This window comes from Mastacembelus armatus, chromosome 13 (assembly GCF_900324485.2).
Source record: "Mastacembelus armatus chromosome 13, fMasArm1.2, whole genome shotgun sequence".
NCBI classification, from domain to species: domain Eukaryota; kingdom Metazoa; phylum Chordata; class Actinopteri; order Synbranchiformes; family Mastacembelidae; genus Mastacembelus; species Mastacembelus armatus.
The window spans coordinates 13,884,271-14,107,815 of NC_046645.1; the positions used below are offsets into that span (position 1 = coordinate 13,884,271).

Below are 223,545 nucleotides of genomic sequence, written 5' to 3' on the forward strand. Positions count from 1 at the left end.
TTTAGAATTTAATTTAAAATTCAATCACTATTAAATTTGAATTCAGTGTTGCACTGCACTCACTAAGTGAATGATTACGCACGTGAACAAAATTGTTGGTACCTTTGCACTAAAGTAAGAAAAACCCCCAATGATCACTGAAATAACTTAAAACTGACAAAAGTAATAATAAATAAACACTGACTGAAAATCAGACATTGCTTTTGAATTGTGGTTGAACAGGAGCATTTAAAAAAACAAACAAATGAAACTGGCCTGGACAAAAATAATGGTACCCCTAGAAATGTCTAAATTGTCCTGTAGTTGTGGGAGCTGGGTAGCCATGATTTTGCCGTGTTGTAGTCACTATGTCATCATTAACAGGGACCTCTGTACCGCATAGTAACATAGCCCGTAAGGATACCTTCTATGGTGTCCTCTAGAATGAGGTGGGATGGTCCTGGAGAAGTACATTAGGCGCTTTTAAAACGTGCTTGATAGAAAAGTCTTCATGGGGAGAGAAAATGGAGAGAGAGAGAGGAAAACTAAACAGGAAAGACGATACAAACAAGGCTCCCCCTTGTTTGTATCTGAGACAGGGAAGCAGGGATATGAGGTGGCATCCGATGGACTCGGCAAACACGAAGCAGTGTAAGGGAAAATGACAAGTGACAGATACAAATCAGTGCTGCTGCAGCACATGGTGTCTGTGGCAGCCGTACCAACAGCCTGATTGATTCAGCCAACATAAAGCCTACAGGGCTTTGGATTGTCACACTAAGGAGAGCTCATGGCCTCTCAAACTGAAATTGAAAGCCTTTAAGAAACGGGCAGAATGAACAGAAATGCAATGCTTTGCTCTGGTCACACACTGTTTCATCTTTCAAAGCTTATTTGATTCAAAACAAGCTATTTCTCTACTGGCCCCTGGAAAAATACGGACAGTTATTATGTACAGTAGTATGAGAAGAAATAGCGAGCTCCCCCTCATCCATTCAGTGAGCACATTATTGCACACAATATTTCTATGTATTATGCAGCCTCATTTTAGAGTTTATTTGTTTTCTTCCACACAATCTGCTTCCTCTCCAGGGTGTCAGCGAGGGGGGAGCCTATCCTCATCTAATCCACCAAAACAAATCTCCCAAACACATTTTCCAAGTTCAGTGCTGAAATCATCATTTTTAAGATATTGCTTTTCTGGAAAGCCTGACCAAAAATCTTTAAATGAACCAAAATCAGTTTGTAATTTTATGTCTATACAAATTAATTATGCGGAAGTATGACACACTTGGGGCCCCAAGCACTGACTGGTTGACCTTTACTGCTGTCTAATAAGACACTGTGATATGACATGTTGATATTTAATATTCCCAAACACTTTTAAGAGCACACATGGAGACTGGCTCGGCTGATTACACCCTTTTCAAAATAAAATCTGTACAGCTATTAAAGTGCAAAAGCTGGTTATAAATAATCATAACTTTATACCTTCTGTCTGTTCACATAACACACCTGACAGCAGCAGCAGAACAAGGACAGGCTGTGGTCATTTAGTATGAAGTTTCACAAATTTGCTACTTTGTGTGTGTTTGTGTGTGTGTGTGTATTTTACTACTGTATATGCTCCTTCCAGAAGCTTCTCCTTAAATCTCAGGCAAATGTGAAAAGTCCTAAAGTCCTAATCTCACCACTGACCCCCCCATCACTGTTGGTGCTCTCCACAATGATTATTTTTACCTAAACACTGAATAATGTAAAAAAAAATCCTCTAGTTATTTACAACATATTCTTAGCCTTGTTTCAATATTTGGAAATTATTCTTATGTCTTCTATTGTAAGTTACATGGTCATAGGTTATCCACAAAGAGCTGGACTACATCAGACTCACTCTGTGGTTTGACTACTCCTTCTTAGATCTCACCCAACACATAATGTGTTTGGCAAGTAACATTAGAGCAAACATTGGTTTTTGTTTGTTTACAGTGCACCTTTAAAGAAGTAAGGGTGGGTTTGTCTGACCAACAATGCAGCCTTTTTTTATGTATAATTTTGTGGTTTGGATTTTCTGTGAAACATCAGTGTCAAAAAATGACCAGGTTTCTATTCTTGGATCCAGGCATTTCAACAAGTCAGGTGATGTATGTGCAGCCCCATTGTTATCAAACAGTCTTTATTTCGAGACTCAAGGTCCATCAAAAGAAGAAGAAAAAAGAAAAAAACAAATACGCACAAAAATTGCCTGCACACTGAAAAAGTCTACAGAAGAAAAAAACAGAGTACACTTATTTTATAGGCTAAAAGTGAACACAGTGTGAATAACAGTGAGGATTACAGTCAATTGAAAGAACCGCAAGGTCTCTGCGTGAACTCATCAACCACCTAAGTGTGATCAGACAACCTACAGCAAGAGCACAACATTCACACAGACAAAGTATTTTCCCTGATACAGTGAACATTTTCCCCCTGGCCTTTTCATCATGAGGCATGAGAAACTCCAGCTGTACAGTTTTTTCAGTTCAAAATAAAAGATGCTCAACTAGATTCCAAACTTACAAGCTAATCTCCCAAGTTTGTGCGCTGATCTCATGGGCACTGAGCTATACTATCTCATTTTAATCCTGTTTCTTCCTAAAAAAAATATGTAGACAGCTGCATACCCGTGGTTTACATATGGATCAGCCAGATCTTTCCTTGATAATTTATTCTGTGATGATACTTACTTGAATGACTTATACCTCCGAGGTGTTGCACAGATACTGTTTATTCATTTGTATCCCCTCTAATTATTCGCTGTCATTTTGCCTTTCACAACACTGCAAGTTAGACAGATTGTGTGTTAATGAGCAACTTGATTAACACTGGCAAAATATATAAAACTGTCTGTGTTCACCATAAGAGACTACAGTTGAAATACAGATTAGAGCAGAGAAAATTAAATCAACCCACAGGTATCAAAGAGAGAAGAAAAAACTAATGATGCCTCTTCTTCACCTTGTTACATACAGTAACGGCCCATATACAAAGAGCAAAAAATGCTCCAAGCCATCTTTTCCCACAGCAGGCTGGCCATTAAGTTCAGTTAAATATTTATATCTTTGGTTAATGATGGCGGTGAAAGATGTGCACTCTGCTATGAAGGGACAGAGCCTGTCATATCTGATGCCACTGTGAGCAGTGATATGTGGCACTGGCATCTGACCCTGTCTTCCTGGCGGCATTTAAGATAATTGCTTTTTCAGATGCAATGCACAGATTGGTTTTCTCCTCTGAAAGTATTCAAAGGCAGCGGGTTTCTAAATTCTTTGTAATTTCTTGTGAGCCAAATCCAAATTCTTGTTGGTTGTATAACATTTTTTGTTGATGCATCAAGCAACCAAAACTCGATCTGAAGCTGTTTCCTCCACAATAGTCTTGAGATCTACTCATAATCTTGCTGCCAAGCATCTTTTTAATCATTTCCCAGACTTTCCCCAAACAGCTAAATCATTTATTCCAGTGATACTATGGCTGCAGACGACTAAGGTCAAATGATAAACTGCATAAACTCTCCTAAATAATTTTAAAGAAATGCTAAACTGCAGAAACAGTTTAAAGCTATTTTAAAGTACATGATCATGTACAGAATATTAAATGAGACACGTTTCAAAATATTTAAATGTAATATTAAATTAGGCCTGTGTTTCCATGACAACTTGCCAGAATTACAAAGGTTGATCTGTTTCTCCTTGCTAACCTCAGGAATGAGCTTTGGTTAAGAACGTGTGCAGATTATTTACGCTATATTAGTCTATTTCTGCAGCGTAGAAACTAGGCCATTTGGCTCTGAAAAATATCTTTCTCTACATCTCGTTCTCTCTGTCTGTGGGCTGCTCTGGACTGTTGATTTGTTTTAATGCATTCGTCACTGTTGCGTTGGCATCCAGAAATCACCTCTCAGATCACAAGACAAATAAAACACCAGTCTGCTGATTTGGAATAAACAATAAGACTGATTCAGTGGCACTCCTACCAAACAAAGCTGGAGGTCATGATAACTGACTTGTTTTGTATTGCAAAGTATAAACTTCATGAATTCAAGCAGATAAGGATGAATCCTTTTATGTTTTGCATTGTGTTGTACTGTGTGAACAATATGATGATGATTGTACATTGGTATATTAAAAATGCTCAGTGTAAACAGGGCAATACAGTATGTCTTGAGAAAAATGTGATCACTTCAAAGTGATCCTTATAATATTCTCAAGTAACGCAGTATAGCTGCAGCAGGCTGGACTGTGCATGACTGCACAGCACTGCGCCAGACTGAGGAAGCCTGACATTTGCTCACTGTAAGTGCAAACAAAAGTATAATTTGATTCACAAGTCAAACCTACCCATCTCTAACAAGACTCAGACACTGTGACCCAAAAAAGCCTCAAACATCCAAATACGTTTTAAAAGAAAGTATAACAATTAGAGATGCACCAATTCAACCCCTGGGATTAGCATTAGTACCAACACTGACTATATTAATTGATTCGTTGACAGAAATTTAGTTCCAGCTCATGAATTATGAAAGAATCTGCTCTAATCACTAGAAGTAAACAGTTTTAAAATCCTGATAAAGGCCCTGTACCCTAAATGCGTTGGATGAATACAGTGCATGTGCTTTAAAAAAGCAGGTAGTAATTTCGACATTTTGGTTCTCTTGTTTCTTGAGCACCTGTTTGCTTAGTGAAGCAGTGACAATCCACTCTTAGTAAAGCGTCTCGAAGGAAAATTACCTTGACTCAAGATATTGATCTGTTAAAGTGACATGGGAAAAAACAAATAATTAGAGGAGAAAATACAATAGGTGTATTTTTAACACATGAGCATAACAACAGAGAATAGGGACGTAGACTGTGAGCCACAAACAGTTGCAGTTTTAATCACTGTTTTCACTGATGAAATGTGAAGCTTGCAGCAGAAAAACAACAAAACAAAAAACAGTTCTTCCTTGCACACGGGAACTATTTCTTGCTTGTTCTCCCAGACCACATGTCACTAATGATGTTTAAATATGGCTTGAAAAAAAAAATCACATCTCCAGCTTATTGTACTAAATGTCTGGGGTGAGATAAAACTGTTTATACAGATCAAACATAGAGGTCATTGTGTTTTTTGTGTTACCTTCACTGTGATTAAGGCATTTCATCACTTTTATAAACTACCTGTTCTTTTCAGTATCTGTTAACTGTTAATTATAGACAATTTAAACAACTACAGGCCCAGCAGGTGAATACTCACTATGCTTCTGTCACACTGTATCTTAAGACAATGAGCTACTTCAAAAAGCAGCAGCACACATTTGATCAAACAGCTGCAGTGTTGCTGTCCATGTGTAGTGAGCAGTTACTAGGTGGACTTATTATTAGGCCCATATAATAAATAATAAATAAAGCAGATGACAAAGTAATACCACCCCAAGGTTCATTTAGTAGCTGTTTTGTGGTTTTCCATCATACAAAGATCTACATCAGCAGATTGGAGTGTGCTCAGTTATCACAGAGCTGTTGCAGTTTACATTTCCATCTTCCCATACAGTACAGTTCATTACATGTTGTACAGAAATTCATAGTCTCCAGATGTTGAATCCTACTGACATCCTACAGCATTTGACAAGTGTTTCTTAATAAAAATCACATTAGCATGTGATTGTGTCATTCACAGCCACCACCTGTACTTATTATGTGGCCTAATTAGCAAATGTTAGCAGTCTAACATGTTAAATTAAAATAGCACAAACAGAACTATGTGAAGTAGTGACAATACACATTTTCCATCTCTGAGAGCTTCCATCTCTGGAGATGAGGAGATGTGCAGAGTAAGACACTCCTGGAGCAAAACTAAATATGTCAATATGTACGTGAAATACTTTTATTTATGCAATAATGAAAGACAGATGAAGTCACAATAACATGTTTATTATCATCACAAGAGATCTGTACAAAATAAACCATTTCGCAGCAGTGCAACCAGGTGTTTTTCTTCATTGGTTAAAAGGCCAGTGTCAAATGCTCAAAGGACCAAAAGGCCACAAGAATAAAAATCACCAGTATTCAAAGGAAGCTGTCACACCATGATAGTTGACTTACCAAAGTTTACTTTATTTCATAAGAACTGTTAATAAATGGCAAATTAGTTCAGTCAATAGTTAAGTCATGATATCATGAATACTAATAATTTGACCAGATAAATTAAAACTTAGTGAAAAAGGTTATATTTTACATTTAAATTCTTTCTCTTTAATATTTAAGAATAAAATGAAACTAGAATTTATTTATCAGTTTCCCACTTTGCAGTCTTTATCAGCAATAACCTGCCTCACTTACAGTTACAGAGTATTTTTACTGTTGAAAATTGTTTAGCATAAATTAAAACACTGATTTGGATTTCACTCAACATGTGGATGCTGAGCTCATGTCCATAAATAATTATTCATCACTTATAGTATTTACTGTACAAATCTCTTCTACTCTATCAGTTAAGAGTACCACAAACATGACAATTGCTAGCTGATACGTGACAATATGGAATAATCAACATGCACAGAATAATCACTGTTTAACCATTAGATCATTATTTGCCATTTACTAACATTGTTAGCAGTACCAAAATGCTGCTCAGCTTAATCATTCCACTCCTCCAGTGTTTTGATATCACAGCATAATATCATGATGTGTTATACAGATATGATGGAATCACCTTGTGTAATACGTCTGCTGTACATTTATGAGAATCAGTATTCTGCTTCAGTATCATTCTAAATGCAAAAAGAAATCGCGTTAAGTATTTCAGTATTGTTTCTACAACATTACACAATTACCAAGTAATGCTAATTGGTCCACTGCAATTACAGAGGATGCACTACAGGAATTTATTCATACTCAGTAGTCATCAAACAGCTGATTACTGCATCACCTACACAGGAGGAGAGAGGGAAAAAAAAAAAGGCAAATTATCTCCCTACTGGCATGCACATTACACTCCACTCTGCAGGTGTTCTGTTAAACCGTGACACCCTAAGAACTTATAAGCCACCTTTTCTTTCACAGTGGGTATAAAAACCTTCACCAAATAATCCTGCGACACACTGTTCCAATCCAAATGTATAAAAATACACACTCAGCTCTGAAAAGGAGTAAGCAGTCACTACTGCTGGCCACCCTTTGCCCCGATTCCTCTGCAGACGGCTTTGTTTGTCATCGCTGCCTTTAACGTTCACAGTAAGTTCAACTCTATAACAAATACCTAGACACTCACACACACACTCGCACACATACACAGATACACACACACACACACACACACGCATATATATAATATATATATATATATAGTACTAATTACATGTCCAAAAAATATCCACTACATAAAATGCACTTTGTCATGAAATAACATCACAACTCAATATTTTGGTCAAAGAAAACAAATTTGGTTCTCTACACAACATCACATACAGTTTGAGGCAAAAATCACCTAATCAACAAGTCAAACTAAAAACGTTCAAAAGCATACATTGAAAATATTTCTATTTACAATATTTCCTCATAGAAAAATATGTCTGACTTGCACGGATTTTTAAACATAACCACGATTAGACTCAACTTCGAGTACACACGACAGCTTTAGATTTCATCACAAATCTAGTGGTTCCAGTGCAGCTGTAATAAATGGATGCAAGGGCACCCTGGTGGTTTCAACTGGCATGGAGTCTATTTTATAATGTCCTGTAACTTACCAAGCAACTAAACTAACATTACCTATGATGCTAATTACACGGCCACTGTAATTATATGAATAATCGCTTTTTACAACTGTCTTTCACTCTGTAAACATTTTTAGTCAAATAAATATTTTTCCACAATTTATTGGTGTTTAATCCTCTATTAGCTTACAGGCAGCAACAATGTGAAATAAAATAAATACACAACTCTGTTTCTGAAGCGAGTATTGCAGCTAAATTGAGAACTGCTGCGGTGTACTTTGATAGTGCAAATGTGACCTCAGGGTCGCGCCGTGCACGTCACAACGTCTGAGTGGTCAGGCTGAGGCCGTTGTCAAAAGGCATGTTCTGCCTGACTGGCTCAGGGGAAAGAAAGAGCAGGAGTAGTAAGCCAGCCACAATGCGAGGGAGCCATCGAACAGTAGGAGAGAAATGAAGGCAGACAAGAGGCTGGCGGGGGTCGGCTCACTCTGTGATCTGGTCTCTAAGTCAACTTAAAGCTTGTGTACAGGCTGAGCCTAAATGTCACAGTGCTCTGTGTCCAGAGGTCCACAAAAGGATTATGTGTTTGGAGTATATACATTAGTGAAGGAGTCAGTCAACGTGACAACCTTTCAGCACAGCAATCTGAATGGGACCAGACTCTGGCATGGTGTCCAGTAATCTGCCGCTCAGGCTTAAGTCTCAGCAGTGTTCAAAGTCACCCCACAATCTCCTTTTTTTTTTTTTTTTTTTTTAATCCTCTAATACATGTGTGTATATATTTATGGTACATTCTTCAGACTTTACAAAGAAACACATTTTGAGCTTGACAGAGACAACTGCAAAAATCATTGCCACTCCTGCCATGTGCTTAAAATTTCAGGCACAAAGACTAAGTAACATTATCCACAGAACAGGCGATGAAAAAGGAGTGAACAGGTGGGAAAGTGTTGAGGGCCAAGCAAGAGGTAATGTTTGAGGTGTGAGGAATACCAGCAGTGTGTCCAGTGTACATGTACAGTAAGCAGGGGTGATACTGTCAAATGAGAGAGGAAAATTAGTCAAGTCTCTCACATTCAGGGAAAAGAACACATTGCTCAGTGTTTATGTGTTTTGTATCACATAGATTTGTACACTGATACAGATCCAGACAATATATTCAAATCTAGAAAATGTAGATTTCAAGCATGGGAGAACATCAGGGCTATAGCTCACCAGCTGGTCCATAGTTACAATCATGGGAAAATTTTAATTCAGTCCTCCCAGGGAGCTGCTGCTAATAATAGCACATCTTAGTCAGGTTGCCATAGGAAGATTGTCAGTGTCCAGTGAAATCACTTAGTGTTTCTTACTTTTCTTCATATGTTATTACTTCCTGGTCTTTTTTATTCTTCTGTGCTACTTGACTTAAGTTTATTCTAAAAATAATAATGTCCTTGTGTTCAGCTACACCACAGAACATAATTTAATCAAGGCGGACTTTTATTGACTTTGCCAGAACTCAACATTAGGGAACAAAATCAATTTGTGTTTGCGTCACTGCTTTATGGAGCCTTGAGCTCTTAAAGGCTTAATAGACAATGCAGTGAAGTACAAGGTGAAAGGCTCAATTATACAACAAGGATTTATTAGTGTTATGTTAATGTTTGCTGCTTGTAATGCAACTGTCACTGTTCTTTTTAAGTAAGGAACAATTAAATGAAACTTTACAGGATGTGTTTTCTGACTATCTCCACTATGTTGAAGCTCTTAACAAATGTCTGATCATAGGTTGTTGGAAAAAGCCTGTGCACAGGAGGTAAGAATGTAGGAGGTCATGGAGTAGGGTTGGGGGGCTGCCTTATGGAGACATCAGCATGTTGCACCGAACAGGTAGTTTGTAGTTGTTAAGACATACTAGAAATTTCTGCTGCTCTTCTCTTATGTGGGAAGTACATCACTTATCTGAAATGAGATATAAGTTTTTATACCCTGGAATTCTACGTTAAATCTCCCATATATTTGCAATGACATCTCACCTTGGCCCTGGACACTAAGACTCATTTATTCTCCTCTTCTGTTCTCCTGCAATCCTTCCATTTCTTTCTTGATGTCAGGGAGTTGTGTCTCCACGATGTATGGAGGCCCGTCCCCACGCACCTTGTCCTCCTCCTCCACCTCCACCTCCACCCACTCCTCCCCCGTGGTCCTTATCTGACTCCGGCTGGCTCTGGGCTCGCTCAGGCTTGGGGTTTGGCGTGCAAGGTGGGTCGGGTTGTTGGACTGACATGGTCCTGCGCAGGTGGGTGCGCTTACACAGAAAGTCAGGCTTCGCTGAGAGACCAAATGAACCTTTTCTTAGGACCATGCGGACCGAGGGGGATTTCTTGGATCTGGCTCTGTGACCAAACTGAAGGGTGGAGAGATGCGCTGCATAGCCCTCACTCAGAAACTACATGCACCACAGAGAGACAGGGTTAGAAAATCAGAGTGGTAAGAAGATTAAAATAAATGAGGAAAACCAAAGCCTTTCAAATGAAATAGGCTTGCACATGCAGCATGAAACACTACTAAAGAAAGACATAAAAAACACAGGTATAAAGTGAACTACCTGGCACTGATTTTGGTACTTCTTCGAAGGTCTACCAACAATATAAATCTGTGAGGGGCTGAGGCCGAGCATGTTGTACACAGAGATGTCCTTCATGGACCCATAAGCAGAATTGATCTTAATGTGACACTGGTGAAGAGAGGAAACAATCAATTGGAGCTGTCTGTGTGTGTGTGTGTGTGTGTGTGTGTGTGTGTGTGTATGTGTGTGTGCGTGTGTGTGTGTGCGTGTGTGGCATTTCAATGCAGCACAACCCAAGGCTACTAGACTGTGAACTGCCAAAGAATGAAGTGGAGGACAAAAATAGAAATATCACTGTAGGGCACATAACAAAATATTTCCACATGCTTTGTAAGAAGGATTAACTACACAGATTATATCAGAATGATGGTCTGTCTCAGAGGTGTACCTCCTGAATGAGGTTCCTGAGGAAGATGGTCTTTTGCCGCAGGGGATCATGAACCAGGCCCTCAGAAAAGAAGATCATCCCATGAGGAAAATTGTGCTGCGACAGCCACGACACCACACGCTGTTTCTGCATATCAGGGCGGCCTGTGATGTAGATGATCAGATACCCCAGGTCCTGCCAATGCCTGCATACAAATGCATGACATCAAACATACTTCAAAGGTATTCATTTTCATCACTAGTGGCATTGCCATGGAGAGGACTTATTTAAACCATAAAAAACATTTGGTGAACACACAGCATACACACTTAAATCAGAGTTTTTATATCCTTCTGATCCTTTGAGTTAAATTCTTGGGATAAATCATTCATTTAAACACACACATGCATGCACAAACCCACCCACACATATTCAGAGGCTGTTATAGGACCAGTTACCTGACAACATCGACAGCTCCGGGGCGGACTTTAGGGTCACTGCCCATGATTGACACACTGGCAGCAAAAGAGCCATCAATGCTGAAAACCACACACTCCATGCCCCATGGCAAGACAGTCAGGTAGGCCTCTGCACTTGTTTGATCCCCCCTTGGTACAGAAAAAGGGACAGAGGAGAAAATACTGTTCCTACACATTGTTTTTAGTTCCTTCAGCATTCTATTTTATATTGCATTTTGTAGCTAAAAGCTCATACATGCTGATACAGAGATATATAACTGAATTAAATAATTCACTCCTTTCTTTTGCAGTGTCTCTTTTGATGAAGCAACATTCTGTAAAGAGCACGCTACGTGGGCGCTTACTTGACCACCATTTTAACCGGATACACCCCCAGGCCGAGCTTCTTGCTCTTTGGTATGGTATATGTGACTCTGCCGCTGCTGTTGGTTACTTCTGTGTCAAAGTACACCCAGCGGCCAGACTGAGGTTGTGTCATCAGCAGTATGTCCACCTGAGAGTGCAGAGTGGGTCAATGGGCAGAGATTAATGACCGTTTTCTGTTTACACATGCATATCAATAGTAATGAATTAAGTTTTTCACCTTTTCTCCAGTCAAAGTGACCATGTCCAAGGGCCCGTACATGAAGCGTCCGACCAGAGTCTGGGGTCCATCCTCAGTGGCAATGACATCATTCACCCTGTGGTTGGCTGTGACGTTCTGCAGTTCATGAGAAGAAAGACTATTACATGTGTGATTCAGAATACTAACATTATATTTTTATTCCTTTATTGCAACTATAATACGTTTTAGTTTGTTTCTGTGGCTCGTGATGCTCTGGGATGATGATCCCAATGTTACAACGAAACATTCCATGCCTAAAGGTAATTCTTCACACTGGTACAGTCAGTTGTGTGAGCTCAGTAAAGCCCCAGTAGAGCCTGAGATACACAGTGTTTGATAAAAAAATGACTACATATTTAATGTTATTTTGATAAATATTTCTCCCTCAGTTGTACAAAGCTTTTTAGCATCTTTTCAGGCTCTGTCAGCTTACTGTTTCGGTTCAATGTTTTTGTTTACTCTCACCAGTCTCATCAGCATAATTTCCAGTCACAGCTGGCAGCTATAGGCGGCGAAAACTCTGTACAGTGACCATATGCTGCCTGCCCAGATGTTGCTTGTCCTGACTATAAGCCTTTCAGACATACACCACTACAGAAGGGAAATGGCTGATTTTCTCTGCTTTTGATGTGTTGCATTTTCAGATTTCAATGTCCATTCAAATGCTTCTGAGGTATGACCTTACAGAAAAGACCTGTTACATTTTCTTGTCTGGTTCTTTCCTCCTCTTTCATTCAGTGAATACCTCCAAGTGAGCCAGCGGAGAAACACTAATCCCTAAATCTCTTCTTGCAGTGATGGTTGCATTTTAATAGCATATTATGAGCACTCTAATGTATAATTCTCTCTGCTGTGGACCACCATCACAGAAATTTTAATTTTCCAAAGGATTTCTTTGCCATGTCGATAACCTCTACTTTATCCTGGAGAATTCTGCTCAGCATACAGTCATTATTTTTAGCACTCTATTGTCCACCACTAGCTTGTGCAGGATTGCTAGTGTGCTTTTTAAAATAACATATGTGAATCGCAGTGTAGAATGAGTAAACATATGGCAATAAATGCCATTTGGTAATTTCACCTTTGTTTATGTTGATTTCGTTAGGAGCAAGATGCTGCAATGACATTTTGTTCACTTAAAAAGCTGTTTACTGACGCCACTCACTGAAAGATAATGGCGCACCTGCACATAACAAATATTGCTAAGTGCTGATGTGATCAACCAAGTTGTGGTTGTATTTTACTGTTTCACCACACCTGCTAATGATAATTGATTTATCGGATGTGACATCTAACAGGGAAGTTGAATATTTCCAGCTGTTATCCTGCATTAGCTTTGTCAACAGGTAATTGTTTGTCAGCATGAGGTCTCGCTTACTGATCTACGAGTGAGCAAACATACATGAGCACACCTGTGCACATGCACATACATATGTGGGTAAATTATCACAGCCTGCGAGTTACTTGAGGAAGCTTGACATTGTTTTGCATCTATATTTTCTATGAGACTGTTAATTAAGATCATTCTGTGCGGCCATATGTGACAAGAGGAGAGCAACATGTGCCTCAGTAACATCATCCACAAAGACAAGTGTGGAAGAGATGAGCTGAACATGCAGACCACTGTCAGAGAAAGAACAGCACGTACAAGAAGCAAGAGGCACAGTAGTGGTCCCTCTCCAGCTGTGAAAAAGACCTCTTCCTAAGTTGGGGAAGATCAGACATAGATGCCAGACTTCTCTGAATAGCATCACTTTGCAGCATATGGCTGTGCTTAGATTGAATCAGCACAGAGCCGCTCTAAATTGCCACACACTGCATCACATTCACTTCTCGGAGATGCTTCTCTTACACCAAAAACACATCACTCAGCCAAGGTGAGGCATGAGCAAGATGTCACTGAAAAAAGGCTTCACAGAAATACAGATGTGTTTCCATGGTACTCTGGTTGCACAGTTTTATTTATAGCCTCATGAAAAGCAGGCAGAGACTAAAGTCTTGTCTTTAGAAAATGGCAGATAAAGCTTTTGGTGGTTAGCAGCATGACCTTGACTGTTCTACTCTGCATGGCTCAGAAGTCTCAAGTAATTCTGCCTCCCTGCTCCAGTGCTTCAAGTTGAAAGTGTGGGAGTATTTTAAGAAATTCAGGCCACACACCATTCACACAGACCACACTGCTAAAACACTACAATCTAAGTAGTAAATGCTTACTTTAGTTTTACCTGGATTGCAAGACCATCATAGCAGAAAAACAATTTCTCCTGTGTGTGTGTGTGTGTGTGTTTGTGTTTGTGGGTACATTTCTGAGAGTTGAAAGCTTAGAGAGGAAATTCCAGGTTGTATAATATTTTGTGTCTAAGCCATAGTGTTTGCTAAAATATTCATGAATTTTTAAGCTTTCACAAATTTACCGATTGAGTATAAAATCTCATTTCTGCAAGCGATGTTAACAGCAGACCAAACTGGGGAAAGAAGCATATGCATTTATACAAAATTAACTAGTGAATAATTTATTACCCTTAGCTTGACATGTGTTCTCCTCCTGAGCCATTTTTCTCGTGGGCTGGAGGGAGAGAAAGGTGCAGAGTCCAAATTGTCTGCTTCCTGGGCCTTCACGCAGTCACATCGCATGAGCTGCCAATAAACACATATGTTCTTGAGTCTGACCTGAGCACTTTCTGCGCACTGACACAGAACAGACAGTAATAATGTGGATGGTTTACCATCTGAAGCCTTGAAATTAACTCTATGGTTATGTTTACAGATCATAAATCACAATTCTAATGGAAAGCTTTTGTGACAAGAGCAACAGTGACACAGATTAACACCTAAGGGGTGATTTGCAGTACTTGAAGAAAATTACTGCTTGCTACTTGAATGAGGCCATGCATATCATTCCTGATTCATTCACCAAATGGCTTGGACCTCGAGATACTCCTTGTTTCTAACCAGTCAAAGACATTCTCTTATATCTTACTGTAGCTGGATTTAAACTACTTTCAACTGAGCTCTAAAATTCCCCTGACAATCCCTTAATATGATGGGGCTGAAAACCACTGAACCAAGATATTCAGGTTTATTAGTTTCCTGATGCCATTAACTGTTCTCATTTCCTATGTGCAATCCTTATTCTGCTCGTGTTTTCTCACGAAGACACGTAGCAACAGATTTAAACTAATCTGAAAACATATTTTAAATCCTAAGCAACCATTAAAACAGCAGCACATATGACATTTCTTCTGCCTTTGCAGATTACAGTCATGCATTTTCATATTCATTCATAATCAGGCCCACGCACAGAATCCTGGTCAGATTTCTGCACATTGCAATTACACAGTCAAACATGTTTGATAAAATGACACCCACAAGTATGAGGCACAACTGAGGTGTGAAATGAACAAAGAGCAAAGAGTGCATCAAACAAGCTACACAATCTTGACTTTCACTCTATTGGGGAATAACGTCATATAATAACCACGGTTAAAATGTTTGGGTAAATGTCTGTATACCTTGTTTATTTTCTTTTGTAAGTGTTTCTATCTACAGTTAAGTGTTAATGGCTTGTTGCCAGACATAATGTATTCAGGGTGTTACATGTGCAGTAGAAGGTCCAGCTAAGCAGCATCTTGTGAAGCAAAAAGACATTATTAAATGGAAACTAACTGTTTCACAAGTAACAGCATTTGATTCACAAACATTACATAAGAGAAGAAGGTGACACACTTAGGTTGCAGCATCTAAAAATGGTATATATTAAAGACACATTCAACTTTCTGGGGAACTGACCCAAAGGTCAATTGCTATATATTTATGTGACAGATGGAGTAATAGAGGTGGACTTTCCAGCACAGTCCTTTAATGGTTCAGGTCTACAAATAGGTATTTTTTTAGATAGGCACAAGATATTTTTATATTATTATAATGTCACTTTTCTGTTAGTGGATTGCTCCATGTCTTTGTGCATGAAAAATGCTATAAAAATGCACCTTGCATTGATTTGTTTACTGCATGTTCTGTATGTGGCTGCTGGTTTATATAAAAGTTTCCCAGCAGGACTGCTGATTCTGACAACAATGTTGCTAGAAATACAAAGGTATAAAAGTGTTGTTTTGTTGCCTTAATTTAAAAGCAACAAACCAAGACTGCAGAGTTTCCAACTGAATACCTCTGTCCAATATCTCCACTTTTGAGCTCCTACAGCTTTCTTTTATATTATGCAGCAATAAAGCAACATTTTAGCATCTATCTCACAAAGACAGAAAATGAATCATGCAGTGACATGAAAAGTTATCTGCCACCCTTGTTCGGTTGGTTATAAGGACATGTCATAGATGTAAACAAACCCAGAGACTGTGAACATGGAGCAGACCACAACTGTAACATCAGTGAAAACATGGTGCATATGAAAAAAAGAAAATCCTGTCATTTAGCTTCATTTATTATCAGGGTAATCTACACTGAGAACCTCTGGAGAACCTCTCCATGTTTGATTTGAAAAGTTTAGTCTTGTTACACACAAGCTAACAGTTTCAGAAGCTGAAACTGTACAAGGCAACAAAAGCTTTGTGTTATGGAACTTCATAGAAATTTAGCTGTTTGGATCCACTTTTACTAATCAGTCACACGTAAACAAATCTGAAGCTCAAAAATGCCTTCAAAATGTAAAGAGAAGACTCCCCCCGCTCTGTGAGACCTTCTGGAGATAAACAGTAAGGCTGTCAGTGAGGTCGTCCTACCTGTCGGAGAACAAAAGCTGCTACGTCAGTGGATTCCCAGTAGGAGGCATGGAAAAGGTGTGGCAGAGCCACTGTTGGGAAGGCGGTCAGCACATCAGGGCAGTACAGAGCATAATCTAGCCTCTTGGACCCCCACCATGTACTGGAAACTGAAACCACACACACACACACACATACACACACACACACACACACACGCACGCACGCACACGCGCGCGCGCGCGCGCACACACACACACACACACACACACACACACACACACAGATATAGGGACTAATGAGGAGAGAATTAGAAAGTACCTCTACTAAAGTCTACTTCAGGTTAGCTCAGTGCTATTTATAATTTCTAAAACTTCATGCTTCTACACCACATTTTATATAATGCCAATATTTATTGGACAGTTATAGTCAAAGCATAAGGTATGATGTCTCATCATGAAGCTGTTTTAAAGTATGTGGCAGATTAGATTGGAGTTATTTACTTGAGGTTGCCAATAAAAGTATAAAAGAAAAAACATCTTTCTGGAGCATTGATTCTCCATAAATTAACACACTGAAAGAAATAATTATGTACTGTATTATGTGGACTTTGCTTGTAAAGGAATATCTACAGTGTTATATTGCTATTTTTTAAAGTCTAGGTCTGAATTCTTTCTCCACAAGGAAAATCTGAGGTCAGAGCTGTGAAACTGGGACAAGACTGTCTTTCCGTTATTCTCTCTTCCACTCACTGTTAGCGATGGTGTTGCCCAGCTGGCCCATGGAACAAATCGACGTTTCACTTTCCAGACTGGTCACACTGGCTCTACGGCCTCCTTCATCTCCTTCTACTCCTACTCCCTCAGTCTTTGTCTCAGAGGACTGTTGTGAAGCAGGACATCCATGAGTTTGCTCAACTTCCAAAAACACATTTGGATGGCCTTGGATACTTTCCGCTAGGGAGGCAAGAGGAGAAGAAAAGAGACACAAAACAATAATAGACTGACCTCAGTCTTTAAATATTTTTTTCTTTTGGCTGCTCCTGTTAGGTGTTGCACATTGGATCAATTGATCTGCACGATAGATTTGGCACAAGTTTTATGCCAGATGCCCTTCTTGACCCAACCCTCTCGTTTACTTGGGCTTGGGACCGACTGGCGTGCGCAACCTCAGTGGCTGTGTCTAGCAGCTTTCCTATTTGTGCAATAATAACCCTGCATTATAAAAAAATAAGACCAAGTTTTACCAGACATCATGCAACTACTTGTTATTCTCTATGACGCTGAGCCTAGAAGAAATGTGTTTGATCAATAATTTAAGGCAAGTGTCTTCCAGTCCAGTTCAATAACACATTTATATTAAACCCTACTATATATCCTAGGGACAAAAGAAGACTCCTGTGCAATGTAATATAACTTCTACCTCATTGTATTGCCAAACATAGCTGAAGCTGAACAACGTATAAGGCATGTTTTTTTCCTTGAGAACACTCTACCACTCTTTTCCTCCTCTACCTGTATTATAAGGCTCTCAGTTATCCCTGGAGAGTACTTGTTATCCTGTTACCTAGGCCTTGTGTGTTAGTTCTATTATAATGTGGGATATGGCTTGTCTCGTTTCTGCCGCACTACACAGCAGAGTGCAATAGAAGAAAACTTGACCTTAGACATGATCTGTTAACCCATATGTATATATTTATAGATATATATTTCACCAAACAACTGAATGGGATTTAATATATATATGTACTTTTATGTATGTGACACACAAGCCAAGAATAAATGCACAGATGAATCCCCACTTCTGCATCGTGTCATTTATGTGCTCCCTTTGCTTTATATATGTACAGTATCAATCCAGTGGGCTGTCTTTGATGTGATGGAGTGGATACACAGTAGGGTAAGGTATAAACAGGGAGCAGAGCAGGGAGCAGTGTGGCTGGGAAGAGATGGGATAAAAATGAGTGCAAGTCTGCTTCCCTGCAAATATTAGCCAGAACATATCATGCCTGGGTTGGTCTTTTATGAGAGAGAACCCTGCTGCACCTCAGGAAAGAACAGTTACTATCTGTAACTGGGGATCAGTTTGTGTGCACATGTATCTAATTTATCATCCACAGTAGTAAGCTTTCTTTTTATGAAGCAGTCGGTTATTAACCCCTTCTCTGTGGATTGCCAGAATGATTATAAGTAAGCCGACAGATGCAGCCACATGTCGGTTGTTGTGTCTGTGAAGGACGGGCGTCAGCAGAATACAAATTAACAGCTGCTGTGTCAGACATAAGGGGGAAATCTGGCTGGGTTAATAAATCACCACAGTCAAGGAACAATCCACATTTGGACAATCCTATATTAGGATGAAGAAGATGACACATATTGCAGTCATTTCATTAAAGTCAGGTTGGATGGCTTTCCACCTAATGCTTCCAAGGGGTAGAAAACATTTTGTTGACTTAAAAATGCAAAATAGCTGGTTTAAGGTATAGATTGGTTTAATTAAATTAAATAAAAAATCAGACTTTTGTTTTCATTAGGTTGTATTCATTTATGTATTATTTAACCAGAAAACAACAAGGAATAACACACATTTTTACTTAAACATGTAGTTTTAATAGATTGTCAATTAATAATCAATTATAATGCAAAATATTTTCCAGTTTTCCAGTTTCAAGTATTTGATATTTTATGTCATTGCAAAGTGAGGTTTTGTTTGGATTGTTGATCAGTAGGGTGGTAGGTGGTTGGCAGTCATACAGCAGTGAACATAAACCATAACCATAATCATAACCATAAACTATATAAAAATTTACAGACCAAACAGTTAAAGAATCAGCTGAAACCTGCCATAAAATCTCAAAAGTCATGAGGAGCTGCAAATTAGTGATAACTCTCTGCAGGTTCATCACTTCTTCCTTTTATGCTGCCACGCTGTTTAATGCATTGTTACTGTTCCTGTTATTTCTGAGCCTTTACTGATAAAACTGTACAGTTAAAATAGAAACATTTGTCTACAGGGATTTTTTTAACCCAATTTTTGTTATGTAACTTACTTGGAAACCACGAACCTGTTGCTAATCAGGTGTGGTTATTAACCCTAAAAATCCCCTGTTTGACCTATGTTGACAACTAGATGTGACACACACACACACACGCACGCACACGCACGCACATGCACACACACACACACACACACACACACACGCGCACACACACACACACACACACACACACACACAAACTCAATCTGTTATCATTAATGAGCCCTGTCACACACCTCTCATAGGAGCCTTATTTTCCTTCAGTCTCTGGAACATTAGCACAGCTCTGCCTTTCTTTCACTGCACAATAGGTCGAGAGAGGCAGAGAAGAAGTGAGAGATTATTCTGACACAGATAGATAGAGAGAGATAGATGAAATAGCCACCGACAGACACAAGTTTTGACAGAAACACACGCACACATAAAATTTCAAATGCTGTGTGCTGGTGAAGAAGCAGAGAGGAACATCAAAAAACTGCAAGGGAAAGATTGGGCTGCATGGTGACGAAGGCAGACACAAACAGGGAAAAAATGGTGAGTACAGGCTTCAGGCATAAGTGTTTTTAAATGAGAAGTAAGAAAAGGTGCAAGTTACCAAACCCATTAAAATGACCAGTACAGACCCCAAAATATTATGTTTTATGCACAAACCAGCTGATGACAGTCTTAACAGGAAGGACAAGCAGAAAATTCCTGAGGTGAAGGAAGATAATTGCAGTGTGGCCTTGAAACGTCTTTGTAACAAGAAGAGACAAAAAGGGACATTTTACTCAGCTTCCTCCCCTCCTGACCTTGCCAGGATCTCAGCCTCCACACACACTAGCAAAAAATTTAATGATTAGCAGAAAACATACCACCATTTTTACATTAAAGCACTATTAGACATGTGATCAATACTGATAAGAATTGTTATAATTCTATGTGCATTTACTGTCTTAGATGATCATATTTCCCATTCAACCATAGCTGGAAATCAATAGGAAGAGGGCTTTTTCTCTCTATATTAGCAGCATTCATCATAATAAAGGCTCCACTGTTGGCGTGTGTTGATGTCAAAGTCATACCCATAGGAGCCTGATTTGATTGGCCCTCCATGCCTTCATAACAACTAATTACCATATTACAGAGCAGAAAATGGGTAATGTGTGCCCCCGTGTCTTCGGTGTGTGCAAGTGTGTACATCTGCCCAAGCACATGTGCACCTGTTTATTGTTTTTAATTTAGCATATAATTTGACAGCACCCAAGCCCAGTCAGTGGAACAGGAATGCAGACCAATAATTAAAACTGCAACTGTATAGCTGCAAGCCCACACTGTGTATACACTGTGTGTACACTGTGTGTACACTCCATGTCCGACATCGGCACTACCGGCTCTAGGAGGCGTCGAGCGTTCTTTCTGCTTTGTGACTGGCTCAACGTGATTAAATTAGTAAATCACAGCCTGGGCATCCAGTTTACAAAGATAAAAACAGTGTGTTATTTCCTGTTATGTTTCAGACATTTGTGTGGTACACAGGTCCTGAAATACAATTACTTGCTTTGTAATTCCCTATTTGAACAGCAAACAAAAATAAAAGCCGCAGGCCGAGTTAGTTGTTAGCAAACCCTTTGTCTACCTGTAGCCACAAAATGAATGTCTGGTTGGCGTTCAGAAAATACATTACATAGGTTTTTTGGTGTTATGTAATGGGTTAATTCAAAGATCCCAACAGCAGCAATGAAAAAGCCACAGTGCTCATGAGGTATTTGGCAACCAGGGCAAATGAAGAAGTGGAAGAACTGTTGATGTTATCGAGGTAAACAGTGCATCAGTAAATATCATTTACATTTTCAGTCTTGCATCTTTGTGAATCCAATCATGAAAAATACAAACAAATCTCTGACTGTTTTTTACAGTGTTTTGTTAGCCTGGTGTGACTGTCCTTGAGTTTTGTTTGGTCCAATTATTCTGCAGTTTTTGTGCAAATCTTTGGTTTTAGGGATTGAAAAAAGTTATTAATATTATTATTAGTTTAATTTTTATTTAAACGTCCCACCATATTTACATGACAATGTACTTGTCTGAATGGAGCTTAAGTTTGTTATTTTACGCATTCTATAGGATTAAAAGACGCATATTTTTTATTTAACTAAATGTCTTTTCCCTCATCTGGGCTTTTCTTCAAATAACTGGCAAGCAAATGTGTCATTTGAATAGCTGCTTCCATTCTTATCTTACTAAAGAATATACCATATACCAATAGTTCCTGGTAAACAAGATAACCAAGTAAAATGGAAATTTTCTACATCAGTGAGATGGCATGTTTAATATATCTGCTTTGACTTACACGTCCTTGTAGCTCAAGCGAACAGGCCTTGTCCTACTTTCTCTCAGTGAGGTAGGAGGACAGAGAGGCGGTGGAACCAGCAGATGCGTCATAACTGCTCTTTAGAGTGAGGCTTTATGTCCCAAAAGTGGGATAAAACATGCTTCAAATAAATCAGTGGTTCATTAAGATCTCTGTGTCTACAACCAGCCCTCCAGTGGGATTACAACAGTACTGTTCCATATCTTGCAGACTGATATCTGGTACTGTGCTGTGCCTGATCCTCAGAGAGCTGTGGCAGGCAGAAGGCATAGCACCACAAGAAGATGAAGTATAATTACTTCAAACTTCAGGCTTTGGGGGCAGGATTTAGGTCTGCTTCTGCAGGGTAAGCTCACATAGATGTGTTTAATGCTCTGTGTGTATCCTGTGTCCATGCCTGTGTACGTGCGCCCCTAGTGAAAATTCACATGCTATAATTCCTCAAAGGTTTCACTTTAGCTTTGAAATGTAAAAATCTGAAAGGTTATTAATATGGCAAGACAGTTATTCCAGAAAATAGATTATTCAATGAAACATGAAGGAGGAGCTGCTCCCCCTGTACACTGGTAAAATTGAATTCCAGGGTCAAATAGCCTGTCATACCTATGAGCGCTGAACGTCCATCTCCTAGAGGGTAGCGCTGATAGCGTGGCACAGCAAAGGGTGGAAACTTGTGGAAGAGAGGCTGCAGCAGGGGCTCTAGTCTGGAGGCTGAAGGGTCGGATGGGTAGAACAGGTTGAAAATCTGAGAGCAGGCTGGGTGGAGCTGATTCACTGAGGGCGAGTAAGCACAATGGACAATGGTCTTTAGGAAAAGATTTTAGTATGAAGTGTATGTGGGTCAGCAGTATTCATAAAGATACATGAATCTAAGTGAAATTATCTCTCAGTTTACTATTTTTTATTATTCTGAGGAACTCTACTACACAATCACTATTTTATCTTCATTTTCTCCCTCAGCTCTACAAGTGGAAAGATACTCTGAGCTGTGCTCTCCATCAGAACACCTTTGCTGTAGCAAATTGCATAGAAGAGATCAGTAGGAACAAATACTTGTCTGTTTGTCCTTGGAGGAGGAAACAACAGCCTCTAGATGTGGGATGGTAAAATGAAGGTGCAGATCAGTTTAAGCTGATGTGATCCATTTCAAAATAATTGAGCATTTTCACAGAAATTCAGTTCAATGCTTTTCAAAAGCAGAAATACAATGAAGCACTGAAAAAAAGTGGAGACAAAAAAATGCAGCTTTTTCTGTGTGTGTGTGTGTGTGTGTGCAAGGGCAAGTGTATAGTGCATAGTTTAGATGTGTGTGTATGAAGAAACGCATTCTCTGATATGTTTAGCATGAGTCCTATTCGTACCCTGGACAGCAGGCAGCACAGTGCGTCTCATGGCCAGCACAAGGCCAAGTGGACAGCCCAGCAGGAAGCAGTCTGACACCTCAAAGTCGAATCGTCCAGGGTTCAACACCAGACTGGCGCTACTGCCACCACGCACCTCGACGCTTTCTTTCATCAGACTGGGGAATAGACATGGACACAAAATATAAAATCTTATGTATCAGCTAATATATAATATTGACCTTGATCTCTCTCACCACTAAATTGACTTTACCATGTTAGGATTTTGTGAAAACAGTTTTTTTAGCAATAATGCAGCAGGACTTCAAGTGGATACTTGTTTTTAAAGGCCATTTTATATTGTCACTTTTAAAAAAGCATAGATTATCTGAGCAGTCACATGTTGATGGCATAGCTGTACATCCTCTGATGATCTAATAAATGGAAAAAGCTGGACAGCCTGAAATGTCCCAAAACTGAACAAGAGCAAGATGGAATTGCTAGTTACAGACCCAAGTTTTAGCATCAAACATTCACATTTGGATTCAGTGTCTCTTAACTATGGAAAACAGATAAACAACTTGGATATTAACTGTTCGAACACAGAATACAGTCTGTTACACATGTCAGAATATATACAGGACAGCTTTCTCTCACTTAAAGAGTCATATCGTAAAAAAACATGGAGCATGAATGCATCTGTAGTAGCAGCCAGGGTCCTTACACAAACAGAAAAATACAAACATATTATGGTATATACTAGTTCTGAAACCTCCTCATTGGCTACCAATACAACACAGAATTAACTGTTAAAATTCTGCTGCTGGTCTACTAATCACTATAATGGTTTGGCTATCCAGTATATCACTGACTGGTTCACTGACTACAGTCAAACCAAATGCCTGAGGTCTCCTGGTAATTGTCTTCTAACTGCACCCAGAATAAAATCCTGTTCCTTTAGTTTCAGAGCTTTTATTTTTGGTCCTGCTTTTTAGAACAAATTATCAGATGATCTGTCACTACTGTTTCTACATTTAAAAGAAAATGTGAAACCTTATAATGGTTCTATTTCTTATTGTTCAGGCTTTATTTTAGGATATTTTTATCATGTTAATTGATTTTATGACAAAGTTAGGCAAATGACTATTGTAGAGTACATAAAAATTCCCATACAAATAAAATGCTGTGTTTACCACAAAGAGTAAAATAAAAGCCGGTCAATGTAACATCAGATACATAGCATAAAAAAAATTATCATTTTGGATTGCAATTATTCTTTATAACCCTGTTGAATGTTTTAGGACTGTTATTCCAGCATGTTTACTCTACCTTGATGACAAAGTGTAGTACAGCCTATGGGGGCTACAGGATCTAATGGAACAGAAGGCTTTTAGTTTTATTTAAATATTAAAGGGGAATTTATGTCAGCAATATGGTTTCTGAAATTGGGAAGGCAAATGTATTGGTCTTGACTCTGGTCTTATGAGTCAGTACTGCTTTTACTTTGTTCTAATTCATTCATAGGTGCTGTTTTAATATTCTGAGGTCATTCTCGGCACCGGCCCTTTATGAGTCATAGTGAGCAGCTCTTCAGTCAGCCCTCACAGGCTGCATCATGCTTACGACTGTTTGAACAGCTGAGCCTGTCTCAGCCATGGCCCTCTGCTGCTGGCTGACAAGAGAACTTGTTTCCCCATTAGGTCCTGCATGGGGAGAAAGGATTTGCAAACAGTTCCCAGCTATACTTAAAAGCCAAATCAATCGTGCTTTGATTGCCTTTTGTGTCTGTTTGCTTTCTGTCTTCTCTCATGTCCATTGCTTTATTTCTTAAAATCCACGCTATGAAGAAGTGCATTTTCATTTACTGGCACATAAAACTACATAATTACAGTCTACCACAAAACTGTTGCTGGTTTGTTGTCTGGATTATCTAAATTTCTCATTATGCAGCTAGCACTTTTAATGTAACTGCACATTTTTAACAATAAGGGTGAGGGACAAGTGAGGCATTAACAATAGCCAGCAACCACTGGTGCAGGTTATATCTGTAGAAGGTCTAACAATAGCTCTGACACTATATTTATGTTATCAAAAAGGAAGATCTAAATGCTGTTCATTATTTCAACCTAATTACATCAAATTAGACTTATGGAAGTTGGTTTTATAATCATCTTTAAATAATATAGATCCTGAGCAAAGACAGCACAAAGTAACATAAAAGAAATGGTAAACAGCCCCATCATTTTGAGCACTGAATACACTCTCCTGGGTAAAAGCAGTGAGATGCCCAACATATCAGAGCAATTCCTACGCAGGGCCAACACATGTGCATGTGGAAACATCTGAAATGGAGTAAACCAGAGGTAGATAGGACACTGTGATATTAGTGGCGTTAATAAACCCTTCTGCTGACTAGGAACATCCACTGGGACATGCGCAGTGTAAGAGAACATCTACGAGCAGTTGTTACCAGCCACACAGAGTGGCTCAGGCTTAATCAGGAGTGAAAGAAGAAGTGAGGGAGGTGCATCGCCATGGACACAACGTGGCATAACTGTGAATGGATGGGATCTTATTGTCAGGGACTGTTGCTCTGATCGTGTGAGTCTGGTGAAGCATATGATCTGAAATGGGAACACTGGTTGCTTAAAGTGACTCAACATGGCAGCCATATCCCCTCAGCCACCCAACACCAGCTAAATTCTGCTGCAGTGCATGGTCTCCCACACAAACTGGCTGGCACAGGCACAAACAGACTATTTATAGTCCAGCAGAGCCAGGTAGGCAGGCAGGGCAGTCAAGCTGCAAATATTGATAAAAAGCAGGAGCGAGACACGGTGACACATTCCAGGAAAACCTGGATGAGGGCTGCTGTGCAACATCCGAGTTATGATATGAAAACCTGACACATTCATCAGTGGCTAAAGAATGCTGTTTGACAAAAATAGAGTTTCTAATATTAGGATGTTCCTGTGACATATAATAAATAATACATAATTGTTTATATAATTTATATAATTTGTGCATTTTTATAACCCTCCCTTGTGGTACATGAACCATTGTTGTGCTTAAAATGTTTGATTGAGATTACAGGCCTTTTCCATTGTGAGTGGCTGTGTATGTGTGTATGAACATGAACATGTGCGTACTGCAAATTGAAGTCACGCAAGGTGAATTCATCCTGAAAAACAGCTCATACATTTTGCTGTTGAGCAATTTTTGAAAGCCTTTTTGTTTTCAGTTGTTTGACAGAGGTCTAAACTAAGTCTAAGATTACTAAGACTGGATAAACACCAAAAATATAGTGAAGTATAAGTAAGTCATATTAATATGATTAGTGTACCTCTTTCTATTGTATCTACAGGGTGACTGGCAGGTAAAATACAGGATTAGTTTCTGTTCTTTCTATAGTTACAACAAAAAACAATGAGGATACAAAAATGTGATATTCTCAAATTTTTTTCAAGTGGCAAATTTGCTAGTTTGAAATGTTAAAGATTATTTTAAGGTCAGGACTTGGACTTGGTCAGGACTTCCTATCACAGAATATACAGTGCTGTGAAAAAGTACTTGCCCCCTTCCTGATTTATTTATTTATTTATTTTGCATATGTGTCAAACTTAAATGATTCAGATCAACAAACAAATTTTAATATTACACAAAGATAACCAGAGTAAATTCAAACTGCTGTTTTTAAATGATGATTTCATTTATACTGTATACTGTATAACCAAGTCAGAATGTGTATGTAAACATGTTAATGTGTGCTGCTCCACCTGGGAAAAAAGCTGTGCTGTCCAGTAGATGAGGTATCTCCATCGTATGAGTCGCTCTGTTTACGGCTGAGCGGTGGCCCGCTCTGGCTATGCCCCTCGCTGGGGGCGGAGATGTCGATGTTGCTCTTGCTCAACCTCTTGCTGGAACTCAGACCTGTGCTGGACTCCCCCAGCAGGCCTGAGTTATCCTGAGAGGGAAAAGGAGAATGTGCAACTTAATCTAAAGCCTCATACAGTCATAGCAGAAGCTGCACCAGGAAATTACACATAATCAGATGGGTTTACCCAGGTGACCAGCTAAGTGTAGTAGGGAAAAAACCTCTTATTCGTGAGTAAATCTATGAGATACAAGCAGATTTGAATGGCATGAGCTGATGAACAAGAAAGAGAGGGACTAACAGGCAGAAAGTGGTGATCATACAACACTTTGCAGAGGGAATGTATGAGATTCTCCATTGATGAGTACAGATGACAGGGAGTCATGCCAGGGACATTACCACCTGTGCACATGTGCTTGTAGTAATTAACTTCACTGATGAAGACAAGGTATAACACAGGCATGTAATCTTGATCATTTGTAATGATTTCTTAGTCATATGTTCGCGCTAGGGCAGCATGGTGGCTGAGTGGTTAGCACTGTTGCCTCACAGCAAGAAGGTCGTGGGTTCGCATCCCGGCCTTTCTGTGTGGAGTTTGCATGTTCTCCCTGTGCTTGCGTGGGTTTACTCCGGGTACTCCGGTTTCCTCCCACAGTCCAAAAAACATGCATGTTAGGTTGATTGGTGACTCTAAAATTGCCCGTAGGAGTGAGTGTGAGTGTGTGAGGTTGTCTGTCTTTGTGTGTCTATATGTGGCCCTGCGACAGACTGGTGACCTGTCCAGGGTGTACCCCTGCCTTCCACCCGAGAGAGAGCTGGGATAGGCTCCAGCAGATCCCCGTGACCCTGAACCAGGAAAAGCGGGTATAGAAGATGGATGGATGGATGGATGGATGTTCGCGCTAAAATGTTCTTTCACCGGTTGTTGTTGGACCCCCAACCCATCTATAGGCTTGTGTAGCATCATCATGTAATCACTGTGACACTGAGCTCCTACCTTCAGGCTCTCAGTGCTGTTGTTCCTGCTGCTGTTGCTGGGGCTGGCAGGCCTCTGGTGGTTGCTGAAACACAAAGCGTCGAAGCACAGCACACCTCCCACACAATCGCCCATCAGGCATACCTGTTTGAAAAATATAGACTTTAGATGCTCTTCACATAGTGTTTTCAGTCAGTGAAAGCTTGAACGGGAGATCAACAGGAGAGATGGATGAATGGAATACAAAAAAAAAAAACAAAAAAACAAGAAAATACATATTTAAGTGGTGTCCAATTCCATACTATATATGAAAAGGCTACACTATGTAGTTTACCTTATGTCATACGCACAGTTGGCAGTTTATTAAGACAAGATAACATAAGATAAACATTATTAATCCCCAAAAGGAAATTTAGTTTTATAGTCATTGTCATCTGCCGTTGGCTAAGGTGTTGTAGGGGCTGATGGCAGTGGGGATGAAGGATCTCCTGCATCCTTCTGCTTTAAGCTGCACCCCCTGCATTACAGAGAGAATAGAATAACAACATAATAATAATAAAACATCACACAATGCTTCAAACATATAAAAACGAAGGTAACTATCATGGTCTTTTTAGCAAACAAGTGTGTCATTTGAAAACACTAGATTCTCAAAACTTCTTTCCAATTAATCTGTTGTATGGAATTGGGACACAGCTCTTCTTTTTGCAATCCACTTGTCTGCTATTACCAGTAAAATTAAAAAAAAAAATACTGCAATGAAAGAGTCCACAGCTCACTACAATAAATGTAATTACGGACAAATTAATCTGTCGGGGAAAAAAAAGTGAGGAAAGGATGAGGTTTTCTCATTTTCATCACTTTCAGACACTACTGTAAGAGGGGGAGGACTTATGAAAATAAACACAAATATCAACATATCCATCCATCAAGCCATTGTCCAATGAATGACCACTTGAGACTGTACTGACCAGTGAATAATGTGCCATCAAAGCCTGAGAGCATGTTCATTTCAAAGAAGCAGCTGAGCTATACCAGTTAACAGAAAAAAATACATAAATAGTAGAAAAACAATTATTTATTGGACATTGCCATTACACTTGTTGACCTGACTTTTAAATAACATTTAGAGTAATTAATGTGATTTAAGCTTGGCGAAGAAACAGTGTTTTAGAGCCCCAGCAATAATACTGTCAAACTGAACCTAATTAAGAGCCATCTTCTTACAGATCACTCCCACATTACATATTACACCTTATTACCACAAACCCAGTTATTGCTATATACAAAAGGGTGAAATATGGTTCACTCAAACAGATCTGGAGGCATCTGAGGGCAGGGTTTCTAAAGATTATACAACCCATTCAACACTATTCTTTACTTCCTTTCACAACCCCTGACTTACAATCAATTGTCTATAGCCCATTACTCAATGACAAGAGACTAGAGTCCTCCTCCCCTCTTCTCTCTTCTCCTCTCCAAACAGAAGAAGACATGACAGACCTGACCCGTGAATCCCTGGCCATCCTCCGACTGAAGGAAGCTGTGGTACACTTGGTTGGCTCGGGCAATCACGGTTGCTACGGCGTCCTGGTAGCGTGGTGAGACGATAGCCAGAAGGGGTAAAGCGGCGAGTGGCAGGTGGTCTACACTGCTAGACACACAGCTCTCATCATAGCTGTATGGGTTCAGACTGGGAGAGAGAGTTTCATGGTAGGTAGGGAGTAAGGAAACAAGGAAATAAAGAAGAATGGATGGATGGATGAAGGAAGGGGAATGTTTGAAGAAACAGAACAGATTACTGTATATTACCACTTTCTGTATTAGAAAGGCCCTTTGTGTTTTAAACTTAGTATAATGCCAGCCATCAGTTTCTAATTCATACTAAATGTCAAAATAAATGAAGGTTAGAGGGAATTCTTGATGTTCGTTTTTGTGGTGCACTTCACCTTGACTTTCCTACATCTAATGACGTCTTATCCAATCAGTCCATGATGCACTCTATCTGATTTGACACTAGGCATTTCCACAATGGTGCCGAGCGTGTTTGTGTGTGTACACAGATAAGGACAAGAAAGACTTTATCTCAATTAAAAAATACAAGAAAATCTGCGATTTGAGTAAGAGTGCTAGCCGTGTCTTTACTGCTGTGTAAACATGAATAGATAGATGTGCGTGTGTGTGTGTGTGTGTGTGTGTGTGTGCGTGCGTGTCAGAACAACAGTGCACCCACAGATCAAGCGAGACACTGGCAAGATCTGACAGTGTGGGGAAAGAATAAAAGATGGCATTGCCCTGTGCTCTCTCCTTGAGAACCAATGGAAACCCTGTCCCCATATATCAAATGCTGTGATCACAGGAAAGAGCAGAGATACCGACCAAAGCTGAATATGTCAGCAACCACGGACACCGCACTACACAGACGAGCAAAACATCTCTGTGAGTATAAGGGCCAACAGTTTTCACACAGTATTGACACAAAAATTAAGATGACGCAACATTTTGTGAAGTACACGGTTACTCTCCCACATACTGCTTAGATCGCACGATCAATACTAATTTGATCCCTGTTCAATCAATTTAGTACAGAAAGACATTGGTGACCATGTTTAGCTTTGCCTTCCAACAACTTCTCTAAGAACTATTAAAGAATAAAGCTGGTGTTTCAGTATTTCTCTTACAGTCCAACAAATGCCATGAAAAGAACAAACCCAACAATAATATTTTCCAATTTACATAAACTGCAGCACTTAATCCCTTTGTCTATATGCTCCTTGTGTTTGCCACATACTGCTTTCCAGCCTTAACAACATGTGCCCCCCTCTGTCACTAAACCCTGAGTGTATATAACTCCCTGGTATGACCACAATCAAATTTTGTGTTAAGTGTGCTAGCCAACAAAATACAGTATGGAAATAAAATTGGAGATGCTTGAAGGTCTGTGTTTCATCACCTGACAGACCAGGTCTTTTCACTTGCTATTAGTATATTTGGCTTATACTGCAAACTCATGCAGTGTCCCCTACCTTTCAAATTGTTTTGCATGCATAATGGAATGACCAGACTATGTTTCGTTACATATTGTATGAATTTACACTGTAATAACAATTAAATCTAAACACATTCTGTGCCATTCTCTCTACTGAACATGCAGATAGTGAATTAATATCAATCTTCTAATCTAATTGAATCTAAATAAGCAAATTAGTGTACTTTCTAAAACGTGGGAGATGTTCTTGTTGTTCTTATAATTGGACTGCCATGATTTATTTGCAAGACCAGTAACATCAAGCAGGCCTCCCGAGCCTCTGGGGCTTTCTGAACTTGTTTAATTAGAGCCAAACTTTGTCCATCCATCCATTCATTATCTATACCTGCTTATTCCTATTTTAGAGCCTATCCCAGCTCTCCTCGGGTGGAAGGCACACCCTGGACACACATAGAGGAAAAACCACACACACTCACACTCACTCCTATGGGTAATTCAGAGTCACCAAACAACCTGAGATACCAGGCAACATGTTTTTGGACTGAGGGAGGAAACCGGAGTACCCAGAAAAAAACCCAGGCAAGCACAGGTAGGACTCCACACAAAAAAGGTCCCTGCTAGGTTTCAAGCCAGGAACCTTCTTGCTATGAGGCAACATTGCTAACCACTAATTCACCGCGCTGCCCCACCAAACACTGCCTTGCCCAGAAAAGAAAAACTGGAGTCTATGTGCCACCTATGCAAGAAAATATTTCCCCCTGTCTGTGAACAAACTTAATGTTCTCTGACTGAGTGTGAATGATCCATTATATATTAGTCATATTAAGAGACTGCAAAGCTTGTAAAGTTCTCATTATATTCCTAATTTCAGGAGCAAAGCACTTCTAATTAGCCAAATAATACTTTGAAAATTTAAGAACTTCACTTTCATCACTTCTTTCTAATTGCAGCTATAATTCTGCATTGTCAAACGTTTACGACCATCTTTAGCAGTTACACAATATACTCTACTGCAGGCTTAGGAAAGAGAAGAGACATTAGATGTGACTGCAGCGCTCAGCAGTCAGCTATGGTGACAGCTATGGTGGATGAACCCACAATCCTCCTCACACCAGAACAAACATTGACAGGTCTGCGTTGGAGTACTTTTTTTTTTTTTTTTTTTTTTTACATCAGCCACTCATGTAAACAAATTGAAAAATATTAATATGTATCATCTACAAAATGATTGGTCAAACTTTAAATAGGCTTAGGTTTTCTTGAACCACAGAACCCCAGAAAAAAAAGAACAGAACACAGCTCTGTTTTGTACTATTGACATGCTCCAAGCAGTATCACCAGTGACACAGAAGTGGCTCTGTGTCCTTGATTGCTGCTGACACGTCCCATACTGTGCCAGCTGTGCAAAGCAGAGCTCACAGCAAGCGATCAAAATATCCAACAGAGCCAGCTGAGGAAAATAAGTACTTTTATGTACTGTTCAATGCACAAAACAAAACACTGTACTTTCAGCCTTTAAGAAATGTCATCCAGTGATTTACTAGAAAAACTTCACTCATCAAAATATCTAGTAGAGTAGAGCGCTAGAACAGAGCCTAAGTAGAGAACTACCTGTATGAGAGATGACGTAGTGAAAATCAACTGTGCGTAATCAGGTGTACAGCCAGAGAAGTCCACAAGTCACTTTAATGATGCAGCCTTCACTTACAAGAAGAATTATATTACTAGTATGAGATACATTTTTGTACATGTTGTCTGCCATCCTTTAAGACCTTAATTACATTGGTGCATGCTATATTTAATTACATAACAATTATAATGATTATAATATAGAATATGATGAGCATGTGGAAGTGGGAGAATAAAGAAACACAGCTTGTAGAAAGCAATTACTATAACACATTTCCCAACTTAATGAAAAGTCACAAAGTCATTGAAGGAAGGTAAAGAAGGTCTACTTTTCCACAGCAATGTTGCTGCAGTGTCAACTCTGCAGTACATGAATGTCAATGTCAGCTTTTTCTGACACATCCCTCTCTTTCAGCTGCCGCCATGCAGATGTATAAAAGAAAAAAGAAAAAAAAGAAAGCTTTATAATATATTCTGTATCACTGGAACAGTACTGCACAGTTATTTGCATAACAACAGTCACTCTTTCCACAGAAGCTGTTTGTGTGAAATATTCAGCTCAGGTAACTCAAGGACAGAGCTGGCACCGTATTGCACCAGGTCGCCTCATAATTTAAACAGCAGTGAGTTGTTCATCAGGTGTATTAAGTTTTTAGATCTGAATTCATATATTCTAGCATCCCACAATAGCACTGAGGGTTTGGGCCCAGCTTTGTAGTTGCCAACCTTGATCTTATAACAGCCTTGTTAACAACTGCTGCTTACACACACCTTGAAAAACACAACACTTGCTCACTGAAATCTCAGTTAATATTCCAAACACAATTCTACCTCTGAACAGCGTTTACAAGTCACAGGACAGGAACAGAGGTTTAACACCTGCTGCACTGCTCAACAAATGTCAGGTGAGACACTCATTATTTGCACTGCATAATTACTTTATTATGTAAGTCCTTGTTGGTGTTATTACCACAAAGCAGCCACCGTTTTGCATCAAAAAGAATGCAGATAAATAACTTGGGTGTGTGAACATTTGTGTGTGAATCGAACTGTTCTCTAGTTTGGTTAGTCAGGCGCGTTTGAAACTAGAAAGTTTTCTCCAGCTGCAGATTATCCTCTGTTCTGAATCAATGATCCTAATTCATTTAAGGTTGATCATTAAGATCTCTGTCTCTACGAACACATGCTTTGGAAACGCTGCTTCACCAAACTGTCCACATCACATCTGCATTTCAAATGGCTATAATTAATCTTCACAATCCTAACTATAATTAATCTTCACAATCCTAACTGTAGTTTCCTCGAAAATGCTGGGCATCAATTAAGTCGTGGTTGTGAGATCAGGCATATAATTATGATATATGGAAAATAAAACTGGAAACAAGTATTTATTGACAGAAAGAGATGGTGTTCTAAAGTCTGGCCTTTATGCTGTACTATGGCTGCAGGTTTAGATTCTTAATTAAAAGTGCACCCTCATCTAAAATGTCACCCTACGGGCTACAGGAATGACAAACTTCCATCAGCCAGCACAGAAATAGCTGATTCTGACTCCTTAAAAGAAGCAAATCAACAGAGCTCTGATTGGCAGAGAAGCATGCCTCATGTCGCAGTGACGAGTCTGCCCCTTTATTACAAGATGTGAGTCATTCACTCATGAGTGGCGACATTCACGCCATTCACATCTCTCTGCACTATGCAGCCAAATTAACAGAGACTATGCTGAGGTCATGTTGCAGTATCATTAAAGCGCAAGTCTGAAGATTTACTTGCATATCAGAAAAAGTCTCATTTGCTGCTTTGTTATGGGCATCAGTTGGCTTCAGTTTAGCTGCAAGGTTACCTCTGAACCAAGACAGCTTTGATAACCATGCTAATTTTTTTCTAGAAACACAGTCAGCGGCACCTAATACTAGGGTAATTGGGATACCATTTTTACTAAGAGATGTACCATAGTCTTCCACAAAGGTTTGTGGTAATGTGGCCAAATGAGCTGATTAAACCTCGAATGAGTCTGATCTCACGCAGCATAGCCTTGAGATAGACTCTGGTCCACCACCCTGTTGCCTCTGGCCAAATAATGTCAAACTTAAAATTCTGAAGTCGGTCAGATTCATGCTTAATTGCTCTCCTGTTTCTCAATGGCTGGCTTAGCACTGCACAACGTTTCCACAATTAACATAAACAGCAAAGGCCCACTGCAGAGGCTTCTTAATTAGGGAGAGGGCCCAGAAATAGTAGTGCCATGTCCCCAGCTGTCAGCAGCCAGAATAAAGAGACATTAAGCACTGAACTGAGGTCACACACTGCCCATGCAGCCAAATGGCTTTCCCCCTTTCTCTGCCTTCCATGACAAAAAGATGCACCCTTTACAATCACAGTCTACTGAATCCATTTTTATTTTTCTATCCTGCTGCTCAAATGAGTTTTTAGTAGATGAAATGTTCCTTTCTCTTGAAACTGACAAATGCAGTGTGTTGGCTGGGAGCCTCTTTGCTGTTGCTGTTAATTGGAGGTGCTATGGTGCAACAATACACATCCACAGCGCTTTACCAACAGTTTTTGTGTGGGATGTATTTGTGAGTGTGTTTATAGTTCTTGTACTGTATGTGCTTGTTATGTTGACACCCATATTCTAGCCAGCATTACCAGGTACATTCATTAGCAGACAGAGCTAATAATGAGCACTCAGAGCCCTTCAGAGCACAGCAGGCCATCCACACCTATGGCATTAAGGGCAACATAAGCTGAAAAACAAGCTCATTTTCTGTAGGGATAGCATACACTGCACAAGGAATTATCTGAGTCCAAAGTGGTTTATGTGAAAGTTTGTCTTTAAGGTGCTAAGTGGTTTTGCCACCTCTACACAGTGTTGCGATTTTCACCCAAGCTGTTACCCACAATGAGAGTAAATTACCCACACAGCAGCAATTTCCTCCCATGTGGTTGTGTATTCCTCTGATGTTTATGTTGGCATGCAGATAAATGAGGCTCCGTACACCCACAAGTCCAACACAGTCATTAGAGCAAACACTGTTAACTGACAAAAGTGTAGTTGAATAAGTAAGTGCTGTGTTTGTTGCTGCGTGGGTGTGTATGAATTCCTACTGACTGCACATATTGTGAGAGTATGTTGAGAACCTAGAGCCATCTGGGCACAAGTAGGCTTTGTCTAATTTTCACTGGAGAGTTAAAACACAAACTCATTTCTGATTGTTGTCAGGAGACTTTCAATATGCTGTTAATCAGCCAAATTTAAGTCAGATTTTGGTTCTGCATATTAGATCTCACATAACATAGAAATAAGGACTAGCCAAATATACTGCCAATTATTAGTTTGTTGTAGGTACTGTATATATATATAATGCAGATGTCAGACAATAGTAACAAAAAAATTGCAGTACAGAAATATCAAACTAGTCATCAGAGAGCACTGACAAATCGCTTTCAAATATACAATAATCCCCTTAGAATGTAATTTTGATCATTCTTGTTTTTTAATTACTAATTTTTTAAAACTCTCACATATCAATATCAGTATGAAGCATTCTGTATTCACTGAGCTATAATAATAGTCTTGTAGAATCTGGTCAGCAACATTACTGGGAGAAAAAAGTCACAAATACAAACAAACAACAAATACCTAACCAGTGGAGGCAATAACAAAACCCTAGCACAGTCATCACAGGTTAACTCCCCAGAAAAGCAGCAACTTTCTCTTATTTGCACATCCTGACTAGTGCAGCTTTTACATTTCTTCCGTATGTACGATACCTCCAGTGTTTCATGGGAATTGAGTGACTCATTCAAATAACATAACATGACCTGGCTGATGTGTTCTGCGCTATTTTTTCACTAATGTATCTCATCCTCTGCTTTCAACTCAATTTATATACCTAGTGTGGAGTTTATTATGGCTGTAGCCTATTTATTTTCAAACATAAACTTTAACTTCCCTCTACATGTGTATTACTGAGCATAGGTTGTCACATTCATGACTCATGTTTCACTGTCTTGTCAGTTTGCCGACTGAATTGGCTGCTGACGAACATAGAAAGGGTAGGAAATATTGGGCTGGTATTATTACTCCACAAGTATATTTGGAAGGAAAAAAAATCCAAATCATGCTTAAACTTTATTTTAAAAAACAAATAAAATGTACTCTAATATGAAAGGGTCTCTTTTCAAGTAAAATTTCCTGCATACCTGAATGTGCTGCAAATTGTGTGCTTGTGCTTGTGCTTGTGCTTGTGCTTGTGCGTGTGCTCATTGCCTACAAGACTGGCCAATCAAAACATTAAGTAACAATTCAGCTCTACTCAATTACCATGGAAAGTTCATGTTTATTTTTATATTTTATCTTTGGATGTGGTGAAAGCCAAGCAGAGATCAAGCAGCTACTGTACAGCCTGCAAACCTCTTTGCATTCTCCCTCTTTCCAGTCACTGCCACGCTCCTGCAAATGTCAGTCACAAAACCAGTCAGAAGCCCTGACTTGATTGCCAAAGACATTCTCTCAGCTATGGTGATTAGTGACAATTCAGACAGAAACATCCTCAGCATATAATTGCAGAGCAGCACAAACTAAGCACTGCTGTCAAAAGATAAAACTGGTGAAGACTGGCACATGTAACACTAAATGTGAAATGAACTCATTAGTTACACTTCAGTAGATGTGCTTTTACTGCCTCTATCTCAAGCCAGGGACTCTATAGAGACCAGCAGTGACTTTTAAAGGAGATAAAGCTGTGCAATTCACCAGACTGACCATCTACTGACTGCTGTTCATCACCGAGCTACTACCAAGACATCTACAATTAACCTCCTTTCCAAAACTGATAGCGCAAATGAAACCTGAATACAAAGTAACTGCAGCTAATTAAACAAACAGATCCTTGCATGATCACTGCAGAGTCCAGTGGTTACTGTATGAGGTCACTGAGGAGTTAATTTTGACCACAGAGGAGCTGCCTCCAGGACATAAGTGTACAATTGCCAATTAAAAGCAACAGCATTTAAAAAGGTTACGAGTTAAATATTCCACATGGCCACATGCTTGTAGGGCCTGAGAAATGTCATGAGCATACTAATTAACATTGCATCTGTTTAGAGGTCTTTGCTCAGTGTATTTTCTCATTATTTTCTCTTAACCTTCAACACCTTAGCCAACTGGGTATTTTTTTTCTAATTCCTCCATGCATGCATTCACACTGGGCAGATGCTTCAAATGCCTCCCATTCATTACTCCTTAATAGTAATTAGGGTGTCTGTCAAAACAGTGAGGATATCCATTGGATTAAATAATCACCCACATTAATATTAACTGTAACAAAAAAATAAAACCATACAAAAAAGTTAAGGGAAGCATAGTGACACCTAAATTCCAGACTCGCTGAAAATATGACCAAAATCAAGTACAGCTAACAATTCACAATCTGATGGTACAAAACACATGTTTTCAGATCAGTTCTTTTTTTTTTCTTTTCATCTTTATTTGAGAGTCAGGTGTGAAGAGGCAGACAGGCAACATTGAGGCAACTACCACAGCCAACATTTTGACTTTTAGGTTTAGGCAAAAGTTACATTTTAAAAAGTAATGTGTAGGAAAAGTTGTTTGTGGAGAAATACTAAAAAATACAGTGTTTCACAGGTACTCAAACACCTCTGTCCTGTGGGAAAGTTCACTTTCTTCTTACCCACCCATCCACCCTCAACCTCCTCCTAATGTGTACTTTCTCCCTTTCATATACTATACTATGTCACCATAAAAGCACAACCCGGGTTGTTGCAGTGGTTGTCAGCTATAGATGCGAGTGTGTTAACACACTTCTCTACTGAAAAATCTGTGTATTTTATACAGACACCAAAGGTACTGTAAAGGCACTTGGCAGCACATCACTGGTTGATGCCCTGGGAATGAGAACAGGTTGGCTAAATAGTGTGATAGGTCAACTGGTTTTCACATGCTGGTTCAGCTGTCTGTGTGAGTAACACATCAGTGTCATGATCAGAAGGTGCAAAGTTTGATCCAACCAGATGCAGTATCAGAGGCAACAGGTGCCAGCACTGACCTGCCGTTTTTTTCAGGTCCTGTTTTCTCTGTTTACTAATGAAATAAAGATAATACTCAGAACGTCTCAGATTCCTGATCTATTCACTATCAAATTAATACATTTATGTTACAGGACATCCTTCAATCCCACATAACACTGTAAGATTTTAGATAATGCTACACTAATGCTGTTTATTAATGTAAACGTGTCCTAATATTCCTGGGTGCCCAGATCATTTACTCCGCACCTCCAAACTTTTATTAAAGAATAATTTTCAGAGACAGTGAAAAGAAAAACTAAAAGTTTTTCACATAATAATGCAAACTATCTTCTGCTTGACATTATACATGCTTAATGAATGTCTTTTGAGATGCTGGAAATGAGCAAAATATAAAAGAGGCCAATGAAATTGTGTGGTACCAACAGAACTCACTTGGACACTAAAGAGAAGGCTTCAGCGCACACAGCAGGGCATGGCACCAGTTTGATCATCACATGTTCTGCAGCAGCCTGGAAATGCGCCCGCGTCACCTTCTCCAGCACTGAGGCCAGAGTGGCCACATCGCCAGCCTTTGTGCCAGGATCTCCACCTGCTGTGTCCAAGATGTTTCCCCCGTGCACCACGAGCAGCAGCACATGGGTCTTACATTTCCTCTGAAAAAGTGTTAAGATTTTTTTTTTTTTTTTTTTAAACAAGAGACTCAAAGGGAGTGAAAGAATATGGGTAACATTTTATGAAGGCAGTGGGGTGTCACTGCAAAACAAATAACCAATCACTTCTACTTGGCTCTTGGCTGCTAGTGAATATACTGAGAGCATATTAATCCTACCTCTATGTCCTCCAGTCCTTCAATGCTGCTCTGAGGGGCACAGCGTGGACCGCCCAGCCGGTAGAGACCGTCTGTATTTTGTGAGTAAAGGGTAGATGCAGAAGGTGGCAGGAAGGCAGGAAAAAACAAAAAAGGAAGGGAAAAGAAAGGGTCACTGCAGGAGTCACTTCACACAGATACACCAATAACACAAATGTAAAATGGATATTGATTGATGAACATGGTCAATATTACTAATGCCTTTTCATCTCTCTTCATTGCTGCTACAAACTAGGTGATGTAGTTGCCTCCAGGATCAAATGGCACAACCATAAGATTCACAAGTCAATACTGGCAGTAAACAGGAGCAGAGTAGTTGTTTCTTAGGATGCTGCATCTATTACCTTCACATATAACTAGATTTAGGCTTCACTGATGCAAATAAACAGCTGACTTATTTTCAAGAAACAAAAGGTGAAGGAATGGGGGAAATTTTATATCCAAACTGTAATGACCAAAAGCATCTCTCTCTCCCTCTCCCTCTCCCTCTCTCCCTCTCCCGGTCACATCATGGGAACCTGGCCAAACTCATTACCCTCTCTGGAAGCCTCTGATGCTGTGTCATCTTATTCCTGAGCTCTCTCCTGTCTCTCTTTCTATTTTCTCTCTCTCAGCTCAAGGCAGCTCACTCTGTGCTTTGCTCGCTCGCTCGTTGTTTATTTGGCTTCCTCATCTGGGACCGACTGCCATGGTCGGCTCTCACAGCCTCACGCACTGTCAGCTCCCTTCTACTCCATTCCCAGCCCACAGACTGCTTCCGACTGCCTGCTTGTCTAGAACAGCTCAGCACACACTGGGGACCCAGCACACTGCACTATTTTGGTCACACAGTAACAGGAAATCAATGGAGGGAGATTTTCTGAAATGGGGAGGCAGAGCAGAAAAGTTCCTCTAAAAACCTTGTAAAGTCTTTTTGTCTGCAAAATCTGCTGGAAAAGGAAAACTCTTCCTTGTTTGATAAGTAAGTGGTTGTAGCGGTTATGCTTTCTCAAGGAAGCTAGTGACATGGCTCAAGGTCAAGACAAAGAAATCAAAGACTAAATGTTAGGATTGTTGCCATCAAGGTATATTTTTAATTAAGTGCAATAAATATCTGACATATAAATCAGTACAGTAGATATGACAAACCCTTCTACACTCTCCATCTCCCACTTCCTTCCATACAGCTAATACAAAAAGCTCTGCATTGCATGAGAGTATGAGCTGCCAAACTGCAGCAAACAGCTGCAATGAGCCCATTGTAGGAAAGACAGTGGAAATAGCAGAGCTTCACTCACCTCATCATTTGTGAGAGCAGCACATGCTGGGATGCTCCTGATTTCAACAATAAGTGAGACATTTGTCTGATATGGGAGCAAACTGACAAAATCATCTTTTTTTTTGGTACAGCTCAGTCATATAAACCCGCTTCCCGAGGAGAGGCCAAATTTGTTTCACTCCTGCAGCAGATTTGAGCTGCTGTAGGGGGATTGTAACAATCCGGCTGATTTTCTGTTTTCATTTCTTGGGTTTTCCTCTCACTGGGCCTGCCAGTCAATATGTACTTTATAAAGCTTAGGGGTCTTTAGCAGTTTCACTCCTTGTGCTAGCGGCTCTCTTACAACAAATGACCTAAACTAGTAAGCACCTAGTGAAAACTTGACAGTGCCATAGTTCAGCAGCAGCATGGTCATTTCCAGTGACACACACACCCAGTAGGTAGACAGTGCCTCAGCACATCTGTTCATTATAGTGACTGAGACTGAGATATTTATCTACAAGAGAAAGAAGTTGAAAATTGACCCCATAAAAAGGGTTGTGAAGATGAAAGGGCTATACAGAGAAGTCTACTGCAGCTGAAAGAGAATGGATGAAATATTGATCTATTGATCCATGTTTGGATCTCTCCTGTGTGTCGTTCTCTCAATGTAAGTACAGCAAAATAAAATTCAGAATTTCACATTTTGTCAGGGGTTTTTTTTTTTGTTTTGTTTTGTTTTCTGCTTATCTCTCCCTTAATCTTCTTCTTCTCAGGTCTTGGGTACATCTATCACCATAACACATTTATCACCTTCGATTGAGCAGATAGGAGAAAGGCAAGAGCAAGGGGATGAAAGTGAGAGGGAAATGACTGCATTCATCACGATGAAGACTGGTTTCCAGACTAAAGATTTATATCTTCCCAGGGAGCATGAAAATCACAAAATGCCCTCAGCGCTTCCTGCCTGTTGGTGTGTGAATCAGCTCATTAGAGACCTACAGTGAATTATCTGTGTGCTTTGGAAGACGTGCACAGAAAACAGCAGCTCCTGAGTGTTTAGTTTAATTCAACAGACATGTTACATGCATTCACAACTGAACTGGCCTGTTAACAATAAGCAGCTCTAGCTATGAGGTGGAGAATAATAACCTACAGTTTGTTTTTTAGAGCTTTTTCACTAAAGACAAATGCTGCTGGTTGGTAAGTAAATTTGGATATCATTTTGTTGGGACATTTGTCTTTATTATACAAAGATGTTCAAATTAAGCTGGGGGCTTTGTTATTACATGCCTTTTAGCAAGCAAGCAAAATGTACTTATAGTGCATTTAAAAACCCAACAGAGGTTGACCAAAGTGCTTAAGGAACCAGACAATCTTCTGATTTTTTGTGTTTTATACTGGTTTGGCAGACGTCTGCTGAAGTTAGCATATATCTTAATGCTATGTACCTATACTTACTTAAAGCTAACTTCATACTAGCCCAATTCTGAGAGCCAGCAGGCTCAATTTATGGCACCAGCACCAAGCAGTGGCACCTGGCATAACACCTCTGCAGGTACTGTGGTATTTTGGCACTAAATAGTGGCCCCTTGAGTGGCACCTCTGGGTGCCATGGTATTTGTCTTAGAAAGTGCCACTGTCTGGTGTCAAAATAGGAGGCATCTGGTGTGGCAGCCAGAGGTGCCACATGGGGGCACCCCAAGCTGCGGAAGTGTTGGTGTTGGTGTTCTCTTATAAATAAAGTCAAAAACACCAAGCCGCATTTCGTTATATAACTTTAATGTAGCTATGTGTACGTACACACTTCCCTATTGCAGTTAAGATGACGTTCTCTCGCGCAGAAGACAGTGTTCAAGTCTGTCCTGTTTCCTATGGCAGGTTGTATGTTTGAGTGATGCCCTAACTCGTTTCAGTGAGATGTTTATATACTATAAATGTATAGATGAGTTTGTTTATTTTAATTTTTTATTGTGTGTGTGTGAACATTCTCAAAACTAATTTAGGTCATCTTTAATACTCATGGTTGAGTGTTCATTATAGCTACAGTATCTTCCCATGAAGCATGTTATTTTTTTATTGAACTCTCGTATCACAGGACTTTGAGATCGCAGAGATATGTTATGGGCTATATATCCTACATATTGGAAGTTTGAAGAAGTAGTGGGCTTACGAACAGTTGGATAGCCTCTTTCATTGGGTTAATTTTTTCTGGGGGAATTTTTTTCAGCACAAATGCTTCAATGAAAATGTTTAATTTTTTAGATTTGATGTTGTTCATTATCTGTACCCGCTTATTCCTAATTAGAGTCACGGGGATCTACTGGAGCCTATCCCAACTCTCTTTGGGTGAAAGGCAGGGGTACACCCTGGACAGGTCACCAGTCCATCACAGGGCCACATAGAGACAAACAACCTCACACACTCACACTCACTCCTATGGGCAATTTAGAGTCACCAATCAACCTGACATACATGTTTTTGGACTGTGGGAGGAAACCGGCGTACCCGGAGTAAACCCAGACCATCTGCGGCAGGACTCCTGGTTTCTTCTTGCCTCTGAAAATACTTCTTTATGAACTCTAGTGGGTTTTTCGTTGGCTGCACAATGAATCTGGGATCAATCAAACGAATCAAATGAATCTAAAACATCTGAAGTGCCTAAAACTACTGCACAGTATTGTATTATGGACTCCTGAAAATCATTTACAATTTGAACAGTTTGTAATACATGAACATTTTGCAGATGGAGTTCTATTTCAAATGTCATTAGAATATAAATGTGAATACACTGGTAACTGGTTATGGTAAGTCTCAGGATGAATACTATTACTAGTGTGACACAGTTATGGGTAATGTGAATATACAAGGTGAAGTTTAGAGAATCCATAGTTTTTAGAAATTCAGTAGCTCTAGTATCAACCTGAGAGTCTACACATTCAAATTAAAATGTTGTCATATTCTAACACAATTAAAGTGCGAAATTAGAATTCACTTAGGAAAATAGCATTATATATGTGTGTGCAGTAAACAATAACATATACAGAGGAATCTGGTCCACTTGAACCAGACCTTGAAAAAAAAAAGCATTTTTTTTTTGAGTGGTCGATCAGGTCTGGTGTTTATGACTGGGTTTGATATTCAGATATTTTGGTGTGTTGCATGTAAGACCATGTTAAACCAAAAGATGAAGAACTTGTGTCACAGACTCAACAGCGTGAGACTGCTGTCTCCAGTCTGGCTGAACAGCCTCCTCTGACCCCGGGCCCAGTACAGTCATGCCAACACACTCAGCCATCTGTTCTCTGCTGCTGGCATCCTACTGCGAAAAGACCCTAGGATATGCCACCCAGCTGCACTGCATGACAAACCTGCTGACCAAAAACGTACACATTAACATTTAGACACAGAGTCAATCTGTCCTTAACAATACCAACTTCTCCCTGTCTATATGTCACGGCTCCCAAACACTCCAAAACACACAAGACACACACTATCTTGCAGGTGGAAGTGAGGTAGCAGTGGCTTCACCATTGGCATCTGTCAGATCTGAGCCCATAAAAAGAGCTGATAAGTATGTCACACATTTGTCTCAGTCAGCTTTAGTTCGCAAAAACGTTACAATCTTTTGTCTTATGAGGAAAACTCAACAAAACAGGGATACAGAGAAGGGGTCATTCTGCCACATGGGACAGATATTCCAAAGAAGTCTTGTCATGTGTACTCCAACTGTACAGATGTACACAAGTAGTAGTAGTAGATTATCATATGACAGACTGAAATGCCACACATAACATATACTGCTAATTATGAAGAAAATGTATATAATAGGGCAGCATAGTGGCTGAGTGCTAAGCACTGTTGCCTCACAGCAAGAAGGTTGTGGGTTCGCAACCAGGCCTGTCTGTGTACTCTGGGTACTCCAGTTTCCTCACACAGTTTCCTCCTCTTTCCACCCAAAGAGAGCTGGGATAGGCTCCAGCTGATCCCCGTGACCCTGGTTAAGGAATAAGCGGGTATAGAAGATGGATGGATGGATGTATATAATTAGTGTATTAAGCTGAAGAGTTTACTTGGTATTGTGCAGCACATGCTCGATCAACATTTCTAAAGGTTTGACTAAAGTATTGACATCAGCAGAAGCTGAGTGGCAGCACACATTGCACAAGTTTGTTTCTGTTTGTTTCGTACTGCCATTCTACCTCCTCCCTCCCCCTTTTTCTTCCCTCCCCTCTCCACCCCACCCGTTTGGAGCTCCAGGTGGTGACAGTGTTGTTTGGGTGTGATTATCTGTTCTCAGCATGTGATCACACAGCATTTCTTACTTCATACTCTGTCATAAAGATGTGCACATACGCACACAACCTCACACATTACAGATTACACGCACATGTTAATACACATCCACAGAGACAATATTCGCAGACGAATACAAATAGATACAGATATATGGACACAGGGGAGAAAGAGCTTCTATCAACAGAGGCACAATTAGAGCCAAAAGGCTGTAAAATCAGAGATGCGGTAGAACGTTAGTGCTGACGTAGAAAGCCGAGTTCAGGTCAGTCATTTGTTATCATTATCTCACCTCTTTGTCTTTTTTGTTTGTTTGCCGAGGAGGTGGCAGGCAGAATACAGTCTCAGACATTGAATTTATGTGTTCTGTTTCTCTCTGTGTGTGTTTCTGAAGAGAGCTATGGGGTTACATGGGGAAAAGAGAACAGTGATGCTTCACAGAAAATGGCAAATCATTCTCCCATTCAATATATTTCTCCCTCTGGGTCACTTCATGTAGAATTACATTATCATATATCATGTTTCCGTGGAACAAATGGCCTGTGTTGGGTGGTTGGCAGCGATTATCTTTTTGTCATCACCACCAAACTGTTTGCTTCCACAGTAGCCATTTTAACGGATGTTACCCACTTTGGCAGCACACATCAAGAAAGTCAGAATCGGTAGTTTTTGATCATCATTTTTTGAAAATGATCAATCGCTGTATAGCTTCGGTCGGTGAATGAAGGGGAAAAAAATGGTGATAAAAAGATCAGACCATAAAGATACTGAAAAGAATGTTTGCATAGTGAACAGATGGTAAGCCTGAAATACAGTAAAGCAGAGGATGAGCTCGCAGGCTGTCACTGAACAGTAAAGAAGAAGAATACAGTGGAATATAATGGGATACTGAGCTGTAGTCATTCCCCTCCATCATTGAGGGTTCCATCTCTGTAAGTCACCTCTATTGAGAGGGAAAATGTTTGCCGTCACCTCTGGCTTGTGGAGTAATGAAGAAAGGAAGACAGCAGGGAAATAAAAGAACATGATGAGGTGATGCAATGGGAAGGGAGTGAAGGAGCAGAGAGGCCAGGTGGAAATGGATGGCAAGAGAAGCTGAGGAGAACAAAAGAAGGAATGACAATAATTGAGAGAGAGGGGTTTAAAAAAAACCCCAGAAATGCTTTTGATGGCTTGACTAATAGATGGAGATCAAAGGGTAGTGGATGTCACAGCTCAACTGCCACATAGGCTCTGACTGACTAAGAGTAATCCAGCTGCAGCTTTAACATTTCCTCACGATCCCAATCACATTTGTGACCTGTACAACACCACAACTTGATCTTGAGCCCTGTTATCACCTATTGTTAGTCACCTGAGATTAAATCATAATCAAGTGATTAAACAAACGGTTAGCTGTAGCTGCTTAGTGAGTCATTTTCAAGTTTTTGAATATAATTAGAATACACAGTATATCTGCAGCAGAAACTAAGCAGTTAGTTTATATACATATTAGAGTTTGCAGTGGCTATATTCAATAAAGGATCACACAGAGCTACTTGTATATGAAAGGGGTTTTCATACAGACAAACAAGAAATTGTTTTTAATAAATGTATTGCTTATGCAACTCTAGCCCACACCATTTTTTTAAGTTTACTGTTACTGAGCTGCTGAGTTACTGATTAGCATCATTTACGCCCCAGCAGGCAGCATATATCTAAAAACCTGATCTTTCCCTCAGGCGGTTGGTGGAGACCAAAACAGAGTTAATGTGACTCCAAATTAATGCTAATGCTGTTCTGTATCTGCATAAACTGTTTGCTAACAAGTTCACCACATGTATGCAAACCTATGTATAATAAAAATAGATATGTTTGTTAGATTTATTTATCATTGGAGTCTCTGGTGTGGTTATCCAACCACAGTAACTGGATTACATATCGCCCAGAGATTTAAGAGCGCAGTATTTTTCAGATCCAACATTAACATTTCAGCATGTGTCTTCCATCAGTATAGAAATTATCCTCAGTATAGAAGTTATCCTTTCATTTGTCATCCGTTTGTATGTCTTATTCCCATAGTATAGAGGAATACAATTAATCAGGGTTTGACTTCACAGACAGTAGTTTGTGGGATTTTAGCCTCTGGTCTTTTAATAATAGGAAATATTACTAAACTTGTGCTGTAAGATATAAACAGGTGAGCTCAGCAATTTTTTTCATACCATTAACATTACTGCAGAGCACTAAAATAGCTCTACTTAATACTTGTACTACTGCTACAGCAAAGCACTTCTCAGGTCATAACTGGCTGAGTGACTGATCGGTTGACGGGGTTTGTGTGTGTGTGGTATAAAATATTCACGGTGCACCCACTTCTTTAGTCATCACCACGTGACTTGGTACAGCATCCCTGCAGGAGAGGCTCCTTTCATCTCTGCCTGACCAGACTACACTTCCACTGAACCACAGTGATTAAAAGCATCCAAACTTCAGAGCTGACCTTTACAATGAGTCGGTCAACTTATCAGTGAATGAAAACCAAAAACAAGTGCCGTGCCATGAGCACAGCGGAGCGATAAAGTGCAGCTGGTAATGAAACGATGTAATTATCAGTGATTTTGTCTGATATTGTAAAATTGGCTCTGACTGTTTATTGCTGACATTCCATTTAAAACTGCACTGTCTTTTGACCCCGTTTTTTTGCATCAGTTGTGAAGCAGGTCTTGTTTAATTGCTGATTAAAAAGGAAAATCAAATATAGAAACCTTGCTCTTTATAAATTGATCTGTTTTTACATATACTGCATACTGATAAGTAAAAGCACTAGTTATCTTTTGCACATAAAACCATAATGGAGAGCAGGAATAGCCCTGGCTATTTTGTCCCAGACAGCCCACCATAATCAGTCAGGTACCACCCAAGTTGAGTAATAAATGCTGTGAGCAACTGGACCAATGCAAGTGGACCAGTGTGCTCACTTGATCCTGACTACAGAAAATGAACCAATGGGTTTAATGAAAAACATTATCAGCCCCTAGAGTGCATGGGCCAACCAGGAAAATGACCTTTGTGCTAGATTACCAGTACACCACCGATAATGACAAAAAAAAAATTTTTTGACAATTATATTTGACAACTGGCAATTCTGTCTTACATGGATCTCCTCACTATGGAAGTTAGGGCTAGACTGTACTATTAAAAACTACTGAATAAAGCCCAGCAGTGATTTAGGATCACTGAAGGCACAAACTGAAATGTTACTGTTGGATCTGAAAAACACTGCGCTGTTAAATCTCTGGGCGATATGATGTAATTCAGTTACTGTGGTTGGATAAGACTCTGATAAATAAATCTAATTAAATCACTTTCTCACAGGAATAATCCATTAGTAGAATTGCTTGAGCTAAAGTCTGATGACTAATATGGAAACCTGCGGAAATATGACATCCCTCCTACCCGTCTTGTTTGTTTCACAAATATTTCTATTGCTCTGTACAGGCACAGCATGAGTCTACTTAATTGTTTCAAATTATTCTAAATACAGCACATACATAAAGCAAATGCAGGCATTTTTTTTAATACACTGGATTATGTGAGGAGTTTCTTCTCAAAGAAAGGATACAGAAAAGTCTTTGAACCTGAGGCTGAGGCAAAAATAAAGAACAGCAGTTGTCATGATAATCCACAGGACTTTGAAGTGAGAGCCCTGAGGAAGGGTAGACGTACAACTAAACAGGAAAAGGGAAGGGGTAATCTCTAAATTCCATTGAGGATGGAGGAAAATGTTCCCTTATTTATTATTTCATTAACGTCTTTAACAGAGGACAAAAAGATTGGCCAGAAAAAGGGAAATGAGCATCCATGTGTGTCTCTGCTTTACACGCATTTCTAGTCTTGTCAGGTTTGGTCTGAAATTTGGTGGCTTTTAACCAGAAGTGAAAATGATTTGAACCTCTTCGCTTGCAAAGAGAGGACTGTATTTTAACTGATGCTTTAGATGTGCATAAATAAAGTGAGGCACAGAAAGAGCAAAGGATGAACACAGACATGCATGTTTCAAGCTCAGTGCGCTTTCTTGGGCATCGCAGAGCACTGATCTTTAAACACATATATGCATGTTAAATCTCAGCAACCCTTGTGTTTATCTTCTGCTCACTACATGTTTCCACCTCTTCATGTTCATCCAAGGTGTCAATGAACTGATTTTGATATGGAAGCCTCTGCAGGTCTTAACTAGACTTGCTACTGTAGCTTGTATCTTCTCATTGCTATTCTGTAGTAACAATCCCACACCAGTTCAACCCTGTGGATTTCCTATAACATAGATGTCCCACTTAAACAAACGAGGCTGCACGTGCAGCACTGGAGTAGACGATAACTGTATGAGCTGTCTGACCTTAAAACTGGCATTTATTACTACAGTTTCAGTGTTGAATCCAATATTCTGATGAGGTCTCTGGAGCTAACAGCTGATTCTCACTCACACGTCTGTTTCTTGGGATCATTCGTGCTTTGTGATTTTTTTTTAGGCACAACAACTTTTCACTTCGATCTCCTCATATGCTCGCATTCATTTGAAGGTTGTTTTATACCTTGTGTCTACGCAGGCATCTTGCGTGCGCAGGCATTGCACTTAGAAACCTCTTGATTATCCCACAAGAACAACATGAATGTAAGGTGTTTTTTTTTTTTCTGTCCCCTAATTGTCACAAATGACTGAATGCAGCTCTAAATAGAAGTTACAGTACAGTCCATTTACAGTCTCACTACCATTATCATCATTCAGTGAAAAACTCGCACACTGCCGACAGCTTGAACCTTCATTACGGATGTGTGAGCAACCAAATGCACACCCCATTGTGCTAATGTGTCTGCGTGTGATACATTTGTGTGTGTGTGTGTGTGTGTGTGTGTGTGTGTGTGTGTCTGGAGTGTACCATGCGACTGGTCCTCAATGTGTCCAAGAGTTTCGATCTGCTCCACCAGGTCATTTGAGTTCCACTGACTCATGCCAAGCAGGATGGCACTCTTCCCCTCCATAACATCTGCTAGGACACACATACACACACACAGAGGGGTAAAACAGTGCAGCAAATACAAAATCCAATTCATCTCTCCTGATATCAGTAATGTAGTAGCTTTTCTTCAAGCACAATCACATCACAGCTCCCTCTCCCAAATGTTGGTGTCATGGCACTGTCAGGGTGGACAATTTCCACCACAAAGCCTGACAAACATGGTTCTGACTTGTGCCAGTTGGGGTGTGGTTTCCACTCCATTTAGACTTGGCTCACCAAAAAGTGCATGCTGCTTATGCCAACCTGAACAGACAGCTTGATATACAGGAAGTGAAACAACCAAGTCTGGTAAACATGTATCTTTCACAGGTCTTGGTCTTGGCTGGATACAAATAGAACAGCAAGATTCCTTTAACAACACTTAAGAGCTGTTCAAAGACAAAATGCAAATTTGGCCTGAATGTTGTTTACACAGACTAAATCCACTCTTAAGTTATTAGCATACCATGTTTTCTAGGCTAGCCTAACAGATATATCTGTTTTTCTGTCCTCTTTGAGAAGCACTGATACACACCCCGCCACACTAGTGGCTGCTGTTTGATTATTACCTGATAAAGATTCACTGTCATACATGCTGCATCGTGTGCTGCCTGTGTTCCTTTTACAGGATCCCTGTGGAGTTTTCTTGTAAACAAACACAGTTATGTTAGAAGCCAGCCTGTGTAGCCTTGAGACCTACTGTACCAAAGGTCATTCGAAAATTCGATTATTTTTAATATGATGAAACAAGCAGTGTTTATGACCATGTTTATCGCATCACTTCTTCCCGGCCTTTGGGTGGCTCATTGTTTTATGATTTATTTATTTATTTGACACCCACCAGGATCAGCAGACAAGTGTGAAACCATTAGCAATGTGTGTCCCCTGCAGTATTTAAGAGCAGAGCTGGAGATAAAAACAAAACAAGGACTTGCTCACATAACATTGCTTGAAGAAAAACTATGGTTTAGCATAACAGCAGTTTCATTTAAAAAAACTTATTTGAAGGAGAAAAGCAGATGTGAATGGTAAGACTTTTGCCAAAACAGCCCATTATAGTTTATAACCCAACTAGACTTGATCCAAAATTGACCCAACATACCAATGGTTATTTCTTTAATTACCAACATTTTGATTACACTGACTTTTATTTTTACTTTTATTTCCAAATAAAGTGGGAGCTAATCAGTTTCTTTCTAACCTCTATGACTGCCTGTTACTTGCACCAATATTCAATATCTCGGCAATTGCTATCGTTTGTGCAATGCCACAAAAAATAGAAAAAAGTTGTAATAACCCATAGTTTTCACCTTTTTTGATGCAACTACACCAAGTGGAGTCCAGACATTCTTATTATTATATTGAGTTTGGTGATCTCATGTAATTCCCAGCAGAACTCCGCCTAAATTAAGTCTGGAAAAAGACAAAAGCATTTGTGTGGGTGATGCAGCATAGAGCCCCACACTGTCACGGTACAGTAAATGATGAGCTCTGCTGAGTTAGACATTTTCCGGAGTCAACTAAAAAGACAAATCAGGTGTGCTGTGTGACTCAGCGTGACCAAAACTGTTGTCTACTAGTCACAGACTGTCATCCAAGACAGCCTGAGACAGGATGAGTCATGCAGGAAGAAACCCCTCTACCTGACAGACAGCAGCTCTGAAAGACTCTGTCACAGTCTACACAGTCTGTCCATCTGGATCACACAGTGGCCATTCTGCTGGTCACAGTTTGTGTTTCGCTATCTTCTCTGATTCCACCCCCTCCTTTGGTGCCCTGTGTTCCCTGCGGTCAGACAGTTCTGAGCTGAATTTAATGATTCAGTGACATAACACACACACACTTGCAGATTCAAACATACACAGACAAGTGCAAAGAAAATGGAGAGGAGCGAGAAAGAGACACAGAGAAAGGTGCATATTGGATCTGAACAAAGCGTTGCTGCATGTAAAAAAGCCCGGGTTTAGACAGGAGGAGAATGCAAGATAGGGCTTTATACCAAACCCTGAAATTCAGTCCTGTGGGGAAGCACAGACATTAACAACCAAAACAGGAACTCCACTGAAAAGCAAAATGTGTCCCCAAGAATTAGGTGCCGAACAAATAAAATGCCCAAATAATCAAGATGATAAATCCAACATCTTGCTTTTTGAATATATAAGAGAACAGCAAAATCCAATCTGAACAATAGGAGAAGAGAGAATTAGAAGTGAGGGAAGTGAGCCCCAAGGGAGAAAAGAAACACCCATCAACCTGTCAGCTCACAGTGAGTAAGCATCAGAGTGGCAGGGAGAGAGGAATAGACGGTTGTAACTGTTAAACAATAAGATGAGGTAAGGTTCTAACTGTGGTCCAGATCCGATCTCAAAGATCAGTATTTCAAAGATCAAATATCAGCGTCAGGGCTGATCAAAGTATTTTTTCACATGATCAGTATGGGCTTCATTAAGCACAAACCTAAGCCCGATCCTTTGTTTTAAATCAGCTGTCATACTGGTACGTAAACACAGAGGACAATTTGCAGCACAATGCGGCTAAAATGTCTGCAGTGTGGAAATGATTTAAATTAGACAACAAAAACTGTCCAGCAGCCATCTGTGATGCCTGCAATATTTGATTATTTAGTTTAAAAGCATTGCTGCAGTTTTGCAGGGCTGTAAACTCTTAGTCTTATTTTCTTAAATGTTACCCTACACTGTATAAACACTAAAATATAATACTGTCACAGTAATTACAGGAGTACTGTATGTTCATATGTACAAAACATTCATTTTTCTTTCTTTTAGGAGCCATGTTTGATAGAACTACTGTAGGGAACTCATTATAAACTACAGTGGCTTCTCTTCTCTTTATCATTTTCCTCTATCTCTGTCCTAGAGCTTAGTCCTATGGGAAAGTCAGCAACACATTCATCTGAAATCTATCCTATATCCAACTGTATTTGTGTGCTTCTGCAAGCCACTTTACATAAGAAAATTTTAGAGCTCAACTTATGTGCCCTTATATTCTGGGTTTGTGTGTGTGTAATTCTGTGCAGCAGATTACACGAAAGAGATGTTGTGCAACAAATATAACAATGTGTCAGCTGATTTCACTGATCAACAAACCTTCAGCCAGAGAGAGAGAGAGAGTAGTAATCAGTGCAATCACCACCTGCAGGGACTGGCTTGGAAAAATATATATATATATATCCAATATATATATATATATATATATATATCTGCGCTACAGTGTTACATGGTGATTTTCATACTAACCAAACACAAAAATTGGTAAATTATCAAATAGTTTATGCTTGTTATGTTGCATGAATTGATTTAGCCTGGGAAGACCTACATGTTGGACTTTGCCACCAGCTGGATGAAAGCATTATAAATTTTACTGGTTAAAAAAACATTTGTCCAAGAAAGACCAGATCTGGCTTTGTGCCAAAGTTTTATCACCTATTCTTAGGTCCAAGGGTTACCGGTCCACACATTACATCTACATCCACTAAGAACTTGCAAACGAGGAAAAAAAAAGAGAGAGAATCCTTTCAGCTCCATAAGAACAACATCTGAAATGTAGATTCATCTTTAGTTTACCCTTGCTCTGACCCATATATGTTATACTGATATAAGACTAAAAAGGATTGAGGTGATTGAGTGGATTATTTTACAGGCACTGAAGAACGCACTTTCTTTCTTTCACCAACAGCTCTCACAAATGAGATGTGTGAGTGTTAAGAGAAAAGAAAAGGTTATCGTGCTCAGAAATATTGAAGTGTTTGTGGGCGCAGAAGAATGATGGTAATATTCACCACAAATTCATTTCTGCTGCAGCCACATCACTTCTGACTTAGTTTCTTTTGTGCTGGACATATGAGCTGTAATCAGTCACAACAGTACAATATGCTGTGCACACTAAAAGTGGATGAGCAAGTAAACTAATACCCTAATGAGCAAATAGTCTTTCCCTGTGTACTTTTTTTGGTTAAAATCCTCAGCATACATTGAGCCCTGGACTTTGATGACTTTGATCCCTCTTATGTGTTCTTTCAATATGAAGCTAGAGCCAGGAGGGAGGAGTACTGTATCATAGCATAAAAACTGGCACCAAGGAAAAATCACTCAAATGGACATCAGCACGTTGTCTTTTTCTAATTAAATGGCATTATAGATTTGCAAATACCTGTGCATAAGAGACTTCCACATTCACACTATTTTGCATACAGAGTGAAATGCAGCCACATAATAGGATACCAGCCTTATAGATGTCCTCCTTGAATACAAACATAGTTTACCTCCAGCAGTAATTTATTATGGTATTACACTGTTTGTGCAACCAACACCATGAATTTCCTATCAGCCTCAATCTGTCAGTTCCCCTTATTATTAAAATGTATGTCATCAAATAACAAATCTGGATTAACACACAGCAAATATGTCAACAGCTCAAAGCAATAAACAATGTGACAATCGAGCTTGCAATCGCTGGAGCAGCTTGAAGGCACATTCAGTCGTAATAAAAAATGAGACTTTTCACCCTGAGCACAAACACATGTATAGTTTTATATGCTTAAGAGGTAAAGTGGTGTTGTGTGATGCTGTGGGTGCTCTACGGTGATGGTGGCATACATACTGGAATTATTCAAAAGAAAAAGAGGAAGTACAATGGTGCATAAACAGGCCTTGCTGCTGCTGTTCACCAGCGGCACAAGCAATTATGTAAGACCTGAAGCACTCAATATTCATTACAAATGTAAAAAATATACCATATGTTTATGGGATGATCCTGCAGAGTGCATAGGAAATAAATTGTTTTTCTCATTTTAACACTTCAAATCAATTTATCACCTGCATGCATTGAATTACAAGAGCCACACTAATCATCATGCTTTTCTTTATCGCACTGAAAAAGAGGATTGTTGGAACAACTTAATTATAACAACTGGTAACAAGCAAATTAATTAGTTTCTTTCAAAACCGAGTTAACACGTTAAATCAACGTAACTAATTTGTTAAGTTTGAGATATTTCACTACCTCAGCTGCTATTCAGACACCCTTTTTCCCAGTGTAAATGTTCAAACACATAACACAAAGCTCCGGAAATCCAAAATCTGTTTTCACATCTGACAAATAACAAAAGCCATTCTGCTATTGTCCACCCAAAACAAAGCAGATTCTTCATCTTGTTAAACACATTTAAGGTCTTCAATTCCACTGAGCACTGAAAACAGATGAGGATGAGATGGAGCTAATGGCTATAAATATGTAATGTTTATGCATGCACAAATTATTCACTAAAAAGGGTGTTTTTGTGGAGTAATAAAATCTAAGAAAATAAATGCATGACACCCTTCACAGTGGTTAACAGCCTTTATTCTACTGGTTTCTTCAAAGTAAAATGTATTATGATTGTCTGTTTCTGTGTTTCTGTGAATGTAATGCTTGAAATTTTAACCTTTTCTTTAAGAGCACTTTGAATTTTGCATTTCTTCTTTTAATGTGAGCTTGAAATGTCGTCTTATCTCCTTTCTTTCATTTGAACAGTCGCATTTGAGAGCTTCTGAGTCTGGATTGTAGATAAACCTGAGCTTTACCTGCCACTGGTGGAAAATGAACCTTTTATACTCGAGAGTCGAGGTGACTCTGGAGGTGAATGGGTCATGAAGCCACTCAATATCTTCGCTTCAATCTTTCTGCGTGCCTGCATGTCAGCGTGAAACACTCTACTGTGTTTGTCGTCACTGCAGGCCAGCTCAAGAGGGCTATGATGTGACAAACTGATCCTTTGTGCGTTTTTGTGTGTACGTGTGTATGTGTGTGTACATGTGTGAGGCTTGGCTAGGGGCAGTTCTGTGAATGTCAGAGGAACTGATCAACAGAAATGACAGCATCAAATCATCTAGTCAGCAGCTGTGTCGCCTCCACACAATGTCACACAAACACTGACTAACACACAACACCACAACTGAATTAAATGTCTGTTTTAGATAGATAGAGAGAGAGAGAGAGAGAGAGAGAGAGAGAGAGAGAGAGAGAGAGAGAGAGAGACAGACCGACAGACAGATAGATTTCCTTTCACTCTCTAGCTAAGTTTTTTACCGAGGCTGTTTGACCTAGCCTTGCTCTAGTCATGGCTTATTATGAATCACTTTTCATTCTTGCCACACCAAGGATAATACCTCTCAACCTTGGTAGTTTTCTGGCTTTTAGGGCCATTTCAGTTTAGTTCAGCTTTTGTCCACCACTGCTTGAAGGCTTCTGTGTATTTTTCTTCGAAACTCTGTGAAAGTCTGTAACAAATCCTCTTACTCAAAAAAACTCATCAGATTGTTCGCACCTGTTGCTATGATCATCCAGTTTTAGGCAGTAAAGTAGTTGAACAAATTAACATATTATAATTTTAAAGATGTGATATTTGATTTTTAGGTGCAAAAATCTAAAAGACCTTAATTCCCTGATCCACAGGCATGAGTAGACACTTGGTATCTTTCTAATGAGGCTCTGCAAGAACTGTCCTACACCCATTTTTGCTGGTCTTTTTCACTAGTTTCTAATGTTATCACCCCATTAAACTAGTGTCAACAGTTATCAGGCCATAATTATGCTTTTGTATGGGCAAAGGTGGTAGGCCAGAATGTGCACATCATCAGTGCGATATAATTAGAGGTACTTTAGTGGCTATAGTAACGAAAACAGGAACCAAAGTCATAGTTTGTGACATTATATAAAGAGAAACAACATGTGAGGTGGTCAAAGTGGGAGGGATGACAAAATACACAATGGAAGAGCAGACAAAACCATATAGACATATAAGCGAATGAAAAATAAAAATGTGACTGGGCAGGAAGTTGGACTTTCCAGATCAGGCCTCTAAAGGTGTATTTCAAGTACAGCACATTAGTAAAGAGACAGAGATCTAAATGAGTAGAAATAAATAGACATTGGTTACAGGCCAGACTAAACAGAATGAAATCACAATAAAAACCCACTAATCATTCAGCTGGAATATGCAATCATAACCACTGAACACACAGTCACCTGAACTGTTTCCAGCCAGATGTCACTGTTACTGTACAGCCATGCTTGCAGTGATCTAATGTTTGCCTTGTCTGCCTCTGAGCAAACTCTGTGATGGTGGGCATGTAAGCCTCATCAGTAAAATCGCACTGTTTCTCTGTGTTGTTCAAGGTGTGTGAAGCAATGGAAAACCAAAGATTCTGCCACTTCTGAGGAAAAACAGGCAAAGCCAGTTGCCCTTTTTGTTCCTTCTGAAAGTGGAGGGGCTAGCAGTAAAAAATTGAACCAGTTAAAACAGCTGATTCACCAGTGAACACAATTGGGTTCTCTTTTCAATTTTTCTGAGCCAAGCAGAAGGTGGCACAGAGCCCTGTTACCTCACATCTATATTCCAGATATAAACACCCTCAAGGATGAAAGTCATCTCTTAAACCTCCCTGTTGCATCACTGTTATAATAGCTGGATTACAGAAGAAAAATGGCAAAAAAAATCCAATATACAATGTGTGGCCTGCACGTACCATCTTGTGAACACAAAGCTTTATTCTTCAACAGTGTAGCCTTTGATCAGATTGCAGCAGATGTACACTGTCATGACAAGCATGTGTATGTTGATATTCCTAAATATTTAATGTGTGATGTGTTTTTATGAGTTTCCTTACAAAATAAACTATGCATAGACAGTGCATTAATAAAAATATAGTTAAAAAAAGGTATAAAAGACACAAACACACACCAAACCTGAAGTGGATAATATTAACAACAGTCGAGGGTCATCTTTTTAACAGAAAAATGAGCAGATTCCTGGCAGTTTTCATACATTTTCATTATTTTTCTAGGCCCGTTGGGTTTCACAGTGGAGATGACGATATTCATCATAAGAAATAAATAAAACTCCTCCAAGCTTATTGTGATGGTTTGAGTGGCAGGCCTATAATATCACTCTTCAATCTAATTCTTCCCCAGTCTTTCCTGAGCTTAAATTACCTTTGGCTAAAGAAAACATACATCCATGGTGTGTCTAGTAGAAATAAAAACCGCCAGACCAGTTACATGCAGCTAAGACTGAGAGTCACAGTGTTGCAGTGATGAAGTATCTGTAGTGGGCCATAACTTCAACAACCTTTTATGGTCTGGTTCTAGCTTTCCTTTTAAGAGAGACATCCTTCATACTGAGCATATGTTTATGTTTGGAATAACTTGCTCTGTTGCCTTTTCTGCAGGACGCAGCTCTACTCTCCCCTTGAGCTCAGAAAATAAAGTAAAACATAACAGCTGCAAGGCCAAAAAAGAGCTTTTAAGCACATCATCTTTTTTCTTAGGTTTTTTTTTTTGTTACAAAATTAAAATTGCTTTGTTATAGTTCATCTTTTAATGTCACTCCTTGAGAAGCCTCTTTGTTCACTGAAACAGCCATGCTTTCATGCAACTTGAAAGGATAAATCAAGGTTTTTCCTGACCTAAAACCTCAAAGCCAATGGCCTGCTGCAAAGTGCTTCCAATATAGTGCATCAGTGAGAGATGGTAAAATGAGATGTGTTATTTTTGGTCTCTGAAGAATAAGCCGGCAAATAATAAGCCAATTAGAGATGGGGGAACAAGCTGAATGGAAGAAACAATGGGAACAAAGGCTAAGTGGTACCTTTACCACGAACATCTGGACTTTGTTGAGACAAAGGCAGACATCATTCACACCTCCATGACAGACAGATCTTTAAACATACCAAACCACATATTCGTGTCCAAATGTAACAAAATGTGACTACAGCAGCATCTGTAAAACGGAGATGCACAAGTAACACATCATACAAAAAGGTGCAAAGTACAAAAGTGCAAAAACATGTTTTTACAGTTTTTACAGCCCAGGTGACATGCTGAAGTCTCAGCTTGTTGCTTGTCAAAATTCTGTAAAATCGAAATGTGTTACTTTACTTTACTTTTTTACATTTTGAATAAATTACCATGATGCACACATACATGCACTTTTTTGCTATTTGACGCACAACGCATTAGTGTGCAGGTTCTGCATGCTATTTCATTGAAAGAGATAGAGGACAATGATGCGTACTTGTGTTCACACTCAGAAAAGATATTTCACAAGTGAGTGTTTAATCTCATGCTGCAGGTAGCATGAGGGCGACAAAGTACATCTGTTCACAACACATGCACACGTTATCTTATTCCCCAGTGATTCCTTGATGATAGGCACCGAGAGTATGCAAGGGAATAGAGTGAAGGGAAATCAAAATTAAGGGAGGCAAGTGAATAAGTTATTGAGGTAGGAAGGGCAAAAAGAAAATGTGATTTAAAAAAAAAAGCTAGACTGAAGGACAGAGGAGAATAAAAAATATAAATCGCATTTCCATCTAAAAAAAAAATGTCATTATACTATAGCACCTAAAATTTCTCTGAAGGACAAACGTCATCAGAATGTTATATTATAAGATTTAATGTTGGATGCCAGAAAATCTCAATCTCACACCCTTGGCTATTGGCTAACTTAATGTGACATAAGAACATTTTAATAATAACACAAAATTGATCAGGAGCAGCACTTGGAGTGGATAATTGATAGGCTAAGTACTCCACTTATTCACTGATGAACTCCCTCTGGGACTGTGAAAAGGTTAGTAATCAAAATGTTCTTAAGTGGGTCTATTTCTGGTCACTCTAAAATCTTGACTAAATCTACCGTAACCCAATCTTCAGCAGTGAAGAGGACAGTGAAATTGGTTTAAAACAACTGAAAATGCTGAAAGCTAACACATGAGCCATTGCATTGAGCCTGATTTGTTCTGCAATCAGACTTCTGAAGCGAGATTTCCCCCAGTTACGTCATGACATCAACAATAAGCGATGCGTTTTAAACAATACCACTCCAGAAAATGCCAGAAAATTCCTCTGCATCGTTTGATTCTTTTATTAAACTTGTCCTACATTTGTCCAGCTTTAAAAAATAAAACAAGCCCTTCTTCACCACACGAACTTAAAAACCCGTAACCTTGCAATTTCATAACCTGAACTTATAAGGTTCCCTGGTTCTTACAGTTTTTTTTCTTAAAGCCTAAAACAATTAGGTGCTTAATTAATTTTCTTACTTTTATATCCCCAAAATATCTGCCCTCCAACTATAATGACTGGTGTGTGTGCATAGTTTATCACTAAGAAGCTCTATTCCTATTCACTGAGATTCAAATACGCAGAGGGCAAACAAAATTTGTGATGCCACAAATCTGAAAAGCAGTTATGGTTCACCTTGTAAATGTCTGCAGACTTTAGAAGAGCAGTGCTAAACCTGAAGCCTCTGGTCTCTGAGCAGGAGAGGGAGCAGACGTTTTATCTGCTGATAGCAAATATATGTTTCTGCCAGCAGTTTCTGAATGTAAACCAGACCTTGCAGCTTCTTTCTATGATTTATTTATTTATTATTTAACATTATTTTGGATGAGGCATGTACCACAGTAGCCTAACTGAATGCTACCTATAAGCCTAATGCTAATAACACCGTCTCTAAGTAATCTGTTACTGGATTACATTTTTCAGCTGAAAAAATAAAGAGGGATGTCCATATTATCAAACTCTAACATTATAGAACTGCTATGGCTATGTAATGCACTAGTCACTAGTCAACAGCTAATGTTATACAACGACACTTACCAGTCGCCAGCGACAGAGTCATCATCAGACTGTAGGTGTGAGTGAGGCTTAAACATGAATTACAGAATATTCTCTCCTGCCATCATAATCTGGTACACAGTGACTTCAGCAGTCTACCTGAGGGAAGCAGCAGTGTTGTGCAGCCTGAGCTCACTGACACATCAAAGAATATTCATGAATCTTGAAAATCACAAGGCAGTACAAAGAACAGACATGTTTTCAGGCCCTTTTCTGAAGTTAGTAAACTTTTCCGTAGAAAGACTCGGTTGGATAATATATTTGTCATAGCAGAGTATTTATATATGGCTTAAACCAGGGGGCTCTTTAAAAAACTAATGGGATATTTGTCACTGTTTACTGCCATGTATTTTATAGACCCAATGATTAATCAAAATAGCAAACAGCAGATTAATCATTAATGTAATCATTCTTAGCTCCGGGGGGGATTAATTACATCCTTTTTGGTGCTCTTTAGTTGGCAAATGAATGCAGCAGTCGTTGGACAGAAAAGAAATGATGTAGTGCCAAAACTGCTGATACATGAGATATACAGTACACTCATATGCCAAAGGAAAACCCTCAATCCCTGCAGCCAGCAAAAGGTCCTCCTGTTTTTATTTCTCACTGCCTCCTTCTGGCCTGCTTGCCCCAAACACCTATTAGGACCCGGACATGTCAGTTTTTATCAGCAAGTGTTCTCTATTGGTGTAATTTTTCACTTATTGAAGCCAAGGCATCCAACAGACAGTAGGGTGCAGTCCACAGTTGGTTGTTGTAGTCTTCTTGACCAGTCAGAATCTGCACCACTTCTAGTGCTACCTTGCATTCCCTCAGTTGTTGCCTATAAGGACTATACAGTAAAAGACACAAGTGCGCACATAAAATGGAGAAATAAAATGTAATACGAACCTCTGGCATCAAAAAACTCCTCATCAGAGCTGTCAACTGATTCTTGTGCAATATTCTGCAGACACCAATGTGGGGTGCTGTGCTTTCGAGATGAACCTGTGGATCAGACAGACAGAAAACTCACTTTTAGACCCTAAAAATGACAGACAGGGTCATGCCATTAATCACAAAGACTGCCAGATCAAGCATATTCCTACTGCTTTTTTTCCTTGTTGGTTAATAGCTTTAAAAAATTCAGAGTGAAAAGCAATGAATGAACTCCCCAAGTGGGGATAGATGACCTTTCGAGTGTCACAGCAGGAGACAAAGACCCAAATGAATTTTCCTAGTGCAAAACCAGGAGGCCGCATAGTGTTTTTTATGGGCTTTTGATACAAGAGGAGGGATGAAAAGGGATTTAAAGACCTTTCCATTTGTTTAATACTTTTATTCTCAAGTGCCCAGGTATAAAACCAATGCAAACAACAGAGGAAGTGAATTCTTAAAAGTCATTAAGTCAGAATATGGTTTCAGAATAGTTGGGTGAAACTGACAAAATACAAAGATTTTAATACGATTGGTACTGGTCAAACCAATAAACTACATTAAAAGACCCTTGTTTTTTAGATCTGTCTGGGTTCAGGTGATATTCATTCATTGTTATTTAATGTGTTTCCTGGATGTTTTCTTCGTCTTTGGGACGGTTCCTCCTTCTCCCAGCATTGCTGCACTAAGATGGTGCAGATGTAATGAAGCACACGTTCCCCTATTGACCCAGTGGCACGATTGAATTCCACTACATTAACCTGCTTGCAAATGGATATAAGAGACCAAATGCTCACACATTCTCTTGCACAGTATACAACTGTATGAATAGTATACAAAGTCTAATTGCTTATTTCATTGTGGGCATATAACATTTACTCTGTGCTGGAGGATACTAAGTAGAGAGACACTGTACTGTTTACACAGTACTGTGCAACTCCAACAAAACTATTCAGTATCTCTTGCCCACAATGCATTTCTAAATGGTCTGGTTTAAATGCCTGTCCCTGGAGGCCATACATGAAATATATGTGTTCTTGTCTATTCCAAAGGATGTGAAGGTGTAAAGTACTGGAAACACACACTGCTGTAGCACATCAGCTGGTTAACTAATAACAATTTATTATTACGTATGTATATTTCTTACACAGCTACGTTCGGTTGCTTTAGTTTGTTCCAAGGCATAGGAAAAATCCTGTAAAACACCAATGTATGATATCAAATTGCTGTCAGGAAACTATGAAGAATCTGAAAAGCGGTGTAGCACTCTCCCACTTTATCTGGGACAGCTCCATTGTTCATACTGTCAAAATACTTCACTTTCACCTCAAAAATCCTTACAGCAGCTTTCTCAACACTTTCATCCACAGATACACACATTACTTTCACCATGCTGATGTGAGCTTCCAGAGACACTGAAACTGTCTCGCCATTATATTCTGTAATCACATTATGCCAACAGTTGAAGATTACATAACATGTTTGTTGGCTACCCTGTAAGGAGACCAGTTAGACCAGTACCTTAGGCTATACTAATTACTAAATGTGTATTAATGACTCAGTAGCATCGTGCTGACAAAATTCTGGACATAAATAATCTACAGGTTCGCCAAGTCAGTGATAAGCTGAAGCTCTCTGTTCAACCTTTGGCTTAGTGGTAACTATACCACTCAGCAAATAGTTCTTCAGGGAGCTTCAGGATCCCTGAACCTCTACATAGGGGTTTTAACCCTGCCGTTCTGGCTTATTCTGAAGGATGAGTGAAGAGGCTCAGTTAAAGATTACTTCAGTATTTGTGTGAGCATTTTTGTGCACCGACACCCAGAACAGCAGCGGCACCGCCAGCCAAAGCAGAATTTGTGTCAACTAAAAATGAGTGAGAGCTCAACATGCGCACATTAGACAATATGGCCAAATTACTCTCTCCTCACAGAGAAATAAGCAATCACCACACGGGACATAAGATTAAGTGCTATTTTTACAAAACACTCTTTGAAAATGTAAATATGTCATAACAAGATGAATGCCCTGTAAATATATCTGAAATCTTAAAAAAACCAAACCTTTCACCAGTAAAATACAAGAGGTAAGAAGCGTGACATGTATAGATAGGTAGCCTACCTGCATCTGCATGTTTCTCATTCACATTTCAAGGCGTGTGTCAGGCTGACGTCCCGGCAGCGGCACAGAGATTAACATACACACAGTATGAAATGCACAATGAGATGGAGGAGTATCTCTAGTCCCTTTCTCTACCACCCTATAGTATCTGTTACTACGCCAGCTAACATTAGTCTACACGCAGCATCCATGGCTGCTCTGGTGAGCACATAATACATAATGGATGCGGGAATCGTAAGTGTGGCTTTTCTACCAACCTTTCTTAGTGTGCCGGAACAAGTTAACATTTTGAAATTACATTCGGGCAGACAAACACAAAGTGCTTACAGAAACGCAAACTAGTAGGCCTGTGTGGTTGCAAATTTCTGCCTAGTGTTCAGCATCTCATCCCGCTTTCTACTTGACTGGCTGAGCACTTCAGAGAGCCATCCTGAGGAGGAATATGGGTGATCAAATGTATGCCTGTGTGTCACAGCGTTGAGAGCTCCTGTGGATGCAAAATACGCACACCATATGAGAAGAGAAGCTGGTGGGGTGCACAGCATGAGTCAAAGAAAAGAAATATTTTAAAGGAAAAAAAAAAAAAAAACACTTTTTATCCAGCCATCCTTGGTCAGTTGCTGCAGCAAACAGTTGCCAAAAAGCTCTCTCCATCATGAGAGTGCACCAGTACTGTTTAATGGATCTACCACTGGCACAGGTACCAATGTACTGTATGTTCTGTGCATCTTACAGGAATAAGCTTCCTCCTGGAGCTGTTCACTCAGTCTTACAGAATATACACAGCTGTTACAGAATGACTTATAAAATTTAGGAAATCTAACCAGTTGCTTGTGTGGCTGAAGCCTCACACCAGTACACCTATCACCAAGTGATGGCTTCCCCACTGGGTAATGGAAGTGATTGCTGAAACTCCCTGCAGGGCATTTACAGTACACTATACCCCCAGAGATACATAGTAAATGCTTGAAAGAAATACAGATTATGATCACAGACGCAGCAGGACTGAAAATCTAAGCCGACCATCCTGCTTTGGAGCCAGGAAGCGCCTTGCTGACATTATGTTGGCAGGTCATTGTTTTATTAGAGAACTTTCTTTCTATTCACATCTCAAGCCAATTACTGCAACTTGGCATGTTGATTGAGCTCGTTGAAGACTACAGGAAGGAAAATGCTCCTTGTTTGGAGATATATCAAACTTAATTAGAACAAGGCTTATTATTGTTTCACTACAGAGTCTATTGGAAATCAGTATTACTGTAATTTGGATTCTGGTCCCAAGTGGTGCGAATTAGGTGAGAATGGATTTAGCTATGTACAAGGTGTTTAATATTTAACAACATCACTTAGCTGGACCAGAGAAGTGAATTGTTTTGGTTTAATATCACACACGTACACCAATGCAGTATATCTACTATACGATGAAATCTCATGTTAATCAATCTATCTACAGGGGTGAAGGTCAGACCTGTAGGAGACCTCAGCTCCTAAAGTGACTGTGACATACACCACAAAATACTTTTTAGAATATCCTATTTGTATTCAAGTATTCAACCCTTTCCACTTTGCCTACCTTCCATTTAATTAGGTTCTCAATGTTTGTACTGACAGCTACACACATCACAAACCTACTAGTAAAAAGTGACATATCATCTGATAAACAAAGCAAACAAACTGAGTGTTTGTAATGAAAAAAATATAAGGGGAGGGTGGGGAGGATCCACGTTTGCTAACAGTTTGTTAATACACTGCTTAATTATGGGAAATCATTGTGGATTCCACTGAATGTGGATGAAACAGAAGCTGCTTTGGCAGGATCACTATGTGGTCTTTGACTACCGGTCCACTTTCTCACCCGGTTTTTGAGCTCTCTCTCTGCCAACCACATCCTGCTGTCTCTCTTTCTCTCCATGTTGGTCCTCCTCTCCCTCTCATTGTGCTGTCAAAATGACCTGAACATGGCTTTTTAAAAAATCATATCTCCATCTATGGAAAAAGACATTTCCAGTGTGTGAAGGTTTTTCCCAGTGCTTCAATCCACTGTCCATAAATGCACTCTAAACATAATACAAAGCCAATAAATAAATAAAAAACATTATTCATTATTCATAAACTATTATAATGCAGTTGCTTCCATGCACAAATTTAAAGCATGCAAAAACAAAAGAGTGTGTTTTGAAGTTAAATGCACAACTTATGGAAACTACCAAGGAGAGAGGGAGAGACAGGGAGAGGAACTGAGTTCAGTTCAAAGAAAATCTGCGTGTATGTATCTGAAAAGCTTTACATTAGAGCAAGACAACACAAGGTTGGCCATGCTTCATCTCATCCTTTCATCTCTTTCTTTTCATTATCCACTTCTGCTCAGCGGCATGTAGTTGTTTGAACCGAGGGCTGACAGCACCCATTATTGCAGCAGCTCCTTTGCAATCACAGTCTATTCTCCCTTATGTCTGTCGCTCACATCCAGGTATCATTCTCAAGCTTTGCTCCACATACAAGGCTTAGGTGCTACACATGCACGAGGAAGCAGGACTGAGATTTTACTACTGAGTTAAAATCTTTTAAATCTTTTAATGTAAAGCTGGGATGGATGGCTCAGCAGAGCAAAGTCTTTTTTTTTTTTTTTGTTTGCCATATACTGCAGTTGTCTACATGTTCCAGACCAGCCACAGACTTCTGCATTTTGCCTGAAATAAAAGTTCAATTAGAAATGTGTGCGAGTGATGCAGTAACAACGCAGGCACTGAGGCAGAGGATCTCTAGGTTAAAGCTGTGGGGTTTTAGTCATCTGGGGATATGGGGATGTATAACTGTGTAACTATGAAAATTAATGTACTTGCTAATCATGCTATCAAGTGTCAACAGCCCAGAGGAACGAGGTCAGTGGTCTGTTTATGGCTGTTTTGCTGCCTCTGACTGCACAGTGTAAGTGTGTAGTCAAAGATCCTAAAATAAAGACGATTAAAACTTGGAAGCAGCAAAACTATGCTTGGTATATTTAAATTAGTCAAAAAACAAACAATATAAAGGATCATATACAAAAACTTCACATGTAACAAGGTAATAAAGAAACTTCCTTAATGCAGTATTATGCTCTGAGTAGCATAAAACTAGACGGTTCCACACTAGAGCAGAATTACCGAAGCCTGTAACAAAAGGAAATCTATTCTACTGCGTCTTCACCTTCACATTGACTCTGCGCCAACAGAGACTGTCTGATTTCTCTCTAAATGTGTTCGTCTGGCAGTGCAAATAACCTTTACCTGCTTTGGGTTTGTTATAGCAGACAAATAGATGGATGGCATCACATGCTGAACACTTGTTGTAGAATCCAATTTTTACTTTAAAGAAGACCAAAAATAGTTCAAACTCAGAAATGCAGTGTATTTTGGTTGAAAGTAAAATCAGTGTTCTAGTATATAGTTTATTTTCAAGTTGATATAAGTAAAAGGGGATTTGTAGTGTTCAAGATTGCTCTGAAAAGCTAAATATAGAGGATAGGTAAAGAGACAAAAGATAAAAGCAAAAACATTCAACTGGACCTGTGACAATAAAGATGCAGTGTGTTTGGTTTTGTATAGCTCAATAAAATCCAGTTACTTTTTTTTCCCATGAAACTGTTAACAAGTGAGTGAAGAACATCTTTCATACTACAGTAACTCATATGTTATATGATATTCACAGTGAGAGAAAATCTCTAGATATATAAGAGTTAAGGACGATTGAATACTGCCCTACAGGGCTGTAATATAAGGAGAACACTTTCTGTTGGAGGGCAGCTGTTAAAGACACTGTGAAATTATGAATTCAGAATTGTAACTCTGGAGAAAAATAGCACGAGCACAGCTCCTGAAACATTTATAACTGAACTCATCTTTCTATTTTCCCTATCATACATATATGCCTAACCAGTCTGCCAAAACATTATGCTATGCTCACATCTAACCTTGGACTGCCTCCAGTGATAGAAAATTAGTTGGAAACCTTTCAACCTTGCCTTTTGGTTAAGTTATTGTAGTATCGTCCAAATTGTCAAATCTTGCAAAATCCAAGAGTAAATACAATGTAAAACACAATAAATAGAAAGAAAATATTGAAAGAAATAAAATAAAGTATGTGTCTGTTCAGTGTGTGTTAATCCACATTTCATTAACTTAACTTGTGAAGTTTCCAGATGGAATGGCGGTTCATTTATACCAGGTCTGATTATCTGTGGGTTAATTATGCAGCTGCTTTTAATTGCACTTGAATTCATCATGCAGGTGGTTTCACAGAAGGCCACCATTTCCACCAATCTCATAGGATGCATGCATAAGGATGTTAGTCACGTTTTTACTTGTAACTCAAAGTGACATGAATAGAGTGAAATATGTCATAATTCCTGAAACTACATCATCTGCACCAACTGGGTGAGATATCAAAGTCAAGTACTGCTTTAAAAAAAAAAAAATCGTTAATGGAGAAGAGGGTTACAAAAGGACTGGTTGGTTTTATTCATTGCATCAACTTAAACAGCTGCTTGGAACTGAGGCATCTTCTCTCCAAATGTTCATGCTCTCCACAGTTTCGCATTTTAATTAAATAGGTTTGCATTCACACCTGTAAGTGATCTACTGTCGCCTTTTGGTTTTTCTGTTATCGAGCTCGCTCTGACTTCTTACAAATAAAGCGAGACTTGTGAAAAAGAAGTCACAAGTACTTATCCTGCATCATTAGACACAGACCCACGTGAAAAAAACAAAACACAGTTCTTATGCTGTTGACTGAGAGGGAGCAATGCTGCACTTTACTCTGCTTAAAGGCTTTATTTATTATTTCTAATGACTATAAAGTGCTTATACAACGATGATACAAAGATGCTGAATGTAATGCTAAATGATGTAGGGAATAGTTGCCATGATTACAAGTCAGTTCTGTTGAACTTGGAGTAGTGTGCTTTTGAGTTTTATGAGCATGACGTGGTTATAAACAAAGATGTCCACCGAATGAAATTACAGTGTGTTTCCATCAACTGCTGTTAAATGAATATGAGGAGATGAGCACATCAACATTGTGGTGCTAATTTTCCTCCATTAAACCACAGTAGAAAAAGGTGCACCAAGCTGGCATAATTTTAAAAAGTGCCAAATTATGGAAAACCTGAAAACCAAGCAGACCACATGAAGGAAATATGGAGTTTACTGCATTTTTGCTACATGTGTTAATACAAGGAAAGTTGTAGTCTGATTGGATGTTTTCATCTTCTGCTATTTTATTCCTGTTCAGCAGAAGCTTGAATGAGATTTAGGTCACATGCTTCATGGGCATCATGATTTATTTACTAAATACGTTACCATTAAACTTTGTTGCAGTTGTTCTTACCATTAAACTTTTCTAATGCAGCCAATTATTTTCTTGCAATATTTGTACTTTGTACCTTGCAGGTGTTTCAACTGGTTTTCATGGGCAAATTGAAAATACATATAAAAATTGATCAATAGCAATTGACTAACACTTGGAAAATGAATATATTTTGCAACAGCCAAAACAGCCACCCACCTCTGCCATGGGATAAATACTGCATACATGTAATATGTATTTATGCAAGATGAATGTGATGCAGCTTCACTGTGAGTGCTCTGGGTTTTGAGAATACTAAGTGAGACCTGAGTGTTGGTAACAGCCCACAGAAGGAATTCCTCTTCATCAGAGACCTAATCTGCTTTTCATCACTAGCTACCATCCTGAAGGATTTTTTTCTCACCAGAGATTTATCTCTCATTGCCCTCACTCCTCTCCAACCCAGATGGTCTGTAAGCTATACGAGTGCCAATCTCCTTATTTTGTAATTAGCAGGATTAAATAACCCAGGAACTAATAGTACCCAAAATAGCTACCAGTACATATGTGATGGCAATTGCTGCCATCACACAAAGAGGAAGATGCAAATAACTAAGTGAATCCTGAACAGGCCACATAATTAGTGTGATATCTTTAACATCAAGAGGAACTGTAATGGTTTTTTTTCTATACATAGAGAAAAGCGAGAAGATGAGAGGTGCCTCTGCCTCTCTTCTCAACATGCTGCATGCCGTGGTAAAAATTAAAACTGCACAGAGCTGACTAGACATAATAGTGTACAGAAATCCACAAAGGGAAGCACAGACTATGATTTTGCATCTGCTGAGGCTGTTTCCTGCCTCAGTGAACATCCATGGTTTATAAAAGATTAACAATAAATAAAAGTCTGCCTGGCCCTCTGTGAGCTGGAAATTGCTATTAATAGCCTGCCCTGTAATTTAATTAAACATCATTTAAGCACACAGCTAAAAATCAATCTACAGCCAATGGGATACACAGAGGGGATTGATGTCCCCTCAAAAATGCTCCATCGGTCACATTTTCATCTTCTGGATACTGTTTATCTGCACCGCAGCTTTGCATGTCAGCGCTCGCATCTGTTAAAAGACTGCTATGCTACAACTAGGTGATAATGATCATTACTAAGCCTGGGTGAGGAGAACAAAAGATTAGCAGATCCGTGTATATACATGGGCGTCCTAAATTATCATTTTCTTACACGATGATTCAGGTATTTAATTGTGTGGTCGGGGCATTGGAGACACAAAGCAGCTACAAAGCTCGCACCGATGTTTTTCCACTGGATTAACCTCTTTCCATCCTCCCACGATCACCTGTGAGCAAAGTGGTCCCTCCACTGCACAACAATACCAGGCTTCAATAATATATCTGACAAAAATCAAACAACCCACACTACTCAGTGGAACTGAATTTCTACAGTATGTCAAGCATGTTTCAAATTAGATGTTCATAGGTATCATATATCATATTAATATGAATAAAACTCAATGGCCAGCTGGAAAAACACACTAAGGTCAGTATGGGTTGTGTTTAAACGTACTGTTGGATAAATTTCCCTCTTTTGTATTAATTCTTAACTCAACAATAAATCAATTACAAAGAAAATGTAGTCAGAAGTCTCCTTTAATGATTATGAGTACTCGGGTTCAATCCACACACGGACTGAGAAAAGAAGAAAGAACAAAACCTCTACTTGCAGTTAGTCTTTATATGTGAGAAACTTCATGGGAGTGACTACAGATAAACTGTGTTTTGCATATTCAACCTTGAAGACAGAAATATACAGTGACAAATATACAGTTTGAACAGTCTCTGGGAAAAACCATCATTAAAATTATTCTTCATCCATCCATCCATCCATCCATCCCCACTATTTAGGGTCACGGGGATCTGCTGGAGCCTATCCCAGCTCTCCTTGTGAAAGGCAGGGGTACACTCTGAACGGGTCACCAGTCCATCACAGTCCTAAAGCTAAATGTCATCATTTTTCCATCACCTACAAGAACAGCATCTGTAATAAGATTATATTAAACAGCATTACCATTGATTTAGAGTTATATCCACCTGGCAAATGTAAGTCTATTGGCACGCTGCTTTAAGCTCCGTTTTGGTCTCTACCAAGTCCTGAGAAAAATATCCAGCTCTTTAGCTGCTACATGTTCAACTCTATTCACCACCTCATCACTTCTCTTGTGTTTTTAGCTGTGCAGGTAGTATCCAGTGGACCAAAAATAATCTTACCAGAGAGAGCTACTGAACCAAAGCTGTAAAGCAGTGTGCAGTTAACAATGGAAATAGCCCAAAAAGATATTAAGCTGATTTGAATATTTGCATTTTAGTCCAGTATAGACAGCTACAGTAAGTAACCTTCAGAAAGTCTACAGGTTTCTTCATAGCCAGACAGCTGAAGCGATTCTCAGAGACACCGGTTTGACATCCAGCCTTTTGGCTATGACTAAGTAGACAACAACAAGTAGATCGGTGCTCTGCTCCAGGTGAGTTGGTCCCCTGCCACCACCTTGTCTCTGACCCTCAAATAGCAGCGGGCCAGCTGTTGTGTGCATTGTGAATAGCTGCTCCCTGACACAGCACCAGTGTGCCTCCCCATGACAAACAGCTATTAAATTTAAATTAACACTGTTTTGTATGATCAAATAATATAACAAAGGTCATGGGCTGAATGCATTAGCACACGCCTCTGTAGAATTCAGAGAACATTGTGTTGGTGCTTGTTGAGCAGACTGTCTGGGGACCATTTGCCAGTGCACTACACACAACAAGCTGCTGCAGTATAACACAGTATACAGTATGAAGTATTTATCATGTCTTAAAGTAAGTGATAAAAACTGGGTTTGGGGAATCACTGCCAGAGTCAAAATACATCCTTTTTGCAGAGAATGTGCCAGCAGTCTGTCCACTTTTATAAAACAACATGACAGAAGTGTATTTAATACAAAAATTCAGGGAAATAGTTAGCTTTAACTTTATTTACCTTTACAGAGAGAGGGAATGAATAAGAGAGAAAGAGGGAGAGACTGTTCATCAGTAACCATCAGCTCTATTTTTAGCTTGATGCTGAATCTCAGCAAAACAGCAGGTAGGCCACCCATTTATTTTATTTGGACAGCAAATGAAAAAAACAATCCAGACTGAGCCAAGGAATACAAAATGCTCAGACCTCACACTGGGTGTTGGAACGGTCCATGGAGTTTTAGAAAGGACAAACAGTAGGAATCAGTTAGGTGGTGGGTGATGATGAAAATCGCTAGGATCACCAGAAAAGCCAAAGCTCTTAACCCATAAGAGCCCAGGTTTCAAAAACCCTTTAGATGTAGTGGAAAGTTCCCTATACAACTTTATCCTTGACCTTCCCCATGAAGTCCCTATGTGACATCCACTAAACATCCTGGTGCAGTCATGTCACAGTATGTGAATTTGTGCACCCAAAACATAATTTTTAAAATCACAGTGTTCGTTACGCCTGTGTTGCATGGCCTCACTGACTGGTTATTCAACAAAAAAACCCACCATGCTGGTTCATTACCACACATATGAACTTCATTATTTTGCTGTATATATTATAACAGTTGTTCACAATCCTGGTCCTCAAGGACCCCTGCCCTGCTTGTTTTCCATCTATCCCTGCCATACCCACATCTGATTACCTGGATCAGGTGTTTTCAGCCAATCAGAAGTGAGAAGTGCAGGGATAGTGGAAAAACAAGCAGGCCAGGGGTCTTTGAGGACCAGGATTGAGAACCACTGTATTAGAATACTGACAGAATAGTGACTGAATAATGGAGGTTCAGCGGGCTCACTCTGGGATTATGAATCTCAAAATTTCATGACAATCTAAGCAACAGTTGTTAAGATATTTGGTAAACCAAGTGAATGACAGTCCCACACTGCCATTCTCAGAGCCATGGCTAAAAATATGGCTAGAACTCCATTAATATTCTTTTTAGTTTGAATCTCATCTGATTTATTTTGAGAACTGAAGCTTTACTCAGCACAGCACTCTTAATTCCTAAATCCTTCTTATTCTGCTCAAATTATCTTCCAATATTTAGATGATTAAAACTAGAGTGCTCTTGTGTTTTGATAGACAGTCAGGGAATCTGGGCATGAGGCCATGTTTCTGCAGTAGCTGGAAAAGGCACAGTGGACTGTAAAGCTTACACAGCCCATAAACATTGGCTGTTACACTGTAATGATAAAATATACAGCACACATACATTCGCCCAGTCTTTCATTTCACAGTCCATATCACAGATAATAATGCAGATTTTACTCTTAAGTGTGTCGAGAGAGAAAGTTTAAATTAGAATGGAGCGTGGAATCCCCTGCAGCCCTCTTAGAAGTGAAAATGACAAAGATAAAATCTGCGTAGGAAAGTTATGAAATGAAAAAGTCGATCCTGACCGTGCTGGTGGAGCTTTGAAGAACGATGGCTGTGTAAGAACTGCTCTTCTTACGCTGTGAACTGAAGTTAAATGATATTTAATGAAAACAGATACAGCAAACGCTTGAGATATGACAGTAACCTCACACATCCTGCGTGGTGCCATCAATCTGCCACGGGTCTGCTGGAGCATCGCTGGGTTCACATGATTTTTATGGAGCGCGGCTGAAATAATGTAAGGCCTCACCGCATAGTTTCCATTAGTGAGTGAATATAACAGTGAGGTTCAATACAATATTATGAAGATTAAATGAAGAACTGGTTTTCCATGAACTTCGGGAAACTAATTTGTCCTAGGAGCTTTTCTACTGAAAATACGACAGCTTGGTTGATTTCTCAACAAACTCTTGAGTGGCTTTAGAGGCTACACCTGATTTTTTTTTTTTCCCAATATAAAGCAGCTCTGATTCACACAAATGTGTCGACATCTCGGTCTCATTTACCAAAGAAATGCAAACATGCATAAAAATCCTTTATCAACTCTGACTCAGATATCTGTGCTTCAGTTTCAGAATGAAAAGCATCAGCATGTTTGTAGTTACTGCCTTTCATATTTAGATCACGAACATGGCCTTTTACTAGCCCTTTTACTGGCTTTGTCTCATGCTTAATCTGCTATGCAGCCAGGCTTTCTTCAAATCCTCATAACTCTATTTCCAAGGCTAGGGATATTGTTCGTGTTTCCTAAATGAGTACTTCACCAGTTTACCATTACACTCCCTGAACATGGATAAAATCAAACTGATCCAAATCATAGAGAGTGTATTTCTTTATTCCACATATTCTTTTTGTCAAAGCACTGTGCCTACTTTACCCACAATGCAAATGAACCGTTAACAGCTCAATCAGAGTATGGCTTTTTTCAAATGAGCACTAGCGCATACCTGAAAACAGACAAGGGAGTGTACAATCAGTGAATGTCCCCTTTAAGAATATACAATATATACTCACAACTCACAGCATTTCTACTTGGTTTTACTGGTGCAGCCATGAAAACATTGTCTTTGTCTGCTCTGAAATAATTCCCCGTATGGTGAAGTATGGGAACAAGCATATACAGTAGAGAAAATCCATTCCATTGAATTTTAAAATGCTTATGACCAGTATTTTTACAATAACAGTGTATCCAGCAACAATCTCAAATCAAAATAACAGTTGGTCTCATTGTTTAGTTGTCCGGTCAATGATTTGGTTCACTCTCACTGCTCTTAAATGGATGTTTTCAGTCATAGCAGGTGGCTGTTCTCTGTGACAAAGCTCCAAAAACACACAGTGCACTACCTCCCCAGCACCAAATGGCAGACAGCTGCAGTTAGAGAGGAGCTGGTGAACATAGTGGCACTTTTAGCAGCTAAAGAGTTGAATAAAACATTGCAAAGTGAATAGTCAATTTATACTCCGCAGCAGACCAGGTGTATGACGTTTAGTGAATGGTGATGATGCCCTGTAACTGTATTTCGAGTTCCTTGCAGGTTTAATGGGAAAATTCCAGAGTTTAAGAGGTTAATGCAACTCCTGATCTCAGCCTGGCCCTTTGTTTGAATCAACATGTTGTCGAGCGGAAAACATTTGACTCATATTACTTTACAAGACTTTTCACTTTGTATGTATCTGCACCCTCTTATCTAGCAAAGATGTTGCTTTAAACCTGCACCAGTAATACTTTAAAGCCCAAACCATGCAGAATAAACTCTCCTCTCTATTGTGACATGTTTTGCAGCTACTGAGAGTAATTATGGGCCTGATGTTTTATTGATCCCTGCAGGGAAAATTCTCCTTCCACTCTCTCCCCATGCAAAAGGTCAGAGGCACAAAGGCCATAAACAGAAAAGCAACCCCTGAAGCTTTACTGATTCTGGGGTTTGCTCAAAGGATCTTCAGCAGGGGAGATGCAGGATAAATGAAGTTAAAATAAACCTAGGACTTCCAGCCAAAATGTCTCACACCGGCACCCTTGACCTTCTGTGCTCATTGAGGTCCAACATTGAAAACACTCAAATGTCTTAATGTACGTGTAAACTCTGAAAAAGGTAATGAGCAATCTTAGAAAATAAAATCAGCATGGAGCACTGCAGACACAAGAACTGACAAAGCATAATGCAAACAGGTGGCATGTTTGAGCAGCAAAAGAATCTGTTGATTGAGCAACAATAAACTCTTTATGCTACAGAAATGTCAGGGCTCCTCTGGCAGAGCACATATCAAATTTAACAATCAAATGAGCTGCATGAAAAACTGCCTGCTATTATTAGAAACGCGTCCAACTCTTGTGCATTATTCTCTGTCACTTCTGCTGGATTAACTTGGCTTATTTATTTGATTTGCTGTCCAACGGAATAATGCTGTTGTCCCGTGTCTACAGATTCTGTGACGTGATGGGGGAATTTAGACAGTTTGGTCACATCCTGAATTTTAAGAGCAGTTGCCAAAAATAGTATGGCCCCCATATTTAGACAGGATCACATAACGGTAGCCAAACCGGCGACCACACGCCTGCGGGTCTGCGTATTAGTCACCTGTCAATATTTGGTCAATCAGTCTGTTTTGTTTTTTTTGTTTTGTTTTTTTTTTTTTTTTTGTACTTGACCCCACAGCGTCACCACAGAATGTGACGGGTCACAGATTACGCTGTAACAACTGCACGGGCAGAGACAGACAGGCCGCCTGACAGGCTGATCAACAGACGGAAGAACACGCACAGGTCTGTTCTGACCGTCGCGCATTCCTCCAGATTACCTCCATCCATGCGGCACGCCGTGCGCGCAGACAATCCAGCAGCAGCACGAGACCTGTTAGCAGGAGACCTTGCGCGAGGTGTGCGTCCACCTTACCTTTTCCTCTCGCCTCCTTTGACATGGTGTGTCCCCCCCGGCGTGTCCCTGTCTCTGCGGTCACTCGGGTGTAAGCCGTCACGGTATTCTGCGTTTTGTCGGATAGTTCGTGAGCCAGCGGCGCCTCTTCTCCGTCCCTATCCTGCCTGCTGCGCCTTGACGCCTGCCAGACTGAAGCAGGGTGAAGATACGGCTACCGTGTCGGTCTCCTCTCACTGTGGAGAGGACACACACACACGCACGCACGCACACGCGCGCGCGCACAAAACGAGAACACCAAAAAAAAAAAGAGGGGAATCTGCAGCTGTGCTCTCATTCACCTGTGTCAAGTCCCCCAGAGCCTCGATCCGCCCCTGCAGCGTAAGCGCTATCCTGCTCTACTTTGTCTATTTGTTGCGGGCTTTCTGGCACATCATGCCCACCCAGGGCTCGTCCCTCTCTCCTCTCTGCCGCCAACATCAGCCGGAGTTCCTCCAAACCAGCCGCGGTCTGCAGCTCGACTGCCTCCAGCGGTGTGCGCACGTCCGCGGCTGCGGCTGCTGAAGGGCGTCCGTCCTCTTCCCCAAAAGCCGTTTTCTGACTTTACTAGAAGTACTCCTAATTGGGGAGGATATGGGGTATCAGCTTCTCCAGTGGCTTCACCCATCAAACACACCTAAGGTGAATTTACCAGCCCGTGAATTGTCACTGGCACGACTGTTTAACCAGTTCTGTTGGATGATAGACAGCAAAATCAAGTCTTTAGAGAAATATTGCAGGGATCACACTAAATGCACGAAAAGTCTGTCTTGTGTATTTTCGTGTGTGTTATGAATTGATGAATTACAATTTAAAGTCACAGATGTAGCCTCTGCTGCATATGTGGCCATCCCGTTTCCGTTTGAATTAAAAGGATGCTGAGAAGATAAGGATAACAGTCATTCATATGAATAAATATATTGCAGGAAACACTGTGCATATTAAACCAAAGCAGGTCTGAGTCATTGTGAGTGCCTTACTGTTGTATATTTCCACTCTGCGGGGTGTGGTTGCTGCACATTTACTCAGTAAAAGAGGATGTGGAGAATTTGACATGAAGACGAAGAGCGAAAAGTCACTAAACCTGGTTCACGTTTCTCAATTCATCTTAATAAGACTCAACACAGTCTGAAATATTACACTGAATATTCACCAAAGTAGGTAAAAGTCATTGTAAGGGTCACATAAGAAATCTGTGTGTATTCAAAAAAGGATATAGACAAGGTGAGGTTAGAAGATGAGGAGTAGATGGACACTAAATCCCACAACACCATTAGTCTGTAGTGAAATATCACAGGAAATAAAAAGAACAATATATTTAAAGCAGAAGTCACTGTAATGTCACACAAGTATCCTTTGTTTAATCTTTTTCCCCCACACAGTGTGTCTATCACATATCTACTATATGAAATAGAACACAGAGAAGATGAGGCACAGAGATGAAGAGCAGGACAATAAATCAGCGCAACCTAAAGGTGAAGAGGTGAAAGCTGCCACCGATGTCATCCATCCATCACTGAAGCAGCAGGTGTCACCTTGCTCATGCAGGGGCAGTCACCCAAGCAGAGAAGTAAATCTTTGGGGCTTTGACTAGAACTTTCTCAAAACCCTCGAGGGTTTTTTGTTTTTCTCACCTCTTATGCTTTGTAGGGATAAAAGAAAAAAAAAAAACAGGATATGAATCATATTCCCTCTGCACTAAATCTGTTAAATATAGTAGTGAGATCTGGTCTAATCTGACAGATGCTTTACCTTTGCCTTTAATTCACTCTTAAGCTTATCTTGACCTGCACTATACTACAATACTGGACCTGCATTGCTTAAAAAAAAAGACAAAACAGGCACACACTAGACTCTTTAGCGCGTGAAGGGGCCGTACGTAACACCTGCTGTATTTGTCCCTCTCCTCCCATAAGGAGGGTCTGGTGGCAGCGTCATTCAGCAGCCTCACCCACACAAATGAATATTGATAGAGGAAAACGCCTGCGGCCAAACATTCACTGACGAATCTCAGAGCAGGACTCGTTACATTGCTGAACTTTACTAGGAATACACACAACCAATTTGTATTTATCATGACAGCCAGTGACGATACACTTCCGGACCAGCTGAGATCCCACTAAGAAAAACTAATAGTCAAAAGTCTTAAGGCCAGGAAGTCAGTAAGACGGATAGGAGTGATTACACCAAACGGCTGCAGTGAGTCGATCCAAGTGGGAAAAAAAGCCTAATTGAATTAAGTTTCTTTAATAAGAAGGATTCTCTTCACGTCACTGAGGACATAACTCCAAAGCTACTGCACTTACTGGTGACACTGATGTTACATATGACACACCAACATCCACTAACTAGTAAGAAATATTTTTTACTGAGAATGAGATCAAGAGTATTTTTGATGATTTACAGTGTAAAAATCCAAGCAGCTCAAATTCACTGTAACCTCAGAGTCTGACAAAACAAAGTACAGGCGCATGCGTACTCAGTCGTGTGTGAAGATGTTTATGGTGATGGATAAGCACTGTGGGGATTGTGGAAAATGAAGGCACTGCCTGTTTGAGCAATTCAAGACTTTCTGGGGGCCATTAAAGAGTCAGAAAATACAACACCTGGCATTCAGCAAACTGAATTCAGTACCTGAGGTGCAGGATTGTTGTTTCTTGTCAGATAAAGTGATTCAGTGACCTTGTGGATGGGAAAACATAATTTACAACAACCATAGCACTGAACACAAAGCTCTGTGATTTCTGTGCTTTAGAAACATGCAGATTTAAAACTAAATATTCCTCAACATTTATGTCACAAGATGAGATGATAGACTGGCACTTCTTTATATTCAGGTATTGTTGAGTGATAACTGCTCAGCTCGGTCATATTCCTAATTCTTCTGGTTAAAAACACTATAAATCCTGTTGCCATGGGCCTTTTTGTCTATCCATTATCTATACTGCATATTCCCTTTAAGGAGCCAATCCCAACTGACAGTGGATGAGAGGTGGGGTGCACCTCTCACCAGTCTATCACAAGCTGACACTTAGAGACAAACTCACACTCACATTCACAATGACAGGCAATTTAGAGTCACCAGTTACCCCAAACTGCATGTCTTTGGACTGTGGGAAGAAGCTGGAGCACCTGGAGAAAACCCACACAAGCACAGGGATGACAACCCTGGGTGGAATAGGTTGTAACCCAGAACATTTTTGCTTTAAAACAACAGTTATAATCACTGCTCCACCATGCCACCCCCATTAAATTGTTTTTAATGTAGGTAACTATGATAATGAAAAGAATGAGCTATTGGTAAAATGCTGATTATGCAGAAAGTCACAGTGAATACAACAAAGTGTCTTTGCTCAGGCCATGAGCTCAAATTTACTCTGATCTCTAAATATCCTTATCCTGCACTTATGCCATATGAATGTTTATCTTTTTTTTACATAAGTTTTTTTTCTTAAAATCATTGTTATTACTTAAGTATTATTTAATATTTAAATTCAGGACTATTACTTAATAATGTCTTACTTTTTACAGAATTTTAAATTTTACCTATTTTTTTAGCATGCTAGTGTCTCTGGCCACCCTTTGATCAAATATGACATCAAAGATAGTTTTTTCCAAAATCTCCTTTGGTTGAATTTCTATTAGATATGATGATCAAGAAGCACACAGCTTTGATCAATAAGCATTAAATAAATAATTGGGGCTGTGCTCAGGAGACAGTAGCTGGCTGGAGCTTATGGATTCTCTGCTCATTGTAATAACTGTTGAACAGCAGAAAGTTGAAAAAGTTGATTAGTGATATACAGTGGGTACAGAAAGTATTCAGACCCCTTTAAATTTTTCACTCTTTGTGTCATTGCAGCCATTTGCCAAAATCAAAAAAGTTCATTTTATTTCTCATTAATGTACACTCAGCACCCCATCTTGACAGAAAAAAATGGAAATGTATAAATTTTTTGCAAATTTATTAAAAAAGAAAAACTGAAATATCACATGGTCATAAGTATTCAGACCCTTTGCAGTGACGCATATTTAACTCACATGCTGTCCATTTCTTCTGATCCTCCTTGAGATGGTTCTGCTCCTTCATTGGAGTCCAGCTGTGTTTAATTAAACTGATTGGACTTGATTAGGAAAGGCACACACCTGTCTATATAAGACCTTACAGCTCACAGTGCATGTCAGAGCAAATGAGAATCATGAGGTTGAAGGAACTGCCCAAGGAGCTCAGAGACAGAATTGTGGCAAGGCACAGATCTGGCCAAGGTTACAAAGGAATTTCTGCAGCACTCAAGGTTCCTAAGACCACAGTGGCCTCCATAATCCTCAAATGGAAAAAGTTTGGGACGACCAGAACTCTTCCTAGACCTGGCCATCCAGCCAAACTGAGCAATCGTGGGAGAATAGCCTTGGTGAGAGAGGTAAAGAAGAACCCAAAGATCACTGTGGCTGAGCTCCAGAAGTGCAGTAGGGAGATGGGAGAAAGTTCCACAAAGTCAACTATCACTGCAGCCCTCCACCAGTCGGGGCTTTATGGCAGAGTGGCCCGACGGAAGCCTCTCCTCAGTGCAAGACACATGAAAACCCACATAGAGTTTGCCAAAAGACACATGAAGGACTCCCAGACTATGAGAAATAAGATTCTCTGGTCTGATGAGACCAAGATTGAACTTTTTGGCGTTAATTCTAAGTGGTATGTGTGGAGAAAACCAGCCACTGGTCATCACCTGCCCAATACAATCCCTACAGTGAAACATGGTGGTGGGAGCATCATGTTGTGGGGGTGTTTTTCAGCTGCAGGGACACGACAACTGGTTGCAATTGAAGGAAAGATTAATGTGGCCAAGTACAGAGATATCCTGGAAGAAAACCTCTTCCAGAGTGCTCAGGACCTCAGACTGGACCGAAGGTTCATCTTTCAACAGGACAATGACCCTAAGCACACAGCTAAAATAACAAAGGAGTGGCTTCGAAACAACTCTGTGACAGTTCTTGACTGGCCCAGCCAGAGCCCTGACCTAGACCCAATTGAGCATCTCTGGAGAGACCTGAAAATGGCTGTCCACCAACGTTCACCATCCAACCTGACAGAACTGGAGAGGATCTGCAAGGAAGAATGGCAGAGGATCCCCAAATCCAGGTGTGAAAAACTTGTTGCATCATTCCCAAGAAGACTCATGGCTGTACTAGCTCAAAAGGGTGCTTCTACTCAATACTGAGCACAGGGTCTGAATACTTATGACCATGTGATATTTCAGTTTTTCTTTTTTAATAAATTTGCAAAAATTTCTACATTTCTGTTTTTTTCTGTCAAGATGGGGTGCTGAGTGTACATTAATGAGAAATAAAATGAACTTTTTTGATTTTGGCAAATGGCTGCAATGACACAAAGAGTGAAAAATTTAAAGGGGTCTGAATACTTTCCATACCCACTGTACAAGGCAGGAAGTGGATCTATTCTGTACATTGCTGAATTTATGACTGTAATAAAAAAAAATTTTTTTCTACACTGCTCTGTTGTATCTACTGTAAATCGTACTCACATTTTGAAGACTGAAGTTGATACTTACTTCATACTGTAACTACAGTAGCAGCTGCCAACAAATCTTCTTCTTTCAGCTGCTGCCTTTAGGGGTCGCCACAGCGGATCATCCGTCTCCATCTCTCTCTGTTCTTTGTATCTTCCTGTCACACCGATCTCGCGCGTGTCCTCCATCACCACATCCATGAACCTCCTCTATGGCCTTACTCTTCTCCTCTTGGCTGGTAGCTCCTTCTCAGCATTTTTCTCCCAATGTACTCCGCATCCCTTCTCAGCACATGCCGAAACAATCTACGTCTCGCCTCTCTCACTTTGTCTCCAAACTGTCCTACCCGCACTGTCCCTATAACCTGTTCATTCCTAATCCTGTCCATCCTCATCACTCCCAATGAAAATCTGAGCATCTTCAACTGTGCCACCTTCAGCTCTGCCTCCTGTCTTTTTGTCAGCGCCACTGTCCGCAGTTTATACAACATAGTCTGTCTTGTAAACCTTCCCTTTCACTCTTGCAGATACCTTTCTGTTACAGATCACTCCAGACACTCTTCTCCACTCTGCCTGTACTCTCTACTTCACTTCTTTATCACACTCCCCATTACTCTGAACAGTTGACCCTAAGTATCTAAACTCATCCAGGTTTGACACCTCTACACCTTGCAACTTCATCATTCCACCACATTCTCTCTCAGCTGCCAACAAATGATGCCTCAAAAAAACATGAAAAATGAACTAAAATGATTAATAAGCCCTAAGATTTCATGTCCATCTGATGCAAGTGCTGAGCATCAGGCTTAGACAACAACCCAAATGCCACAAAACAGCAATAAGGCAAAGTAGCTCTTCAATACATCAGTACAGCATATTGCAGTCGTCTGTGTCCTAACCAAAAGCCCATAATGAGCCACTGCTGACTGGTGGCAAGGTTGAACCCCTCTGACTATTAGAAATTCCAATTATGTGCAGGACAGTGCTGATTCTGGTCTATTTGCGGCAACATTTGTTTGTGAATGTTCATGTTAAAAATCAATATAGGAACAGAGAGCCGGATATAGGAACAGTCTGAGTGGTGCCTGCTGAGGTGGTAGAAATCAAAATATGTTCTCCTTCTGCTTTTAAATGTCACTTTGCCATATGAAACTTCTGAATCATAACAAAGAAAAATAAAAGAGAAATTAACTATTGAAAATAAACAGAACCCTTCACCAATGTCAGAACAACCTCGCTTTTTTCTGTTAGTGTAAAAACAGCAACACCGCCCTGGCTTTGAGCATACAGATTTCTACTTGTCCTGCATCAGAAAGAAGAAATTTGCACCGTGCACAAGCCTGTGAAAGCCTGCACGTACTCAGACACCCACGCAGAACACAGCCTGGGAGAAAACAGGGGCAGCTGATCCAGTGTGACCTAATGCATTCAGTCATTGTGTGTCCTCCGTCAAAAGCTGGCTTCCACAGGCCAACACAACATCTGGATGTGTCCCCTTGCTCTTGTTTGCATGGTTTTCATGCTGCTCTCAAGGGACCCTGATATTTTCTTTGGTCCATCAAATCCGTCCTGTTCACTTTCACTTTCATTCACTTTTCATCCAGAAAGGACAATTTTTTACCATGTTTTTTTTTTTTTTTTTTTTGGAGGAAAAACACTGAAAAGATAATTATGAAGTGGTGCTAAACCAATTTAAAACTGTAAAACAAAAGGCAAGACTTAATATCCACACACATTACTGTCTCTTCCCCAAGATGCTATCTCCTCACAGTGAACATAACCTAATAGGATAACACATTAACCAGTGAGTGGAAACCAAGCTCTTTGCTGTGGTCATCATGTTGACCACAGTTTATCCTGTGGTGGAAATAATATGTAATTAACTTTTTTCCATACTCCAATGCAAAAAGTTTGAGTAATCCTGAGGGAGATTTAAAGTAAATTCACAGGGAGGGTGTTAATCTTCTAATCCCCTGTAAGGCCATGATGGTCTCTCCAAGTTTATGATGTTGTCAGATCAAAGTAGTGAGATACAAACACTTCTCCAGATCTTTGTGTATTCACAAAAATAATTACAAACCCCGAAGAGTTTAATTCCAAATTTAAATATCCACTCATGAAATTTACAAATACAAAATTAATGAAGAATCATGGTCCTTAGTCAATAAAAAAAAACAAACAAACAAACAAAAACATCAACTTGGTCTGATTCCACTAAATTCACAAAAATAAAGAAATACAGTCGTCTGCTAGAAACTAGTACATCCATGTTGCTGTAAATGCTACTGGATGACTAAAGGTACAGATGAAGCAGGAGGTGACTGGACCGGCTGAAGAAACTCTGAGGTGAAGACAGCTTCAGCATACTCCTCCACAACATCCTGAAACTCTGCTGCCACGTCAGCCACAGCCTCAGACAGTAACTCGTCAGCCAGGCTAAGCAAAAAATACACAGAGCAAAGACATTAGAAAGAAAAAAGGGTGGAAATTTAAAAGCTAATGAAACACATAAGAATAGAAAGTCTAACATCTAACAAAAACTTTTATGAATGAATTCATGTGACAACTATTAAATAATATCTGACATAAATGGTAAGACTAGAAAACCTTTGGAGAATATTTTCTTGCTAAAAGATCTAAGACTAAACCCTGTTGGAACAGCTTAATTGAAAGGGCAAGGGAACAATAAATGAAAAAAGACAGTGCCATTCATGCCTTACCAAGATTTCAAAGAAAATGTAAATTGGCAAAAACACGCAAATGTGGATTTTTTAGAACCAGTGTGCTTTCTGAATTCACAAGCTAAATTTAGTGTTTTGATCATTATCTGGGTCAACACGCACGCACGCACGCACGCGCAGGCAGGGACTCAGAGGATAAGTGGTGAGCCCCAAAAACATAAAATCATTAGGTTGTCTGTGCAGCACTACAGAGTAATAGCGTGATGTCGAACTACTAGTGCCTTTACAAGATAGCTTTGCTCTCAACACCTGATTCAGAGTGAAACCACTGTGGACTGGGAACAGCTATTACGTAAAAGTAATATTCTAAAAGTCAACCTAGCTTTATGATTTTTTATATTCTTTAGATTTCATGCTCCAAATATAATAAATTCCTACCAAGAAAATGAAGTTAGCTCTCATTTAATATGTACCATATACTGTAATTGTACAGAATAATTTTTGTGTGAAGTATTATGATCATCCAACTTCTGAATTTTTATCCTAGTGTTTCTTTATATTTGCTTGTGCACAGAGCTGTCAATATAAAAAAAATAAATTTAAGAAATTCAAACTTAAAAATACTTGGTGCTTAAAACAGCACCAAGTATGTTTTCTGTGTTCTTCACTGTTTTGCAATCAATCCGTTAGCAGACAGATTGATTGAGATCCTCCAGGTGGTAAGCTTCCACAGCAACACCGCGCTGCTCATTATCAACTCATCACACAGACAGGTTTCTGCACTGTGTCTGAATAGCAGGGGGTGTGCAAGGCTGTATGTATGTGTTCTCTCTCCAAAGACACTGAGATAATTGGACGCCTTCTCTTCGTACTATACCATTCCCTCCTTCTGCCAAAATCAGACAAGTGCAGATACATCTCTTGAAAACTTTGGTTCATATATGTGAGACTGATAATGAGCCAGTGACGCATACAGTCCGAACCTGTGGGTGGGTCTGGGCAGCGGTTCTTCAGCTCAGAAGGATGCGAGGAGAAAAAAAGCCTTCAATATCTGTTTATATTTGATATACCAAGCACATGGATTGATGTGTTCAGAGAGATGAGAGGAGGTCTTCCGCATTGCACCAGCTTAAAAATTCTGTTAAGTATGCAAATTTGTGAGCACTGAACGGTGAACATCAGAGACAGGCTATGCAAACCATAAACTCTGCGTGTTCCTCCTCTCAGAGTGGGTACATTGTGTCTATCAAACGCATCCAGGGAAATCACAAGGATAAATCTGTTTCAGGGTGTCTGTTTACAGAACTCTATCCTGCTAAACTGTAGGAGAATAATATTTACCACCGTCAAAGACAAGGATTACTGAATTTTGTGTTAGCACTGTGTAACTAGGGATTCTGTCACCTGGGGGGAATTAAGATATTAGGAAACCTTGACTTGTTGTCTTTTCTGTTAGTGTGGTACCTGTCAGCGATGGCCCAGGGGTTGAAGCTGCCTACGGCCTCGTGAGCCACGACCCGCAAGTAGGCGTCATAGTTTTCCCGGTATCGCCGGATGTTTCTCAGCATGCTGCCTGGCACAGAGATAATAGTCCCTCTGCTTGTCTCGGCAGGCCCCGGGAACACGGTGCTGTTTCTGGGCTGCTGCTCCTCTTGGGATCCCTCTTCTGTCAGGCTGTTCTCAGAGAGGATACTGTGTCTGAGGAAAGAGAAGAGGATGCTCATATAGAGACACTACAGCTTTTCATTGCCTTGACCGCTCACACTGCATGAACTGGGTAAGAGGCTTCTCAGGGCTGCAGCTGTGGATGAAGAGGCAAGCTCATTTATTGACGAGGGAGTCAGAACGGAGTGCATCGCTGTTATTGACCAGGGACACTTGCTGTGCCCAATATGAGGCTGAGGGTGATGAATTTAGGAGAGGTGTCAGTGCACAGGCCGGCTCTCTCTCCTACCCCTTGCTCAAAGTGAACAGGGGCTCAGCTGGGTCATGGTCTGCCTTTATAATTCTCTCAGCTTGGCTCTTGCGTCTGAGGTCTAAGTGCTATATTTAGCATTGCAGCAGTTCTGTTTTGACTGCAGGGGCTACAAACTGTAAGGTGGCCATAAATATCAAATTGCCAGCACAGCCAGCTCTGCTTCCAGTCTAAAATGAATCAATTTATTGTCTGATGGGCATCTGAAGGCCAATGTGGCAAAACCAACAACACAGCACTCTGCAAATCTGCTGCATATTTACAAAGTCAGAATACAACCCATGCTTTTTGTAGCGTATTCAAACATGAAGAGGACCAGTCTGCCTTTTCTGTCAACGAGCACCATTCAGACATCTTAGCACAAAAAGGTCAAGGGAAAGATAAATCTTGTAGACTGTGACAAGGTGATGTGAAAGATTAAAATATACTAGTAACAGAAATGTTACAGTGTGATAGTGGCATCTTGCCACTCTGTTCTGCCCTATAAAGAAAGGGCTACAAGACAAGGAACAACTGCATTAGACATCGACACTGAATAATTCAGTAAATCTGTGTGTTTCTGTGTGGGCGGTGATTGACAGGGGAGCACAAATTAGATGGTTGAATCACTGAAAAACATCCTCTAACCATCACATTCACCCACCAACGACTTGGCCTGCACAAGACACGCAAAACCAAAACAGATGAGCAACATTGGCTATTAGCAAGATCTCCCCAAGGGAGAGGTGAGCCAGTCTTTTGAAAATCTCCAGCCATGTATCGCCCAGGTAACAGAGGACCTGGCAGAGGATGATGCCATATGCGATAAATCAAAAGGGACACAGACAGCACTAAAGTAGAGTTGGATGAAGCCAAATGAGGCTCAGAGATCATAGGGAGTGACTCATAGACACCCAAGTGAGTTCAGGAGAAAAGTTGGAAACATCAGTGTCATATGCAGCTTTATTGCTTATCTTTATTGTTTTTCTTTGATATTCCCAAACTATTAAAAAAAAAAAAAAAAAGTCTTGCATTTAGATCGATCAGGTGGAATTGCAGTCATTGTGAATCTAAGATCATGACTGGATGCAAAGGTTGAAAGCCCAGCAGTCATCATTTACTGTGCAACACAGCTTCTGGCTTGTTTGATATTACTTGGCCAAACAATGAGGCGGGAGGGTCGGAGAGTTGGTAAAACAAGAAAAAACATACATGAAAGCTTTAGAGGATTGCTGAGTGGGCCTTTCATCTCTTTATTGATTTGTTTGACCTGCTGATGGAGCTACAGCAGCTTGTGGCGTGTTGGGAGGGGGGTCAGTCAGGGTCTGTGTCTGGGCTCCTCACCATGGATACATAAATATTATCTGCTGCTCTGCTGATGCGTTCAGAGATGAAATCTCTTACTCCATTGTCTCAGTGGTCTTTTGAGTAAAGAATAACACATGCTGTTTTGGAAAGAGCTTTCAAGACAACAGTGACAGTTTGATGTTTGGTGCTAAATGAAGTGTAAAAAAATTGGCTTATGGAAAGAAATGTGGGTCCTCTGATATTTTAAGTCACCATAATTAGCCTCAGCAGAGACTAAAAGAATAGCCTGAGCACCACTAAACAAACAGACATCTGTTCAAATTTGAACTTATTTATATAGTGTTTTATAAATAAGTGTCTCAACACAACAACACATGAGAGCTGTGTATTGTGCTGTTGCTTTTTCCAAATCAGAGCAATTCCTTTGGAAAATTGCATTCTCCAATCATGCCTCTATAATATCAAACAACAAACAAAAATTCATGAAAGTCATAACGAGTAGTCTGCCAATGTCTCTTCTATTCACCAAACACCCCAAAGAAGCTTCTGGAAGCTAGTGTCACTTCTATGGTGTGTTTAAAAGTGTGTGTGGCACAAGCTTGCATGTATGACTCTTTTTTTTCCTGCTGATGACAGTCTGATGTGTGTCTGGGCTGGAGTAATGTGGGTTAGAAACAACGAGTCTGGGCTGAAACAACACACATAATGAGCTTTTTGCACATTTTTCTGTTCCAGACCCCCAAATCCTTACAATTATGTTCCGCCGAACACTAGAAGCGTGGATTAAAAAATGACCAACACAATCCCACACCCAAGACAAAAACAAACTACATTTTTAGGCTGCTTTCCTCCATACAAACTAATGCCAGTGTTCTTATAATCAGTGGCTTTATAAGCAACATCAAAGCAGCATTTTATCAGTGTCATCCATAATACTGTGTTTTGTCTCTCTGATAAAGCTCAGTATGCTGGGCTCTACTGGCTCCTGCAAAAAGAGTGTGCATTATCTGAACTACTGACTGGCTAGAAAATGGGACTGAATTTGTTTTAAATACCTGCTGAGACCACGGGTTGTTATCAAAATAACATTTTTCATTATCTGGAGAATGACGTTTTTAATGAGGTCATTATGTTTACTGGTTCCTCTCCGCCATCAAAGTGAGGCGTATTCATTAAATCTACATTGCTGTCTTGCAATTGTAAGAGGTTAACAGTTAGTCTTAGCAGTCCACTAATGCAGCTCAGGCTGCAGATGTCAAATGTCAATTCACAACTATCTGAAGGACAACAATGATATGTTCAAAGACTACACAGTATGACATGTCCTACATGAAGGGACGTTACATTAACAAATAAAGGCTCAGGTCAGCTGGAACTGTTTTCCGTGCATTACAGGTGTTTTTGTTTTGTTAATGTCAATGGAAGAGGCTGTAGGATTTTGTAATCAAAGCTTTTCTTCACTTAACTTCCTCTTGCTGTAAAATGAGTCACCTGGGACAACACAGGTAGTCAACTGCTGCAGTTTAGGTTAGTTTACAAAGCATCTTCTTGTCCCCAAAAAGACAGATCTTTAAAACAATGTGTCTAATAAATGCAATTTCTCTTTCTATCTCAAACCAATTGACACACTGCTTACGTCTTCATTATTTCTTTGTGGACTAAGCACAACAGCCCTTATAACAAGGACCTCACTGCACTGCATAACAAAGAAACAATCAACAAAATATGACTGCAACTTAGCTATTAAATCTGGCTATGAATTTCTTAATTGAATGTGAAAATGAAGTTTTCTTTTTCCTGACTAAGGTACTTAACTCTCCAAGCGGCCGGCAAGTAACAACTGAATGGCAGGTGTTCCTTCAATGGAAAGACTTTTTTCAGTTGGAACACATATAATTGCTGCGTGACAAAAAGACTTTCAGCCAGAAAATCTAAAGAAAGCACGCATCACTTACAATTCAAAGTTGTGCTCTCGTGTAGAGAGGGGCAGTTTCACAGCCCCCACCACCTCATCTAATGGTTTCATTACTGTGCTTGAAATGTTGAGGAGCATCTATTGGAAAAGAGATTTTCTGATGCCTCAGAGTGTGAGTCAGCAGACAACATAGCTTACCGATCTCCAGCATACTGATGTGTCTGTGGCCATCAATGATTAGTAAGGGAATTTGTTAGTCAGTGTACCAACAGAACCCAGTAGTCTAACATGACATAAACCAATAGATGCGTTTGAATTCCAGATACATTGAAAGCGATGCAGGCAGGTCTGTCCCTAAGCTATACAGAATCAGGGAATTTTAGACCAAGGGAGCTAACAGTTCTCAAATAACTTTGCCCATATTAATGTGCTGCAAGGCTGAACAAATCAGTAATGGAAAAACCTAAAACCTCTTCAAAAAGACTAGAATCTAAATAGTTTACCTCCATGCACCTATGTTATGATTGCCATAAAAGTAGAGGTAGTACTTTCGAGGTATTAATAAGACAGTTGAAGATGAGTCAAAGCCACAGTGGATCTCAGGGCAAAGTTTCCATTGAGGGCACTCCATGTCTGACTGACCTCGATTTGCTAATAGTCACTGCTTGAATTTAGAAGCAGCATCCTGCTGCCTTGCCTGTGTCAACAACTTCTGGTCCTTCCACTCTCTTTTCTCATTCTTCTAAGTTCCTCATTAATCTAAGTAGTAGAGCAGTTGCAGCCAAAGCCCTGGGCAGTGGACTCTCTTTCTGTACAGTCTGCTCCCAGAGTCAGGAATAGACTTTGCCCTGGGTATAATAGCCGCCAAGTGAGTTTGGTAAGCTGAGTAACGCCTCCCAGTGGGAGAGCTATTATAGGGCAGTGGTGCATCATGTGTAAAAGAACATTAACTATGCATCATTGGAAAAACATTAACCACTTTACTTTTCATCGGGTCTGGAGGACTAATTAGTCTAATTGTGAATGACTTCCTGTGGATGATGCTACTGTTGCTCACAGCACAACCATAGGAAATCTTTAACTGCAACTCGATATATTTATTTTTTGTCATAAAAAGGGTCATAAGAGTTTCCAAGTCACCAAAACCCATCATTTCCTTATGGCAGATCATAATTTCAGGCAATCATTAGTGTTGTACAGAGGCATAATGACTGATCAGGGAGCTGAGACTGAGACCAGGAAGGAAATCCACAAACCTTTACAATGCACTTCAGTTAACATAAAGATGTCCCTAGTGACTCTTTAAAAGGAATAAAACAGCAAGGAAGAGAGCCATCAGCAAAAGATTGGAAATACAAATGATCAGTGTGTGTAAAAAACAGAGTAGCCCACCCAGTCTCCACCGGTTTTTTTAGCACAATATCAGCTGCAGAGGTCTGCTTCATTGCTGGTCTTGTGAGTCGAATTGGCTGAGGAGAGGCTGGCCTGGAGCCCAAAGCACCGCACAGGGGTCCTGGGAAGAACAAAGAGGAAAGTGTCCAGGGGAGGGGAAGGGGTGGTGGTGGTGGTGGAAGACAGACAGATAGATGAAAAAAATGAGGAGAACAAGTGAACAAGTATTCACCTCCTGTTGTCAGTTGTAGCACTGTCTCCACCTACAGGAGACATCAGGGAAATCATTTTGTCAGATTGCAGTAAGAGATGATAAGACAGGAGTGATCTGGTTTAAACAGAGGCAGTTGAATTAGTTTTGCACCTGCCGTTCCTGGTTGGTCCCAGAAAAGAGGGTCTGAATAGGTGATGGAAGCAAACCGTCTCCTCACTTCTTCCTGATCTCTCTGCTCAGGTACACACACACACACACACACACACATTATCCACCTGTCATTAATGAGCCACATCAAACACACTGAACATCATAATTGTGCCTAGATGCTACACCAATGAACTACCACAGACTACAGCTGTCATAACAGCTCATTATAAATACCAAACCGCTTGCTATTGACCTTTCAGGTTAGACAGTGACCTTTTCCTGGAGGGCCTTTCTGTAGGCCAGCTCTCACCTGTATCTCTTCCATACGAAGCAGCATACTCTCCAAGGTGGGGGCCTGCAGCCTACGTTGGGCCAGGCCCTCCAACTGTCTGTCCGTCTCAGCTGCCCACGCCACCCGTGCAGTGTCCTCTAACAGATCTTCCAGTAAGGCCTCACTCAGCTGCTCAGCACTGTCGGCAGTCTGCAGAGGCACACAACAAACAGAACAAAAGTAAGCATACTACCAAGGTTAACTGTATGATTGCCAGCTGTTCTCTCTTCTCTAAATTAGTGCCAACAGCTCACCCTCTCTGCAGCCTGCTCAGAAAGCTGATTCTTAACTGAGGAGCTGATCCTGTTCCTGGAATCACCAATTTCCTGAGGTACCACATACAGACAAAAACAAAGTCAATGGTGCGAACATCAATTACTCCTGCTTAGTCCATTAAAAAAAAACGAATTACACAAATTTGAAGGTAAGTCCGTGTTTGGATTATGGGTTGGTATAAAAAAAGGAAATTCTACCTGCGCTTCATCCAGAAGCGGCTGAATCCGCTGTCTGGCCTTCTGCTCAGCTCTCTCAGCCCACTGAGTTGGCGAGACAACTTCAGACCTGCAAACCAAAACACCCCCACACCACAAGCTGTGACAGAAGATATTCTTTGGAGAATAGCTCTAACTTCAAAAGACCAAACAATAATTATTAAAACATACTATGACATTTATAAAATGGGTCATTCTTGATCATGAGGCTTGTAAAGCATCTTCTTATCAGCAGATGGCTCTTGTGTGCTTTGTATATTGTCGCTTTGTGTGGCTCTTGATCTGCTTTCCTTGAATAGGTCTGCTAGCTCCTGGGTCCTATCAGCTTTTGTTGGTATCATAAGCCATTAACATATTTTTTCCAACCTACACAGTGAATGTTTGAATGATGTGTTCGGTATGGAAAAGAACACAATGAATTTTTTGTTATTAAAATAGGAAGTGCTAGCTCAATACTGTAACTTAGATGAAGACTGGACCATATTATGGGACATATTTATACATAAATGCAGGTACTACCAAAGGTGTTACTTTTTCAAGGTATTTTTCACTGGATTTATCCTGGTTTGTTTCACTAGAGGACAGAATAAACTAATTCGCAAACCTACTTACAGCTACGCCCGCTGACATTGGTTCAGGGCAGAAAAACTCCAAAAGATTAGTTTGCCAATTGTGACATGAGCATTTTAGACTTAGAATACAATCTGATGATGATGAAGGGTGTGCAGTGCTTATAGCCTGCTAAAAAGGAATAGGTTTTGTTAAATACTTGTTACTCAACCAGTGGAGAGATTACTCTCTAATGTACCATATGGTTCACTGGATTACATAATTCATTAAAAACTATTATATACCAAATGTGAAAATTTAAAGGGCTACAAACATTACAAAAATAGTATACAGCTTTTTCCTTTCCTCCTATACAGGTGCAGGTTCTCCCTCGTGCTTTCTTTTGCTTTCTTTAAGTAACTCACTTTAATTGTTTGTCAACATTGTTTACATGGTAATTTGCATTACGTTCATGGAATAACTGCAGAAAAGCTATATATGCAACATTTTATCTTGTTCTGAAAAGAAATGTCCAGAAGGAACTTTAATAGCATTAAAGGTGGTGCCTGAAACCAAATGTGTCCCATTATGCTTGAATTTCCAGAGGTCTGGAATATGTAAAACTAAATGGATGTAGTCATTGCAAATGTATTTTATTAATTCCACCTGTGCTTTCTCTGGTGTGACATGTCAAAGTGAAAAATGTCCTTAGCTGAGTAAGAAACTATCAGACATACTGACTTTGTGTGTGAAGAGAGAAGCTTAGCAGTTGATGGTAATTAAACCTTTATGAAACAAATGATGACTGAAGCCTATTCTTTGCCCACACTGTTTTTTTTTTTTTGCTGGCCCTGCACAGTAAAAATGTCCAATGACTAATTAGGTAATGTGAAGTCACCTATAGGAACGTATGTTCTTTTCTGGTGCTGAAAGGATGTAGCAACAATCACATCCTACATTATTATCTGTTTTATTGTTTTTAGGCGATTACAGCCATGTTGGACACAACTGTTCATTACACGGTGAGACCTGCTGCATTGAGCTGTGTAGCAGATTACTGTGTATTACTGCCTTGGCCTGGCAACAAGATTTATGTGTGTTTTTTAAAAATCGCATTACTGGTGGGAAATATTTCTTCTTCTTAAATAACCTAACAGTAAATGATTAAAAGAGGACAAAGTGTAGGTATATATTATTCTAGTTATTGTTATACAGTATATATTTATAGAGATTAATAGGGGCCTCTGAAGAAATTTTTCAATCTAGAACTATCATGTCCCTGTCAAACTTAGTCTGTCTCATTAAGCAGGAACTACGGGGATGATTTTATTTCAGCCAACTGATGTAATCATGACCATATTTTTACTGTATCTAGGTACTTATTGTCAAAGGCTGCAATGTGGTTACAAATAGAAATATACTGACCACCTGTTAAAGCATTATGACCTTCACCTTCCAACATGTCAATCCATTAAGCCTGCAAAAACTGTAATTTTATTATTATATTACTACTATACCTCAGTCTCTGAATGCGTTCAGCTTCTTTTTTACTCAGCTGATTGAGCTCTCTCAGTCTCTGCATCATCATCTTATCCAACCAGGCTTCCCTGTGCCAAGCCAATAATCATCAAACGAAGCAAAATGTAAGTTCAATTAGGTTTTTCACAGAAATAACCTCGTCTCTAAAATCAGCCTGCTTGCCACTGATGAATTGGAAAGCACAACTGTAGTAATTAGGATTTGATTAAACAGAGACATATGCAGACACTCTATCAATGAGGTGCTTGTGAGCAGTGAAAACGGGTTGGCTATATATCCCTCAAAGAGAAATGGCCTCAATCTAGCAGGTACCTAGATTAATTTATTAGAAAGAATTAACTTTGAATTACAATCAGAGTATTGCCTGTGGGTCTCAGCAAGTGGGGTCTGACACAAAGGTTAGAAATAAATCACTGAATACAAGGTAGCACTCATTAACATTAATTTTTCCTAGATTTCAACCATTTGGCTTTTATTCGAGGTAGGATAATCTCATGTGTGAAGAAAAATTAACATATAATCCAACAATGACTAATCTGAAAAGTGATAATATTTCATTCTGAAATATATGATAAGTAGAAATTAAAATCATTTGGAGGTGAGCTTCACCTTAATGCTTCATTCTGAGCTTGCCTCTTCTTTTCCGAGCTCAAGGCCAGCTCTGGCCCCACTGCACTGGCCACCTGCTGCTGAGGGCTCAGTGAGGGCTTCACTAGAGAAAAGAGACAACGAGGCTCTGGTCTCCCTCTCTGAGGTGATCTGATAAGATTCATATTGGAGGAATGATACACTTAAAAAATGCTTACACACATATATTATTAAGGCAAGTCAGAAAACATGGGGGGGGGTATCTTATGATTCTTTCATAATATATATTTCATTAACATTTTCGGGATAGCTGTTTACCAAGGCTTATGATTATAAGAGGGTGTAAGCTATTGGTCCTGCAGTTAAAACTCCTATTTTCTAATGAAGCCTGCTTACATCCAGATTCTGCCTGTAGACAGGATTTTCCTGGCACTGGCTTTTTGCTCTATTTTTACGATTTATTGCGACAGGTGTGCATTATTCACTATGCATTAAGAATCAGACAGATTGATTCATACTGGATGCAAACTGTTACCTTGAGCTTAAAAGTTTCAGACATTACAGCAGCATAAGCTTCGTTATGTAAAGACATTAATTATCTAGTGTGAGTTAAGAGTAACAGAGTAAAAGCAATGCAGAACAATGATAGGTTATGACTTAAAAAATTTTATGTGTCATCTGCTGTACAGAGAGATAAAATGCTCACCGCTGTGGAGGAGGAGAGTGTGGAGATGTGGGCATCCAGGGCACAGAGTGCTCTTTTTGAGGGAGCTGGTTCACTCTGAGCCGGGAGGACACTGTAGGCTGCTGGAAGCCTGCATCTTGCATCTGATTATGATTTAAAAATAAAATCAAAAAATATGAGATTAGATTTATCATCACTGACACATTTGCCATTTGACCTAATATTTTAATGGAACTAATAGAATACAAAAAAAGACATTTTAGCCTAAGATAAATAAATAGATAGAGATATATAAATAGATATCAAGCCAACACCTTAGCATCACCCTTTCTCCCCTCAGAATGCACGCCTTTGCTGCAGGTAGATCGTCCCTGCAGCTCTCTCAGCTCCCTCTGCCGGGTGGTGCTCTCCTTACCGGCCCTCTGCACCTGTCTTCTGTTCATGAGGTGTTGAGAAGCAGTTTGGGGCTTATGTGGAGCTATTCTTTTACCTGCATACACAAATAAAAAAAATTAAACATTGACTTGTTTGGACTGGTTGAATCCTACTTACATAGAAGACAAGGAATAGCTGAGGTAACAACAATCTATATTCTTCTTCATCTCTTAATAAAAAGAAGCAAATACATAAAAAACCTGGAGGGCTGAGGCTTCTACCAACACACCAACACAACACCAACAATTAAGACAATTAGCAAACGCACTTGACAACCAGTTGAATCCCTACTGTTAGATAAGTGGCACAGGCACCTAAGTAATGCAACAAGGACATTTGTTTTCATGGAGCTCTAGACTGCAGATAAAGCTCATCGTTCAGTAGGTGTTCGTGTCATCTCTTCCACAGGATGCCTCTCAGCCCAATAGAAGCCAGCAGGAGTCATGAGCATAAGCAGCGGGTGACCAAAGGCCAGAGTACTGTGCTTCACTTTCTATGGTTTTGTCACTTCTTTGTGGCTGCTTATGAATTTTCAGCCTGTGTGCAGCCATTTAGGCACAGTGGGAAGCCCAAACACAACCACACAAAAGCCCTTAGGTGAACTCCAGATACACAAGAGACCAAACAGATTGCCCATCAAAAGGCATACATAAACATTCGGTTCTTGTGGTTAGAAACCGTATGCTGTATACGCAATTAGAAACAGAGTGGAAGGAGCTGAAACTGCTTTTAAACATGCTTTCCAATCCAGACCGAAGAAACACTCACCACGGACACCTCTTCTTGGATTTGAGGATTTGTGAGGTCCTCGAACAGTCGAAATGCTGGGACCCTTTGGTGCACTCATAGGTGACATGCTGCGATGAGGAGACTTCCTGTGTGGAGAACATGCTTGGGCCTGCATCTGTTTGACCCTCTCATGTTTACTGAGAGCAGAATCCAAAGTCTAAGAGAGTGACAAGACATTATAATCTTGTACTTTTGCTTAAAAAATGCAAAAACACTTCTATAAAAGATTTAGATAAATGACAAAAAAGTCACTTAATCAAATGCAACACTTTAAAAAAGTGAGTTTTAGTTCTTTAGTTCACAGTACTATGCAAACTGACCAACATAAAGACAGTCATTCATAACAAAAATAGTCCTTTATGTAAGCCCCCAATAATCAAAAAAGTTAACTTAAGACTTTTATTAAGTAATCTTATTTTAGAAAACTGGTCAGTGACAGTCTATTTAGACAGTCTATTTGTATCTTTAAGATTAGTGTCGTCCCATATTATCTCAAAGATGGGGAACTTTGTATAAAAAAAAAAAAAAGAGTTGTCATACATACAATAACCGTTACATTTCAAATCTAGTGTGCTGGAGCAGAGCCAAAACACAATCAATCAAAACACTGACATCCAAATACTGCCCGACTGTCAATTCTGCTCCTCACCTCTAGTTTCTGCAGGATGTTGAGGGCTGTCTCAGGCACAGCAGAACCCTGGTTCGCCTCAACCTTAGCTGAGCACAATGAGAGCTGGCGGATCAGTTGAGCCAGCTCTTTATAATAAGGGGGCAGCTTGCTATGGGACAGATCTGAAACCTGGTGGATAACAACCTGCAATGCCCTGAGTGCACCACGGTGGGCAGCTGCAAGCCTGTTTACTGCCATGGACTGAGAGAACAACAGATGTGTACCATTAAATACCACAGATAAAATCATTATTAGAGCAACAGTTTTGCTTAGAAGTAGAACTGGAAAACTTAAAACTTCTTTAAGAATAAAGAATTTGTATTTACTATGTTAATTCCTGTCACAAAAACAAATGAAACTGAGGTATTGGACCAATATATATATATATACCTTTGGATACCTGACCTCCATGCAGAACATTTATTTTATCATCTTCAATTCTTATCAAATATCAACACAAAAAAATGGTCTCAGATCTACGTAACAGTAAATGTGTGGGTGAAGATATACCTTTTTAGTGTCCCATATGTTCTGACTTTGTAGTTTCTCTATATCTTCTTGTATTTCTTTTACCTACATAATAAAAAATTAGTACAACAGTGTTTATAGACAGAGTAAATTAAAAAGGTATAGGAATTTAAATACCTGTTGCTGAAGAACATAAATGCTACGTGCTGTCCGGGCCGCCTGCTTCTGTCTCCGGATCTCCAACTTATTTTGCTCTTCAGGCTCCAGTAGCTCCTCTATTTTCTCCCCTGTTTGTTTATTCACATTATTATTCATCAGTATGTACGCAATGTAGAACCAAATTAATAGTGTGCTAATTGCGGTGGGTGCCAAACCAAGGGGAAGTTTTTGTAGGTTACCTCTGTTGGCTAGTTCTTCTACTTTCTGAATATACACTTCAAGTTCATTTTGCAGCTTGCAGATCTCTTGGCTTAACGGCGCCTGCAGACGTCCTTGCAGTTGCCTTGGACCAGGGTCTCTGGTCGGGGGTGAATGGCCAGTCCGAGGCATAAGAGAAGTGGGATGCTTCAGAGGTCGATATACCGGTAGTTTGGCTCCAGGTCTGGCCACTTCCTCTTTTGGACTAGATGCTTTTAACTTTGCCTTGCCTGGAGTGGCTGCTAGCTCCTACAGAAAGAGAAAAATACTTCAAATAGTCATTGACTAAAGGAAGAGGTCAAAACTATGTACCATGAATTCACATCAGTTACCTGAAGCAGTTCTGCATCACTTGTTTCAAGAAAAGAGTTGTCTTGGGAAGGTTTGACAGGGGATTTTCTCAGTGAGTCAAGGCGCCTTTGTCTCAGATCTCGCTTGGCCAGCTTAATGGCAGCTCGAAGCCTGTCTTCAGAAAGAGTGGTGAAGCTGAAGGAACTCCTGGTGCTGTCCACATTTTCAAGGTCTTCTGACAGTGGCAGCAGCCTCTCGATTACAATGGGGGCCGGCGGCCCAATATGGGTGGCACGGTTGTTGGTATTTGCAGGGATGGCTTCATTGAACAACAGCTATGGTGTGGAAGATACCAATGTCTTATCCGGTCTTGCATATGATATAACATTAAGTGACCATTGTGATGCTCAATCATGTCTTACTTTCTCAAAATAAACAGTAAAGTGCAAATGTTTAGCTAGATTATTATTCAAAGGTAGGCAGCTAATCTCTCGCATGGCTAATCGAAACCATGGCAAAGTTACCCCAAACGTGCACGCAGAATCATGCACTTCAGCCAGGTAGCATGAGTTATCTGGAATAAAAATCTAACACTAACAGAAAATGAAAAGGTAACGTTGCTGTTGTTTACCTTGTTTTGTTTTCCGCTATATTCGCTGTGGTTTTGAACGTTTCTGGTTGAACCCAGAACAAACCAGTCCCTCTCTTTGAGGTGTTGCTCTCCTAGGGAAACCGAGGGGCAACTCTGCATGAACTGTGCAGCCATTACACCGAAAACAAGCGCTTTGTGTATGCACACCGGTAACTAATGCTAATGACAGTTAGCGTTAGCATTAGCAAGCTAACTACACTTATGAATTTACGTTTGCTGATATCAAGTCAACAGTCAAATCAATTATCCAATCACTCGGCTTTTCTCCTCACTACCTTTTTGTTTATAGACAGATTGTAAAATAACTATGCATAGTGTCACTAGGCGGTTAATTGAAATACAGGACAGCCATAAGGTTTTAAATCTTAAGCTTGTCAACATTTTTGAAACGCCGCCATGACAACAACAGAACGCCGCTCAACGGAAGTAGGCTTTATGTTGCGTTCGGGAAAACCTCGTTCGTTCAATACATAATTTCACGTGGGAAAACCGTCAGCCTGCCAGTTATAATCCTAAATCTGAGATATCGAGAATTTCTGCGATAGACAAATTTAACACAAGAGAAGAAAATTTAGGCTATTTGACATGTCTACCATCACTAGGACACTAGCTAGCTTAGCGCTAGCACAGAATGCGTTAAAATTCCAAAGTCCGAATATGGGGCGTTTTCTCCAGTTTTTCCGATTCTGCCAATAGTCCTGAATGCACCAAGTACGGATCGTTAAATTGGTCAATCGACACGGCAACGCATTTTTTAATAATCTCAAACTCCATCTAGAAATAAACCTACTTTAAACATTGCTGGCTGGCTTACAGCTTGTAGCATCTATGTCAATTGAGAACCATGTAGCTAAACTTATCTCTAAATGAGCTGGCATTTGTATTTTCCAGCTCATTAAAGAATTCGATATAGTTTATATAACTCTAATATATAAATGTATATAAAAATATACTCTGCCCATAACGAGACATTTGAAACTTTGGTTTAATTAAATTTCTAAGTCACCAGATTTTTGGAGATACTATTCAATCGACAGAAAAGGTGTGAAAAATAGTATTCTGAAAGTAGAACAAAAATATTAGCTGTTGGACAAATGTGCTGCAGCAGTGTAAGGATTCATGTTTTCCTCTGTAATGTAAAGTCGGATAGGAAGTGGGCAAAAATATAGGTTACAACATATTCAAGTTGAGTAGGTACAAGTACCTTCATTTGTACTTACAGAGTGCCTAAGTAAATGTACTTACTTGTAGTCCACCACTGAATATAATAGATGTTATATGTTACGTATTTGAACATTATTCATACATGGGGGCTGCCAACCTAGGTCCCCCAGAACTACTGCGCTGATTGTTTTCCAACAATTTCTGCCCTCAGTGCTTCTGATTGCCTGAACACACCTGATCCAGGTAATCGGCAGCGGGTGGTGCAGGCATAGTCGAAAACAAACAGGTCGGTGTCCCTGGAGGATCGAGATTGGCCTCCCCTGTTGAAATATATGACTGACAAAGATTTTAAAACGCTGACTAACCTTACCACACTGTCACTTTAAGAACCTTTAAACAGACCGGAAGTGGCACTGTCAAGTTTTAAGTATTAGAACCAGATCCAGTGTGGTGAGCTGACAGTCTTCAGGTCCTCAAAGCCCTGTTCTTAGTGCAATTTCATATGTACCCGGTCTAAACGATGGCCCATCACGAGGAAGTAAATGTGCGTGGCTATGATGAATTCTCTCGGGCTGTGTCTGAGAGAAAAGGAAAGGATATTTTTGCCTATTTCTCTGGTGATAAAGACGCGCAAGGAAAGAGCTGGTGTCCAGACTGTGTGAAAGGTAACAGACATTTTATTCTACCACATATGGTGCTATATATAGCTAATAGTTAGATATTTGTTCACTTGTATTAGACGTGATTGAAATATTTGGTCGTGTCTACCTGTAGAAACGGCTTTTTTTTATTGATGTGGTGTTGCATTCAAGGATGTTTTATTTATTTGATTGGTAGTGCACTTTCGTTCAAGTCTGTGTAACAGCTTCCCATCTTCCCTTTCAGCCGAGCCAGTTGTAAGAGGAGAGCTGAGTCATCTTCCTGAGGGCTCTGTCTTCATCTACTGTCAAGTTGGAGAAAGAGACTAGTCAGTATTTTACTTTTCAAACATCTTACAGCGGCGGTTCATCATGCCCAGACGCTGACCAATGATGAATCAGTCATTTATAATGTATAACCAGTATTGGCAGCCACTGGTTATCAGGTCTAAGTGTAATGAATTGTGTAGGTTAGACTACGATCAACAGGCAAATACCCAATAAACTGATTTTCTCTCAATGGGAAATGTATATATAAGTAAATGGTTGTATTTGTGAAGTCACTTATCAGACTGATGATAACTACATTATGCGATCATCAAAATTAAAATTTTGTGTTGCTCTAAACCAAGCTAATAACCAAAACAGTTGAAAAATACATTCTAATCTTTTGTATTTACACATAGGCATCATATTGCATCAAACTGCATAACACAGAGCGTGCAGCTGTAAATATTAGATTTCTACACAAACTTAGTCTTTGGTGCATGTACAAGATGAATAGGAGCCAAGAGAGAATGAAGAACTTCAGTAGTTGAGTTTCTTATTCTTTAAGAATAAATGGGAGATTTTGTTTGTACACAGAATAAAAGTAGTTTTTTTTTTCCATTTTATATGAAATCTTTCTCAGATGCAGTATCATTTACCTGTAGGAACCTAAAAATCTTCCTTTCCAGCCCTGTTCTTTTATTGCACTTAATCAGCTGCCTAATAATGTCTTTTTCATGTTCCAGTTGGAAGAATCCAAATAATGAATTCAAGAAGACACTGAAGTTGAGTGCAGTTCCCACCCTCCTAAGATATGGCACAGTAAGAATAAATACAGCTGGACTTACCTTTTTTTTCCTCAACATGAAATAGCTAAAATCTAATATTTTACAGAATTTTTTTTTTAGAAATTAGTTAATAAGAAGCCAAATTCTTGAATGGTAACCTTCAGGTCTGTGTAATATTTAGCAAAAGAAAACTTAAGCTTTTAATATTGGAGCAATTGAGGTGGGTTATTTCTCTGTGATACAGCCAACATCTCTTTGTTTCAGCCTCAGAAGCTGGTGGAGGAGGAGTGCTTCAAAGCAGAGCTGGTGAAGATGATGTTCACTGAAGACTGAGTCGGTCTGTGCTGCTCACGTCACCTATAAAGCATTCAAGGTTTCTCAACTGTTATGGAAAATTAATGACCATTCACAAAATGCATCTCCCACTGTAATTTGGTACAAACCAACTACTTGTGTACGTTTACAACCAAAATAATGAGCATTTCATAGACAGCTGTTTCTGTACTGGAATATATGCAAGGTGGAATTCATATGTATTTTTTTGGTCGTGCTTTTTGTGCAATCACTTGACCCTGAATTGTAATTTGAGGTTGAGGTTACTCTACAATACTACATGCTTAATATCATATTTTATTATGGCACTTTTTGGATGTGATTTTTGCCTTACAGTAGGACTATGTTGACACTAGATTTTGAACATTTACGCCAGAAGAAAATGTTAATTGTAATGTGTTGTACGATGTCCCTGTTGAATACCACCAGCTGAAAGTCTAACAAGACATTTCTCATGGCAAAGTTTTTATTTTATCATTTCTGTTCTGGGAGAGGAACAACCAGATTTTTGTACTACATGCACCTTGGAAATAGGACGTATTATCATCAGCAAAATGTACTTGAAGTACGACAGAGAGTACTCATTCTGCAGTAAAATGTGCCCTGTGATATCATATACCTTATTAGATCATTAACATGAATGCATCAGCATGTAAGGAGCATTTTACTGTTGTAGCTGCTTGAGGTTCTCGAGAGTTCTTCACTGGGTCACCAGAAAAATCTGACAAGATTGCCGGATGATTGATGGGACAGGAAAAAAACAAAAGTGCTTATATTCGAATCTGTTTTCAGTTTTCCCGACTTTTCTCAAATTGAATTGAGAAAACTTTGTAAAAATCTGTTTGCACAACATCTACATCCACCACTGGGAAGTAAAACTTGTGCCAGAAATCCCTGCTGTTCTAAAACATTTACAGACGCCTGGGTAGTTACCTCTTGTGAACTCTAGGTGGCAGCACGTCCCCAGGAAAACAGTGGGCCCCACCAGCCTTATCATTCGTAATTTGCTGAATTTCCCGTAGAGTTGTCTTACAGATCTTATTACTTGAACAAATCCCATGCTTTTAATAAAATATGTCATTTTGTGGTCAAATCTGCGAGTGCGCGTTTTTTAAATACGAACATATGACACAGTTTGGGTGAGATAAATCAGCCTGTGGTAACTCGGATATTAAGTGAGTCGCATGGACTATTTTTAACTCACCCAACATGTGCACAGTATGCCGATGGGCTCTTTGTAGCTACGATAAGCAGATGTCATGAAAAGGAGCGCAACCGCTGTTGCAGTCAGGGCCATTTAAGCGGAGCGCATTCCTGCACAGCGCTTCACACCGGAGGACGAGCCGCGGTGAGACACTCGCATAACGTTACACACACACACACACACACACACACACACACACACCGCGACGCCTCGCAGGGGCTGGGAGCTCACCTAAAACCCCAAAACGGAGGTGGAGGAAGTGCAGGGTGTCGCCCGAACACGGCGCTTACATGCACAGCAGCCTCGGCTGAGGGGTAACACACTGCGTGTCGTGGAGGACTGACCGTACGCAGCGATGTCGGACTTTCTGGTGAGTCTGCTCGGGGAGCGGCTCGTCAACAGCGAGAAAGCCGAGGTGGACGTGCAGTCGCTGGGCGCCAAGCTCTCGCTGGTCGGGCTGTTTTTCGGATGCAGCCTGAACGCCCCGTGCAAGCAGTTCAATGGCAGCCTATGCGAGTTTTACAGCAGGTTCAAAAAGACGTCTGAACATAAGGACAAACTGGAAATCGTCTTCGTCTCGTCTGATCAGGACCAGAAACACTGGCAAGACTTTTTGCAGGAGATGCCATGGCCTGCGTTACCGTTCAAAGACAGACACAAAAAGGTAAGATGGGATGGGGTGGGGTGGGGTGGAGGGGCAAATCAGTGCCTGCTCTTTGAGGAGCTTTTCTGTGTTTAGTGGACTGGAAACCACATGAAAAGCCTCTTCAGGCCATGACATCTTCTTCCTTCAGTGCACAGGTGTCTATGGTTTAATCAGTCCGGATATCTGTCCCCCCCCCCCCACGTCTTCATCCACTTTTTTTGTAGTCACATCCCACATCCTCAAGTCTGATTGTAATTCTCCTATCATCTTAAAACAGTCTGTCCTTTGGAACCAAGTCAAACTAGTTATTGATAGCACACCCAGAGCTCTATGCAATATGACACTCACATGTAATAGTGGTTAAAACACTGTGAGTCCATTTTCACTGGCATGTAAGCTGGAAAGTAAATATATAACTGAAATATCAGTTTGCATGGTGAAAAGCATTAGAGATGTAATGAGAAGTTGTTTTTTTTTTTTTTTTTTTTTTTAAATCATATTTCAACATCTTGATAGTAACACTTTGGAGCCAGTATTCTCTGGCTTCGTTTTATCAAGATAAATCTTAAATAGGGAGGGCTACACATTCCTAAGTTACTAACCAGAGTGGACACAGAATGAAACACTTTATTTCGCTTTTGTCTTTCCACATACCACAGGCTGAGCGTTTTGTTCAAGTAACAGATTTAGACACAGAATATTTCAGATGACTATCACATAGAAGTATTAGAATATATACTGCAACTACCACGTTATCCACACTGCTATGTGTCTATCCTGTCCAGAAAAGGCCTTTTATTTTGCCATCATCTCATCTGTAGCGTTCCCTGATATTCTAAGGGTGTCAACACTGCAGTGGTTGGAGGATTTCTAGTTCATTGACATTGATTGCTCACCACAGTTATGTTTGTCTGTGTGAATTGCGAGGCAGTTTGGATTTATTTTGAAAATGCAGTCTAAATTGCCTTTCAGTAGATATAACAATTATATATATATATTTTTTTTGAAAATGTTTTATTAAATTTCTCACCTTTCATAAATTGGATTGTAATCCATTATTCTAATTAATGAGATTTTAGATAACTTTAATTATTTAAGATTAATACTGTCAGTTACTTTTGTTTATTGCTAAAACTGCCACACAATAAATTACTCTTCTTCTTTAGGACAAATAAAAGTATTGTGGTAGAAGTTTCCTTTACCCAGCTACCAGTGATATTTGCAGCCAACTAAACATTTGTCTTTTGAAATGATAGAAAGAAAGGCTGTGTGTGTGTGTGTGTGTGTGTGTGTGTGTGTGTGTGTGTGTGTGTGTGTGTGTGTGTGTGTGTGTGTGTGTGTGTGTGTACTGTGATGAGCTATATTTGCATATAGTACATGTCATGCACATGTGTAAATGCAGATTTTTGAAGGACAATTGCTGCCATAAAATGGGTAAAGAGGATTGTGACCCTCTGCTGCCTAAGATTAGGTTTTATATTTTTGAAAAATTAAAGAACAGTGTACAGCAAACCAAAATAAGTAAAGTAAAATAAGTAATTAGTATATAAAACTTAAAATGTTTAATACCCTATGTGTTGTCTGTATTTAATCACACCATCAGTTAAACCCTGGCTGCTTTTTGCGTAGCTGATGTGTGACTGGAGTCAATTCCTCGTCTTTTAAATTCTTTCAGATTGGCAATGATGATTTCCGTTACACTTTATAATGAAGTCCAGGCATGAATAAAGGCTCGGGGATGACAGGGGAGTGGGGGTTGTCTTGTTGTTGTCTGGGGTGGAGCATGTCCATCGCCTTGGTGCAGTGGTGTTGTCTTCTAACGGCATGTGGAAAATATCTGTAGTATCCACAGAACCACTGCTGTCATTTTGTGGGCTGTCGCTGCATCTCAGCCTTATGAGAAACAAGCGACACAGTTGTGGATCTGTGTTCTGCACAGGCCTGCAGTTTTGGTCCAGTTTGGGCTTCATCCAACCTTCTGCTTATCTGATTGGCTGTTATAACACAACAGAGCAAATTTATGTGTCAGTCAACAGCACTGGTATAGTAACAGTGGTTCTTAAATGTGACACTTGCTCTTGTGATTAATGCATGTTGACATTTAAATTATTACAACATTACAGCTGAGTGTGCTGGGGCTTGTGTATTCATTCACACTGCAACCGTTCTCCTGTCCAAAAGGCTTGTGCTTTGTCTCTGGAAGACTGGATATAAAATGTTATACAGATACTTAGGTAGTCGATGCCCTTTTCCGTCTGTATATTGTTGGATTAATTCATTGCTATTGTGTGGGGGATTTATGTATGTTGGTGTAACAGAGGGTGGTCAACTCAGAACAAATTGTAATCTCTCTGGTTTTAATTAGATGTGGTGAATTCAACTTTGAGAATTATATTCTGCAGGTGGTAAATTTGGACGATGTACAGTCTGGTTTGGCTGGGGATGTTGACCCAGTGGAGGACTCTGTTGATGTTGTGGGTCTGCGGAGTCCCTCACCCCTCCTCACTGGATTTTTTTTTTTTTGACTAGCCCATCTCCTCATTAGATTTTTTTTTTTTTTTTTTTTTTTTTTTAAGAGCTTCACCGCCCACCTACTGTACCTCCTCTTCTGCTTCCTCTGCTCCCCCTTCCCCCTGTCCTGTAATGACTTGGCTTTCTATCTCCCACTGGAGGTTATACTGTCCTCCTTTTCACTCAGGGGTTATCCCGACCTTCCCGTTCCAGGAAATGTTTCTTTAATCAAGCAGGAATAATCATTGTGAATAAATACAGAGAAGAAAGAAAAGGCCAGTGTTGTTAATTTAAAGTCCAGACCTATCTTTATTTAATCTGTGCTTGAATAAAGGTGAAAACTGTCATGTATTTCTCTTGCTTTGTAACCAACATGTAGTAGAGTCCAGTGTTGTTTGCCAGGTATTTTGTTGTATTATTGATGTTCCACATGGGTCCACTGTTAAAAGGTTTATGTTTTTATTTTAATGTCTGGAAAAGTCTTTTTTTTTTTTTTTTTTTTGTCTCTTCTATTCTCAAGAGGTCAGAACATTTTTACAGTGCACTTTATAGTGTGAGTGGGACTTTGAAATCACTGGTTCTCGGTGAGTGGACGTCTGCTTGTTGTCCAGGGACGGCCAGCTGCTTGGCTGTCTAGGCATGCTGGCGCTGCCATAAATGGACCTGTGTAGCAGGACTGAGAGAGTTCCATGCAAATCAAATAAAGCCTTGGCTAACGCAATGTGGAAACCCAACTTTACCAAAGGGCGGGAGAACAAGCTGAGATGCTGCTGAAGTTGTTCACAAAAGTGGGTGGTGGGGCGGGGGGTTAAGTGAGAGAAAGGCCTCTTGTTTGAGTGGATGGCGGTTCTCTCTCTCTAGCTGGCCCCCAGAGGCAGGACCCCCCGATCACTCGCCTCATTGCCAGAGTGCAAGAGGCTTCAGAGAGGGGCTAAGGATGCCTTTCATCAATATGTCACTGACCTGCTGAAAAGTGCAGTGCACCCTGCGCATCATGCACTTCAGCCTCTCGTGCCCCGTGACAGTTGAATCGGCCCGAAAAGGGCCTGAAAATGTTTTATCTGCAGGTGGTAATTCTCTGCTCTTGATCTGTCAGTGATGCCTTCGGGTTTGGTTGGCCTGTGTCCTTAGATGTCATCGTCTTTGTAGTGTTCAGTCGCACAGTGTGGCCTAAAAACGTCAACAGACTGACATTTTTGAGGTTTCTGTGATGTGGAATATTTGCGATTGAGAGCTGTAGAGTTAATTGTAGGATTTGGGGAGGATGTATTCCTCACCAGTTTCTGCTCATCCTGTCTGTGCTGCAGCTCGTGGCAACAAATGCAATCCACAATATCAGCAGATGTCAGACTTAGCTCTTTAGGATCGAAACAAACTGTATCTGTCAGCTTTAACTTAGTGTAGTCTAAGTGAAACTAAACCTGGAAAGTGACTCTCGTCGAATAAAGATTACGTACGCGGAGGTTGACTTCAAATAAAAAAAGTAATGCCCATACAAACTGAACAAATACAAGAAACTTTTAACCTGTGTCTTTTTCTTTTAGATTCCCAACTCTAAAGAAAGTACAGTGGATTGAATTAGACACCTATTATGAAGTTGGCTGTAAGCAAGCTAATCCATAATTTATCTTGGCAGACTGAATGACCAGTAAAGTCCTAAAACAACAGTTAAAGTTAAAGTAGAATAACCAAGTTGTTGTTTTTGCTGCACTTAGATATCCCTCATTCACACATTCACGTTCGTATTTTTTTTTTTAAGATTTATTCTTGACCAAAACATTCATGGTGCTATGTGACAACAATAAGAGGTTTTTTTTTTTTTTTTTTTTTTTAATTTTTAATTTTTTACTCCCCCTAGGTTTAGTCAAAGGAAAGCAGTGTGTTGGAGTAATGCCTCCAACTAGATAATAATATCGCTTAAATATTATGACTTCATAATACACAGAAAAACTGTATGGAGCTTCAGACATTCATTCACTGTGGATTTAATTAGGATGTGCAAGTCTGAACTCTGTGCCTCAGATTGTTTGGGTTTAGTTTCTTAGTTTTGTCTTTAGCTGATTAGATGCCTGCAACCCTAACCATATCTGCAAAGTGTGTCAACAGTCTGAGCGCTAGTGGTGACTATGGATCACTTAAGCAAAAGGATGTGATTTCCTTTTAATGAACTGTTGATTTGATATATAAATGGATGTCTTATAATTTTTTATAATTACTATCTATACATTCCAGGTTGCACCTTTTGGGTTTTGTGACCTTGTAGAAACTGTTTGACTGCAGCACTTTAGTGACTCCATTGTCCTGCAGCTGTGAGGCCTTGTTGCTGTGTGCCATGTTTGACAAGAGCTTATGTAAAGAATGTGTGCAGACACCTGCCCCAGCGGAGCCGTTCAGGGCCAGAGGGCATGGAAACAGTGTGTGTTTGTGAGGGCTCATCGTACTTGGCATTGCCAACTGTTACATCTCACACCACCAAGCTTGTGTTACTGTCTTCTTTCATTCCCCATTGTGTCCTCTTTACTGCGAGATGTGTAACACCATGAGAGGTGACAATAGAGATCTCGTCTGAGGTGAAGTTCAGGGGCTTAAGTTACCCAAGTGAGAGTTTAGGAAACAGTCCCACTGTGTGTCTCATAAAACCCATTCCCTCTTACAACTCGATCTGTTTTCACTTCCGTTATCTACCGACAGCACACAATAGCTGTAAGGCTGTGACCTCTGTCTGCAGTCCACAACCCACTGAAATGATACTGTGGGATTGACTTTTTCCCCTCTTTGTCCTCGTTTTCTCCAGCTGGACTGCTCCTGGACTCTGTGTGGTTTTCAGTCAGGACTTTCCAAAGCGGAGTGACGTTAAAGATAATAGACATGGCTAATGTGTTGACTGCAGTGTCTGCAGTAGCTCTCAATGAGAACAACAGATGATTCATCTGCTTGCGTTGCCCAAAACTAGGCCAATTGTCACATACTTACCAGTCAGATCGTCCAAACCAGTGCAGCATAAAACTCAGCATCAACTCTCAATTTTAATTTTGGATTCTACAAGACAAGAAATAAGTAGGCGGCTGTTATTTCAATTCAGAATTTTACCATCATCTGCTGTTACTGCTGTATATGGCTTAGTTCCCCCCTTTTCTCTGAGAACATTTCATGGACTGGTTGTTGTGCCTGGACCCTCCCCCAGTCAATACTCCGGTCTCTAATTGCCCCACACTGCAGCTCAGCAGCCCTTTCCAGCATAATAGCATAGCTGCCCCAGGGGCATCCTGCCATCCAGAGCTGTCTTTCGTCCTTTGCTTTTGTTATCTCTCCTAGATTGAATGTTGGCTCTTTGTGATTGCCCAGTTTTCCCCTCATAATCACCTCTGATCACATTTCTTAAGCAAAATGGAAATGACACAATGATAAATACGTGCCTTGGACTGTCTACATTCACAGTAGTTTTCATTCTTATCACTGACATTCGATGAAACCTGTATCCTTCAGGATATCTGCTGTATCAATGAGTGGCAGTGTTGATTTGATGTAAATTTATTCATAGTATGAAAATTTCTACCATGACAAGTTTCCCCTCGGACGATAACCCTTTCCGTTCCATGTGACCGCCCTCCCTGCTCCCAGGATGGAAGCACTTTTGTGTATCTGCAAGCTGTAAACCCCCCCCCCCCAACTGTAGTGTTTTCATCCAAGTGTAAGTGCTCCTGCAGCTCCTGCTCCTGTCGAAAAGAAACCCGCCGTACAAAGAGACCCACTGTCTCAGCATGTAGCATGGCACTCTGGCACCAGCCCTGCTGTCTTGCCTGGAGTCTAGCTGTTGCATGTGGCGAGGGGATTTTTATCTACCAACTGACATGCCCTGTGACAAAGTGAGGAAAGAGGTAGCTTTATCAGAGCGCGAAGCTGTTCTCGGCTTTGTAAGTGGAAAGCTTGTGGAGTAGCTGAACTAATTAAGAAAAACAGAATTAGGATTGGAAAACATCCACAGATTTGAGTTTACATCTAAACTGTATCATTACCCATAGTAAAAGTGTTGAAGGGTTGGCTATAGTTATGGATTAAGAGTTGATGTATTTGTATTAAGCAGTATTTAAAATAACTGAACGTAATGTATAAACAGTTTGATAAAGGGTTAGTATGGTTTGATTGAAGTCATAGACTAATACTTTAATTATCCAGCCTGTGCCTATTCAAACGGTATGGAAAAATGAGTAGTAGCCTATTTTATGTGGTGTTACTGGAGTGTTAGACTATCTGGCGTATGATTGTAACCTGATAGGGAACTAGCATTATGTCAGGCAAAAAAAAGGCCAGGAACCAGTGGTGTGAATTAACTGCTGTGTGATGTGAAGATAGGGTCAGTAGTTTTGTCTGTGGGTGTGGGTGTGTGGAGACTGAGAGGGGAAAGAAATGAAATTGTCATCACCACCTCAAGCCAATAATGGATGGAGAAAATACTCCCCTTTTGCTGGGCTTTGTGGGCCTCCTGGCCCACATGATCCACATCATACACTCCACATCTTGTAGGAATTTAGGAAGATATAGTATAAGATGCTAAGCCTGTACAGTGTAACTTGTCTGTCAGTGTGATCTTACTGTGGAATTTTATTATTTTGTGGATCAGTTTGTGGCGTGATTTCATTTTTCCATAGCTGCCCATTTAACATGTGTGTAAAGAAGATCATCTGGCTTTCAGATGAATTTTTTTTTTTTTTTTCAACGGATACAATAGCGTTATTGATCTTATCCAAATTGCCACAAGAAAACAAATCGACAACAAAATAAATCTTCCAAAAATCTCCAAATGTTTGTCTTTTTTTAATAAAACTTTGGCAGAACTGGACAATATTTTGAATATGCCATATCCCAAGCGTGGCATCCAGCAAACCAGTGAGCATGTGTGTACACCTGCCAATCCTGGTAACAGACAGACTGAAGATGTTCCCAGAGGAAACTGAACAATATTCAAATCCACAAATGGCACTTTGCCACCATCTTTTAGACAGTGGAAAGAAGGGGGGGGGGGTCATTGTTGACCTCACATTATTCAGATTAGTTGGTTCTAACTGATGCTTGATCCTGAGTTTGGTCCTAGAGAGGTGCTACATTTACAGTGCTCTGTAATCCTATAGAGGATAATAAGGCAGCTGAGGATATGTCATATGTGTAATAAGGTCAGATGCCACTGCAGACAGTTTAGCAGAGGAATACTTTTCCATAACAGTCAATCAGCTCTTTGTCTGTTTTCATAGGGTAGCATGGCACCGTAGCAAGTTAAGAGTTTTACTAGTTAGAAAAAGAATAAAGAATCGTTAAGTAAGCATTTTTAAGGGTACTTCTTGTCAGAGCTTGGCAACTCAGCAAGACAGGAATTATGTGGTTTTTTTTAAAGTTGCCACCATGCGTTGAGAAAAACTGAGGGGAGTCTGGTTGAACCAGATCTCACCTGTTAGTTTGCTCATTATTTCTGTAATAACTAGGAAGGAACTTGGAATCATTTCCATGTGGACCCAGCTCCTGCTCCTCCAGGAGACTGTGCGCTAAAATACATACTTGAATTTGGATCATTTAATATATTTCTATTCTGAATATTAATCTCAACATTCAAAAATCATCTACAGCATGTTCACCAAGTTTACTGCGCCTGTGTTATCTGACACCACTGCACCAATACACTACCCACATAATTGCACATCATATCTACTTGGACAAATGGATATGTTGATATTCCCAGTTGGTATCCGTCATAGCATGCATGTGCACGCCCAGGTCACATGGTTGTTTTTTTTTTTTTTTTGTTTTGTTTTTTTTTTTAAGAATATATTTGCGAGGTGTTGCTCAAGGTCACTGGTGGGCAAGCTAATCAGGTACAAATAATCGTGCTGCCATGTTGCCCATAAATTGATTCATGATGTGCTATCAGTAACATTACATTAACAAGCTAGGCTTATTTTTCAGCTGTAAAATACTTATTAAATTGGAGTTTAATGATTTGTAGAATGTCCTACCTGTTTTAGCCAGTTACTGGATAGACCTATTTGTCATTTTAATCTAGGCCATTTTTTTTTTTTTCTTTTGGACTGCACTTGATGATTTTATTCAATGTTAATGTAAAATGGTAAGAAAATGCTCAGATTGCTGTGTAATTATCCTTAGATTTTCTAGTTCTGCAGACAGTGACTTCAGCTGTAACGTTTCCAGCATCTGAGGAAAAAATGGCTCTCACTGCAAATGCACACACTGATAGTTAAACATGCATTAATTTTTTTTCCTTCCATTCATTAAGCACACAGTTACATATTAATGCATCCAGGAGACTATGAGCAACACTGACATTTATTCATTGTGTTTCTGGCTGTGTTACTAAATACTCGTCCAGTATTCTCTCTACTTTAAGCTGTGTTTTGTTCCGCTGAGGAAAATCTCTATCCCTTTAGCTGCTGTATTTTCACCAGCCTGTTGCTAACTTTGTCTGTGCATTGTTTGGTGCTTGGCAGATAGCATAGTGTGCGTCTTTTGGGAGTTTTTCGCTTTTTGTTTTGGCTAAAAACATCTGCCTGCTGCTGTTGGTAACAACCCTGATGACAGGAGTAAGAGTGAAACAGTAATAATAATTAAGTTATGGATAAGAGAAATGCAGTGAAGCTCTGCAGAGCTGGTGGATAATTCCTTGTGAGTTCATCGTTTCAACCACTGGAAACATGAAATATTGATTTGTGCAGGTTTAAATGCATACTGGTTTTTAAAATTATCATTGTTGGTACATGTCTGCTTGCCGCCAGGAGCCTGAGAACCAATGAAAAACAGTCTTGAGGCTGTGCAATAAAATCAGCTCTAGACATAACATGCCTTTTTATAGCAGTTGTACAGAATGTATTAAATGTTGAAGTCTTGTTGGTTCACTTCAGGTGCAGGCAAAGTAAACAAGCCCAGAACCTGACCTTGGTACAGAGAAACATAGATTCTGTATAATGTACAGCAGCAACAGGCCAGACGATGGTAGCCCATAGGAAGTTCCAGCAACGTTTCTAGCTGCAAACAGGGGAAAAGAATTTTGAGAAAATACTTATGAAGGTTGCAGTAACGCTATCCATGACTAGAAGCAAGGTTGTTGTGGGAAGTGGTGTTTTTCTGAGCACACCACAAGAAATGGCCTTTGATTCACACTGGAAGTGGGTCCTGGAGTCTTTTCTGTCTTCCTCTGTACATTTCATCAGCTCTCACATCCCATTTTGAAGTTGCCTATGGCACATCTTTGTTCAATAAAACCCTCCCCCAACACATTAATTCCTCTCATATTCCAGCTCATGTAGTTTCACTAAGAGAAGTGCCAGTCACAAGAAAAAAAAAAACCCACACAAATCATCTGACACTTGTAGTGGGTAAGTGAGTGGACCCCCTGCTGAGGCAGTGCTCTGGCTCAGCTTTGCCTCTGTGTTGGGGACTAATCGCTGTTTTGATTAGTCTTTTTTATACCCAGTCTGTTTGCACGGAAAACCGATCCCACGGCTGTGTTCGTTGAAAGGGTTTATCAGCTTAAGCCTGTTGTAAGGAGCACAAGAGGTCTCTTTTTTTTTTTTTTTTTTTTTCTCACTGAGGGACGAGAACAACCCCTCGGACACAAGTGACCAGGCAATTAGAGACGCCGGGTTCCTCAAAGACAGATTACTGGTACGCAGTTGTGGCCGGCTTCTTTCTTGTCCTGCGTGTTGTTCCCTCAGTGTTGTGACACATGATGTGATTGAGGCTGTTTCCTCAAAAGGCGGTGGAGGAGAAGATAACTGAACCGCTGTCACTCGGCTTTGGATGCAACATCAAATTGTAGACATCAATGGTGTAAATTGTTTTCCTTGTGGAGTGATGGAAGTGCTGAGGCTTACATCCTTTTCTATTAGTAGCCACAGATTCAAAAGTCATATGGTATAATTTTGTCTTTTTTAACTAGCTGCACATAATCCTACATACAGTACAGTTGCCACGTGACATATATTACATTATATAAAGGTTACATGTGCGGAAGCCTTCATTTTTGATGTGTCCTATATGAAACAAAAGAAGATGACATTAAGTGTGTGTCCAATCCCAGTCTGACTGGTGAGTCTTACGGTGTTAGAAATCAGTTACCTGGTTTTCACTGATATATAATGGTTTTATACCATGAGATGACATACCAAATGTTTACATTAATAATGCTTCCTGTTTGGATTTTGGAGGCAGGGAACTCAGAGAGGAAGACTGCAGTGCAAACATTACTTGATTTGTGAGATATGCATTCCCTTCTCATCTGATTATTCTAGACATATACAGTTTTTTTTTGAGCGGTTTTCTAGTTATCCTAAATATAAGGACCATAGGCTTGTGTCTTTTCTGGTTTCTCTCATGGAAATGAATGTGCAGAAAGCATGCACGCTTAAAGTTACACCATTCCTGCTGATGTGTCTTGAAGCCCATAAGGTGTTAAGGAGACTGTACGAGTGTAGGCAGTGGGTAAACACACACACACACACACACACACACACACACACAGAATACATAACCCTCCCTCTGCACCATCGCTCACCAGTATGTCACTCACCACCTGCTCATTTGACAGCACTGCTGGTTTTCCTAGCAGCAGGTGTGCTCTTTAAGTCCAAAGGTAGCAGGTTCTGCTCCAACAGTCCTGGCCTGTGTTGTGGTCAGTGAGTCCCATGCTAAAGGTGGAATACAGACTACAGCAGGATCATTAAATATCTTTAGTGTGCTTGCATCAAAGAGGCGATTATTTGTGAGCATACAATCCCCCACAGTAACTTCCAAAGCTGATGAGCTGAAGCAGAAAAAAAAAAAAAAAGGCCAGATGAAGGCTTTATGTAAGGAATGTCAGTGTTTCTGCCAAGCACTATACCTATTCCCCTTCTCTCTTTTCATCTATCATATAATTATGGTGCGCAGTAAGAGCCAGAGGTATGTACTATGTTTTAAAAAGACTTAAAGGGACAGAATAAAACGAAAGATTGGAATTGTTGTTGCAAATGGAAATATGACAGTAGGTTCTTATAGTATGAGTGAAACCAGGCTCAAAGAGAAGGGTTAAGACCCGAATCAAAAGGCACCGTTTTGATCTGTGCTTTATTCTCAGAGTGCAAAGAGTAGCTCATTGTAGTCGAAACCCTTCCATGTGGAGTCGTTTCTCTACTGTCCTCAGGTTTTGCCATGTGGCTGAAGCCCTCTGAAACAAAGGCATCTTCAGCGCTTCCCCTCACCGCTTTCTTGCGCCAAGTGTTCACTGAGCAGTCGAGATGAATTGCAGATAAAAAAATTTTGTCCAGAAATACATCTAAAAAGGAGAAAAAAGAGACAGAAACGTTAGACAGAGCCTTCTGCAAGGCTGTCAAAATTCTCACAGGTGCTTGATAAAACTCTGCTTTTCCTCAGACTTTTTAAACTTTAGCAGCTCAAGGGGGGGTGTGAGGAATCCTTTTTTACTTTGCTGCTGTGGGAGAAAAAAATCAGTGTATGGACTTGCCAGTGGGGTGGAGATATGTTCATAATGTATTCTGTAATTATTCCTTCTAATTACTGGAATCGCAGTATAATTACAAAATATAAAGGCAGCATTTTACATCATTCAGGCTAACAGGCTATTACTGGTGGTATTCCTTTTTTTTGTGCAGCCTCTCCCATAAGGCAGAGCTGAGGGATTTGATGGTTTGAAGCAAGGAAAAAGGTATACTGCTTTTTTTAAAAAGGGAAATGTATGTTGATGGCACTTTTTTTTTTTTTTTTTTTTTTTCCAGGCCTCCTTTTAACAAGTTCGTTTATCCATTCTCAGAAATCGAAGGCAGAGCCAAGTTAAATACCTGGCATAGCCTCAAAGCTCAGAATAGTTCCGCAGAAAGCCCTGCAGTTTATGTTAGTCCACAGACAGAGTTAACACATTACACGTTGTTTGTTTTGATAAATGGGTGTACCACACATTGCCCTGGAATTCTGGGTAATAATACATTGGGGTTTCTTGAGTTTTGTGGCATCAGAGTAATGTCATGAATCTTAGGTTGTCTGTTCTTTCTGATGCAGCAATAAAGTGAAATGAGCTGTGCTTATAAAACAAACTAAAGTCATTTTGAAATAGGAAAAAAATAGAAAAGTATCTGTAAAATCCCATAGATCTTGCAGGCATGTTCTGATGCCTGGTCTTCTATTTATTGTGCCTCAGATAAGTAGCTTTCTACACTTCAATATTTCTTGCTTTCCAGGCTCCTGTTGAGGGTGGACTTTTTTTCACCTGTCCTTTATCCATTCAGCTTCCCTTCCATTGTGAGACCATTGAATTATTCTGGCCTTGAAAACCAAACCTGCTGTCCTTGAATCATCTTTTAATTATGCTGCCTCGTTTTCCTCCTTGGCTATTTGTGTCATCCACAGAACAAATTGTGAGAATAGACTGGAGGCAATTCTGCGTCATTTTTCTTTCTTTTTTTTCTTTTTATTTTTTTTGTAGTCTGAACGACAGGAAGGAAATTGTACATTTTTAATGATCTGCAGCATATTTGATCTTCAGATTACAGTCACAGTCACAATGACTGTTATCTGAAATTCCTCAAGTGCTGTTTTTGATGTTCGTTTAGACTCAGCTTTGATATCCCCATGCTGTGAATGTGAAGGTAAATTCACATTCACAGCAGGTAAAGGTGAAGGTAAATTCTGTTGTGCTGCATTTATGCCATACAATCACATTTATTGATGCTACTTGTTATGCAAACACACAGATAACACTTTTTTTATCTAAATGATGGAAATGTGCTCCAGTCTTGGCCTGATTATATAGATGCCAGAGAAAAATATGCTGGTGGTTTTGTGGTGCAGGTTAGTACAGTTTGTGTACTTGGCACAAAGTTAACAGATTGAGAGACAAGAAACAAGAGCGAGGCTTCAGCTATTATCCCGGGTCTGCTTTTGTGTTTGCCTGTGGTGAAGTGTGAGCAGCTGTAGGAGGATGCCAGCATGAGGACTGAAATAATTACTGCAGTATGCTAGCTTAGTCAACACTGCTCCATTGCTTTTGTTTCCTCCAAGAATTCTTTTTAGTAAATGGAGCTTTAACTACCAACAGGGACCTGCCATTCTGGAAACTAAAAACGGTTAAAGTTTAATGGTCAGAGGCTGTGTCATCGTGTGAGAACAGACACAAGTAAGTGTGGACAGGACCACTCAGAAGATTTATTATCAACCTGAGGGTCTTGGACACACACACTTGTGTACCACACACTCTCTTTTTTTTTTTTTTTGTTTTTGACTAAACCACTGCAAAATGTTCTTTTCCCACCAACGCAACTGAGAGCAGGACAAATAAAATGGGTCAGGTTACCTTCTGTTTATGCCACGTGCAGCAGTGTGTGTGTTTTTCTTTCTTGATGATAATCCTTTGAAAGATTTTTATCTGGTATCTAGAATCTTTATTTCTTTTTCTTCATCATATATCTACAAATATATTTATGAATTAATAGGCAGCTACCAGGTTTTAGAGGAAAACTTCATGTCCACTTCACTTAATATTTGGCCAGTAGCCAAAATCTGGCACAAAATTGTTTGTTTTTGTGGGACCCCATTTGTCACAGTCCAAAGCTGATTGAGAAAATAATGTTTTCAAGGCTCACGTCTTTTATATTGCAACAACAGAAAGGGGTTCTCTTTTGTCACACATTTCTTGCCATACTCATCATATGTGGCTCAAACTCAAGGTCTTTTTGATAATTACATTTTCGGACACGGTTTTGCCTCTCAGCTATATCCTCCTGCCCAGCTCTTTCCCAGCAGTACTCTGTCATCTCCGCCTGCCAAACGCAGCCACTGAAAAATGGAAACACTCCAAAAGGCAATCACTCTGGTCAAAATGATGCTAAACAGACAGTTACTTAAATACTGCATCACTTCCATGATTGCTAAATGGTTTTATGCTCAACACATTTTTATATAAATTCTGTGTGTACATGGAGATGCTGAACACTGCTTGTAAGTGACGATCATTTCACTGTTTCCTGTTATTTATCAGTAAGGCCAGAGTTTCCAGTGTGTGCCGCTCTTCCTGCACACTTTCTCAGGCTCTAACAATAGCCCCTCATTGCTGGCCCCTTATAATCCGCTTTTACCAACCCTCTCCCCTAAACACCCCCTCCCACCCACCCAACCCACCAAAACCTCCCTCCATTGAGCAGGTAGCCTGCTGTGTTCTCAAAATCAACCATTAATTTTCAAGTTTGGAAAGCTGCTTATATGGAAGTTAAATTTTTTGACTTTATGAACTTGTATGTGAACACTAGAGGATGATAAATTATAGCTATAATCTCAGCATTTCTCAGCTGCACACCAGAACATGGGTGCCATTATGTGTGCACCTTAATTGGCAGATTCAATGGTGCCATAGCTCTGGTTACCTCCACTGTTATTTTGATGGTATGGTGGTACCTCAGCCCTCAAACTGCTCCGTGCTTGAACATTTAGATGACACTTCCAAGTGAAAATATATAAAGCCTCACTTTGCATGTCAATTTCAGGCAGTATACCAAAAGGCAAAAAAAAGACTCCAGAAGGCAAATTGCCTTCAGTCATTATGGACTCCCCTTTCAAACAATATCCCCTTCCTCACCATCATTCACAAGAGGGATCTGTTTTCCTTAAAGGTAAGGTGATGTTTTGTTTTAAATTTCTAATACAGTACTGTAATAATTAAAGTGTATATTTAAAACAAACAAATCTTTTTACATATGCTTTACTATAAAATACTATGAATAACAAGATAGTACCAATTAAATACGTTTATGTTGTTATGTTGTTTCACTTGAACTAATCAGCCTTCCAAGATGAATTGTGGTTGAGTGCCAAGGTACTACTGTATTTTTTTTTTTTTCCTTTTTTATTCGTGTCCATCAGTCACTTCTCTTTGAGCCAGTCACTGTAGTGTTAATCACTGTTGGCTGCATCTTAAAGTGCAGCCACAGAGACCCAAAGGCTGCTCAGAGAGAAACACATCAGGTTAAACATCTCAATATAGTTGAAGCCTCTTATTATATGGGGGGGGGTCTGTGAATCTTGTCTTTAGCTGTCCAAATAAGCAGATTTTGCCTCCAGTGGTAACACTCCCTTGTTGCTGTAGAGATTCAGCGTGATTAAAAATGCAATTATTCCCCCATTTATCCCTTTAAGCATTAAACAGCCTTTTTTCTTGAATGAAATGGTGAGTGATGGGTGGTAATTGCAGATCAAGGCTGGGCACTGAAGCAGCCAGCCTGTCTGTTCAGGGGGTGGGCTGGCTCTTGGTTTCAGGCTTTGGTGGCTGGCTGTCTTGGGCTGCCGATGTGCTTCTCGTGCTGGGAGCTAAAAACGACACTGTTTATGAAGTCCACCCCTGCTCAAGGCACCCCTGGCACTGTGCCCCTTTCCAACCGTGCAAGGCTTGCTCTTTTCATTTCAGTCATCACTGAGTGATTCCTGCCCTCTAGCCCAGGCTGCAGCAAGCATCGTTGTCATTCAGGTTGAGTGAAAGTTAGAGCTGGAAGGGAGACTGACAAATAGAGCATGCTGATACATGCGGAAGTGGGATTCATAGGATAGTATCAATTATTTGTCGTGCGGCAAGTGAAAGCTATTTAGGTTTCTCAGTTGTTGCATCAGTAGTTTCTGTCTGTGAATATCTGTGTTTGAATATAGTAGAGGAATACATACCCTGTTTTTCCTGAGTACTGGAGCGGCACCTCATCGGCTCCCCACAATGCTGCTCAATGTATGCAAAGCTGTCTCTTCACAGGGCTTGTTAAGCATCAGTACTGCACTCCTGCTCCAGAGATTTATTTCAGCATGGGCCATTATCATTGATAAAGTCCCTGCTCAACCGACTGCACACTCACTTTGTTATGTTAGTAACCCTTAAAGGAACCACATCTTTCCCACTTCTTTTTACAGCTAGACAACCCCAGTGTTCAGTCGGTCCATAAACTTAAGGACGTGGGACAACAAGGATGACACGTTAAAGTGCGCTGTTAGACAAGAAGTGATCCCTATGGCCCTAAATAGGGTAGCTTTTTGTTTGCTTTCACCAACCTCTTCAAAGTATCTTGTTCTGTCAGACAGACTCCTTTAGACTGAGTTATCAGTAGTACACTGAAACAGATCTCTTACTAGGAGCTTTATTTTCCACTGCTCTGTGCCTCATGGCCTAACATTGTTGCAGCAATTAAACACCTGTTTGGAATTAATCAAATAAACCTCCCAATGCCTTTTTCGTGTACATTAGGATTTCTCTGTAAGAGTGCCTTAAGGGCGTCCCAGTTAGGAAACTAGGCTGTGGCTTTAAACTGATCCATGTCTGTGACACTTTCTTTTCTGCAGTCTGATGGCTGTTCATGTTGGATATAACATAGCTAGAAACCCCAGCATCATTTTCCCACTTTTTTTGAGTGTACTGTGGGCTGTGGACAACGAGCTACAGCACATCTGAAGAACAGATGCAGCTGCAGAGAATAGATGCTCTTATAACAGATAAAACTGAGATTGCAGTTTGACTGACACAGGAAGTCACCATCCGGTGGCAGATCATTGTTGCTAAGGGATCAGACTGGTGGGTCTCTAATGGGCGAGTGCATGCTGAACAATCTTGGGCAATTATGTCACTTAATCATTAAGCTCTAAAGAAGGGAGGAACACAGCACTGTGAATTCATTACATGGTTGAAACAGGAGACGAGCTGTTGTTATAGACATAAGAAACAATTACCAGGGTGAAAGACGTGGAGTCATTACGAGGCAGGCGCTCGTGTTTGGTGCAGCAATTAGTGGTTTTTGTGGTTCTGTGGAAGAAAATCAATTATAAAAGCAGAATTGGATCATGTTCCTTTTTGTCTTCATATTCCACGGTAATTCCATGTAGTCCAGAATATTTTTTTTTTCTCTGTGTGTTTGTTTTTGTGGGATGATAATTGACTGAATCTCCTTGTGTAGACGGTAAGGTGATTCAGGGTGTTTGAGAGCTCATTAAAAATGGGAAAATGTTGGCATTATCAGATCTGCCATCTCAGTAGGAAGGAATGAGTTGGAGGCAAACAGAAAGTGTCTCATACAAAAGTCCATTCTGGGTTGAACTAGTCCAGGCTGGTCCATTTGCTGCTTACTTGGCTTGAACACCCAGAATGATCTTGTGGGCTGCACAAGTGGACATTGTATCCCTCTGGGGAAAAAAAGATCATGTTGCAGGACTGCTTTTCACATTCATTTCTGGCCATAGACAATAGAACTGATTAACAGCAAGGTACAGTATTACAATGTCAGGTCGGATCATAGCTGGTAATTATAAAGTAAAGTCCAACGCTACTGTATCCAACTTTTATATTACTGGCCAGAAAGGCATAAATATGGATATTCTTTATCTCCAGATGATAACTCTTAAGTAGTTTTAATGATCACCTGCAGATTTGTCTGGTATATTGATCAGATCAGACAGGACTCCTCGATTCCTTAATGTCAGTTAACAAAAAAAGCTACTCACTATCTTACGAACACCGGCATGTCTACATCAAGAGAGCTGTTTCTTTGACAAACTACTGTTGGTCTCTTTCTTAATTATAACTGCATGGATTTTGTTTTTACTGAGAACACACACATTAGAGTTTCTATAATGATACAGTCAAAACAATGTTAAGACTATTAATGTAAAGAACTTGGAGCCATTTCCTTTGCGGATTTGGTGCTTGTCACCCCAGGATGGGAGCTGTTTTAAAGTGGGCTGTTATGGTATAGGAGTAAATGAAATAGCAGGGAGTGTTTCAAGTCCATAAAACTCAGGGTGAGCAGGAGTGACGTGCAGCTGCAGGCTGTGCGGTCTGCTTGCGGTAGGTTATCTGTCAGAAATTATAAATATTATTTGAGCAAACTCGTTTCAAGCCCAGTCGTTGCAGTCAGTCATATGAAGCAGCAGCCGCCAAGATCTTCACCAGTTGTTCTGTTGTCTCAACAAATGTGAGTGAGCACATAAACGGAAGAGCAGAGAGAGCCGGTTGTGCAGCAGTCTCCCATACAGACTCTCTATTCCTAAAAACACTGGCTTGCTGTTTATATCTCAGAGCTCTCAGCTCGGACGTCATACTTTTTTTTTGTCCATTTAGACTGTTTAGTTCTGCACAAGATGTGAAGTCAGTGGCATTACTGAACCCTATGCTGCAGAGTTAAGTCAAACTTAACTGATTTCATGCCATGGCCCCTGTTAATTAGCAAGTAGTGCATTGTTTGCTCTCTATGAGGCATGCTTCATCTCCTACAAGCAAACCCACATTCTGCACTCAGATTTAGCTGGTAGTTTATGTTGGGGAATGCAACCACTTACAAACAGTGTGCTCTGTAGGCCACCGCATATACTATGTGTTTCACAGACCACAGTTTCCTGGTTGGTATTTGGCAGCACACAGAGTAAAACAGGGTTTTGGTCCAAAGCCCTAAAGCCCAGTGACAACAAAATGACTGCAGGCGAAGATGGAATATATTAAGTTGAATTCAGATGAGTGAGGTAGAGCTAAACCTTTAATTAGACTGAGACTGGGAGTGACATTACAGGCTACACCTCTAGATATCACCCAGGGATACATAAAGACCCTAAGCCTTTTAAAGCAGCTTCACTTAGGGAGATTTTTTTTACACTTGCCCATTGTGTGACTGTAACGCTGCCGACATGTTCTACCACCACAAGGCACAATAAGTGCTGGTCATCTGTGTATATGGATGTCTGTTTCACTTGTGTCTGGCAGGATGTGTGTATATTCTAGGAAGCACTTTGTCCGGTTCCTGCTCGTATGCATTACACTGAGTGCCACTCACAGGCCAGGGGTAGCAGGCAGAAATCTGTAGGTTCGCTCAATCCTATTAATGTGGAACAGTATTTAATTAGATCCGCTCTACATTGAGCAGCTGCATCTGTGTCTGTTAAGTAACAACACTCCACATGTCACTAAATGCTGATGTTAAGGCTCCGATTTGTTTTGACAGAGCCTGTGAAAAGTAAAAAGTGAACTACAGCAACCACACAATAGCCCTGAAGGACAACTTTGTTTGCAGTGTGACGGTCTCCCTGGTAAATGTCACCTTAATGTCTTTTAACATGGCAAAAAAAAAGGTGTTTCGGGTGCACCTAACTATACCGATTTAATCTGGTGATTATTTTTTTCAATAAAATAATATATTTTTTTGAGATTTGCTCTGAGCCAAATGACAATCCAAATCCCAGAGGTAGGAAGGTTCACAAAAAATGTGAAAATTGGCAGAGTTAGACAGTCCATCACAGTAAATACTGGAGTTTGGCTTGGATTAGTCCAAAGTGCTCCTGTTGTTATCTCATCCAGCCAGTGTAGAAAACCAAAATTGGAGAAATCAAAACAGACCGAAGCTGTATTCACATTTCTAGTATTCTCTCATGGTAGGTGATCAACATAGGTATTATAAGTTAAATTGTTTAGTGTGAGCTTTTTCAAGGAAAGGGTGTTACTGACATCTGGCTGATATGTAAATGTCAGTGGTGGCTCTTTAATGTGGAACACATTCCTCCATTTGAGGAAAAGTTCAGGTGTTAACATTTACAACAAATTTGACATATCAATCTTCTGACTGTTGTTTTCCTCCATGTAATCTGTGGAGCCATGCTTCCTAACCAGGAAAAAAGCACAGCTATACTCTTTGTGGTATTTTTGAGAGAAATCTGCCATTGACAAATCACATCGAAGAGCAGAATCTGCATTGCAGTCCAATTTTCCACAGTGCAAAGAACAGGACAGGCATAGGTTCATATTGTCCAGCCCTTTTCATTTTCCATTTCCTCTGTGTGTTGGGGAAAAGCAGTTAAATGCAGGGTGACTGGCTATTGTGCAGCCCATCACTTTTCTACCCTCTCCTCCCTCATCCACGGACTCTCCATCGTGCTCACTGCATGCCATTATGGTTCCTCATTTAGAGGGGAGGAGGGAAAAAGGAAGAAATGGAGGACTGGAAAGGTGATGAGAGGACCGAGAGATAAAAACCAGCCTGATTTCTATCTTGGTCTAGCTCCAGGCGCGCAAGCAGCAGCAGGCTCCTGCTCCCCAGCAACCAGGAGAGAGAAAAGGGATGAAAACTGTAATGTGGCAGCACAGATTGATTCACGTCATAATCTCTTCATATCAGTTGTGGCACAGCACGTAATTTATTTATTTATATTTTTTTAAAAACAGAGATACACACCACCACTTTTCATGCCATTACGCTATGCAACCACATCCTTATAGTCACGCTGTCTCATTATTTCTGAAACTGCCTCATTCCTGTTTCAGCTGATATGTCTTGAAGTTTGGTCCTAGTCTGATGGCTTGAGTCTCTGTACGCTAGGGGGTGTTTTTCAGTATGAGTATCTGGAAAGATTTTAGAGTAACATAATACATTTTTAGATAAACAATGAATTAAAATAAATATATATTTATATGTCTTTTATCTTGAGCTATAACACCTGTGACCACTTCTTCCAATTAAGTGTGAATGGAAATTAACCATTAAGCATGCAGGTAGGAAACTAACTGAACTGATAAAAATATTCAACTAAACATAATAAATTAACATTTTAAATAGTTAGCTAAGAATAATGGATAAGTGTGAAAGGTGAAAGCAGGCCAGTGGATAAACAGATTAAATAGCTATATGCAGAAATGGTTAAAAATACACATCACCTTATATATTTTCGAAGTTGTAGCCCTACTTGGTAGCAATTTACGCCTCCTTCCTTTCTGACCTACCCCACCCCCACACACACACACATACACACACACACTGCCAGTGTGTGTACTCCCAAAGGCTGCTTTGACCATTCTTTCCTGCATTCAGCTCTATGGTGATACAGGAGCTGCAGCTTCGGGCTCACTGGTGCTGACTGCTCTAAGCGAGACCTTGGTAGTAACCAGGAGGACGGAGAGGGTTGCTCTGCAGGAGTGGTGCGCCTTAGAACAGCAGTGCCTTTTGTGTCTGCCTGTTTCTGACGATTATTTATAAACCCAGTAAACCCACAGCACATTCCATGCTGCCACAGACGCAGGGAGAGCTGCACCTCACCCATGTGTGTCCTCTTTGTCTCTCCGTGTAGCTCGAGCCTAGCCGTCTGAATCAAGGATGTTGCTCGGTGACGTTTGCATCTGGCGTAATAAACGAAACAAAAAAGCTGGTGATGTCATTTGCTTGATTCTGTTCATTCTGAAGGTGCATGGTAACCTATTTCATTCCCCCTTTTTTCTTATTTTGGCATTTAATTTGCACTTGGCTGTTGCATTTTTTATGACCACTGCTTGTGGTCTTCCATGACTCACATTAATGGGAGGGCCTCCTTCCTTGGCAACAGAGTCCTCGGTTTAATGTTGGCCTATTGCTGAACTTGACTGCTTTCAGAAGTACCACTTTCTCCCTCTCTGCAGTGCTCAAATCTCCAAGGATTTTGACTTAGGAGTTTGTGGAAAACAAGCAGATTTCCCTGGACAGGTTTTCAAAACTACCACAGCACAGTATTGCATTCAGACATTTCCTGTTAAGACACCATATTTCTTTATATTTGACTGCGGATCACTCTCAGGAAATACCAGTCTCTGATGAAGATACTGAATATATACACAGATGCACCTCGGGAGTGTCATTTGAGGTTCATCCTCTTCTTCCATTTAGTTCTGGTAGCAGTTATGTGTACCTTTCCTGCAGCTGAGTCCAGAGAAGTGCGGGAGTAGGTCCATGCACTAAAGGACCCTTCCACACCCTCTTGAACCTTTGGAACAGACTCGATTATTACTCACCGCAAATCTCACATGAACTAACAATCACAAGAGTGTATAGTATGGAAGCAGTGCTCCTGTCTATAAAATGAATTTTGTTTGTAAAGTATCGTATTGTGCTCTCCAAAGGATGAAGTAGATGTTGACTACAAACATAGAGATAAAGATCTGTTGCTCCAGTGCTTATGTTGGTTTTTCTGTTTTTATGGAATGAAGGAGCAGATCTTTGAAACACAGTAGGCCTATGTATTTTTTTTTTTTTTTTCTTTACTCTACCTTTCTGATTATTGGCAGGCTGTAAAAGCATTTTCCCCTCTTTTAAATGTTGAGCCTGATTACATATCACTGTGAATCACACTGAGACCGCTGTGCAGCCTGAAATGTTGAACCGTTAGAGGTGAGCTTTTGATTTATGTAATAAAAAAAAATTTTAAAAATGCAGGGACTCACCATTTCACTCAGGGTATTTATGTCTTTGCACAGTAGCTGCCATTGAAACATTGTTAATGAGCTGCTAAGAAGTTAGTTTCCATAGAATTTTATTATACACATTGCTGTAGGATTGTTTTGTGGAGAATATAAATACAAACAGTCTGTTAACTGGCTGGGTGTTAGTGTGATAATACAGTGCATTCCAATGTAAGCATCTGCTCGGGGTACATTTTAACCAACTTGTCTGGTGCAGTCCCTTTTTACGAACCTGTAGCGTAACTGTCACATCGTTTACAAGTGAAGTCACATCTGATCTTACACGCAGTTGACACAGACATCTGATTTGCCCTGTAGGCTTATTACATCAAGATGTATGCAGCATTTAAGCAATGCCAAACTTGTCGTTTCTTTCATATTGTCCTTTGTGACATGTCTCTGTTGCAGTACTTTTTGTTTTCAGCCTAACATTAATCCTAACATGCCTGTATGGTATTTAAAAGGTAGTGGCTCAAGCATTTCCAGATTTTGAAACAGAAAAAAAAAAAAAATCTATATGAATAATGGATATGTGTAGGATTGAGTGGAGGATATGTGCCTGAGGATTACATCATCTTGTCTGTAAAGCCCATGAACTGCTGAAACAAGATATCAGAAGAGTCTGTAGGAAGCCAAAGCTTAGCGAGTGCCGGTGACCTCTGCCTGCATCCGTGGGAGGCCTCAGATCTGTCAGGCTTGTGGAGCAGAATTACAAACACACCGACAAGCACACACTTTCCCGCAGTGTTGCTCATTTTTCTGAATGCAGTGGAAACTTTTAAGTACAGATGCTTGGATGGCTTGTTTTAACTCCAAATCACTGTACCTGGTAGCAATTTTTTATTCTTGGTGTTATTTTCTTATTTCCTGGCTTTAGTCTTTACAGGTGTGCACTAGACAAATCCCACTAAAAGAGGCCCTCAGGTCTACAAGATCAGAAGGTGGTGAGTGTGGGAGATTACTGAATGTTTGATTTATTTTCTTTCCTCGTATGCTAAGGTGGTGGTGGCAGGGAGGATCAGGGGTTGCGTTAAGGTAATGCATAACCTTAATGCAACCCCTGATCCTCTGGGGAAGGGCTGACATGAAGGCTGCACTGGTTCAGGTTCACAATTAGAGGCCTGAACTTTGAAACCTGTGTTCAGCCCCGTCAGTCAGCCCTCCACAACGGTGATCTAAATTAAACCCTCATATCTTCTTGACCTCCTCTGTCTGTTTTGCCTTTCATTTCTTTTGCTTGGTCACTCTCACTGTGAGATGTTGGTTTACTTATTCTTGTGTTGCCTTTCAACACAACATTTTAGCAGGATAGGACCTAATATATATAAGTGCTTTCTAAGAAATCTTGTAAAAAGCAAAAACAGCACAATACATATGTCTTGGGATAAGCTACTTTTTCTAGATGTTGATCAGACCACGCCTGTCTCAACAATGCGCTTTTGTAAATCACATCAACTGCTCAAAGTAAAATGACACCAGCCTTATAGTAGCCATACTTTGTCTGATTAAGGACTTGGCAGGCAAGAGAGAAGGATTATCATTGAGTGTTTAGGATTAAAAAGATTCATGAATACTTCAGTATCAGTGGCACTCATTGCTTAGAAGTCATGTTATGATTTGCTGTTCACTACTGAGTAATAAATGAGCTGCACTGATGCCTTTAAAGAAGCCTAAAGGGCCATGTTGGGTTGGGATGTTTTATATGGTAGGTTGTTTTTACATGCATGCTGTATGTTTTGAGACTGATTTCTAATCTGCAAGTTAGACATTTACTGAAACTGTACTTGGAGACATGTTCTCTTGTTTGTAATTTGTCACCTGCATGTACTGTATTTTGCTTATGGTAATTTAGGTTTTAGCAAGGACTTTATTGAAGAGCCCCTGATGATGCTTCACTAATGAGATGTTGCACAATAGCTTTTTTTTTTAATGTGGGAAATATATCTCTTTGTGACTTATGTCTATGTATTATGAGAAGTAATAATCAGCTAGATAGCAAATGTTGTAGCCCTGTACTTTACACTGTAGTAAATAAGGTAAAAAAAAAAATGCATCAGGATGTTTGTACTGCCAAAAATGGGCACTTGGTTTTGCTGATTTGATCATGACCTGTGGGATTATGCTCTGGATAGTAAGGACATAAGGTTGTGGCTACAACAGGTTCACAAGGTTTCCAGCTGGTGTGTTTCAGCAGACACATCAGGACTCAACTCCTCAGCTATGAATTACGCCAGTTGAGGTTATTGAAGTACCTGGTAGAAACCCCTCCACCACCCCCTCAGTCTCCCAGTTCTACATTGGAACTCATAGAGAACCCCTTTAAGAGAAGCTGGAGGATGTTGTACGAGGGAAAATAAAGACACTTTGCTTGCTGTGCTGTCACCACAGTCCTGACCTTAAGTATCTTGAAAACCAGTGGATGTTTATTTTGAGGGTCTGCAAGGGTCTGACTCCTTGCTTTTTATAACCAGCTTATGGGGGGGGGGGGGAGCCTTCAGGCAGAGCACTACAAGTTGTTCCAAGGACTGTGCTTATATGAAAAGGTGACCTGCAGTTTGCTGTCAAGGCTCCTGAGTCCTGCCAGACCTGAGGCTAGCCAGATCAGTAGCATCTTTTAAAGCACTTCTCAAATCTCTGTTGTACAGGGAAACATTTTTACTGTGTGCTTTTATGTCCTGTTTTATCATTGTTCCAAGCCTGTCTCAGCGTAGATGAATTTTTATTTCCATTGTCTCAGTTTCCTTTTATCTGCATTTTTTCCACTATTTTTAAACCCTGTTTTGTGAGGCACTCTGTAGTTGATGTAAACATAATGAAATAGTATCCCTGATGTCTCAGTTAAATTGTGGGAGTTGAGATAAAGTTTAAGGACATTCAGATATTTGAACATTTCTAATTTGTATATACATTGAATGTGCTTGTTTATTTGATAACACAACAGAAATTGATATATTTTGCTTCCTGAGACTGTGCCTGTGTTTTTCCCACTGCATCCACAGATAAGTGCCACTGCCTCTGTGGATTTATTCGTGGGATGGTTTTTTGCAATACTTAATCTGGATAAAATGAAATCCGCACCCAGGAGGCTCTTTGGCGGGTCAATATCGGTCGATTCTTTAGGAGAGGGTGCTTATGGGAATCTGTCGCTGAAAAGTGTTGGGGGATGTTGAGAGGGGGGAGTTGGGATAAGCTGAGAATAAGGCATACATGGGGAGGAGTGGTCAGGCAAGGGGAGGGGTGCAAGAGATACGAGAAGGGTCCAGATGTACAGCTCGGCCATAAAATGACTGGTCTGCACTGACAGCCAAACAGATGTGACTTTTAATGAGCGTAGGACGAGTGGAGGAAACAGATTAATGAATGGATATAAAGTGTTACAGTCTACGTAACTGTCAGTGTAGACCATATTTAACTCAGGCAGTAAGAGCGGGAACATCCTTTCCCTCAGGAAACTGAAACCACTGTTAATGTGGCAGGCAATCATAGTGCATCATAACCCACAGCGACAGAATCTTGTGAGATTTGAAGCTATGGACTGGGACAAGGAGTGGTTGTCAGCCTAATATGGCTATTTATAGTATATACAGCATTTGTGTGTCTGTGTGGATTCACATGCTGAGGTCATGCTGTGCTACCTCTGTTGGGTGTCTGTCATTTTAAGGCAGCACAGACAAAGGGTGTGATTATGATTTATGAAGTCCCCTCTGGCTGTGGAGGGTACAATTGTACCAAAAATACCCAGTACCCTGCCAAGTGCACAGTATCTCAACATTATGGCGCTTGTTGTTATGTATATACAAGATCTTAATCTATGTGGTGTTATGGAGCCTTTTGCACTGTGCAGTTTTGTGATGATGCAGACAAAGGTTGAAAATTTGTGAAAAAAACATATGTGTAAAAAAAATATTTGGTTGTCAATGACAACAGGTGCTGTTGGGCCACAGTGTCAAACTAAGTACAAATGTCAGAAAGTGAAGACCAAAGTCCCAGGATGCGAATGGTATACTTAAAGTTTACAAACCTTTGAATATGAAATGATGACATATGATGCAGAATACAGGCACCATGGAGTGAGTGTGTGTGTGGTTGTACACCTATATACCAGTCCCTGTGATGGACTTGTGACCTGTCCAGGGTGTACTGGAGGGGCCTTTCACTCAATGACAGCTGGGATAGGCTCCAGCAGACCCGTGACCCTAAATAGGAATAAGCTGGTATAGATGATGGGTGGATGATCCCGAATGGACTTTTTTTTTTTTTTTTTTTGCCCCTGGCTGCGGACACCTTCACAATCTCCTATCTTTCCTTTCTGATGCATAGATGACCCAGTGTTATGGTCAAGCTTGTTTATGGAATTGCTACATATTCTGAACAACAGTCTGAGACTCATTTTTCACAGTGTGACATGTAGTGAACTTTTAAGATTGTTGTTATTGCACAGTCTGCTGGTGCTGTATTTCATGTGTCTGGTTGGCTTCTGTTCAGTTTTGCCTGGGGCCAGTTTGACAGGATAAACTGTGACTGTGGCTTAGATCAAACTAATAGGCAGGCTTCAGATATAAGTCGACATCTAGGTAGTTCTTAACTAACTTAAACAGGACTAATTTGCTATGAATTCAGGATAAATTATAATATAGTAATAGAAGTCGTTTTACCTCAGACTAAAAACATGTCTAACCAAACAGTGTATCACACCAGCCCCAGGATGCAGCGACGTGGTTACTATTTGAATGTCATTATAAATCAGTTTAATACCAGAATTAGATGTGTGCAGTTTGTTTTCTCCCTTTAGATTGGCTGAAAGTATGAGCCTTAAAAAAAGACACAATTGAATGCTAACCAGCTGTGTAAATCTGAAGATATGCTACACAGGTTGGAGTATGTGAAACCCTGATTATGCACCAAATAAAAATGAAAATGTGTCTGAAATCATCTCTTCAAATTTCCATAAATATTAATGTGTTGTGTTGTGAGGGGATCGGGGGTTGAGGGGCAGCTCCCACAGATTTACCAAGGCTCCAGTATTAGGAGGAGGAGGAGTTGGAGTTAAATGCAGGGTCAAACAGAGGTCACAAGAGGGAAGCTGTCTCAGCCCGACACCCCCTCTGCCAGCACCCCAAGAAACATGCCTACCAGAAAAATAGTAACATTAAGCCTTATGGGTAGAATTAATGCGCGGCTGCTGTGGGTCTGTTTCCTGAGTGTAGCTAATTGAGCAGTAAGTGTAAAAAGCACATGCGTAAAAATCAAGTTGTGCTGAAAGGCTTATTATAATGTGTATTTTGTCTGATTATTAATATGTAATGGCCTTAAATTCCCCTAGTGCAGAGACACAGACTTAATGAGGCTATACAAAGTTCTTTTCAGATGTTTAAAGTTTGTATGCAATCTGACTTTATTTGAAGTGTGTGTGCTCGCATGTGTGTGTGTATTACCTTTTGGCACACGCTATAGAAAAAAAAAAAAAAAAAAAACTCCAAAAATGCACAGGGCTTTCCAAGTCATGGGTTGGCCGATCACTGCGAGCGTACTGTATAATGCCTGTCTCAGAGGGTCACGCTGAGGTAACTGATAGAGCTGGTCCAGCTGGTCCGCAGCCAGACCAGCTTTATATGATTTCTATCAGTCTGTCTGTTAAACCCTGCAGGCCTTGACTTGATGAAATGCAGGCTGATAGTGGAAGGTGTGAGTTACAGCTACCTGAGAAATCGTGACAGTGTTAATACAAAAAAAACATTCTGTCATCTTAGGTAAATCATTACTGTACACTTGAGTTGCGATTTGAGCAGATTTTAATGATTGACCGGTAGTGAGTGAGCTGAATGTTACCTTGAATTCACATTGGTGCCCACATACAATGTAGTGCTTGTGCAGACAAAGCTGAAAAAAAGGTGTTTGCATGTTTTTGAGTCACATTTAGTGTTTTCTAGAAGTTATTGTGGTTGGTAGAGAATCAGTAAGTGTATTTTCATCATAACCCAGCATTATGATTACATTTGTTAGTTCTCTTCCTGAAAGCCTTTTTTCTTAGATCAATAAAAAATGAAACATATGGTTTGAAACTATACACACAGACACACACACACACACAGCACCATCCTCATTACAGCTTGGATTGTTTTTTGTGAAATTAAAGTAGAAGTGACTGTATCACAGTCATACCTCAGATTCCTCACGTGACATTATAATTACGTATCATATCTAGAAGACGGGCCGTTTTTATTTATTTTCTGTTAGAGTGAGCAGGAGATTTTAAAAGATGCATTTTTGTGGTTGAAATTATGAGTTTAATGTTGGTGGAAGGCAACAGTGGAGAGAACGGATGTACTTAAATTTTTTCCACATTACTGCAGACATAGCCTGTGTGTGCGCCCGTGTGTGTGTGTGTGTGTGTGTGTGTGTGTGTGTTTAATATGTTTACACTTTGCTCTTTCTAATTTTATCCAAAAAAAGTGATATGTGTAGACAGACCTACAGAGTAGTGAGTTTGTGGGGGCAGGGAGGCAGACACCATTGGGAGTGAAGAATGCACCCCCTGCCGTCTTAACCTTTGACCTTGCAGAATGTAGGCCTCAGGGGCAGCCCACGCCTGTACATTGACAATGCAGCAGCTACCTATTGAGTCCTGGCTTTTTACTCCTTTACAATGCCCTCCCTGCTTTTTTTATGCTGCCTTCTTCACTACATAAAAACTTCTGGCCATACAGGGTCCAAGGTTGGATTTAGAGCCTGTATTCAAAGGGTCGCTTTTGTGCCTCCACATAAGGCTGGAGGGAAACACCCACCTCCTTCTCTCTTTCTTTCTCTCTCTCTCTCTCTCTTGCTCCTCCTCCTTCCTCTCTCCCTTTTCTCTGTTGGGCTATTTCCCCTAAAAAAAAAAAAAAAAAAAAAAAAAAAAACGTTAATTTATCACTGAATTATTAACCAAGTGCCCACAATATGTCTGGCACTATGACATGACGTGCAGTTGCCCTGGCAACGGGAGGGGGGGGGCTTTATCGAAAAAGCAATTTAGCCAGTGTCTGCGTCTGGAGAATCCACAGCTAAAATGGCTTGACCGGAGAATGTTGCAGGATTAATAAAACACACCAGATAGCAGCAGCATTTTGCATTGAAGAGGCATGATGTGAGCCGGCTGTGGGCTTTCAGCTCCACAATTTTTGGGGAAGTGTATTTGCCCTTCACAATGGCTGTGTAGTGCAGGATAAGCCTCCATAATGAGCACAGTGGAGTAGGCTGGAGCAAGTAGCCTGTACTTTTTATATTTTAGGAATATAGCTGACACTTTAGTTTAAAAAAAAAAAGAAAGAGTGGTTGAAAGATGGAAAAATTAGATAACGTTTTTTTACAATCACGTGACATCAGAGGTGCAGAAATGAGTGATAGAAAAGCCAGAAAGATGAAAGCATAGTTCTGGAGGTGGTCTGTGTAAGGCAAAACGACATGCACATGCAAAATGAGTTGAAGCTGAAGCTTATTAAGAGATAGGTCATCACTCAGAGAAAGGGCAGAGACTGTGCAGCTGTCACAGGGTTTGAGATGTGTATTCCACTACGGGGGTTGGGGGGTGGGGGGCATGGTTTTGAAGACTCTTGACCAGTAAAGTGATAGCCAGGTCAAAGCAGCACAGATGGGATGGGAGCTGTAAGTGTAACACACTAGCCGCTGTAGTGCAGCCTGAAGTATGGAGGAGAGGGCTCCCTTTGTAGCCATGAAGTGCAGCAACAGGGTTTTGAAGTGGCTACAGGCAGTTACTGAGACGCTCAGGAGCAGATTGAGCAGAGGCGGAGTGCAGCATGGAGGAATGTAAGTCGAAGCTGGCTGCAGGGGCCCAGCCAAAAGGGAGCTATAGTAGTGTAGGCACGAGATGTATGAGAAGTTTGCTTCTCGTCTGTCTTCAACCTGAGGAGAAAAAGCAGAAAGTTTTCAATTTGATCCTGAAAGCTGCCTGCCACATGATGAACTAGACGATGCAATTTCTGAAGAAATTGCGTTGGGATTGCTGATCGCCGTGAAAAGCTCGAGGCATACCGCGTCGCCGAAGCACGTTTTGAATCGACCGATTGCAATAATCGAGAAATATGAACTGTAGTGACGGTGCTTTAATTTTGAGAAAATGCAAAAAATTGCTTTTATTCTGAAAAGACAAAGAGCTGCAAGAGACTCTTGGGAACTCACAAAAGAATATGGACTTTATTTTGAATATTCCTTACAATTTACAAAATTGTAATATCTTACTATAAATAACTGTAGACATTTATTTTGAAAATCTCACCATGTCAGAAACCATGGCTGACATGGAAAATGGCCTCACTTGGTACCTGAAGCTGTATGCCAATAGGTAACGTCCATTTTAATATTCAGTTGCTGTTTCAGGGCTATTCTATTGAGAAAATGCTATTTCGGAGCTTTTATTTTGAAAGGACAAAGCGCTGCAGGAGACTCTTGGGACCTTGTACAAGAATCTGGACTTTATTTTGAATATTCCTTACTATTTACAAAAATGTAATAACTTACTATAAATAACTGTAGACTTTTATTGTGAAAGTCTCACCATGTCAGAAACCATGTCTGACATGGAAAATGGCCTCACTTGGTACCTGAAGCTGTATGCCAATAGGTAACGTCCATTTTAATATTGAGTTGCTGTTTCAGGGCTTTTCTATTGAGAAAATGCTATTTCGGGGCTTTTATTTTGAAAGGACAAGGTGCTGCAGGAGACTCTTGGGACCTTGTGCAAGAATCTGGACTTCATTTTGAATATTCCTTACTATTTACAAAAATGTAATAACTTACTATAAAAAACAGTAGACTTTTATTGTGAAAGTCTCACCATGTCAGAAGCCATGGCTGACATGGAAAATGGCCTCACTTGGTACCTGAAGCTGTATGCCAATAGGTAACGTCCATTTTAATATTGAGTTGCTGTTTCAGGGCTATTCTATTGAGAAAATGCTATTTCAGGGCTTTTATTTTGAAAGGACAAGGTGTTGCAGGAGACTCTTGGGCCCTTATACAAGAATCTGGACTTTATTTTGAATATTCCTTAAAATTTACAAAAATGTAATATCTTCCTATAAATGACTAGACTTTTATTCTGAAAGTCCAAACATGGCCTGCTGGGAGATGACACCATGGCCGATATCTAAAACAGCCAAAGAGTAAAATGCTCTAAATAACTGAAAATGGTGCCCTTGTGTAACAGCATTAGGCAGCCAGTCATTCTTAATTACCAACCACAGACAGCTGCTATTGTTTTGTGTTGAGCTGTTGCTATGGTGACCTATGCCCAGAGTGGGGGTGATGGTGGGGGGTGGGGAGGGTGGTACAGAGTGGTCACCATGTGAAACAGCAGTGGACATTAGGCATTCTTAATTACCAACCACAGACAGCTGCTATGTTGCTATTGCTTTGTCAGCTGTTGCTATGGTGACCTATGCCCAGAGTGGGGGTTAGGGTAGGGGAGGGTGGGTGGTACTGAGTGGTCACCAAGTGTAACAGCAGTGGACATTTGGCAGCCTGTCATTCTTAATAACCAACCACAGACAGCTCATATGCTGCTATTGCGCAATGAGCTGCTTTGTGTTGAGTAGTTGCTATGGTGATCAAAGGCCAGAGTGAGAGGGGGAGTGACACAGCACTTTACACACGCTGAGTGGAGAAACTGAGAAAACTTCACCTTACAAAATGGAGGATTACAGAAAAACTATAAGTGCTATCAATATAAGTCTTTCACTAACAGTGCCAGGAGGCTTCAACAAAGAGACTGGTCCACTTTTTGTGAAGATATTCCAAAAAATGAAGGATTGGTGGCGAGTTAGAAACAGCCTTCATTTGTGTTTCTCTCCAAAAATTGTAGAGATCTTTAGAATGGGAGTGAATGAGAGATTGAGCAGTCACTCTCTGTCTGTTAGGCCACCTTGTGGAAAAACCGTAGGTCCTATGAAAATATGAACAGCATTGCCTGAAAGAAGACAAAAATCTCTACTACTTTTGAGAAAATGGTGTATGAAGAGTCAAAATTGTGGCCGTGACGGCGAGTTAGAGAGAAAAATTTTCCCTAAACTTAACAGCTTCTCCCACTCTAGCGATGACATCACGCACTCTAGCTCTCTCCCATACACACCAATGTAAAATTCAGAAATTTCCTAAAAAAACCATAAAACTTAAACTGCGATTAAAGAAAAACCGTAATAGATATCAAAAAGCTGAATACAAGACTAATAGATTAATGCCTTCTGACCCGTTTAAAGGTCGAATGGTGTTTCTAGCTGAAAGTATGCTGACACAGTTAAAGCTCAAAGAGGACAAAGTTGAAAGGAGATTTTAACGTCCTCTCCATTCATTCCTATGAGAAAAAATTCCGACAAAACCTGGAATATTTCGGAAATTATGAAAGATATCGCTGAAAAAAGTAGAAGCACCCATCTCCTCATCGAGCTGAACGCGACGGTGTTTGAATGACGTTTCTACGTCGAACGGTGTAGGACTAGATAGCGACCGAAAAACGGCGGAATAAAAATAAAAATAATAAAGAGAAAAAACGAAGAACATATTTTAGCAATCCCAACAAATGAACTGTTGATGCTGGTGTGCACTAATATGCTAGTTTGCATCCATTTGCAGATAAAGTCTTCCATGTTGCACAGGTGATGACTTGGTTTCTAAATGGCCAAATGGCCAACCAAGAGGTCCTGCCCATGCAGCCTGCTCTCCCCTGCACCGCTACAGTAAATCTTTACGGTCAGAGATGACTCCGCCTGCGGGGCACTTTCAATAAAAACGTCCCACTAAACGACATAGGCTTTTGTTGAACGTGTCTTGAGGGGGGTGGTCAGTCCATTGGGCAGACACCCTCCCATTTTCTAAGAAACTGCTTCACACACTTAACAGCCAGATTAAATGGGAATACATAAAGCCATTTCCTACCTGCCCATTATCTTTACTGTGCAAAAAGACTATTGTACTAACATTTCATCTTATTTTGAAACACTTTAATCTTTTGAAGATCAAGTTAATCAGATCAAACTGGAACATGATTTCCACTGTGCCCCTTCTGGATAATGTGGACCACCTTAGGTGTTTGTCCCAGTTTGCACTATTAATTGGGCCAATAAATGTCCCTCAACACAAAAAATAATTGTTTTGGGTTGATGCAGTAATAACAAAACCAAGCAAATGTAAGTGTCCACTCCTATCATGATCATTAAAAACTTGTGAAAATGTGCTTTTAAGGTACATTTAGAACAGATACAGCAGATGTGATTATTTTGTGATTAATCACATTTAACTGTGGATATCATGCAATTAAAGTGTTTAATTGATTGACAGCACTATATAAAATACAAAAACACAGCTTATTACCATTTTTCCTTCTTGTAACACTCAAAGATAAAGGACTGTGCAGCTATCTGCATCACACATCTTTCATATCCTGTGCTGTGGAAGGCTTTCCTTTGTAGTAGCACTGTTGTTACAAGAGGCGATGGGAGTGTCTGGCAAATGCCTGAGGCCTGAGCGGCCCAGTGAAAGCAGATCTGTGAGGAGATGGAGCTCGAACAATTATAGGTGAATTGGGCATGCTGAGTGATGAAATTTCTTCCACTCTAGTTCTCTCAACGCAGGGACAACTCACCACATCACAGCCACTGTAGAGACCCACCAGTTACGACTGACAGAGGCCAAATTTCACTGCAGGACAAGGTTCCACGGGTTTCATAAGGGTCTAAGCTAAAACTAAAGCAGATGTGAGTAGATTTTACTGTTTTAGACCACTAGAGAGTTGAAGGTGCAAAGAAGCGTGAAAGTGACTGCCACGCATGACGTTTAACATAGAAATGTGGATGTCTTGGGACTGGGTTTGGGACTGGGTTTGTTTTCCATGTTTGTTTGTTTTTAATTCACTCGCTGTCTATAATGGGTGCAGGTCAGAAATGAGTGCACCCATTGATCTCGTTTTAAAAAAAAATAAAAAATTTGCAGCACCTAAAAAGAATCAGCATTTTCTTCGATCAGAGGGGAAATTATTAGAAGATTTTCAACCCAGTCAGCGCACTGATTTGCTTTCCTTCAGGATGTGGATCTGCAATTGTGCATGATCCAATTAGCATGATGAGCACTGGGTGCAGTGTGAGGCTAATGGCTGCATGTCCAGGAGACTAAATGAATTGTTAGTATGGATTTGCAGCCCTCCCTAGAGTCGTAACAGTTTGTGGACTCCACACAGGGGGTTATTGCCACACTTAAAACAGTGTGTGTAACTATATAGCCAAGCTTCCTGCTCAGCTATATAGTTACACACACTGTTGATATTGATAATGAATAGAAATCCCCTCAGAGAAAGCCAGAAGTGGAAATATGCAATCTTGATGTTGTGCAAGCACTTTCGATAATAATTAGCTAGTTTGGCCTGACCATTATTGTGTTTCTGCAACATACTTATTTCATAAATCTATAAATCATACAGTTAAGACTGTATCACTTATTTTCGGTTAATCTACCACATCTTTTCCTCCACATTCGAGAAGTCAAAACCAGGGTTTGGAATTTGTGATTGATAAATGAAATATTAAATAATCGGTATTCTAGTCTAAAGCTTTACAAGAAAGCAAATAAGTGTATTTCCCAAACTGACCAGTCCTTTAATCTTCATAGTTCTGCATTCTTAAGCAAACACAGTAAGAAACACTTTCATGTAATTATTCCTGTTACAGGCTAATAAAATTTTACCCAGCCTGAAATTGTTTTGCAAACACACAATCAGGGCAGGTTTGACAGTAGGAGCCATAGCCATAGATGACAGCCCATGGCTCTCGACAATGAAACTGTGTTTTGGGCAAATAGATCGCAGTGGCATAGGAGGCTCATGCTTTCAATTTAGGACGGGGGGGGCACAGATACTGCAGGAGCTATTGTCTTCTGTGTTGTAGGGGAAGATTTTCCTGTGGCTAACAATAAAAAAAAAAAAAACTCAACATGCGGCTGTGACGTGTGAGATTTCCCCTTTTCCTCCCCACCCATGCACGGTGAATTCTTGTCTTTCATGGTGCTGAAATCCATTTGACAGCTGTTTGTTTGCAACAGACTGGAGGACATGTAGCTTTTGTGGTTACAAGGTCAGTCATTCGCCCTGAAATCAGACCAGCCTTTTCATTCTTAAGGCAGATCTAAACTCTCAGAGGGATTAGCATTCAGGGGCAACTGTGATCTGCAGCCAAATCTGCAGAAATAATTCAAGGATACAGTAAACTAATGGCAAGACGCAGAAGAAGAATTGGTTCTGCCTCTGAAGTGAGAAAGAGAGAGACAACATAGGGCTCAAATTGTAAAATGAATTTGATTGAAAAACCATATGTTTTTCATTTTAATGTGGCTTAAAATCACAAATCAAAACCCTGCCTCAATTGACTGCAAACCTTTCTGCAGACTCAGGAGAACTTGAGTACTTCATATGACACCCTCTAACCTCAGACCCTAGATATGGATAAGGAGGAAGTCTCTGTGAAGTTTGTAGTGCCTGTTATTGAGGTCTTGTCATACTTTGAGCACCTGTCTGTTTTTACAATTACATTAGCTCTCAGATATGCTGCTACATACCTCTGGGTCCTGACATTTCTTGACATTTTATTGCTAACACAGAACCAGTCGCTCAGTCGCATCAATCCCACATCATCAGCCTGGCTAGCAGGAGGCAGGCCGAGTGAAATGGCTGCAGGATTACACAGATGCAGTGTTGTGCACGTTTGGGTTTTGGAAGCACTCAGAGTTAATGCCCCTAACCCCATCAATTTGTGAGCAGAGATTGAGTTTCCAGAGCAACATGGAGCGTGTGGTAAATCTGTTGACTGTGGCAGACACTGAAGTTTGCTTTTGAGGGACTTCCAGGCCAGCATAGTTGGGAGGCTCCGGGTCGTCTTGTCCATGGAACAGAATGTCTGACCTCTGTGGTCATAAAGGGCCCCGCGGCCTGTGACCTCTGCAGTTACGCATGTTGTCATACACTTACAATATGAGTAAGATGTACTCTGCACCAGCTTTCCTTTCTCTTATTCAATCTGGGTATCAAAACTTTTTCACAAAAAGGTTTTCATCAACCTGGTGCTCAGTGGTAACAAGGATATATTTTCAGTAAAACACTGATCTGGAGGCAGTATGCTCCTTCTCCTGTCTACACTTTCTGAGCTGCTTTCAGGATTTCATGCAAATGAACCCCACCTTCTTCTTCTGTAGTTGCTGAGGCAGCAATATTGCACAGTGCTCTTCATAAGACATGGCTAATTTCCACTCGCAGTGTAGCACTTTTCCCTCTGATATGGAAAGTCAGTCTCAGATATGTGGACTGCTTGAATCTGCTCTTTGATCTCAAGGACTACACTGATCTCTCAACTGGGAATGACACTGTCTCTGACTTATGAGATTAATATCAACCTGTTATATAGGAGATATTATGATGAAATTTAAGGACAACATAGATTTACAAATGGCTGCCAAACTCTGAATTGCATATGTGAAAGTCACCAGTAGTTCACAGTACTCAAGACTACATTCTTTTTTTTTTCATCTTTATTCCTTGTTATGATTCAGCAGGGACCTCGATTCACTCAATCCAGCCTCTTTAAAGGGGCTGGACTTCACTTCTGTATTTTTCTAATTCTACCTTCAATTCTCTTAAGTCTCTTTAAAACAATAACCCAAATATAATACTTTGAACACAAATTGCACTCGGTTTTGTTTATACTGCAGTTATTAAACTGAACATACTGGAGCCACACTGACAGAACTTTAGACTGTTTTTAATTCACTTTTCCAGCTGAAATCAAAATAAATATGAATGTGTTATGTGAAGTCTTTCCATTCAATTTTTCCAACCTCCTGTTTCATTCTCTTTTCTCTACAGATGAAGCTGTGGAATAAGTACAAGGTAACCAGTATCCCATCTCTGGTGTTTGTGGACACAAATACGGGGAAGGTGGTGTGTCGAAATGGTCTACTGGTGGTCAGAGATGACCCTAAAGGTGAGAAAACAGAACTCCCATACAGATTTTTTTTCTAATGAGGCCTGGTCAGACCTCTCTGTGTAGATACTGCATTGCGACATCACTTAGCATTTGCCTAAAACATTTTGCAATAACCGATTCCCCCTCGTATTGTGCTGATGCTGCAGTACTTACTAATTCTTCTTTTCCTTTCGGCTGCTCCCTTCAGGGGTCGCCACAGCGAATCATCTGCCTCCATTTAACCCTATCCTCTGTATAATTCACACCAACTATCCTCATGTCCTCCTTCACTACATCCAAGAACCTCCTCTTTGGTCTTCCTCTAGGCCTCCTTCCTGGCAGCTCTAACCTCAGCATCCTTTTACCAATGTATTCACTGTCCCTCCTCTGAACATGTCCAAACCATCTCAATCTGGCTTCTCTGGCTTTTTCTCCAAAACATCTAACATGAGCTGTCCCTGCATAAATATTATAGTATGTCCACGTCTCACTCCATCATATGCAAACCCTATAATTTCTGCACTTTGAAGTGGAGACAGATAATTAACAAGAGAGGGCTTATGCTCCCTTCTTTACAAGAGGACGTGGCTGTGGCTGAGAAGATTTCATTATGTCTAAAATGCTGCCTCTTCATACCCTGTTTGGTCAGCTTGAGAAAAAAAAAAAGTGCCATTAGTCATGTGAGGAGAGAGAGTAGAGGCACTATTGCAGGACAACAGTGAAGCAGAATGGATTTTGCATGAGGACTGTGACAGATTTCACTGTCTAATGAAAGCCAATGCAAGCCTGCGGTATTATTTCCATGATTCATTAGCTGTTCTTCCAAATAGATGTGGCTAGACAACGATTAGTCTCTGGCCTAAGTAGCAAGGATGGACATGGTCCTGTGATTAGCCAGGTTTGTCAAATGATGCAGTCACTTTCAAAGTAAAACATACAGTTTTTTTTTTTATATATCTCTCTCATTTTTGACACATTATGCAAACCAAGAGCAGCTCCTGATGTGACAAATCAATTCAGCTCCAGCAGCTATGGTTAGGAGAGGAAAAGTTTGCCATGCACATACACTGGCAGAGGTGAACAATTCAGGACCCTGTGCCATTCACTCTCAGTGAATGGCCTGACTTGAGTGGCAGCAAACTAGCCTGCGATGTAAAGAGGGAGTGCAGTTTTACAATTAGGGCCACCAATAAAAGCACAGTGCAGACGTGTCATTCCTGCCTAATGATGAAGCCCTAGACAACTGCACTCACATAAAGAGGCCATTATAAGCCAGCCATACAAGGTTTTATTTATTATTAGCCCTTTTTCATTCAGCTGCACCAAATGCATCTCTAGAGTTTGATGGTAACAATGAAGACACTTTGAAAAGGAAATGAAAAGTGTGAAAGAGAACAGGAGGGAGGGGATTCTAGCAGGCCTGGTTCCTGATGTTATTGGGAGGCATGGCTTCCCATCATTATTAAAAATATTTCTTGAATCACATAAGTGCCTACACGAGGGATAAATAAATGGTAATGTACACATGCCGCCAGTACTATGACATTTTAGTGTAGGTGTAATGTCTTAACAACTCTCTGGTAGATGATGTTCCCCTCATAAATTGTAATGATTGGTGGCCCACTGACATCATCAGGACAGAATTTTAATTTCTCCCGTACTTTGGATTGTGACTAAATGCCTGCAAAACTAAAGACATTCTCATCAGCCTCTGCTGTAACTTGCTGAACATTATACCTGAACATCAACATGTTGGTATGTTGGCAATTCAGCTCAAAGCACAGTTGTCTCTAGGTCTTTTTGTTGTTGTGGTTTTCTTCCACCCATTTTCATCACCACCTCCACTTTCCAACCTTCTCCCAGGCCTGGAGTTCCCCTGGGGGCCAAAGCCGTTTGCGGAGGTGGTGGCAGGGCCTCTGCTCAGAAACAACAGACAGACAACAGACAGCAGCTCTCTGGAGGGCCACTATGTGGGAGTGTACTTCTCAGCACACTGGGTGAGTGTAGAGAACAGAGGAGAGCAAAGAGGACGCTGTTTTGTTTTTTTTTTTTTTTACAATTCAGGCCAACTGTCAAAACACAGAGATGCAAGAGAAGAAAGAGCAGCAGAGCGGAGCAGGAAGAGGCAGAACAGTTAGTCTAGGCAGATAAGAGAATGGAGCAGGAGGGTGGAGTCAAATCCATTGTGTTGGTGTGTTTGCATTAACAGTGGTCAAATGTCCCAGTCACTCCTTTCCCCACTACCTCTAGACCTCTTTAAAGTTGGCATCGTTTACCACCCCCCACTGACATCATCACTGTTGTGTCTTTCTCTGCTTGACGTTCTGATAGCCAGTCACGGTCATGACTCAGTGATGCATGAAAGGCGTCATATCATTGTGGGGCTGCTCCTAAACAGATGCAGTGCAGGCCTCTGAAATCAGTCAGCACAGCAGCTGCCAGAGCCTTAACCTCAGAGAGCGGCTCTTCAGAATTGTGACGTGTGAAGGCTGGTTCAGACCCCAGACCCATACAGCACTGAAAAGGACAAGTCACAAAAGCCATAGAGTTTATTTGTGCTATTTTCTACACCACATTCCCCTGGGTTACTCATAGATATCTATCTGCTTTTAAAGTAATTTTACAAACATGAAATACTAGCACCTGGCCTTGGCCCCCATAAATTGTTGGCAGGCAACAGTTGGTTTTGTCATAATAAGAATCATTAACTCAAATGTTATTTTCACCCTCATCAGACAGCACTGATGAAGGCAAACCTCTAGCAACAGAGGTGGTTAAAAAATATTATCCTGTAATTTTCACCAGTGGAAAAGTGAAGAAAAGCGTTTCAACAAGCTGAGAGAGAGAGAACACACAGAGCATGAGAAAGAGGCTGGAAGTTAGACTGGTCTGTTTATCTTCCTGCTGCCATGGCACTCTGATGTCATCTTAATGCCAGCCATACCATCGCTCCCCTGGCCTGGATAGAGTGTGGACTCTCCAAACACACACAGACAGAATAAAAACTTTCTCAAGCTAGAGTATTACAGTGGGATTAGAGCTTTAAGAGGGCCAGGCTATTTTTGAAAGACGTTGGATAAAAAACAAGAGAGAATTACTAGTTTGTGGAGGTGTTTGGTAGGGAAGAGAGTAGGGAAATACCCAAAGCAATAGAAGCTGCTACAACCTGTCATTTGCCACTTTAAGCACTGTATATTTACTCACTCACTTCCTTTAACACTCGCTTTTTCTCTTTGTGTTAGTGCCCACCATGCCGCAGTTTGACCCGGGTCCTTGTGGAATCGTATCGAACTATCAAGGAGTCGGGCCAAAAGTTTGAGATCGTGTTTGTCAGCGCTGACAGGTGAGATTCACTGTGCTAGAACGTAAGCTAAATTAATACTCACTGACACAAACACCTGCCTCTGCCTGTCAAAGGCACAAAAAAAGGTCATCTTCTTTATGCAGCTGAGCACTGAAAGCACCTAATCAGTCGCTGTTTTGGATGGTCCCCTCCAGGTCAGAGGAGTCCTTTAAGCAGTACTTCAGCGAGATGCCATGGTTGGCGGTGCCATACTCAGATGAGGCTCGGAGGTCACGACTCAACAGACTCTATGGAATACAAGGTATTTTACAGTCGTCACGCCTTCTTATAAATGTCTCTACGTGTGTTCAATCTGAAAGGAGGATTTTTTTTATGTTCATAGCTTAGATGTGTCACACTGACAATGACTGGTGACCCTTTGTGCTGGGCTGGCAATCAGCAACACAGATTGCCCTTAAACCTGAGGGAGGACTGGTTATGAGGTTTACTGTCAATTTCACCTCTGTCTTTGTGCCTCACTTTTTTTCTCCAAGTCTGTTCTCTGATGTTAGCAAGAGCTTGCGCTTGGCCTCTTCTGTAAAGAATGTGAGGAATGCACAGAGGACGAGTCAACACTGCCCCTCTGCCCTCCTCCCTGCAGTACACAACAGCCTCCACGTCTGTTGACTTCAGACAGGAATACACTGATTCATTTACTCTTTCTGCTTCCTGTGCTGGTTTCTGTTTCTGATAAAGCTGTTAATAAAGCAAGGAGATTGTAATGTGGAGGACAGTGAGAGCCAATGGAGGGAGGTGAAAGGCACCGGTGACACAAAAAACTGTTTGGAAACGTTTAAAACACACTCACAACCAAAAAACTCTTAGTGGGAGAGGGAATAGTCTGCGTCACAAAGACAGAATTAACAGAAATGACCTAAACCTCCTCCCACATTGTTGCACATATCCTCCCCTCCTCCCTTTTTTCCTTCACACTATCTTAACCTCATCTGTCTACCTCCCTAGGTATTCCTACGCTGATTTTGCTGGATGCAGAGGGTCACATGATCACCCGACAGGGCCGCGTGGAAGTGCTGAATGACCCAGAGTGCCGGCTCTTTCCCTGGCACCCTAGGCCCGTGCTCGAACTCAGCGAATCCAACGCCGTGCAGCTCCACGAGGGGCCCTGCCTTGTCCTGTTTGTGGGTAAGAAGACAGGCATTTATGATGCAGCTCCGCATGGGGCTCTTCCTTGAACTGCTTGAGTGAATGAAGTGGCATTTAGCCTACTGTTTGTGGAGTATATTAAATGTCAGAATCTGGCAAATTCTTCAAGTGTCAAAAGGTCCAAAGGTCTGTGGGAAATGTAATCTATTTATATGCTAATATATAGGATGCAAAGAAGGAAAAGGCTGTGGGTTTGTGAAAAAAAAAATTGAAAAAAGATCTTTAATGCCCTGCAGTTGTGAGGACCAAGAAGAACTAAATGTCAAACCTGGACATTATAAAACAGCACAACAATGTCAGAAAAGAGTTAAGACTAAATATGTGAGACCACCCTGGTGGCTTTTGAGATTAAACTGGATTGCATACAAGACAGAGGAGATCTATATCGATACATCTTTCCAGCAGTCACATCTCCTTCCTTGCTTCTTGTTTCTCTCATCTGTGCATTTTTTTTTTCCCGTACCAGGTGGCTTTTTTCTTGTTTCTAACATATTTCTGTGTCTCTTTCTTGGTTCATTCAGATGCTGAGGAGGAGGGAGAGTTGGAGCCAGCCAAGGAGCTGATTCAACCAATAGCAGAGAAGCTCATGGCGAAGTACAAAGCTAAGGAGGAGGAGACACCGCTGCTGTTCTTTGTAGCTGGAGAGGTGAGATAAGCCACTTGAGGCCACTCAAGACAGAATAAATGCCTTTTCACACAAGCGTGCACAGCCGAAGTATTCTTGTATGGTGTACAATAACACGTTTGCAAGTATTTATTGTCCTGTGCTTGAGTTATTACATACATTATATAGCCCAACTGATACTGCATTTTGAGGCCAATAACGGTATTGATATAAAACCGATAATGATACAATTTATAATCAGAAATATCTTTATCTTTATTCTCTACCAGGTCATGAATTAACTATTTGGCTCTTTTGTGGCTAAACACTGTGGCTAACAATGACAATGACCTAAAAGTTGCTCCATAGACATGAGGATAACTAGTGTTGGGTAGTAATTTTCAATAAGTTTGTTCCTACAAGTAATCCCTTTTCTCTATGTATAGTCATTTGATTATTATGACGATACAGAGACCTGCTTAGGCAATCCACATAAAAAGCAGAAGGGAACAAACACATCAACATATCTTATGCATCTCTTAATTGCACATATTCTATGTCCCTACTTTGTATCTGTAAGTAGCACCTTGGCAAGTGTCAAAATAACTGCATGATAGGCTCCTCTTTGCTATTTTCAGGTGTCTTGCAATAGAGCCATTCAACCCTATCCATGACCCACAATCTAACTGTGTGCCTCTGTCATGATGGGTAGACCCAGAGTGTGCCAGCAGACTTTCTCTACTCCCTCACATTGCATCCATCTGATCACTGCATCTCCTACTTTATCTTATGCTCTTTCCCCCGTTTGTTTTCCCTGTGTGGGATGAACCATGAACTTTTCATAACTCTTGTTATCTCATGCTGTTTTGTCTCGACCTTTCCAGAAGTGGCGGATTTAGCAGCAGCAGCAACAGACATAATTACCAGATTAGCTAGCTCTCCTCAGTAACCCTGCTCTCTGCCCCAAAGCTCCCCTTCCTCCCATGTTCTCTCTCTGGGAGGACAGCGTAGGTTTCTCGTGTCACAAACCAAAGGGCAGGCTCAGGTTTCAGCTGTGGGGCTTGCACATGTGCTGTCTGACTGTGTGTGCAGTGTGTGTGCAGTGTGTGTGCAGTGTGTGCAGTGTGTGCAGTGTGTGTGCAGTGTGTGTGCAGTGTGTGTGCAGTGTGTGTGCATTGCTGCTCCACCCTGATGTCAGCCTGACATACAGTACATACACAGAACAACAAGAACAGTCCTTGACATGATACTGTTTTGTGTTCATTGTCCAGGTGCCAATATTTATTTGACCTAACGCAAAGAAATGTTGTTGAACTGGAGCTTATGGTGATTCATTAGTTTCTTTTGTTACACTTGCAGTCTAGGTATGTACAGTGTTCTTTTTTTCCCTTTGTGACACAGATATCTACATCCATACATCACAGGTACAATTTCCTCACTCCAGCTCACCTGGCTATGAAATCACTACCTTTAATTTCCAGATTGGGTTCACAGTCAGAAATCACTTTAATTTTTAAAGCTTTGGGCTACAATACCCACAACTTGCCCTGGGTTCACACTGGTATTTGCACACTCCTTGCTAGGCCAGTTGTCTGTGTCCATGAGACAGCAGTGGGTTGGCAGACTCTCCCGGGGAGGCCAGGTTGAGCAGAGTGACACAAGATCATCTTACCCTAAGGAAAAGAACATAGATAGCATATTATAAAGAATCATATTTATTTTTTTGGTCTTTTATTTCAGCTGTGGACTGGCTGTTTCATGCAACATGAATTCCAGTGGTATTATCCAGAATTCAGCTGATTTTTTTTTTTTTGTGGTGAGCAGCATTGACTGCCGCCTGTGATTCAGCTTCTCAAAGCTTTGTTTTCCCATGCTTGGTTTTGTGTGTACGTGTGTGTCCCTAAACAGAATAATGGCTTTGACCTTGGATTACAGTGGGTTGTATAAACTCTCCAGGACTGCCTCTGAAGAAAATATTGAAGCCTAAACACATTGAGTTTCTTCCTTCATATATGTTATTATCATATCTGTTTCCTTAATTGCAATGACAATAACCTGGCCTTCCCATTGAAGCTCAATGATAAGAATACTTATAATAATAATATTTATCTTTGCTGGTGGTGTGGTTCTGGGATGGCATCTGAAGGGTAAATCCTAATGACTTCAAAAACCTTACTGATATTTTCTTCTGGTACTGATATGAGTTTGAAATGTATTTATCAATTAGTTGTTTAATTTAACAATTAATAGTCTAAAATAATCGGTAACAAGTTTAAGAATTGATTGTCTCTTTTTATTTCCCTGTTCTTAAATGTGAAGATTTGCTGCTTCTCTTGGTATTACTTTACTGTAATTTGAATATTTGGGGTTTCGAACTGGTGGTCGGTCAAAAGTAAATATTTGCAAGACATTTCATGACATCACTGTTAACAGATTTGTGGTTTGAGTGAAATGTCTGAACCACTATTATATGAATTAGCGTGAAATATGTTACAGGCATCCATTTCCTAAGCAAGATGATCTGTAATTACTTTGGTCATGCTAATGCTTTACCTCTAGTGCCATCATCAGGTTGATGGCCTTTTAGTTTTTGTTTAGATTTCTGAGCAAATTACTTTAAAAAAAAAAAAAAAAAAAAAAAAATTCCCATCAGTCTCTGCTGTATAAACATGTATAAACATTATATTTACTAAATATCCAAATATTAGTGTTGTCATTGAGCTTGTTAGGATGCTAATGTCAGTATTTAGGTCAAACCTAAGTACTGCCTCACAGAGTTGCTAGCACAGCCTGTGGACCTTTATTATTTTTTTAAGATAAACACATATTTGAACTGAAAGAAATGGCATAAAAACTGTATTGAGAGGTATTTAGATACGCAGGGTACCAAAATTTTCTGACAGAATTAGTGCTTTTATCTTATATTGAGAATTTTGTACTTCAGTTGTTTAAATCTCACAGCTGTTGGTTACACATCTGTGCATACCAGGCACAAATATTTTTATTTAGAGCATCATTTTTAAAGTGATGAGTAATTACTGTTAAGACTATCCGAAATTTCACAACAGTTGAGATGTTTTCGAACATCAAAGCCTGCCAGTAAGATGAATGCAGCCCCCCAGCTCAGAGGCCAGTGGGGAGGTTTTCTTATTTTTCATTATCAGCTGAAGCCTTATCAGATGGTCACCCTCTGTGAAATGCCACAGTGCATCAATAATCGGAATAAGCCTGACATGGCCCAGCAGGTTCCACAACGGCAAACACTCCGAGCCTTATCACAGCTGTGAGTGCAGGCTACAGCAGAGAGGCCCTTTTGTCTTTTTTTGTTCTGAGCTGAGCTGCAGAGGGCGGGGGGCCTCCGGAATGGCTGCACCTCACCAGAAGCAGTTTACACAAGCAGAGAAGCCACACAAAAGAAGATGCACGACTTCCAACGACGGCGAGAACCGATGCGGAGATTACATCTTCTCATATCGGAGAGGCTGGAACGACCATGGTGACGGATTGTGGGATTTCTCTCTGTGGTTTCTTTACAGTGCGTGCAGATGATTTACACACAGTATGGCTGCGAGAGAGCAATCAAGGGAAAGGTTTTTATTTGTAGTCGCAGAATCAAGCAGCATTTCACTTGTAACTACATTCTCCTTAGTGACAGCTTACATCTGTTAGTATTAAGTGGTCAGTGTATGGTGATTTGCAGCGTAATAAAAGGGTCTCCACTCGGAAGCTAACGGCCTACAAGAAAATTCCACGCTGCAGCTCATCTGTTCCATCTGTTAGCAGTTTTGCCAAGTAGAGGTCAAAGACTTCGTCTTGGCATAGCCTTTTTAGGTAGCAGCACAGCCAGGCTTTTGAATGAAAAGCCTGAAAGCTGATTAAGTGGTTTGATCCATTTAGCAAGAAAAGCTGTGGATTTTCTGATAAGGGAAGACACAACAGAGGCTGAAAGGAGGATATCCTTGAGTGTTATTTCTTAGCAGGAAATCTATCCAGTCGCTTTATCTTTGCCTTTGTTTTGACGAAACTCACACTGGCACATAAATCAGTTACTGTCAGTAACATCAGAATCACTGCTTCTATGAGGAGTCCAACTCTTTGTTGCAGTGCCACCCTCTGGCCCTTTCTTGTTAGTCCTGCCTTTTCAACATAATCTTTTCCATATGAAACTGATCTTTAATCTTTGCAAGTCTCCCTCTGAGCCAGCAAACTAAGCTGAGGGGAAATCAGGTCACGCTGTCACGAGGAAGAGAAAATGTTTTAAATGATAGTAGCTGTGCACATTTAAATGAGAGAACCGTGTGACCTTACAAAACATAACACATGAGATCTATTTGATTTAGAGAAAATGTGTGACAGGAATAATGGTTCTCTGTCAGAGCAGAAATGCCAGTTCCAGAAGCAGTCCTGGCTGTAAGTAAAGCAGAATTACGAAACAGTGTGGTTCCTTATTGAATCTCAATAATTAATGGCCCTTTCAAGCTTGTTTGAAAGTTGCTGAATGTCTGACTGGCAGTGAGTCATGTGTTCCCTAGGGCTACAGGGGTTGTAACTGACTTGTGAAAGGGTGAAAGGTGACATCAAGCCTCAGGCAGAACATTGGCGAAGCCCTCTTTTAGAATGACTGCAAATATATAAAACTGGAATTGCTACTACACCTATAGCAGCGATCTGTTGTTTTTTTTTTTTGTTTTCTTTTTTAACATATTCCTTCACAAGTCTGTGCACTGCTCACTCTCCAGCCCACATTCAAATGCTGTGTGATAGGACATATCTGATGTGAGTGAGCTTTGGGAAAAGCTGGGATGTTGTTGGACCCCCGCCTAGTTCCTTCCTCTCTCCACACAGCAGGATGTGTGACTAAGCACAAGCTCTCTGGTCTCTCTGGAAAGGCTGCCTGCAGGAAGACAGCAGAACGAAGGCAGTTGCATATTCTCTTTCATGAAGTGTGCATTAACAGAGATTGTGCAAGGCAGTTATGAAGTGTATGGGGTAATCTAAAAGTGGCTTAGTTCAACTAAAGGATTCTGCCTTAGTGTCCTAGTCAAACGCAAGTCTGAACTGCTGAGCCGCTGTAGAGTGTCCGTAGAGTGAAACATGTCCGCTAATTCAAGAGCAATGCGAACATGGAGAGATGATGGGACGATATAAATGTAGATTCTTCCTTTTTATGTTTTACTTGTGAGCAAGGCAATCCCCACTTTTGACCGATTGTTGACTTTCCAACAAATATCTATAAATAAATAGAAGCTCTGGTGTGAAAAATGAATGTGACAAGTGTACAGCTTGAACATGCTGCAACATCACACCAACCACTGTATTTTATTTTTCTTCACCCCAGGACGACATGAGTGACTCCCTGCGAGACTACACTAACCTCCCAGAAGCGGCTCCTCTGCTCACTATCCTGGACATGTCGGCCCGTGCCAAGTACGTTCGTGACGTTGAGGAGATCACGCCAGCTGTAGTGGAGCAATTTGTCAGCGACTTCCTGGCTGAAAAGCTCAAACCAGACCCCATCTAAAGAGGAAGTCCAAATGTAAATTGGACATAATATTTGGGACCCACTCCATCATCGAACCCTGACCTGTTGCTACGCCCCTCACTCTACCCAGCCTCCCACAGTCTCTCCCACTTGTCCCTGACTGTTAGAGAGATGTCTCCCTTTTTACTGACATTTTAACATTTTTTTTTTAGACATGTTCCTCTTTTCATGGAGTCCTCTCTTTCTCCTGTGGTGCCTTGCATTGACTATAGTCCCTACACTAATATATACAGAGATTCTGATTTTTTTTTTTTGTTTTTTGTTTGTTTTTGTTGTCGTTTGTTCACACAATAGCATTTCTAAATAGAGGGAAAAAAGGTAATTACCCAAAGGACCTACTTATTCAACAGATTTTTTTTTTTTTTTTTTTGGCTTTCTTTGCATTTTCTCTGCAAGATTTCTTATTACTTTTGGTTTCTGAACAATGCTGAGAACAAATAAAATGTAATTTCTAATTCACATGTACACTTTAAATGTGCTAAACTTCAGTTGGATGTAGCTGTACACCTTTATGGCCCTATTTAAAGGGAAAAAAAAAAAAACGTGATAGGTGCGCACACAGTAAAGATCACGTTATACTTGCTTGTAACAGACCAATGACTGATGTTTTAAAAGCCCTGTGTCTTGTTGTCTGTGTTATGATGTGAGTTAAAGTCATCTCTAGCCAGTTGTCAATGGATGGTTCTCATCTGTGTCATTATGAGGATTTTCCGTGAAGGTCCCCTAATGAAAAGCCCTAGTTGTTTCTGAAGGCACAAAAATGGCATTTGAGAAATGCTGAATGTGTAAAATCCCTATCTTCTTTTACTTGAGTCATGGCTTCTCACGCCCATTAAAAAATTCACTGGCAAGCACAAAGCTCTGTTCCTGTTAAGTTGTCTCAATAAAGTTAGCTCTTGAATATGTAAAATACATACCATGCATGTTTCTTTGTTTTTTTTTACTCCAGTAAGACTCAAGATGTTACCTTTAATTTAAGAGCTAATATGGATATTTTGTTCATGTGCAAACTAAAGGTGATCTCACACTCTGTACCGTGAAGTCTATTTGAATAGACACTGGCTGCAGATATCAAGTCTTTTCCTTTTTTAAAATAAATATGCCTCAATTGCATGCATCTATCTAAAGGAGGGTCTTAACTTTTGCTCATGCTGGATTGATAAGAGTTTTCATTAGTACCTCAAAAAAATGTAGACTTATGTGTGTGGTAAAAAGGTAAAATATGACATTTGCCATTATTCAGACATTTAGTATCTGTCTGAATATGCACCTTGAACACAAGGTCTGACATTGTAACATTCATCACATTCAACCAATCTGAAGTGAATGCCTCGGATCGATGTAGAAGTTGCAGCACCATGAGATTAAACCCACACAGCAAGGGAGAGAAACTATCACCTATAATGCACAAAACATATTAGAAAATACTTTCAAAGAAGCAGTTTTAAGTCATTGAGATTTCTCTCAAATCAGTCTCTAAAAATTTCCCCTTAAAACCAAAGCTTAAGAGGTTTATTAAAACATCCTCACACACTGTAGTAATGTGCCCTATGTGCTTTCCCTAAATTCAAACTTTTGGGCCTCTTCCACAAATGTGCTGTCATGTTTCAGTGAAGCCATAAATAAAACAAACTATTATATAGATCTGAACAGGGTGTTATTGGAAGCTTATTTTTCTCAAATTAGAAAGTTGCTGTATTTCTCACTATTTACCACACACACTGTTTTGAGACAGGAGTTGCAATTTTCTTTCTTAATGTGAGAGTCCAACAAATATATTAATACTGGATATGGATACTAATACTGGATTTTCTATAAAATCAAATGAAAGATTCAAAACCCCAACACTTCCACAGTCAATTTCATACAGTCCTCTAGCATCTCCCATATTAAAATTATGTAATTTTTAAACTAATGTAAAGATCTGAAACAATCTGATTGGTTGATTGCTTGGTTAGTCAAAGAAAACAAATGATTTTAATAAATTTAATGTTTCAAACGAAATGGCAAACACATGATTGCAGCTTTTCCAGTGTGACAATTTGCTGCTTGTATTTCCCATCTTTGGTAGTACACTGAAAATCATTTGGTTTTGTGTTGATAATTGGACAGAACTTTAAACATCCTTAGGTTCTAAGAAATTCTAATGACCAGCTTTAACTATTTTCTGACATTTTATAGCGGAAATCATCAACCAAGGGAAGTGAATGAGAATCAATTAATGAATAATTCAATAAATAAAACAATTGTTAGCTGCATGAGTAAATATACACTTGGCATAAATTAATCTGACATTAATTCAAACCAACACCTCAAATATCCCTGATTGAAATTCTGTTTTATTATAAGCAAGACAGGGTGTATGCTACATTTTAACTTATTCTTTTCACACTGTGGTAAGGACATTTGATGACATTTGCACATGTTCTCATATTTACACTGGATATTATGAAAACTGTCTCTCAACTTTAGAATTCCTTTTCTTTTCGGATGTTTGCATTATTTTTAACAGCTGTTTCCTGCCCTCAAATAAAAGGATACTTGCTGCCATGGCTGAATTCAAGCTGTCCACATCCGGAACGACAGGTATAAAGAGCCTGTGACCTGCGGTTTTCTCAGCCAGCTGCACTGCTTCTACACTCAGTCCATGTGTCTCTCCACCAATCACAAGAGCCGTGGGACTCTGAGCCCATCTCTCATGGTACAGCATGGTGTCCACTCTAGGGAGTGAAAGTCCCTCATTTTCAGACTCTGAGTCGGACTCAGAATCATATTCCTCATAGCGTATGTTACTGCGATTGGGCTTTGTGCGGACCCAGCCATACTCTCCTGCTTTGGAGGGTTTGTGGGACGCTATCACTTCTGAATCTTCCATTTCTCTACTTCTGTCAATGCCACAGCTGCTGTCAGCTACATGGGTAGTCACGGATTTAGGGAGATGATTTTCGATGTCATCCCAGTCCAGGCTGGGATAGATGGGAAGGCGGAAGTGGGCGCCCATTGCTGCACGCAGAACTTTAGGCTCCCAAGCATCAACGCAACCTGTCAATGAGAAAAATAAAGAAAAACCACAAGCAATGAAACAAAGTCATTTTCAAGAGCTGTTTTTCCCACCTGTAATTGATAACACGAGCATACCCTTGGTGAGCAGTACGTTATGACACCCAGCTGCAGCAGCACATCGCAGCATTGTCCCAAGGTTGCCAGGGTCTCGGATGTTGTCACATATCAGGGACAATGGCAAAGAATGACCTCTGTTTAGGAAGTTGAGCCGTGAGGGGTCCGGTCGAGAAAATATGGCTGCAGAGGAAGAAACAGACTACAGCAATCACACTGGGCTTTAATGCTTCATAATAAACCAAAGCTAAATATTGAACAGTTACCTATTACCCCTTGTGGGGCCACAAGGTCAGACCAGATCTTGATGTCCTCAAACTTGACTTTGACTAATGTGGCCCTCTTCAGCTTGTCTAAGGGCAACTCTCTGAGCCGATCCACCATACTGAAAAACACCATCTGTGGGTTGGCACCAGCATCCAGGGCGTCACAGATCAGACGCCTGCCCTCCAGGAGGATTTTCCCCTGGTGCTCCCGAAACGTTCGGGAACGAGCTACGCTCACTAACCTCCTGCAGGAGAAATTGGAGGAGAGGCAGTTGTAGCAACAGAGTACACAGGCAGTGTTATTATTACTGTTACTGTTTATTATTACTGTTGCATTAATGTGCAAGTATCATTTTGATGTAGCTGGTAAAGGTGGTGATAATATAATTGTGTTGTTCCTGTACAGATGTGACATATCAGGTCCTTTGTTTCTGTGGCTATCACCTACAGACTGTAAAAACCTGTAAAGACTTGGAAATATACAATATACCAGACTGCAATATTGTCCATTTTCATTTTGTATATATATTTTTCTATTTTTAATATATTTTTATTGTAAAACCCTTATTTTTTTCTATTCTGCTCTTATTTTTTTTAGCTTGTGCCTTATCATGCTGTGTAAATTTCCCCACTGTGGGACAAATAAAGTAATAACTTAATCCCCTAGAGGATGATCAATTATTTAATCTGACAAACAGCCAACTGATCCATAAACTAATCTCAGTGTTAGGGTGCTGGTTGGGTGCCTATGGAAATTATGGAGCTGTCATGTATGGCAGGGTGACCAGGGGCCAACACAACCCTCCACTGTTTTCCAAATGATTAACCAATCAGAGATAGTTTCCTTTGAACGCCAGCGGTGTGACTGCTGCCTTCATGTGGGCAAACTCACGCCAGTCGTTTATCTCCAGGAAAAGCCCTCTCGAAACGCACCGCACCCATGGGATCCTGCTCTGTGACAGCGCGCAGAGCGTCAGAGCCTGACCTCCCTTCACTCCTCGCCTTCACACACTCGCTGTTTTCACGGCGCTCCGCCGTCTCCTCCCCCCTCCTCCTGACAGGCCGCTGTGATGGCTCAAGCTGCTGCGGCGGCGGCGGTTTTATGACTTTGTCCGTGTGGTGATCGGGAACCAGCACCCTGACAGGTGTCCTCCTCAGTCCGCGCACATAGCGCTTCTGCTCCAGCACAGCACCGCTTGTCTTTGTAACTACAGCGTTTACCACACGTCTCACGCACGCTGCCATGTTTTTCCCGTTTCTTTTTCTCTTGCGCGAAAGCAACTGCGCACTAACACTACCTAACCCACTTAGCGCCACCCTGTGTACCACAGCTGCTACTGCAGTCACACCTCTGGAATGAATCTGCTTCATTGGTTGTCACTGATAATTCAACCGGTTGGCGATGTAGCACAAAAACATAATCCCATTTTACGATTTCCCTATGTTAACAAAGGTGATGCTGAACTGATAATCTCGCGAGAGAATGCGATAGGTGTCATTGGGTGAGATGGTGGCGATAAAATGGATAAAAATTAAAAATGTAAGTATGGGTGTTGTCTGTTTGGATAATTCGTCTGCTGTTACAAGTGTCCAAATCAGAATAAAAACAAAACATATTAAATGAAATGCAAGTTGCTTTATGGAAACTAGAAAAGAAATGAATCATGGTTAAATTTCTATGAATCCAGTTTAATGTAGGTATTGAGTAAGTAAAGGAGATCTGGCAGGAACAGTGGGATGAGGAGGAGACATGTATATAGAATTCAAAAAGAAGTCTGAAGATAACACATAATGACTGGAAACAGAGAAGAGGAATTAATTATTACAGGACTGAGAGTTGGCCATACTAGGTTAAACAATTCATTATATAGAAGGGGCAAACATCCAACAGGACTCTGTTAAAAATGTTGTTAAAATGAAACTGTACAACATGTTATGTTAACATGTGAAGCTTATAAGGAACAAAGAGAAAGAAATGGTTACATCTATAAATAACTTTAGAAATTAATATACATATATAGATAGAATATTATGAAGTAATTGTTATGAAGTGAAGAAAAACGATACTAGATTTACTAAAACAAGATAAGATTTTAAAAAAAGATAAAGTTTCCTTGAACTCAGTGGATGTCCATATTCCAGCTCAGTGAGTGGCGCTAATTCAAAACAACAAACAACACAAGAAGAAGAAGAAGAAACGCGATTGGGTGAGACCACTAGAGTTGAGCGATAAACGGTGGTTGTTCTTAATTATATAGAAACGCTTTAATTAATAGCAGCTAGTCTGAAATCTAAGAGTTTTAGTTGCACTTGAATATATATATATGCTGTTTGTTCATAATATTATTTTAATATATATATATATATATACCCTTTTTGTCAGCGTATTTTCTTTTCATCGACAGAAAAATCGATCATCAAGGACGTTTAATCGCGCCCCGCACAGTCGTCAGTACAGACAGGACCTGTCAGGATCATGGCTGTGAGACGGGCGCTGCATTTTGTTTTCAAAGTTGGTGACAGGGCCCAAACAGCCAAGTTTTACCGAGATGTTCTGGGCATGAAGGTATTTTTCCGACTTTCTGCTCATTGATCAGCGTCTGTTGATGCCGATCGGCTAACCTCAGTCAATGTTGCGTAACTTTACGTAGCTCATTTGTTTTCTGTCATAAGTGAAACTCCGTTCTTTTAATAATTCATGATCAATGCTGATTGTCTCATCTCTTCTATGTGAGGTTTTACGCCATGAAGAGTTTGAGGAAGGCTGCAAAGCAACATGTAACGGGTAGCTATTATAAATAAACTGGACTTTGTACTCAGAGCTGGGTGTTATGCAGAGCTGTTAATATCTTAATATTGACCATTGCCCTCATCCTACATCCATTCAGGCCCTACGATGGGAAATGGAGCAAGACAATGGTTGGCTTTGGTCCAGAGGATGACCATTTTGTGACTGAACTGACATACAATTATGGCGTGGGAGAGTATCAGCTTGGCAATGACTTCTTGGTGGGTGAAGACTTATTGCTGCTCAGAAGACAACAGCGTATACATGTCACAATAGCCTTGAAAACATATATTGTCTTCCCTGTGTTGACTTTAGGGGCTCACTCTGCAGTCGAGCCAAGCGGTCAGCAACGCTAAACACCAAGGATGGCCTCTTACTAAGGTGGGAGAAGCCCTGTATCTGACCCACGCTCCAGGAGGTTATCCTTTCTACCTGATGGATGAAGAGCAGCCTCCCAATGGTGTGTGTCTGGTTTCATTTCTGTCTTTTGAAAACGTTAGAGTACTTCTTTCTTTATAGGTGTCAAGCACTGTGTAATGGTTTTATCAGCATTAGTGATCATGTGGCCTCTAACCTGTGATGATTTGTTTTCAGACCCTGTGCAGAAGGTTTGTCTCGCTGTGTCAGACCTCCAGAGATCGACCCACTACTGGGCTACCCTCTTGGGAATGAAAGTGATGGAAAGGAATGAGGAAAAGAAAACAGTGCTAATGGGATTTGCAGACACACAAGTGAGTCAACTGTCAACCCAAAAAAAATATCAGTACAGGCTTAGAATTTTCAGAGTCAGATATTGTTATACTGTTATAATGTTTATGTATTTTTGTGTGTAAATGGCTCAGGACTGTATTTTACTGTGTATGCCTTTTATATATTTTTTTCTGTTTGTGCAGTGCAAACTGGAGCTTCATGATATTGGTGGGGCAGTAGATCATGGAACAGCGTTTGGGAGAATGGCATTTTCATGCCCACGGGAACAAGTAAAATATTGTTCTTTTTTCTTTCAGAATTGTTTGTTAACACTGCAGAAACATCATTCATCATTATTGATTATCATCATAAATATAACATACATTATTTACATTCCTCAGCTGCCTGATCTTGAAGCTTTGATGAAAAGGGAAAATCAGAAAATTCTCACTCCATTAGTCAGTCTGGACACTCCTGGAAAGGCTACAGTAGAAGTGGTTATTTTGGCTGACCCAGTAAGTTCATTATCTAAATAATGTTGTAATCATGTGAAATGAGTTCAGTTAGAATTGAAACATTAACTGCATATTAATTGTTTTAGGATGGCCATGAGATTTGCTTTGTAGGAGATGAGGCTTTCAGGCAATTGTCCAAGCTGGACCCCAAAGGAAATGACTTGCTTGATAAGGTTGGTGTTTCTCCAACATTTTACTTTCTACATTAAATATGTAACATGTGTTCAGTATTCACAATCTGTGCTCTTTATGCCTTTAAACTTGTTTGCAGGCTATGGCTGAAGATAAAAGCAACGAGTGGTTTGCCAAGCACAACAGACAGAAAGCTGCTGCATAAGATGAACATCTGGAAAACTGTGCACCATCAAAGTCTTATTAGTTCACATGGTGATGGGATGATGCACACCCGTTGTGTAAATTAGTGTAAATCTTTTTCAACTCAGCCATTCTTGGACAGGCTTTGGGAGATGTGTTTGCCTTTGGGAGCATGCCATGCTGTGCATTTGCATTGACACTACTTTGTAAAAGGACCACTTAATATAATTTGTCCAATTAATATCATTCCTATCAATAACACAGAAATTTGGGGGGAAAATAGATTTAATGAAACTATTCTTCTCCTGAATTTGTGGTAAAAATTTACCTCATTTAGACCACAGTGCAATGTGAGTGATCAATATAAATCAAAATAATAAAGATCTTAATTATAGAGTTCAACATAGGACCACAGTATGAAGTAAACATGCACTATTGCTGATACTCTAGTAAAATAGAACAGAAAAACTTTTCATGTTTTTGCAGCTAATCAAACTACCATCCCAAATACATGGCAGTCTCCCTTGAGCTTTTAACTGTGTGGCTCTGCAGGAGCAGGTTAGAAATCCAGTATTGGGGTGCAACCTTTTGGACTACATGCTGTGGCATTTGTGTTAAATAGGATATCAGAGAGCAGCCTGTTGGCATATAAATTCATGTAATAGCAATAGTGTGATCGTGTCTTGTCCTGGTTAAGACAGCAAAAGGTCGCTCTTCTGCTTGAAATAAACCTTGTCTCTAACTTTGTAAAGCGGTTCCATGTATTGTCTTCTGTGTTCAGTTTAGTGTGTGTGTGTGTTAAAATGAATATTTGCATGGTCACCTCCTTTCCCACTGTCACAGTCAAATGAACAGTAATGTTGACTCTCCCACACAGTTATCTGTCACATGCTCATTTCAGCATTATGCTGTGCAGCAGAGCACAGACGCCCTGGCTGTGTCCGGGTAAGTAAGCTCGATGATTAACCGGAGCTGACGGAAGCCAGAGACGTCTATCGCCCGAGCAGCCACTTCCCCAAACACTGACGCTGTCTCGCAGCTGAGCTAGTCGGGCCGTTAGCATGCTACGCTGTTAGCACAGATTTGCCACCGCTTTTTGGGCGGCGCGGCGGCAAATAACTGTTTAATGCTCGGTTTGGGCTAACGCTAACAACTACCCTTTGGACATGAGTCCTGGCACTGCAGGCGGGTTAGCAGTGAGTACGTGTGAGCAGAGTTGTTACACACACACACACACACACATACACACACTGAGCGGTAAAGTTTAATGTTGGGTGAGTAACTACACGTTAGTTAATTAGCGGTGTTAGCGCTGTGATGCTAGCTGTTACCGTTAGCCTGCTGAAAAACAGAAATTTACGTTTGTGAATTTGCATAGAAAATGTTGCACCGGTCAGTTACGGTAACAGGCAACGTGAAAGGACCAGTGTTTTCAAGCAGCCAGATCTGGCTTTGATTGTACGGTGTGTTAAACTGCAGTGCCTGTCTTCCTCTTTTGCAGCAGCTGATAGCAACTAGAGGAGCAACCAAACCCATGTCCAAGATTTGGGTGTGAACAACTTTAGGACAATGTCTCTCCTGCTGATATTCTTCCTTCTAACTCTGCTCCTTGGGATTGTGTTGTTATGTCTCGTTTTCAGGTATGAAATGTTTGTCTTCCATAGTTTCTACAGTATTTATGATTGTAGACAACACTCATGTACAGTTTACTAGATTTGTCTTAGATGTTTCTTCTCGATCTTCTCTGATTTTCTTTATTTCAGGAATAATTATGCCCAAGAGCTAAGATTTCTGCTTTTGCCTTGCATTTCTAGATGGCTCATATGCACTCTGGCTGTGCGGTTCTTCCAGACTGCACTAAATGCTGATCTAAAGATCAAATCAGTAGGGCTGTTTTCTGTCCAAGGAGTTAGTATCCAGTTTCACCCCCAGCATATTCTGGTAAGACACACTCTCTGTTTACGTGACATATGAAGTGAGCTCATGCAGTCCAGCCACTCTTGTGTCAGCAGTACATGTCTGGATCAGTAATAATCTTAAATGGTTTGTTCACTGTCCTATAATATATCAAAGATATCTTTTTGACATGCTATACCATAATGGTGACTTTTCGTTACGGCAGGAAATTGACAGAATATGGATTTCAAGTAAACTTCTAAACCAGGATCTGCCGTAAGTGTTGAAATTTTGTCGGTAGGATAATCCGTGATCAAATTTTTCAACAGTTCAAGAGATGCAAAACTCTAACATACAGCATACTTATTCCTATATTTAAGACATTCATTGTGTGTGCGTGTGTTTCAGGAGATACTTGGCATTATGTGTGGGTGAAACCCGAGTTAGGTTTGACTTACATGCACCACTGGGTCAACTGGTAAAGAAGAGCCATGGAAAAAAGTCAGGAAGGATTTCAGTCAGTCCCACAATGCTCCGTTTTCTGTCACAAGTAAGGAGCTTCACTCTTCATCAGTCTTCAGCTAAATAAAATTTTAGACACTGTAATTTATTGTTTTATGTTCCCAGTTGCTGTCGTTTCATATCAGCTCAATCAATGTGATGGTGCTGAACCTCGCACTGTCAGAGTCTTTATGGCACATGACTGTCACAGGCATCACTTTGTTGCTTGACCATCAGAGTAAAAGGTAACTATGTCTTTATATCTGTTTGTTGTTTCTGTCTAGAATTGATGTAATTGACAAGAATTGTAAGAACAGGGAAAATGCTATACATACACTTTTATATTTTTTGTAGGTTGGCGTGGGACTTCTCAGTCGGGCAGCTGAGCAGTAAAGTTCTCAAAAGCAGTCAAATGGTCAGTGCATTATTGTGACTAAAATAGGAACTTGTTTTTGTGTGTTTGTGTGCATGTGTGACTAACATGCTTCCCATTGTAGGACATATGTTTGGCTGAAGTGGCTCTGAGCCTGTTGCTGTCTGGGGATGTAAGCCTACCAGACATGAAGCCAGGTTGCCTATACCTCACTGTGAGGACCTTTATAGCAGAGCTGCATGAAGGACTGCTCCTCAGCCAACCCCTGCTCACCCTGTCTCCCTCAAAGAGCATTCATGATACATCAGGTGAGCAAACTCACAGTACAGTCTCTGAAGTAACAAAATGAGTATTACAATCATTTTACAAACTAGGCATGGCAATGATCCTTCAGTTTTGGAATGTTCAATTTACAGTGTCAGCAAATGCTGTTTGGTGACAGATTAAAGTTTCCACGGAAGATATGATGCAAGAGTCTCTCACATAGTGTACTCATAGACACCAGCAGATATTTAAAGAGTTGAGGATATCATGCTTTGCTTTTGTCAGCCTACAGTACCATCTAAAAGGTAGCAAATTTGTATTACACCTATTGTAGGTGTTGTTCTGTTGCAGACATATGTTATATGTTAGACATATGTTATAGATACATATTAAAGATTTTAAAATATGATAACATCATTTCAAGTCAATTTCAAATTGACTTAAAGTGTGTGTCTGTGTCTGTCATTAGCATTTTTTTTTTTCGTATATCAGCAGGTCCGTTTGTGCCACTAAACAACTGAATGAAAAAGTAAAAGTAACTTTTGAACCTAATTTCCAGGATACCTTATATTAGCAGGCACAGTTTGAACAATGAACAAATGTCCTTTCAGATAGCTGATGTTTTAAATAAACTAATAAGTTTAATATAGAGTAGTATACTCTTTAAATAAGCTGCAGCAGTCCTGATATTTTAGCTAATACTAGTTACATATCATTCCGACTGAATAGTGTTAATACCATCTCCTTTCAGAATGTGAAGGCACCGAGTTTATCCAAACTGAAGCTGTGGAATGGTTTCATCAGTTGGTTCCTCATGAGGTCAATGTGGAATTCGATAATACAAATATAACTCTGTCCATGCACAGTCAGAAAAGGTGAGTCAGCATTTCACCGTCAGCTGCATGCGGTTATTGTTTTGCACAGATTTTTCTCCATTAAATTATATATTGACTAAAACATTTTCCTTGTCTCTACAGGCACCTGAACTGGACTCTAAAGTCTTTAAAGGTCTGCTATGGACATGACAGTGAACAGCTTCCTCTGAAAAGCTTTACTCCTGAGCTGAGCTTTCCCCAGAGCAGCCTGGAGCTCCTTCTAGAGGGTGTGTAGATAGCTGGACACCAGACAATGCAGAGAGAGTTGGATGAAGGAAAAAGCTGTGAATAACATGCTCTTGTTTTTGTGTTTGTCTCCGTTTGTTTTCGTTGACAGATGGACTTCTCCTCTCTCAAAGTAGGCAAAGAATCCTTTGTGTGAACACTCTGAAGATAGCCCTGCAGGTAAAGATGGTGCTTGATGGTCACATAGCCTGATAAAGACTTCACAATGTTTTACTTTTTCTTTTATTTCTTGCACATTTAGGTGACATCAATTGACATCTCAGGGTCATTCACAATCAACACATGTATCATCCACTACCGTCACCAGGAGTTCTCCCCTTGGTTCAGTCTGTTTCCTTGGGAACAGCTAATCCACAGAAAGGCAGCACATAGAAAAAGGCAAGTTGCAAATGCCAAACTTAAAAGTTTAGATTGCTTTATGTCATTTCATACTCATATTGGGAGAATTGTAACCTGTGAATCTGTTTTTGTCCTTGTGATTTCACCACTTTTCTTACAATCTCCCACTACAGAGAAAATAATAATCTAGTATCCAGTCCTCTCCATTCGTTTTTTGTTTGCCTCACTCATTCTGTGTTGTTTTTTCATGACCTTATTGTGTTGTGTAGTCCATTAAATTATTTGGCCACTGTCCATTTCTTTAGACACCTCCCTCACCTGGATGCTCCTGTGATGATTACCTCCTCTATTTCCAATGTTAATGTGTCTGTTCAGCTGGGAGACACGACGCCTTTTGCTCTAGGCTTTCTGTCTGCCAATGCAGGTACTGAATAGTGTCTTTCACATACTGCACATATGGGATCTACAGAGAGAAATATATTTAACTTCAAAAACCATGTGATGAGCAGCAGCCCTTAATGCTGTTTTACATCATATGCAATCCTGTGTTACTGAAACAACACATTTTCTTAAGTAAGTCTTGGTTTTTCTTCCCTGGGCAATTGTTTGGTCAGTCTTTTTCAAATTTAGCAAACTAGATTAGATAAGGCCCTTTCATAAAGTGCCCTTTTCAGTGTTACACATTAACCATTAACTTACTTACATACTTTTTACCGTTAACAGCTTTTTATTCAGAATGACTTACATTACTATACTGCAACACATTTCTGTATTATTACTGAAATGTTTTTCATGTCTGTAGAACTGCAGCATCTCCTTGACATTAAAGTTGACAAAGAGAACCCAGAGTCCCAGAATGTGCACCAGCGTGCCTCGATGTCCATGGACAACTTCTGGTGGAGAGTGGGTCAGGGGTCTCATATCCAGCAAGCACCCCACCCTCCGGGTAAACATGTGTGGGGCGAAGCACTAGTTGTAGACTCCCTTAGTCTCCAGGTAGGAACACAAATTGTTTGAGAGATTTTAGAAACTTGTTTTAGTATATTTAATAATTACTTGGATTCCTGTTTGTACTTTAAAAAGATATAGTCACCCAGATTTCAAGGGCACACAGCTCAGAGTGATTTGTATAAAAAGAAAAGAAAAAAAGATTTTGATTTCCTTATTTTGTTTCCAGTGCAAAACACATCTGAACATTCTTTGTACCAAGAAATTTCCTTTATAAGAGGCAACAAAGAAAAAAATATTTTTTAGCAAGTCAATATTTATTGGCATAGTTGGTTGCTGAAGTTCTATGACTTTTATTCTGTCCTTCCATCAGGGGAGTTTCAACCGACCCCACGTGGAGTCAAGTAGCCAGTCTCCGAGCCTGAGCGTGGAGTCCAGTCTGAAAGGGCTTCAGGTGGAGTTTTCAGAGACATGTGCACTTTGTCTGTCTCGCCTGCTGTCCCTCATCTGTGTTCCTCCTGACACTGGGCCACCGCTGTCAGATGTGGCCACAGTGTCTCCCCCTGCTGATGAAACTGCACAGTCCATGTCCACCTCACAGCTGCGCCTGCTGTTCAAACTGGACTGTTGTCTAGAGGATGTTAATATGTTCACAGTCTCTAATCTGGCAGGTAAGAACTCTCATCGTAATGATGTATGCTGCAATATTGTACTTTGCAGGGGCCCATTTAGCCCTAGACCTCTGCTGTCTTGTCCTACACCATAAACAATAACAGATACGTTTGTTAGATTAAAGAAAACAAATGGCCAAAAGTATTGTGATAATACATTTTAAAACCGGTCCAAAGAGATGGCATGAACAGACCTTTTACTTTTAGAAATACCCATTTGCATGCATCTTCATTATGTTGTGGTGCCAAAGACCATAAGATAAACACAGTTCTCTGCTCTGTTGGTCTATCATCCCCTCATTCTTTGTTTACTTGTTCTCTTTAGGAGCCATGTCTTTGCGGATGGACACTGTCGGAGTCCTGAGCTCTGCTGAGAGTTCCAGGCTGTCTCTTCAGGGTGTTAGCTTGTCTGTGGTCAAAATGCTCATGGAGAACATGGAAACATGCTGCCCTGCTTCACAAACTACTAACCCTTTGCTCAAAGTCACCGCCATAGCCTTCTCTTACCATATCACCACCCACACCTTACAGGTAATCAGCATGTGATAAGTTTTATTTCTCTGTATTGAATTTTTGTGTTGATAGTGATAGTGAATCCTAAATAATAAATAGTCATAATTTTAATTAGAAATGGTTGTTCAAATTTTGAGATGATGCAGATTAATCAGACGTCACCAACTTTAATGTTACATTTTTAAATATTAAGCTTATTCTTCACACTCGGTCTGTTGTTTTCTTTTCCTTCAGTTTGTTGACATTCATCTCAGTTGTACACAGGCTGCCACTTGCTCTCACATTTTTTCCCGATGGTAGCAAGATTCAGAAAGCCATTATTTACTGATGGTAATCATTTGCTGATTATGCTAAGCTAAAGACAGCCTCAGGGCTCTTCAGGGAAGAATCAAAGTCTTAGCTAGAATTTGGACAATGTTATCTGTTTTGAGCTTAGCCCAGAGTCAATGGCGAGCATATGCCACATGTCAACTTATGGAAATGGTGATTGCAGCACAAAGATATGCATTTAAGGAAAAATTACCAGACTTTGTGTGCAAATACAGCTATGTTATTTAAAAAGTACTTTTGAAGACCATTTCAGTATTCGGGAAACCAGCATTTGCGTTCTCTTATCCATTCCTAATGTTAAAAGGGTAAGGGAGGTGATTTTCCCACTAAAACTAATAATGGATTTCATCCACTCATTGTAATGTCTGTAAATCCTGACATTGGGTTAGCTGATTCATCTATACCATAGACCTGATGTGGAAGGGCATTAAAATCCTTTGTCAAGGCCTTCAAATGTTCTTAAAAAGTATTACATTTTTAAATAGTGCACAGATACTCTGCAATATTCAGATTTTGTGTGGTTATTTCAGGTTCAGTGTGAAGAGGACCTCACTGTTGATTGGACGCCATCAGATCACATGGTTTTATATCAGCACACGACGGAAGCTCAGGCTTGTTGGTGTATGCTTTATGGAAAGAAAGGAGAGGACAGCCCTGTCAAGCTGACAGAGAGCGGAAGTGAAAGTGCTTCAGGTCAGAGTAGAGGGTTGTGTGTGCGAGTTGAACTGGGCTGTACTCGTTTAACAGCCCATGTTAGTGAGCATAACTATATTCTCCTGCACACAGAAGCCCTCTCCATCTCAAAGCATGTGGGTTCCATGCACTTACGCTCCCCTTCAGTGATCTTCAACTTTGATGGCAACAACATAGTCACATTTAAAGGCCTAGATCTGGAGACACATGACGAGCTAACTGAGATGCAGCTGCACAGAGACAATTTCTCCTTCCTCACCACTCCTCACAATCGTGTCTGGGTTCTCACTTGCCCATCACTGGCAGTGGAATTCCCCTACCAGTACAATTTCTCTAACACCTTTGACATGACCATTAGTGTGCAAAAGTGGCTTAAGACTCTACATCGCTCCCCAAGCCAGGCCTCTGCCATCGAACGTCTGCCTCCTGACCTCGTATTTAAAATTAGCCAGTTCTCTTTTGTCTTCCTTGATGATGTCTTTGAAATCAAACTGCGAGACAACTATGAGCTGATGAAAGATGAGAGTAAAGAAAGCGCAAAGCGCCTGCAGCTTCTGGATAAGAAGGTGGCAGATTTGCGAAAGCAGCATGGAGAACTTCTGCCTGCGAGAAAGATAGAAGAGCTTTATAGTTCATTGGAGAAAAAACACATAGAGATCTATATCCAGCGTTCACGGCGCCTCTATGCAAACACACCCATGAGGAAGTCTCTACTTACATGGACTGTGTCAGACTTGGAGTTGGTGACCCTGGCTGATCAGTCTCTTCATGGGCCTGAGAGGGTGAAAGAGCAGCTGAGGGACATTGATGGGATCAGTCCCTTCCCCAGAGATGGACTCCCTCTGGTGGTCCAGTGGTGCCGTGCAGTCAAGTTTAAACTGGCTGCATTTTTGGGTAACTAAGAATTAACATGTAAAAAAAACAACAAAGGCCTTAAAGTTTAGCCTTGACACAGTGTACACAAAAATGACTAATTTTCATGCTGTCATTGCTTTGTGCTAGTGAGGATTCGGGACTACCCTCGCTACCTGTTTGAGATCCGAGACTGGGAACTGTCAGGGCGTCTGATTGGGACAGAGCAGGATGGACAGGCCAGAGCTCATCGCAAAGAGATTGTACCTCTTGGTCCACCATGGGGAGATGTGACAGTCAATAGGAATATGCCACCTCTGAAGTTCTACTATGATTTCAAATGTGAGTTATGAATATAATAGTTTTGCCTCAGAACAATTCTCCACAATCCTGTCTGTATATATAGATGTTCAGTTTCCCTGAATATCCCATGGTCTATATCCAGCTCTTCTGCATACCTGACATGTCCCATCTTTTGAACAGTGTCCACTTGTGAGCAAAACACAAAATAAAAGCAGAAAAGGCATTGAGTAGAGATAGAAACAAATACTGAATATCCCATATGCAACACAATAACAAAAAAAAAATGTACCTAATATTACAGTCCTAATGTTCTGTAATGTGAGGTTCAACGTTTTAAAATGAATGCCTCACAATAAAATTCTTATAATCTCTTTTTGCAGCTAACATATTTCTCTACACAATTGTCTGGGGGCCATGTTGGGACCCTGCCTGGACATTGATTGGGCAGTCCATTGACCTACTAACCAAACCCACTGTTGATCCCTCACCTACTCTGACCTGGTGGGACAAAAGTCGCCTGCTGCTCCATGGACGCTGGGTCATGGACATTGAACAGGCCAATCTGCATCAGCTAGCTACAGAGGTAAAAATGTAAAAAAGCTGTAATAATGTAACAATCACCACAGTAGTGTAGTACATTCGACTAAATATTTTTTCTTGTCAATGATAATCAAATTGTGTCTTTTAGGTTGCACACAGTTTTTTTGTTTTTTTTTTTGTTTTTGTTTTTTTTAAACAATTTTTGATGTTTTAGTTTTTGTGTAACAGATGTACATGATACCATACATAGATAAGGCTTTGAAATTGTATCATAAGGCTTTGCTTATATTTTTACAGGACCCTTACAACACTACAGAAAACCTGCACTGGGAGTGGAATAAGCTAAACTTTGACTGGAACCCAGGACAGTTTGTTTTTAAAGGGGACTTGGATGTAAATGTCAGGACTGCATCAAAGTAAGTGGAAAACATTAGAGGTAAAATTAGTAGTAACCTATAAATATGAATTATTTATGATACCAATGTCTTTTTTCTATACCAGGTATGATGATATCTGTTTTTTACACCTGCCCAACCTGTGTATGACCCTTGACCTCCAATGGCTTTGCCATGGCAACCCCCATGACCACCATGCTGTAATGCTCTGCTGTGCAGAGAATGTTGCAGACGTGACCTCAGGACAACCTCATGACTCCTACAGAGCCTTCCGCTCTGAGAACCTGAACCTCTCCATCACCATGGACCTTAACCAGCATTGTGGCACAGGTATGTGAGTATCTGCAATTCTTAAAAAGGTGTAAAAGCAATAAATTCAGTTTATGAAAAAACTTCTTAAGTCTTAAATATATCCTTTGCCTGCTGCACACAGTACGAGAAGTTCTACTTACATTTTTGTCTTTTTCTTTGGAGAACTATCCCAGCCCAGAATCCTGCTGTACAGCAGCACTCTACGCTGGATGCAGAACTTCTGGGCCACCTGGACGAGTGTATCTCGTCCAATTTGCAGAGGAAAACTCTTCCACAGCCTCAGGCCCGTGCGCAAAAAGCTGGGTCAGCACTATAAACAGATGTCGTACACAGCTGCCTTCCCACAACTACAAGTAATGTTTTTTTTTTGGTTTTTTTTGTACTGCTCTCTGGCTAAAAATCTGCTTCAAATTTTTTACAAAGAAATTTACATCTGCTGTCATTTGAGCAATGTAGTATGTATTTCTGACATATCAGTTAATAAGAGGTCCCCTGGTTACTTTATCTGTCACTTGTGCAAATTTCTTTCTCTTTCAGGTGCATTACTGGGCTTCATTTGCCCAGCAGAGAGGTATCCAAGTGGAGTGCAACAAAGGCCACGTGTTCACTCGAGGGGTGCAGAGACTAATTCCACAAGGTACAGACTTTAGCATGATACCATCCAAGAAAAAAAAAACCTCATACATAAAGACAGCTTTATTTAGTCTCCCAACCGTACATGGAGTAGTCTGATTATTTTTGATGTGGGTGCATGTCTCTATCTCAGCTGGTACTGTGATGAGGAGGCTGATCTCTGAATGGAATGTGACTCAGATGGTTAGTGAGCTATCTCAGGTGACAGTTCACCTGATGGCGTCCACCTGGGACGAAACGGCTGACCACCAGATCAACACTCAAGTGAATAAGACTCACCTGCTCAGCCTGTCCTCCCTGAGCTACCAGCGCCAGAGCAATCACATGGAGGAGGTAAGAGCCCAGAGCTGCTGGAGTGCAGGCCTGTTTGTCACTGTCAATTGAATAATAATTGAGATCCTTTTAATATTTTTGATAGGAGGTAAACCCGAAGGATGAGACTAATACATCTTACACTCACAAACTACACCTGGTGGACCTCCGTGCTTCCTGGACCACCACTAACAGAAACATAGCATTTGGGCTGTACGACGGTTACAAAAAGGCATCTGTCCTGAAGCGAAATCTCTCCACTGAAGCTCTAAAGGGTCTGAGGATCGACACACAGCTACAGACAAAGAAGCTCAAACGCTCTCCTTCCAGCTACTCTCCCACCACAGCCCCTCCCATGTCAACTATGCCCACTGTCAGTCGAACAGAAAAAAGTCAAAATGAAGGTGAGGATATTGTTTGAATAAGATTTTTAAAATAGAGTCTTTTAATATCTGTTCATTTCTTACTCTTCTCATTTGTTCTATAGGAACATCAATGCTCCAGAAACTAATTGAGGAAACAGACAAGTTTGTGGTGTTTTCAGAGGAGGACGCGGGTGTCAGTGACCAGCTGTGTGGTATTGCAGCCTGTCAGACCGATGATGTTTATAACCGCAACTGGTTTATTGAGTTGGTCAACTGTCAGGTACCTGACAAAGCACCTTTGTGTTTTACATGTTTATTTTTCCATGCGTTGCGTTTCCGTGTTGTGTAAAGTTCCTGTAAATTCCCAGTTAAGGATAATATGCTCAGCTACGGAAAAATCCAGTATTGTGACTACAACATCTAGTAAAACCTGATGAAACCTTGTCACTCTCTGGATGAACTGAAAAATTCTTAAAAAGTTTCTATCTTTGAGGATTGATATTTTGACCCAGACCTACTTTAAGGAATGCAGTTTGATTTTTCTGAGTGGCCTAATGTTTCAGTCCTTCACTGTTTCTGTTGACCCAGATGATGCTGCGTGGCACAGAGACAGCAGGCTGTGTACTGGTGTCTGCCGCAAAGGCTCAGCTGCTGCAGTGTGAGCACCACCCAGCCTGGTATAATGACACCCTGAAGCAGAAAACCACATGGACCTGTCTGCTGGATGGCATGCAGTACTTTGCTACCATGGAGCCCAACCCGTCTGAGCATGAGGACAGGCAGTTGTGGCTGGAGGTATGCACAGCTCTCACACGTTTTGCAGGCTTGGATGGGACAGAATGTGTCTTTAAACTGGCTCAAATTAGTATATGTTCTAAGGAAGGCAAGTGTGCTGATATACAGTCGTGCATTCTTTAATGTGTTAGCCCATATTTATTTAATGTCCTTTATTATTAAACAGTCACTTCAGTGCCTGAATTGGAATTTTAATTTCCCATTTTACCCCTGAATGAGTGCAAAGCTTTCCCTTTGTTTGTTATACTAAAAAAATTCTTTCAAACGTTAACATGTCCTTTTGACTTATATTAAATAGAGATAAAAGTTTTGTTTTTTTTAATCTAATATTTTATGAAGGGATGAGAATGAGAGCTTTAGTAAATTTCTAGGTGGTTTAATAAAGTAAAAATATCATAGGGAGGAAGTTATTGATTTTCGAATGGTATGACACTGTTTCAAAACCAATTATACTATACCAGCACTGAGCCTTTACAGTAATTCACCCATGCGATTTGTTTCTTACTGTATTATGATGTGTTCAGGTGAAAAACATAGAGGAACACAGGCAGCGTAACCTGGACTCTGTGCTGGAACTGATGGAGAGTGGCCAGGCTGTGGGAGGAATGGTTAGCACCACTACAGGTGTGGCGCTCCTTGCCGTAAACTAATTATTTTTCCTTACCACATATTATGCAGAACACACCACGCTGCCTCTACAGCTGTTAAATACCTGCCTGAATGTACAAATAACTGGTCTTGTGCACTGTATGTTAAAAAATACAGTAAATAAATACCATTGTGTCTTTGATGCCTTACAATGTCCTTGGCATATTAATTATTTTGAGTATATACCAATACATTGATTCCAATTTACTGAACTATTATTACAACCAGTTTTCTTTTCCTATAACTTTAGACTGGAATCAGCCCGCCCAAGTGAATGAGGCACAGCAAGTGCAGCGTATCATATCGCGTTGTAGCTGCCGAATGCACTACATCAGCTACAGTCATGACATCAACCCAGAGCTGGCCACACAGATCAAACCACCAGAGCTGAGGAATAACCATGAGAAGGAAGACCTGCTGAAAAAGCAGGCTGGTATGTATACATAGAGACTGTGTATCTTGCAGCTGCACACAGTTAAGGAAGAAATGCATCATGTTTTTGCAGTGTGATATTCCATACCACATGCTTGTAAATCATGTACAAATAATGGCAATGTGATTATAATTTTCCCTAAGTAGCTGTGTTTGAGCTTTAAAGGGTGTTACTTTACTATTTGTCCAGGGGCAGTAGATACCTTCACCCTCATTCACCATGATCTTGAGATATCCACTAACCCTGTTCAGTATGCCATGATCCTGGACATAGTCAATAACCTGCTGCTACACGTGGAGCCCAGACGCAAGGTAGGCTGCAACGTCAACTGCCTAATGGTCCAGATTCCCACAAGATTATCATGTCTCTACCACTGATTCATCTTTGACTATCCTATCATTTTAAATCTTCTGGCATGTCCAGGAGCACAGTGAAAAAAAACAGAGAGTGCGTTTCCAGCTGGAAATTTCTAGTAACCCAGAGGAGCAACGCAGCAGCATCTTACACCTGCAGGAGGCAGTCAGGCAGCATCTTGCTCAGATTAGACGTCTTGAGAAACAGATCTACTCCAACATCAGGGTGAGTGAAACAGTCTCTTACCCAGGTAGAATTCACTCTGGGTAAGGGACTGGGTAAGGGACATCTGAAGAAGTAATACTTCTTCAGATGTAAGTATATGTTAACGGTCCATCTGAAGAAGTATTACTTCTTCAGATGGACCGTTAACATATACTTATTTCTGGAAGTATATGTTAACATTGGTAGGTTAAATAATGAGAGTGCTTTGTCTGTGATGTTTTCAAGAGAGTGACATTTCTGCATTTGGAAGAAAAAATGTGAATAAGCAAAACAAATGGGTAAATTTGTGATTTATCATGTAACAGGCACAAACCGAGGAACTGAGCATTGAAGAATTGATGGAGATCAACGCAAGACTGCAGAACCAGCTAAACCAAGAGAAAAATGACATGCAGATGAAGAGTGAAGAGCTCAACATTCTCATCAGGTCTCAGCACTGACATATGCCTGGTATTGACAAAACGTGGCACACTGGTAAAATAAATATATCCTCTTCCTATCCAGGTGTTTCAAAGACTTCCAGTTGCAGCGAGCAAATAAGCTGGAGCTGCGGAAGCCCCCAGAGGATGTGAGTGTGGTGAGGAGAACAGAGATCTACTTTGCCCAGGCCCGCTGGTGTTTGACTGAAGAGGACGGACAGCTTGGTATCGCTGAACTGGAGCTGAAGAGATTCATGTACAGCAAGGTAGGCACAGCTACAACATTGTGGAGTTTAGACAGCCACACAGTTTAGACTCAAGTCAGTGGGATTAGATTTTTTTTTTTTATTCCTGATTGTCTAATGTTATTCTTATTCAATGCGGGATGATAAATGTTAAACCCTCTGAATACTTTTGTCCCCACAGCTGAACAAGTCCGATGACACAGCAGAGCATCTTTTGGAGCTTGGATGGTTCACAATGAACAACCTGCTGCCCAATGCAGCATACAAGGTAATTCAGTTCATATTTGGCTACTTAGATTTTTCAGACATTTCTCTGTCTGCATTTTGTCGCTGCCCCTTTACAATTGTAATTACACCAATGACAAACATCTTTTTGAAAGCTGTGCTGAGGAAAATTGTGCTGTTGCAATGAATTGTATTAAAGTTTACAGGTGTATCTAATAAAGTGGCCACTTATTGTTCAGATGTGCTCATAAATTTACATACTTTTGGCACAATTTGAGAAACACTGGCTATTTTTAAAAGATCACACAGAGAACCTTTCTTTGTAAGAGAAGAGGTCTGATAATAAAGTAGTAATCTTTAGTAATTGTCATTATGATTTTAAAAAGCAGACACAGTTATATATCCACTGCATATCCAGTTATATTTTCCAAAAAATGGCCAATTCTGAATAAGTGGTACCAGGGGTATGTAAATTTATGAGCACAACTGTGTATTAAGCTATTGTAAAATGCAGTGTTTACGCACGCTTATGACTCTCTGCCTGGTTTCCTCTGTGCAGCGTGTGAGGGTATGTATACAACAGTGAAAAGACCTTGATGTCTGTGTTGACTCCATCTTGTTTGTCCAGAGGGGATCCCACAGTGGCTCTGCACAGCTTCATATTCAGTGTGTGCATGCACAATTAAGGATTCATTAATGCATGCTTGACCAAGGAGTTATTACATTTACACTTGAAGCCTTATAGTGTTTTCCATACCCTGCTCATATCAGGAATTGTTTGTGCTGTTCATTGTTTTCACAATGACATGAAGTGGGATTTTACAGGGACAGGCACTAGAGCTCTTGCTAATGAAAGTAAAATCAAATTCATTTTTATCCTACAGGTCGTACTTCGTCCTCAGAGTAACTGCCAGTCAGGACGCCAGTTTGCTTTGCGCATCTTCAGTAAAGTGCGCCCCCCTGTGGGAGGAATTTCTGTGAAGGAGCACTTTGAGGTGAGGATTATCATCCTTCACCACTTTGAAACATGTAGATTGTGTTTTATTAGACATTTTTCCCATAACAATTGTTTTTGTCATCAGGTGAATGTGGTGCCTCTCACCATCCAGCTGATGTACCAGTTCTTCAAAAGAATGATGGGATTTTTTTTCCCAGGACGAAACGTTGAGGAGGAGGAAGTCACTGATGAGGAGGATAAGTTCAGATTGGTTACCACTGGTATGTTCTTGTCAATAGTGGAAATATGACTACAGTAAAATGAGAAGCACTTTGTCTCTAATCTCTGTGTCACCACCAGCTTGGAATCTATACCAACTAACTGATCGATAATAGTTTCCATTTTCACTGCCAGACGTGTGCATGGTGTTGTATTACCTATTACTGTGTTGTGTCATCCCTCTGAACTATTAAAAGACTCTGACACTGTGGATGTGACCTTGAGAGGTGTGTGTGTGTGTGTGTGTGTGTGTGTGTGTGTGTGTGTGCGCGAGATATGCGTATGCGAGAGAAAGACAGACTCAGTGGGAGTGTGAGGTTTAGGGTGCAGAGTCACCCAGAGGCCACAGTGCTGATGCTGACATGGTCTGTGTCACAGGTATCCCTGTCAAGCCTCGGCAGACATCAGAAGACACCATGGGTGCTATGGGACCCAGCAAAGGTGTCACCCAGGGACTGAATCGCACTACCGGGGTCAGGAGGTCGTTCAGGAAACCTCCAGAGGTATTCATGTTTTCTGGGTTGTTTACTGCTATGACTAGCAAAAGAAAAAACTTTACTTTTAGCTGTTTTAGAGGCACAGTACACAGAATAAAATCACTGGCAATGTTAGTCAGTAATGGAAACTACTATTATGCTATTATTGTTTTTCACTAAAGCATTTTACCCTTTTCTTCCACCAGCATCCTGTTGATGACATTGATAAAATGAAGGAGCGAGCAGCTATGAACAACTCCTTCATCTATATCAAGATTCCCCAAGTCCCCTTGTGTGTCAGCTATAAGGTGGGTACTGACCTCTGGTGCTTATGGTTATCTATACATATTTTTCATTACCAGTGGATCTTATTCATAGTGATGGACCCATGTACACCAGTCTGTTCATCTCGTAGGTCTAAGAGCTTGTTCTCAGTTTGTTTAGATCTTACTCCCAGACTCATCACTTCACATGCCAGCGTTGTTTAAGACAATCTAAAAGTTTCATTAGTCTACTAATGTTTTCCTGTGAAATACCTGCCTTCCTTAGGGAGAAAAGAGTAGTGTGGACTGGAAGGACCTGAACCTGGTTCTGCCCTGTTTGGAATACCATAACAATACCTGGACGTGGCTTGACTTTGCCATGGCGGTGAAAAGGGACAGCCGGAAAGCACTTGTAGCACAGGTACACAACATTTGACTTCAAGTTCTCTTACCAAAATTTCACCACATCATAAAGGTAAGCTGCTGTTTAAGGTAGAGGCCTTGATGGGGTGTGCTCTTAAATATTACATGACTATAGTCTGCTGTCTTTTGAAATGAGTCGATTGTGCAAATGAAAGTTATTTCTTCAGTTTGCTTTCACTTGTTTTGATTTATTTACAGTTACTATGAATGGCTAGGGGCAGAAAAAAATTAACTTTGCACTCTTGTTGTTAGATGATCAAAGAGAAGCTGCGTCTGAAGCCAGCTTCAGGCTCAGACCTGCGGGGCAAGGTGTCTGAAGGGAAGTCAGACAACAGCCTGCAGCAACAGGAGGAAGATGAGAAGGCACGGCTCCTCATCGGCCTCAGCAGTGCAGACAAAACGACCAGCAAGAAGAGTATCTTCAGTCGACGCAAGTGAATCAGCAAACACATGCTTTCAGCCAGAGCCTGAGCATGGGGAAAAAGCAGACTGGAAATTGTCAGAATAACAGTCCGGCTTAGTGAATCATGGTGAAAAAATGGAGATGGAGCATATCAAATATTATATGAGCCTGCTGAATTTAAAGAGACATTCTGGAGGGATTTCTTTTTTTATTGTTTTTTTTTTTTTTTTTTTTTTTTTCTTGACTCCTGATGTGAATTTACACCGAAAATTCCTGCAGGGATTTCACACTGTTCCAGGATCACCAGGGTGCCAGTTTGACCACATATCTATTACCTTCTTCATTAGTGTGCCATTCAAATTTCACACTGCATTTCAAACACTCTGCAACTTAAATAACCATCACTTAGATTGCATTGAGCATAGCAAGGAAGATTGACAGGATGTAGGTAGTTCTTCTTCACTGTTACTGTTTCCACTGCTTCTGTAAATGCAACATCTGGAGCACCTTTTCCTGCTGGCTCAGGAACACACTGTGTCAGAGACCGTCTGCTACAGTAAATAAGACTTCATTTGAACGCACCTTCAATGCTGTCAGCTGTAAAAAAAAACAAAACAAATGTTATAAAAAAATCTATCAGTATGTTTTATTAATTAAGGCTTATAGAAATTGTATCTGGCTGTATGACTGTCACTCTGACAGGAAGGCCTTCTCCCATAAAGATGCTATTTTATTTGTCCTCTAAATGCGCCTTGCATCCCTCAGCTATAGCTGTTTCACTTGTACCTCACCTCAGTGCAATATCAGCAAAAAAAACAAACAAACATTTGCATATGTTGTGTAATGTGGCACACTGTTCGATGGTTATCGTGGCAAAACCCTTCATGGCTGAGTGTATGTTTTGTAATATTAACACTAAGGCACTTTTTATTCAAAGTATTTTGATATTTTTGTAACCACACTTTGGTTTCTGTTCAGTTAAGGCTCTTATTTCAGCTACGTTTGTATTAAGAAGAGAAATAGCCCCGATCCCTTGGATTCAGCGGATCATATCACAAAAGCAGACGTGTTCCCATTTCTACTAGCTCTGTGACTTTATTGTTTTATCTCTCAATAAATGTGCTGCGCTCGCTCATTGCTGCTTTTGCTTAGGGTCATTGTGCAGAATGAAAGGGGAGGGAGGGGGGGTCAGTGTGTCGCAGAGGGCTGATCGGTGATTAATGTGACGGATCTAACTGGAGCGGAACGGGGCGCCCCTCGTCCTGGAGGACTCCGCTCCGAGCACGTTTCTCTCAGCGCCCAGAAACACACGGACACGTGGATGTAACGCGCCGTAGCGGTCCAGTCCGGACTCTGTGACCGGAGCAACTCGGGACGCGGCTGGAAGAGCCGAGTTTGGTGCTTTTTACGCTTTAATCTGCGTGTAACAGTCCCAGAGGATGCGATGGGCAGCGAAGTCAGTAAAAGCAGGACGGTGAGTAAAAAGTAGGTTCAGTTATTGACATGTTGACACCATGGATGTCTGGGATCAGACGTGAGTTCAAGAGATAAAATGCAGGTGATAAAAAAACGAGGTTAAACGGCGGATCTTGTCTTAGACATTGGGGTTTTGCGTTTCATTGCAGGACCACAAACAATTCTGATACTTTGAGGATTTTTAAACGAGGGCGTAAACACACGGGTTTCTGGCGATGCTCAACGACTTTCGGCGTCTTTCTGCAGTCAAGTAGTGATCTGATCAAGAAGAAAACCTGTCCACAGCCTTGTCAGAAATAGCCTGTCGATATTGATTAGTTAAAGGCCGGGGGGACCTTCTTTCAGACCTGCAGCATGAGGCCGAACAGATAAAGTCCTTCTAAAGTGCATGAAATTCATTTGTAACTGCGGATTAACATTTACACCTGCAGACCTTTTGGGCTTGTTGTAAAGGGCAGAACCCTTGTTCATGGTTTACATTATTGTATTGTATTATTAATTTCGATAGAGGCTCATAGCATCATGGGTTTGCAGCTGTAAATATCATTATGAATTTTGCTCCAGATTTCTAAAGAAGTGTAAATTATTAAAATTACAGTAATTACAGTTTATGGCCTCTGTATAAATGACACCCGGTGTGTTCATGCAGTGCAGTGTGAAGAAAAACTGTGTAAAGGCTTATTTGCAGATATTTCATTAACCTCTGTAATTGTAGTACACATTTGTTATTAGATACAATACTTGTTTCTGAAATGTAACAGAGCTCTATACACAGTAGTATAAATTTAAATTAAAAGTGCGTGAGTTGAGAGAATGTCATTATTTACATCCTGTCACTGAGCTAAGCTTTGATTTTTTTATGTTTTTTTTTTTTTTTTTCCATCTAAACACAGAGAGAGGCACCAGGGGCCCCACGTCGACTCAGCCATGGCTTCCTCTCAAACATGGGGGTCTGCATCGCTCACAGACTCCGACACTCAGCTGTATTTTCTCAGCCCGTGGGCCCAGATCGCGGACTGCCAGAGGACAGCGCTGAGACTTCAGGGTCTGAAGAGGCTCCTCCAGCTCTCATCGCTTCCTTTCTGCCTGAGTTCCCAAACCGCACATTTCCTAAACAAGACCATTTCCAGGTAATTCAGACCACGATGCATTTCTGCAGATAAGAAGAAAAGTAGTGGAAATGCTGAGATAACCGTACTGCACTGTGGTCACAGGTCCAGGGCTTCATAGCTAAAGGCTCATATGGACCCATATGGAAAGTGAAGGACATTTGCAAAGAGAAAACATATGCTGTTAAGGTTAGTCCACCCATACTAATCTGAACCTTTACCACATTATTTATGAACGTACAGGAATTTCTGTGTAATTGTGCGAGCGTCATTGTTGTGTAGGTTCTACCAAAGTCAGAGATCTTGAAGCATGGAGTGCTGGAGCAGTCCAAAGAGGAAGTCATCATCCAGGTATATCACAGCCTAACTTTCTCATCTGTCAGACGTGAAATCTGCAACGATTACTACATCAAAAAGAATAAATAAAAAAGACATTTTTGCAGATAATATATAGCTGCAGTGAGGAGAGATATCACTGCCAGATATTATGTTTGGTTTGGAGTTCCAAAGAGGAAATGCTTCTTTTTCACTGAAGAGCATTTTTCTGAAAAAAAAAAAAAAAAAAAAGATACCTAAACAATGTTGCAGTTTAAAGGTTCTCACACTTTTACATGGTATCAACTGGATTATAGGAAACCTCCTGTCCATCTGTCGCTGTTGTTCACTGTGCGTGTGTCGACTGTTGCTTTGCAGCGGCAGCTCAAACACCCATTTATCCACAATCTGCAGGACTGCTGGCAGACGCAGCACCATCTCTTCATTAGTGAGTTAATAAATAGGAACGATGGCACGGTTTGACCCTCTTCCACCCTCTGCTGCCCTTATTCTTTTGTGCTTATAAGAACCCCCCCCCCCCCGGTCTCATAGTGAGGTTCTGTCTAACTGCTGCACCCCAGTTTGATTACAGTTCTTCCATCAGGTCCTGGATGTTGAAGGGACACACTGCCATCTAATGAGTTTGCTGGATGAAGTTCATTGTGGCTGCAGCAGTTATTTTACTAAACATAATCGTAACTTGATATCTAAACTTTGTTTGTTTGTTTTTTTAAAATTAAGATTACTAGTGTTGCAAAAAGCTTTTCAATATGGTTTTAAAAACTCAGCAAACAGAAGCGTAAGAAGCATGCATGTTTTTGACTTGGTTCGGTCTCATTCCTTACCTCTTCCTTTCCCCAGCAACAGTGAGTCGAGCAAAGCTTTATTTTTTTATTTGTTTATTTCTGATATTTGATTTTTGGATGGTGCTTACCTGCATTAACTCAGTAGTGTCTGCGTCCTGTCCTCTGCAGTGTGTGACTACTGCGGCATTGGAGACTTGTACACTTACTGGTTACTGAAGGGAAAGTTTGAGGAGGATGAGGTTCGGGTCTTTGCTGCAGAGCTGGGCAGTGCTCTGGGTTAGTGGTAATCAGACATTCGCTACATACAGTGTATGGCTTGGCTTTGTGTGTTAGCTGTCACTGATGAAGACATCTTCCTTTAGTTGTAAAAGTGCTTGCATATGTGATTTGTGTATTCTTTATGTTATTTTTAGGTTTCCTACATGACCTGGGGATCATACATAGAGATGTAAAGGTATATTTTTGCTATGTAATCTATTCTGGCTGATAAGACACAGTTACATCTTCTATTTATGATGTTAGACCATGGCTGGATGAATCTACTAGGGGTTTCAGTGCAAAAATGTGTATTCATGTCAGTTGGTTGAGTGACAGAAAATTAAGCAGCACAATTTTAGATACTTGTCTAACTAGAAGTACATTTTAAGTCACTGGCACCATTTGCTCATGTTCTGTGTCTATATCATAGTAAAATAAACATTTGGGGATTCTGTCTATTGGTTTGACTTAAAAACCTTTGAATATGGCAAGATTGGTTTCTACTAATGCTCGGTGTATAAATATAAAGGTATAAATTCCTAATTAATCACATTATATAAACCCATATAACATGGAGTAAATGGGTGTCCAGGGGACCAAGACCCCGTTCCCACTTTGCCAATTTGGTGATCCACTCTCACTTTGTATGATAATAATTTCACTGTTTCTTTTCAGATGGAGAACATCCTTTTGAGTGATCAAGGTACTGTTATATTTTTGACTTGTGGCCTCTATAAATGAGCATTTGGAGAGTCTGTGGTCACTGGAATAGATTCAATTATTTAACTTCACTAATCGTCAGAGGTGAGACTAGTTCAGTCTCCCATGACAAATAACAAAAGAGACCCAAGTCACACAGGTCAGACTGCAGAGAGCATATGAAAGACAAACTGCCACAACAACTTAGTCTCACATCATTTAGAAATCCAACCAAAAAAATGGGCTTGTGAATATACAGACAGCGTCTCGAGGTCCTTCAGCTTTGCTGCCTGTTTTGCCGTCCTTCAGGTCACCTCCGTTTGTCTGACTTTGGACTCTCACACCGCCTGAATAGAGGAGGACAAGCATTTACCATATGCGGGACGATCCAGTACATGGGTGAGAGCTGGGTCTCATGAATGAAATGTATTTCTCAAGGGAATGTTCTCACTTGAAGGAAACAGTCATCTGTTTTTTTTTTTAACCCTGTGACTGTATTGAGGCCCTGAGCCTGTCTCACTGCATCATCATTAGAGCCCCACCTGTGCTTTGCTCCCCTTAGATTCAGCTGACACTGAACACGTGATGTGCTTCTGGTTCTCTAAACAAGGCCTCTTCTTTAACATTTGTTTCCCTGCAGTTTTTAATTTCTGCATTACATTGATCTGCCTAGTTGAGTTTTTGCATCATTCTTTTTTCCTATCTGTCTGAGCAGCTCCTGAAGTTCTGAGTGGGGGTCCATATAACCATGCTGCCGACTGGTGGTCCCTTGGCATTATGCTGTTCTCACTGGTGGCAGGAGAGGTGAGGACTATCAGCAATATGTGTGGTGTTATTTCATGTGATTTTTCATACATGTTCCTGAGCATTTTTTTTTTTCTCTGCACCTAGTTTCCGGTACCTGCAGAGCCGGACCACAGTACCATGCTGAAAAAGGTCAGAGATTTCCCTTACAAGCTGCCCAACACCTTCAGCTCTGCTCTGCTCTTACTGCTCACTGAGGTTTGTAAATGTGATTCTCCCCTCTCCAACTTACACGCTGTGATCCTTTTGGATGAACCTTTCTCTGTTCCTCTCTTTATTGATGCAGCTTTTGTGCAAGAACCCAGTGAACCGGCTTCGTAATCTGGAGTCTTTCCAGATGCAGGCCTTTTTTCGTGGCACTTCATTTGACCCACACATTCTCCAGAAGACACCTGTTGGATTCATCCTCGAGCTCAGGGCCCATCCTGACTGGACAGCCAAATCGATGAGAGGCCTTTCACTGGACTACTTTGATAACTTTGATTGTGATAAAATCCTCCATTCCCCCTCAGTTCCCTCTGAGCTGTCTTCTGCTGTGGCCGGTGTGAGCCTGAGTCGAGCTACAGAGCAGACCTAAAAGGCGAACTGTGTTTCTGTGCCTGAACGCTAACACTGGGTGGAAATGAGAAGCCCTGCAGTTGATTGCGGTTATTTCTCGATAATTTCCACTGTATGAAGGGGGCCGGGCAGTGGAGAAAATGCCTGCAGTGCTCATTTGCATAATTGATTGGTCAAACCAACAACCAAGATTTCCAAGTGAGAGAGAGGGAAAGAAACTGCCTCAGTTTATGGACATTACTAGCCCATTTAAGTGTCATTCAAGGGAGATTTTGTTAAATTCTGTCCCTGCATTGTCAATCAGTTCAGCTGCTAAATTCTAACAGAGCGTCTTGTGCTTGTTAAAGCAACACAGTCACTTGTGTTGTAGTAAAAGGGTTGCCACTTACGTTTACCTAGAAATGTGTGAATGTATAGATTCTGAGTTCATTCTTCTCAGTATTATTCATTATTCTTTCATTTTATTCTGTTTGATGACAGAATGGGAAGCAGATATCCAAAATACTGCTGTGTAATTAATAGACCAGACACAGGTGTAGGAGTGATGTCTCATTTGAAACCTTTTATTATTTGTCAGTCTTATGTAACCCATCATCTGTTTATTAAAAAATCATACATAAGCAACCTGTGGTAGATATACAGATTATGTTTGATGCTTCTGTGTAATATCTATGGTGGGTATAGTCATTTAGTTCAAGAAGGTGTGATAGAAAGTGTTTAGTTATTTCATTGTGTTATTTACTGTAGGCTGCATGTGTACGAAGTCACTTATCTACCTGAAGGAATAATAGTGGATGTGATCTGCCATCCTGTGCTGCAAACCAGTATAATAAGATTAAACATTACATTAAACCCATCCTGCCTCCCATGTTCTTACTGATATTCTGAGTAATACCTCCTGAACTCATCTATGCAGTACTTGGGCAGGCCAGTGGGTTGACATGTGCCCCTCAGTTGTCAATATCCCCCTCACTTTCCTGCAAATGAGTTCTAATTTCAGCCACACTGTGTGGCAGTTTTGTTGCTGCTGGTATATAATGAAGCATCATTAAGGGCCTTCTTTAAATGTCATTCTCATTATTCATCTTTATCATCATTTATTTTTCTTTTTTCCAGTACTGACATTCTATTGAAACCTCAGATCTAAGGTCTGATTTTTAAATCATTTTGATTTTGGTAGTTGTCTATAGGCGTCTTTTATTTTCTTCCATTGTCAGATGTACCTGTGGTTTTTGTCTGAGTATTACCTTTGTTACCAAAAGTGCTTCTTCATCATTTAGTATCCATCTGTCTGAGTGATGTGTCATGTTAAATGCTAAAAGTAAGCTCGACATGGCTGGCATTTTCTGAGCAGAGAGACCATTTTCCCCATTTTCCCATCTTCTCAGCTCAGGAAAGTCGGTTATGTAACCTGATCACCCACTTTCTCAAAATGTGTTTGAGTCTAATTATTGTTTCCAAAGTTCAGAAGCGTTTGTACATCTCTCCTCTATAGAATCTTTTTAGAAGCAGTCAGTTGTGTTGTGTTACTGTATATCCATGATGAATCTAACAGCAGGTTAATATTATTTTTTTCTGAAACTTATTATGTAAATACATCACCTGCTTCCAGTGTCCTTTTTTTTTTTTACTTTACCTGCAGCTTTCTCCATTTCTGTGAAGGATTACATAGCCATGACATACAGTCAAGCCCAAAATTATTCATACCCCGGCAAATTCTGACTTAAAGTTACGTTTATTCACATGCCACTTTTTGTTCAAATGTAAATAAAAAATGAGTAATAATTTTTTCCACAATGATGCCTCTTGCACATCGTCTTATTTTCTTCTGGGAGACGCCTGTGTCATTTCTAATCAAGAAAAAACTTGCTGGTTGAATAAAACTAAGTCAGAATGTGCCAGAGGTATGAATAATTTCAGGCATGACTGTATGTAAATATACTCATTACACTAAAATAACATACAGTAAGTGCAGAGCATTAAAGATCACTGTTGACCATGGAGAACTTGTTTGACAAGCTCTTGGAACTAAAGCCACAATGGGTGAGAGATCTCAGTGTCAATGTTAGTTGGATTGCACTGAGTCTTACTAGATTTTAAACCTGCAGCACTGCAGTTTGCAGTTATTTGATAACTGCAAATGCTCTAGTTTTAAAAAAATGTAGATCTGGGTAGGAACACATATTAGGGGTTTTGTTTCTTCAGGTTTAAAACCTAATGCTGCTCTAAAGGATCATTGCAGGTATTTAACCATCACTAATCAAACCTTTAAAGACCAGATTTGTCTTAATCTAATGGCATATTTAACAGGCTATTCTGTAGGATCAGCAGGGCCAGTGTTTAGTAAATTACTCCTGTTTGAAATCAGTTGTCGTATGAATGATGTACCTGGATATGTTACAGCCAACTTTCAGCCTCGGTTTGACCTATTTAGCCATTGAGGACAACCTTAATAGGATGGAAAATTGAGGACTAGATAAAGTATCATCATTAAATGTTTTTAATTAGGTAACAGAGAAAAAAAAAAGAAGAGTGTCCCGACGGAGGCGGCCACATATAATTGCTGTACTCCTTAAAGTCATAAAATAATAACTCCTGAATGGTAGTGCACCAGCTTCTCCTCCCCCTGCTTTCTGACACTGAATTCCCTCTCAGGCCCTTGTCTTAGGCAGGTCTGCGGTGTCTGAGTTGTGGCTGTATAGTGGCAGGCAGTCCAGTGACCCATATCTAGTTTCTGAGGCACACTGACCCACAATAACGACAAGAGGAGTCCCCCTGAATTGCCAGAGAGGAATCCCACTAGTCTAGTCTAACCGAATAGTAACATTACATAAGAGAACACACATCAGAAAAAAGACAGGGCCACAGACTGAAAGCAACACAAAATATTAGTTTTATAGTTGATCATTTCTGCATCTTCTAGGCTTTTAGCTGAGCTCTGTGGCTTTTCTCTGAGGGCCCCCCTGACCAGTTGGGCTTCTGCATGATAGATCAAGGCGAAAACATTTAAAATTCCTTTTTTAAAATAGAAATGATTTAAGTGACCTCATTTTTATTAAATGTAGGCCATATCAGTCTTCATTTATGTTGACTGGAAACTGAAAATGATATCTATTTATGAAATGTTCCGTCACATTCTTTACAGTTTAAAGCTGACACTGACTTCATGAATTGCTCTGAGATTTAAACATCCCTGTGAGTTTTAGGGTGAAGAGCAAATTATCAGGAGACTTGAACCATTCCTCAGGGCACATTTTTACTAATTAGAATAAAAATAGCACACCACAGGAGTATGGTTACACTCTTAAATTAGGCTGTTACAGGGGGTAAAAGGTTCCGAGTGGGAACCAGAATAGTTTATAAAAAATATCATAGATGTAAAACTTGTAAATATGCAAAATGTTGAGCCAATTAAATTTATTTGCTTAACGCTGCATATATCAAAGCACTGGATTGAGTTTGCTATTACAAAGCTACTGACAAAACGTGAAAACTGCCATATCAGAGAGGAAAAAGAAGCAGCCTAATAACAAAAGAAGTCCCTATATTAAAATAGAATAATGATTCATCAGGATTTAAAAATTTTTATGGGCCAAATGTGGGTGTAGAAGCCCCGCCCAGGGGTGTTGACTTATGAGATGTGACACACTTGAGCTCCATACAAACTAGAGCCGACTGGGAGCTTCTGTCAGTGTTCATCACATCAGTGGACCAGACACTTGGTTTCCAGGTAAGAGTTTCCACTTCTCACCTCAACTATTTATTTTCTTTTAACAATACAGGCTGGTATCACAGACTTTTATTTGCAATAGTAAGTATTTAAAATGGGCTTTATATTTGATCTAATTTAAATTTACAGTTAAGATGCTGATGTCTATATGTTTTTACCTGCTCTACAACATTATTATTAACACCATTAAAAATATTCAACCCATTGTACTTTTTTTTTTTTTTTTTTTTTGCTATTTCCCTGCTTTTACGTGTTGGTGTAACATGTGAATTTCATTTTGAGGACCAATAACCAAATTCTTTAGATTTACTTTCATAGACTCTGAGTGGACTGAGAGTATTTATTAAAATTAAATGAATTTAAATTTAAACTTTACTGTCCATTATCAATTCAAAGTCTTACTGTTAGTGTATGTACCAAAGCACCTGCATGGGATTCTGTGTTTGTGGAACCATATCTTTGCAGATACATCAGCTATATAAATCAACTATTTATGGAAACCAGGTTGTTTCTACCATCATAATAAGACCATGAAATGGCTCTATGACAACTGATGGCATTTTCTGTCTTGACAAATTTAATAGGGGGATTGCATCTGTTGTTTTTAGCTAATCTGTGAATAATAGAATCTTAAGTTCACATCTTCGATCAAAGTCTGTAGGACAATCAGTCACTCAGGATGACGCACCAGTTCCCTACACTCTCCGAGGCGCAGAAGAGGGAGCTATATGAGACTGCTCTACGCATAGTTTCTCCAGGGAAGGGCATCCTGGCTGCAGATGAGTCTGTGGGTCTGTATACAGTTCATGGACTTTCTTTCTTTCTGTGGGCACATGGAGTGCATTTATTTTGCACTGCAATAACAATCAGTCCAAAGGGTTCACAGTTGCATGCACATCCTGTACAATGTGTCAACTGCAGGCAGCATGGCCAAGCGGCTGGCCCAGGTTGGAGTGGAGAACACAGAGGAGAACCGCAGACAGTACCGGCAGATCCTTTTCAGTGCAGATGACCGCATCAACAGCTGCATTGGAGGGGTCATCTTCTTCCATGAGACGCTGTACCAGCACTCTGATAATGGCGTACCCTTTGTCAAGATGATCAGGGACAGGGGTATCCTGGTTGGCATCAAGGTGTGACACTTTAATCCTTTATTATATAAATGCCTGAGTATCAAATTGTCCCACACATTGTATTAGTAGGTGCAATGCATTCTGGGCTGATTCTTAGTTGTTTTTGTATTTAGGTACTTAACGTGGTTGCAACCTCTCTATTCCCTATCCCTCAGGTTGACAAAGGTGTTGTCCCTCTGGCAGGAACGTGCGGAGAAACCACCACACAAGGTCAGACACATCCACCCTTTAACTGCTGAAATGAACTATTTCTTCCATTCAAATTCACATCGCAAGACAATATATAGATTTTGCCAACCTCTTCCACAGGTCTGGATGGATTGGCAGAGCGCTGTATGCAGTATAAAAAGGATGGAGCCAGCTTCGCAAAGTGGCGCTGTGTTCTCAAAATCAGTGACACTAATCCATCTCAACTGGCTATTACAGAAAATGCAAACGTTCTTGCACGCTACTCTAGTATCTGCCAGCAGGTCAGGCTATAATATGATATAGCTTCTCTACACCTTTTTGTGATGTTATGTGTTTGTATCATTTTAGAACAGATAATATTTACTTTTTGTGCCATGCAGCACGGCATTGTGCCCATCATAGAGCCAGAGATTCTGCCTGATGGAGATCATGACCTGAAACGTTGCCAGTATGTCACTCAGAAGGTGGGTTTCTTTTCTACCACATACTACATGAGCGTGGGTGGATATGTGACATTGTTACTTCAGACTTACAAAGTGTAACAGAGAGGAAGGGAGGAAGAACTTTCTGTGAGAACCAACGTGGAGCGTCTTGCCTAAAACTATGAATGACCTGCAGGTCCTGGCTGCTGTGTACAAAGCCATGTCAGACCACCATGTGTACCTGGAAGGCACTCTCCTCAAACCCAACATGGTCACGCCTGGACACAGCTGTCCAACCAAGTACAGCCCAGAGGAGGTTGCTATGGCAACTCTCACCGTGTTACGCCGCACTGTTCCCCCAGCAGTCCCCGGTAGGCCAAAACACTGTCGTGTCTTGAGATGATTTTACACAGATATGTATGAAATCAAGAGAAAGTAAAATGACCTGAGTTTTCTGTTCACTGCAGGAGTGGCTTTTCTCTCAGGCGGCCAGAGTGAAGAGGAGGCCTCTCTCCACCTCAACGCCATCAACAACTGCCCTCTGGCCAAGCCCTGGATCCTGACGTTCTCCTTTGGCCGAGCCCTGCAGGCATCTGCACTCAGAGCCTGGAGAGGACATAAAGAGAACGAGAAAGCTGCCACTGAGCAGTTCATCAAGAGAGCAGAGGTACTTTAAACTCTTACTTACTGCAGCTAAATCACAGTGTGATTCTCTACCACAGAAAAGTGTTGGTTTCTTATTATGCGTTTCTCCGCTTGTTTAATATCCTCTCTATCCACAGGTGAACAGTCTGGCATGTCAGGGCAAATACACCAGTGGCGATAACTATGGTGAAGCTGGCCAACGCATCTTCGGTTCTTGTCATGCATATTGAATATTATAGAGTCACATTTTAAATTGCCATTCTGTTCTTGCATTACCATAAGAACTGTAATTTAGATACTTAGATAATGTTGGAATATTGATACTCACGATGGTCTTATTTGAAAACAACAGACAGCATGTTTTCTTGCCTTGAAAACTGAGGACAATCAGAACATGGCCTTGGATATTTACAGTATATTGAATGAAAGGTGTTTGCTTTACTTTTGTTATGGATGTGCAGTACGCTCTTGCGACAGGATTATAACTAAAACATTAAAGACCTGCATTCACTGCTCAGTATCACCAATCTTAAATTGCCATGTGCTGTTAGTGAATAAAAATTTGGCTGCAGAGAAATGACATTAGTTTATGCCATCACACACTTAACTAAAAATAGTAAATATAAGCGATAAAGTTCCCAATGTGTTATGTAGAGGTACATTTAAGTACTGCAATGTTTCTGTGTGTATGTGACTGGCTGGATTTGTGTAGTTTTGTGAAATTGTGCACAAATAGAAATATTTTCTAAAAATTAGCTTGAAGCTAATTTTCATGTGTTGTCTGAAGGGCAGAAAGTAGAATCAACACAGTAAAATACAACACAATGAGATTTTATGGGGGTAATCCCTGTCAATAGTACCCGCTGTCTGATAGTATGGTAACTGAAGTTTAAATGAATGTAAGTGTTTAAGCAATAAAACTCTGACCTGATTGAGTCTGGTTTAACATTTTATTTTATTAAGATTTATGGAATCATCTACTGTTGTGTATATTGGTTAACATGATCATTCAAAGTAAATGGTGGCCTACCTCAATTTTCAGGTTTCTCACTTATCTGAATATGAGGTCCAAAGTATGAGAATGCTATAGTTAAAGAGGCATTTTATTACATGAAATTCTGATGTTTCCTATGCTGTAGTTTTGGCTAATTTTGTCCTTTTGTCACCATAAATTACATGTGCATTACAAATGTGTTACAACCTTACACCTTTTCAGGAAACTCATCATTTTTTCATTTGCTCCTTCTTTAATATTTAGAGTAACTACCAGAATACAGGTGAAAAATAGGCTTATTTAAACTGCGATTCAAAAAGATCACTGGGTAGAGGGAAATAAAAGTAGTGTGCCAGTGCAAAAATACTTCAAAACTAATTTAAAATACTTTAAATGCCTACCTGCTGGGTAGCCTGACCTATGATAATATTTATTTTGTGATGACTTTCTTTTAATGAATCTGTAAAATAATTAGTAACTAAAGCTTTTAAATAGACCTTTCTCTGAAATGTAATTGAGTAGAAGCAGAAAGTAGCATTTTATTTGATGAAAAGAGAAGATGCAGTTTTATTGATCAGATTAAATCTATACCACTTCTGACCATATTTATATTAAACCCCCTTATAGACTGGCGACAACATCCTGCATAAAACTGCATAATAAATCACCTTTGTAGCTTCAGCATGTGCCGTTATTCCACATAAAAGCTGTAAATAGAAAATAGAATGGTTGCAACTGAAAATGTATTGAATATTTTAATGTGGCTCATAAAATAGTGTCTGTTTGAATTTCATTGTAAAATCTATTGTTCTGTGATTAAATGTGACAATGGAAGCTTTCCAGTCCAACATTTCTCACTTCTTAAACACATTTATTTTATTTTAACTATATATTAACCTATCTACATGTTATAAGACCATTCAGAAACAGAAGTGCTTATTATAAAATGGAAAATTCCCTCAATTACAACAAAAATATCATGTGTTGTACTGATATTTGCCAGATGGTGGAACACTACAGTAGGCCAAAACTATTCCATAGCATCACACAGAAAGAAAAGGTTTATTGAAACTGTTGGACTACTCCTGATTTGAATTTTCTTTAAACAATCGCTGTAAATGTATAGACTGCTTTATGACAATAGGTGTCCTGTTGCACCAGGACTAAGTGATTCATACCACAAATGTGACTAAATTGACTGTAGATAAAATGTTAAAACAATAGTGATGGTGCTAAGACTATATCACCTATCACAGTAAAATATGACACTTTAAAATAAAGTATAGTTTTTTTATTAGGAGACTATTAAATTACAAGGACCTTGTGCTTTTGTTGGAGAGAACTAAAGAGGTAAAGTCATCTTAGTAGACAATGCTGTTTTAGTTACAAGAATTATTTAATGATCTTTTTTTTTTTTTACCCGGCTGATAATCAAAGAAACTATTTGTTATCAATGCACATGGTCTATTGGCGGACTATTTTCTAAGGCGCATGTGTCAGTTTGGGCTGTAGAGCTTCCGGTGTTTATCAAAGCCTCGGTAAAGAAGCGCGGGTCCGAGGGGAAAGTAGGAGCCGTGGTCCTTTTGTTGATCGGATAGTATTGTGCAGATTGTGCTATTAATCGGCTGGTTTTGACGTTTATTTGTAGCCTTTGTGACTGACGCGTTGAGGCGCAGGGCATCTACTCTGGTGTGACTCCGCCAGCCGTTGAACCGTCCAGCAACAAAGCGTTAGTTTCGTTAGCAGCGATGTCGGGTGTTGTGCGAGGCCCCGCTGGGAACAACGATTGCCGAATTTACGTGGGGAACCTGCCTCCTGATATTCGTACAAAAGATGTGGAAGACGTGTTCTACAAATACGGAACGATTCGAGATATTGACCTGAAGAACCGGAGAGGGGGGCCGCCTTTCGCCTTTATTGAATTCGAAGACCCGAGGTAAGATGCTAGCTAACGGCTAACGTTAGCATGCTAGGCCCCGGGCAGCGCCATTGTGCGGCTAACTAAGCTAGCACTGAGCTCACGGGTTCACGCTGCTCCACGGCTGTCTGTGCCCCTTTCTCTCGGTGAAACGCTTCTCTTTTCCAATATGCTTCACTCGTTGTTTGCTCCAAGAACAACACGCCACCCTTATGTTAGCTCTGCGGTCTGAATGTTCTGTTTGGACAAACATCGCTTTGTTTCGGGCTTGTATGTGAGTTGGTGGAGTCATAGCGGTAAGACTGGTGGTATCATGTTTATTCGGCAGGAACCCGCTTTCTTTACAAAGACTGCAAGCAAATATTTGCATTTAGCTAACATTAAGCGATGTAAAGCCGGATTAGTCAGGCAGACACCGCCGGCTAACATGGCTGACGCCGATCGCGGCTTCATTTTCTCTGCGTGTTTCTGGCAGAGCTCGCTGCCCTCCATGTGCTGATATTTCTGTGCCGTTTTGTTAACAGGGATGCCGATGATGCCGTCTATGGACGCGATGGTTATGACTATGACGGCTACAGGCTGCGTGTGGAGTTCCCTCGGAGCGGCAGGGGCTCCAGAGGCGGTTTTGGTGGGATCGGTGGAGCTCCCAGAGGCAGATACGGGCCTCCATCCAGACGCTCCGAGTACAGGGTCGTCGTGTCGGGTAAGCACGCAAACAGGTGGACTGGTCTGAGGCGTTATTTTGTTTGTATGGTGAACACATCTTTTGAGTCTTACTTTAGGAGCAAATGTGCAACGAACTATTAACAGCCCAACTTTTAGTGCAGGTTAACTTGCCTCACTGTTGGCCACCATGTTTACTTTGAACCAATGCAGCGAGGTCTAATTGCATTTTATATGTTACCATTGGAATAGCTTTATATGTAAGACTGAGGAAGGCAATACAACTATTTTATTAGTATCTATTAAAATGTGACTGTCTTTTGATAATAAAGTAGGACTTTATTTTAGTAGTTTGAGTTTGTTAGTTACCCCTATCCTGATCTTAAAGAAGCACCTGATAAGTATGTCAATATTTAACTATATATGACAGACATGTCTTAAGCAGAATGCAGATTAAGTACTCTGGTACTATTAAGTAATGCCACTGTGTCACTTATGGTATTAAAATGCAGTTCATAAAAAATTAAAAGAAACTTCGACCTGTGTTTCAGGGCTCCCTCAGAGCGGTAGCTGGCAAGACCTGAAGGACCACATGCGCGAGGCTGGCGATGTGTGCTATGCTGATGTTTACAGAGACGGAACTGGAGTCGTAGAATTTGTGCGCAAAGAAGACATGACCTATGCTGTTCGAAAGCTGGACAACACCAAATTCCGCTCACATGAGGTATGTGTACTGATTTGATTAACTGTCATGGATAGTATTTCGTTGCTATGGGGAGGTGAGTACTTCAAGGAATACTAGATATTTGAAGCCCACATGGCCTTCAGTGACATTTATTGTATATCCCACCATAGGCAGGAATGTTGTCTTTTCAACGTCAAGTTCTCTTGTGTTCGCCAGGGAGAGACTGCTTACATTCGTGTGAAATTAGACGGTCCCCGCAGCCCAAGTTACGGAAGATCACGCTCCCGCAGCCGTGGCAGCCGGAGCAGGAGCCGCAGTCGCAGCGCCAGCCGCAGCCGCAGCAATTCCCGTGGTCGTGGCAGAGGATCGCCCCGCTACTCGCCTCGTCACAGCCGTTCTCGCTCCCGTTCCTAAGCCGTTCTTCCACCATTGTTTTGCCCTTTTGATGTATATCCTCCTGTTTTTACCTCTAAGTTTCTCCGGATGTCAACTATTGGAATTTTAATTTTTGCATTTCATGTCCTGATGTCCTTGTGGATGATCTTGGTATGTAGATGTACCCCTTCCACCCTTTTCCCACTCTCTCCAGCTGCTTTGTCCTTTTTTCATCCCCCTCTTTCCTTCCCCCTGTCCTCCCAATTTTTACAACATGAATTGTGCTGTGTTAACTTCAAAAATGTTGAGTTGTTATATCCTGCACTCAATGTTTTTGCAAGTACTGAAATTTGAGTTGGTTTTTTGTTTTGTTTAGTTTTTTGTTTTTGTTTTTTTTTTTTTTTTTAAAAAAAAAGGTTTTCTGATTGGGTATATGGGATGGGCTGCTTGGACAGGAAGCCCATTGCTTAACTGTATTTTACCCTTGTGTCTTCCTTTAGACATCTGAAGAGAAGGATTAAAGTGATTTGGAATAAAACCATTGTGGAGCACATTTCATTTGTATGGTCAGGATAGGACATCTAATTGAGGAGCAATCAGGTCGAGGCAATGGTATGCTTCCTATTCCATAAATTGAACGTTTTGATGGGTTGCCATGTTATGCATGTCATATTTAATAAAGCCATACATGCTGTACTTTGTTATATATATATACAATTTTTAACATGCTACTCTGACCTGTGACAGAATGAGCAGTGCTATATCAAGTGTTGTGATGTAAGTGTAACATCTTCGCTGTCATTTGTAAAAATCGAAATCACTACTTTGATGCAATAGCATCCCATTTATAAATGTCCTCAAATGGTTTGACATCAGGGCGTGATAGTTTTGTGCTCAGTGGCATTTTTTTTTCTTTAACATGAGTGCTCAACATGGAAAAACTAGGCCCAAAAATATTGACATTTTATTCTAACGGTCTGCCTCTGGTTTTCTTCCTGGTATTTCAAGGTTTTGATTGGAGGAGTGGCTCAGTGGATCCCAATCCTTGGAGCTGGATGAGTGGATCGATTTAGGGAAGGGATAGGCAAGGATGGATGCTCGGAACGGGATCAGTTTTCCAGGATTCAGATGAGTTGATTTCAGAACTAAGTAACGGGGAGTTCCAGAGCAACTTCATTTTCTATTACGCCCTCCCCCTGGCTAAAGTTTTTTCAGTGGTAATTATTTTACAAGAAAACCAAACTGAGGACCAGGAAGTTGGATCAAAGGATGGAATCGTAGATGCCTGGTATGAAGGGGTTAAAAATTTGGGGAGTTTGGAGGGGGTTTACTTGGGAGTAGTTTCTATGTTTTTATTTTGCTTAATCTTACTTTCTCTTAGCATTTTCAATAAAAACACTTTCAAAAAAGATACTTTAGTTTGTTTTTATTTGAAACATAAACCCAAATATCACTAAATGAGCTCATAGTGCGCATGCAAATCATTTATAAATTAAGCTATAACCCACCACATTGATTTATAAGCAGACTTTGGAAGTAAAGCGGGGCTGATTGTAAAGAAGCCACAATTCTGACACGCAGCCTGATCCTGGTTACCTGCAGCCAGGGCCTCTTGTCCTCTCAGGCCACAGTAGGTGGCGTGTGCTGTGAATGATGCATTATGGGATGAAATAAGATGCCGGCAGACAGAAGCTGCAGAAAAACGCTCACGACGTACGGGGGGCTGCGGCCCAGCCAATGGCAGGGTGCAGCATGCGGCAGAGGGGCGGGGAGCAGCTGGAGAGAGCACAGCAGAGAGAGACAACCATCCTTACATGCTTATTGTGTAAATCTTTAAAAAGCAATTAGCCGCAGAATAACCTAAACCTCCTCCCGCCTGCCTCGGTCAACTACATCATTTTTGGAAAGAAGTGTTCTCAGGCGCCTCACGGAGAGGTGAGTTGTAGAATTTTCTTATGTGGAAAACATTGACTTGACATATTTCTCATTTGGCTTTCCTTTATGCTTTATGTCCTAATTCATTGGGCCGTGTTGACACTGGTTACTAGCGGGTGATCTGAGCACATAGCTCTGGATAGTCCTGGTTGCAGGACCTGCGTTCATCGTAAAGTGATTTTGCTAAGTAATCTAACTCCACCTGTATCAAGTTTCGCAGTCAATCCATGCAGCGCTCAAGTGGTCGACTGGTTAACATAATGTGCGCAGACACACACACACACACACACACACACACACAGCCTAAGTTGTGATGGTGAGGGTAACCGATGAACAAAATGGACATGTTTCGGCGTGTGATTGATGTTTGCAATGATCCGGCTGGCCTAAACCACCCCCGTCACCACGTGCGCTGCTCTTCTCAGTGCGGTACGTCCGAGTGAACGTGCTTCTCTCTTCTTCAGCAGGCATCATCATCATCATCCTCAACCATGACTGACAGGAAAGCTGTGATCAAGAACGCAGACATGTCCGAGGACATGCAGCAGGACGCCGTGGACTGTGCCACCCAGGCCATGGAGAAGTACAACATAGAGAAGGACATAGCTGCCTTCATCAAGAAGGTGAGGCGGCACGGATGGATCCAGATCTGTCAGCTCTCATCGCTGGAATGATTTGCAAATCCAGAGGCTTTTTATTCTCTGAGCTATTTTTAGTCGTATTTGTGGAGAGGAGGCACTTGTGAGCAGGGCCGTAGACAGGATATTTTATGACTGAGGTCGTGAGGCCTCGAGTGCCCCCCCCCCTTTTTCCAAACTCACATATTTTGTCTACACCCATTTCAGAAAGGTCTAAATCAATCAAACGTTTTTAGTATATGGCCTTTAGTGGAGTTAGACTATTGCTTTACTGACATCTCACAAGCCTGCAACAAGACACAACAAATATCAGCCTGTAAAGTTTTGAGAATAATGTAAATAAAAGCTAAAAATAATAGGAAGAAACACAATGAATGAATGAACCAGTATAAATATCTGAACATTTAAAGCAAGAGGAAAGGAATGAAAATTGAATATTTTTTTAACATCAAAATTCAAAGTAAAGGGCAAGAGTTTATTTATACAAAACAGTTGCTGATCATTTATTTAATCAACCTTTGCTAGTTTTTTTTTTTTTTTTTTTTTTTAAGTGAGAATCTGATGCTTTTCTTTATCCTATAATATGATAGACTTAATCAGTTCATGTTATTGATTATTGATGAAATAAAATAAGCAGTGTGAAGATTTCACTTTAGGTTCCACAAAATTATCATAAACATTTTCTATTATTTGTGGCATTTTGTAACTCAAGTCTGAGTGTTAAGGAAACTAAAAGTTAGTGGCAGATATTACTTCAGTCTTTTCAAAGGTAGCTATGGCCTTTGTCATGATTTGTAAGGCAGGCTTTGTGGATTGCCACCACTGGTTTCTGATTTTGATGCGGTATTTATTACATTTTATGCTTTTGACATTTTTTTTTTTTTTTTTTATCAGGAGTTTGACAAAAAGTATAACCCCACCTGGCACTGCATCGTCGGGAGGAACTTTGGCAGCTACGTGACCCATGAGACAAAGCATTTCATTTACTTCTACTTGGGCCAAGTCGCCATCTTGCTCTTCAAGTCTGGCTGAGAGGTTTCTGATGGGTGTTGAGGAGTTCTTCTCCCTGAGCCTACGTCGGAAATGTACTGGTGGCTGACGTCTCCCACACACTAATAACATACCATAACAATGCAAAACCGGCCGTGCGCAATTGCATGGACTAAACACTATTTAATATGTATGTTACAGTAAGTTTAATTTTTGATAGTTGCCATTTTGAAATGCAACACAAGTAGTTTTTGTTGATGCTGTTGAATTCTAGGTTGTTAAAGATTTCAACGGGGCCCTTGATTGTATAATAAAGGAAAGCTGTAGAATGTAGTGGTGCATCTGCTTTCCTTCACAAGTGGTGTTGCCAGACTGTTATGAGACTCCATCTGTCAGGGTAGACGGTCATCACCGGTTTTAACAGTTCATTATCACGAATTTTTAACACCTGATCATGAAAGATAGTTGGTCAATCGGGCAAATGTGTCAGGATTTTTCTCACGTTACTTCACAGCAAGAGCATACTTTAACCTGACAGCATGATTTCAGTTCGTTTTTCCTCTCTTAATGATTACAATGAATTGTGTTGTCTGGAGATATGTGTGTGTATATACAAACATTTTATTGTTTGAAATTTGGGTTTAAGACAAATCCCCAAGAAAAGTGAAACGGATATTTTGGACCTTAATACAAGCCAGTGCAAGCGTTCCCAGGGCCGTTTAGTTTGTCAGTGCATACGTTTTCACTGTGAAGAACACTAGAGCAGGTAAAGCTCATCTACTTAGACCTTGGCCTGTAATGCTCAAGACTGGTTACCAAAATCTCCCAACTCACCTACCTATATTTCAGTCTTCTAGTCCTGTGCTTCTGCATGTTTGGAGGATAATAACCACAGCTGCTTTAACTGTCATGAAAACACACAAAAGCTCACCTTGGAGCTATATCATTTGCGTTATTTCACTTTTGAGTTTGTAGATATTGGACTGGGCTGTTGTGCGTCTTGTTTTGTGTCTTGTATTTGCCATAAGACAGCATCGGGAACGTGATTTAGAAAACTACATCTGCATCTACAAGGCTACCAATACCCCTGAGTTTCAGATGGTTGTGTTGTCTTATGTAACTTGTGATACTTTCAAGGTTCATTAAGTTGCATTACACCCCCCCCTCTCTCCTGGCAACCTTATTTTTTTGCATTGCCAGTTATACAGCCAGGCATGCAGAAAAGATGAACTTGTTGTTGTCCTCTTTTAGCAGCTACAATCAGATGTACCTCTTGTCTAGCACACGGATGTGGGTTTTCATTTTGTCATGTCAGTATAATTAGTTTGAAATGGCAATGCACAATGGGTTTTTTTTTTTTTTTTTGGGAGAGCAGGTTGGACAGATTTAGTCTTGAGTTGGATAACACCACACATTTCTTGCTGTACATAAAGACCCGAGTGTTTACTCAGTTGCTCTCTCCCACATTCCAGCCGTGAGTGACGTGTATCTCTCAAGTGTTTAGCTTGGATTGTTTTCAAGGGACGTCTTCCTAACTATTGTCAATGTAAACTGATTTAGTATCGTTCTCCTCTGGCATGTATTTTTGCTGTATATATGTAGGAGCCGTTCCAATGCTGTTAAAATTGACACAAAATGTGTGCCTGTCATTGCTCTCAACTGTAACTGGCTTGAGTACAATTGCACTTCATTAGAATAATCTAGTAGGTTGCTACAGAACCAAAATCGTATAAACTCAATAAAATAAAAATTAATTGTTGACTTAATTACACTGTGGCCTATTTGTGCTGAAACCATTTGGCTGAATAGCTGATTGACCAGAAATACATATACCTAATCCTGTCTCCTACAAATGACATTGTTTATGTTTTTATGTACAATGGAACTGTAACAACAAATATGTTTTATGTAGTTGTACGATGCACACAACTGTCAGATGAGACATCCACAGTCTTGCTTAGGCAACGACAGCCGTTTGGTGAAGGCTAAGGAAAGACCTTGCTTAAATGTAAACAAATGGGTTGTGTCTGAAATCACTGTGGGTGATGTATTTAACCAGATTACAGTCTTTGCCCTAACCTTAATCAAGTACAAAACATAACCATAACAAAGTTTAATAGGGCATTAGTGCAAGTTTTATTGTCAGTCAGATGTATTTGCAACATGGCAAAATAAATAAGACTATGTCTCAAAATGTCAAACCTTTATGGGGTTTTGTAAGTCCTCTTAAATAGCTGCCATTGTTCTTAACAGCAGTTATGGTAATTCCATCCATCCATTATCTATACCTAATTAGGGTCACAGGGATCTGCTAGAGACTATCCCAGCTCTCTTTGGGTGAAAGGCAGGGGTACCCCCTGGACAGGTTAGTTATGGTAATTTCAGGTGCTAATTCATAGCTTAACAGAGGCTATGTGAGTGATTAAGATGGGTACAATCAGGTAACCAACTTTGTATTATCAGACATGCAGAGATATTTGAAGTTGGCCAGCAGTATCCACCACAGGCTACTGGTGTTACTACATCATGTAATGCAATAGCAGGAACGTTGTATGTATGTATGTATTCACCTGAGCCAGAGTGATTTTATTGCTAACAAGTTCACCTGTATTTAAAGATGGAAGATTGGCTTAACTATATCAAAAGTTACATAAATTAAGTTCTTTATAAACCAAAACTATTAATTCATTTCTTTGCACCAAACGAGGATTTGCTGATTGCAGTTTGAATATCTTTGTATTTTGGATTGTTGCATAACTGTTACCCCGTATATCAGACTTTTCTTCAGGCTGTCTCCGGCACCTTTTATATGATAATGTGACCACTATATTTCAGTCATTACACACTGTAAAAGAAAATATATGCACAGCATATATATCCGATATTTGATTATTCACCATAGTAATCTTTTTCATTAGGAAAGTATTTAAATATCCTTGAATTTCAATAAAATATCCCCAAATTTCAATACACATAAATATTAAATAGCCAAACACATTCCAAAAATATGTTATTAGAAATTAGATTTCACATTGTTCAATAAATTGGTCCTTTTACTCTCAACTACCCACTGAAAATAAAATCTGTCTCATTCAATACATTTAGTGTAATCCGTTTTATAGGTAATACAAAACCCTCATTTCATTAAATCGAAAAGGTCCATTCATATGTTTTAATAATTTCATACATCTCTCTGTCTTGTCAATAAAGATACACCATCAAACTATACAGCAAAGGTTTAAAACTACATTGCATTTGTACAGCTGAATTATGTGACAAACCTGTAAGAGAAAATTTTACAAATGTGCTGATTCTGCAGTAAATCACAGCACTATAGACAATGCAAGGAGACAATGTGATTTGACAGCGCAAGATGGATAATAATTAGCAGATGCTCTGTAGGCTGCAGCATTCATTCATATAGCTGTATGTCACAGCAAGTCTGTAGTGTTGGGTTCCCTGTGTTTACGTGGTCTTGTGAGAAAAATGATCCATGGCAACAAGTATGAGACCTTCACTCAGAGATGAGGAGCACAACCCACGTAACCGTGACATCAGTCGCTGTAGTGCTGTGCTGCCAGGACACATCATCTCTCATCTGTGGGCTGCATTGGTGCTGCATTCAGGGTGTGTCAAATTTATAGAAATAGAAATGCATTCTATGTGTATAGTTTTGTTTAACCAGGTAATTCCCATTGAGTTTAGAAACTGCATTTCAAAGAAGACCAAGTTTCAAGCATGACATTACAATATAAAACACCAATTAACAATACAAAAAAGAAAGAAAAAATAATAAGCAATGCAGAAATTATTGTATAATATTTCTGCTAATGACAAATTGGATATGTAATGTTTGTAGATTCACACACTTCCCAAACTGACAGTTATTTCTAAAAGGAATACTCTTATTTATGATCTCCATATTTGCCAGCTTATTTCCTGGAAAACTTTCCTCATAAGTTGCTAAGTTCCCAGAAAGGTTTCTGCTGTTTGGTATAAGGAAAAGCGAGAAAGTGTCAGATACTACAGTTATTAAGTACCTACTTGTTATATTTGGCTTCTGCAAATTTTGTAGTAGGAAATAAGAAATAGTTACATAAATTGATGATAATCAGACTAACATTTATTTATTTTGGTTCTGTGTGACTTTGAGCTGCTATACATATAAACCCTGATGGATCAGTTTTGAACCATTGTTTGCTTACATACTACATAAACCTAAACTAGAATTTCCAGTTACATTCAGGCACACTCACGTTTTTGCATCCAAGTTGTAGCATCCAAATCCATTCAGAATTGTGTTGTGTTAATGCTCACATTTATGCTTCACAGACTAGTGTCCAGTATTGTGCCATCTGGAGCCATGTTTAAACACGGCATCAGCTGATGTCCCTGATTAGCATACTTCCAGTCACATGGCTCATGGCTGCAGATGACAAACAGGAGCAGAAGCTGGACCTCAGGATGTGTCAGGATCAGGGCTGATGTAATGGATCGCACTGCAATGTTAGAAGATTTTATGTTTTCCTTCAAATTATGATTGCAGTACAAACCACAATATGACCAACATTAAAGTCATTGTAATGCAACTTCAGTAGTTGTGGCAGTACTTTGCTCAGTGAGAAAAGCTGCATGAGCAGAGTGTGACTTGTGTAATGTGGTGCAGTTACAGTATGTGATGGCTGTAATTGGAAATCTGTAGAAACAGGAGCAGTCAGTGTTAGTAGAGCTGAGAAAGCAGACAAATTAAAGGACAAGTGACTAATGAATCATTTCTAGAGACAGGCTGCGGTCAAAGTGAATGAAATAAGACACTCTCTGGAACACTGTGCCAAAATATTTGAAAATCTTTTTCACTATTCTCATTTCTCCATACTTACTGAAGCTTAAAATCCCTTACAACCCTTTAATAGGTTATGTTCTACTCACAGCTCCCCTTAGTGAGAAAGGTTGAAAAAGGCAAATGAATAAGGAATAGAAAACAGCCTGGTTCAGACATACTGAAGCATGTACAAAAACCCCAAGATGTATTATAATTTTCCTGAGTGCATATTCATTCATACTTTAAATGCAACTGCGTCATAGGCTTGTCTGTTTATTCACCAAACCTTCACTGATGTTTTACACTCTCATTTTCTCCACCAGCATCTCCTCCCCCCACATACCTGCCTGCTTTCAAAGCCTCTGGCTGCCTTCATCTGTCTTCCCACACAGATCTGCAACAGAGCACATTGACAGGTAGCCTGGACAGATAACTGACTGGATGAATAAAGTAGACCATGCTGTTCGAAAATGAAATCTACATAGGTACATTTGGATAAACAGAAAAAGGTGGTCTGTACTGTGGCCTTTAAAATCTGCAGCTGATAGGTGCATGGATCAGATGGTAAATCTCTGTTTCTGTTTTGTTTGGTGGAAATTATACTATTATCAAACCCATTTTTGGCTGATAACTTTCTTATAGTGTTAAAGCAGCTTCAGACCCTGCTGCTTAGTATTCATCAGATTGGGATATTAAGCATTCAAATCCATATCTCTGAATCAATCTATCCAGTTTTCCACATGAACATAAATATCTTTTTTATTTGCTCTCAAATGGATTCTTTCAGCTCCTTACATGTTTGGTCTGAAAACCATTTCGCTGTAGCCCTAAATGGCACTAAACTAACAGCTGTTTTGGCTCAGGTTGAAAATACCATTCTGTGTTGTTTGAAGCTCAGCTCTCATTGATGTGGTGCATGTTTGTGCTCTGCAAATGCCTCATAGACTGTGAGATGACCAGTGGGCGGACTTAACACTGGCATGACAAAGAGGCGAATGACTCAGACTCAAACATCAGGGATGGTGATAAAAAAAAAAAAAGGAAAACAATCGGCATATTAACATGCAGCTGGACACACAACCAACATGACATGGTGTGTAGGTGGAAATACATGGTGTTAATGTCTGGGGGAAATCAGCTCGCATATGTTCTTCTACACTCATGACCGCTGTGTGTTCAATGATTGAAAAAAGGATTATGTCATGTTAGTCAGATTAGTAATGTACAGTGGAATAATACAGGCATGAGAATGAACACGTCCTTGCTTCAGCTGCTTGTGTTGTCACACCTTTGCATACTGTTCACTGTTGAGCTCCACTGCACACGGAAATGTAAACGTGTGTTCATGTTTAAAACTGCATAGATTGATTTAAAGTAACTTTAAATGTTCCTTCCATAGATAGATAGATAGATAGATAGATAGATAGATAGATAGATAGATAGATAGATAGATAGATAGATAGATAGATAGATAGATAGATGCACTTCACTACGATGAGCACAAGAGGGAAACCTTTCTCTTTAGGAAAGATTCTTTCAATTTGTCTGTTGTTAGTGTGAATGAAAAACCATGGGATCCCATTTTTAGTTTAAACCTTGCTGTAAAAATGTACAATTCTTTCTAAAGCAGTCAGGCTTGAAATTTGAAGTACAGTGAAGTGGCTCATTATTTTAAAATGACAGTAATTATGATTTTTTTCAAACAACTGACTTTTGTAATGTTTGATTCATCGAACATTTACTGAGTAGTCAGCTAATGTTTAATTTAGTTTTTAATGTTTGTGAAACTCTTAGTAAGGTATGTGTATTTTTGCTGTGTCAGTAAAACCTTCTGTGTGACAGTACTATAGCATATATGTATTTATTTATTTATGCATTTTTATTTCTGTATGAAATGCCATAAACCTCAGAATCAGCAGTCGTCTTTAAATAAGGACGATTTCATAATTTATCATGTTGTGGACATAAACATTCACTCGAGGTAGGTCTGCACGTTCCATCTATCCATTGCCTATACTGTAAGTACTGGATCAACAGAAAATCAGATTTAATCAAACCTAAATACATGGAAATGTTGCACCAAGTTTAATACTGAATATCATGTTGCTATGGAACTATTTTTGTACTACAACAAAAATGATTTTACTGCAGTTTTTTAAATCAGTCGCCTTCCTGCCAACAGGAAGACTAGTAGAAAAAATGGATTTTCCTATGTCTAAAGGGAAACTTAAGGTTCTTTGACAGCAGTTACTGATTAGACTGAACTTAGGAAAAAAAAAAAAAAAAAAAATCATTTTTATTTTTCCATGTCTTCAGAACTCAAGTCCTGCGCTGTGGGTGGAGGGGGTGAGAGTTTGCATGCTCTTTGTCCTTGCACAGGGCACCTAGAGGTGATTTGGTTCATAAATGATTGTGCCCGGTCTGCTTTGCTGCACCCAAGAGCAGTTTGTTCTAATGGTTTCCTCTGAATGGACTGCAACCATGAAAGTTTGCATTGCAATGCGGGAAGTTGCTGAAGCAGTCACCCCATACAGTTTCACTCAGGTGCGGTTTCGCTCATATGCCATTAGGCTCATTAATAGAGCCATTGTGGACCTCAGCGGGGAGGAATTTCACTGTGACTGTTGGCAAAACAATATAGACATAAAGTTAATTAGACTAAAACTGGAGGAAAACGGTAAATATCTGATCACTTCCAGACCTCAGCGTATTTTTTATGCAAACAATGCTTAGTTGCTTAGTTTTAAAATCGTTCCACATCTTAGCAAACATCCTGCATGAACAAGTGAGGAGTTTAAAGGTTGCCTTTCATAGGCTGCAATATTTTTATGACCTTGTCTGCTCACATACTACTGGAAACATAAAGCACAAGTTTGCTCCAGGTAAAAATGTGCCTCATAATTTATTCCTAACTCAAAGCATGTGACCTACCCATACTCAGGGTGCTGTAGTAATATGTAGCTTTGCTTGTCAGTAAGTAAACCTAGTTTCTCTTGACTTAAAGTTACCCATCCTCTGTCTCTCTCTCTCTCTCTCTCTCACACTCCCACAAATCATCTTATCTGAGCCAAACCCTTTATTGAACATCACCTCGTAATCCTGGGCCTTTACTGCCCACAGTGTGCGCTGCTGTCAAGGCTAGGGTAATCAGCTTATCGTAAAGACATGATTTATAAAACTTGAATGCAATAGGGGTGTCAGTGATTTAAATGTTCTTTGATATGTTCCAAATATGTTGTCTCGGTTTCTCTTACCAAAATAACATTACATGAGGCCGTAATGACTTGTACAGGAGACCTTTTATTTAGTGTCACAACAATTTGAACACCAAACTTAGTGTGTGTCATATCCTGTTCATTTACCTTAATAAGCGGGGTGGAAGGAGGAGTCTAAGACTTGTTTCGTTACTTTCTTGCCTTATCTCAGATCATATCCGCACTAAAGGCATGTGATGTTGGTCAACAGGGCCATAAAGCCAGGGAACTCTTTATGAGCTGGACTGTGAATCTCTGGCTTCACCAACTGGCTCTGTGGCTGCAGCGGGCCCCTGCACTGCCTCCACAAGAAAAGAGCAACTTGAATTCAGGCTTAAAGTCTTTGGCCAAGTGGGGTATTAGTTTAGTTATTTTACTGGAGCATACAACACAAATCTCATGTACATTTTGGAGGAAATCAGCATTAGATTTCAGTATTTTCATATCTGGAGATATTTCCCATATTCTCTCAAACTAATCCTGGATCACAGCACAGAGCGACACAGGTGCTGTCAGAGAGGTACTTGTTGGGAATCCATTCAAGGTGGTGTGTATGTGTGTGTGTGTGTGTGTGTGTGTGTGTGTGTGTGTGCGTGTGGGGTTGAAGGATGTCACAATGGGGTCATGCAGGAGATTTGGTGAGGGAGGCCAGGAGGGCGGCGAAGTCACACAGGTAGGGGACCCTGATACAGGCGGTGGGACTGTGCATCCACCATGTCTCAATCTACAAACCAACCCTGCATGACTGGTCTTGGGCAACATCTAATGACCCCCAATTACAGTTTCTCTGTCCTCCAGAAAGCAGCCAGTGTGGCGTGACCCTCTGAAATGAGTTGTCCTCACAAGTGCGAGGCAACGGCCAACATGTTGTGTGTGAGAGGCCATAATTTTATGTTCATTTTCACATCACATCTTTCCTGCCTATTTATAATATCTGACTGGTCACTGCTCCTTGAGCTTATTCAGGGGTGTGAACATGTAGTTTATGCTGCAATTTAGATGGAGTAAGAGCAACACAACAAGGACGTGAATTTGATGGTGGGAAAAGAGCAGAATGAGGGTCTGAGGTGAAAAGGTCAAACTGATGTTTCACTGTGAAGCAACAGAGGGACATTTTTTCCAATAGGATGACTCCTGTGGTCAGGGTTAATGTGGTGTTGTAAGGACAGAGATGTGCAGATGAATTAATTTTAGGGATGAGCAGAGGAGCGTGGAGACAGAGGGCCAGAGTCCAGTGATGGAGCAGTGGTGCTGGAGGGGGGGGGGGGGTTCTTACTGCAAATCTGTTGGCATTATCTCCAGCTTCACAACACTGTCAGTTCAATCTGACTGAACTCTGAACACATGTTGATCAACACCGTGTCAAATGTCTTGCAAGTTTGACAGTGTTGCCAGTTTTTTTTTTCTTTTTACAGAGAGATTTTTGGACAATAATTAACTTAGAGGGGACAGTAAGGTACTTATTGATTTAAAATAAAAGTGTGAGGTACGCATTTGTACCAATCCTACAAATCAAATTTCCATTTTAGGTTTTGAAGACAAATCATCTGCAGCATGGTTCTGCAAACATTAACGGACCTGTGACTCTGACCGTTCTTATATAGAGCATCAGTGTCTTTCTTATTCATCCGCACTACTCCGCAAAGCTGCCAATTCTAATCATACACTGCAGGCAAAAAAACAAACAAACAAAAAAAAACTATACTAAATATTTGACACCCTACCTTGTCTGTTTTCTGTCCCACACTTCTCCTCCAGGGCACCAGGGGTGCCGTTTTAAAGTATGAACTTTAGTGCAAGTGAGATTTTTCCAGCACCTGCGGTTTAAGAGAAAGTCTGAGACTAGTCTGTTTTACCAGTCATGATCTGTCTCAGGACAGGACACTGGCCTTAATCTAATATTGCATAAAACAGGAACAGACTGCCTCTGGAATGCACAGGTTATAAGGGGGAACATGGGGAAATTGATTACAGCTTTAAACAATGCAAAGCTGAGGAGCAGGCTTGTTTTCCAGTTATCTCTGGATAACTTCTGATTGGCCAAACGCACCTGACAAGCAGTGGGTAGGAAAGGGATGGTTAGAAAACAAGCAGGCCAGTGGCTCTCAAGGAACAGGGTTGGCTACCCCTGATCTAAAGGAAATAGGGTTTATAAAGAGATTTTGGAATTTTATTGTTCCATAGTTTTGTAGGTGGTGGTAAGAAGCCTTTAGGCCACTTTGTCAGCTGCCATTCAAACTGAAAGAAGAAGAAGTAGTCTGTTTTACTTTGAACAGTGTCAATATGGAAACTTTACTAACTAAGACCAAAAATGACAATGCCTGCGAAGAAAACAAGAAATCTACCAGCACCCAGAGGTGCATAATTCCTGTTAACACTGGCATTGATTGTTTTTGTTGTTAGCATTAGTCAAACATCTGCTCAGGAATCAGCCTCATTTCCTGCTGTTTGTGGAAAAACTCAACTTGACACTAGAGGTCAACATTCTCTGACACCGGTTTGGTCTCTGCTGTTTGCTTAAAGGTAGGATTTCTTTCTCTTTATTGTGTTCAAACTTGATGTTCTCTGTTGTTGCTTAATCTGTTATTTGTCCTTTATGTTAGAATGTGTGCGAGTGCGAGTGCGAGTGCGAGTGCGAGTGCGAGTGCGAGTGCGAGTGCGAGTGCGAGTGCGAGTGCGAGTGCGAGTGCGAGTGCGAGTGCGAGTGCGAGTGCGAGTGCGAGTGCGAGTGCAGCTGAACTGTGTGCTTGTTGGTGCTGCTGCCATTTTGATGAACTTAATGTCACAGCTGTGTGATAAAGTAAACTCAGTCCAGATCCACTGATTCAGCGCCCATGTCTGGCATGTTCTCTTTTTGTCACCGCCACACAAAGAATGTTGAGATATGTTGGGCTAAGAAGGATACACCAGATGAAGCCTTTGTTAAGCCTTTGAAGGCCGCATTTGAAGGAACCTTTGAAATGTGGGGGCCTTGTTGTGACGCTGTGACACAATCGGCCAGCAAATACAGCCTTCGAAGGACGTGGCCCCCAAACTGAGAAACAGCTATCATCTGTTGAATGGGAAGAACAACAACAAGAGCAACACAAAATCACAGAATAATGTGATGTGTGTGTGTGTGTTTTTTTTTTCCTATTCGGCTCCTCTTATTTGTGAGACCTGCACAGGCCTTATAGACCTGCAAGTATGGCAGTCTTGATTGTTTTTGGGATGGTCAAATATAAAATAGAAAGCTTTTTTCTTTTTAGGGCTTTTGGTTTACTGGAACAGAGAGGCTTGTCTGATGACCACAGGTACCTTAAGCAATCCCCTGGGGACAAGACAGACACCACGGTTGACTGAGTGTGAAGCTTTTCTCTTTACTCATGAAATAATAGATAACTTGGATTCCACATTAAGTGGCACAGGTCCAGAATCTTAATTGTTCAAAAGCTGGCTTAAATAAGCAAAGTAGATTCAGAGAGGTTCCTTTGAGACCTTTTCTATCAAAGTTCATGTTTACTGTAAAAACAGGTTATAGGCCTACAGGTTGGGAAATATCGCAGCTTATCCTACCAAGTTTAGTAGCTGTAACTAAAGGTGAATGTTTTTGTCACTAGTAGATGACAGGTTTCATTTGCACAGTAGTTAAAGTTCTCCTTTTACCATATGACTTCATCTGAAGTTTTTACATCTTTCTCTCATATCAGACTTCCAGACAGGTGAAATGTGAGGCTGTGTCTCTCATTACAATGATCCTATTTAGCTCCCTTGTCAGCATTGATCTGTGTATGAGGTAAAAGGAAATGTGCTGATTCTTCACACATTCAGTTATACATTAACTGTTAACAAAAAAAAAAAAAAAAAAAAAAGAAATAAAAAGAGCTTATAGACTTGGACAGATAACTTGCTACTTGTCACACCAGGGGAAATAAATTGCTGACAGAAAATATAAACTTGACACTGAAGGTCACTGTTGCTACTGTGACATTTTTTGTGTTATTGGTTTCGTGGTATTTATGACCAAAATAAAAATCTATGGGTGTCAGGTAGTGACAGCGGAAAGAGGAGATTTCATTCATATGTTAAATGTCTTTAAAATATTGTAACATCACACAACATCACTTTGATTCAGATGCTTTGTAAGTACTCTGACCTGTTACTGTAAAAGTAGAAAATAAAATTTAAAAAAAAACATCACAAGTAAAGGTCCTGAAAATACAGAAATATAAACAATACAAAATTAAAGTATCAAAACTGTTTATTACAAAATGATAATAATAATAATAACAGCTAAATAGAAATGAAGTTGGTCATTAGTTGCAACTTCTGAACTTGTGCTTAATAATGTAGTAAGTTCAGCATTTTAATGTTACAGCAGTTGGAGCTAATCTGAACTACACTATGAACTGTTGGGCAATGTATTTCATAAAATACATGTTTTATCCATCTATACCTGCTTATTCCTATTTAAGGTCACAGGCATCCCAGCTCTCTTCAGGTCACCAGTCCATCACAGGGCCACATAGAGACAAACAACCTCACACACTCACACTCACTCCTATGGACAATTTAAAGTTACCAATCAACCTGACATACATGTTTTTGGACTGTGGGAAGAAACCGGAGTACCTGGAGAAAACCCACACAAGCACAGGGAGAACATGCAAACTACACACGGTTACGCACCAGGAACCTTCTTGCTTTGAGGCAACGGTGCTGACCACCAAGCATCCATGCATGTTTTATAAGATCATGATATTATTTGTATATAAAGCTGTATCTATAGCTGCAGTAGACTAAAAAATTACATTTTCCCTTAATGTAATTTGTAAAAGAAATGCCAGAAATAAATTCTAAAGTACAGGTATGTCAAAATTGTATTCTTGTGTTTTGTTGACATTGGTTTTACTTTCTCTTACAGGCTTCTCTTACAAGTTGGACGAGGTCTATAAAAATATAAACAAATACTATTTGCTACGTCAGTCCTTGATTTCTTTTCTTCTTGCCTTATTGGCACAATACTTAGAAAAAGTTTCTGTTTGATATCTCAGTTTCCTCCCACTTTTGAAACACAAGTAGGGGTTAGGCTAAATTGCCTGTAGGTATGAATGTGAGTGTGAGTGTTTTTGTCTTTGTGTCAGCCCTGTGATAAACTGGTGATCTGTCCAGGGTGTAGCCCACCTCTCACCCAGTGTCAGCTGAGATTGCACCCATGACTGTCAATGGTAAGTGGGTATGGTTGTTGTCTAGATGCATGAAACAGTAAAAAAATCAATCTTAAAGCATCAACATTAGACCAAACAATAACATTTCCATGCCATATGTGTAATACATTCTTTCAGTTTGCCAAAAGGCCACTCACAAAGAACTGTAGTCTTTGGGAGGACTACAGCTGCATACAAAAACAGTTAACACCAAAACAGATAGACGGCGTATAAAAAATAATTTAGGGTGACTGCCGTGAAAAGCACAGGAGCACACTATATGTTATTTGCGATACTTATTATTCTTCTTCAGTACAAATTCCTATAACGTGATATTTTAAATTACCTATGATGAATCTACAAGGCATCAGTGAAAAATGATTTACCAATAGTTAAAAATTAAAGTCATTCAAACTTTTTTTTTTTTTAATATCTAAAATGTGTAGTGAGTACACTAATTGGTGATACCCAGCAAAATACACATTTATATCTGCATTGTAACTATTAACCATTGCAGCAGTGGAGTATAAATGACAATTTTGATGAGAGTAAGGGTTTATTGCCATGTTATTATATATCATCATCTGTACTTTACCTCATTTCATTGTGTATGAGGTATAACACAACGATAAAAAATGATCATGTAAAAGTAGGTTTGATAAATAAAATTAGCTCAGTAAATCTGATTAGAGAGCAGTACATGCATTTTAAGACTTTTTTGTTTATGCTGACCTTATGTAATTCTGTTTTATGCAGGCTTGGACAGCAACATGTTTATTCTGCAGAACGTTCCAGATCTCATGGCTGCTAATGGCAGCTGTGCATGCCACTGCATTAATCAGGGTGCTGTGAACCTGCCGTTTAATCGCAGAGGAAGCCGAGCAGGTAATTACTTTTGAATCTCTAATTGCACAGACAAGGAGGAACAAAAACACCAGGCTGGGAGGCAGCCATGGACGGAGATCAAAATCACATGTAGCCCGGTCCCGGTTATACCTTTGTCCCATTGTGTCCCACTGAGCTGCTTTTGAACATCTTGATTGGGTGGCAGCAGTTATTAAGTTTGTAAGGGCCTTCCTCAGTAACCACTGATTGGCTAGGGTTCCTTATTGAAACATAAAAATGAATATCCTAAGGAGTGAAGCCTTTAGGAAGATTCTACTGAGGCATCATGAACTATAATCTGAACCTACCTTAAACATGCATATATTAACTTAACTGCCAATAATTTGCAAATGTGATAATGACATTTTTTAATTTACAGTAATAATTCTCGACGTCAGTGTGATCAGAGTGAGTGGGAAATATCAAATTAAGGTAACCTGTCAGTAGTCTACATAACTGGCATAGTGTTGTCTAACCTTTGTTATACTGTTTTTTTGTGAAATGTAACTTTAGGTTTTCCGAGTTGACAGATCAGACATGTCAGGAATATTATCTATTCTACTCCTCTACTCTTCAAAGGGGTCATATATCAGCATTGCTAATGGTAGTTCTGGAAACTGAATGGTGTAACTCATTTAAATATAGCGACGTGTACATCTCTATATAGGTTATAACTGGACTCAGTTTGAATCCAAATCCATCATTACACGAGATACTGATTAAACTTTAGGGTACCTTTAAAGGCTGCTGAACTATGTGTTATACTGAGACGTGGTTCTAATATTTCATCTGCTGAGACAAATAGACCTGCGTAATAAACTTTCAACTGAGGGTAAAGCTCAGTTTGTTCAAGTCCCAGGGACTGGGACTGGGACTGAAAGGTTACAAGATAAGACTTTTAAACCTATTTTTTAGACATTCCTCTAGTCTTTGTTTTGTTTTGCTTCTTTCTCCTGAAATAGTGGATAGCTTCACCTCTGCAGGCCTTTGCATTCAGATGATGCAGTCTGATTTTGAAAAGCACTCTTTGGTAGTGGTGGAAAATAACACTGAGTTACTGTGCTAACTTGGTTATATACATTTTTTTGCTTTTTGAACTGTATTTTTTCTGCATTTATACTGTACATATAATCATGGTTATGGTTTACAGATTATGTATATATTATATGTGTTTTATATGCAAAGCTACAACATTAATATACTGTTTGTACTTACTGCATCAGCAGGTTAGTGCAGTATTATAACTAATAATGATATACAGGTGCCATTTTTCTATATGATTATCAGTTAACATCATTGTGCAGACAATTTGTACTTTTATTTAAGTAAGATTTTTAATGCAGGACTTTTACTTGTAAACTGCTGTATTGTTTGTATTCAACAATTCAATTCAAGTGAACACTTCTTCTACTGCTGCTCTATAGTAGAACCTTTCACAGCCCATATACCTATGTGACCTGTGGCTAAAGGTCGCAAGCCAAAATGTCTATTGTATAAATGGCTGCAAATTGCCTGGAATTCTTCCCTGCAAAGCACAACAATGAGTTCACACAGAATATGGATGTTAACAAGGTCAAAGTAAATATCTGATAACTGCATTCCAGTCCCATTTCCAAATGCACTGCTAAATAAAGAGAGTTCTTATCACGCCATAATTCTTCACAAACTCTTCCTTGTAGGTGTGTGTTTGACTTCCCTGAGTCCAGCAGCTAATGGCTTGGATCCGATTCACTATGCTCTTTTCTCAGGAGATTATTGCATGGTGACACACCTTACCGGGGCCTGGCACAGTTTGTCTGATCAAATAAGGTCAGGGGTGATATTGTGCATGGATGTGTGCGTGGATGTGTGTGTGTGTCTGCGTGGATGTGTGTGTGTGTGTGTGTGTGTGTGTATGTGTGTGTGCCCATGTGTGTGTCTGAGAGAGAGAGAGTAAAAAGTGACAGGTGCATGCATGAGAGTGGGTGCATCATGTTTTACCTGCATGATGTACTTGGAGCTGTTTGTCCCATCCTTCACTAGGTGACAGCAGTGAGTTCAACATGAGGTTCATTTACCATCACATCCTGCTGCTGACCTTTAGATCTTTACGCTGAAACAAAAGTGCACCTATGCTTCTATGCCTTTGACACAGACCTATGCAAAATGAACCACTGGTATGGAACTATGGACCAGCATCAAAACATTGTGGAGCTCATGAGCCGGTGTCAGTCATGCAAATTTCCTCAGCGTTGACTAGTTTAACTGTTACTAATAGATAACTAGGACACAAATGTGGTCTCTCTCATCTTAATAATTTGCACACTGTTGAAATATTTGGGTAAAGTCGGGCATTCAGGAAGGACTGTGTGATGCTGGAAGTAACTGTAATTGATTTAATCTCTAACTATGAAAAATAGGGTTTTTTTTCAGAGAAGTGAAATGAGTAACAAAAACCATTTGTGTGTTGGGTCCTGCTGAGACACTAAGTCCACAGCAGCACTGTGCCACACATTTTTAGTGGGTGTTTATTCCAAGAGATATGTGAAATGTCTTTCAGGAGCTAATATTAGAATTTTATCTTGCACATTTCATATCTAACACTAGTGAGACCGCATTGAGTTTAACTTCAAAAACATCTGTAAGGTTGGCCTGTCATTGGAGTACAGGATTCATTTCATGCCTCAATGTGCCGGTGTGTGCTTTTTGGTTCATTTACTCTCACAGAGTCAATCTGTATGACTGCGGTGCTGCTCTTTGCCTGTGTTACTGGTCAAGATACATTTTGGTAAAAAGTTTTTCTTTAATATTTTAAATGATTCAAAGCATTTGACTAAGACATAATATCAGCGGTGCAAAAATGAGAATCCTACATAAGAACTTAAGCACTGACATGCGTATATATTACATACGTACTAATTTATTAATATTATTTAGCATCATAATTCTCATTTTGGTCTACAGAAGAAACTCCTATGCTATTTGCTTCCCAGTAATAAAAACTCAACTTAATGATATACATCTGTGGCACCATCTTTGGTAATTAATAGTTTTTAGCTCTTCAATAATTATTCAATGGTGCAGTTTTTTACACCAAAAGATACCCTCACAGTACTTAAAAACACCACTGTTAGTATGTGTCATTTTGAAATATTGCGCAGGTTTATAATAGTTATCTTTAATTCTGAGATAAGATGAGCAGCCTTCTTGTGTTTTCACCTGATGCCATAGAGATAGCAGGTCTCCTCCCCATATACTTGACAAAGTGGCTGTTGCTTCGATCCCTGAGTCAATATTGACCACCAGGCAGCAGGAGAGAGAAGCAGCAGCAGCAGCAGCTGGGAGGAGGACACACGAGGGCTCATCATCGTCAGCTGTGAACACACACACGTGCACACACACACATACAAACACACACACAGACACTAAAAGACAAAATATTCAAAAGATCCATCAGTGCGATGTCAACATGATGCCGTTAGTGACTATTTGCCCTCTCTGGTGGTTTCCTGACACTGACATACTTTTTTTTTTTTTTTACATTATTGGTTTCAGTGTAGCACAATTAGTTCCATCAACATTTATTACAGTGTTTGATATTTATAGTGTATGATATCCTAAAAAGGGATAACTTTTCAAGTTACATGTATACAGCCTGACTATTTACAAAAAGACAATTAAACATAGCACAAGACACAAGACTCATATAAAGAGCCTGAAACATCTATATTAGTAAAATAATTTATTCTTTAATAGCTTATGGAAAACAATGATAGTTATTTCTCTGTTTACTGCACTTGCTGGTTTGTTGACATTCAGATGTTTATAGGAGGCTTATAGACAGGGCTCGAGCTTGCTTGAGGATGCAAAAATGACGACTGGCATACTCCCCGTGGATCTTGGGCATGAAGACAGAAACATCTGTCTGAATATGATCATTAGCAGTATAGCACACAAAACTGGGTCCCATACATCTGCAGCCTGAATAGGCCCCTTATCCTTTTAGTACATCCACTGTCACACCTGTACAAATACCTGAATAAACACATGCATCTATAGGTGTTGTGAGGTAATCAGTAATAAAGTGAGATGAGATGAGATGAGATGAGATGAGATGAGATGAGATGAGATGGGGGGAGATAAACTTTAAAAATCTCTGAAGGGAAATTCAAGTAGTCAGTGGTCGTCATCTGCAGTTGGCTAAGGTGTTGTAGAGCCTGATGGCAGTGGGGATTGTTCATTCTGTATCGTTCATTTCTGCAGTGCATTGAGGTGAGTCGCCCACTGCAGCTGCTTCTCCGGTTCATCGGGGTGTTGTGAAGGGGATGGTCAAGTCATACCAGTAACTGAACCTGATTTTTGGACCAGTTTGTCCAGTCACCTTGTATCCTTCTGCTTTATGCTGCCTCCCCAGCAGACTGCACCCTAAAACAGCACACTTGCTATCATAAAACATGTGCAGCCTCCTGCAGATGCCTAAGGACCTAAGCCACATTAGGAGGAAAAGGGGTTTCTGCCCTTTTTTTTCTATCGTACATCTGTGTTGAGTGACCAGTCCAACTTATTGTCCAGGTGTCTAGATATTTGGAGGCTGGATTTTATCAGGTCTCTGTACTCCTCTTCCTGATACATGCAACAATCGCAGTATCATCAGAATACTTCAGAATGTGGCAATACTCAGAATTGTACATGAAGTCTGTTGTGTACAATGTGTACAGGGATGGAGCCAAAACAGTCCCCTATGGAGCCCCTGTGCTGCTCAAACCTCTCCCAGAAATGCAGTTTCCCAGCCTGATGAACTGTGACTTTTTTGTCAGATAAAACGAACTGTTCAATATACATAAGAAAAACTCTGCACAATCTGAGATCTCAGCATATTTCAGCCTCTTTTCTTACATTTAGAAATGCTAAGAGAGAAGGATGATTGATAATTTGGGCTACTTTTTGTACTATCTGGTACAATATTCCACTAAAAAACTTGCATGTGCAGCCTTAACCCTAATTTCTGATCCAGACAGTATCTGGAGATCGTTTTTCAGTTTATTACAACAAAATTAAGTAAATAAACTTTTTTTCTATCCCAATTATTATTTTCTCATAGATTGTAAAATGTCATATGAGTTCATATGACATATAACAACAGATTCATATGAGTGTTTCATGAATCATTATGTAACATTATCTAAGTAACTTTTTATGATATTCTCCCTGAAAATCCACTGAAATGTGTGAACTTTGATTTGTAGTTTGCAGCTTTAGGTTGAGCTGAAGCAACAGGTAATAATAACCCTGCTGGTTCTGTAAGTGAGCTGCAGAGGGTGCGTGACCTTTGCTATCAAGTATCTCCTTTCTGTTTCTTCAGCTAATGGGAGTTGCAAGTTGCACTGGCTTAAAATCACAGCCTGTGTTTTTGGCCACATGTAAAATGAATGTAAAAAGAAGACTTTCTTGCCAACTTGGCTCAGTTGCAGTAAAAGTGTGGGAGTATCACAGAGCTGATGTTGGGGAGAGGGGGTGCGGATGATCCAAGGGGTCGTGCTGCTCTGACGAACAAAATGCTGCATCATAGTGTTTTATCCTTTGTGACTGCATTGAAAACACAAGTTTCACAGGATGGAAAATCCCAGATCCATTGTGTCTATTTGGTGTTCTTTATCCGTTGCTTTGTCATTGCAAGAAAATAAAAGAATACTACACATAAGAGAGGCGTTAAGACAACCAAACACCGCTAAGACAGAGGCCATTTTGCAGTGCCGTGACTAACAGCCGGACCTCAAAGCTGCTCTGATCTGACGTGATTTAACAAAGAAAAGAGGAGGAACAGCTCAGTCCCTGACCACACGCACACCTTGTGCATGAAGGGTAAACACAGCCGAGAGACATTCAAATCTTGGGCCCAATTCAAACACGCAGAAACACACAGTCTCTCTAACACACACACACACACACACACACACACACACACACACACACACGCGCGCACACACACACACACACACACACACACACACACACACGCACACACACACCCTCACACACACACACACACACACACACACACACACACACACACACACACACACACACACACACACACTGCAGCCATGCATGTTGACAGAGCCAACACTGTCCACAGGTCCACAGGTTATGTTTATGAATTGGGAGGAGTGGATGGATGCCAGCGTCTTCCATCACTTTCCTCTTCTTTGTCCTTGCTTATATCAGTCAGCCGCAAATAAAATTGTCCTCTCCTTGTCTTTCTCTCACTCACTCTCTCTCTCTCTCTCTGCTTCACCTCAGCCATCTTCCTGTGATTCATGGGTGTGGTGATGAAATCTTATTGGGCTGATAGAGATCAAAGCTGCTGATCCATCCAATGAAGTAACGCAATCAAAGCCCTTGTGGAAAACTATGACCACTGATGGCTTTATGACAGATAACTGTATGAGGACCAACATGAAAACAACCTGTGATTGTCATAAAATAGCCAGAGGATCTGCATGATTAATGAGGTTTTGTGTTGGAGGAGTTGATAAAACCAGATGTGAATTGGGATCTTTAGACTGAGACTCTTATCTAAGGTTCTCCTTAGAGGATTATTTTTTTGCTGGCATATCCTGGTTAAGTCAATAAGACTCTTTCAGACCTTGCCAGAACTAACAAAACATTAATCTATTGTTCCATGCATTTATCTCTAGCAGGTTAGATTACTATAACGGCCTGTTCACGGGGCTCTCAAAAAGAGCTGTAAGGCAGCTGCAGTACATTCAGAACGCTGCTGCTCGGGTCCTGACTAGAACCAGGAAGTACAACCACGTTACTCCTGTTCTCAGATCGCTGCACTGGCTTCCTGTCGCTCAGAGAATAGACTTTAAAACAGCACTGCTTGTGTATAAGTCTCTTCATGACTCAGCACCACAGTACATCTCTGACATGTTGGTGCCATATGAACCATCTCGAACTCTGAGAACATCAGGGACAGGCCTTCTGCTCGTGCCCAGAGTCAGGACTAGACAGGGAGAAGCAGCGTTTCAATTCTATGCAGCTAAAACCTGGAATAATCTTCCTGATGATGTTAGACAAGCCTCATTTCTGGCAATGTTCAAGTCCAAGCTAAAACCGTTTCTTTTTAGCACGACATATAACATATGACAACTGACAGTGTTTTATTTCAAGTTCATCCTCCACTATTTGCTGTTTCTCATTTTGATTTTTGCCTATGTACTTTAGTCTTTTATTTCTGTAAAGCACTTTGAATTACTCTATGTATGAATTGTGCTATATAAATAAACTTGCCTTGTTCCTATTTTAAGTTGTGCTTCCACTGACATGGAATCATTGCCCACTTCTTTCTTTGGGAGAACTAGTCTGATATTTTGGGAAAATGCTTGTTTGCTTTCTTGTTGAAAGTTAACATGCTGTTAAAGTCATTCAAACACTAAAAATGTAAAAAAAAAATGAAAAATTTGCAGTTATATAGATGGTTTGTTCCAGACATTCTTGGTGGTGATTTTCTTAATTCTTGTCATAACTGTGACATTGCTGTTTATTATAATTTGCTATCATTTTGTTTTGAAAGTTTTCTTATGGTAATTTTCGCACTGGAAATCCTTCCTGTGTTTTTGTGGGTCTACGCAGTTGCTGTGCACCCCACACTGCATTCGGCTGTATTCTGTCCTTATGGCATGTTGACCTGTAGCAAGATTTGTTAAATTAGAGCACAATAAGTGGTTTGTATTTGTTTGTTGACAAAAATGTGTTTCCATGGTGATACTGGTCACATGTAGTTTGTTTAAGAGAAATTTGTTGAGCAAATATAAGAAATCTCTGTGATGACGTCATGATCACATTGCCTTTTGACTGAGCTTTTACCTGTTTCAAATCTTTGTGCTAAGTTAAGCTACCTGGCTGCTGGCTGCACCTTCATATTTACCAGACAAACGTGACAGCGGTGTCACTCCTCTCAGCTAACTACCAGCAAGAGCGTGAAAACAGATGATTCTACATGTCCACTTGGACAAACAGTAATCTCAGATCCCTGAGCAGAGGAGATGAGCGGTCGGAGAGTTCAGGTTGAGGTTAAGGTCCGGATCAGTCTGTGGAACGATACATGGCCGTTGCTTCCTGAACCTCACGCACATGCTGTGTAGCCCTTGCCCTTTTTATTTCAGTCGCTTTCCAAATGTTCCGGTCTATGCACCAACCAGGCTATGGGGTGGGGAGAGAGAGGTCAAGACAGGTCAGTGAAGATACCAAAGGCAACCAAGCACACCTTGTGCCAACATCAGTACTCACAGTGCGTCCCTGCGGCTTCACTTAAAAGTTTTAAAACAACCCAGAAGACAGGTTGATGTTGGCTGGATGTCTGAGAGTGTGACATACAGCACCGTCATATCTATAATCTACTCATGAATGATGTAAAAAAAAAAAAAGCCATAAAAGGCACAGAGGCAAATGAAGTACAGCCTCCCATTATTGTCCTGGTCTGAAAAAGTGGATTTTGTTTGGTACCTCTACACCAGTTTCATCTCCTTACTGCTGCTCCTTATATGTGTCCACTGGTCACATATAAACACTTTTTTAGTTTTCATGTAACACAGGTGATTTTGCAGTATACAGTTGCAGTTCTGTATAGTTTAGCATCAGATCCTTCTCATCCAACTGCAACAGTGAAACACTGCTTATACATTACTGTATGAGTAATATAGATCTAATGGTATATAATAAGCTCCCTGGGTTCATTTCTCTTCATTGAGTATTTTACTCTTAATACTTCATGTATACTAGACATAAAAACTCTACGCTATTGATATAGCACTTTCTAATTACTTTAACACTTTAATCCACCACTACATACACCACAGGTTTGCAGGAGTAAACAGTGCTATTGTTAGGGCCTACTTTTGTTGCTGATTAATGCACATTTTGTGCAGCAGTGAGACTTTACAAGAGCAGAACACTGTATGTGGGGTTCAGTCAGAATAAATGGCAGTGCCCATGTTCAGGTAATAGAGGAACATATAACCCAGTGTAACAGTGTACTTCCCTGATGGGTTTGCAGTTGTTTTTGGACAACAGTGGCACAGACAGTGGTCTCAGAGTGGTGTGCATGCAGACGGATGGACAGATATAGTTACAGGACCAGGCAGACTCTTCTGGGCCCGTCTGGTCCCTGTCCTTGGTTGCTCAACCTGTGTGCCAACCATCTCTGTGAAATTGTAATGGACAGTTTGTGTTCCTCACCATGCTCCAGTGCACATGCTGCTTTCACAACATGTGTGATGGTCTGTGTACTGGATAAACTGTTTTTGCTGCTTGTTATTATTTGTTGTTAATGGTTGACAGATTTTAAATGGAGACATGTGAAAAGGCCAGAAAAATGTAAGCCAAAGTGTTTTCACTTCGGCGAGGTGACAAGTCATATGTTTTTTTGTGTTTGTTAGCAGATGCGTGTTAATCCCAGTGTCTTTCACCGAACATCATGATGACATTTGTGGACTTATATTTATAGATTTTCAATTCACTTTAGACACAATTGTTCAAACTGTTATCCCTTTGGTGGCAAACTAAATAGTTTCTACTGCTTTTCTTGGAATGAACTGGCTATTAAATCATCTTTCTTTCAGTTACCTTTACACAATAAATTGATAGCAAATGCTGTATTAACGTCCTGTTCCCATGTGACAGTGTGAAAACTTTGCTGGCAGGCAAAAAATGACCCTATTTGGGTTTTTTTTTTTTAGTTCTTTTTAGGCTTAAAACACTTGAGTTGCTGCAGCCAGACTGTAGTTGTTTTTTTTTTTTTTTGTAAAATACCTATATTTTGCATATATCTTTTTAAAATTTATTTAATGTCCTTAATGTTAAATGTTCTTCTTTATTGTCCTACATTTTTGTTTTGTGCAGTCTAGGAGCGTTGCAGTCACATTTCACCGCTGCTGTACCTGTACAACCATGCATGTGACAAATAAAGGAGCTTGAATCTTGAATTTATCTGTTGCCACTGGGTTATTACCCACCTAACACAAAGACTGGCAATCTACATGCTTAGAGCGAAGGGCAGCTAAGCTGTGCGTCTGCAGAAAAACATTATACAACAATAGTAGCTGCAGATAAGACAGTAATGTAATCTTTGTAATGACGCCCAAGCAACAGCAGACTTTCAGATGACATACACATGCATGATGAATCTCTGACAGATCAAAAGATTCCAGTAATAAAGTCACAATAGTAAAATAATGTACAGTCTTATAGAGACCTTAAACATGTCTCTTAGACAGCAGTGAATTTTTAATGGCTTTGTTGAACATTATGCTGTTTTTAATCTCCTGCTGGGCTGTATCTTTTCCTGCATGGCTAAACTTGTACTAACAGTATACAGTACAGTATTAGCTCCAGTGCTAATAGGTTTAGGGCAAGCCTGCGTATTACTAATGATCCACCACATTGATACTACACTGAAAGCTTACACCTCTGACCAATAATTGTCTAAGTATCTTGTTATAAACCATTATATAATTATAAGCCCTCATACAGGTCACTAGATTCAGTGAACATGTTATATATATATGTATGTATGTATATATATTATTAGTTAAGATATTATTGTTACTATGTTATATTAGTAATCTATTGGAAATGTGAAATAGGAAGTGTCAAACTTGAATTTTTTGTTAGTATGGTACATTTACTTATATTATACTTATAAAGTACTATGTTTATCTGAAAAAATATTAATTGGGTGAATTGTACGTTTTCTTACTTCAAAAAGAGAACGCAGATTTTTTTTTGTGGTGCTTTTTTTTTTTTTTTTTTTTAACTATAAAT

At 40.2% G+C, this 223,545-nt stretch overlaps 11 protein-coding genes across 23 annotated transcripts; 8 read left to right on the forward strand and 3 right to left on the reverse strand.

Annotated features, from left to right (window-relative positions):
- Positions 1-5,988: 5,988 nt before the first annotated feature.
- On the reverse strand, positions 5,989-76,753 carry pitpnm3 (PITPNM family member 3). 2 transcript variants are annotated; one of them, XR_003295170.1, is made up of 20 exons: positions 76,550-76,753; positions 61,748-61,843; positions 50,057-50,164; positions 39,566-39,636; positions 39,169-39,389; positions 29,568-29,757; positions 28,086-28,208; positions 26,991-27,178; positions 23,236-23,393; positions 22,478-22,648; positions 17,240-17,443; positions 16,509-16,657; positions 14,290-14,406; positions 11,752-11,868; positions 11,513-11,661; positions 11,148-11,297; positions 10,711-10,894; positions 10,302-10,430; positions 9,730-10,142; positions 5,989-9,655 (listed from the first exon to the last, which is right to left on the reverse strand). XR_003295170.1 is itself a non-coding variant. In XM_026299222.1 (19 exons), exons 1-19 carry the CDS (start codon positions 76,572-76,574, stop codon positions 9,804-9,806), a joined length of 2,889 nt encoding a protein of 962 aa, XP_026155007.1. In that variant the 5' UTR covers positions 76,575-76,753; the 3' UTR covers positions 5,989-9,803. The 2 variants fall into 2 exon arrangements, 1 of the variants encoding a protein (XP_026155007.1); XM_026299222.1 differs by having other exon boundaries at positions 5,989-10,142.
- Positions 76,754-84,253: 7,500 nt separating this feature from the next.
- On the reverse strand, positions 84,254-100,019 carry kiaa0753 (KIAA0753 ortholog). 4 transcript variants are annotated; one of them, XM_026298951.1, is made up of 19 exons: positions 99,593-100,019; positions 99,003-99,296; positions 98,652-98,919; positions 98,431-98,540; positions 98,296-98,358; positions 97,765-97,986; positions 97,095-97,272; positions 96,206-96,381; positions 95,913-96,034; positions 95,228-95,377; positions 94,597-94,686; positions 92,513-92,600; positions 92,294-92,365; positions 92,019-92,189; positions 91,713-91,790; positions 91,577-91,607; positions 91,345-91,465; positions 86,240-86,473; positions 84,254-84,530 (listed from the first exon to the last, which is right to left on the reverse strand). In XM_026298951.1, exons 1-19 carry the CDS (start codon positions 99,725-99,727, stop codon positions 84,377-84,379), a joined length of 2,757 nt encoding a protein of 918 aa, XP_026154736.1. In that variant the 5' UTR covers positions 99,728-100,019; the 3' UTR covers positions 84,254-84,376. The 4 variants fall into 4 exon arrangements, with proteins under 4 accessions (XP_026154736.1, XP_026154739.1, XP_026154737.1 ...); XM_026298954.1 differs by lacking the exon at positions 94,597-94,686; XM_026298952.1 differs by lacking the exon at positions 91,577-91,607 and having other exon boundaries at positions 91,709-91,790.
- A 1,167-nt stretch (positions 100,020-101,186) lies between these two features.
- txndc17 (thioredoxin domain containing 17) lies at positions 101,187-103,896 on the forward strand. Its single transcript, XM_026299419.1, has 4 exons — positions 101,187-101,442; positions 101,663-101,744; positions 102,429-102,504; positions 102,735-103,896. The coding sequence occupies exons 1-4, from the start codon at positions 101,298-101,300 to the stop codon at positions 102,801-102,803; spliced, it is 372 nt and encodes a 123-aa protein (XP_026155204.1). The 5' UTR covers positions 101,187-101,297; the 3' UTR covers positions 102,804-103,896.
- Positions 103,897-104,036: 140 nt separating this feature from the next.
- nxn (nucleoredoxin) lies at positions 104,037-153,990 on the forward strand. 3 transcript variants are annotated; one of them, XM_026299136.1, is made up of 8 exons: positions 104,037-104,151; positions 142,321-142,438; positions 144,284-144,417; positions 145,663-145,763; positions 145,919-146,025; positions 146,727-146,906; positions 147,449-147,573; positions 152,870-153,990. In XM_026299136.1, exons 2-8 carry the CDS (start codon positions 142,321-142,323, stop codon positions 153,050-153,052), a joined length of 948 nt encoding a protein of 315 aa, XP_026154921.1. In that variant the 5' UTR covers positions 104,037-104,151; the 3' UTR covers positions 153,053-153,990. The 3 variants fall into 3 exon arrangements, with proteins under 3 accessions (XP_026154921.1, XP_026154920.1, XP_026154919.1); XM_026299135.2 differs by lacking the exons at positions 104,037-104,151; positions 152,870-153,990 and adding exons at positions 104,158-104,671; positions 148,170-148,633; XM_026299134.1 differs by lacking the exon at positions 104,037-104,151 and adding an exon at positions 104,159-104,671.
- A 1,055-nt stretch (positions 153,991-155,045) lies between these two features.
- mrm3a (mitochondrial rRNA methyltransferase 3a) lies at positions 155,046-157,710 on the reverse strand. Its single transcript, XM_026299133.1, has 4 exons — positions 157,349-157,710; positions 156,457-156,701; positions 156,212-156,373; positions 155,046-156,115 (listed from the first exon to the last, which is right to left on the reverse strand). Exons 1-4 carry the CDS (start codon positions 157,699-157,701, stop codon positions 155,520-155,522), a joined length of 1,356 nt encoding a protein of 451 aa, XP_026154918.1. The 5' UTR covers positions 157,702-157,710; the 3' UTR covers positions 155,046-155,519.
- A 936-nt stretch (positions 157,711-158,646) lies between these two features.
- glod4 (glyoxalase domain containing 4) lies at positions 158,647-161,518 on the forward strand. Of its 2 annotated transcripts, none has more exons than XM_026299137.1 (10): positions 158,647-158,692; positions 158,862-159,022; positions 159,192-159,241; positions 159,345-159,465; positions 159,560-159,704; positions 159,839-159,975; positions 160,138-160,224; positions 160,336-160,449; positions 160,536-160,622; positions 160,721-161,518. In XM_026299137.1, the coding sequence occupies exons 2-10, from the start codon at positions 158,933-158,935 to the stop codon at positions 160,784-160,786; spliced, it is 897 nt and encodes a 298-aa protein (XP_026154922.1). In that variant the 5' UTR covers positions 158,647-158,692; positions 158,862-158,932; the 3' UTR covers positions 160,787-161,518. The 2 variants fall into 2 exon arrangements, with proteins under 2 accessions (XP_026154922.1, XP_026154923.1); XM_026299138.1 differs by having other exon boundaries at positions 158,649-158,663.
- A 125-nt stretch (positions 161,519-161,643) lies between these two features.
- Positions 161,644-179,385, forward strand: LOC113125589 (protein KIAA0100). 4 transcript variants are annotated; one of them, XM_026299132.1, is made up of 40 exons: positions 161,644-161,964; positions 162,266-162,404; positions 162,579-162,705; positions 162,887-162,936; positions 163,069-163,210; positions 163,288-163,406; positions 163,516-163,576; positions 163,659-163,842; positions 164,550-164,673; positions 164,776-164,900; positions 165,011-165,078; positions 165,161-165,297; positions 165,564-165,682; positions 166,061-166,254; positions 166,580-166,877; positions 167,203-167,408; positions 168,251-169,307; positions 169,416-169,607; positions 169,949-170,151; positions 170,406-170,524; positions 170,610-170,833; positions 170,978-171,168; positions 171,353-171,452; positions 171,582-171,781; positions 171,867-172,164; positions 172,248-172,405; positions 172,714-172,920; positions 173,445-173,544; positions 173,819-174,001; positions 174,191-174,312; positions 174,425-174,580; positions 174,886-175,007; positions 175,085-175,265; positions 175,426-175,512; positions 176,354-176,464; positions 176,552-176,687; positions 177,064-177,188; positions 177,368-177,469; positions 177,711-177,845; positions 178,100-179,385. In XM_026299132.1, exons 2-40 carry the CDS (start codon positions 162,334-162,336, stop codon positions 178,283-178,285), a joined length of 6,720 nt encoding a protein of 2,239 aa, XP_026154917.1. In that variant the 5' UTR covers positions 161,644-161,964; positions 162,266-162,333; the 3' UTR covers positions 178,286-179,385. The 4 variants fall into 4 exon arrangements, with proteins under 4 accessions (XP_026154917.1, XP_026154915.1, XP_026154916.1 ...); XM_026299130.1 differs by having other exon boundaries at positions 161,644-161,970; positions 178,100-178,285; XM_026299131.1 differs by having other exon boundaries at positions 162,269-162,404; positions 178,100-178,285.
- A 69-nt stretch (positions 179,386-179,454) lies between these two features.
- On the forward strand, positions 179,455-184,616 carry rskra (ribosomal protein S6 kinase related a). The gene is made up of 12 exons (XM_026296052.1): positions 179,455-179,724; positions 180,620-180,856; positions 180,941-181,024; positions 181,118-181,186; positions 181,529-181,598; positions 182,125-182,232; positions 182,370-182,410; positions 182,890-182,917; positions 183,223-183,312; positions 183,629-183,717; positions 183,805-183,915; positions 184,004-184,616. The coding sequence occupies exons 1-12, from the start codon at positions 179,695-179,697 to the stop codon at positions 184,292-184,294; spliced, it is 1,248 nt and encodes a 415-aa protein (XP_026151837.1). The 5' UTR covers positions 179,455-179,694; the 3' UTR covers positions 184,295-184,616.
- Positions 184,617-187,974: 3,358 nt separating this feature from the next.
- LOC113144746 (fructose-bisphosphate aldolase C-like) lies at positions 187,975-190,624 on the forward strand. Its single transcript, XM_026330974.1, has 9 exons — positions 187,975-188,005; positions 188,660-188,796; positions 188,927-189,138; positions 189,294-189,348; positions 189,448-189,608; positions 189,708-189,791; positions 189,946-190,120; positions 190,217-190,416; positions 190,532-190,624. The coding sequence occupies exons 2-9, from the start codon at positions 188,685-188,687 to the stop codon at positions 190,622-190,624; spliced, it is 1,092 nt and encodes a 363-aa protein (XP_026186759.1). The 5' UTR covers positions 187,975-188,005; positions 188,660-188,684.
- Positions 190,625-192,900: 2,276 nt separating this feature from the next.
- Positions 192,901-196,440, forward strand: srsf1a (serine and arginine rich splicing factor 1a). 2 transcript variants are annotated; one of them, XR_003297148.2, is made up of 6 exons: positions 192,901-193,324; positions 193,831-194,009; positions 194,521-194,693; positions 194,871-195,200; positions 195,530-195,641; positions 196,038-196,440. XR_003297148.2 is itself a non-coding variant. In XM_026330226.2 (4 exons), exons 1-4 carry the CDS (start codon positions 193,137-193,139, stop codon positions 195,066-195,068), a joined length of 738 nt encoding a protein of 245 aa, XP_026186011.1. In that variant the 5' UTR covers positions 192,901-193,136; the 3' UTR covers positions 195,069-195,970. The 2 variants fall into 2 exon arrangements, 1 of the variants encoding a protein (XP_026186011.1); XM_026330226.2 differs by lacking the exon at positions 196,038-196,440 and having other exon boundaries at positions 194,871-195,970.
- A 124-nt stretch (positions 196,441-196,564) lies between these two features.
- On the forward strand, positions 196,565-199,905 carry dynll2a (dynein, light chain, LC8-type 2a). 2 transcript variants are annotated; one of them, XM_026330254.1, is made up of 3 exons: positions 196,565-196,964; positions 197,432-197,587; positions 198,497-199,905. In XM_026330254.1, the coding sequence occupies exons 2-3, from the start codon at positions 197,456-197,458 to the stop codon at positions 198,632-198,634; spliced, it is 270 nt and encodes an 89-aa protein (XP_026186039.1). In that variant the 5' UTR covers positions 196,565-196,964; positions 197,432-197,455; the 3' UTR covers positions 198,635-199,905. The 2 variants fall into 2 exon arrangements, with proteins under 2 accessions (XP_026186039.1, XP_026186029.1); XM_026330244.1 differs by having other exon boundaries at positions 196,682-196,964; positions 197,429-197,587.
- Positions 199,906-223,545: the final 23,640 nt, after the last annotated feature.

Bases quoted from the DNA above. Each gene is read 5' to 3' on its own strand.
- mrm3a (XM_026299133.1), bottom strand. From the start codon at position 157,701: ATGGCAGCGTGCGTGAGACGTGTGGTAAACGCTGTAGTTACAAAGACA. The intron at 156,374-156,456 runs GTAACTGTTCAA...CTTCCTCTGCAG, and splicing joins GGCCCCACAAGGGGTAATAG to CCATATTTTCTCGACCGGAC. The intron at 156,116-156,211 runs GTATGCTCGTGT...TCTCATTGACAG, and splicing joins TAACGTACTGCTCACCAAGG to GTTGCGTTGATGCTTGGGAG.
- pitpnm3 (XM_026299222.1), bottom strand. From the start codon at position 76,574: ATGTCAAAGGAGGCGAGAGGAAAAG. The intron at 61,844-76,549 runs GTAAGGTGGACG...TCTGATCCACAG, and splicing joins AAAGGAGGCGAGAGGAAAAG to GTTCATCTCGAAAGCACAGC. The intron at 10,431-10,710 runs GTACACCTCTGA...TCTCTTCACCAG, and splicing joins TCAGGAACCTCATTCAGGAG to TGTCACATTAAGATCAATTC.
- LOC113125589 (XM_026299132.1), top strand. From the start codon at position 162,334: ATGTCTCTCCTGCTGATATTCTTCCTTCTAACTCTGCTCCTTGGGATT. The intron at 171,453-171,581 runs GTACAGACTTTA...TCTCTATCTCAG, and splicing joins GCAGAGACTAATTCCACAAG to CTGGTACTGTGATGAGGAGG. The intron at 177,189-177,367 runs GTATTCATGTTT...TTCTTCCACCAG, and splicing joins CGTTCAGGAAACCTCCAGAG to CATCCTGTTGATGACATTGA.
- txndc17 (XM_026299419.1), top strand. From the start codon at position 101,298: ATGGCCCATCACGAGGAAGTAAATGTGCGTGGCTATGATGAATTCTCT. The intron at 101,443-101,662 runs GTAACAGACATT...CTTCCCTTTCAG, and splicing joins GTGTCCAGACTGTGTGAAAG to CCGAGCCAGTTGTAAGAGGA. The intron at 101,745-102,428 runs GTCAGTATTTTA...TTCATGTTCCAG, and splicing joins CAAGTTGGAGAAAGAGACTA to TTGGAAGAATCCAAATAATG.
- nxn (XM_026299134.1), top strand. From the start codon at position 104,363: ATGTCGGACTTTCTGGTGAGTCTGCTCGGGGAGCGGCTCGTCAACAGC. The intron at 144,418-145,662 runs GTGAGTGTAGAG...TCTTTGTGTTAG, and splicing joins TGTACTTCTCAGCACACTGG to TGCCCACCATGCCGCAGTTT. The intron at 147,574-152,869 runs GTGAGATAAGCC...TCTTCACCCCAG, and splicing joins TGTTCTTTGTAGCTGGAGAG to GACGACATGAGTGACTCCCT.
- dynll2a (XM_026330254.1), top strand. From the start codon at position 197,456: ATGACTGACAGGAAAGCTGTGATCAAGAACGCAGACATGTCCGAGGAC. The intron at 197,588-198,496 runs GTGAGGCGGCAC...TTTTTTTATCAG, and splicing joins TAGCTGCCTTCATCAAGAAG to GAGTTTGACAAAAAGTATAA.
- kiaa0753 (XM_026298951.1), bottom strand. From the start codon at position 99,727: ATGGCTGCACAGTTCATGCAGAGTTGCCCCTCGGTTTCCCTAGGAGAG. The intron at 96,035-96,205 runs GTGTTGGCTTGA...AATCATAATCAG, and splicing joins GGAGAAAGGGTGATGCTAAG to ATGCAAGATGCAGGCTTCCA. The intron at 91,608-91,712 runs GCAGGTGCAAAA...TGTCTCCTGTAG, and splicing joins TCTGGGACCAACCAGGAACG to GTGGAGACAGTGCTACAACT.
- LOC113144746 (XM_026330974.1), top strand. From the start codon at position 188,685: ATGACGCACCAGTTCCCTACACTCTCCGAGGCGCAGAAGAGGGAGCTA. The intron at 189,349-189,447 runs GTCAGACACATC...CCTCTTCCACAG, and splicing joins CGGAGAAACCACCACACAAG to GTCTGGATGGATTGGCAGAG. The intron at 189,609-189,707 runs GTCAGGCTATAA...TGTGCCATGCAG, and splicing joins ACTCTAGTATCTGCCAGCAG to CACGGCATTGTGCCCATCAT.
- glod4 (XM_026299137.1), top strand. From the start codon at position 158,933: ATGGCTGTGAGACGGGCGCTGCATTTTGTTTTCAAAGTTGGTGACAGG. The intron at 159,023-159,191 runs GTATTTTTCCGA...CTTCTATGTGAG, and splicing joins GAGATGTTCTGGGCATGAAG to GTTTTACGCCATGAAGAGTT. The intron at 159,242-159,344 runs GTAGCTATTATA...ACATCCATTCAG, and splicing joins TGCAAAGCAACATGTAACGG to GCCCTACGATGGGAAATGGA.
- srsf1a (XM_026330226.2), top strand. From the start codon at position 193,137: ATGTCGGGTGTTGTGCGAGGCCCCGCTGGGAACAACGATTGCCGAATT. The intron at 193,325-193,830 runs GTAAGATGCTAG...TTTTGTTAACAG, and splicing joins ATTGAATTCGAAGACCCGAG to GGATGCCGATGATGCCGTCT. The intron at 194,694-194,870 runs GTATGTGTACTG...TGTGTTCGCCAG, and splicing joins CCAAATTCCGCTCACATGAG to GGAGAGACTGCTTACATTCG.
- rskra (XM_026296052.1), top strand. From the start codon at position 179,695: ATGGGCAGCGAAGTCAGTAAAAGCAGGACG. The intron at 179,725-180,619 runs GTGAGTAAAAAG...ATCTAAACACAG, and splicing joins AAGTCAGTAAAAGCAGGACG to AGAGAGGCACCAGGGGCCCC. The intron at 181,025-181,117 runs GTTAGTCCACCC...ATTGTTGTGTAG, and splicing joins AGAAAACATATGCTGTTAAG to GTTCTACCAAAGTCAGAGAT.